Below are 272376 nucleotides of genomic sequence, written 5' to 3'. Positions count from 1 at the left end.
CTTCCAACTGTGCCCGGCCAGATGGTTCTGGGAAATGCACAAGTGGAACATGAAAACAACACCACCCAGTGTTGTTTGCCTTCCTGCCACTGGTATAAAGACCTCTGCACTGCCTCTGCACTTGGAGGTTCCACTTGGCTGTCATGGGAAACAGTCACTGACAGAGCCATCCTCCATTAATTTGTCCATTTCTCCTTTAATACCATCTAAGGCAGCAGCCACGGCCACATCTTGTGACAGTAATTATATGGTGATGGAGGAAGCACTTCCTTCTGTCAGTCAGGCTTGATTCCACCGCCTATCAGTTTCACTGGGTGACGGCCAAGCTCTAGCCTTCCCCAACTTGGTGACCTCTAAATGTGTTGGTCTACAACTCCCATCATCCCCAGTCAGCCTGGTCATTCATCCAACACCAGGTTGGGGAAAGCTGTTTAGCATGTGGATTTGTGCCCGCCCGCCCAGGTTATCTCAACCTCAAATGCACAGCAAATACTAACACCATTTACTAAAACACAAAAGGCCCCATGTTCAGCCCCCACCGTGTTATGCCTTGGTTAGCTTACCACACATGTCACCTTGCCCACACATCATTGGCTGTTGCTGGTGGAGTGGAACAAGACTCCAGGCGTATTCACATGATCACGGGGGGGGGGGGGAGCAGAGCCACCCTGTGGGGAGGGAAACCATGACAAGCCCTTCCACCACAGGATCGTGGAATCACGCCAGGCAGCAGGGTTCCCTTATCACTCCCCTACCCATGGTCCCTCTGCTGTCCTCCCGCCGTGGCATAGGCGGCCATCTCTATGGTCATGGGAATTTATCCACTGGGAACCTGGCAGATGACACGGTAAGCCATCCTGGGGCCCGATACCCTAGTTGCAGGAAGCCAGATTCTGGCTGAACATCAGGAAAAACCTCCTGACTGTTGTTGTTGTTGTTGTTGTTATTAAATTTATTAATCGCCCATCTGGCCGGTCACCCAGCCACTCTGGGCAATGTACAACATATAATAAAACTGTTTAAAACAATAAAATTCTACAACAAAAACATTTTCTAAAATACCCTTGTTGTTGTTGTTCAGTCGTTCAGTCGTGTCCGACTCTTCGTGACCCCATGGACCATAGCATGCCAGGCCTTCCTGTCCTGCGCTGTCTCCCGGAGCGTGCTCAAGTTCATATTCATTGCATCCGTGATGCTATCTAGCCATCTCATCCTCTGCCGTCCCCTTCTCCTTTTGCCTTCAGTCTTTCCCAGCATCAGGGTCTTTTCCAGGGAGTTTTCTCTTCGCATTAGGTGGCCAAAATATTGGAGCTTCAGCTTCATTATCTGTCCTTCCAATGAGCACTCAGGGTTGATTTCCTTTAGGATGGACTGATTTGACCTCCTTGCAGTCCAGGGGACTCGTAAGAGTCTTCTCCAGCACCACAGTTCGAAAGCATCAATTCTTCGGCACTCAGCCTTCCTTATAGTCCAGCTCTCACAACAATACATTACTACTGGGAAAACCATAGCTTTGATTAGACGGACCTTTGTCGGCAAGGTGATGTCTCTGCTTCTTACTATGCTGTCTAGGTTTGCCATAGCTTTCCTCCCAAGGAGCAAGCGTCTTTTAATTTCATGGCTACAGTCACCGTCTGCGGTGATCTTGGAGCCCAAGAAAGTAAAATCTGTCACTGCTTCCATTTCTTCCCCTTCTATATGCCAGGAAGTGATGGGGCCAGATGCCATGATCTTAGTTTTTTTAATGTTGAGTTTCAAACCAGCTTTTGCACTCTCCTCTTTCACCCTCAACAAGAGGCTCTTCAGATCCTCTTTGCTTTCTGCCATTAGGGTGGTATCGTCTGCATATCGGAGGTTGTTGATAATTCTCCCGGCAATCTTAATTCCGACCTGTGATTCATCCAACCCGGCATTTCTCATGATGTACTCTGCATATAAGTTAAATAAGCAGGGTGACAATATGCAGCCTTGTCGTACTCCTTTCCCAATTTTGAACCAATCGGTTTTTCCATGTCTGGTTCTTACTGTTGCTTCTTGACCCTCGTACAGGTTTCTCAGGAGACGGGTAAGGTGGTCTGGTATTCCCATCACTTTAAGAATTTGCCACAGTTTGTTGTGATCCACACAATCAAAGGCTTTAGCGTAGTCAATGAAGCAGAAATAGACGTTTTTCTGGAATTCTCTTGCTTTCTCCATGATGCAGCGAATGTTGGCGATTTGATCTCTAGTTCCTCTGCCTCTTCTAAACCCAGCTTGTATTTCTGGTAGTTCTCGGTTCGCATACTGCTGAAGCCTAGCTTGTAGGATTTTGAGCATCACCTTGCTGGCATGTGAAATGAGCGCAATTGTGCGGTAGTTTGAACACTCTTTGGCGTTGCCCTTCTTTGGAATTGGAATGTAAACTGACCTTTTCCAGTCTTGTGGCCACTGTTGAGTGTTCCAGATTTGTTGGCATATTGAATGCAGCACTTTAACAGCATCATCTTTTAGGATTTTAAATAGCTCGGCTGGAATACTGTCATCTCCGCTAGCTTTGTTGTTACTAATGCTTCTTAAGGCCCACTTGACTTCACTCTCTAGGATGTACGGCTCAAGTTCAGTGACCGCACTATCATGGCTATCAGGGACATTCAGATCTTTCCTGTATAGTTCTTCTGTGTATTCTTGCCACCTCTTCTTAATCTCATCTGCTTCTGTTAGGTCCCTGCCTTCTTTGTCCTTTATCATGCCCGTCTTTGCACAAAACGTTCCCTTGAGATCTCCAATTTTCTTGAAGAGATCTCTAGTCTTTCCCATTCTGTTGTTTTCCTCGATTTCTTTGCATTGTTCATTTAAGAAGGCCTTCTTGTCTCTCCTTGCTATTCTCTGGAACTCTGCATTCAGTTGGGTATATCTTCCCCTTTCTCCCTTGCTTTTCGCTTCCCTTCTTTTGTGAGCTACTTGTAAAGCCTCATCAGACAGCCACTTGGCTTTCTTGCATTTCTTTTTCTTTGGGACGGATTTTGTTGCTGCCTCCTGAACAATGTTACGGACCTCCATCCATAGTTCCTCAGGCACTCTGTCTATCAGGTCTAATCCCTGAAATCTATTCCTCACCTCCACTGTATATTCAGAAGGGATATGATTTAGGTCATACCTGAACGGTTTAGTGGTTTTCCCTACGTTCTTCAATTTAAGCCGAAATTTTGCAAGAAGCAGCTCATGATCTGAGCCACAGTCAGCTCCAGGTCTTGTTTTTACTGACTGTATGGAGCTTCTCCATCTTTGGCTGCAAAGGACATAATCAATCTGATTTCGATATTGACCATCTGGTGACGTCCATGTGTAGAGTCGCCTCTTGTGCTGTTGGAAAAGAGTGTTTGCTATGATCAGCATGTTCTCTTGGCAAAACACGATTAGCCTTTGTCCTGCTTCATTTTGTACACCAAGGCCATGCCTGCCTGTTATCCCGGTGATTTCTTGACTTCCTACTTTAGCATTCCAATCCCCTATGATGAAGAGGACATCTTTTTTTGGTGTTAGTTCTAGAAGGTGTTGTAGGTCTTCATAGAACCGATCAACCTCAGCTTCTTCGGCCTCAGTGGTTGGGGCATAGACTTGAATTACTGTGATGTTGAATGGTTTGCCTTGGATTCGTACTGAGATCATTCTATCATTTTTAAGATTGTACCCCAGTACTGCTTTTCCCACCCTTTTGTTGACTATGAGTGCTACTCCATTTCTTCTAAGGGATTCTTGCCCACAATAGTAGATATGATGGTCACCTGAATTAAATTCGCCCATGCCTGTCCATTTTAGTTCGCTGATTCCCAAGATGTCGATGTTCAATCTTGCCATCTCATGTTTGACCACCTCCAGCTTACCTTGATTCATTGATCTGACATTCCAGGTTCCTAAACAATATTGTTCTTTACAGCATCGGATTTTCTTTTCACCGCCAGACACATCCACAGCTGAGTGTCCTTTCGGGTTTGGCCCAGCCGCTTCACTCTTTCTGGCGCTACTTGGAAATACCCTCTGCTCTTCCCCAGTAGCATATTGGACACCTTCCGACCTGAGGGGCTCATCTTCCGGCGTCATATCTTTTAGCCTTGTGATACGTTCCATGGGGTTTTCTTGGCAAGAATACTGGAGTGGGTTGCCATTTCCTTCTCCAGTGGACCACATTTTGTCAGAACCCTCTGCCATGACCTGTCCATCTTGGGTGGCCCTGCACGGCATAGCTTATGGCTTCACTGAGTTACGCAAGCCCCTTCGCCACAACAAGGCAGTGATCCATGAAGGATCACTGCCCTAACCCACCCCAAATGCCTGCCTGAATACCCTAACCTAAAAAATACCCTATTTTTTACCCTAAAAAATACCCTAACCCACCCCAAATGCCTGCCTGAACAACCACGTTTTTAATGCACGGCGGAAGCTCATCAAAGAGGGGGCATGGTGGAGTTCCCTAGGGAGGGAGTTCCACAGAGTGGGGGCCACCACAGAAAAGGCCCTCTCCCTCGTCCCCAGCAGTCTAGCTGTCCTGGCTGATGGGACAGAGAGAAGGCCATCTGAGGCTGATCTCTGTTAGAGCAGTACGACAATGGAACCAGTTACCTAAGGAGGCAGTGGGCTCTCCCACACTGGAGGCGTTCAAGACGAGGCTGGACAGCCACCTGCCAGGGATAATCTGACTTGGATTCCTGCATTGAGCAGGGGGTTGGACTTGATGGTCTTATAGGCCCCTTCCAACCCTACTATTCTATGATTCTATCCACTCTGCAAAGGTGGGTACCTAGGGTGGGGAGCGCCCCTATTGTGGGTGGGAAAACCTCCCTCCACATGCCACGCTAACCCACTGTGGCACATGGTCAGGAGCGAGCCACGGTGGGTTAGTTTCTCTTCTGAACCCAGCCTCCATGTAATGACAACAGGGCATGGGATAAAGAAACATGTGAAGGAGCAGGGGAACTTAACACAGGGCTGCCATTTTCAGGGGCAGGCATCTACGTATCTTCTGTAACATGGAAGGAAAGAAAAAGGCAAGGTAAGTTGTGAGGGAGCGAGCCCCACCCCACATGCCCATGGAAACAGTGCCTGGGATGGCAGAAAGGGAAGGCAAGTAATTTCTCAGTGCATGGTGCACGTGGCCACTTTTGTGCTCCACAAACACTTGCCCACATGTGTTTTTGAAACGTAAGTAGGCAAATGCAGCACTTGAAGCAGCTCTGATGGCGACTGATGTGTATATGCAACACACACACACATCCTGGAACCATGAGGCATTTCTTACCACCCCACACCCCGCACGAATGTGTGGGAAGAGTGTTGTGCAATGGCTTGGCCACTTAAGGAAAGTGGTATATTTTCGGCCAAAATGACAGTGTGGCCTGATATCCAACAATGCCTCACAAAATATGGTCTCATACCGGTCTTACCACAGGGCCAGTGACGAGGAAGGAATTTACCTCAGAGAAGCCAAAATGTGCACGTACACTTTGTGTGATAATAATCGTGTTTACCACGAGCTCGTGGGTGTTACATCTCCGGTTCCCTCAATAAACCCATAATGAGACTGACACTTCTGCATCCACAGGTGGCAGGAATAGCACCGTCCACTTCTCCCTCATTTCTCACCCCTGCGAGCCCTGACGACATCCTAAACCAGGGACAGAAGCAACCTGCACTGCCCCCTTCCCTTTAGCCAGAATGGAAAGCAGATGAGATGCGCTGCTCCATGTCAGCCCAGCCCAGCCATGGCAAACCCTCTCTTCCTGTCTTCACATAAACTGTTCCCTAAGATGGCATGGGCTAGCAAAATAAAATGTTCTTCTGAGAGCAAGAGAAACAGTTGTGCACCCACAAACACTGCTCTGAGGTAAATTCTACTTTAGGCAGGAGAACATCCCATTATATTCCCCAGATCATATTACAGGCATGTAAATCTGGACTTTAACAATGTGCGCAGACTTCCGGGTCGAACCTGTCTGTAGTTCCGGCAGATGTGCATTCAGGGCAGCACTGACACCTAGTGGTCAAAAACATTCTAACAGCAATCAGACTATTTGTATGATTACAGTTTCTAGAATTTTAGGTTAATAACACCCTGATTTTACAACATAGGTAAACCAATAGCATCAGTCCCGTAGCTAAATAAACTGTGACATTTTACCTGTGCTGATAACACTGTTATAGTTATGTATAAAAGCAGGTGTTATACATAGAGGGGATAGATTTTGATTATATCTGTCAGGGCCCAGCTGCAGTGCTGCAGTGGGCCTTGTAGGTTATAGCCAGGATTGGATTGTAAGTAGCCTGGAAGGGCTGGGGCTGATTCAGTTTCTGGAGTGTCAGAGTCTGTGTGAGCTTCTCTCTGCCAGTGTTCTCAGAGCAGAGCCAGGGGGAGTCACCCAACTCCCTGTCCGCTGCTGGTCTGGCCTTGGCAGGCAGGGAGGCTGGAGCTGTCCGTGAGAACCTGACACAGGTGGGGTGGGGTTTGCAGAAGGGTCGCCCAGGTTGAAGCTGGAGGGCTGAGCAGTGACGTCCTGTTCAGGCAGGGGCCTTGCTGAAAGGCCAAAGGCCCTCGTCTGTCAAGGGATCTGGAGGGGGTGTCCTACATTCACGCCTTCCCTTTCAAGCTGATGCCAAGGCGAAGAGCCTTTGCTAGGAACATCTCGTCTTCATTGCTCGAAGCCTTCTCTGTTTGGATCCAGCATCATTTGGGCTTTTGGAGGCACTCTGCGCATGGACTGGTACTTTGGATTGTTAAGAACTTGCCATGAAAAGTACTGTGAGGCTTTCATAGACTTGAACTCTCGTTGCTGTGGATTGTGTGTCTGTGTTTGTAGTCAGCTCAGTGTATGGCAGGCTGGGTTTGATCTACGACTTTTGGACTTCCCTCTGCCAGAACTCATGCAACATGGAGTTGCCAGTGTGAAACCGGTGGCCTGGAACTCCTTGCGTGTGTAGGTAAGCCCTTCCCTTGATCTTGACGGGCCTTGACCATGTAGCCTGGAGTTATCAACAAAAGATTCAAAGTTGGACTCTCTATGGGTGTGGGATTTTTAGGCCTTTCAAGAAGTTATCCCCTGATTGCCTGATGGGTTCATTCCAGGAATCATTCCCTTTCCATGTCTGGGGTTGGAGCCTCGTGAAAGCATTGTCTGGATTAGGTACCCAGGAATCCAGAGTCCCTTCCCTTGTGTTCAGAACCGTGGAGGTGGCAATGGAGAAACCACGTTGAGGATCTCAGTCACGGTAGTAGTGTTTAGCTTTGGCCTGTTCTGGAATTACATAGAGCCTATAGCTACTGACCATCAGCTATATGATTTCTGAAGAGCGTAACCATTAAGCTTTTGCCGTGGGATTCCCTGCAATAAAGAAATCTCACTGATTTGGGTGTCCAGTGTCAGACTGCCTGAGTGTGTGCACTGGGGGGATCGGGAAACGTGACAATATCCAAGAGTGGTCTTTTGACTCTTACTAAGACCTTGCTCTCCTGCACCAAAATATCTTTGCCCTCCTTCCACTGAAGTCTGAAATGACATCTATATTGAAGGATTTGCAAATGAGTAGCAGAATATTTCCCCCCACAGGAGTCCTGATTACTGTCCTCAGACAGTCACTCATGTGGAGAAACTTATTATATGGACTGGTGGGACATGGAGTGGCAACCCTCCCACCCCCCGCAATTACGCTTTGGAAAAAAGCTTTCATTGGTGCTGTAATATATAGAAATAGCCTGGCTACCAGAGGAGGCAATACAGAGCTCTTCACACTGTTGTAAAGAAAGTAGCAGACAGCTGAATAAGACAAGATGGTATCAGCCTGTTTGTGAGAGACCAGAGATAGAACATGATGTCAGAAGTAAAAGAGAGCTAAAAGCTGAAAATACCATGACTAAGAATAAAGATGGCCCCCAGCACCAGGCAAGTACCTCCTATGGGCCTCGATAATGGGAGCATTGCTGAAAATTGGGTCCAGTGGAGGGAGCTGATGGAACTAAACTTTGCAGGCCCAGAAGCAGACTAACGGTCTGAAGAACAAACAGCTGCACTGTTCCAGATCAGCAATGGGCAGAAAGGCAGAGATACCTGCAGGGCCTGGGGTGGTAGTGGAAAAGTATCTGCAGAGGATAAAAAGAAAACCACAGTACTGTTTGCATTGTTTGAAACCCATTGCACACCTAGAAAAAATGTCTCCTTCCAAAGCAAACTGCTTAATGAAAGGCGGCAAGGTACAACAGGCACAGCAGATGGGTGGGTCACATCGTTATGGCTACTAGCTGAAGACTGTGCTTTTCATGACAGTGATGATATGATAAAGGACTGAATATCAATGGCAAGGGGTAGACAAAAAACTGTAAAAGGTGTGGAAAGAAACACAGCAACTTGGAGGCATGCCCAGCCTGGGGAAACATTTGCCATAATTGCAAAAAGAAATCATTTTGCACAAGTATGCACAGCTGGGATTAAAAGTTTGAGACGAAGGAGAGAGAGGAGAGAGAGGACCCTCCAGAAGCATAATGGAGCACAAGTTCTCCGTTTCTGGCGTCGGTAACAAGGGCAAAGAACACACACACAAAAAGCCAGCATGGAGGTAAAAGTAGGCAGAGATGAGAAAATTATTCAGTTAAAAGTAGACACAGGAGCTGATGTCAACTGCATACCAGCACAAATATACTATAGAATGCTACATTGTTGTTGTTGTTGTTTCTACACCACCCAATAGCGGGAGCTCTCTGGGCGTTTTACAAAGATTAAAAACGTTAACAATACAATATACAGAGATTAAAAACCACATGAACAGACAATATACACAAAAGAAACATGTATCTAAAACAACTTCAAACAACGATCTCAAAAACAAGCAAGCATAACCATAAGGCATTCCAGGATAGATTAAACACTTATCATATACTACTGAATGCCTGGGAGAAGAGAAAGGTCTTAGCCGAAAAGATAATAATGTTGGCGCCGGGCAGGCCTCGTCGGCGGGAGATCATTCCATAATTTGGGGGCCACCACTGAAAAGGTCCTCTCCAGATGACTGCGCTCAACAGTTTCATGTAGATGTTAAATAGCATGGGGGATAGAACTGACCCCTGTCTCTCCATACTGGAGAATCCATGGGGCCGAGGAATATTCCCCAAGCACTACCTTCTGGAGCCAACTATGCAAGTAGGACAGAAACCACTGCAATGCAGTACCTCCCACTCCCAGCTCAGACAATCGTCCCAGAAGGATACCATGGTCGATGGTATCGAAAGCCGCTGAGAGATCAAGGAGAATCAACGCCCCCTGTCTCTCTCCTGACATAGGCCATCATACAGGGTGACCAAGGCTGTTTCCATGCCAAAACCCGGCCTGAACCCTGACTGAAATTAATCTAGATAATCGGTCTCATTCAAGAGTGTCTGGAACTGGTTGGCAACCACCCACTCAAGAACCTTGTCCAGGAAAGGAACATTTGCCACTGACCTAACATTATTAAGGTTTTCTGGGTCCAAGGAAGGTTTCTTCAGGAGTGGTCTCACCACCACCTCTTTGAGGCGGCCCAGAACCACCCCCTCTCGCAAAGAGGCATTAATCACCTCCTTGGCCCTGCCAGTTTTTATCAGCCAAGAAGGGCAAGGATCCAGTACGGAAGTGTTTGCACGAACCTGTCAATGTCCTTGAGCTGTACCAACTGAAACTCATCCAGGAGAAGAGGACAGGGCTGTGCTCTGGATACCTCACCAGATTCACCTGCTATAACACGGGAGTCTAAGTCCCGGCAGATGCAAGAGATCTTATCCTGGAAGAGCCTGGCAAATGCATTACAGCAGGCCTCAGAGGAATCTACAGTGTCCTTAGGGCCGTCATGTAATAGCCCCCGGACAACTAGTAGAGGGGGTGGACCCAGAAACTATTGATATTCCAACCTTAACAGGATATGGACAACATTCATTAAATGTGGCTGGCAGATGTACCTAGAGGTGCAAGTACAATAAAACTGTACATCCTTTGGAACTGCATATAGTGGAAACACCCAGAACAGCAGTTCTGGGGTATTGCCCATGTCAGCTACTGAACCTGATAAAGGTTGTGAAACAGGTGATCCCAGAACACACTAACAAAAGAAAAGGTGAAAGAATGCTTTGCAGGCTTAGGCTGTATACCCGGCCAGTGTCAAATAAAGCTGAAACCTGATACCAACCCAGTTATTAATGCACCAAGGAAGGTGCACTATTGCACTCAAAGAGAGAACTGAGAAAAAACTCAAGCATATGGAATACACGAGAGTGCTAGTGAAAGCAGATGAACCAACAGAATGGTTAAGCTCTGTGGAGGCCACTGTAAAGAAATATCCTAAACAGTGACACATTTGTTTAGCTCCAAAAGACTTAAATCGGGTAATCATTAGAGAGCACTACAAACTGCCTTCACTAGAGGATATAGCATACAAGCGATCTAAAGCCAAGTATTTTAGTGTACTGGATGCACAATCAGGTTACTGGCAACTGAAATAAGATGAAGACTGCAGCAAATTGAAAGCTTTCAACTCACCATTTGGTTGCTGGCACTTCACTGGAGCACCTTTTGGAATTTCCTCAACCCAGGATTATTGTTATTTTTAAGCTCATGAAGTGTTGGAAGGGTTGCAGGGTGTGGAAGTCATTATTGATGACATATTAGTGCATGGCTACACGCAGGAAGACCAAAATAACAGTCTGAAAGCACTGTTGGAAATATGCAGAGAGAAAAACTTGAAATGAAATCTAAATAAGATGCAGATTGGAGTCAACAGTGTCACCTACTTCGGTCACACACTGACTGCTGAAGGAATAAAACCAGATCCAGACAAGATTGCAGCAGTAAAGCAACTGGAAACCCCAAAGTCCAGATCAGAGCTGGAAACTATAATGGGAATGTTTAACTACTTAGCCAGATTTGCTCTAGGACTGGCGGAAATGATGGCATTCCTGAGGGAGCTGCTCAGGAAGGGCACCGAATGGGTTTGGAATGAATCCTAACATAACACTTTCTAAGAGGTCGAAGAACTCATGACAAGAACTTCAGGACCAGTCGTTCAATATTTTGATGCAGAAAAAGAAGGGACAGTACAGGTAGATGCATCACAGTCTAGAATAGGACCAGTACTACTTCAAGAAGGGAAACTTGCTGTATATGCATCTCACTCACTGACCCCAACAGAGTGCAATTTTGGACACATTGAAAAAGAAATGCTTGCAACAATCATGGCAGGATGTGAGAAATTCCATCAATACATATATGGCAGAAGAGTAACAGTGGAGACAGACCATAAGCCTCTTGAACATATAATGAGGAAGCCTCTAGCTGAGACACCTGTCAGATTGCAAAGACTGATCTGACATCTACAGATATATGACCTGAGAATCATGTATAAACCAGGGAAAGAAATACCTGTAGCAGACACACTATCCAGAACATTCCTATCAGGAAAGAATGCCAAAGGGGAAGAAGATCTGGAGAAGCAAGTACATATGATACTCAAGGGACATTCCAGCAACAGAGAAGAATGCAGGACCCCCTGCATTGAGCAGGGGGTTGAACTCGATGGCCTTGTAGGCCCCTTCCAACCCTACTATTCTATGATTCTATGAGAAACTGGAGCAAATAATACTTGAAACAGATAAAGATGAAGCTATGCAAAAGTTGCTTAGGATGATAAAAGATGGATGGTCCAAAACCTAATCTCAAGTACCATGGGAAATTAAAGACTTCTGGAATGTCAAAGAAGAATTAACAATAGAAAAGGGACTTATACATCAAGGAGAACAAATTGTCATTCTAAAATCATTAAGATAAAACATGCTAGAGAAGATCCACACTGGGCATTCTGGCGCAGTGTTATGCAAAAGACGGGCACAAGACATACTACATTGGACAGGGACAAGTGCTCAGGTAGAAGATAGGGTATCCAAGCTCCACATATTTGGAATATCAAAAGGGAAATGCCAAAGAATAAATGACACTGAGAGACATACCTAGCAGACTATGGCAGCAAATTCGGACTGATCTGTTCATATGGGAACAAAAGTACATTTACTTACTAGTGTAAAGCCTGTGTTATCATGTGTGCTGGTAGTCTGAGAATGACTGGATGAAAATATGCCCATTTCCCTTGCAACTGGAACGACTTTCAGGGGACATTTCCTTCTTTCCCTCCCTCTTCCTCTCCTCTCTCAACTTCCCAGTTATGTCCCACATCAGGTTCCCTTCAGTGAGCACCCCAATAATATGACCTCTTCCCACTACATTAAAGCAAGCCCCCCCCGCCATAGCAAACAGGGTCTTCCAACCCACCACCCTCCCTCTCATTCACCCACACAATAAGCCTCCCTCCTCCCATGTTCTGCACTCTCAAGAGGAGTGCGGAGCGGCCAAAAAGGGGCATTCCCGGAGGGCTTTCCGGGTCAGGGAGGGCAGAAATGCCTGATCAAATTTGGAGAGATATGCGCGCGCACACACACATGGATCCATTAAAGATTTTATTTAAACTCAGGAAACCATTCAAATGTCTCCTGTGTCACATCTAATTTGGCCCCACAGTTACACTTAGAAGGCATCATCTTAAAATTGCTGAAACGCATAGTTTCTTAGAGTGTTTTGTATGTCTAATTAAACAAACCAAAGAGGAAATATTCAAGACTTGATGTGTTTTATAAAAAAAGGAAACCGTGTTTCACTGGAGTGACCAGAATACCACAGACAAGGTTGGGGATCCCACTATCTCCCCCCCCCCCATGCAGCCTAATCCTAGCTACAGTGTTAATGAGAAGCCAGACTCATTGTGTCAGCTACTCTCAAGTAAGTATGCATAGGACTGGAGCCTCAAAGCTTGATGAGAGTTATTATACAGAGAAACAGTATTTAAACTTGACAAAGCTTGAATATTCCTCATAAATCATTACAATGCAGTAATAGCTATGACTATATTCTTTTGATTAATAACAGATTTTTGGACTGGAAAATCTAACTGCTTTTTTCTCCCTGGGTCAAAGCAACCTGTGGGGATTTTGGATCAACGTTCACCAGGATGACAGATGAATTTATTAGAAGATATTTACATGTTAATTCATCCAAATCCTAACCCCCAAAGCCCTTTCACAAATTAGCACACTTTAATATACAAAAGCAAACCCACACATTTGGTATTCATTAAACCAATCCTGGCAACGTTTCACAGAAATATGGGAGACTCCCCTTCAGTTCTTCAGAGGCCCTCCCCATTTTGCAGATCAGGCGATTTAGTAGACAGTCCTCTCACCTCCATCTTCCAAGAGGGGAAAACATTTTATTGCTGAGCACTATCACATTCTACTACTCCGTAGTAGTATTAACTGCTGGCCTGCACAACTTACAACCCACCTAGCCAAATGCTGTCCCTCAGGAATGGAAAACTAAATACTTTTAAGACAAGTAGATTTCAATGAGAGAATTGAGGATATGTCTTAAACCTTTTCCATTAAAATCAACAGGATCTTGTAGCACCTTATAGTGTAATCTTGCACGTCTTCTCAGAAATAAGCCCACTGAGTTCAATGGGGCTTACTCCTAGGTAAACTGGTATAGGATTCTTTTTCTTTCTTCTTAAAAAACATTGTATAGTCAGGGCTGGCCGGCCAGACATGTACATGGTTACAGCTGCCCATTTTATTTATTTTACTTTAGAAATATATTATCCTTTTCTACAAGGAAATGGTGCTCATTTCCAAGTCAATGTATTTAGCATCATGGCTGTAGTAAACTCCATTTTAGTCCTGTAGTCATGATGCTACTATAATGTAAGTTAATTTAAAATGCAAAAAGGCACATGCTCAGAGTATTGTGTGTGTGGGGGGGTTGTTTTTAAATCAGGATTGGCAAGCAGTTTTTTGTTTGTGTTTTTTGTTCTAACATATCAGGCAAGTAAGAGCTTTTCTACATTTGTTGTGGGCTTGTCATTCCCTACTTACGGTTGTTTACAGGTTCTTTAGCAAAGATTGTGACCTAAACAGGCGGGGTTCTGTTCTGTTTGAAACACCACTTTCTGCAAGTTTTTTTTAGAGCAGGGAAAATGTGGTATTATTTCTGATTGGCGAAAGAAGGCATGACTTCCTGTTGTGTATTTGCACTATTTCTCTTTACCACAGTGCCACCTAGACATTACATAGCAGAAAAGCAGGAGACGAAACATTCCTCATGTAGCACTCGGATCTCAATTCTGCGACAAAACCAAAAGTAGGTGCAGCCGATTAACAACCTCGTGTAGAAAAGCCCTAAAAGCAATTGCAAAGCATGGAATGGAATGGAACGGAATGGAATGGAATGGAATGGCAAGGAAGGGGAGAAAATAAACTTTAGTTGTGTGCTTCACAACTGAAGTAATACAACATGGCCATCTAAAGGAGGGGGGCACCATTAAGTCCAGGGTTTAAAATGACCTAGCCGTACCACTGTCCCTGACGTGCTATTTTGTCTGATTGTTTGTAGGATTGTTCCTTTAGGGTGCAATCCTATGCATGTTTAGACAGAAAACAGCCCTACAATTCCCAGCATTCCCCAGCCAGCCTGGTTGGGGAATGCTGGGAATTGTAGGACTGTTTTCTGTCTAAACATGCACAGGGTTTCAACCTTAAGCAATCGGAGTCACAACGTGCGTTGGCAGATTTCCACCACTAGATGGCAATCTACTTGCGTGACCCACTTCTCACACTGTAGTCCAAAAAACCTTGTGCCATTATAAAACTTTTGGAAATGGTTGCTGGGTTTCCTCTGACACACCAATTAAAATAGGTCTTGGTTTCCTTTGACCATGACACATTCTCTGAATGAATATCAGGAACAGTGACAAAACACAGAGTTCCTCAAGAGACCCAGCTTTACCACTCAGCTCTCCTGCCCTTTCCCTAATTAAACTCCACAACAATCAAATAAGGAGAAAATATTTTACCAGAAAATAAGGGCTGTCCCTCAAAAATTGGGACAGATGGAGCATGTGGCATAGACCCATGTGGGAAAATAGTGCCCACATGGTTTTCCTTGTGGGAAAACAGCATCCCTCCAATAGTGAATGCAGGTGGTGAGTGCTGACAGAAGGGTCCAAAATGGGGAGGTACCAGCATGCTCAGGGGAAGTCCAAGGTTTGTAGAACTACAAAGAATCTTGGGAAAAAATCTAAGGGGGAACTCCTCCTAAACTGCCCCGTGAGAATTACGCATGCTCAGTAACCACAGAAGGTTGAGCATCAGTTGGAAAAGAAAAATGGAAAATGACAAACTAAACCAAATTATTCACCCATGGTGTGGGCCCAACTTCATCGTGGCTTTACAATTTGCATAAAAGATTTTATCAAGTCAATTTTATCAAGTCAAATAGTGGATCGCTGTCAGGAGCGCTCTAGCGGCCTCTTTCAGTCTACTCCAATAGCCAACTCAAGACACAGACAAAAGGATTCTTTTCAAGGCTTTAATCCTTTTACAACTTAATGACTCTTTCAGATGCTGATCACCAGCGACTAAGCAATGAACAGCAGAGTAGCCTATGCTCCAGGTTAGGCAGTTGGTCCCCGTTTGAAGGAGAATCACTTGCAGACCCTGAACTTATGGGCTAGGGAGAGTTCCTCCCTCTTTCTCTTGGGTCCACGGGACACAACCATTGCTTGCGCGCCAAACAGGCGCTACGCCTCCTTTCCACGCCCTCAATCGCTCGTCGCTCCCTGCGACTGCGTCGAGCATCGAGCAAGCCCCCCTCCTGCATTCTCTCTCTGCCAGGGTCACTATCTATCTCAGGAATGCTGGCAGGAGGAATCTCTGCCAGCTGCTGTGCCTGTGAGGGATGAGTGGGCTCCTCTCCCACGGATTGCTATTTTCTCCCTGACATCATCCCCACTCCCATGAGGCCCCTCCCTCGTGCCCCTCCCCTGGGGACCCGTGTTTGTGTGAGTACAGCTGGTGGAAGCGCCTCAGCAGCAATGGAGCATGCACATTTTCCGCGGGTTCCCAGGATCGCTCATCTGGCCCATACCCCTTCCAGTCCACCAGATATTGCAGGCGGCTGCGGGAAAGGCAGGAGTCCAGAATCTCCACGACCTCAAACTCCTCCTCCCCCTCCACCAGCACTGGCGGCGGAGGGGAGCCAACCGAGCGATGAGGGTCTCCAGAAACCAGGGGGGACAGCAAGGACCGATGAAAAACAGGATGGATCTTCATGGAGGGGGGGAGAGCCAGGTGAAAAGCAACAGGGTTAATCTGGGCCATAATCTGGAAAGGCCCCGTACGGCGAGGCGCGAGCTTCCTTGCGGGCGGGTGAGAGGGGAGGCATTGGGTGGACAACCAAACCCAGTCCCCCAGTTGCAGAGACGGACCTGGCTGGCGACACCAGTCCGCAGAGGCCTTGTAGGCTGTCTTGGCTTGCTCGAGGGAGTCCCATAAGAGGTGGTGTACCACTTGCAACTAAAAAGTCATGGGCCGCCGGCACCGAAGAGGGAGATAGGGTGGATGGGAAAGCCTTGGGATAGTAACCAAAATTGGCAAAAAATGGAGTTTGGCGGGTGGAAGCATGGCAGGCATTGTTATAAGCAAATTCTGCGAAAGGCAGCAAGGAAAACTAGTCATCTTGCTGGTAATTGACATAACAGCGCAAATATTGCTCCAGAGTCGCATTGGTGCACTCGGTCTGACCGTCCATCTGTGGATGGTGGGCGGAGGAAAGACAGAGTGTCACATGGAGAAGCCCAAGTAGCTCCCTCTAGAAATGGACAGTGAACTGGGCCCCCCTATCCAAAATGAGATCCTCGGGCCATCCGTGAAGCCGGAAAACATGCGCCAAAAAAAGCTCTGCCATCTCCCTGGCTGTGGGCAACCCAGAGCAGGGGATGAAATGGGCCATCTTAGAAAACAAATCCACCACCACCAGAGTGGTGGTCTTACCGTGTGAGGGAGGCAAGTCAGTGATGAAGTCAAGGGAGAGCAGTTTCCAAGGTCCTGAGGGGGTAGGCAGGGGGTGAAGCAAGCCTGTGGGCTTACCTGAGGGGGCCTTCGCCCACTGGCAGGTTGGGCAGGAGGCAACATAGGTCTTGACGTCCCGACACACACGAGGCCACCAAAAATCCCACGTCACTCCCTGCAGGGTCTTGGCGACGCCAAAATGCCCAGCGGTGGAGGAGTCGTGGCACTGATGGAGGACCTTCTCACAGAGGGGTCTAGAAGGCACATAGACCCAGCCAGAATGGTAAAGCAGGCCACCTCGCAAAGAGAAGCGGGTAGAGTGGGGTGGGGCAGAGGCTAGCCCAAATTCCTCCACTGTTGTGTGGACAAAAGCATCCTGAGCCTGTGCTGAGTGAAGGAGCTCCTCCCAAGAGTGAGGCACCGCAGCTGCCGCCATGCTCTGCGGAGGGAGAATCAGAGGGGGGAGATTTCCTCACCCCCTGGCTGGAGGTCCGGCTTATGAGAAAGAGCGTCTGCTTGTAGGTTGTCGGAGGCCTTCACATGGCAAATCTTAAGATGGAACTGGGGGGAAAAAAGCGACCACCTAATCTGCTTCTGGTTTAAGGTTTAAGGCACGGGCTGTCTGAAGTTGTTCCAGGTTGCGATGGTCGGTTCTAACTTTGACTGGGTGCTGTGCCCCCTCCAGAAGATGATGCCAGGTCTCCAAAGCGGACTTGATGGCCAACAGTTCCTTCTCCCAGATGGTATAATTCCTCTCAGACATGTTCAGCTTCCTGGAGTGGTAGGCTCAGGGTTGCTGTTCCTCCTCAGAATCAGAACTGCTCTGGGGTTCTATGGACTCAGTTTCCACCCTGACAATTAGCCACCTCATGTTTGTGGTGGCCCCCACTTTGTGGAACTCCCTCCCTAGGGAACTCCGCCATGCCCCCTCTTTAACGAGCTTCCGCCGTGCATTAAAAACGTGGTTGTTCAGGCAGGAATTTGGGGTGGGTTAGGGAATTTTAGAAAATGGTTTTACTGTAGAATTTTATTGTTTTAAACTGTTTTATTATCTGGCTGGGTGACCAGCCAGATGGGCGATTAATAAATTTAATAAAATAAATAAAACTGCAAAGGAAAGTGTTGCCCTGCAGCCACCCACCATCTTCATTTCCTAAGAATCTCTCTGAGCCTCACATGTTGCAGAGAGACATGCATCGGAAGTGAAGCCGATGCTTTGAAGTGGTCCCAGCTTCCGGTGAGAAAATGTGTTAATTAAAAAAAAGTGGGAGGGATAGGGCTGCTCAGTGGGCACCAAGAAAGGTGTCTCTGGGTGCACGCTTGGGCACCATGGTGCCTACCCTGCCCTCACTGCAGGTGAAAATGTATGGTTTGGGATTGAGTAGAGTGAGACTGCTTCCAGCCCAGCCCCTCTCCTCTACAAATGTTATGATTGTCCCCATCCTGACTCTGTTCGACTCATGAGATGCCATGTACAATTTTAACACAGATTTTAACAAGCACATGACGGTAAGTGTCTCAATAGCCATATCCTGCTAACAGTGACTGCTGCGTCCTTGCATCATTAAGGCAGACTAACTTCCTGAATATATGCTGAGATTGGCAGTTAATTTATTTTAATTTGCTGTTAAGAATTGGCGCAAAGGGTGTGAGTATGCTGAAGTTGGATAAATACAGTTTTTCTGGAGTTCTGTGGAAGAGGAAAACTAAAACCTTCTGGTGTGTTGGAGTGTATCGCCCATAGGCCAGGTTTTTACTGGCCCTGATCCTGTGCCTATGAAGCAGCCCAGCAGGAAGATGAATTTTAGAAGATGACGCTTTTCCTCGCTTCGGCATAAAGTAATAAGAAAAGATTCCCATATTTAATTTCTGCATTAAAGGCACATAAGCTGGGCTAATTAAAAAAAAAAAAAGCCCTGGCAACCCTGGTAACTCATAGCATGAAAGAGGAAAGATATACCTCAAAGCAGCCGTAGAGAACTGCAGATCACTGGTTATTTCATTGCTTTGATTATATGCATCGGTCTGGCGTGGGCATCTGGGTATACTCTGAACATGTTCTAAAAACATTATCGTGAGTTTCTATTACAAGCTCTAGGAAATCTTGACTCCTAGTACCAGATGGGTTAACGTTGCAATGTAATTGAATTTCTTAATGACATGGTGCTGCCGGCCAGGTGCTGGTCAGTTAGAAGTCAGTGCCAGTTGTTTTCCTTCCCCCACTGCCTTTTCCATTTTTGGATCACAATCATACAACCCCCAGATGCCAAGCTGCTGAAGCTAATTTACCATCTAAGGCATCTGCTTCTTTGGCAACCTTTGTGGGCATGACTGGAGGGATGCGTGTTTGAATAGCTTTTTATTTATGTCGCATTATTTGATGATTGGGCTGTTGCTGTCTGGGAAAGGGGGAGATTCAACTTGCAGAAGGTTAAGACATCTTGGAAAGGTGTAAGAAATCTTTTGAGACAGTGGCCTGGTTTGCACATAACGAAAAGCCACCATGGGTGAATTTCCCCGTGGGGCTTTTTGTCATGGCGGCAGTGGCCATTTTGAATATTTGAGCTGCGGTGGGGGCATGCTGTAGCTTGTTACATGCAAACCCGGCAAGGGTGGGTTGTTGGGGTGGTTAACAAGTAACCCCAACCCTAAAACAGCCCATGGGTTCTATGTAGCTTGTCAACCACCCCGACAGCTCACTGTTGCCGGGTTCGCGCATAACGAGAACCTCCACAGGGAAATTCACTCATGGTGGCTTCTTGTTACGTGTGAACTCGGTCTGTATATCCCCAGCTACCTTCCTTCATTGTCAACAACAGGGAAATCTTTGGTCATATCTACACTACAGAGTTGAAGTCGTTTAACAGTCATTTCCTCACCACAGGAAAATATAGCACTGTGAATGGTGCTAGCATACTATATCCTGTCCTAGAAGCTTAACTGAAGGGCAGCTCATAACATTTCCTAAACAAAGAGGGACCGTCTAACACAGAATGTTCAGGACCTTGCCCAAGGCATGACCCTGTTATCACTTTATCTGGGATGTATCACTTCAGACTGCAAGTGTGAACTCATATGACAGATTCACACAGAAACTAGACACTGGGCTAGAACCCATCCCATGTCTTTGCTAGTTAGCTGTGTGGATTCAAATTTCATGGATGTATGAGGGAGAATCCTCATAAAGTGAACCCTCGCCCACGGCCTGAACAGTGACTCCATAGGGACTGGACTTTGAGGCCCAGTTCCAGGACCCCACAGCCTCCACATGACTCTCAGAGGAGACAGCAGTGACAGACGATGGGCAACAGCGTGGCAGGAAACATGCATACAGCATCAGCACCTACCAGAGGCACTGGGGATCGCCACGCCTCACGTTTATTGCGCATTCATGGCTGCTCACTCACTGACTTGTGCGGGTCCATTACATGATGCCGTCGTTGTCCAGTCGCTATTCCACTATTTCCTGCCACCCACCCCGTGTTTTCCTCAAACGGAAAAAATTGGGTCTTTTTCCAGATAGGCGCAATTGGAGTGCCATGTCCTCCCCGTGTATTTCTCCCTTAGTGGGAATGAAGCACTGAGTGTGGCTGTTGGGGCCGTGTCCATGATGTTGGAGGTGGTGACGAAGGTCTGATGGGCACTCAGCCTTCCCGCTCCTGCGCCATTTTGGCTCCTCGCCATTTTCAGCCTGCCTGTTCAAAACAGAGCGACAGAGTGGCAGCGAGGGGGGGCAGCAGAGCGGAGGAGCAGCAGAGGAGCTGAGCGGCAGGGACTGGCCAAAAGCATGGAAGAGGGAGGCAGGGCCCGGGGAGATCGGGGGGGGGGGGCTGTCCACGTGTCGGTCCCCATCCACCACTAATGTGCAAGGGGAGGGAAAGGGGCAGGAACCCAGGAGCAAGGATCGCTGAACCTGAAGCGTGTGTAATGCCTCTTCACGGAAACATAACACTATGGGAACAGCCATCTGCAGAGAAGAAAGAAAGCGCGTGTAAAGAGAATCAGTGGTGATCCTGCATTTAAAAGGGAAGCGGAAAGCTCCATTTTAAATGCAGGATTTAATTAACCTCTGTGTAAGTTTGCCTGGCCCTGATTCAGATCTGGACTGTGGCGTTTCAGGAGAGGAGGGTTTAAGTTTCCCCCTCCCCAGTAGAACGAACATGGAGTGGGGAGAGCCTCTCCTCCTGAAGTGGTGCAGTCCTGATCCGAATCAGGGCCACACACGCTTACACAGAGGTAAAGAGATGCATATCTCCACAATGTGTGCTAGAGAGAACATTTAGCTCCGCCCTAAGTGTCAGTATTAGTAAATTGGCCAACAGCAGTTTCCCTTTTAAAAATATGTATATAAAGAAGCTTAATCTCACAATGGTACTGTTTATCTTATTATGAAAGTCAAATGCATTCAACAGCATTTACCAGCTGGCTAGGTTTTGTAGCTCAGTGGCAGAGCAACTGCTTTACATGCAAAAGATCCCAGGTTTATTCCCCAATATCTCCAGGTAGGGCTGGAAAAACTGCTTCCCAAAACCCTGGACAGCTGCTGGTGGTTAGTGTCAACGGCCTGACACACTCTTGGGCAGCTTGCTGTATCTATGGTGTAGATCAGTATTGCTTAACCTTTAATCACTACTGCCTACCAAATATGCAAATTATCGTTAAATGCCCAACGCAACCAGTAAAACAGAAAAACAGCACTCCAGACAAGGCAACATTGAGCAGGGGGTCCTGCGTTGAGCAGGGGGTTGGACTAGATGGCCTTGTAGACCCCTTCCAACCCTACTATTCTATGATTCTATGATTCTACATTGTTCTGATATATAGCATATTTATGATATATGCAGACAGTACAGAGATGCCAGACATACATTCATACAGCCCTTCTGCCTCATAGCCAACTCCTTGACGTTAGGTTTATTTAAGCCCAGCTGGCACTTTCAAAGAACTTGTTTCTCCCCCCCACCCCAACCAACCAACCCACATTGTTTTCTTCTAGAAGTTCATCGCACCTATTTCGTTTCATTGTAAAGGGAAAGAAGAATATCATTTTTGGTTGATTTTTGTCCCAGCTGAGGAAGAGGCTGTCTCGTTTGATTCTTCTTTGCTGTGTGCACTCTTTAAGGGCCTGGGGGAGTAATCTAGGATTTTATCCTCAAGACGAGGTAAGTATACAACAACTTCCCTGGCTGGCTGTCAAAAGCTATTGCAAGAGAGGAGAAGGGGCTGCCTAAAAACCCAAATGCCTCCCATTTACCCCCAAAGTTCTGAGTGAAGATGTGTAGATAGGCCTTGGGGGTGGGGGGGGGCATATGGCCCTGGTTAAAAATCACTGGTGTAGCATAAGCTGCTAGCACACTGGCATGCTGGACCCATGTTTGTCCATTGACATGCATGGCCGCTTGTAGTCAAGATGCATTTGTCCTTACTTTAACTTCTAGAACACCTTCCCCCAACCTTCCCCTTACCTAACTGGGAATATCTTTTCAAAGTTTTGTTCTTGTTGTTTCAGTCCTCTCTTTCCTGGCTCTCTAAAACAGCCTTCCTCAATCTGGTGTCCTCCAGACATAGAATCATAGAATAGTAGGGTTGGAAGGGGCCTACAAGGCCATCGAGTCCAACCCCCTGCTCAGTGCAGGAATCCAAGTCAGAGCATCCCTGACAGATGGCTGTCCAGCCTCGTCTTGAAGGCCTCCAGCGTGGGAGAGCCCACCACCTCCCTAGGTAATTGGTTCCATTGTCGTCTTGCTCTAACAGTCAGGAAGTTTTTCCTGATGTTCAGCCGGAATCTGGCTTCCTGTAACTTGAGCCCATTATTCCATGTCTTGCAACCTGGGATGATGGAGAAGAGATCCTGGCCTTCCTCTCTGTGACTTTTCAAGTCCTTGAAGAGCGCTATCATATCTCCCCTTGGTCTTCTCTTCTCAAAGCTCAACATACTCAGTTCTTTCAGTCTCTCCTCACAGGGCTTTGTTTCCAGTCCCCTGATGATCTTTGTTGCCCCCCTCTGAACCCTCTCTAGTTTGTTGCATCCTTCTGAAAATGTGGTGCCCAGAACTGGACACAGTACTCCAGATTTTGGACTTCAACCCCCAGCAGCCCCAGCCAGCATGGCCAGTGGTCAGGGATGCTGGGAGTTGTAGTCCAAAACATCTAGAGGGCACCAGGTTATGGAAGGCTGTTCTAGAGAGCCAGGAAAGAGAGGACAGAAACAACAACTCCAGCTCACATGTGTGTGCACTAACAAGACTTTGAAACTGTACCCCCGGTAGGCAAAATTGGGACAAAACCAGGACAGTGTTTAACCAATGAAAGGCACTGGGAAATGAGAGGCCATCACTGGGAGATAGGGATAGTTGGAGCATAAGGAACCGTATGGGTATTTTTACTTTTAGAAAACAATTATTGCACACAGCCGTACCTCCAGCTTTGTGCTGCTGTGCTGTCTTTTAGCAGTATGAACCAAGATTCTTGGCTATCATGCAAGCAGCCCTCCTTCTTCGGTATGGCTAGGAGGACTCTGTAGTCCACAGGGGTTTTTTGAGGAAGGAAAAGCTCATCCACAACGGGGTCAGAATTTGTGCTGTGTCCTTCAATGGGAGAGGGGAGTCAGAGTGACTTCTTGCTACTCCGAAGGCATGGCCTATGCGACTCGGACAGGACAGCTGTGATGGATGGGCTCTGCTGCTTGGATTTGACACGGATTTTAATATTAGATGCCAGGGAGGTTCAGTGGCCTCAAATAATTGCATTGCTTGGCAAGCAAAGGGCAGACGGGGGAGGTTTTCGGAAGCTTTGGCAAGGCGGAGCACAGCTGCTGTGAAGAAGGTCTTTTCACAACCTGGCTGTGTGGGAGGGTGAGAAGAAAGAAGAGAGGACCACCAACTCGACTAGGGCCCTGGACTTTTTGAGGGGACACTTCATGGCTTTCATATCTCCTCCGTGAACTTTCAAACCCAGAAGAATTTTCCATATTACACATTAACCAGCTGCATCTTTATTAGCGGCTTCGCGGTATTTCCAGATAGGGCTTTTTATAGCCACTTGTGCTTGTTCGTACGGGCAGATTTAAACCACACACTTACATAAAAGTTTGTAAACTTTTAATTGCCATGGCTTCCCTAAAGAATGTTGAGGATTATCATCTGAGAATTCTGCTTAGATGGAGACGGATTATAAGGGAACTTCCAGATGGAGGGCTCCTAGTTCTGCCAATCAAAAGCTATTCTACGTCTTCCTCCTTAAGGGATTATTTTCTGGTAAGAAAAAAGACACAAGAAGAGGTGGGAAAACTCAGAAGGGTTACAGATAGAAGACAATGACATCTCCCCCCCCCCCCGTAAAATTGTGTGAATAAGCTTATCTGGAAGCACCGTAAGTGTGGTCTGGAATGCATGTTCAGGAAAGTTAATGAGCATTCAGACCTCTTCCACCACACTGAAAATGCTACATTTATTTTCACCCCGAGTTTATGCATGAGCTGAGATTTGAACTGGGTACTATCAGCTCACAACACATTATTGTAGCCTCTGTGCCACCCTAGCTCCCTGAGGACAATGTCTTCAGATACCTACATTGCAGACGTCAACTGGTTTAAGAGCCATTCCATCTTCTCACACTACCTTGGGAGCTGAAGCTCTGTGAGGAAGGTGAGGGATCTCAGAACGTCATCCCTTGCCTTCTGAGGTCAAGTCTTCCGTTCAAATCTCAGCGCAGCCATAAATTTACCAGTGAGCCTCTAAAGGTGAAGACAGAAGGGTGGTACACACACACACACACAGATGCACACGCACACGGGGGATTGTGGGGCCACAACGAAGACACAAGAAGGGCTGTGCAGCCATGCAGGCTAGTTTCACCTCCAGTCACCATCTCCCATGGTGAAAATGCTTCCTTGCTGCCTGCACATTCAGATGGTGTGGGAAAAGGCTCCCTGTGCAGACTGATGCACACACATAGAAATCCTCACTATGGATTTATATCCATAGAAATCCATGGGGGGGGGGACTCTGGCCCAAGCAGGATCTCTCCTTGCGTGAGGAAGTCTACACAGACAGCCCTTTCCCATACTATCCAAATGCACAGGAAGCAGGGCAGCATTTCCACCACAGATGTCCATGCCAGTAGGCATGGCCACGATGTGTGACAGCAGCAGGGGTGGGGCTGGTCCACATGGCCCCACAGCCCTCCTTGCCTAGCCTTTAAGTGTGTGGAGGGGTTCATGTGAATCACCCTGGAAAGAAAAACAGACAGTGTGTATTTGGCCAAAATGGGTTGTTTGCTGGCTCCCCTGAAGACACATTCTAGAATGTGTTTTATTCAAACTGCTTCCATCACGCCTCAAAAGGTCCTCCTGTCTCCACCATGCCAGCTAGAGTTTGGGGGTGGGGTAGGGGTTTACAGTGGGGCCCCACCTTACAGAATTGTTGTAAGGATTACTAATGTAACTGATGTGCTTTGAATACTTAAGGAGGTTCAAATAATTAATGAAATAACCTGCATTCCTTAATTATCCTGGTATATAGATATAAAACCAGATTAGAACTAATGCACCTCCTCACTCAGGGTTTCAGTCTGTGTGAAGCATTTATTTATCTGCAATATTCATATTCTGCCTTTCTATAAAATACTTAAGGTGGCTAACAATAATCAATAAAACTCACATTGAAACAATAATTGCAATAAGTCAATTAAAATCAAGCTTTTCAGCAACACCATTAAGATTTGAAAGCGGCATCAGACAATCAGAACAGCAGCGACAAAACTCATTTTAATACAGCATTCAAAAAAGCCAGCTGAAATAAAGACGTGCTTGCTTTCTTCCAAAAGACAAGCGGTGATGAGACCAAGGAAGTCCTCTCTTAGGAAACTATTCCAAATGCTTGGTGCCATGACAGAAAAGGTTCTGTCTCTCATTGTACCTGCCATCTATTTGTACAACAATTTCGGTTGTAATATGTCTGTTATCCCATAAGTTTATAAGCTAGGCTATGTCTGTTCTACCTTTGTGTGAAATTGTCATGCCAGACAAAGACATAGTGACTTATCAGAGACTTAGGAATACCAGGAATGTATTTACGTTAGAGTACAAGGCTACCTCTCTGTGCATGCCTAGATATGTAAACGGCGCTGCCTGTTTTCTGTTTCCCTCTCAGCTAGACAAAGAGATTAGTACAGTGCAAGTGTAAGACAGCCCCCAAAGGTCTTGCCTATATAAACTTTTGGATCACATCACTTGTGACCTTTGTTGGAGCGTCAGCCCCAAGGGTTGCCTTATTCTGCAGAATAAAATCGTGTTGGACCAGATCTCTGCCGCCTCTCACTCTTGGTAAACAAATTGGAAAGTCTACCAGGGAAAAGAACACAATTTTTGTAACACAAGGATACTCTATTTGCAGGCTATCCTAGACACTTTGAATTGCACCTAGAAACTAATTGGTGAGCCATGCAGGTGGTATAGAATCAGAGTGATACAGTCTGATCTACCAGCTCTGGTTAAAATCAGATTGGATGAGGGCAAACAAACTGAAGCTTAATCCGGACAAGACAGAGGTGACCCTGGTTATTCAAAAGGCAGATCAGGAAATAGAGATTCAGCCTGTGCGGGATGGGTTTACACTCCCCCTGAAGATTCAGGCTTGCAGTTTCGGTGTTCTCTTGGACTCGGCCCTGAACCTGAATGCCCATGTCTCAGCGGTGGCCAGAAGTGCGTTTGTACAGCTGAGGCCAGCATGCGCCAACTGCAATCATTCCTAGAAATGTCTGATCTGGCTAAGGTCACGCCTGCCTTAGTTACATCCCATTTGGACTACTGTAACATGCTCTTATGTTGGGCTGCCTTCAAAAACTGTTCAGAAACTTCAGCTTGTCCAGAATGCTGTGGCCAGACTGTAGACCGGGGCCGGATACAGGGAGCACACAACTCCCTTGTTAATAGCAGCTTCACTGGCTACCTGCATGTTTCTGGGTAGAATTCAAAGTGCTAGTTATGATCTATAAAGCCCCACACAGCTTAGGACCAGGCTTCCTGAAAGACTGCTTTCTCCCATATGAGCCTGTCCGGTTCCTAAAATCTTCTGGAGAGGACCTTCCTTCGAGATGGTTGCCTTCAGAGGCATGTTTGGTGGTGACCCGAGAGGGCCTTTTCAGTGGCACTCCCAGGCTGTGGAATTCCCGCCCAAGGGAGGCTAGGTTCTCTCCCTCTTTGATTTCCTTCCGCCAGCAGGCAAAGACTGCTTTATTTAAGAAGGCCTTTAGCCTGTAAATGGGTGTGGTGGATTGGGTGCTGTTTTTAATAATTTGTTTTCTGCAATTGTTAAGTTTTTATTGCATTTTAATGTAATGTTTTAATCCATTTTAATTGGTTCTATAAGCCTCCCTGAGTGCCATTTTTGGCAGAAAGGTAGGGTACAAATAACATAAAATAAAATAATAAACAAATACATAAAATCTAACCTGGAGCAGAGTTGTGTGATGGAATTTAAATATTTGAATTCTTTTTTTAAGCAGCAGATGCTGATACACTGAATCTAATTGCTTCAAATCTCTCCTCAAAAAACACCTTTTCCAGGAAGTCTTTGGCACAGCCCCCGTGTCCCAGCCCTTGCCTGGAACTAACCCTAAGTATGTAGAATTGAAATAATTGCATATTCGTCCCCAGCACTATTTCTCTCTGCTTCCTCTGTGGTCTCCCGTGTGTCCCTGTCAGCCCCTTGGAGAAGGGATCTGTTCAATTAATCTTTGTGGAGCACTATGTACATAGATAGTGCTATATAAATAAATCAAATTTCCTGGTTTGAGAGTCAGTTCCTATGATACGTCAGCGACTGAGTTGCATTGAACAGCGGTTTTCACACGGCAGTGTGCTGGCACAAGCAGCATGAAAGCAGAGCTGTGGACTCCCGTGAGATAGGAGCTCCTTTGCTGTGGAAGGAGAGGTCTCACTGCCTCGTAGAAAGGTGGCGGTGGGGTTCTGCTGGCCTGTGCCGTGGTCGGGTTGCCAACCATTCCTTCTGCTGCTGGTCTGACTGCTAAAGCCACACTCCAGAAGCTAACTGTACCAGAGTCTGGGAAGCTTCCTTCCTTCCTTTCTCTTGAGGCTTCTGCTGGGCCCGCTAGGTTCCAGCCCTAGTTTCCCCAGCTTCTGTTTCTGCTAATTTTCTGGAGATAAATAAGAAGCCATTCACAGCTCACAAGCCATGGCTAGCCACTCCTGCTCAGTGCCAATTTAGGCCTCTTTCCTACCTCACACTGGCAGCATGGGAACTAGGCCAGCCGCTTGCCAGAAAAAAAGAGGAAATGTGTCACCAAAAAGAAGATGAAAGAGGACACAGATTTGCATCCAAAATTGCATATGCTAATGTACAGATATAAATGCAAATTTAGAAATAATTACTATAATTTAAACAGAAAGTCAATGCATGACACCATAGTGGGGAAAATTGGGAACAGAGACTTGGGTGCCTCTTCAGTCCCACCAGGTGCTCACCGTCTCTTGCAATGGGCAACGTCAAGATCCTTGCTCTCCCTCCTTATAGTTCTTTCTCTTTAAACTGGGCTTAGACTGGAGACAGCTTTTCCGAGAGAGGATGCCTTTAAACAGAGGACTGTAAAGTCGGACTCAGAGCCACCCGAATGGGAGCTCTGTGGCCCATGTCCTTCCTGTTATTTAGGGGCCCAGAGCCTCCAGACACAAGCCAGTTTGGTAGCCAGCCACGGATTAGACCCGCCTTCTATGGAGGCACCCAATCCTTTTTGTAAAAAATGCCATCTCAGCTAATGATCACTGCCATACCTTGTGACAGGGCATTCCATAGCTTCAGTAACGTGTGGTGTGAAGAAGTTCTTCCTTATTCTGTCCTGAATGGAAGGAAAGGAAAGGTCCTCCTGTGCAAGCACCGAGTCATTGCTGACTCCTAGAGGGATGCCGCTTTCACTGGCGTTTTCATGGCAGACTGTAGCGGGGCAGTTTGCCATTGCCTTCCCCAGTCGTGACCACCTTTCCCCCAGCAAGCTGGGTACTCATTTTGCCGACCTCGGGAGGATGGAGGGCTGAGTCGATCTGAGCTGGCTACCCGAGACCCAGCTTCCACTGGGATCGAACTCAGGTCGTGGGGAGAGTTTCGGTTGCAATACTGCCGCCTACCACTCTGCGTCACCATAGATCAATTTCGATTGGGCAGCCTTGACTTCTAGTATTAAGAGAGGGTATAGCCCAGCATAGCTCCTTGATGACTAGCAAAAGCGGAATGAATTATGCAGAGTCAGAAGATATATGATAATTTGTTTTACTTGCATGAGTTTATCCAGACTATAGAATTCAGACCTCCCGGGGGATGGGGGGAGCTCATACATAGAGCACATAGCTCCATCTGTACTGATTTCTTCCTCTTAGGAACCCAAAAGGCTTCTGCTGCACGTGGCATCTGGCCTATAGCAGCCTTCTCTGACCTGAAGCCCTCCAGGTGTTTTGGACTAGGACCCCCGGCATTCCTGGCCATGCTGGATGGGACTGGTGGGAGTTGCAGCCCAAAACATCTGGAGGGCCCCATTTTGGAGAAAGCTGGCATAGAGGCCGTCTAGGAATGTAAAAATCAGATCCTTCCTGTGCTGCCATGATAACATGAGAAGCCCACACTACGGCTCCTTCCCACGGCAGCAGCATCCTAGTTCAGTTCTTGTAAGGCATATCCAGGCAAAATGGGAATTTACCCTTTCTCGTGAGCAGTCGGAACAAGTTCTCAAGCAAATGATAGCTCCCCATCCAAATCCAGGTCTTTTATATTTCTCTTAAAGGTTAACCTATTCCCACAGAATACAAGACAACTCTGTTGAAAGCAGTGGGTCTCGTTTTGAATACATTTCTTCTGGTAAATCTCTGATCCAGCTTCCAGTGGTTAACCACTGATACAGGAAATGACATTCAGTGTATTCCAGAAGAGTAGCTATCTTAATTCTTAAGTCTGCTGCAGGACGAACAATGGAGGAATCTGGTGGCACCTGAAAGATGAACAAATGCTATTTGTGGGCACTGATGAAACAGGTCCTTTGGGCTGCAATGTAGCTTTGATTCCACAAGATTCCTTGATGTTTAATGTTGTTTAATGTACTATTATGAATCCCTAAATAAAGCCATTCAGTATATATCATAGTACCATCCGTGTACATGGTGTTTCACAGAGTCACAGAAACAAAACAGACAGATCTCTGCCGCAAGGAGCTTATAATCTAAATTTTGCCAGAGAGAAAGACAACAGAGAGAGAAGGGGAAAGGCAACAGAGAGAGAAGGGTAAAACAAATAACAGAAAGGCAAATAACGAATAACAGAAAGGAAGCAGAGAGAGAAGGGGAAAACAAAGATAACAAGAGATAAATATAAGCAAATGCCATTGAATGTTCTTCGGCTGAGTTTCAAGAGGGGACGGCAACAAAGGGTTTGAGTCCTTTAGTATATGCAGGATAAAGCCGTTTGTTATTGTGTGACCCTCAAAGGGAGCGCCTTTGTTTTAAACAAATTGGTTTAGGCATGGCGTTTTTCCTTTCCTGTATATACACTTTATAAGTCAGAAGAGAGATCTAAGAGCCTACAGGCCCTTTGGTGATGTCTTATTTACTAACCACAGCTTTCCAGGAATGCAGGGCCAAACCAGAGAAGCCATTCCGCCATTAGCAACTGTGTGACTGTTCTTTAAGTAAATAGGAGGCAGGCCTGCCCTGCCCAGATTAGACCCTTGACCCTTTGCCCTCTGCTGTAGTCCCAATCCAGATCCCCTGCCCACGCTCTTTACTCTTTAAAAGGGTTTGTGGGATTGCTAATGCCGTGAGAAGTGTTGCATCTAGTTGGCCCCTCCGGGACCTTTCAGAAGGAGAGAGTGTTTCCTGTTCTTTCAGGTATGCACAGGAGTAGCGTGGTCATCTCTGACAGACTCCCGCAGTGAATGGTTAATCTTCAGGCCATGGCTAACTGGGACATCTTGGGGGATTCACCAAATGAAGATGTTTGTTAATTAGACTAATGCTAGATTAATGATCAGGTACGGCCAGCTGGAAGGCTCCCCCTGCAGTGTCACACAGCAAACCTGTGGGCCTGCCTTCCTCTTCTGTCCCCCATCTGCCCATGCCCCTTTCACCCAAACCTCAGAGGGTTCCAGTTCCAGACACCAGCTCTCTAGGGGTTATCACTCCCGTCTGGAGCTAAGTGTCCAACCCACTGTGGCTTCTCTGTCTCCCTTCCAGGGCATGTACACACCAGGCCTTGCATGCAAAAAAATTTCGCTGTCTTTTCTGCATATGATCATTCACAAGCTGTATCTCAGTTGAGATTTGCAACGACCCTGTGAGGTGGATCACTTCCATGTAAGTGGATGCAAAATACCTGTCCACTGAGGTTAGCATGACAGGCCCCTTTTGCATGGCCTATATTTCTGCCCTTCAACATGTATCTCAGCCATATTAGACTTCCTTGCCTTTGCAGTCAGGTTATGGACGCTGCGCCTCCCTCCCTTCCATTGCCATTATCCCTGCACCTTAATGGGCGCTGTGACAGAGTAGAGTCTTTCTCATCTTCTCACCAGCTGACTCACTGGTAGGCCCCAACCCATCACATGTTAAGAAGATTTTATTGTTTTAAACTGTTTCTATTATTGTACATCGCCTGGAGTGGCTGGGTGACCAGCCAGATGGGCGATTAATCAATTTAATTAATTAATAAATAAAAGTAAATTTTGATACTGGAGTTTGTCATATGGGCTACTGAGAATTCCTGTTCATCTTCAGTGCTTTACTAGCACTTGGGTGGGATCGAGAGCGCTCTTGGTCCCTCCTGGAAACTGAGATGGAACATAAGGGAACAGCTGCAGTCTTAAAAATAAATAATACGTAAGGAATTCTGGCAACACCCCTTCATGGATCACTGCCTTGTTGTGGCGAAGGGGCTTGCGTCACTCAGTGAAGCCATAAGCTATGCCGTGCAGGGCCACCCAAGATGGACATGGAACAACCGATTGGTTCAAAATTGGGAAAGGAGTACGACAAGGCTGCATATTGTCGCCCTGCTTATTTAACTTATATGCAGAGTACATCATGAGAAATGCCGGGCTGGATGAATCACAGGTTGGAATTAAGATTGCCGGGAGAATTATCAACAACCTCAGATACGCAGACGATACCACCCTAATGGCAGAAAGCAAAGAGGATCTAAAGAGCCTCTTGTTGAGGGTGAAAGTGGAAAGTGCAAAAGCTGGTTTGAAACTCAACATTAAAAAAACTAAGATCATGGCATCTGGCCCCTCACTTCCTGGCATATAGAAGGGGAAGAAATGGAAGCAGTGACAGATTTTACTTTCTTGGGCTCCAAGATCACCGCAGACGGTGACTGTAGCCATGAAATTCAAAGACGCTTGCTCCTTGGGAGGAAAGCTATGGCCAACCTAGACAGCATAGTAAGAAGCAGAGACATCACCTTGCTGACAAAGGTCCGTCTAATCAAAGCTATGGTTTTCCCAGTAGTAATGTATGGCTGTGAGAGCTGGACTATAAGGAAGCCTGAGCTCCGAAGAATTGATGCTTTCGAACTGTGGTGCTGGAGAAGACTCTTACGAGTCCCCTGGACTGCCAGGAGGTCAAATCAGTCCATCCTAAAGGAAATCAACCTTGACTGCTCATTGGAAGGACAGATACTGAAGCTGAAGCTCAAATATTTTGGCCACCTAATGCGAAGAGAAAACTCCCTGGAAAAGACCCTGATGCTGGGAAAGACTGAAGGCAAAAGGAGAAGGGGACGGCAGAGGATGAGATGGCTAGATAGCATCACGGATGCAATGAATATGAACTTGAGCACGCTCCAGGAGAGAGCGCAGGACAGGAAGGCCTGGCGTGCTATGGTCCATGGGGTCACGAAGAGTCAGACACGACTGAACAACAACAACAACCTTCTTTTCTCCTGTTCTCGTTACAGCATGTGTGGTGGTGATGTTAAGTTTATCTGTTGGATGGAGGAATGTATTAATGCTCACAACTAGGGCTGTTCTGAACATTTATCCCAATTTCTTTTGGATGTTTCTGCAGCAATCAAAAGGAGGAAATTATCAGAACGGGAGAAATTTTGAGAGAAATTCTTCTGCATTACAATGTGCAGTGTGCCTCACTGCCTAGCAAGTAGGGATGTATGAAAGTCACTTACCTTTGACGAAATTTGCTTCGCGGTGCGGGGGAGGCGCTCCGTCCCTCCCCCCCGAAATTCTGGCCTGGGGGGAGGCGCCCCGTCCCTCCCACCGCGAATCCCGGCTGGCCGGGAACGCAAATGGCGGCGGCAATAGCCGCCGCCGTTTGCGTCCCTGCAGTCAGCCGTGATAGGCTACTTAAATGTTTACGTAGCCTATCACAGCTGAGTGGAAAAAAAAAATACCCGAAAAAACCCCCAACCCTCCCCCCGAAAAATAAGGGGAAAGCAAATAGCGTAAACGCTACGCTATTTGCGTTCCCCTTATTTTCGCCGTAGTCTACGTAAATGTTTACGTAGACTACACGTGCCAAAATAAGGAATGCATATGGCGGCGCCCATGGGCGCCGCCATTTGCGTACACGTGGTTGTTTGTTTGTTTTTTTCTCTCAGCCATGATAGGCTACATAAACATTTACATAGCCTATCACGGTATTTTTTGAAAATCTAGCTGTGATAGGCTACGTAAATCTTTACGTAGCCTATCACTTTTTTTTTTACTGGAAATGGCGGCGGAGGCAGCTGGTCGGAAGACCGGCCGCCGCAGCTGCCACCGCCGAACCGCCGCCGAACCGCCGCCGCAGCTGCCGCCGCCAGGGAGATTCACCAAAGGTAAGTCCCGTCCCGGGGGGTGGCGGGGGGGGTGGCAGACCGTTTCGCCACCGATTTTGCCAGCGCATTCGGCCTCCCCAAGATTCGTGGCGAAATTCTCTGACATCCCTACTAGCAAGTGTGTCCATTAATGAATCTGAACAGACCTCCTCCTGGAGAACCTTCTTCCTACCTTCAGAACAGGGAAACTCCTTGCCTTGAAGCCCCTGCTCACAGAATCACTGTTATAGGGCACGATCCTTAATAAACACTGAACCCCCATTAAATTTTGCGAATGAGAGCGGGTGACTGCACAAGAAAAGCCTTATTCGGAAGCATCCTGGGAGTGTTCCACTAGAGGGCAGCAAGTGGAAGAAGGTTGCGTGTTTGAATCCTGCACTGTGGATTAATGTCCCTGTGTGTAGAAAGCTAGTTTGTCAGGGAGAAAAGTTGGGCTTAGCAACTTGCTTGATAAATCATTTTTCTATGTGCAGGAGTATTATGTGGGTAGTATTCATTTCATTTGTTACATTTCTATTCCACCCAATAGCCAAAGCTCTCTACCCCCAGCTTGGAGGTACATACACCTACCCCCAGCTTGAAGTGGGTACAATTTAGGAAAACCTTTCCACTTGCTTGTGCTGATGTATAAGCATTCTCTGAGCTTTTGCGGGTTTCTCATTCAGTCCCTCTGTAACCAGACATCACTGCAGGCACTCTACTGAGCTTGATAGGCAATGGGCCACCAGTTCCAGAATAAGAATTTTTGTGCTTTTAAACTTGTCAGAGGGAGATCCTGCACCACCAGATGTAAGGAAAGTGATCTAACAGACCTAATTTTCTTCCTAGGATTATAAAATTGGATATGAAGAACAGACGGAAGAAAACAAGTATCAAAAAGCCTGGAACTTTCCCCATGTGGGATACAGTATGTGGCCTTCTTCCATGGACCCTATCTGCTCCTGGCTGATGGACTGACTTGTTCCCAGTTAATTTCTATCCATGCTAACAAATGATTCTTTCTTAACATCACCTTCATAACTGTGACCCTAGAGGATGGGACGAAGAGAACACTGTGTCTGTTAATAGCCTTATCAGTCATGAATTTGGGAAGGTTTCCAGCTTCCTGGATGGGTAATTTTGAAAACATTGGCCCATGTGAAAAAATAATCAGGAAGCTGTATAGAATGGTTTCTTCATGTGCCTACAGAAAAGCGAATTGAGTGTCTTACTTACTGCACAATCTTTACCTGTGCTTTTGCTCTCCTGAATTTGAGAGACATGCCCCACTCAGAGAGGTTTGGCTTTCGAGTTTGGAGTTTTCAGCTTCTGATAGCAGTAACACACCCTTACATCTGGAAACGTTTACTTCGAAGGTGTAAGAGCACACCTTAGGGCAGCCTTCCCTAACATGGTTCCCTCGAGATATGTTGTGCCACAACTCCAACACATCTGGAGGGCACCAGATAAGAACAGGATGGGGATGCTGGGAGATGTAATCCAACACATCTGGAGGGCATCAGGTTAGGGAAGGCTACTTTAGAACAGGGGTGGGCAGAAAGTAGATCTCCAGATGTTTTGGACTTTGACTCCCAGCATTCCTGACCATTGCCAATGCTGGCGGGGCTTTTGGGAGCTAAAGTCCCAAACATCTGGAGATCTGCCTTCTGCCTACCCCAGCCTTATCGGATAAGTCATGGCTGACACCAGAGGATAGTGAGGGGCTCCACTGCTCCTACAGGGCTCATTTCTCACGTTGCACAAGGCACCTGGAAAGGCTTAGGAGCCGCACAACATAGTTTAGCCTTCGCACTCTGATTCTCGCACGTTAAAGGTGCTCACACAGCGTTCCCTGCTGAGAACCGCCAAAACCCTACAGCCAGGATTTTGTATGCCCCCCCCATTTTAATTAATGACTAAATGAAATTATTGAACTGGTGTAAACAAACTATCAAGGTGGTGAAATATTTACTTTCCCCACATCTTTATTTCCTTTTCCCACAAGTAAAAATATTTGCTTTCCCCACATCTGAAGCAACTCACACTGAGATGCAGCAGGTTACCTCCGCTGAACATGGGTGACTCTGTTGCATCAGATCATTCAGAGGCAGAACTGCTTCTCTTCAGAGGTGGCCAACTGGAAGAAGGCATCTTCACAGCACCCCAGGGACCTTTTGTTGCTTCATTTAATTAAGTTTTTCACTAGTGTGCCCAAGCACACACATTGGGAATAATTGTGTAATGCCACTCCATCTGTGAGATGAGCCAATCAAAATGAATTATATCTTCTAACAATATTGCCCAGACTGAGAAGCCAGGTCCAAATCTGAGGCTTTATAGGGCCAGGTGAACCCCCATTGGCTTGTTTCGTTACCTGACAACAGCTGACTTAGTATGCTGCCATGCCTCTTATCAGAGGAGTTGCTTCCTCTTCTGGCAAGCTGCCATGTGGTACATAGAACAAGGTGCTTGGATGATCCTGTCACCAGAGTCCCAGGTTTAAGACCCCTGGCAACATCTAGCTGCTATACTGTGGTCATAATACCAGTTTCAAAAGGGATGAAAATGAGAAAGGGGAAATGTCAGAGATGGCACAACCATTGTGACACGGAATTTGACCACCGCCATTCCCGAGCATTCCATCCCCAGACACACACACACAATTCTTTGCCTTGTGAATACAAATCCTTACAAGGTTTATGTAGCATACATAAATAACTTTCCTCACTAGGATAATTAATGCAGCTTTGACATTTATTTCCTGCTAAATTGTAATACCCTTTTCACACACACACAACCCCTGCCTCCTTTTTCTTCCCAAATAATGAATACTGTCCTTCTGAAATCAAACAAGGCTTGGCACACTACAGCAACTCTCTCTCCAACATACAGTACTATTTCCATTTGATTGGTAAAGAATAACTATATCTGTACCCTGTTCAGTTCAAAGCTTTTGGAACAGAGGTTGTATCAAAAATTTCGATATAGCACAATCCTTGAGCAAACCAATGGCTGTACTATAAGGGTATGGATTATGTGGAACCTTCCCAATTATTTATGCAGATATTTCTGCCTTGCTGAACGTTGGCATCACGTGTTCAGAATGTTTATTTGCTAAAGCGAAACTACAATGCTTCTAAAAAGCTTGATTCTTTTAAAAATACACTGAGTCGGTCCATAGGTGGTGGGGAGGGAAAATGCCCTTTCATATATACAATGCATAGGGCAGGGGGAGGAGGTGGGCACAGCAAACAAGCAGCCACTGTTTCACCAGACCTCCCAGTCCTGCTTATTTTCTCTCTCTTTGAAGACCACTGCAAAGTGTTGGTGGTGGGTTAGCTGGGATGTACCATGCTATCCACATCTGCTTTTCTCTTTACCCATGTGCAATTACCCATGTGACATACAAACCTATCACCCAGTATCCATGATCATTCCAGCACATAGTATCAATCGCATGGTGAGCCCAAGGCCTGATAATCACCACCCGAAGGGTGACTATCACCAGGCTGAATAGCTAAATCAGCACATCAATTCGCTGTGGACTCTGTGTTAACTCCAGAGCTACTGCACGATGCTTTGATCCTAATAGTGTATTCCACAACTCGAAGGGTCAGAAGCCTTTGTGTCCTTCTAAAGAGAGATAGAGACACTGAAGCTGAGTTTGTGTTAAGGAACTTCACAAATAAAATAATGCAATGAACTTTCCACATTAATTAGTGCAGGACTTCTAGCAAATCAAAATCGGTGGTTCTCTCCAAGATAAGCAGGAACTACTGAATTGTCCTTCACTTTGCCAACAGCTGACGGCACTTTATATGGAGTTACATCCGTTTGCTTTGGCAGGGATGATGGAGGCATGCAGGAGAGGACAGAACACTTTGCTCCTGGCTATTCTGGCAACAGAGATGCTTGACAGAAGCTTCTGATTAGTGGTGACCAAACAACAAAAAACAGGGCAAACCTTGTTATAGGGCTGCCTTCTAGGATGGTCCTCCCCCAGCGTGGTCATTGGTGGGTAGTAGGGGATTTGTTTGGCAGTTGAGAATGGGGTGAGGTGCTCAGGGATGAGCCTTGCACGGCCAGAGGATTTAGGCTTAGGCCAGACACTGAGCTACTGGGGAAGGAGAGGGCTCCTTCACACTGAGCTTTGATCCTGCAACTGAGATTGCTGCTTCACGGAATTTTGTGAGCTCTTTACATGACACCGGAACCTCCAAGGGGTCTCCTGCACTAAATGCCCTTTGTTTCGTTTTTAAATGGACCGCAGATAATGAGGTATCAAATTACCCCGTTGTGTTCCGCTTGAGTTTCCTCTGTGAAAAGAGGAAAAGCGGCAAGAAGAGGAGCGAGATCAGTGAAAGATAATGGAAGACTCAGATATGGGGAGAAGGAGGGGGAAGGCGGTGGGGGGTAAGGAAGCACGTGAAAAAAGGGGGGTGTTGTGATCCTGCATTTAAAAGGGAAGCAAAAAGAGCCATTTTAAATGCAGGATTTTAGGCTGGTGTAGAGATGCCCTTCGTAACCAAATGACTGGAGCTGGTATAGGCAGCTCCCAGTACTCAGTGCAGTCCTTTCAACTGCCAAAAGTCCCATGCTTTGTGGAGCTGTGAAGACACTGTTGGCTTCGATATAGAAAGAGGCGTTTATGGCCTCTTCCTTCATTTAGGCTCTGGCCAAGCCATTTATTAATTCCTCCTTTATCTTGCTGTACTTAAATAGCAGGTTGGTAAACAATAAGATCACCCTCCTTCATTACTGAATCTTGAGGGAGGGGGCTGACCTCGTGGGTGTTGCCAAGACCTGGCTGAATGAGAGGAGTGGGCCTGTTTTGTCCGTAGGGCGCATTAGGGCCTGCTTGCGCACCCGCACCTGCCTGCCACTCCTGCCTGGTTACCACTCCCACCTTGTGCCCCAGCCACAGGGCATCCGGGAGACGGCCAAATGATCACCAGAGGTCCTGAACAAAAATGTTCTTCTCTAGGGAAGGAAAATTATCATTGCACAGGAAGACATAACTAATGGCTTTTTTGTAATTTTTGTGAACCGCCCAGAGAGCTTTGGCTATTGGGCGGTATAGAAATGAAATGAATAAATAAATACGTATATAATGCAATTTTGTACATTTTACTGTGAATCAACAGAGAATTCTCATTGTACTCTCCATGTGAAAAATCCAAATACCAACAACCGTCACAACTGCTGCAAACTTTGTAAAATGGCGCAACCGGAGACTAAAATATGGAACAAACAAAACTAACACTGTGCATCTTTTGCACAACTGAAAAGATGGCTGATGCCCTAAACTCTTTACTGCCCCCTCTTCCCAGAACTGCTTCCTTCCAGACACATACATGCAAAACATTTTGCTTCCTATTGTGATGTGCTTGCACTCGAATTTTCTGAATAGTGGGAACTCCAGGGTTGCAAGCATTTCATCCAGGTTTGGTTTCCTTTCAATGCAGCACTGGAGACTTATAGTGTTTTTGATATATGGTTCAGCATGAGATGGAGGTTCACAGCTCTAACACTCAAACAGATACTGCTCCCCCATTAGGGTCCGCAGGAAGATCTTGCATCCTAAATATACCTCCAGAACTCCAGCTATTTATTTACTTTACTTATTTAATGCATTTCTTATCTGCCTTTCAAGACCATAGTCTTGCCAAGGAGGCTTACAGCATAAAAACAATACAAATATTAATGAAATTAATAAATATGAACAATTTTAAACACATCCAATTTCAATAAAAAACAATACAAACTTATTAATAAAATAATATTAAATATGAACATGCTTAAATACAACCACTCTCACTAAAATACATTTTAATTTAAGCTCTCTCACCTCCAGCCTGATCTTGTCTGGGTCTGAGCGGGGCTGCAAATATGCCCCCAAAATTAAACTTGCGGCTTCTTCACAAAAGACTTCATAATATAATCTCCCACAGGGAGGGCAGAAGCGAAGCCCTCCTTCCCAAAGACTCTTGCCTTCCAGAAGAGTCCAGCTACATTGAGAAATCTCCTTAAGAAAAAGAAAGGTGCCTGGCCTCTATTTTACTTGATAAAACTGGACCTCTTTTGACAATATCTGTTGTCCAGGCCCCAACATTACAACCGCTGAATCACTGACTTGCAAGGGGCCTTGGGATCATCCGGCTCAACCTGCCGTCTCATTAGACTATTATCATTATGGCCATCTTGAAGGGGTCCATTTCCCTGTTGCTGCCTTTTCAAGGAGACAAAAATCATGACCTGGATCCTCACAGGTGTGGGCCTTTTCATGCAAGGTAGTCTTGCATGTTATTTTTTTCTCACAATATACCACAAGTATTTGACCTGAAATACTTGAGGGGGAAAAAAAATAAAGCACACTTAATGTGACATAAATATTATATTATGTAGACATTTTTACTGCAATACTTGTAAAAAAAAAATACAATAGCATGCACGTCCCTCACATTTTTTAAATTTAAGAAAAAAATAGAGCCACTGAAAACTGTTGACGTACTAATTCAGCCTTCCCCAACCTGGTGCCCTCCAGACATGTTGGACTACAATGCCCTGCATCTTCCAGTCAGCATGGCTGGCTGGGGATTGTAGGCATTGTAGTCCAACACTTCTGGAGGGCACCATGTTGGGGAAAGCTGCACTAATTAATTTTAGGAACCCAAAGAACTGTGCATGATATGCTGACAACCACACATCTATTTCAGTGGAGCTCAGCTCTCTTCCACCAGTTTCACTGTCACTACGTTTAGTTCCATTTCACTCTGAGACATATATGTATTTTTTGTAAGAGAGAAAGAGGTTTTAGCCTACGCTTCTTCCTTGACACATCAGCTTTCTCTAGGCTAGTAAAAAGGCACTGAAGGAGGGTAGTGTGTCAACATGAGTTTTGTAACTCAGCATGCCGGCAGTATGCAAAACAGATGCCACAGCTAATAGGTATAGAGGGTATGCTATATACTGGCAAGAGTGTGATGGATAGATGGTGCATGCAGATGGTGCATGCAGCCAGAGTCTGAGGAGTGCATACTCAGCACCCAGCATGTGCCTACCCAAGACAGCCATGTCAACAAGGAACTGTGGAGACAATCCTTAAATGGCCGGAACAGAAGGCATAACATGGCAGAGGTACACCCATGTTAGTCTGTTGCAGAAAAACGCTGCACTTTAAAAGATGATTACATTTATTATGCCATAAACATTTGTGGACTTGAGTTCATTTCATTAGAAAAATGAAACATGGAAGAGCAATTTAATTTGAATGTTTGTCAGGCTAGCTGATCCCGTTTTAGGGTCTTTCAGTGCTGAACGGATGTTGTGCATCTTGAACTGCCTGCTAGGAAAGTGCCCTGCTTGCTGCCTACTCATATATTTTAAGACAACAGATATTATGAAGTCAGCATAAGTCTCTGTCTCTTTCATTCAAAAGGAAACTGGACCTGTAAAAAGTTGCCCTGGAACTTCCTATCCCTGAGGGAAGTCAGGAGCTTTAAATAATGCTTACTTTGTTAGAACCACCTGTCATTCAGCTTCCCTTTTTTCTGCAGAAGGATGAAAAGAGATGGTTAGAAAACTATATGTACTGAACTGCTTTGGCTGCTCATCAATGACCTCGGGCGAACAAACTGTCTTTATAAGCCAGCTTGGGATCTGCTGGCGCTCCTGAAATTCTGTCATTGTCCCTGGTAACCGTCCCTCTTCCTGCATTTTAAGACACTGGAAAAATTTTATGCACCAGTGTCTGTGGGATTTTTCCTGCATGTTTTGCAAGTGATGTTGTCAGTTATAAATGTTCTGCATTGTACTTTGTTCCCTATTTTGTAAAAAAGGAAAAGAAAAGAGCCATTGTGCTTTGTTCTTTTTTGTGAAAAAGACAGAAATTAATAAGTGTGGGTTGTGACCTCCATCTGCCTAGCACTTACCTGCGCATGCATAGAAATGTTCTCTGGACCACTGTTAAGGAGAATCAAAGAAGCTTCTGGACTGTTTATTTCTTGTCACTCTGTTGGGTTTTTTGTTGTTATTATTTTACACATTTATGTCAAGAGTTACTATAACACAGTGTTTAAGGACCAAGCTGGACCTGAAGGGAGGAGCCACATTTGTGGTTCGTGGGCCTTTCCCACTCTCCAAGCTGGGCTGGCATGGTGAGCCAGGACCCAGGACCAACATCGACATGTAAAGTAGCATGTGTGTGTGTGTGTATGTGTGAGAATGCTTGAATTAGAGGGGAGCCAACCCCCCTTGCTTTTCGGACTGTCCCCTAGATACTGCTTTTAGAAGACCATGGGCATGACATGGTTAACATTGAAGGGAGCGAGGAGGTGCGGCTTATGGATATCATTAAGGGCCACTTTCTGCCCTCCCCCCCCCCCCGTGTGTGTACTTTTTGACATCAAAAGCAGTGCCCAGGTGAACTTTCCACTATCTCCCTGCAGTCCACTACTGCTCCCCTGCCTGGGGAACGCCATTTTCCCCTGCTGGCTCCAATAGTCGAAGTGAGCCAGGCTGAAAGAAAAACAACTGGTGTGGCGAACCATGGAAAATTAAGGTGGGAGACGGGGCAACCCTTCACCTGCCTACCTTTCTTGATGGTAAAACTGAATTCTTCTTCTAACTCCTACTTTATACATCAGCAATCAGACATCAGTGGCGACTAGTCTTGATGGCTATACATTGCCTCCGAGATCACTGCCTCTCAATGCCAGTGAGAGCCAGTGTGGTGTAGTGGTGAGAGTGACGGACTGGGAGCTGGGAGATCCGGGTTCTAGTTCCCACTCGGCCATGGAAGCTCACTGGGTAACTTTGGGCCCGTCACAGACTCTCAGCCCAACCCACCTCACAGCGTTGTTGTTGTAAGGATAAAACAGAGAGGAGGATAATGTAAGCCACCTTGGGTTCCTTAAGGACGAAAAAGGCAGGACATACACACACACACACACACACACACACACACACAAATAAATAAATATCCTACTTGTGGGCTTCCCACAGGCAGCTGGTTGGGCACTGTGTGAACAGAATGCTGGACTGGATGGGCGTTTGGTCTGATCCCTCAGGGCTCTTCTTATGTCCTTATGACATGTGAAAACCGCTTGTGAAAAACAAATGTGGCTGCCTGTGTCATGTTTAGTTTTATCCTAAGAGACTAAACGATGAACCTGCAAGTCCCAGTTCAAACCTCCCCTCGCCATGAATTAACTCTGTGGCCTTAGGGAAGACCCTTTTCTCCCAACCCTACCTCCTCCATCTTCAACATGGGAATAATAATACTTATCGAGGCTGTTGTCAGGATTTATGTGAAGCGTTTTGAGAAAAGCATGGGCCTCTTCAAGTGTTCCGCTCGTTTGTGTATACCTACAAATGTATGATGTGAATATTGTGAAGCCTAATATAAGCAAAAAAGGACAACTTTCCAGCCTGTGAAACTCACAATCTACATTTCAACAGTAGGGAAGAGAACTATGGAAGGAGCTGGATAGGAGAATAAAATAAAAGAGGTAGAGGAGGGACGCAAGGGTAGCAGCAGGAGGAGACTACCTCTGTTCTCTTTTTCACCTTGATCCTCACGGCACCTCCATTCGGAGCAAGGAAAGAGAGACTCCTTTTGAAACTTCATTCCGCTGACGAAGGACAACTAATGCTCATCCTCTGTTTGGACCTACATTTTTTCTCCTCAATACAGCCTATTCTCTTCACTCATTTGTTCTCAGCAGTAAATAAAAGAGAGAGAGATGTTAAAACAGTACATTGGTAAGCAAGGAAAAAAATAATCATAGTGTGGAAAACTATTTACTTGAGCTGCCTGAGTTTGTTTTAATGAAAGCCTTAACTGTGGAGAGATTTCAACAAATGCCTTCTGCAATTTCAGACTGGTTGCAGCCAAATGTTTCTCGTAGTTCATATCACTTGTCTGTGGAGAGGAGACAATGGAAAACATCCCTCATTGCATTTTCTGTTGAGCAGTTTCTGTGCAGAACAGGTTTCTCTACCAGTGATTGAAAGACTGTGAATACTAGACAAACCAGCAGGAAATAGAATTTTTGGCTAAGGAAAATAGGGAGATGACACAAACTAACCACTTTTGCTTTGCTTGCTGCAAATCTATTTTTTCTGTGACTTGTATGAATTGAGCAACTTCAGTCCATTTGCCTGACTTCTCTCTCTCTCTCTCTCTTTTTGCATTTTTACAGCCATAAGGAGGTCTAGCAAGTTGCTTAAAGAAATGCTTTGGAAACAACGGCCCCAGCTCCACTCCGCCCTGCTCAAAGCTGATGTTCTCAGGAAGCTGAATTCTGCAGTCAGTACCACATTCTCACTCCACTCCAGCTCCCGTCACACATACTCATGCATGGCTAGTTACATCAGAAAGTGGATGGAAATGTACCTCCTATGGAAAGTAATGCAGTGTGGTGGGTAGAGAACATCTGCATTTGGATGTGAATCTGATATATGCCTATGGCCCAGAGGACACTTCTGCGCACAGGTCTTCACTGGGCTGGTGTGCTTATGCTTTTTCAGTGCTTGCTTGGAATTTTAGCATACCCAGAGCTCTGCTCATATGCTTTGATACAGTAGCATGAGCTAAAAATAATTCCATTCTCCTTCCATTACCAAATATTCACTATTGAATATGTTAATTACCAAATATTAAATGTTTCATGTTACAACATAATCATTGTTGTTGTTCAGTCGTTCAGTCGTGTCCGACTCTTCGTGACCCCATGGACCATAGCACGCCAGGCCTTCCTGTCCTGCGCTCTCTCCCGGAGTGTGCTCAAGTCCATATTCATTGCATCAGTGATGCTATCTAGCCATCTCATCCTCTGCCGTCCCCTTCTCCTTTTGCCTTCAGTCTTTTTCCAGCCATTGTTCAAAAACCTTCTAGAAAACATCAAAAATAGGGAAATTCTGTCACGTGTATTTGTTTCTTCCTTTGCCAAGACCTTTTTTAACAAGATAAATCACATATTCAAACCACTGAGATTACAAAAAAGACTGAAGTCATGCCATATACAAAAATAAGGCATTGCAGTTATCAATAAGTAGGCCTAACCTACTTATTATCTAATTTTCATTTAAAGGTTAGTCAAAATTAACTTTGCCTCCAAAGACTAACATTTACCAAATACACCAAGGGAAGGTGGCCCAATAAACACGATCATTTTACTTCTGTTGTACAATGGCGTTATTCTTCAGAAATCCAAGTAGAAGGTGGAATGTAGGCTTCCCACCAAATTGCTTGGCTAAAAAAAGCAGGTTTCTAGCCTTCACTGTCATAGAAGGCTATAATGCAACCAGAGGTGGGCAACTTGTGGCCCTCTATGTGTTTTGGATTACAACTCCCATCATCCCTCACCATTGGCTATGCTGGCTAGGGCTGATGGGAGCCATAGGCAAAAACATCTGGAAGGTCACAAGCCTACCCCTGATGTAATCATTTTAATGTATAATGTAAGCTGGCTTCCTAGTATGCCTTAAGAGACAGTGCTGCTTATTATTTTATTATTATATTTGATGATGATGATTTTTCACATTAAATCCCGCCTTTTTTCCTCCTTAAGAGAGCAATCCTATGGCTGCTAGACACTGTCTAGCGGGCCATAGGATATGCTTATTTCTGGGAACTGACCGGCCCGCTCGTCCACGCTGCCTCCGAGGCAGCGCGGAGAAGCCCCGTCCTCTGTGCTCGCAAGAGGAGCGTGGAGCAACTGAAAAGGGGAGGGGCGGGGGCGTTCCGGGGCGGGGAGAGCAGAGCTGCGCGTACGACGCATCCTATGTGTTGTATGGCCGCTTCTTCTCCCCGTCAGCCCCCCCACCGCTACACAGCCGAAAACAGCTGTCCAGTGAAAAAGAGTAAGGTGGGAGAGGCGCGAGGGAACAATCCCCCTGTGCCTCTCCTGCCTTGCTTTGGACAGGTGGCCGCTTCTGAGGTCTGAGGCGGCTGCCTATCTAGTTTGGATTGCACCCTAAGGAACCCAAGGCGGCATACATGATCCTCCTCCTCCTCTCCGTTTTATCCCCACAACAACAACCCTGTGAGGTGGGTTGGGCTGAGAGTCTGTGACTGGCCCAGTCACCCAGTGAGCTTCCATAGCCAAGTGGGGACTAGAATCCGGATCTCCTGGCTCCCAGTCCAACACTCCTACTGCTACACCACACCGGCTTGTTCCTTTCCCAACCACACTTACCAGCACTAATTGGAATTTCCACACCACTAACAGGCTCACATTGAAGAAGGGTTAAAAGAAAATATTAAAATGTTAAATATTATGGTTCCAGAATTTCTGAAAGCTGCTCAGAAAACTCTGGTCTCTGTGTTTCTGTTGTTGTTTTGTTTTTAAAATAATAATTAAAAAATTAGAAAACTCTGGTCTCTTGTGCTTTTCATGAATCCAATGCACATTCATCATGGACCAGGATGTTCTGATTGCCCGTCATGCTTACATCAGCAAGCAAGCGTTACCTCTTGCATTGTTTGCGTGCCTGCAATATTTTACATCTTCTGTGCCAAACCGTCTCTTCCAGTTCTATCAAATCTTCCAATATCAGGTGCACAACATATGCAAACATTTTATTTATTTATTTATTTATTATTTATTTATTTCATTTCTATACCACTCAATAGCCGAAGCTCTCTCAAAAATGGCAAAATGTTTATTCAGCTTTAAGATGGTAACAGCCCTGATGCAAGATGGTCTCGTCTAGGGTAAAATGATACCATGTGAGACATGATCCCAGTATATAGACCATACACAGAACCCAAGGAAGGGTTGTGACAGTGGAAGTCAGGGCTGCTGGTAGGATTTACAGAACCAAAATATATCAAATAGTATCATATACCAAAGTATCTATTTCACACACACAAGAGTGGTGCAGCTAGGACTGGACCTCAGGGCCGAAGTGCAGGGCCCCGCAGTCCGCCCCCCCCCCCCGAATGACCAGGTGTCGCAGGTAATGAGAGTAGTGGCAAGCAGGCCTGGCGTTAGTCCCTGAGGTGCCATGGGTATGCCGGGGTGTAATTTCAGAAGTGTAGAAAATGTTATTTCAGGATTAAAATATAAACTTTTATTTCATGACTCATGAGATTGTATGCATTGGATGGGATCTTTATAGAGTAAAAGAGAAGAAAAGTAATGGAATGTGTCCAAGAATGCTTGGACAGGAAATTCTAGGACTTGTAGTTTAAGAGAGGATTTGTAATTCCAAAGAGTTCCTCAGTTCCTGCTGGCATTTTATCACTTAGGCAGAAGACACCAACAAGGTGTGGTGTTTGGCTGGCAACAGGATAGGAATTTTATTGTATAAAGACAAACATCATAGTAATCAGAGACTTTGAGAACCCCAAACCGATTCAGAAGAAGCCAGTGCTGTTGATATGATTTGCAGGCCACAGAACAAATGTAACAGCACAATCCTATGCATGTCTACTCAAAAGTAAATCCCAGTGAGTTCAATGGAACTTACTCCCAGGTAATCAGGCACAGGATTGCAGCCTAAATGAGTTAGGCCTGTGGTCTCTAGAATGTATAGAACAGGGGTGGGCAACTTGTGGCCCTCCAGATGTTTTGGCCTAGAACTCCTTCACCATTAGCTATCCTGACTAGGGCTGATGGAGACTCTAGGTCAAACATCTGGGGAGCCACAAATCCCTACCCTCACCCCTAGATATAGAAGAACTGACACTAGATCCCAGGGGCAGGGAGTAGTGTCTAAAGGGCTTTTGTCTGTGCACTCATACATAATTAATATACAGATATGTTGTACTGCCTTGTCTGGTAACAAATACAAATCAGGCATCCAGAAATGTAAAGAGAAGCTACAGGACATCAGTAAAACCTCCAATCTTTCAAAACAGGCAAGACCTTTCATGGAGGGCTTGGGTCACAAGCTGCATGTTACAAGTTTGTGCCAGGTCCAGAGAAATGACCCATGGGCACTGATGATACGTATGATAGGGCAAAGAATAGAGCTTTGGGCGTGTTAGAAAGGTGTGTGTACAGTGGAGACACTACAGTGAAGATGACACCGTAATTTTAACATGCTCCATATGTTTGCTTAAGGAAAGACAGCACATCCTTTTTTATATTAAAAAATTTATTGAGATGATGTAATTACAAGCATTTAAAAATTATTTGCAACTCACTGGCCCTGAGAAGAGGCATTCTTGTTTGCTTTGTTACATTCATTCAGTTCAATCCCTTAACCCCACACCTTGAAGAAAAAAGAAAGAGCCATCATCAACAGACTATAATTTACTTAAGAAAATAAAAAGATTTTTCTTAAAAAACGCGCACACACATACACACGCACACACACACACACACAGTACAACCATTTCATTCTTAATTTGCATATGGCTGCAGGCATTTAGAAATAAACAAATTGTATCCTCAGCCCTTGTGTGAACTTAGGGTTGCTTGCAATGTTCACTTTGTATGGGGAACCTGAAAGTGAATTCCTGTGGTAGGGCTCTTCCCCGAAGTTTTTATGTTTTAAGAGCAGATTTCCTATTAGTTCTACCATTGGCTATCATAGGCTGCTGCTGGTGGGGCAGAAAAGAGTGGAACTTCACAACAGGAGGAATAGTTCACAAATTAGACCCACTGTTGCCGTTTTCACTGGCAGCCATGCAGTAACTGTAACCTCTAGTTGGGCCCAAAGGAAACAAGAACTCGGATTGGATTCATGAATCTGAAAAACACACTGTTCCTGGTTGTAATTTTATCTCGCTCTTCAACAGCTATTGAATGAAATGTTATTTTTCCAACTACCACAATCACAGAAATTGCTTCTGGACAGATCTGTGATCACATGCCTCATAGATTAAATTTGCCTACACAGCCTGGGCTGCTTGCATTAATAAGAAGACATAGTCTGAAATCCTGCTCTTAGAGGTCTAACCTTTTAGAACTGAAGCCTTCTTGAATTGTTTAAGAATAGTTTACATTTGCTGCAACTGAATGGAGCACAGGCTTTCTTTCTGGAGAATCAGGCAACTATAAACAACGTAAGAATTTGCCCAAAAATGAACTGCAAATTCCAAAACAATAAATGGAATTGGAGGCCTTTGCAAATATATCAAGCAGTTAATTTGAAACTTGCGAAGGTAATAATTAGTAAGACCTCAAGGTTATTAAGAAATGATTCCATTAAACATCTTGGTAACGTTGCTTCATCGTTAGCTATTTGGGAAGCAACAGCTCTGTGGGGACTGATTTAAATTGGTTTTAAGTGCTGAGCATCTCTCGGCTAATGTGTGCAGGCTACTTAACTGGCCAATATCTAAGTAACAGCCAAGTTAAGTAATGATCAGCAGCTATGGGGCCATTGGGGAAAGGAAGACAGGGGCAGGGGGAGCTACCTCTGGAGAAGAGTGATGAGCAAAGAGTGGGAGAGTGGTCGCTTACATGTGTGAGAGAATGAATGTTTTACTTGTGTGCAAAATTAATTCCATATGCTGTATTTTAAATATAAGAAGTTTATCTCTATCAGTAGTACATGTCATTTCACTATTAAACATTTTCTAGAACAAAAAATCCGAGAAGTAGGACTTTGCCGATTGTCTAGTGAATACTGCTGTGAAAACCTATTAAATAGTGAGTGATTTTACTGACACTGATAAAAAAACACCCCCAACCAATGGCCTGGGCTGTGTGCATTACTTAACCTTACCATGCAAATTCAGAAACAGGTACTAGGTTCAACGTCTTGAGAATCTCAAGCTTCATTCTCTACCCCCTGGGGGAAAAAAAGCTGATTTCTAGCCATTAAGATTCATAAGATGGGCCTGAAAGAGTGTGGTAAAATGTCAGAAACAAGAAAGGTAGTTGAGCAGGATTTCCACTGATGGGGGCGGGTGAGAAATAGGGCTTCATTATTCAGCATAACTTTGTGACCCCCCCACACACACTTGTACAAGCAGAACACATTATGCAAATTAAGAAAACAGATGCAAGTATACTTAATTTGCATATCAGATCAAAGTGATAACATTTCATATTTCCTGATACAGTTTAAGTTAATGTGGCACAAGATTTTGATTTCTTGAACATAACATATACACAACCCTGTCAATGGCTTTTATAAAGTGTAGATGCTGTAACACAGACAGCATTCTGTCATCATGTGTACACATGAACATATGAACTCTACATGGAGTAAGATATTTTGTGGTATAGAACCATAGGATAACATACTGCCTTCAGCATAATTTAACAACCTTGAGAGGAAAGGGGCTTATCGAGGTTTAAAGAACTAAGATTTCCTACCAACAAAAGGCGCATACAAAACTCCTCTCGCTCTAAAGGCTACAAACCTAACCTGGAGCTGCAAGAAGCTAAATCATTTAAACTTAACAGGCCAAGAATGCTAGTCCTTTTTATTAAAAACCACAAAGGGAATGGGTAAGATGGCCAGAAAATGGCAATGTTGCGCTTGGATAGAGTAAAACAAAACCAATGCAAAGATCAGTCCAGAAATTCAGTCTGTTTTTTTGTTCTTTTTAGCACATATGGTTGTGTTGACACCCCTCAGAGAAGTGTAGGGCAGTCTTGGGGAAGCTTCCAGAAAGGCTAAACTGCCATTTTGAAGGTCCTCTTTCTTCTGTTTTTATGATCAACCATTTCTTCCACCTCTAAAGGCAATTGGCTAGCACCAAAATCCAACCTCTGTTTTAGAGCTGATAATACCCTGGTGACGCCTCAACAAATCCAGTCAAGCAAAAATTTTATCTTAGCAGTATAGTTTTTCCTTAAACCTTCCTTGAGCTGGAAAGGCATGAAGAGGTCTACTATATTTTGTCAGAGGTTCTCCTATTTATTTCTCTTTCCTGCACTACCGAGGTGTTTGGATGATGTCCGCGTGCTCTGGGAGGTTTCCAGCACTTTCACGACCCAACACCAGCTCAATATTTGCCAGTTAGACCTCCCACACCTTTAATCAGCACTTCTCCCCCTTTCTAAAACCCTCAATCATAGATTGCAATCCAAGATCTTCTACCTTTGTGACAAGAGTGAATAAAAGCGATTTAGGCAAGTGGAGACATTTTCGACCCCTCTTACGACATCTGTCACTATTTGTTCCTATGCTGCGATCATATCGTGATACTCTGCACAGAAAACAGTTGTGCTACATTTCCATAGGAAAGCCTTCAGAATAAGCAAAAGCGTGATGTTTTGCTCTACAAAAGTAATTAAAAAGGCCAAATGGCATGTTAATAAGAAAAAAAATCCCAAGCCAACCAAACAAAAACCGAAAACAAAAAACACTCCAGGGTGAGGGAGACTCTAAATACCAACAACGTAGTAGCGCTATGCCCCCCCCCTCCCAACTCCTGCCGCCAACACCATTCTTGCCAATGGATTTATTTTGTTAAGGAGCTCTGGGGTCCTGCATGGTCTCCAAGGTAAATGCTACGTCCTGGGGTTTCATTTCCCATATGAATGTGCCTCCATATAGACTGCTCTTCCACAGACCAAAGTGAAGCAAGGAAACTGGTTCCTTCAGCACTCATCTTCCTGGTATATTTGCTCATCCAGTTCTTGAGATTCAAGATGCTCCAGGCGGTCGGTGCGGCCACTCATAATCTCATCTGGGGTCTTCATGAACCTGCAAAAGCAAGTGACATAGAAATATGACAGGACCGGGTTTCGTTCTTTGTGTGCATTGGAATGTTTTAGGTCATGTTTTTAACCTGTATTTGTGCTCATGATTTCCCTGCCTTCTCCCAAGCTACAGCTAATGAAGTAAAGTAGGGACAGGAAAACCTAATGACTAGGGAGCTGCGGGTCAACAATGTGTCAGCAGCTGCATTTTCCTCTACAGCAGGGTTGGAGGGCCTGTGACCCTCCAGATGTTGTTGGGCAAGGCCAATCAATGGTCAGGGATGATGGGTGTCGGGAGTCCAACAACACTGAGAGGCCCACTGGTTCCCTAGCCCTGCTCTGTAACATCTAGTTTTGGCCTATGCTGCATGTATTTCCATACATGTATTTGTTGCAGTCACACTTTATGTATGTTGGGCGTGCACCTAAAGTATTTGATGCCTAAAAATGCAGTGTGTGAAGCAGCCCTGTCTGTATCCAGAAAACAACGTCCTGGGAGTGAAGTAAGACCCTAAAGAATTCTGAAATGATATACAGATAATAGGTAACTTGCTGCTATTCCATATATATAGTCAGTCTGAGTTATTAATAGAACAAAGTAGTTTGAAATAGTGGTCCAATTATCTTCCGAGGGAAGAGGAATCGCTCAGTGGACGAGAGCACATACTTTGCATGCAGAAGGTCCATAGTTCAATCCCTCTCTAGTTAAAGGACTTCAGAAGCAGAGCTCAGGAAGACCTACCCGCCGAGACCTTGGATAGTGGCTATCTGACAGAGTAGACAGTTTGGGCTAGATGGACCAGTGAACTAATCTGCTATTAGTCAGAGTCATATGTTCATTTTTTAATTGTCACTAGAACCTGCAAAGGCACCGTCTCAGAATAACGACTTCAGCTAAGGTGCTACCTGGTTCTACATGCCTTTTATCCCCCAACTGTAGGAAAATATAGTTAGTACTGAAATATAAAGCCTGATTCTTGTACTATGTTTCACAATAAAAACAATAAACTCCGAACTACTTTGAATGGTAATGGTGGCTTCACTCTGTCACCTCTATTACTGCAGTCTCCCATATTTGCCACTTGCCTAAGGTAAGAAGCAACTTGACCAACGGAACATCTAAGGACGAACTGCCTCGCTGAGGTGACAGACCTGCATGTGTACCCCCCACAATCCTCTCAGGGAGCACCTCGACAATGATAGATTTGGGGGTCTTGGATTTAGGGCAGTAAATTGGCAAAACCCTCTCAGATGCTCAGAAGTTTGTTTTTTAGATAGACTGTTTTATTTATTTGTTTGTTTTTATTAAAACAGTTGTATCTTACAGTTCTGGTGCAAAAGCACCACCTGGGGCAGCTTGCAATGTTTAAACGTTACAGTTTCACAGAAACAGTAATTATAAAACAATCAGCCAAGGAGACAGGCTCAACAGTTCAAACCAAAACTTTAAAATATTATCTGCCACATCCAGCAAGAGTCTGGCAGAATGAAACGGTCTTCAACAACCAGGAAAAAGCAGTGAGGGAATGGGCCAAGAACATTTCCTGGAGCATGTCATTCCACGATCTGGCTGCAGCCGCTGAGAAGGCCCTCCCCTCTTTCGTCTCACTCAAATGTGCTACAGTCCTAGATGGGACACAGAGAAGGGCCTCTCCTCCTGATCTTAGGGAGCAGGCAAGATGAGATGGAAGGAGGTGGTCCTTAAGGTATCCTGAGCCTGAACTGTTTAAGGCTTGAAAGGTAATTGCCAACATTTTGAATTGTGTCCAAAAGCAAATTGCTAAGCAGTGCAGTTGTGAAGGACGGATGTAACATGATCTCATTGGCAAATGCCCACCAACGTCCTTGCACCTGCATTCTGGACTAACTGAAGCTTCTGAGGACACTTCAAAGGTAGCTTCATGTAGAGCATGTTGCAATAATCCAACCTGGATATAACTAAGGCATATGTTGCCACCATCAGATGTAACCTCCTCAAGGACTGGCACAGCTGATGGACCAGCCTCAACTGGCCAGAGCCACTCCTGGCCACCTGGTCATTCAAGTGTAAACCTGAGTTCAGGAGCACCCCAGACTGCGAACTGGATTCTTCAATGGGAGTACTACACCATCCAAAACCAGTTGAATCCCTGTTTGAGAGTCTGTCTCCTTCTTGGCCTCGAACACCTCTTTCTTGTCTGAATTAAGCATCAAATTTCTAGCTATAATTCAGCCATTTACCGCCTATAGGCACCAATTCAGAACAGAGTTACATATCATCCACATATTGGTGACAATGCACTCCAAATTCTCAGATGATCTCTTACAGCAGTTCCATGTCCATACGTAGCATGAAGGAGAAGATCAATCAATACAAGACATTGTCAGGAGCACCTTGGCAGCCTCTCTCAGTAGATTCCAATAGCCAACTCAAGACACAAACGAAAGGATTTCTTTTCAAAGCTTTAATCCTTGTACAACTTAATGACTCTTTCAGATTCTAATCACTAGCGACTAAAGCAAGGAACAGCAGAGTGGCCTAAGCTTCAAGTAGGCAGTTGATCCCCATTTGAAAGACAGTCACTTGAAGACCCAGAAGTTATGGGCTAGGGAGAGATCCTCCCTCTTTCTCTTGGGTCCATGGGAGGCGGCCGCTGCTTGCGTGCCAAACGGGCGCTATGCCTCCTTTCCGCGCCCTCCATCGCTCGTCGCTCTTTGAGTCTGCGTCGAGCATCTAAAAAGCCCCCCTCCCGCACTACCAGGGTCACTATCTACCTCAGGAATGCCGGCAGGAGGAATCTCTGCCAGGTGCTGAGCCTGTGAGGGATGAGCTGGCTCCTCTCCCACGGATTGTTCCTCCTCCTCAGAATCAGAACTGCTCTGGGGCTCTCTGGGCTCAGTTTCCACCCTGACAGACATCATAAACCAATGGCCAAGGTGACAAAATGGAGTTCCCCAACACCACTTTCTGGAACTGACCCTCAAGGATGGACTGTAACTATCCTAAATTGGCATCTCGCAATACCAATCCTGCCAGGTAGTCCAGAACAATATCACAAGTGATGGTACTGAATGCCGCTGCCAGGCACAGCAGAACCAACAGGATTGTATTTTCCCTGTTCAGTTCCTGGAGAAGTTCATCTACGAAAGCAACCAAGCAGTCTCAGTCCCAAAACAATGCGTGGAGCCAAACAGAAATGGGTTTAGATAATCCATTCCATCCAAGAACCCTTGGAAGTGCGGTGTTACCACATGCTTGTAAACCCAAGACTGGCAAAGTTGAGACTTGTCAGTATTATCCAATGCAGTGGAGTCCAGAGAAGGCTTTTTCAAGAGAGGTCTTACAATCACCATCTCAAAGCTGGATGGAACAATGCCTTCCTCTAAGGAGGTGTTCACCACTCTCCTTAAAAACTTCCTGACTGTTAGAGTGATACGACAATGGAACCAACTACCCAGGGAGGTGGTGGGCTCTCCCACACTGGAGGCGTTCAAGACGAGGCTGGACAGCCGCCTGTCAGGGATGCTCTGACTTGGATTCCTGCAGTGAGCAGGGGGTTGGACTCGATGGCCTTGTAGGCCCCTTCCAACTCTACTATTCTATGAGTCTACGAGTACATCCACTCGAGTAAGGCTCCTATGGCTGCTTTAATCAGGATGGACAATGGTCAAGCATGCCTATGGCTGTTCTCACACTACGAAGGAATATCTGCAGAGAAACAACCATTCTGTTTCATAACTTCCTCCAAGCTTATCCGTAAGAAATTCCCCCAAAGAACAAGAAGAATGAGGAAGTATTACCTGAACAAAAGCCTCTGTCCCGGCTCCTTTCTGATAATATTTAGTTTATAGTAGTGGCGCAATGCTCTAGACATTTTCTCATATGTCATATTTGTTCTGTTCTGTTCATTTCAAAGTAAAAACAAGGAAAGCGTTAAGCAAGAATTACATTTAAACAATACAGTGATGGAAGGGGGTCAGGCTCATGTTTCCCTTTGTTCCCTTGTTAAACCATTTTGGAAAGAATGTTATCCATCTATATAATAAAAGTCCCAGCTCTCACCATTCCGTCACACTCTAGCACAGACCAAGAAACAGAAGTCTGCTTGGGGCTATACGGACCAAGGCACCGGACTGTATAGATCGGGTGGATGCTGTATTGATTCTCAGTAGCTCTCATCCCTTAATTTTGTCCTAAATACATAAATACTTGCCCCTGTCGAAAAGTAAGAGGAGCCCTTCTGGATCCAAGCAAAGGCTGATCTAGCCCAGCATTCTGTTCCCGCTGTGGCCAACCAGCTGCCTGCGGGAAGCCCACAAGTGCCGGACTTGAGGACACGGTTGCAGTGAGGGCAAAGCCTGCCCTCTGAAAGTGGATGGCACGCCCCCACCAGCAGCTGGTCTTCTGGAGTAGCAGATGGACTATCCTCCAGCCAGGATTTATGCAATATACAAACTCTCCATCCACGTACCCTTTGCTCATGGTAATGATTGGCAGGGTTAGCACAGCAGGCATCCCTTTACTTTCTCCCATGTACATGGACAATTGCCACTCATTCAGTCGGGAAGTCGGGAAGTCAAGATCAACCCTCGCCACTAATCTCTAAGGTGTGGACAAGGCAACTGTTTCACACTAACAAAACAGCCACCGTCATGACCGTTAAGTAAGTGTGGAGGGAGAGTCGTATATTGAAAGGACTCTTGAAGGCGCAGCATTTCTTTGTGTGCTTTGTGTATATAAACACATTATTCTAGCGAAATCCTTTTTTCTCTCTTTCTCCCCCCCCCCCCCCGGCCCCGTTTAAAATTGCTGGGTTAGTATACAAATGTTATAGGCCAGCAACAGTTGATGTACCAAAGTTAGGCTGCTCTTTACCTTATGGTTCCCCCACAGCCGAGCAAGCCCATTAGGATCCACTATCCGAAATATCTTGGATTCCCTGTCCTCCCATCGGATGAAGTTTTCGTACCGGCTGTCTGAAAGCAGTTGATAGACATAATCCCAAAGGAGCCTGCAGTCTGTGAAGAGAAGGGCACAACGGTTTGCGAAAGACTCTTGCCTGGAATGAATTAGGCAGTTTGCTGTGATTAGGTCACCAAAGGGAATGATGCTGACAATTCAGATTTCAGTTTAAGAACGGCCTTGGGGTCAGGCCAAGGCCCACCTAGTCCAACGTTTTGTTTCCAACACCAGTCAGCCAGGCAGCTCTGGGAAATGAGCAGCGCATGAAGGTGATGGCTTTCCCCTGCTATTTGTCTCCAGCATTTAGTATTCAGGAATGCAAGTGGGGCTGTGCAATGAAATGTAGCAGTGTGGAGAGCTTCTGTTCAGGATTCCAGTCACCCTGTTCTGTCGGTCAGCATTCTGTGCTTACTGAGGGTTTTATCCAATGTTAGTCCTACTTACTGAGACCCACTGCAATGAATGGGACTTAAGTTGGACTAACACTGGATGCATCCCTGAGCACACTCATTCCTGATTACCCTCCCACCCCTTTTGCATAGTTTGTGTTAGACACATGAGCCTTTCCCCTGTAAGTTTTTTTCCCCTTTATATATATTTTTTTCCCCCCCTGCAAACCTCAGGGTTAGCCAGAGTCTGCATGTGTGTGTGTGATGTGATTTTGGCTACATTCACACAAAGATGGGAAAATTTTAATCCTTAAAAAAGATGGGAACATTTTAATCCTTAAAATGTTTTAAGGAATGATGATACTGATTGCTTGTAGAAATTATGCCTTGTTGTTGTCAGGAGTGCCCTAGCTGCCTCTTACAGTCCCCTCCATTAGCCAACTCAAGACACAGATGAAAAGGATTCTTTCCAAGGCTTTATTCCTTTACAACTTAATGACTCTTTCAGATACTAATTACCAGCGACTAAGAAGGAACTGCACTGGGGTAGTTAGCAGAGTAGCCTAAGCTCCGGGTAAGGCAGTTGGTCCTCGTTTGAAGGAGAAGCGCGGGAAGACTCTGAACTTATGGGCTAGGGAGAGGTCCTCCCTCTTACCCTTGGGTCCTCGGGACGCGACCGTTGTTTGAGCGCCAAGCAGGCAGAGTGCCTCCTCTCGGCGCCCTCCATCTGGCGCCGCTCCCTGCATCTGCGCCGAGCATCCAGCAAGGCCCCCTCCCCCACTCTCTCGCTGCCAGGGTCACCATCTCTCTCAGGAAAGCAGGCGGGAGGAATCTCTCCCTGCCACTGTGCCTGTGAGCGATGAGCGAGCTCCTCTCCCATGGGTCGTTGCCCTTCCTCAGAATCAGAACTGCTCTGGGGCTCTATGGGCTCAGTTTCCACCCTGACAGTTGTCATGATCTGAGTGTACCCATAATGTGACCATCATTTAAGTTACACATAATCACAATATTGTCCCTTTTGGCCCCCCCCCCCCCCGATTTCTTTCTCCATCACAACATCACCATCAAAACTTTGGTCAGGGGTCAACACTAACTCCTCAGTACTATATTGCTTTTTCAGTCTCATATTTCGATGCACTGGTGTATGAGGAAATTTGTTCTTCCTAAAGTTCCTTACTGACTGCACTAGCTGTTGCACTGGGACGCACCACCAGCACTACCTACTCCATTTCTCCTGTTGATTTTATATTTGTATAAAGATTTATTCTATTTGCAAGGTTTCTTGTATGTCTACTATAACTTGGTTCTTGTCTAATACCAGACTTTTTTGGTAGTGGCCCCTCAGCTCTGGAATGTTCCCCAAAGGGAAGCTTGCCTGGTACCCTCACTCACTTTGTTAGTGCCGGGCTAAGGTCTTCCTGTTTCCCCAGGATTTTAAAATATGTTTCTGTTTTATTATTTCAGTACCTGCAATGTGGTTTTACATCTTGGACCTGATATTATATTTTATCCTGTGTTGCCACGTTTATTCATTTTATATTGTTGATTTTATTTGTATATCATCATCATCATCTACTTTTATTAGCCTAGATAAATGTATTTTATGAATAATTTAATACATTAAATAAATAACTATAACCTGCTCATCTTGACTTTGAGACAGTTGGCATAAGCACCAACACACCTATTGTTCTCTCTGTATGTCTTGACTGTAACATATGCTGTATCTCCAACCTTTCCTTGTCTCTCCATACTCATCCACTTCTATCATGTTCTCAGTTACAGGGACAGGTGGGTATCTGCTGGAGGCCTTGTCTACAGCCTGTCACAGGTGAGGACAGAGAACAATGCCAGGAAGGGGCTACCAGTAACATATATCTGGCCTTGAGCTGTATCCTGTGGCAGTAGGTTCCACACTCTAATTACATGCACACCCATGTGTGTACTTTATGAACTGTGATTCATGACTCAGACCTGTAGCAAAGGCAACAATCTACTTGTATTCAAGGCAATGAAAAGACAGTGATGTTTTAAGACCTAAAGCCAGTATGTAGTGCAAAAAGGGACAAACAAGCCAAAATTAACCCCTTAGGTGCTATGGAGCACTATGGAGGCCACTGAATTTCAGCAGCAAATTAGAAATTATTTATTTATTACAATCTTTTAGAAAGGGCGGCTTGCGGGGGAGTGGGGTCCTGCAGTTGCCCACACCTGCTTTAGATATTCCAGGATTCAATGAATGTGGACCTTTTCCCTACTTAAGATCTGGCTTCAGAGTTAAGGTTTATTAGCTAAATCATACATACTACATATTCATTGCTATGCCAGTATTCCGTATGTATGTTTCTGACACTTTGCTCCAACTCAACATTTGCATAAAACCTGCAAAAGCACTTGTAATTACTACAGAGCTATTAAGCAGTTAAATACCTTCCCTTTTGATAATTGGATTGAAATTTTCCCCTGGTAAATACTCCAGATCTCTAATTAAAGGTCTAACAGATTACTTAGATTTTGTTTACATTTCCCTTCCTCCCCCTTTAGTGCCCCATTTTTTATATGAAGGAAGCAAAAAGTTATTGCCCCATTCTTCCTACTTGGCTCTAGTGAATTGTACAGTGCAGGCATCTGCGATGAAAAATTCCGAATTGTGGTTCAAGCCAATATAGTGTCAGACTTCAAAGGCCAGATTTTTCTTTTGAAAGGGGAAGGAGTGAATTTCACCTTCTGCATCATATAAGCTGACTGCTGCTCTTTACTTATTTTAAAATTTCTATAATGCTTTGCTACCCATTGGACGCACATAACGGCGGGAAATCTTGGGTTAATTAACCCAATGATTTGCCAAGTTATGTGCTGCTGCCATTTTGAATACACAACCTTTCATGGACTCCATTGTAGTTTATTTCATGATGTGTACATTATAGGTTAAACAACCCACACTTAACCTAGGAACTAATTCTTAATTAACCCACAATTTGGTACCACTACGTATGAACTGGGTCAATATGAAACAATAAAGGGAAGAGATAATTTAAAACATTAAAATCCATTTTCCCTTTAAAAAGGCTAAACACCCATAGAGACATGCTACTAACCAAGACACTTGCTCTCAAATCCAGTTCTCAAGTCGGGCAGGAAAATAAAAGCTTTCACTAATTTTCTACTGATAAGGTAGAACTTGTAAATGTCCTGCAGGAGCAAATTTCATAACATAGGGTCCACCACAGCCAATCCCTGGTTTCTGATATCAGGGAGCTTCACCTCAGACAGAGTTAGCACCCAAACAAATGGCTATTCATTAGCTTCATTCACCAGGAGCAGGTGGGGTGGGGGTTGTACATCTTACCTAAAAGGGTAGATTATATATACTTGTGAATATATTGCATGTACTCCTGTGACTATATTGAGAATTCCTGCTTTGATCTATGAGAGCCAGTGTGGTGTAGTGGCAAGAGTGTTGGACTAGGAGCTGGGAGATCCGGGTTCTAGTCCCCACTCGACCATGGAAGCTCACTGGGTGACTTTGGGCCAGTCACACACTCTCAGCCCAACCCACCTCACAGGGTTGTTGTTGTGAGGATAAAATGGAGAGGAGGAGGATAATGTAAGCCGCCTTGGGCTCCTTGCAAGAGGAAAAAAGGCGGGGTATAAATGCAATAAATAATAAAAATAATAATGATCTGTATTGCTACAGATCAAAGGAGAGGGGTAATGTCCCACTTTCAGAGGTAATGTTCAGAGGTAATGTCCCACTTTCTGCCTCTGGCATCTCCTCTGTTTGCTGGTCTGAGGAAGTCCTTCCAAATCTTTGGAATGAAGAAATGGCCGGGAGAGTGGTGGGCATGGTCACTCCTAAAGGTCCTGTGTTGCATGATAGAGCTTGGTTAGCATCACGGTTTTCTGAGGAGCTGGGAGCAATGAAACAGCAAGGGACATGGCTGGAGGGATTGTGAAGAAAAACCTGGGAGAACAGCAGTGGGCCAGAGCACATTTTAGGACCTACTTTACAGAAGTGATGGTGGTGAAAAAATTGTTGTTCTTTGCCATTGCTGTGTCTGTAAAATGTTGGCCAATAGAACTTGTTCCAAGTGGTCCGGTCAGCCTTCCCCAACCTGGGGCCCTCTAGATATGCTGGACCTACAACTCCCATAATTTCCATGTATGCTGTAGTCCCAACATATCTGGAGGGTCCCAGGTTGGGGAAGGCTGGGTTAGGGGCTGTAAGGTTCACTGAGTTTATCGTATGTGAAGCACTCTGAACATTATAATTAATATTATTATCATTATTGTTAACTCAGAGTTGAAACTGGCATCATGGGAGTAGGAAACCCAGAACTGCTTTGCATAAGGTTCTAAGAATCAGGCAGCATGGGAACTGAAACCCACAACCAGGAGGCATCAAGGATTAAAGACACAGCAGAAGTAAGCGCTGCCTTGTTCTTTATTGTTTGGCCATGACTGGCTCCAGCCAAGTTATTCATATCTTGCTTGGAACCCTGGAGCCAAAAACAGCAAACAAAAACCAGCTTCCCTCAGCAAACAGGCATTTCCAGTATAGATGTCAAGTACCATGTTCTCCTCTTCTTGTCCTCTGATGACTGTACTTAAGCATATTGCCCTCTACAAATCCAGGATAATCTGAAATAGAATTCCTAAACACTGAATCTAAATACTGAGTCTGAATAGTAGTTTCAATGCACGTGCGTATACTAAAATATTTGCAGATCTGATTTTCTCTGATAAATCATCCGCATTTTACTCCTGGGCATAATCTAGCAAGAGTTAAGTATTTTTAATTCAATGACAGTCAAGCTCATGTTTAAATCTCTTCTGCTGAAATCAACGGGACTGATACAACACTGGAGACCCAAGGCTGGATCTAAGAGCTTTTTAAAAGATTAAAAGGAGGGGGCTTTGGCACCGGAGGAAGGATTCTTTTTTCCCCTATGATGTTTCTCCAAACTACCCCCCCCCCGCAAACTATACCCACATGAGTTTGTGCGCGTGCGTATGTGCGCGTATGTGTGAGCGAGCGAGCGATTAAGGAAACAGAACTGGGGCGAAGGGTTAATTCCTGTTCCCTAGTGCTATGGCCCAGGTCCAGATCCAATTCCACGCCACCCCATCCCTGGCTGTTTTAAACTAAATTAAAAGAGAGCTGGAGATTTAATCACTTGATCATGCATCTCTAATGTCTCATCAAGTTTGGCTCTAAAAATGTTGGACTTTGGCTGGATTATGCCCTGTATTTGTCAGAATAACTAGACAGAAAGAAAACTTACATGGAATTTTCCTACCGGGGGGGGGGGGGGGCTCGGGGGCTCTTGACATTATTATACTGTGGTTCTATGTCCTTATTTTACGTAGCATTTCCTTAAGGTAAGGAAGGTAAGGTTCCTTCTCTGTTTGCCCAGCCGAACAAAACTCTTAGCAGATAATGCCTGATTTAGAATCTAGAATAACCAAATTTAGCTGGGGGAACCGTCTCTTGCAGTATAAATTTAAGCAATATTGAAATTCTTTTCCTGGCTTTACCCACTTAAGGAAAAGAATCGGACTTGAAGCAGTCTCGGGAAATCTGGTTTTTCTGTGATAAGCTCTGGGGTGGCCACAACGTGATATATCCCTAATGACCTCAACACGCAGCCAGCTCGGAGTAAATTGTTGGTGGAAGCACCCCCCAGGTTTGCATGACACGACAGCCCACCATGGCTTAATTTACCTGCAGAGGCTGTTGTGCTGTGCTGGGTGCCTGTGGGCACCATTTTTGCATGACGCTCACAAATGCCCAGCTTGCTGTGGCTTGTGTTGTGCAAACCCAGGCAGCAGGGGTTGTTTGGAGGTTAGCCAACCCTCAACAACCCTCAAATGACCCCAAAAGCCAGCGGTTGTTTGAGGGCTGTCTAACCCTCAAACAACCCCTGCCGCTTGGGTCTGCATGACATGACAAGCCATGGCAAGGCGGGTGCCATGCAAAAATGGCACCTGTGGGCACCCAGCAAGACACAACAGCCCCCATTGGTAACTAATGGTGTGCTGTTGTGGCATGCAAACAGCCCACTGTAAGGCAGCTTCATGTCACTGGATTCACTTTTCCATCTGTGCTACATGAACTAGTGTCACATTACTGTTTCAAATATTTCAAAGACTCAACTGAGCAGAAGAAGATTCTTGACAAATTCCTATTAACATGGTGGATGGGACAGAGAACCTCCCCAGCAGTTTAGCAAATATTCATCCACGTGCTTTTGCACTTATCCACTGCAAATAAAACAGCAATTTGTCACTCTGGATGCTAAAGGTCACTCAGAATAATGTAGGCTCCCCAGTGATCAGTGTTTGTGATTAATTGCTTACGTGATCGCTTTACCACGCACAGAACAAATGTTACAAGCACAGCGATCAAGTCTCAAGCATGCCAAAATTGCGGAGCTTGTCAGTCCAATGTGTGAATGCTTAAAGCAAGGTTTTGTTTGAAAAGAACATCAGATTCAAATGGTTTATAGGCTCTAACTCAGTTTTGGGGACAGTTCATCCTTGCTGGTGGCCCTTGCATAAGTACCCCCGGGAGCGGAGGGTGGGCACTGGTGGACTTACAGGTGGGCTGTGTTTACACAGAGAAGCTGTTTGTGTACACAACTGCAGGGTAGAAATCATTATTGAGCAAACCACAGCAACTGCTTATAGAGATCTCCCATGGGGACACTACATGGCACCTTTGCATGAGTGCAGCCCAGCCACAAGCCTTCCAGCAGATCCAGGCATTCCCAATGTGCTCACCTAGGAGCCACTGGCAAGTGCGCACCGGCCCCATGTTCTGCCAGAAGAAACCTCCGGCCAAAGCACCCAACTGTGAAATATTCTCCTGCAGATTAAGGCTGAGTCCAAACACCCCTGCGCATGAACAGAAGGTGCACCTGCAGATGCATGGCTGGCTCTCCAATTTGTCCTCAGCTGCATCCCCTGCACTGCACTGGACACTGCTCCTCAAAAATGGCTTTCTGGATATTTGTGAAAGGCTGAAGTGGGAAGGGGCCCCCAGAACAGCCCTGGTTCATATGTGGTGCTCCATGTGTGGGTGTTTAGATCTTGGTCAGTGTTGTTACCTAGACGACTTTTAAACTAGCTTGTACTAGGAACTAAACCCCAGCGAACCGAACAGAACAAAATTTAATTAATTTTTGTGAACCGCCCAGAGAGCTTCGGTTATTGGGTGGTATAGAAATGAAATAAATCATCATCCTCATCTGAGGAAATATGCATACAGCTTTGGTTACTGGGTGGTACAGACATGAAATAAACTAATAAATAAATAGTGTTGTCAAATTTTGCTGTGATATCTGCTTTTATCAGCCACCTATTTTTTTAGTTCTACTTCAGCGTTAAGAAGTAGAACATTTCCCCATATGTGTGCATAAAAATTAATCGATGCATGCTAATGAGCCATCTGACATCTCAGTAGGTGTGGCAGAGTTGTTGGTAAGAGGCTGGCAACCCTGTGCTCCAGGATAGTTTAGGTTTTTCTGGAATGGTTAACATTTCTCCTGGGGCCACTTGATTAAATTTTGGGAGATGGGGCAGTTTTAAACAGCGAGACCTAATTTTGCTCACAGGTGCCAAAAGGTAAGGGTGGTTAAAGGCAGACTTACTTATTTTTGTAAGGCTACTTTGGTTCCAGTCTGTTACTGCAATGGGAAGGTGACGTTACATTCTTAAAGATGGTCTTTCCTTCTAACAGTGAGTGGCAGCTTTTGTTAAACTGCCATTTATGTAAATCATTTCACACTTCCTTCAGTAACTCAAGAAGGCAAGTATATTGAGGCCTGGCAATATGCACCATTTATTTCCATCTGGAGCTGCCACCTTTCCGCCGCTTTCTCTTTTTTTACTGGCCATGTTCTAGGCCCTCCCAACACATGGACATTCCACAGGCGTTAAAGGCACTGGAGCAGGAGTAGTCAGAAAAGTGGAATGGAGAGGGAATGGGATCGTGCCCACATTCAGTTCTCACACTTGTGAGAAAAAGCACCAGTTGTTATACAAGACAGGGAAGCCATGATGGGCAGGACACCCATTCTGCTCAAAATGTTTAGTCCTGCCCTTTGCAGAATCAAGGCATCCCTGACCGCACATCCTTTACAGCATGCAGCTCTCAGAGGGTCTCTCCTGCAGCCTGTCGTGCCCTAGCTGCCCCCCCCCCATTCCCACCACTGCTGCTGCAACGGAGAGGACGGCGCTCCTGCAGTTGCACGCTCTATGGCCGGTGCTTTGGGCATGGCGGTTAGAGCATCTGCTAGACAACGTTCCTGCAGCTGTGCTCAGAGGACTGACCACACAGGGCACAGCTCCCCGAGGGTCATCCAGCACCAAGATGCCAGGGCTCCCCTGTGCTTCCTAGGAAACATAGTAAAAAAAATCCCACGGTGTAAACAGAACTTTTTTTTTAAACTAAGTTTCTTGAGTGTATGTGGGATTTTCCTTCGAGTTGCTGTGTGTGTGTGGAGGGGGGGGTAGAGGGAGATCTGTGTATGTGCGTTATGTGCCTGTTTCTATGTGCACGTGATTCGGGGCACCCATGTATAGGGTGTGTGTGTGTGTGAGAGAGAGAGAGAGAGAGAGAGTGTGAAAGTTGTCTCTAAGAGTATGATGGGGGGAGTGTGTGTAACTGCCCACAGCTGGCCCCACCCACAACTGCAGGATTTCTCAACCCCCAATGCAGCCTCCCACCCAAAAAGGTTTGTCCGCCTCTGCCTTACAATCACAACACCAGCCCTGTTCAGGCATTCGAGAGCTCAAAGCGTGCACTCAGAGGGGGGGCCGTGCATGCTGGCCCCGTCTTCTATGACTCCAGCCATGCCACTCCTGCCTCCCTCCGTTCAGACCTCGCTGGGTTGGACCAGCAAGGCATGAAATGGCGTTCTACTTGTGTTCGCTTGAACACGAGTAGAACTCTCAGGGCAATTGTGGAGACTGATTTCTCACGGCTCCCAATTGTTCTGAGAGTTCTACTCACATTCAAGCAAACACAAATAGAACTGCCTTTCAGACTGTCTTGTTTACACTCTGTGTACAGGGTTTATTGAATTTAAGATGCTTTATAAAGGATGTATCATCATCATTATCATTATTACTATAGCTACTACAGATTAATTAGAACCTTTCTATGCTTGCACTGGTGGAACTGAGATTCAGATTACTGCTTCCTGGGTGCAATCCAGGCAAAGAGTTAAGCAATCTGAATCCCCATTAAATTTGATGGAATATAATTAAGCACATCTCTCTCCCATTGAAATCAATGGGACTTAACTGCACTTAACTTTGCTTGGGTCATGCCCACTCCTTGCTCTCATTTCACTTGTTGCTAGAAAGACACAGCATTTTAGCATTAATGAAATGAATGTATTTTGAACTAGTTTCTGAAAAAACACCAGGAAGGATTAATCAGGGGCTGTAGGTCATTATTCTGTCAGAAAGATTGCCCAGGATTTTATCGATTTGGCTTTTTAAAAACAAGGTGCTGGAGTTCACTATAAAGTGATTGTGTTTATTTTCCAGAAAGAAATAATCGTGGATATATATTTTTTCTGCCATAGATCAGAACTGGATGGGCAATCCAGAAATGGCCAGAAATGGTCTCAGAACAACTTCATTTGGCCCCTGGTGGCCCCCCACCGCCCACCCCAAATTGTAAGAAACACAGATTTTACATTTTAAGGTTACATATATTAAGGTACATAAAAATAAATATCACCACTCCCTCTAACAGCAAACTCAGGTAGTGAATGGCATTTGAAATGGAGCCAAAACAGGGCCACCGAGAAACAAGGAGGAGGAATCGGCATCTTCAATGAGCCCTGAGATATACTGAAGTACAAAACATTTTAAAAGCCCCATGAAGACTGAGCCTGCTTTGTGGCCAGTCAGGTTCCCTTGGAATGCTGAGCATTCGAAAAGAATGTAAGAACATCAGAAGAGCCCTGCTGGATCAGACCAAGGCTCCATCTCGTCCAGCAGTCTGTTCATACAGTGGCCAACCAGCTGTCGACCAGAAACCCACAAGCAGGGCATGAGTGCACCAGCACCCTCCCACCCATGTTCCCCAGCAACTGGTGCGCAGAGGCTCACTGCCTCTGGTACTGGAGGTAGCACACAGCCATCAAGACAAGCAACCTTTTATAGCCTTTTCCTCCAGAAATTTGTCCAGCCCCATTTTAAAGCCATCCAAAGTGGTGGCCATCACTACATCCTCTGGTAGTGAATTTAACTCTGTGCTGTGTAAAGAAGTCCTCCCTTTTATCTGTCCTGAATCTCCCACCAATCAGCTTCATAGGATGACCCCGGGTTCTAGTATTTTGAGAGAGGGAGAAAAATGTCTTCCTATCCACATTCTCCACACCATGCGTAATTTTGTACACCTCTATCATGTCTCCCCTTACCCTCTTTTTTCCCAAGCTAAACAATCCCAGCTGTTGTAACCTTGTCTCAAAGGGCAGATGCTCCAGCCCACTGATCATTTCAGTTGCCCTTCTCTGCACTTTTTCCAGCTCTACAATACCTTTTTTTAGGTGTGGTGACCAGAACTGTACACAGTATTCCAAGAGTGGTCGCACCATAGATTTGCAAATAGATCGCACATAACGGCAGCATGACACTGATTAATTATGCCTAACATGCAGTTTGCCTTTTTTACAGAGGCCGCACACTGGCTTGACATTTTCATCGAGCTGTCCACCACAACCTCAAGACCTCTTTCTTGGTTGGTTACCGCAAGCTCAGATCCCATCAGGGTATACTTGAAGTTGGGACTTTTTGGCCCAAATATGCATCACTTTACACTTGCTTACCGCATTTGCCATTGAACTGTATTTAACATTTGGATGCCCATTCTCCCAGTTTGGAGAGATCCTTTTGGAGCTCTTCACAGTCCCTTTTTGTTTTAACCACCCTAAATAATTTGGTGTCATCTGCAAACTTGGCCACTTCACTGCTCACTCCTAATTCCAGATCATTTATGAACAGGTTGAAAAGCATTGGTCCTAACACAGATCCCTCTGGGACCACACTATTTACTTCCCCCCATCGGGAGAATTTACCATTTATTCCTGCTGTCTGTTTTCTGTTCTTTAACCAGTTACTGATCCATAAGAGCTCTCCTCTTATTCCATGACTGCTAAGCTTGCTCAGGAGTTTTTGGTGAGGGACTTTGTCAAAAGCCTTTTGGAAGTCCAAGTAAATAATGTCTACCAGATCCCCCCCTCTACATGCTTATTGACACTCTCAAAGAACTCTAGAAGGTTAGTGAGACAGGACTTAGCTTTGCAGAAGCTGTGTTGATTCTTTTTCAGAAGGGCTCATCCTTCTGTATGCTTCCTCATTTTATCTTTAATAATGCCTTCAACTAATTTACCCGGAACAGACGTTAAGCTAACCAGCCTGTAATTTCCCGGATCCCCCCGCATCCCTTTTTGAAAATTGGTGCTACATTGGCCATCTTCCAGGCCTCTGGAAGGAACGTGTAAAATGGTGGGGAACCCCTGATAAGCATTCTGGAGGAGGCCATGGTTGATTGGCTGGCTGGAAGTATTTTCCTCCTGATAGGTGGTGAGGATACACTGCAATATTTTGTTGCAGGTGCCATTTGTTTATATGTCTTCTGCACTGAATGAGTGTCTGTGCTTTATAACTTTGATGAGCTTCCACCGGGCTTTAAAAACCTGGCTGTTCAGGCAGGCATTTGGGGTGGGTTAGGGTTTTTTTAGAGAAGTGTTGTTCCGTTATGTTTTTTTTGTTCAGTTGATTATATAAATTCGTTATTAGTATTGTATTCTGCCTAGAGTAGCTGGATAGTCGGCCAGATGGGCGGCTAATAAATCAAATAAATGCATACATACATACATAAAAAAACCTGCGAGGTCCTTCCTGCTAGATTGTGCCAAACATATCATGGAGTTGACTACCCGAAGTCTCTGGGCCACTATCTGGGGAATACAGTGGTCCCCAAGAATAAAAAATTAGGACATCCCTGGGTAAGATTAACATCGAGAATGGGTCATCCTAGAGGTAACCAAGTATATCCTTCCTGTATCAAAAGGCCCAGGATCTGGTATATGTACACACACACATCAAGAATATATTTCTGCTCCAAGCGTTGTGGGTTGCTGTTGGAAGCTGAGCTGAAAGCACTTGTGACCCTTTGGATTGGGGCTTAAGTGTGAAAATCACGTGCCACATACAACGATTAAGGTTGCAACTATACCGGTTCCTCTTTATTGCAACCACTACCATTCTTTTCTTAATGCCATGTTCTTTCTGTCCTTTTGCTTTGTGCGTTTAGAAAACGGTGACTTCACATTGCAAGTAGCTATTACTACCTTCATTTACGCTATAAAGGAGGTAAGCTCATAAATGAAGTGTGCCCAAAGCATGAGTGTGCCTGAGGCAGAACATCCAAATTAACATGGGATATGGAGTGCTACAAGACAAGGCTTGTATTGTGTGATGACCCTGCCTCATTCAAAGAAGTTCACAGGGTGTCCAGACAACATCACCTTCCATTTGTAATCCTCCCATATTTCCCCACCACTTTTCTACCTTTTTTCTTTCCACATAAAATCTGTTAAGAAAGAAATGATGGAATAGCTGCACAATGTCTTTTGATTGTGCAATCAGGAGCCCTGTCTGGAAGCACCCATAATCCAACAGGAAACTGTTCTGTGCAAGCCCCCACCCCACCCCATCCTACTGGCAAGGTCTGCCACCCTTAATGACAACCTGTATCTGCCACAGTAAGGGAGCTGCACCACTGTAGTCATAATAGGGCCTCTTCTGAATATGCTGCATGGTCTCTGCCACTGATTTCTCTTTAGTCTTGGCCAAGTCATGTTCAACCTCAGCTTACGTATTCACTTCAATAATGCTGACTTACGTCCAACCTGTGGATTTTTTGTGTCTTTAAATGAAGTTGACAAATTATGTGTATCCCCACAATATAGAAAAGAGCTGCAGAAACCCACCATGCATAGCATTAACATTTTTGCTTGGGAAAGTGTGTGGTTGATTCCAAAGAAGCATACATGATCTGGAACATATCATACTAACCTGCTATCCTTCCAATTGGCATTGCATGCTCTTCAGGAGGGGAGACAGAGACCATGATGTGGTTCATGTACGCTAACTCTTCGCGGTGGGACAGGTTGATGGGCTTCACCTCTCTGTGCAGCCCATCTTCAGACAACCTTGAGGCTTTGAAATCGACAGAGTGCCTGGGGTTCAGTATTAAGGGGTGCATGATGGGGCTGGGCATAAGCTGAATCACCCTGGTATTTTCTTGGCGAGGGCTGGAAGGCTTCTGAAGCACTTCAGAAGGGGTTGGGCAGTGGTTATTCTCAACAGGAGACACAGAGAGTGGGTAAGACTCCTGGCGATTGTCCTCCTGGTGGTGTCTTGTCCCCGAGAGCCTATCAGCTGGCGAGAGGCGACGAATAGTGCTCTCCAACGGGGATTTCAATGACCGCTGCTCAGGCTCCGGTGAAGGTCTGTGATTGGAATTGATGGGCGATCTAGAACGATGCAAAAGTTCAATAGTGGGTGGGTTGTGATGGACTGTGTCTGCTGATTGTCTTGAAGGTCTCTGGACAAAGCTGTCTGGAGAGCAAAGAAAAAAGAAAAGAAGAAAGTTGTGCATCATGTGTCAGGTCCAATACAACTATATCAACCTTGCAGCCAACTGGTAGCCTGTAGGTAAGATGTGACGCATGAAGCAATTTTGTCCGGCTTCTGTTGGCCAAGCCAAAGTTTAAACACTTTGCCCATATTTGTTCTCCTAAAGCTGAGCAAAAATTCTCATAAAAGTCTCATAAAAATGAAGGTATCTACCTATCAAACATGGGTGTCCTTTCAGTTTTTCATCTCCTGAAAATGGCCCTGTCCAGCCTAACTCCCAGCTCTTGCCTTTTTGAACTTCTGGGCTTGCAGTTTCTCTGACTAAAGTCCCATGTGCAAAGACACAGGACAGACAGGACTGCTGTTGTTCTGAGCTTATGTGGTGGTGGAGCTGGGCCAAGCGAGACAGAGTTAGTTAAGACAGAAAGGCAATATAGCAGGGTTGGTAAAAACTGATGCTTAAAAAGATCCAAAAATCCCAATTAAGAAAAAAATTAAATTGGATTTTTTTCCTCCCCAGTAACTATCAAACTTTGACCTATCAGTCATGGACATTTTGGTTTTGTTTGCAACACTGGAAAGAAAAAGAGAAAACAAAATTGTCCAGTGTGCATCTTGCTGTATTCTCAGACTACGGCTGCAATTCTATACCCACTTACTAGGAATAAGTCCTATTGAACTCAATGGAACGTATTTCTGAGGAGACATGTATAGGAATGTGCTGTTAACCTCAAACTGCTGGTGATAAGAAAGACCTTATATGGGAATATTTTAAAAACATTCCTTCTGTAGGTAAAAAGGGAAAACATTTGAAATACTTTCCAATACATACAGTGAGACCAAGACCTGGTTCACACGACACGACAGCCCAAGGCGGCTGAATTTATCTGCAGGGGCTGTCGTCTTGTGCCAGGTGCCCAAGGGCACAACTTTGGCATGGCGCCTGTGGCTTGCTGTGTAGTGCAAACCCAGGCAGCAGGGATTGTTTGAGGGTTAGACAACCGCCAAAGAGATGCAAAGCCTGCTTGTAAGAATGCAACAGTGCAAATAATACTCTATTTAGTTGTCAATGAACGTGGCTTTAGTGGTCAGATGTGCACCATTGTTCAGGAAATATATGAAGAAGTTTCAGTGGGAACATTGGTTTAAATCAGTGATTTAAATTCACCTTTTTTCTTGCTGAGTTAAATCATGATTTTAATCAATCAACCCTGGTGCCCCTATTTCTGGCCCCTAGCTACCAGCTTTACCTTGTTCCTGAGTCTGCATCTGTCCCTTGGCTTTCTCCACCATGTTTGACTTTGATTTCACACAACGACACTGCTACTGGATCACGGACCCTGTTGGACTGCCTTTCCAGGTTCGATCCTAGCCGCTGTTTGGGACTCTGCGTTTTGGGTTAGCCTTGCTACCCAAGCTGGCCTGTGACCAACAGCTCCTACCCAGCCCTGCACTATACGCTGGTGCAGCTCTTCCACTGCATTTGGGTTAGGGACTGGGTTTGGACCAAGCTCAAGCAGGACAATGACACCTCAAATCTGCCACCTGAGGTTTTGCCCTACCCTGTCATAATGCACATCAAGTTGGCAGTTATATTTCCTCTTCCTAAGTCCATGGCTACTACTATTTTTAAGGGTCTGCTCAAAAAGTATAGAGTGGTTTCTTTTGTCCGTTCTAAAAATCTGCACATGCTGCAAACAAAAGAACTCCACCAAGCCCTGTAAAGGCCCAAAAGGACCATAGAGTGCTGGGGAAATGGGAGTCTACCCACACTAGCTTGGTGACCTTAGCCTGACTCCATGCCCATTCATCAGGCTGTCCACCTCCAAATACATCTTGCCAGCAACCACCAGCTTCCTTGTTAGGGCTGAGGAGGAAGCGACATTGGTGTGGATTTTATGATTCACATGCCCACAGCCATAAACAAGAAAGGTCTGTCTTTGTTTGACTAGTTAGGTCAGTAATAACGAAATGGACACCAGGAAGTGAAACTTTAGTGCCAGACCATGCCCTGTCTGCGGCGACTGAACATTTTAAAATTGGATTTGGAAAAAAAGAAACTTTTAAGCATATTTTAAACCTGTGCATGGCACCAGGTTAGCCAGTAAATGTGAACAAGAGTAAAACTCACACTCCTTCCAACAGGACTGCTAAAATAATGGCCACGATTCTGATGCTTAATCTGGGTTTCAATCTGAGCTGTTTAGAATACTGTTTGCGCAGCATTTATCCCTGAAGATGCAAATAAAGGCAGGGACCAAGGTATAGTTCTCCATGCAAAAAATCCCTTCTACATAGAAGACTACATTCAATGCAGGTGCAGACCTGATATGTGGGACTGCACAAAGACCTGGAGGAGGAGGAGGAGGAGGAGGAGGAGGAGGAGAAGAAGACGAAGAAGAAGAAGAAGAGGGAGGGGGAGGACTTCTATCTTAGACATCTTACTTACTTGCCAATTTTCTATATAGAGGAGCATTCAGTCATGTGAATGATACAGCCAGACACAGATTTACCAAATCAGTGAGAATGAGGCTTAGGGCCCACTCACACATACTACAGGCTCCCACGTAAGTAAAGGGCGGGCCCTACCATTAGGCAGAGGGATGTCTCCTATCCCAGGTCTGGAGGTATCATTAAAGGGGGGCACAATTGTTTATAATTATATTTTCACCACCGCCATCATGGGATGGCTGCCATTTGGAGGTTACGCCTCAGGCATCGCCATGCCCTGGGTTCTCTCTCCAAGCACTCTTCCTTAGCTCAGTGTGGAAATGCTGTGTGGCAGTTGTAAATTACTCAACCCCAGGGAGCTAGAGTAACTGCCCGTGCAATTGCAGAAGTCGCAGCTCATGCAAACTGCTCCTTCTTGTCACACGTGGACTCATGCGGGAGCCGCCAAGAATTTTGAACCGTTCGTAAGCCAAGTCATTAATTTTATCACAGAACCAACTGGGTGCACATGATAGCATATTGGGCCTGAATCACAGAATTCAAATTGATCATTCATGAAGCTCATGGGGTGACCCTGGGGATGATTTCTTAACCTAGACTACTGCCCTAGCCATGGGGCAGTTGTGAGGACAAAATGGGATGACTCCATGTAGATTGTCTTGAGGTCATTGGAGAAATCATGGGGATATAAATTGGATTAATAAAAACAAAATATAGTATTGGTATTTGTATAATGAAGGGCTGGGCATTTGGCTCACTAGCTCTGGATAAGATTTCTAGAAATTTCAATTTTCAGATATGTCTCTAGTCCTCATGGCTAGTGATATGCCATGATATGCCATAGAGATATGCTCGGAAAAGCAATGGCAAATAATAATAATTCAGGAGGAGCACAAACTGGGAAGAAAGTAAATGGTTTTTCACATGTGAAGGTAACAATATCCAAGTAGGAATTATTGCACCATTTCACCTTACACATGCATCAACTATACTGCAACATCTGTCATATGTATGGAAATAACATGGGCAATATTTTGATAGGCTATAAATTCAATTTATCTTATGACTAATTAAAAGCTTTAGCTTATGATCCTGGTGTGTAGGAGGGCCTTTATTGATTCTGTCCATAGATTATAATCAAGTGATGTCTCTCACTGATGTCAAGACGGGATTCTGTGTTGCATCAGAGAACAGAGCCTCTCACCCAGCAACAGGAGAGTTGTGTTCATTCACACAATCACATGGCTTCTGGAATGGTTTTCCAGCCCTTCAGGATGCCTTCATGAGTGTTGTCATTTGTTTGCCATGAGCTGAAGGAATATATTTTACAGACTGTACACATTGAGTCACAGTGGTTCTTTTCATACTGAACAAGATATAGATAACCTAGGCGGGTGGCTACCAGGAAGAGGGCCTTTTCTGCTGTGGCACCCTGGCTGTGGAATGAGCTCTCTAGAGAGGTTCGCCTGGCACCTATGTTGTATTCCTTCCAGCGCCAGGTGAAGACTTTTTTATTCTCCCAGGCATTTTAGCTTCCTAGTCTTTTAGCTTTGGTGTTTTGAATCTATATTTCAAATCTCGGCATTGCTGCTAGGTTTTATTCTGTTGTATTGTCATAGTGTATGAACTTGAGCACACTCCGGGAGGGAGCGGAGGACAAGAAGGCCTGGCGTGCTCTGGTCCATGGGGTCACGAAGAGTCAGACACGACTTAACGACTGAACAACAAATTGTTATAGTGGGGTTTCAATGCTTTTATATTTTATATTGTTTTATCATGAGCTTTTTGGTTTTAATTTTTGTGAACTGCCCAGAGAGCTTCAGCTATTGGGTGGTAGAGAAATGGAATAAAGAAACGAATGAATAAATACACCTGTGTGGAAATGGCAACGAGCTACCACAACGGTGATGGTGGTCTTTGAATCAGCCCTCAGCCAGCTCCCTTCCAACAGGGCTGGGAGGCACTCTGAATGCTGTTACTAGGAATAGCATAGCACTACAACTTAACCTTTGATTCATTAAAAAATTTACACTTATGTACTGTATTCTCAAAACTGATCCTCTCATGAATGGTCAGGATCTAATAACAGGGGTGGGGATCTGGGGGCTATTTTCACCTCTCCTCATGGGCCACATGCTGTGGGGTGCCAGGGGGAAAAAATTGAAGTCTGCTGCCCAAATTTGGAGCATTAACCATCAGAGCAATTTTAGCACTCTGTAGTGCAAAACCCCCCGGTGATTTTGTTCTGCTGCCAACTCCCAAATTCAGCACAGGAGCTGCAGCAGTTAATAAAGCTGGTACCATCTAGAAGAAAGACTTCCCAGTTACGGAGCACATTCACTCGGTAATAGCATTATGTAAAAACATGGATCTTTAATATCATAATACCTGCATGGCATTGTATGTGCACTTAGTTACAGAGCGTAGCTTCCTGCTCTTACAACCTGTTCTTGCTCTTACAAAACGAAAACACCGTTCTTTTCCTTACGAGTGTAACTTTAGGCAAACTTTTTATTACACCTCAGCTGAAATTTGGCAAGACCACCAGGGGCCTGTGGGCTGCCAGTCGTCAGCACCTGTTACAGGCCAAACATTGAGAACACTGCTGTACGTCACAGAAACTGGAGAGACTCCTGACTGGAAGTGAGGCAACAGGAAGTTTCCTCTGAGGACTGGTAGTTCTCTGATCCTCTTCATTGGATGGGATTGGCTCGTTCAATTATGGCAGATGCAGAAATGCAGCCAAATTCCTGCTCCCTTCCCACTGAGGCTGATGGGAAGGAGGCAAGGTCAGAACAGCAGACTGTGCGGAAATGCAGCCTGCAGCCTCCTTTGTGGGTTGGTGCTTGAACGGTTTCAAGAAGCTATTTCTTGCAGCACACTAATCATTCTCTCGTGCCACGCTTGTGTGCTCCAGCACTCACAGTCTTGGAGTGACTGCTCCCGCAGGTAGGAGAAAAACAGAAACCACGCTCAACATTAACTTGTAAAGCTAACCTGTAGACTGACTGCCAGCTAACAAACCGACCAGCCCCTTTCTTGTATGGCCACTCACTGTGAGAGGATTGGAGCAAATACATACCACAGAACCTAACGAAGAATTACAAAAACAAACTCCCAAGAGGCAGCTCTGTGCTATATTTAGTGGTGCAAGTTCCTCCACCAGGCTCCGGATGACAGGAAAGAGGCAGCGCGAGTGAGTCAAAGTACACAAGAAGCACTCATTACCTGCCTGTGAACGCTTGGCACAAAGGGCTTCCCTCACTGCCCAGAGTCTGTGGCTGGAAGCAATCCATAATTAAAACAAAATGCTCCTCCTCAGCTTTTAATTTCTACCAAAGGAGGCCTTTAAAAAGTGCACAACTAAAAGCTTAATTGCAGTGGCTGGAAGTGAATCTGAAGAAAAAGGATCAAAGAGCAGAAGTATTCACCCAGTGCTTGGAGAACGTAATAAAAGAGGCTAAAGTTTGGCTATTTGGGGTAGGGTCGTCGAAGCAATGTTGGGGGTGAGCTTGGCAACTGTTATTACACAAAGGAGATGGAGAGTACTTTAGTTCTTGAACTGGCCTTCCTTCTTACGGGTGTGGAGATGGAAGAAGCGGAACTATGTGTAACCTTGACACCCTGCAGAAACAGGAAGGGGTTCTTGAGAATCGGGATACCAGGTAGGTGTGAGCACTTGGGATTCTTGGTTGTTGTTCAGTCGTTCAGTCGTGGTGGCTGGGTTCAAATTCCCCCCTTCAGAAATAGGGCTCCCTGGATGACCTTGGTCCAATCACAACAGCCTTATTTATTTATTACTTACTTACTTACTTACTTTTAGGCCGCCTTGAAGGGTGGAATCCTCTCAAGGCGACACCTCATTGCCCAGACGGCTTCCCTCATTGCCCATTATTCATTCATTTAATTATTTTATATCTTGCCTTTCCACCACAAAACGGCACTTGTGTGCTGCTCACATGAAGAGCCATTCTGCATTGGAGGAAGACTGGAGTGGCCCTGTGAGCCCCACTCCCAACACTGTGCTCACCCGCACGGCGAGCACGGCTGTTTGCAGAGGAGTCTCGCCGGGCAAGCGCTGGCTCGTGCCTAGGTGCTCTGAGCGATTGGGATGCCTGATTGCGGGTGAATCCTGATGGTGCATGCAAAGCATGTGCTTCAGCACTGAGGTCACTGCCAAAATGACGTCTGGGTGATCAAACAGGAGTTTAACAAAGGGGCCTGAAGCACAGCACCCTCCATCGATAAAAGGCCGATTCACACTTTATGTAGACGGGGTGTCTGCAGCTAGTGTCTGGAGCTCAACCAGAAAGCTAAACTAGAAGTATGCCTGTTTTCTGTTAGGCTGTTTCTCACAGCAGAGGGAAAACATTAGATATGCTAAATACAGCCCAGCTCAAGTCCTGGTCGTAAACTCCATTTTGCATATTATGACAGAAGTGAAACAAAATCCAGTCACTTTACTACAAACTCTGGTCTTCTTTGGTCTCCTTCGTTATACATTCTCTAACCTAATGGTACAATTCTTAGTTCATTTTTAAAGGAGTGGTCTAAAGATGTAGCCACATTTATTTTTATTTATTATTATAGTTATATATTACCCTTTTTCCTCTTTAAGGAACCCAAGGCAGCTTACATAATCCTTCTCCTCTCCATTTTAATAATGACGTAATGTAAATACATCCTGTATAATGCAAAGGGTTAATCCCTCTTCTCTGTTTTTCAACTATCCTGTTTCATTCCACAGCACCACGCAAAGTCCTTGTGTAACAGTGCTTCTTGCGAACAAAGAGATATTTGTTGTTACCTTCATCGTGATTTTGATGCAACATGACATCTGGCTGAGCATGGATAGAGTTCCCCGGGTGGAAGAAAGGTGAAAACAGCACATGAGAATTCCTTTGCTTCAAGATATGCTGAAGAAGCTCATATAACACATCACCTGAAAGAGAAACAGCCAGGCCAAGTGAATGAAAAGCCACACCATTCTAGAAAAGTCACAGACATGTTCCTACAGAGGTGGTTCCCCTGTGTCTGGGCCATGCCACTTCAGACTGCAACTCACAGTCTGGAATGCTCACGTGATGGGATGCTTCTTCATACAAATAAAGGACATTACCTGCTGTGTATTTCTGTTCTCCATGACTCATGGAGGGCATTTCAATACTTCAGGAGTAGGGTCATCCCTTTAAACCACTAACTTTGATTGCTCTGGAAGGCGAGAAACCTACATTCATGCCGGACTGGGCTGAGGAGAGGAAACTACTCCTCAGCTTATTAGGCTTTCATCTGATATGGCCTTTAAGGCAACAGAAAGGGGAACTGAGAAGGACAGGACTAGGTAGCAGCAGGAAACAGTAACAGAGAGGTAGGAATATCCCCTAGAACATGGGTCTCCAAGCTTCTGGGGTGAGTGGGCACATTTGGAGTTTTGAGTGTTGTGGATGCTCTCACAAAATGGCTGCCATGGAGGTGGGGCCGCCCATTTATAAAAAGGCTGCCATAGAGGGTGTGGTTGGTCACAAAACATCCACTTCCCAGAAAACAAACTGGTGAGACTAAAAGAAAAGTCTCTTGTCCAAGAACCTAAATACAAGGCAGAGATGGGGTCTGAACATAAACCCAAAACCACTTTGTCGAACCCAAATAAAGATGGCACTGGACAGTGGCAAATTACTTTGTAGGCCTCAGTTAAATACAAACAAACAAACAAACAAAAATATTATGGAATAAAATAAAAATCAGGAGGGGCAGGGAGCCTCTCACGGACCGCATCAGAGACCCCAGCGTTAAGGAAGCTTCCCTACATGTAAGGCTGTGGCAGAAGCTTGAATGCTGGCAGGGCTCCTGGGTAAAAATGGTGGGCAGAGTGCCCTCCTTGAGTCATGGATAACAGGAATACACAGTATGTAATTCCCTTTTCTCCCCTGACTCTGGAGGACATTCCAATACTTCAGGATGTGGAAGACCAGCGCCATCCTACAGTGGGTGCTCAGGGCCCAAATGGCTAATCTCTGTAGCACTCTCCTCCCAAAGGCTGCATCTACTGAGGAATACATGATCAGGTTGTCGCCTTTTAAGTTTCTTTTAATGACTAACACTACAGAAGGCTGCCAAGGCTGCCATCCCCTAACTGAGTGAGCTGTGATGCCCTCAGATGGATTCCCTTGCCTCCCTGCAGCCTGCTCACTTCTGCTACCTAATTGTGGTGAGCCCTCCATCTGTTACAGTACACCTTGGTGGTGGAGTCCTTCCTTGAAGACAGCAAGGTTTTCAACACCTCTTCTGCGTACCCCAACTGCTCTAATACCTGCCATTCAGCAGGCTGTCAGATGGAATGTCTCCAGATGAAAATCATAGAATCATAGAATAGTAGGGTTGGAAGGGGCCTACAAGGGTGTAATGCTGGGCCTTCTGGAGTAGGTTCTGTAACTAGGCAGCTGTCAGGAGCACCCTAGCTGCCTCTTAAAGTTCCCTCCAGTAGCCAAACAAGATGCAGACAAAAGGGATTCTTTCCAAGGCTTTATTCCTTTACAACCTAATGACTCTTTCAGATGCTAATTGCCAGTGACTAAGCAAGGAACTTCATAGTGTATCATAGCAGAGTAACCTAAGCTCCATGTACGTGGTTGGTCCCCATTTGGAGAAGGGCGGGAAAAGCTCTGAAACGGAGGGGAGGCTCCCACCCTTACCTGTGAGGCATCGGGACGCAGCCATTGCTGTTGTGCCAAGCGGGCTGAGTGCCTCCTCTCGGCTTCCTCCACCTTGTGCCTCTCTCTGCGCTGGCGCCTTGTGTCTAGCAACAACCAATCTCCCGCTTTTTCACTGCCAGGGTCACTATCTCTCTCAGGAATGTGAACGGGGGGGGGGCTCTCCCTGCAGCTGCGCCTCTGAGAGACGAGTGGGCTCCTCTCCCACGGCTTGTAGCTCTTCCTCAGAACCAGAGCTGCTTTGGGGCTCTATGGGCTCAGTTCCAACCCTGACAGCAGCTTCCAGAAGTTGAAGCCAGTTCCCATATCTGTCGGTGAACTGTTGGGATCGGTAGGCAGGGTGGAAATGCTTTACGAGATCCTTTGGGCCATGGCATCTCCAGTGTGTTTATGCCTCCCACTCTTGGGCGTAGGTGTCTTGTAAAGAACCTCAGCACCCAAGCCTTTTTTGCAGTGGCAAACAGACCCCACCTCCAGAGTCTCAAAGTGTTGCATCACCAGCTGGAAAGTCTCCATCTTGAGTTCCCACTTGGGGTCCTCCATCGCGGTCCTGCTGAGCCAAGCTGCCAGGATGCTGGTGAGTTTGTACAGGTGCTCCACCTTGATGGAGTAAAGGTGGCAAAGTGCCCATTATTGCCCATTATTGTCTTCTATGTGGAACGATGTTGAGTGCGTTCCCTCCTGTCTGGGCCCATGTGCCTCCACCATGATGAGGACATGGTGACTGCAGATAAGATCCTGAATACCAGCAAGATCAGCTCGATGGCTCTCAATCGTTGCTTCCCTCGGCTTCCTCTGCTGTCCTTTCCCCTTGGGCCAGGCAACTGTCTAGATGGGCCACCATCCAAAGAGATTCACATCTGTAGGGCTCAGGCACCTGTCTGGAACAGTTGAGCACATTGCTTGTGACAGATGCTATTGAGACACCAACCTGGGGAGATGCGCACGCGCTGCAAAGTAACTACCTGTGGAGGTGTCCGCACTGCCATCTGGTGGTGATAATGGTGCAACAGACTTCGGAGGGGCTTCAGCTACAGCTTGACAACTGTGTCATATCCTGACATGACACCCTCATGCCCAGAAGCTGTGTTTTTGTGGGCTTGCACATAGGGGTGGTTAGCTCTGAGAGCTATTGCTGCCTTTCTGTGGGATGTATCCAACGATACACGTAGGTGTTCTATGTTCTGAGCTCAGGCTAATGTGCACGTGGTGGAGCTGGCCGCTAAGCCGTGCCTCTTGAGGCACTCTGGAGTTGTCCGCACATCCTTGAGACCCTGACTTTTGGAAGAAGGCCGGTTTAGGATGTTGTCTAGACATGGGAATATACACCCCCACGCTGTCTCAGCTGAACACCCTGGCTGCTGAATGGGAGGGCGCTGCACTGAAATGGTTGCTTGTTGTAACGGATGCAAAGGCACTTTCTGTGGCTGAGCTTGACTGGTGTGCACAGATACATTTCTGTCAGGTTGACAGATGCCAGAAAGTCATCCCCTGAGGTAGCTGCTGCTACTGATCTCCATTTTCCCACCCGGAAGTGCTTTTTCTTTTAAAACTTGTTCCGCCTCTTTAGCTTCGGTACGGCCCTGATCTCTCGGACCGCAGTTTGCAGTGGAGGCATGTGGGCTGGCAGCATTGGGACTCACCTGCACCGGGGAAAGCAGCCATTTTCCCCATGTGCAGGCGAATCCCTTTCTGTTTAGCCTGCCCCGCCTCCTTCCAGCAATGGGGGAGGGAGGTGGGGTGGGTGAAGCAGCTGAGTTCACTTTGTTTCGTCAGAGAAGCGAAGGGGACTCAGCCACATCTCCTTTGCACGTCCCACCTCCTTCCCCCATTGCGGGAAGGAGGCACGGCACACAAAGATGGGGTAGACCCGAGCTAGTCCTGATTGGAGGAGTGATGGCGGCTAGTCCCGCTTGGCTTCATGTGGGGCTTCCCTGACCACAGGAAAGCCTGGTTCCTGGCCCAAGCGCCAGGTGGAAGGTCCACCCTGTGCTTGGAGCAGGGAGCAAATGGTGTCAGGTGGGTGTAGCCACGCCCACTGGCATCACGGGTGCCACCCCACCTAACATCATTCTGACATCATATGGCATGAATATTCAGCAGCTGCTGGATTGCTTGCTCCAGGAGGCAGCGTTTCTTGAGATCCTTCAACTCTGGGACTGTGATCAATTTGCCTGAAGACAAGCGGGTGAATTCTGACTGAGGATAAGGCAGCCTCCTACGTTCCAAAGACGAATTTGAGGAAGGCCATTGGTTTTATTTAGCCTCATATTGTCGACAGTGACTGGCAACAGCTCTCCAGGTCCTTAGGCAGGAATTTTCCCCAACCCAACTGGAGATGCCAGAGACTGAATGCTACTATCAGAAGGTATCAGAAGGCAAGGGTCTGGAGAGCTTTGACTTGTGGGTCCCATATGATTGCTATTTGAACGTCTGTGAAGGACAAAAGGAATGCGGAGCCCTTTGTTGTGATCCTCCTCCTTGACCACTGGCAACACTTTCTTGTCTCTGGTCTCCACCAGGACAGCTGTTAGCTGTTCTCTGAACAGCTTTCATTCCTGAGAAAGTGGTGGATGTGAGATGGGACAGAGAACCCTAGTCTGTGTAGGATGAGATGGGGGTGGGAGGTGGGGAAGAGCAGAAAAAAGGGTAAATGGAAAAACAAAAGTAGAAAGCAAAAATATCAGAGCAGAGATCTCCAGAGCTCTGCTAAGCCCCTGCAACTGCCTCGAGGCAGAGCCAGTCAAGGGGGTGAAGAGAGCCGCTTCCCTTCCAGAACAACTGGAGTACATGGCCCGTGCCTCCATTCAAGGGAAGGAGCCTATTTGCAGAGTGTTGGGCTGTCCTCCAGAGTCAGGGGGAATAAGTAAAATGGCTGCACACCGCTGGCAGGATTTTTTTCGGTATGTGGTTCCTACCCCCTAGGCCAACTCTGATGTGAAAATTTGAAGCCCCCCAAAATCAGTCTGGATCCCCAGGTGCTTGATGGTCAGAAGAGACACAGAAACACCAAAATTGTTTCTCTTGGTTGTGTTGGTTTTTAAACAGCATTTTACATGTATTGTATGGTTGTTTTATTTTTTGTAGCTTGCTGGCTTGCACATCTTACTATTAAACAGCATATAAATATTTTAAGTACATAAGATTTTCTCACAGTATACCAGCAGTTTCCCCAATTTGTGAGTTGCTGCATTAGGATGTGGAAACGCAGGGTCAAACCTATGCCTCCTTGGCAGGTAAAGAACTCTGGAGTAAGGCTCAGGAATTGGGCAGACCCCTAGACCAAACCTGTGTGGTGATGCTTGGATCCTCCTTTGCCTACAAAAAGCAAACTGTGGGGGGGAAAGTAGCGCCTATGGTAACAGTACTTACTGACAGGCTGCTTTAGGGCATGGGGGTTGAGATGCCAACCCTTACTGGTCTCTCCTCAGTGTGGAGAAGATGAAACGTAGTGGCTGATCAGGGATGTAGAAGCAGTAGATTTAAAAATGTAATTCATTTTATAGGCGCTCAATTAATTTCATTAAGGAGCATTTCAGGGACAGGGATTTTCTTCTCCCAAAACTGATACCACGTTCAGCCTTTGCCTCTAGAAATACAGTATAATACAAAGCCTCTTCTTTATTTGATTTGAGCCCAAGACCCCCTCACCTCCACAGTCTCTCTCTCTTATATTTTTTTGTATGGAGAGAGCAGCGCTAGCCCAAGATATTTTGCTATCTGGGATGGAACAAGAAATGACAACAGTCCCATCCACCAGTCAAGGTGCATGGTACCCAAGGCTGGCCAAGTTATTTTGTCATCTGAGGCAGAAAATCCCATGACTGCCTCTCCCTGGCAGCAGAAATACAATACTATTACATTAAGTAACCAAGAATTTGCTGTCCCAGATAATGGTTGGCCTGGCCCTGGGGGGAGCCTTGCCTCAGGGGAGCTCCTGCCTGCGATTTGAAGTACGACAGGCTTAACGCCCCTCTTAGAAATAAACCAGAATGGTCTCCAGCCCAGGCAGTAATCTGGTCAATCCCTCCCTCGTTGAGATCTTGCAACATGAGGTGCTCCCAGCTTATCCCCTATACTACAGAACACTGCTTGTTCCACGTATGACACAATCTATTTCCAGGCACTTCCTCTAAACTGGTCTTGATCATCTTTAGTCAGCTGATTTAATTACAAGCTCATTAACCTAATATGGAGGTATATTATACACGTATAAAAGAAAGCTAGTGGCTATTAGTTTGATTTAATATTCCTTCAGTTAATTTACTTAAACAGCCATAGCTGATGTGTTTCCATTGCAGGAACCTTAACCACATTTGGACAACCATTGAAATCATATCAGTGAATACATTACTATTTTGAGCAACTGCTAGACTGAGAGCTGACACCCACATTTAAATGACAGAATATGCACACGCCAGTTACGAATGGCACAGACACATTTAAATGGCCATGTCTGCCTCCAGTGACAGTAGCAGTTGGCTATTTAAATGGTCGCATCCTGCTTCTATTCATACATATGTCTACCATTCTTAAATGATGCCACTGTGCCCACATTTTCCCCATTAAGCTTGGATACCATTCATACCAGATTTTAAAAGGTAAGTAGTGAATGGGCTCTGTTTATTACACCTGCCTGGACCCTCCCCACTTAGATGCAGTCTGGTTAAAGGTATTATGGAAAAAAGTGTAAAACGCCAACAGCAAATGTGAAAGGCAAATAGGAGTCCCTCAGAAGTGACTTCAACTCCTTTTACGCTATTCCATGAGGGATAGTCGCTACCTCCAAAAGGACCAGACATCACCCACATGGGATGTTAAACACATTTTTAAAGCCATCGGGTGTTTTATATGGGCTCCCTATCAGCGTGGGGGCAACCACAGTGACTTACACCACTTAGATTATGGGTAGGGGTAAGGGGTCTCATTTCGTAGCAACGTTCAGTAGCATTATGAACACAGTCCAGATTTTTTCTCTCCCTTGCCTCCTTATTAATTTCTCCCTTATTCATCCTTCTAAGCTGCATTGGTCACATTTGTTTGTTTCAATGGCATCAGGATAAATATAAATATTAAGACAATGCAAACATCATGTTAATTGCTCAGACAATTCAGTTGTTAAGAAAATTCAAGTGACTCATCATGTTTAGCATGATGAGAATGAACTAGCATTCCCTCTCCCTGGGCTTGCACACTTCCCCCTCCCCTCTCCTCTCCAGTATGGCCGTGGGGAGGAGCTTGGAAGCTTTTGATTCTGCATTTGCTTAACCACAGTTTGTGCCACCCAAACTAACAAAATATGGTTAATGTTAACTATGGTTTGTTTGAAACAAACCAACTTCAAACCGGGGTTACAACCTAAACTGAACAAACATTACAGGAGTTTGATCCTTTCCCAAGCTGAACCTCTGATAGACTTTGTACACCTGCTCTAAACAGGGTGTGCACCTCCTTGCCCCCTTCTTAGTACATGAGCTAATCACCTGAATGTGGAGACCTGTATCGGAAATCCTCTTTGGTCAGAAGCAAGAGTGCTTTGCCATTCATCTCAAAAGTGTTGCTATCACTTGGTCTCAATGAGAACTCCTTTTCAGCCCACTTCAGCCACTGGGCCACATCATCCCTGCTCCAGTAAACAGGCTGTAACCCTGTAAAGAAGACAATGGAATAATCACACCCAGAAGAACTAAAACAAAACTCAAGATCTTCTGAAATGCACCGATCAAAAGACATTGTGCAGCTATTCCATCTTTTCCTCCTTAAAGGATTTTTTAAGGTTAAAAAAAAAAAAAAAGACGGAAGAAGCAGTGGGAAAGCGAAAGGGCTATAAACTGGAGATCACAATGGCTGGATCCCCACCCCCGACCCCATAAAATTCTGTGAATGAAGCAGCATGATTACACCATAAAAGCCTCATCTGTAAGAACCCCAAGTGTTAAGACCCGAATTCAACACACAGGGATCCTGCTATTTGCGGAGTCTCAGATTCTGGGCTGCACATATCCCTGACATAAAGTCACTGTTTCTCATCCATCTGTATCCATTTTTTTTCCTTCTCTGTGGGTACAGAAAAAAAATTCTATAAAAAAAAAAAGATGCCTTCGCCCACCATAGCCTCAAGAGGAAAGTTTTGCAATCGTGAATGAAAAAATTAAATGTTGTAGGAATTGGAAATACTTTGTTTTATAATAAAGAGAAAAATTATTTAGAGCAATCTGTCAAACATTTCAACTCCTGCTCTTCAACTTTAAGATGCTTTCAATTTTTTATCCTTTTGGCCTTCAAAATATAGACGTATGAAAACTTTTAATGGTTTGGATGGGATTACAGCTCCCATTTCGACCATAAATAAAATACAAAATTATGTCAATTTTAAATATTGTGTGGACCTGCAAAAAATAAAATAAAAATATAAACAAAGCAGAACAAGAGGGGCTATCCTAATCTGAACTTCCTTGCTCTGAACTTCCTTGCTCTGATCCAACAAAAGAGATCACTTGTTGGATCAGGAACTGCAGACTTAAATCAGAATGGGGATGATATCTATCTGCACTTAATTACTTCCAGTGAGATGCACATCAAGTACGTGGATATGAATTCCAAAAGAAAATGTTCAAAATCGAGATTGCTGTAATAGCTTTATTAGGCCAACTAATAGGTCACAAAATAGGTCACTAAGTCACAAAATACTGCACAAACTTTTGAGGTCTCCAGAACTCTTCATTAGGCAAGATGGTAAACAAAGCGAAAAGGGGATGGGGAAAGGGAAAAAAGGCTGATGTTCAAGCCATGGAGTCTGCATTTGGTTATAATCTTAAGACTGAAAGTGGGAGGAGACTGCAGACATTCGTATTAGGTTCTGAGATGGTTTCAGATTGTACCTGGGACCCTCCCAAGGGTTGCTGGGAAGAACCGACGAACAATGGTTGATCCTCCATTTTTGAAAATATAAAATCCAGCTGTTACTCAGAACCATCTCCATCCATTCACGTATGGAGAGGTCCCTCCTACAAGGAGCTTACAATCTAAATTTAGGCGGTGGTGGAGGTAATGAGAGGAAGGGGAAGAGGAGAGGCACAGGTAATGAAATGATTATGAACAAACATACACATGCATATGCAGTTAAAAATAAAGTCTATGGGTATTACCCCATGTTTCTGATATGCACTTGAATATAGCTGATTTTTCAGCTGCACCTCTAACAAAACAAGATTATTTTGTATCTGCATGATAACATCTCTATTTCGGAGCTGAATATATAACCACATTTGGTATCGATAAATGCTGTAAATATTCTACCTTCCCTCCCCACTTCTGAATATTTTTTCTTCTTCCTGGCACACAACTACAAACTTTTTCCTGTCAACATTTCTGGAAATGTTAATCACTAGCCAGACAACCAGTAAGGCAGAAGAACTCGCCCTCTACAGCCAGTTGTACACCTGACAATCTGCCAAGATAAATGGAGCTTTTCATTCTGCCTGTTGTACTGAGCAGTTACTGGCAGTTTCTGTACTTGCAACATGGAGAAGGCTTTGCCATCAGATGACGAGTCAACAGACACAGCGTTCTGAGCTGTGGGAAAGTGTAAGGAGTCTGGTGCAGGGAAAAAGAAGAAGGCACACGTCAGTCTTCACACAGGGCAGCGCATACAGCACCATCAGGTTCTTGATGTAATATAATTCTATATTAAAACATATGATTTCAAAATCTTAAAAAATTCATCATCATCACAGCAGCATTTGTTGAGTGTTGAAAGCCACGAATGTATGTCTGTTGCGATTCTGCAGAGTACTGAATAAGATTTCCATGGATTGGGAATTAAGTTCGGGGTCCTGCAAAGCTTCATGGTCTCTCCCTTTGACAAGTAAAAGCCAGAACTATGGAAAACAGAAGAACTCACATAAATCTGCCCACTTTGCATATACAGGTCACAATGTCCAGCCGTTCCTAATACAGGGTTGTTTCCAGGCTTAGAGTGAACCCACTGATATCAATGGGGCTTAAGTTAGCTAACATCAGTCCCATTGATGTTTTAAGTATTTGTCAGTCAAGATATAACCTACAGACCTTTGATTTCCTGGGCGCAGAACTGTTTTTTTTTAATGCAGAATATACACAGTGCCTATTCAAAATGCTTCATATACATTACCTCAATAATTCTTACAACAGTCTGCAAGGTAGGCCGGCATTATTACCCCATATTGCAGATGGAGGCTGGGAAAGAGTTGACTGAAGCTCAGAGCTTGCCTAAGCTTAGGCCTTGCCAGACCATGTAGTACGAGGTAAAATTTGAACTGAGGCTTCAGCCAGGCTATTTTGTTTATAAAATCATTTATGTGCTGCCTTTGAGCCCAAACAATGCCCCAACGTGACATACAAATTAAAACATATGAAATAATATTATAATAAATTATGAATTGATGAACACATTCAGAGAACGTTATTTCCTTCCAGATCATAAATCTAGATTCTCCCCCCCAGAAGAATATTGGGCTGAGATGTGTGATGGTGAAAATATCAGCTGTTTTCTCAATAAGCTGTACATAGTTTCAAAATCAAGGGCCCACAAATATGGCTTAAGAGTGGTGACCATAAATTTCACTCTGGCCATTAGGGATGATGCGCCTAATACCTTAAGACGCTTAAAAAATATTTACCACCATAAGGAGGCAAAGAGTGTTTCTTTTAAAATGGTACCAGCCTCCTTTTTGTGCCAAGACACAGCCTCACTATCATGCATTGTAGGGGTTGCTAAAAGCACACAAATATTTTGATTTGCTCCTTCCCCGTAAAATCGCATTGCTAGGGAGCAGAGGCAAATGCATTATGCCACTGTGGAGCAAGAAACAGTAAAGCTGAACCACACTCATTACTAGAAGCAATGACTGGCTACCAAGAAGAAGCAAAATGTATGAAACCTGTTTAAAGTGTGTGTGTGTGTGTGTGTGTGTGTGTATTCAACAAGGAGAGAAGGCAACATACTGAAGCACTGTTTAGATACTAAGCTAGATATGTGGCTAGAACTCTGTAGATTTTGTTATCTATCAAGTGGATAGAAAACAATCTCCTTTTTCTACTCCCCCTTGTGAAATTCCTCACTGTTTTTCCTGATATGTTATGTCATGATGCAAGGATAGTTTAATGCAGTACATACAGGAATATATCTTTGATCAGATCTCTGGCATGTATACTCTGCCAGTGGCTAATATCTTCTTCAGTGGAAGCTTCTCCTCCCTTCCATTTCCATACTGCACCTGGCCATGGCACCTTGTTACTCCTGGGAATACAGTTAGCTTCTGGCATGCTACATCATGAGCTTCTGGCACGCTACACCTTCAGTTTCTGAAAACAAAGATTCTAAGTGAAATAAGTAGACAAGCATCCAGATCTTTCTTCAGGAGCCATGTTAATATGAACAGATGCTCTTTTTAACAAATCCTTATAACTAGTCTAGCATTCTTTCTCCAGTAGTGACCAAATGGATGCTTCTGGAAACCCACAAGGCATGGGGGTGATGCCCTTGTGTCCTCAAGCATCTGGTACCCAGAGATATATTGCTTCTGAGCATGGAGGGTCCATTAAGCTTTCACAGATAATAGGCTTCGAAAGGCTGATCCGCTATGAATCTGCTTTCTAAATAAGTTGCTATTGCCACATGTTGTAGTGAATTCTACACATTCACTATGTTCCCTTCATTTAATTATGTGCCATGCTCCATTCTCAATTATGATCATCTCCAGTTTGACGAAGAGGGGACATAGTTCAGGGTGAGAGGGCACATAATTTGTGTGGAGAGGGTTCCAGGTGCAATCTCCAACATCTTCCTAAATGCAATCTTCCTAATCTTCCTATCTTCCTAACTAGATAGACCAACAATATCACTTGGTATAAGGCAGCTTCATATGCTTGTTTAAATTGAGAGGGAGAGTAATACAGCCTCTCCACTTGAAGAGGGGTATGTATACCTGTTCCTGAACTGCTTACTCCTGATGATGTTATGATAGAAGGGCCCACTCTGCCAATCAGAAAAGTACAGTGGTTTTCAAACTGTGTTCCAGGGAACCCTGGGATTCCTCAGAAGTTTATCAGGTGGTCAGCAACAGCAGCCAAGGTTTCCTGAAAGAAAGACAAGGAAGCGTCTTTCTTCCCTGAAAGTGGCTTTCACTGCAAATATTTGATTACAATGTGCAATTGCAGAAAATTGCTGGAAGCGTTCTAAAGGTATGCTCTCAGTTTGTTTATTTATTTATGTAATTTATTATTACATTTATATCTCACCTTTTTACCTTTTGCAAGGAACCCAAGGTGGCTTACGTGGTCCCCTTCCTCCTCTCCATTTTTATCCTCACAACAATCCTGTGATGTTGGTTAGGCTGAGAGACAATGATAGCCAAAGTCACCCAGTGAATTTCATGGCTGAGCTAGAACTAGAAACTGGGTCTCTCTAGTCCTAGCCCAATACATTAACCACTACACCACACTGGCTCTCAGTTCACTGAAACATCAAGAAAGGCACAACAGGTCTGGTCAGCACTGTGTGAACAGACTGTAAACCCTTAAAGACCTTCCCCCTCACATCCTCTGCAACATGCATGGTTTTCTCAGGGGACAAGATGTTGTGAGAACAGTTGCATGAGGACAGAAAAGGAAAGCACAGCTCGAGAGAGAGCCGAGCAAAGAGAATTCTGTAGTATTCTCAGTGAACAAAATCCTGTCGGTGGAGAAACAGACAGGATTAATAGTTGTGAACCACCCAGAAAACTTCGGCTTTCTGGGCATTATAGAAATGTAATCAATTAATAAAATAAATAAGGGTGCAATCCTACGGTCGCTAGACTGTGTCTAGATGGCCATAGGATTTTTCATTTTCTGGGAACCAACCTCAGAGCCAGCGCTCCCAGAAAACCGACTCCCTGCCCTCTCCCTCTCATAGACGGTGCAGTTTCTCCCCGGCTCTGCACTCATAAGAGCAGTGTGAAGTGGCTGAAAAGGGGATATTCCTGGGGGTGGGTAGGGGGCAGTGGAAGCGTGGTTATGAAGCTTCCTCTGTGCTGTCCGGCCTCCCACCCTCCCGCTCTAAGGCAGCCTGGCTAGACAGCTGAAATCAGCCATCTAGCTGCCAAATGCAGGGTGGCCAGAGTGTGGAGGAGAAGACCCCTCCACGCTCCGCCCGCCCTGCATTGGATAGCTGGTCATCTCCGAGTGTGGAGGCGGCCGACAATCTCCATAGGATTGCATCCTAAAGTGTGGCACATAAAGTGTGTGAACATTATTTTCTTTTAAGGGAACACTCCTGAAAAACCTCTACAGAAGTACCCATCTCATATTGTTTGCCTTTGTTCATGTGAATATACTTGGGGAGAGCAGGAAGAGAGATGTTCTACTTGTGTACTTGATCTAAATGAGTAGACCTAGTTTCTTATTTCAAATCTGCAGGGTATGAATTGTGTAGGCATACATATGCAGCACTTTACTAGTGATAATGAAGTTGCTTACTTTAAGTACTTGAAATTATTAAAGCTTTCTCTCCTTCAGAAAGGAAGTTCTCATTTTCAGTAACTAATTTCTTGCAAATGAGCTCTACACCTTTTGAAAGTGATAAACAACCAAACATTAGCTAGACCCAAGATGGATCTTGCAAGAAAATTTCACACTTTTCCAACCTACAGTCTTAATACCTGTCCCTAGGGCTGCAAATTGTTCTGTTGCCTTCAAACCTGACGAAGTGCTCTGTGTCAAAACTTTTGCAAGCTGCAAACCTAGAGACAAATTTAGTTGTCCTTTGGTTTTTTACCTTGGCAGGGCCTTCCCAAGTGTTTCCAGCCTTAGGCAAATTAAAATTTTGCCACCTCTCCCTCTTGAGTCGTATTGTATGCTGAGAAAAACAACAGTAGCAATTAAAACATGATAGAGGTTTGACCACAATAATTTTCCTGATTTTTATTTTTAATCCCTGCCACTTCTTTACTTCTTCCCCTTTCCAACTGTGTTTATGCCTCAGCCAGCTAGCGTAGAACAGAAAACTGAATCGTGTCCCACTGAATGTAGGCCAGCTGACAAGCTGCCGAGATGCCTCCTTAAAAAAGATTGCAGCAGGGGAGGCATGGTGATTTTATCATCCCAGACAGTTGTCTGGTGCGCCTTTTTGGCTGAGATAGTCCTTAACCTTGAGATTCAACTGAGCTCATCTTAAATTAGACTGAAAGACCCCTCCCACTTTGAGAAATCCAGTAGAGAAGAAGACAGCCATCAACTCCTGCTTGTTGCAAGAGAGAGGTCTAGGAATGAAGAAAAAAAGAGGATTCCCCTTTCCTCTCTCCAGAGAAGAGAAAAGGGATCCAGCAACAGTTTTGATACTCAAATGCAACATCAGAAAAATGTTCCAAGCAGATCAGTCTACATCATCTAGACTACAGAGTCCACAAGCAGAGGGCAGCAGAAATCCATGTCAGGTACATTATATGAAAAATGTTGGCCAAGACATATACTGAGCAAAGCAAATCCACACAAGCTATGCCACTGGAGAGGACAGTCCCATGGGCTGTACTATTCTGCAATTCCACATAAGTGCAGACACAACACAAAAGTATGTGCAGAATTCAACTTGCCAAGAATCACTGCAAATATATAAAATTTCTAGCCTTCATGTTTGAGATGAGAAGCTTGAAAATGTGTGGGCATTGCCTGGTGAAATCTTAGAAGCCAGAGGGGTTCCTGGATAAGATTTCTCCATGGATAAGGGCCAGATCTTCAGTGCCCTACAAAGTTCCTTGTCCCTCCCCGCAGCCAGCAGAAGCAGCTATGCAAATTTGCTTGATGAGCATAATTTATATAAACTGCAGATTTTCAGCTTATCATAGCACAGATCTTACTTCATTTCAGCACAGATGACACCTAGTCCGGGGCATTTTCTGTCCCTGCATTACCACTAGGCATATATAATGCAATTCAAGTAATTATGATAAGGTGATTTCCTTATGCTGGCTCCTCTTGCCTCCCATATCACATGCTAATTCCTGCCCCTTTCTTTTCTGGAGTCAACCATGGTGAGGCGATACATTTGCACCAATGTTAACGCTAAGTACAGCTAACCACCAGGAGATTCTAACCCCACTTCTAACCTTGGTTGCAAACTCTGGCTTATGCTAACCATGGCTAGCACTAGCAGCTTCGCGCTGGTTAGTGCCAAAAAGGGAATGGAGGGGAAGTTTATGAGAGAGGGGAGTGGAGAGAGGCAGAAGGAACGTGTGAGCCTGCTCAACTCCTGATCTCTTGACTATGGCTAAGAGACTGCTACCTCACAACATAATTCATTACAACTAGAGTGCTTCATAGAGATTGGTGGAATTGTGACTTGCATCTTGCTATTCAAAATCCCCTTGCTGTGGTACTTTTTTTTGTCAATTCCTCAGCCCAGCCAAGGTTCCCCTCTAAAGCACTAGGATACATAAATCACTCCTGTGCGTTTAGGGTACTGCATAAACTAAGCATGTGTGCCAAATAGCACTAACCGTGCTTAACTGTTTCACGGAAGGACGCATAAAGTAACAAATTATGTTGTGAGGACTTGAAGTTAAGTCCAAAACCACAGCTGCTTTGCCATTTCTGGGCTCTTAAGGCTGGACATTCTGGAACTGGGGCCACTTCAAACTTAACACTGATTTTTTGGTGGGTGGTATGAATAAAGGGAGGATGGTACATACGAGGAGTAGGGAAAGGTGATGGTAATGAGTAGAAGATACAATAAGCATTCTTAAAAATGCAGGTTGGGATCAAAGATGGCAATTTCAAAGCATGAGGATGACTGAAGAGGAGGACTGTTACCTACTCCTGAGGAAACTAGCCCTGGCTATTGCTCTTTTGTGCATATGATTACTTCTAAATACCGATGGATCCAGCTCACCCAGCATGTACTTGGCCAGCTGGCAAGAGTCTTTAGATGGAAGAGGAGTAAGCACACGTAGTTGCCTGATGCGGAGTCGGATTATTTGCCCTTCTAGTCCAGCACTGTCTGTTCTGACTGGCAGTGGCTCTCTCAAGCCCTAGGCAGAGGTATTTTCCAGCCCAGCTACTTCAGCTCCTTTTAAGTGCAGATGCTGGGGATGGGCCCTGGGCCCTATTCCATGTCAAGGACTGACCATGACTTGAAAGCCTGCACTCAGAGGCAGAAAGACAGACAGACTGATGAACACCCCTTTCCAGGGAAAGTGATCCCTCTTGCTCACTTTTATTAGGCAATAGTCTAGAGCTCAAGTCGAGCTGGGGCTAACTAGCACTCAGCCCCAGAATCTGTTTTGAATTACAGACTCAACACTGGAAAACGTGGAATAGTAACAGAACACACTGAGCACATACTGAGTGCATTTCTACCAGACCCATTCACAGCCAATTCCCTGGAAAACGGGGAAGAGATTCCAAGGGAGACATTTGAGCTCCAGCACCCTTCCTCCTAGAAATTAAGTACTGCAGTAGCCTGTTTCATCAGATGTCGCTGCCTGCTGTAGTAGGAACTTTGTTACCCTATTCGGTTCATGTTGCAACAAACACGTCAGCCTCTACAACAGCAATGAAAGTGAGCAGGTACCTGGCAGACAGAGTACAAGCATAAGACTTAGCGGTGATACAGGGGTACCACCATAATCTATAAGCTTTAGACCTTGCTTTGTTTTTAAATTGGGCTGTATGCACAGAATGCTGCCATGTTGCTTACAGTGCTCAGGTCTGCATGAGAGCATGACCATCTGCCTTGAAAGGAGGTTGCTCTTCTATTTATTAGAATACATCGCTTCGTGTCTATGTCTCTCTCTCTCTCTCTCTCTCTCCCTGTTTTTTTTTTTTTTAAATAGGGCATGTGAGGAAGAACTACTGCTAATTGGGCATAAGCTAAAACAGGGGAGACAGGGTGGGGGTACAAGATCAAGAACAACGGTACTACCAAGAGGATTCCCCAGCCCCACCCCTTATACTGCTGCTCTACAGTGCTGCACGATATTTCATGTAATGGGTACAGAGGAAGGAAAGAAAGAAAGAGTAAGGAAACTGATGGAGCAAAATACCCCAAACAAGCCAATGAAAAGTTAGTTGGAATACTTCAGTGTTTGACAGTGGGGATGGGAAGAATGCGTTAGTAGCGGCCAGGGGAATGGGGAGTTAGCTAGGAAACTAGAATACCTGCCCCCACCCCACACCTCCACCACCAAGGCAAGTCCTGCACATCATAAAAAGAAAAAAAGCAACCATCTCTAATTACAGCATCAGGACTCTGCCCAGCCACGTAATACTGGCAAAAACACATACCAGCTTTGAAATCAAAGCCAAGAAGGAAGGGCACAGGGCATTTCAGAACAGAAGATCAGAATAAAGGAAAGTGGGCTGTTTTGCTGACCACAGACTTGCAAGCTGTGAGTCAACCCTCCCTCCCCACCCCCAATTCAAAAGGATGCCTTGACAGTCATGGATTGCTAACAGAATAAAATGGGAGGCTTGTTGTTGGTTTTCGTGTGAATCAGAACCTTCAGGTTCTGCATAACTCGGATGCTTCCAGACAAGACTTGAATCATGCAATTGTCCTGCCTCATTCACAAAATTATACAGGGGTGAGTGGCTTCTATGTGTAACCTTCCCATATTTTCCCACCACTTCTACCATATGTTTTTCAATATTTCATTGAAGGGATTTACAGATATTTTGGTTTCAAAGCCTTAAAAAAACAGATTGCAGGTGCATTTCAGAACTTTTCTCTGCACAAACCAGGAGTTAGTTTACTGCTCCACCAAGTGAAATAAGATAATATTCTTTTAAATTATGTAATTATTTTAATATTTTAATATTTTATCATTTTGCATGTTCTTGTTTTTATTGTTTTACATTTTTGTGCACTACCTCAATGGCTTTTTAATAAATCAGATGGTATATACATGTTAATAACTAAATATATAAATATTCAATAGATAATATTGGACCATGGAAAGCTGGTAAAGTCAATATTTTTCAGGGCTCCACTCTTAATTTGCTAGGCTCTATCCGCAGTCTGTCAGGTTCTGCATTAGCTCTGCCCCTGATCTCTCCCAAGATTATACCTGGGCTCCTTTCCTTATCCTCCAGATTCCATCCATCCTATTTCTGCCTATGACTGCCCCCCCCCATCAGATTTCTGCAGGCTCAACACTTGTTCTGCTTGTCCCTGCTTAATGATGGTGGTCCTCCTAAAACACAGCTAAATCTATATAAGCACTCTATATCTGACCATTCTCATTCACTTTTCACACTGTTCAGTGTTTAATTTCTCCATTTCTACAACCAGAGGGGCTTAACGTCTTGCTTAGAACCAGTTTCTTCTTTTCCCACTGGACATTTTCTTTATTTGGATGTCTTACGAATTCTAGCCCTATTGCTTTCCATAGGGATACAGATGGGTAATGTCACAATAAATAAAATGAGCAATAAATAAATAACATTTCTCTCTTTTTTTTAAAAAATGGACCCCATTTAAAAGACCTGAAAAAAGCATATTGATTGTAAAACGCTTGAAGCCTCAGAGCCCTTGATACAAGGAAATAAATCTTCCAGATCCCGAGAAGTGAAGCCAAGTGCTGCTTCCTGGAAGCAGCGACGGCCCCTTTCTGGAACCAGAGTGAAAATCCCATGTTCCATCAACCCTTCCGACTTGCTGACATAACACATGGCATTTACTGATCAAGTGTACAAGCAGGACTCTAAATTAGCTCGCTGGGCAGTGATCGCCTGCTGATTAATGAAAGCCAACCACGTTGCCAATTTTAAAAGAGAGAAAGTTGGAAGGCAAGAAATTTAACTCCCTCTCACTCTTAAGCCCCCCCCAACTAGCTAAAAAAGGGGAAAGCGTGTTCTCTCTTCTGTAATTAATCTTTTCTTAAAAGGGCCAGAATTTACAGCAGAAGGAACCCACCCTTTCCCAATATTAATATAGTGACATATAATCATATGGGGACAAAACAGTAACAAAACAGTAATGGACACAAAATACTAATACATCCCAGAAGGATGACCACATTAGTCTATTGCAGAAAAACCTGCAGTTCTGTAGCAGTAGCATTCATGGAGTAGAACTCACTACTTCATACACATGCTATTCTCAGAGCAAAATAATGGGCATCAGCAGAGTTGCTCTGACTATTAGGCAGCACGAGATGGGCCACCATAGATGATAAGGCCATCAATGACTACTAGTCATGGTGGCTATATAATATTTTCAGTATCGGAGGCAGTATGGCTCTCAATACCAGTTAGGGAACATGAGCGGGATGCTGCTATCAGTCTTATAGTGTATTTATTTATTTATTTATTTATTTATTTGATTTACACCCTGCCTTTCAACCAACAAGATGGTACTCAAGGAGGCTGTGAAGGTTTGAGGTCTACAGAGGCAAGGGGAAAAGATCAGGCCTAGAGGCCTGGGTTTTTGTTGTTGTTGGGAAGGGGTATCCCTGAAAGGAGCAGTTTCATTTCCTTGGCTAGGTTTCATCTTCCAGAATTAAGTTTCATTTCTCCAGCTTTGAAAAGTACTTTCAGTTTGGGGGAAGGAGGGGATAAAAGGAGAGAGATCGGAGAGAGGAAGACCAGAGCTTGAAAAGAGAGCAGGAAGAAGCAGCCTGGAGAAGTCTAAGTGTAGCTAGGGTAGAGGAACTTACATTTTTGCAACCTTTACTTTCTTTTAATGCCTTTTGTATGACTCAGCTGTATTCTATAAATTCCTTTAGTTGTAATTTGCTTGCTTTAATTTACCAGTAAATTGTTGTGGTTAAAGCCCACGTGTCTGAAGTGCTAATCACCACACATCTACCGCCTAAACCCCATGTTATTGGGAAGGGGTAGTTTAAAAGAAGGAAGATGGGACTCTTAGGGAGGCAAGAGATCCTTAAGGAGTTGCTCAGGGGGTCTAGGTCATAAGGAAAACCCTGATATACGGTGGCAGTGGCGAGATTCTAACGAAGGTAGAATATGGCACTCCAAAATATTTAGGGTTTTACCAATAATGCTGACAAAGCCAGTGTATTTTAATTTGGGGTCTGTGGATTAGGGAACAGATAGGCTGGCAGGTTGAGCCAGTATCTGTCTATTCCAAACTGCCCTGACTGAGCAATGCAAAAGGGACAATTTGCGATGGGAAGAAAAAACTGTGGAAGAGCTTAAAGTAATGCTGATCACACATGCAGCAACTGATGTAGGGAGGCCCATGAGGCTTGCTGAGCCCTGATCTTGAACTTCGCTCATTTGCCCATCCCGAAGAAGCAGCCACAAACAGTTTTATTTGCAGAAATTAGCTGGCTGATAGAACATCTGAACTAATCCTGTGACCAGTTAACAACAGCATGTGAAGATGCTGACCATGTCTATTACAGTTAAAATAATTACGCTATTACTGGTAAGGCAGATGGGCAGGGTGGACTTGGAAGTAGCCTCGTAAAAGTCCCCCACCCCTAATTCAGTTATTCTCAAATGTTAACGCTGGGTTTAACCTCACATACAGTGTGGCTTAAAAGCATGCTATGACTTTGACCTTGTGGTGCCAAGCCAGTCTATTGGTCCATTTAGCCTGCTATGGTCAACTCTGAGCAGCAGTAGCTCTATAGAGCTGTCTTATCACCTGCTACCAAAGAATCGTTTAACTGGAGATGCCAGTTAATTCTGAATTCTGGATCTTTTAAATGTGTTCTACTTCTAAGCTATTGCTCCTCCTCTGCAATAAGATCAAATCTGACATAAGGTAGCTATTCTAGGAGAAATTATTTACAATCCTGAGAACTTGAATATTTTGAGTATAAGACCAGCAACCAATGCCGCCATTTTTTATTCTTCTTCGTCTGTTTTTAACTGAGAGTTATCATAATTAAATGATCAAATTTTAATGATCAAAGACTGAACCAACACTTTGGCTTTTCACAACAGAGAGTTAGCCAATTCAGTCAACAAACTTTGACTGAATCAACTCTCCTGCTTTTCACAACAGAGAGTTAGCCAATCCTCAGACAGGGCCCAGCTGGTTGCAGGTTAAACCATTTCAGTCATGGTATATCATTTTAATGGAGGCTTCATTACACACTTAAAACAGGAAAGGGAGAAATCAAGGCAGAATCCTTCCTCACAGCCACCGTATCCAGAAGCGTGTGTGGCGTGATCGGGACACATGACTTCTGCATTAAGATGAGTGCCCAGGGAAGGAGGAGTTCACTTAGGTTCACAGCGGCCCCTTAGTCGTCCAAGTCATACCATGCTGTGACTGTAAATAAGGAGGGTGGATAACACCATGACTTGTACTTAGAGAGCCGTGTGCAGTAAACAGCTGCCTACTACAGGACAGGGGCAGAGGAAAATCTGGTTGGCACTGGTCCCGGTTATAGGCTTAATCCACTCCTGGTTCTCTTCCAACCACTTTTCTTGGCTTAATTCCAAGGATCAAATTTTGGGTGTACTTTCTTGCCTTCCCTTGATGGAGCTGGTATAAAATCTTGCTTTCAGCATTCTCTTCCTTACTTGTGCACAGTGGTGTTGTTAAACACATCACTTGCAGATACTGTTGGCCATGGTCTTGTAGCCCCATGCCTCGGCAATAACACTAATTTAACTCCACCCCTCCCTTCTTTGACCATTTCTTCTTCTTCTTCTTCTTCTGTAAAGAAACAGATAGATACTACTCCATATATCTATATTACCTATGAACATGTACAGAATACCTTTCCCTGAGTAACTGCACACACCCAATCCCTACCTATTGAAAATCAAGAATAGGGCTTCATTCCAGAATGTATGGCAGAGCTCTTACACAGGCCTGAATCCCAATATCTCTGTTTTTAGAAATTAAGTATTGTCCCCACCTCCTTTGACTGGCTTATGAGAACACAGTCATTGGAACCCACCCATTTCTTTTTAACGTAAGTGTACAGGATATGGCAATACTTTAGAAACACTGGTAAACCTTTTGCCAGGATTCTGATTGTGAACCTATTGAGACTGGAACAGTAAAGTGACACAACTTTCAGAAGCCACGGTTGTTCAGGCCAACAACACTCAGTGTATTTTCTGAAATGCATCCATCCAAGCTTTCCTTAGGTCTTTCCTTTTCACATATGCTTCTACTAGGAGTTGTGTGCATATGTTCTATGCAACACAACATGCTTATTATGGCCCTAGAAATTGTGTTACGCAGCAACTGTGTCTAGTTCTGGTTGGCACACTGACAAACTGGAATGTGTCCAGAGGAAGGTGACCAGGGAAACCAAGCCCTATGAGGAATGATTGAAAGAGCCTGGAGAAGAGAAGACTGAGGGAAAAAATGATAGTGATATTCAAATATCTGAAGGGCTGTCAAAAAGAAGATGGAGCAAACTTGTTGTATATTGCTCCAGAGGGCAGGACTAGAACCAATGGGTGGAAATCGCAGGGAAGCAGATTTGGGGTAAACATTAGTAGAAACTTACTAACAGAAAAAGTTGTTCAACAATGGAACTGACTGCCTCAAGAGGTGGTGGGCTCTCCTTCCCTGGAGGTATTTAAGCAGAGGCTCAATGGCCATCTTTCAGGCAGGGATGCTCTAGCTGCATCGCAAATTACAGATCCAGCATTGTGGAAGGGATCAGACTATATTACCTCCACAGCACCTTCCAAATGTATGATTATTTGTTCTAATGCATTATTCCAAGCATGGATATAATTAGAAGGGTGGAGTGCCCCCAAGAACCCTTTTATCCCCACCAAGCCCCATCTTTTTTTGAGAACCGACAATAATCCTCAAACACACTGAAAAAATAGGTGCCTGCCAGCCACCCATGCTTGGCATCAGTGATTTTAAAAATAGCATATGGTTAAATGGACAACACTATTGCTGTACTCTATAGTAGAAGGTCCTGTGTTATAGTCAAGCCAGATAAGTGTTTTATGAGAGCATACAGAAACTCCTGACAGGTTGGGGCCTTGTGTACCACTGGGGCTCCAAGGGACTGGATGTGGAGAAGTCTTAAGACCTAAGGCTATGCATAAGTCTCTTCCTCTACAAACCTACCTGCTCACTCAGGACTTGCTTCATGTCACCTTGCCATATGAAGCACCTTTTTGATGGAAGCACCTGGACTCTGGGATTCTCATCTGTAGGGGGAGGGGATTGTTGGATTCCTTCACTGCTTGGTTCAAGATGCTCACGGACCATGTTGCTTTTTCAGCAGGCATGTTGGCTTATTGTCAACTGAATACATACTTAATGTTATTATTGCCAGTATGTTTAATCTTTTCACGTGCTTCTTTTGATTTATTTGTTGAAGTTTTAATATTTATTGCTTTTGTTTACATTGTTGTCAACCAACTTAGGAGCCCTTGATGGATTGAAAGGTAGGATATAAACAACAGTCCCCATTATCTATCACAAAACTCAGTAGTTACCAATGTACTTAACAAATGTGAAATACTCAGGGTCATCTGCACACTCAAGCCCACCACCCCGCAATTATGTGACTGACTATTACTCAAGGGCATCATGTCTGACTCTTTTTCTTTTTTAGCCTTTTTCTTTTTTAGCCAAAGTGACCCATGCTGTGATCCCAAAACCAGCTATACCAGAACACACCACTTGGTTCTCCTTATTCTATTCTGTATTGTTTGCTTGGCTATCAGCAGGAATAACCCCGTCCTAGTATGAGCATTCCCAGAAACTGTTTTTGTAACAGACTACAAAGGCAACTATGGGAAATGCTTCTCAGCATTGAAGCAGAATGCTCAGATGGAAAAAGCAAAAAGCAAACCATAAGGTAATGTTTAACTGCCTGAAAAGTATCACTTACATTCCCCCCTCAACCTTCCTATTTTCAGTATTTGAGAAAGAATAGTTACAAAGCAATACCAACTGTGTTTACTCAAAAGTAAGTCCTGTTGACTTCAATGGGACTTATCAATGTGTGTTCAGGAGTGCAAATGTAGCATTATATATATCACATTTCATATACCTATCTCAGAAATCCTTACAACTGCCCTGTCATGTAGGCCAGTATTCTTCTTGTTGGGGGCGGAGGCAAGGCTGAGAGGACAGCGGCTTGCACAAGACCATCATGTGAGTTCATGGCCGAGGTGACATTTAGAACAGGGACTTCCAGGCTCATACTCTTAGGCAGAAAAAAGCAGAGGAATGGGGAAATGAAAACGATAGCCCACACACACAAACAAGGAAGGAGGAAATGATAAAGGCACCCACTACAAGGGAGAGTGAGGAAAAGACACCAGTGCTTTAAAACTTGGGGAAAAAATCTGTTTAGCCCTGACTGCCTTCACCCCAATTAGCAATGAAAGTTTTTTATGCTAGAAACTTGAGGGATTCCTGTTCCTTCAAAAGAATTATATCTTAGGAGAGGGACAGGGGGAGTGTGACCCTGTTGATTCTCCTGGACCTCTCAGTGGCTTTCGATACCATCGACCATGGTATCCTTCTGGATAGGTTGTCTGGGTTAGGAGTTGGAGGCACGTACTACAGTGGTTCTGCTCCTACTTGGATGGCCGATTCCAGAAGGTGGTGCTGGGGGATTATTTCTCTGTGCCATGGCAATTGTGCCATGGGGTTCCACAGGGCTCTATTCTATCCCCCATGCTGTTTTAACATCTACATGAAACCGCTGGGGGAGGTTATCCGGAGGTGTGGGCTGAGGTGCCATCAATATGCGGATAACACCCAGCTCTACCTCTTTCTCATCAAACCCAGGTGAGGCAGTGGCTGGTCTGAATCAGGGCCTGGGCACAGTAATGGACTGGATGGGGGCCAATAAACTGAAACTCAATCCAGACAAGACGGAGGTGCTGTTAGTGGGTGGTTTGTCTGCTTGGCTAGGTGATATTCAACCTGTTCTGGAAGGTATTGCACTCCCCCTAAAGGATCAGGTTCATGGTTCAAGGGTGCTCTTGGACCCAGAACTGTCACTTGAGGCACAGGTGAACTCAGTGGCATGGAGCACTTTTTATCAGCTTAGGCTGGTATACCAACTACGCCCTTATCTGGACAGAGACAGCCTAGCTACAGTTATCCATGCTCTGATAACTTCTCGTCTAGATTACTGCAATGCGTTATACGTGGGCTGCCTTTGAAAACGGTCCGGAAACATCAGCTGGTCCAAAATAGGGCAGCAAGACTGTTAACAGCGACTGGCCAACAAGCTCATATTATGCCAGTACTTTTTCAGCTGCACTGGCTGCTAGTCCATTTCTGGGCCCGATTCAAAGTGCTAGTATTAACATTCAAAGCCCTTAACGGCTCAGGGCCAGGTTATCTGAAGGATCGCCTCCTCCCATGTGTGCCTGCCCAGACCTTAAGATCATCTTCAGAGGCCCTTCTCTGTGAGCCCCTACCAAAGGAAGCGAGGCGGGTGGCTACCAGGAGGAGGGTCTTCTCTGCTATGGCCTCCCGGCTGTGGAATGAGCTCCCTAGTGAGGTTCGCCTGGCAGCTTCATTGTATTCCTTCCGGCACCAGGTGAAGACATTTTTATTTTCCCAGGCATTTTAGCATTTTAGCTTTCTAGACTTTTAGCTTTGCTGTTTTAAATCTGTATTTTAAATCTCTGCATTACTGCTAGGTTTTATTCTGGTTGTATTGTTATACTGTGGTTTTAATGTTTTATATATTTTATATTGTTTTCTTGTGTGCTGTTTGGTTTTAATTTTTGTGAACTGCCCAGAGAGCTTCAGCTATTGGGCGGTATAGAAATGAAATAAATAAATAATTTTAAATATTGGATTTTTGCTGCTTTAATGGAAAGTTAATTGTACTAATTGATTTTAACTGAGCTGTTATATATTTTACAGTTGTGTTTTTGTCTTAACTGTACTGTAAATAAAATATCCAACTTCTGTGTAGTGGACTTTCTTTTCTCCCAGCAGTGATCTGTGGGGAGAGTATTTTGCCACACAAACCTTACATCACCAGATGGTCAATATCGAAATCAGATTGATTATGTCCTTTGCAGCCAAAGATGGAGAAGCTCTATACAGTCAGTAAAAACAAGACCTGGAGCTGACTGTGGCTCAGATCATGAGCTGCTTCTTGCAAAATTTCGGCTTAAATTGAAGAACGTAAGGAAAACCACTAAACCATTCAGGTATGACCTCAATCATATCCCTGATGAATATACAGTGGAGGTGAGGAATAGATTTCAGGGATTAGACCTGATAGACAGGGTGCCTGAGGAACTATGGACGGAGGTCCGTAACATTGTTCAGGAGGCAGCAATGAAATCCATCCCAAAGAAAAAGAAATGCAAGAAAAGCCAAGTGGCTGTCTGATGAGGCTTTACAAGTAGCTGAGGAAAGAAGGGAGGCGAAAAGCAAGGGAGAAAGGGGAAGATATATCCAACTGAATGCAGAGTTCCAGAGAATAGCAAGGAGAGACAAGAAGGCCTTCTTAAATGAACAATGCAAAGAAATCGAGGAAAACAACAGAATGGGAAAGACTAGAGATCTCTTCAAGAAAATTGGAGATCTCAAGGGAACGTTTTGTGCAAAGACGGGCATGATAAAGGACAAAGAAGGCAGGGACCTCACAGAAGCAGATGAGATTAAGAAGAGGTGGCAAGAATACACAGAAGAACTATACAGGAAAGATCTGAATGTCCCTGATAGCCATGATAGTGCGGTCACTGAACTTGAGCCGGACATCCTCGAGAGTGAAGTCAAGTGGGCCTTAGGAAGCATTAGTAACAACAAAGCTAGTGGAGATGACAGTCTTCCAGCTGAGCTATTTAAAATCCTAAAAGATGATGCTGTTGAAGTGCTGCGCCCAATATGCCATCAAATTTGGAACACTCAACAATGGCCGCAAGACTGGAAAAGGTCAGTTTACATTCCAATTCCAAAGAAGGGCAACGCCAAAGAGTGTTCAAATTACCGCACAATTGCGCTCATTTCACATGCCAGCAAGGTGATGCTCAAAATCCTACAAGCTAGGCTTCAGCAGTATGCGAACCGAGAACCACCGGAAGTACAAGCTGGGTCTCGAAGAGGCAGAGGAACTAGAGATCAAATCGCCAACATTTGCTGGATCATGGAGAAAGCAAGAGAATTCCTGAAAAACGTCTATTTCTGCTTCACTGACTACGCTAAAGCCTTTGATTGTGTAGATCACAACAAACTGTGGCAAATTCTTAAAGTGATGGGAGTACCAGACCACCTTACCTGCCTCCTGAGAAACCTGTACGAGGGTCAAGAAACAACAGTAAGAACCAGACATGGAACAACCGATTGGTTCCAAATTGGGAAAGGAGTACGACAAGGCTGCATATTGTCACCCTGCTTATTTAACTTATATGCAGAGTACATCATGAGAAATGCTGGGTTGGATGAATCAGAGGTCGGAATTAAGATTGCTGGGAGAATTATCAACAACCTCCGATATGCAGACGATACCACCCTAATGGCAGAAAGTGAAGAGGATCTCAAGAGCCTCTTGTTGAGGCTGAAAGAGGAGAGTGCAAAAGCTGGTTTGAAATTCAACATTAAAAAAACTAAGGTCATGGCATCTGGCCCCATCACTTCCCGGCATACAGAAGGGGAAGAAATGGAAGCAGTGACAGATTTTACTTTCTTGGGCTCCAAGATCACTGCAGACGGTGACTGTAGCCATGAAATTCAAAGATGCTTGGTCCTTGGGAGGAAAGCTATGGCCAACCTAGACAGCATAGTAAGAAGCAGAGACATCACCTTGCCGACAAAAGTCCGTCTAATCAAAGCTATGGTTTTCCTAGTAGTAATGTATGGCTGTGAGAGCTGGACTATAAGGAAGGCTGAGCGCCGAAGAATTGATGCTTTCGAACTGTGGTGCTGGAGAAGACTCTTACGAGTCCCCTGGACTGCAAGGAGGTCAAATCAGTCCATCCTAAAGGAAATCAACCCTGAGTGCTCATTGGAAGGACAGAGACTGAAGCTGAAGCTCCAGTATTTTGGCCACCTAATGCGAAGAGAAAACTCTCTGGAAAAGACCCTGATGCTGGGAAAGACTGAAGGCAAAAGGAGAAGGGGACGGCAGAGGATGAGATGGCTAGACAGCATCACCGATGCAATGAATATGAACTTGAGCACGCTCCGGGAGAGAGCGCAGGACAGGAAGGCCTGGCGTGCTATGGTCCATGGGGTCACGAAGAGTCAGACACGACTGAACGACTGAACAACAACAAAGCAGCTAGGGCTTTCCAGTTATAGACTACATGCATTTTCTTTAGGCAGAGCATCACATACAAATCTATACATTCATTACATACAAAATACAAATAGGGAAGATGTAACATTAAACTATGGAATATCTGTATTTCTAGAATACTAGTTCATTATCAGTTTTAGAGTAAACGTTGCCTTGGAAACTTACCAAGTTCTGCTTTGTCTTGCCCTCAGATGCTACTGATGAAAGCACATTCTAGTCTGTTAACTATCAGGTTATCTCAACGTACATTATCTCATTTTTCATTGCAAGCATGAGAGCAATGTAAGCCTAGCACAGAAATAAAATTCCCCCTTCATTATCTGTGTGGAATGTTATAGGCGGTTGCTAAAAAGCCCCAAGGAACAATCCCCTGCCCCTGTTTACAGTAGATTAGTGCAAAAGGCTCTGCACAACATAGTTTCCCATACTTTCGATAGGCAAGAAGGCACACACCTGCCCCTCCCCGCCCCATTAGAATTGGAGACATACTTTGCTCTTATACTGGAAAAGGGCTAGATTGTAAAAGAGTAGTAAAAAGTCTTCAGAGGGGCCTACCCCCTGCGTTGCTGCATGAGATACTGTTCTGAGCATGCCTCCTGACTGGAAGGAGCTAAACCTAGAGCAGCAACTTATTCAGAGATGCAGAGGGTAGAGACGTAACGGCCTTCTCTGACAGCAGGTAATTCTGCCCCAACTCTGAGCAATCGCAGCTGGTGACATAGAAGAATTACCCACCTACAGCAGAGGCTAATTGGAAGAAGGAATGGCCAAAGAAGACAAACATACAGAGATGCAGCAGGCAGCCTCATCTACAGGTGAATGTTTTGAGCTCACAAGCACCTTTCAATGACGACATTAATTTTCCATCAATTTCTTGCAGCACACTGGCAGTTCTCTTGTGGAACATGCATGTGGGAATTACTTATGAGCAATGGTGAATAAATGTTCATGAGATATTAATGCAGGGAAAAGATGATCTAATATTTGAACTTTGACCAGTCTAAGATTAAATCTTACGGATGTTCTGAGTGGATTTACACCACCAAGTACAGATCACCTGAAGTCATCTACGGAGTGTGCCTGTGGGAATGATAGATTAACTGGAAAGAAAGCCAGTCTCACATGCATGATAGCCTAGCTTTTCTGCTGGGCAAAGTGTACAGATGTCCATGCCTCCAGGTCAAGGGTGGGCACCCTTTAGACGTGCAAGGTCTACTTTGCTGCTCCCTAGAACCCCAAGGTCCACAAAGTGGACTGGAACCTGGTGCAATGTAATGGCTCATGAAGATGGATGCAGAATGGAGGAGAAAGGGCCCCTGAGCACATCATCAGCCCTGAAATTAGTTTTCAGTGCTAGAACTGGAGCTTGCATGCAAATTATTTCAGACCCAGATCTACTCCTTTCCCATCCCCATTCAAGCCTTCTTGATTTTAGCAACCTAATTTAGGACAGGGCAAAGGCTTTTTGTTTTCACTATTGTTAAATCATTCAGAGTCCGAAATCCTTGCTTATCTATTGCAGATCACCCGGAGATCATTCACTGGCTCTTCCACATTATTTTTCAAAGAAGTTAAAAGCAGCTGTGTGGTAGTGGTGGTGTTGTATCAGGGCCATGAGGCTTGTGGAAAGTGGCATCTTTTTTTAAAAAAAAATCCCTCTGTGTTGTTCCTGATTGATATGGCCTGAGGGTGCTTATAGTAGCCCCAGAGGAAAAAAGACAGGCACCCATATGTTTCACAGGGCAGATTTCAGCGCTGGGAGCAGTGTAAATCAGGAAAATGGTGCGCAGCAAAGGGCTAAGCCTCCTGCCCTCAGCATCAATCTAAAAATGAAGTATTTTAGTTCCCAAATACCATCTTGTCATGTAAACTATTATTGCAATTTGCTTTGCAAATCTTGCAACTGTAATGAAACCAGGTTCCAGCATTTTCTTATAATAATGCAGCCTAAAGAGAATAAGAAAGCTTCTGCCATTTCCCAGCCACATGTGGAAAGGTCAATGCCAGCTGCTACAGTCACTCACACAGAACCCCCTTCCAGGCTTCTCTCGGCATTGCCACCAACCCAGTTTGCTTGCCCATTTCCTGGCAGCAGCAAAGAGCAACAAGGAAGTTGAGTGGAGAGTGATACGCTTAGAAACGGATTCTCTGTGGCTGGCTATGGCAGCTGTCAAAAACTACCACAGGCTTCTGACCACATAGAATCATAGGACCATAGGATTGGAAGGGGCCTACAGGACCATCGAGTCCAACCCCCTGCTCAGTGCAGGAAGCCTGATTCCCAGGCAGTCTCACATCCAAGTACTAACCAAGGCATGGAAGCTTGTTTATAGCTCCTGTGCAAACAGCCCGTAATGAGCCTCAGGAGACTGTTCAAACTGAGAACTAGATTGCTACCTTGGCTGAATCAGGATGAACCCAAGTCAGCTGCTGTTCCTAGGCATAACAGGAGGTTGTGTTTGGGCAGCTCTGCACAAATGGCTCTCAGGCTGTAATGCCCGAATGTCTTAAAACACCTTGTCGATGGAAGCAACTTCCCAAAGAGAGAAGGCATGTTTTTAAAAAGAATTCAGAACAGCTAGATTCTAGCAAAGATCTCTGGTATATATGCTCCTCTAGACTCCATGGGCCTTTGTTCTTTCTCCCCACACTCTAAGAAACTAACAAGTAATGCTGGCCAGCCTGCAGTAGCTGCTGTGGTCTGGTGTTTAGAATGCCTCCATTATCTGCCCCCTCCAGCATCCTGTCTGACAGGAAGCTTCCCCTGCATTTTCCGTCATAGGAAATTTCCTGTGGGGAAGTGCTTATCAGGCGAACAAAGAGTTCCATGGTGTAACAAAAACAGTGAACGAAAAGCTGAAACAGCATTTAAGTTATTTTGGAGGGGAGGCCAAGGAAACTTTATTATTAAGTTATTGTGGCAGAGAAGAGCTATCGTTTTGATTCAGTGGATCAGAACCTGATCTGAGAAACCTTCAATATGCCAGGGACGGCACAGAGAAGGCAGGTTTGAGGTGAACTAACGGTTACTTGATAGCTCAGAAGACATAGTCGATTCACAGCTATATCTGTATCCCATCAGGCTGAACAGTATTAAGAACATGGCTAGTATTTAATTTTTATACCGTAATGCTCCTTGACTACAGCAGGGGAGGTTTAGTTCATCCCAAGCATTGTGAAGACACATTCCTAAAGCAGCCCACTATACTACTGCTACTACGAGTTTGCCATCTGGTGTAACTGACACATTTTAAGTGCAATCCTATCCGAGTCTACTCAAAGGTAAGCCCCACTGCGTTCAAAGGGTCTTACACCCAGGTAAATGGGTAAAAGAATGCATTATAAATCTAGAAAGGGCTTATCCGGTTCAAAGAGTGCCCTACACTAACCATGAAAGTCACAATCCAAAGGCAATAATCTAATATGCAGTCTGCGGGTAAAGAATAGACAGGGAAGAACACTAGCTGCAGGAATAATAGTCAAGGCTGCATTATTCTTCGCAAGAACAGAAAAAGAACAGAATGCTGTAATGCATGCAGAATACAGTTCTCGGAGAAGCTCAGCTTTCATTAAAAGAAACAAAGAAAGAAAAGAAACCCTAACCAGAGCCAATAGTGAAACAAAAATAAACTGTGCATACACCCTGGGCTTCTATCATACCAGTTCCAACTGGGTGGTCAAACTCTGTCCCAGAGAGATTCCCCAGATAAGGACATTCATGGCTTTCAGAAGACTGGCAAAGCACTTCCATTAAAAAAAAAAAAAAGCTCTGAGAAGTGATCTTGGCTATCTGAGCCACCTTGGAGTCTTATTTAATAAGTAAACGAAAAATGAACTTCCTTAAGAATGAACATCTGTCTCCAACGCGTTTTATTTGCATGAGACTTAAACTTCATTTGTAGTTTAGTAGGTCAGGCAGAGAAATGCTGACTGGCCCAAGATGACCCAGTGACTTTCATGGCTAAGTGGGGGATCTGAACTCAAACCCAAGTCAAACACTGTCTAGTACACCACACTCAATAATTCTTCTCTGCAGCCTTTTAGAGAGTGTTCTTGCCCTGTGCTCATTTCAGGAGCGTTTATTTTTTAGACCTACAGAGCATCTTAAAGACTGACAAATCTCTTATGGCTCAGAAGCTGTAGTGGCATGAAAACCAATCCTTAACAGACGACTATGAGGATGAAATAAAACCTTTACAGCCTTTGGTACTTTCACAGGGAGAAGAATCCAGCTACAGCTAGGAACCAGTTTTCTCACTTCCTGTGTATGAGCAACTTTTACCACAAACCCACAACTTTGATTGAATGCTTGTCCCTGCAGCAGTGAGCAGGGAGGGGGAAGAAGGAAAGTAAGCTATGTATTTTAAACTCTATTTCTAAGTTGCATTATGGCAGACATCTGATAATGACCTTCCTTTCCCTCACTCCCTCCGTCCGTCCGTCCCCTTCCCTCCACCCAGTTAACTGCAGCTGTGGTGAAGAGAGTCTTGCCAACAGACCCACAATGCACTCCTCCACAGGAAGTTCCAAAGATCTCTTCCTGCACAGGAAATTTCCTGTGGTCCAACAGACATTCCTCTTAGCTTTTATCACCACGTTACATTTGTTTTGGCACATATCTGCTCTTAAGCAAGAAGAAACATTAGATCTCGGGGGCGGGTGGGAATTACACAACTGGAGAAAGGCTACTAGTCTGCCTTCCCTGATGTGGGAACTTCTACTGCAGAGGGAGATTTTGATGTAGGAGTTATCCTCTACGATATGTATGCTTAAGTGATGGAGTTATATGTGAGGATTGTATCATGTAAGCAAGCAAGCAAGCAAGCAAGCAAGCAAGCAAGCAAATAAATAAATAAATGCCTACATTTAAAAATAGGTGTCTTGAGCCAGTAACGGATTGGAGGAGGGCTAACAAACTGAAGAATAAACCAGACAAGACAGGGGTGCTATATGCAGATGGTTCTGTTAAGCAAGGAGCTCGTGTCAAATGGATGCACTCCCCTCCAAGTACTCGGTTTGCAGCTTGGAGGTGTTTTTAGATTCAGTCTTGGCTTCGGATGCCTAAGAGGCATCTGCTGCATGAAGTGCCTTTCATGGACTTAGATTGGTACAGCTGCGGTCCATCCTGGAAAGCGATAGCCTTTGCCACAGTTACCCATGCACTGGTAACAACCAAGCTATACTACTGTAAAGTGCTGTGCATGGAAATGCATTTGAAGAGCCTTCCGAAGCTTCAACTGGTACAGAAAACAGTAGCCAGGCCGTTAACCAGGACTTTCTGGTCTGGACATATTTTGCTGCTGTTAAAACGTCTTCACTGGCTTCCAGTTCCTTTCTGGGTACAATTCAACTCTCTAAACAGCTTGGAAAATGCCCCCTGAAGGACTGCCCATATGAACTTGCCCCCCTCCTTAAGATCAACTTCAGAGGCTCTGATCAGGAGTATGGGATTGCAGCCTAAAATAATGGTGACAGCATCAACCGTATTAAAATCAAACATCAAACCCACCACTAAGGGCATAGAAAATAAATCAGTCATTACCTGGTATCAAAAAGTAGTAAGGTTGGTGCCATGCAAGTGTCCCTGCAGAGGGCGTTCCATAAATGAGGTGCAACTACGGAAAAGGCTCTATTTCTAGGGATGGCAGAGAATTCCGCTACGGATCTTGGTGAGGCTGAATGCCAGTGCATTCGGCCCCCCGAACTCCGTGGCGGAATGGCCTGCCCCCCCGCCCCCCGTGGATCCCCCCCGGGATGAGACTCACCTGGGGCGGATCTTCCGGGCGGCGGTGGCTCCAGCTTCGGCAGCCGGTCTTCCGACCAGCTGCCACCGCCGCCACTTCCACTCTTGTAAAACAAAAACAAAAAAAGACGTGATAGGCTACATAAAGATTTACGTAGCCTATCATGGCTAGGTTTAAAAAAAAACCCAAAAAAACACGACGTGATAGGCTACGTAAATCTTTACGTAGCCTATCATGGCTGGGTGGGTTTAAAAAACAAAACAAAATCGTGTATGCAAATGGCGGCGGCTACGGCCGCTGCCATTTGCATTCCTTATTTTTGCCCTCTTAATCTACATAAATATTTATGTAGACTATGATGGCGAAAATGAAGGGGATGCAAATAGTGCCTGCTACGCTATTTGCGTTCCCCTTTATTTTCGCCGTCTTAGTCTACGTAAATATTTATGTAGATTAAGAGGGCAAAAATAAGGAACGCAAATGGTGGCAGCCGTAGCTGCCGCCATTTGCGTACAGGGGGTTGTTGTTTTTTACCCAGGGCCCTCCGCAGCCGGAAATCTGGCTGCGGATGGCTCTGGCCTGGCTGGACCTGGCTGGCTGCTCCGTGGAGCTGCCGCGGAGCACAGCCGGCCACGGAGGATTCCGGGGGGGAGGAACGGAGCGTCTCCCCCCCCGGCGAGGATTCCAGGGGGAGGGACAGAACGCCTCCCCCCCCCCCACCATCAACATAATCCGCGAAAGGTAAGTGACTTTCATAAATCCCTATCTATTTCTGCCACTTGCCTAACCTCCGAAGTACCTGAGCCTGGTCATTTGATTGTTATTTCATGCCGTTATTAATGCTTCTATAAGTACTCCTGGATATGTTTTTTTTTCCAATTTCTGTACCAGACTACTTGGTTGATCTAAAGCCTCCCTTTGTCTTCTGCTTTCCAGTTATAATCATTACCTTCCTTATTCAGTCTGAATGCACAACATCAACAATAAGATAATGTGCTATCCAATAGACAAGATTTGGAACAGGCCAGGGGACTCATTTGTACACATGGAAGTACCTAGGGTGGGTTCCGCACTTGCTTCCAAAATCCTTACGGCAGTTTTATTTTCCAACAGGACTTTGTTTACCCCACCGGCCTTTCTTGGCTCTTCACTCTTTCCATTCTTTTGAGCTCTCAGACATTATTTCCTTGTTGGCAACGCTCTCTATCGTCCTCTCCCATTCTCAGACAGTGAAGCAGAAAGGCACTGAAAGTTAAGTAGATATCCACATGAACTTCACTCACAGCAAGGCACCACTGGAATGCTTGCCATTCCTACAATAAACACACTTATGCTTCTTCTCAAGTGTGCCTGACTGTGAGGAATATGCCATGTTTGGCTTCATATTTATATCTGTCCCATTTTGTTTCCTTGGTCTATGTATACCTGTATATACCCGTCATTTCTGCTAAATTGTTATTTGTCATACACACGTGCATGGCAGGGAGTGCAAAAGCCTCAGGCTGGGCCCTTCAGTACTGAAAAAAACACAAGGTTTTGTGACTGAAGTGAATATATTTCCCCCTTTAGGGGGGCTGGCATGATTCAGTGCTCCTCCATACAAATAAAAACCCTGCACACAGAAAACTAGCATGATAAAGGGGATGATTCTAGTCTAGCCTTATCCCTGACATGCTAGTTTCTATGTGCATAGACCTTATTTTGCATGGAGGAACATTCTCTCATGCAAAGCCTTACCTGCAGTCTGAAGTAATACAGCCCAGACACAGGTTAACACCTCAGTAAGAACTTGTCTTAAGTGATACAGAGCTTCATTTTTTGACAGTGACTGCTACAAAGCAAAAACATCTGCTAGGAGCGGGTGATCCCCTTCATGGATCACTGCCTTGTTGTGGCGAAGGGGCTTGCGTAACTCAGTGAAGCCATAAGCTATGCCGTGCAGGGCCACCCAAGACAGACAGGTCATGGCAGAGAGTTCTGAAAAAATGTGGTCCACTGGAGAAGGAAATGGCAACCCACTCCATAGCACTCATAGTTAACCAAAGGGTGGGAAAAGCAGTACTGGTTTTCCAAAAACGATAGAATGATCTCAGTACGAATCCAAGGCAAACCATTCAACATCACAGTAATTCAAGTCTATGCCCTAACCACTGATGCCGAAGAAGCTGAGGTTGATCGGTTCTATGAAGACCTACAACACCTTCTAGAACTAACACCAAAAAAAGATGTCCTCTTCATCATAGGGGATTGGAATGCTAAAGTAAGAAGTCAAGAAATCACTGGGATAACAAGCAGGTAAACACTCTTTTCCAACAGCACAAGAGACGACTCTACACATGGACATCACCAGATGGTCAGTATCGAAATCAGATTGATTATGTCCTTTGCAGCCAAAGATGGAGAAGCTCTATACAGTCAGTCAAAACAAGACCTGGAGCTGATTGTGGCTCAGATCATGAGCTGCTTCTTTCAGCTTAAATGGAAGAACGTAGGGAAAACCACTAAACCATTCAGGTATGACCTCAATCATATCCCTGATGAATATACAGTGGAGGTGAGGAATAGATTTAAGGGATTAGACCTGATAGACAGAGTGCCTGAGGAACTATGGACGGAGGTCCGTAACATTGTTCAGGAGGCAGCAACAAAATCTATCCCAAAGAAAAAGAAATGCAAGAAAGCCAAGTGGCTGTCTGATGAGGCTTTACAAGTAGCTGAGGAAAGAAGGGAGGCGAAAAGCAAGGGAGAAAGGGGAAGATATATCCAACTGAATGCAGAGTTCCAAAGAATAGCAAGGAGAGACAAGAAGGCCTTCTTAAATGAACAATGCAAAGAAATTGAGGAAGACAACAGAATGGGAAAGACTAGAGATCTCTTCAAGAAAATCGGAGCTCTCAAGGGAACGTTTTGTGCAAAGACGGGCATGATAAAGGACAAAGAAGGCAGGGACATAACAGAAGCAGATGAGATTAAGAAGAGGTGGCAAGAATACACAGAAGAACTATACAGGAAAGATCTGAATGTCCCTGATAGCCATGATAGTGAGGTCACTGAACTTGAGCCGGACATCCTCGAGAGTGAAGTCAAGTGGGCCTTAGGAAGCATTAGTAACAACAAAGCTAGCGGAGATGACAGTCTTCCAGCTGAGCTATTTAAAATCCTAAAAGATGATGCTGTTGAAGTGCTGCGCCCAATATGCCAACAAATTTGGAACACTCAACAGTGGCCGCAAGACTGGAAAAGGTCAGTTTACATTCCAGTTCCAAAGAAGGGCAACGCCAAAGAGTGTTCAAACTACCGCACAATTGCGCTCATTTCACATGCCAGCAAGGTGATGCTCAAAATCCTACAAGCTAGGCTTCAGCAGTATGCGAACCGAGAACTACCGGAAGTACAAGCTGGGTTTCGAAGAGGCAGAGGAACTAGAGATCAAATCGCCAACATTTGCTGGATCATGGAGAAAGCAAGAGAATTCCAGAAAAACGTCTATTTCTGCTTCATTGACTACGCTAAAGCCTTTGATTGTGTGGAGCACAACAAACTGTGGCAAATTCTTAAAGTGATGGGAGTACCAGACCACCTTACCTGCCTCCTGAGAAACCTGTACGAGGGTCAAGAAACAACAGTAAGAACCAGACATGGAACAACCGATTGGTTCCAAATTGGGAAAGGAGTACGACAAGGCTGCATATTGTCACCCTGCTTATTTAACTTATATGCAGAGTACATCATGAGAAATGCCGGGTTGGATGAATCACAGCTCGGAATTCAGATTGCCGGGAGAATTATCAACAACCTCCAATATGCAGACGATACCACCCTAATGGCAGAAAGCGAAGAGGATCCAAAGAGCCTCTTGTTGAAGGTGAAAGAGGAGAGTGCAAAAGCTGGTTTGAAACTCAACATTAAAAAAACTAAGATCATAGCATCTGGCCCCATCACTTCCTGGCATATGGAAGGGGAAGAAATGGAAGCAGTGACAGATTTTACTTTCTTGGGCTCCAAGATCACCGCAGACAGTGACTGTAGCCATGAAATTCAAAGACGCTTGGTCCTTGGGAGGAAAGCTATGGCAAACCTAGACAGCATAGTAAGAAGCAGAGACATCACTTTGCCGATAAAGGTCCATCTAATCAAAGCTATGGTTTTCCCAGTAGTAACGTATGGCTGTGAGAGCTGGACTATAAAGAAGGCTGAGCGCCGAAGAATTGATGCTTTCGAACTGTGGTGCTGGAGAAGACTCTTACGAGTCCCCTGGACTGCAAGGAGGTCAAATCAGTCCATCCTAAAGGAAATCAACCCTGAGTGCTCATTGGAAGGACAGATACTGAAGCTCAAATATTTTGGCCACCTAATGCGAAGAGAAAACTCTCTGGAAAAGACCCTGATGTTGGGAAAGACTGAAGGCAAAAGGAGAAGGGGACGGCAGAGGATGAGATGGCTAGATAGCATCACCGATGCAATGAATATGGTCTTGAGCACACTCCGGGAGAGAGCGCAGGACAGGAAGGCCTGGCATGCTATGGTCCATGGGGTCACGAAGAGTCGGACACAACTGAACAACAAGGAGCGATTTGCTCCACTTATTGTCCACCAAGATGAACACGGCATATATGGCAGCACACCCGGGGCTTGTTAAAACTGAGATTAGTGCAGAAACAAGGGGGCTGAGATTAGTGCAGAAACAAGGGGGCTGTGGAGGGTCTGGCAAAGCACAAGACATGCTGGTGGGCTGCATCCAGCTGAGTGGGACACAAATTGTGCAGGCCTGTGCTGAGAACTACCGCTGAGATCTTTCTTCTGCTGATGGAGATGAAGTAACATAATATAAGCGTGACTGACACGTACTTTCCAACTGTCCTAATTTACAGGGGACACTCCTTGTTTTCTGGTAGTGGTCCCTGGTAAACGACTAACCCTATTTTCCTTGCAGAGGATATTTTGCATATTTTATTTATTATATTTATGTCCTGATTTCCACCCAAAATTGCACTTAAGGCAGCCATTTGTGTATGTACATAATGCTTCTCCATACCAAATTCTGTATGTACAAAACTGTGCACTACTTCCTCCACTCACCACTCACATAACTGTCTAGCAGGTAGTAAATGTTGCTGAAAATGTTTGAATCATAGCTGTTCTATAATAAGCACAATCAGCTTAACTGGGAGATTACATAAAAAGACAAGGAAGCCATGTAGGTTCATAATATTTTGGGAGAATTTTGTTTCTTGGAATTATGAACTTAAGCATCCTTACATTTTGGAAAAGGAAACTCTTATGGTCAGTTTACTTTCACACCCTATTTCAGAAGTCAGCGCAGGACAGGCTAACGGATGATAAATGGATAAAAGAGGCAAAGAGCCTTCAGCAACTGTAATGGGGGATTCTTGGGCAATGATCCTTGGTGTAACCATAAGATGTGTTACAACCCACAAGAGTGTCACTGTTTTCAACTTTGAAATGAAATGCTGGAGGTTATGTGATTGACCCTGCAACACACCAGACAAGCTCCATGCTTCCAAAGCACAGTTTAGTGACACGCGAGCAGCCAACAGAACTCCTTCTGAATCCAGTAATGTATGTATTGCCACATCTGATACCCGTTTTAGCTGCCACACAATGCAACAGCATCCTTAGCAAAAAACCAGAAATCATCTGTGAGCTGTTAAAGTTTGGAAAATATGCAAAGCTAACCAGGGGATAAATTATCTAGCAAATATGCAAAGCACAGAGGCTAAGGGAGTTCCCTGTTCAAATGCCTTTGCCACAAGCTTGCTAGGTAGACTTAGGCAAGCCACTATTCTCTTGGCCTTCCTCTCACCTCTCCTTACAGAATGGGATTAATAATACTTGCTTGCCTTTCAGGCTGTAAAGATTGCTGAAATAATGTATGTGACGTGCTTGGAACACTTCAGATGTGCTAAATAAATACTAATTATTGTTATTTCTTATTATCAGTGGGCTATGAAGGGGAGCTATGAAAGGAGGAGTCTCAACTTATAATGGTTCCTTAACAGGGAAGAGGTAACATTTGCAGTGACAGAGACAAAACTTGGAAATGTCAGAATTCTATCCTTCCCTTGATCACCTTCCCAAACACTCTGTTGCTCTGCCAGCCCTTTTTGTTGATAAAAATCAAGAGTGCCTAAAATCACACTTCAGCAAGGTTTAGGAATTCATGGGCTGGATTCCAAAAAGATTTCCAAATACAAAATGTATTCCTTCAGCTCCATAAGATAGCTTTAATTCAATATTACCTTTCACATATATGCAACGCTCTGTATTTTATTTCTATTGAACTGAAAACTTCAAACACATTTTTGTCTTAAGCCATTGTCTGTCCCACCCCAAGCAAACAACACCAATCTTACGCAGAGACTAGTGAGATGGATACAAACATATTTTCTATTAATCTATAACTCTATCATTTATATTTATTATTGCGTGCAAAGGAGTGTTGGCTGGCCTCGTTCTTACATGGAGTTACACTGCTTGAAAGGAATCCAGGGGATATTAGAAGTATTTATACTCCAGCCTAGATATCAAGATCCCACACACTACGTTCTCCTTTCTTCAGGATCAGAACTTCAGTTCAGATAACTTTCTCTCCCTGAATGTACAAAACGTTATGGAACAATAGTATATCAGATCTCATAAAAAGAACAGAGCCTTCGCTACATCCCTTCCTCCCTCTTTCCTTTCCAAAATTGCTTTAATGTGAAAGCAGTTGGAACCGAGATCATCATCATGAAAGTTAAAGCAAATGTGCTTCAGAATGTCCCCCACCCTACTCTGGGAGACATCTACATCCCCTGTTGCAAGATAATTCTTTTTTTTTTTTTTTTACATTTATACTGCACCTTTCTTCAAAGTAGCTCAAGGTGGTCTCATGGTTCTCTCTCCCCCATTTGATCCTCAAACAACCCTGTGAAGTAGGCTAGGCTGAAATGGTGAGTGGCCCAAGGTGCTCAGTGAACATAACTGAGAGGGAATTTGAACTTGGGAGTCTCCCTGGTCATGGGCAGTCTAGCACTGGCTCTCTTTATTCACTCAGCTTCATCAGCAAGGCAGAGGATAAAAATTAAAATGAAGCATGAGTAGCATAATCAGACAAAGCCTAATGTCAATAAAAAATTGACCCTGTTATGCAGAAGAGTGCTTTTATTTATATATGAAACAAGTAGTAGGTTAGAACATATGAAGAAGCCTGGGAGGATTGGAAAATTACCAGCTTTCAATTTTCAAAAATTTTGGCACCTCCAACCGAGTGATCCTGAGTATGTGCAAAGTGTCTTTCCATCAAAAGGGTAGGAATAAACGGGGGAGCATTAAGGGCAAAGTTCCTTTACCACTGCAGAATGTGCCTTGCTTTGAGAAAGCAACCAGCTCCTGCTTTTAAAAATGGAGGTAAGGGCAATGCATCTCTGAGCATGGGCAAAATGACCAAGGATGATACTCAAGGGTTGCCCAAGGGTTCTTTTCCTCATCTTTTAGCTCAGCTCTTTCTCAGATATAACCCCTCAGCAATGTGAGCAAACTATGAGCTGAAAAAGGTTTAGGTGAAGTGTTTGTTAGCATACTTTGTCTGCATCAGAAACAGAACTACTGTCCAGTAAAAATAATTATGCCACATATCAGCTAAGCAAAAGGATAGACTTTTTTTTTGTAATGCCCTTTTGTCACTGCAGTGCCATAGCATTTTTTTATTGTCGCTGTATCAGGTGAAGACAATTAAGATGTGATCGGCATACTTAATGCTTGCAAAACATAAATGTCAGACAAGTTCCCTTTGGCATACCAAACAATTTATTCATAGAAGATGCCTAATCTCCTAATGGTTATTTACTGAAGCGGGTCTTGCTGTTCTGGATAAAGAGATACACTAGCAGGTGGTTGGTCTTCCTTTAAAGTGTTTTTGTATTCATATTTTTACTGAAAATCACAGCTCTTTCAGGGAAGAGAAGCGAGAGGCCCAAGTGGGAAAAGTCTTGAGGCTGCCCACAACTCTCTAATACAGAGAAATAATTCCTTTGCACGTTATACCTCGCCTCTTCCACAGTACCTCGCATCCCACACTTGCAGTTCAGCAGCAATTTTGCTGTAACGTTTCATAACTGTAGGTAAAATCAGGACTATGGAACAATTCAAGAAGCCATAGTCAGAAACAGTGAGGAAATCCTATCAGATCACTGCCTCAGTAGAGTATAAAAAGGAGTGGGGAGGATTACCTTTACACAATCCTTCCCCAATCTGTTGCCCCCCAGCATGGATTGGCCATGCTGGCTGGAAGACAATGGGAGTTGTAGCCCAACATATATTTATTTATTTATTTATTTATTTTATTGCATTTATATCCCACCTTTTTTCCTCTTGCAAGGAACCCAAGGAGGCTTATGTTATCCTCCTCCTCTCCATTTTATCCCCACGACAACAACCCTTGGGCTGAGAGTCTGTGACGGTCCCAAAGTCACCCAGTGAGCTTCCACGGCTGAGTGGGGACTAGAACCCAGATCTCCCAGCTCCCAGTCCAACACTCTCACCACTACACCAGGTTGGGGATGGCTGCTTTAGACTATCTGAGAGGCTTTGGATATATGGATGGCAGGTGTTAGGCTTAGATGGGATCGGTGGAGTCTGAATGTCACGACCTCAGAGGAGGCCTGGATGTTCACTGCAGCCCTGGACCTGGGAATCCAGATCTCCACTAAACAGCTTCAAGGGGCAGGGCACAATCTGAAACACAGCAGTGAAAATGGAAGGGGTGCTTGACCCTTTACTTACCGGGTGCTTTTTCCCTGCAGCCCCTTCTTCCTCATTGCACTGAACACTTCTTGAGAGCTCTGGTGCCTTCCTGCTGCTGTTATGCAGCTATTCTCAGACCCAGTCCTCTGCAGAGGGTCCAGTTTTTGCCCACAATTCCTTTCTGCACCAATCCATCTGCTCCAGAAACCTCAGCACACCTCTTGCCGTACCTCAGTGTACTGCAGAGAATCCTGGAATGTGCTCAGAGGCCCACTCTCCTTTGGCCTCACCACTGCCTAACAATTATTTACTTACTTACTTAATTACTTACTTACTTACAGTATTTATAAGCTGCCTTTCCTAGGAAAATCATCTGAGGCGGCATAAAGTGAAATAACTGATTATTACTGACAAGCAACAGAAAAGGTCAGCAAAGTATAACGTTTAGGGGAAGAGCTGCAGCTCAGTGGTAGAGCACCTGTGTTGCATGCAGAAGGTCCCGGGTTCCATCGCTGGCATCTCCAGGTAGAGATGGGAAATTCTGAAACCCTGGGGAGCCTCTCCCACGCAGTGCCGCGTCCAATGGAGGAGCAAAGGGGGCTCAGATGCTTTGCCTGCCCCGCCACCTTCCCCCACTGTGGGAAGGAGGCAGGGCTGGCTGAGCAGAAGTGGATTTGTGCATGCGCAGGGAGAGCAGCCACTTTCCAGCACAGGCAAGTCCCAGCAGCCCCCACCCCTCATCCCCCTGCTGGTATCTGACTGGAGATCACAGTGGAGGTTCTGCTGCTGGCACATGCCCATGGAGGAATCCCCAGTGTTATCTCCAATCTCCGATCAGAGGCAGCAGTGGGGGGTGGGGATCTCCTCCGAGGAGAGTCTTCGAGGGGATGGGGCTTGGTGCCTAAGCCCCGCCCCCTGCAGGAACCCCAAGCGGCCGCACGGGCCAGTTTCGGGTTCCCTGCAGGTCGGATTAAGTGCCTGGGCCAGCGGTTCTGCACCCTGGTGTAGACAAACTAACCTAGACAGACCAATGGTCTCGCTCAGTAAAAAGTGGCTTCCTATGTTCGTCGCACAGAAAACAATTTAACATAAACATATGTCAGTAAAACAGCCACAGCCACATGAAATCAGTTTAAAAGCCTTTGGCATTTTCCCCCCTTCTACCAAGCAAAGGACAGCAATCGCCAGATTTGCACAGAATGGTGGGCCAGAATCCTGGAGAATCCTGTCTTACTGTGAACGAGCTACATGCTGCTTATTATGCATGCAGCCTGTTGCTCCCACTTGACAGGGTCCACAATCCACCCACCTCCAGTTTCACTGCAGAAACAGCTATTCTGCTGGGAAACAAGGCGCCTGTGCATCTTGTTTCCAAGCGGAATCGCGCTTCCACAGCCCACTAAGCAGCCATTGGGTGAACCGTGGGAAGCATGACTCTGCTTGGAAATAAGGCGCATGCTTCTGCATGCCTCGTTTCCCAGCAGGATTGCTACCGCGTGGTGGCGGCGATTAGTTTTGTCTGTGCACTGCCACGGTGGTACAGTGGTGGTATGTGGCCAATGAAGTTGTTTGGAAGGCTTCTCTGGGAAGATCGTTCCTTGAAATAGGTGCCAACATTAGAAACACCGCTCTGGGTCCAAGTAGATCATGAACTGAGGGGACTGTGGGGAAGTGGGTGCTGAGGGTGGGGCAGGAACCAATGGGTTCACAGAAAGCTCAGGCAACCAGGTTATGGCAGGAAGATGATGGGGATGCTTGGATAGATTCTGGAGAAGTGATGGCTACTCACAGCCAAGAAAAAGGAAACAGAATGGATATGAACGAGTGAGTAAAGAGAAACAGGAAGTGGGCAAGACTGGGGAGCTAGTGATAAGAGAGAAAGAGAGGATGGGAGAGGCTTTGGAAGAACCCTCTGTAGCTCTGCCCTCAACTGAAGGGAGAGTTAAGGAGGAGGCAAAAAACAAAAAGGTGAACCAGATATCCTTGGGGAATAGGGAGGCTAAGGTTGGAGAATTTGCTGCATGGTGCGGATGGGCCATTTAAATCATCTCCTTGCCTGCAGCTGTAGACCGAAGAGAACGATGAAACTGCTTCAGGGAATGTTGTGTTTTGGAACCGTGGTAGATGTGATGCAGTCTGAAGGTCGATAGCTTAGGTGAGCCACTGAAACGCTGAACTCTGTGACTCTATGCATTTAAGTCTCAAAAATAATGGACGACAGCACCCCAACACTGTCTATGGGCTGGAGTTAATTAGGGTAAATAGACACTTGCCTGGTCACCTCAGATGATTTAGAGCTGCTGCCAGGTGAGCAGGTAAGGAAAACACTGGTTCCTTTTTAAACCCTGTAGACCACAAACAGCTAATGTAGATATGTGTGGGCAGACACGGATACTAAATGTGTTTGTGGGCTATTAACTTCTGTGGACTTATTTGCATTACAGTGTCACCTGTATAGGCCCCTCATGATTCTGGGATGCCCTGCACAGAGACTCACACACCAACCCACTAACAGTGCCCCTTGCCTCCTAAACCATTCCATGTGTAGGACTGGCTTCACTAAGAAAGCTAGTGGATTTGTGGAAAGCAAGTATTTTCAACTTGACTTGGGAATTAGGAAATTTATTTATTTATTTCCTGCCTTTTTTCCTCCTTAAGGAACCCAAGGCGGCATATATAATACTCAGAGCAACAACCTGTGAGGTAGGTTGTATAACTGAGCAAAAAGCCACCAAGAAGTAGGTCAAAAACAACAAGGGGGAGACATTTTTCTATAGGATTCGATGATAAACATTTTGGTTCTAACAGTGGTTTAAATTTCCCTTCTCACCCTTGTTGCTCCTTCCTTTGGTATCATGTCTAATAGACTGAAACCCATCTTAGCAGGACCCTGTTTTCAGGAGCTCTGTGAACTCTACACTTTTTTAAAAAAGATCTCTTTAAAGGTATCTTAAATTCTGCACCTATGAGATGTCCTATCCAGGAACAGGAAACCATGGGGCAAAATCACACAGAACCCCAAGTGAGTAACATCCTCCAACAACATGTAGGGTTGGTGGGGTACCTAATGTGGAGACAGATGGTTCATTTGGGGGATCAGGTGGAGGCTCAGGGATTACTGCCTCTGGAAGTTCCAATTCAGGAGTCTCTGCCTGAAGGGTCCCTGGCTGACAAGACTAAAGCTCAGGCATGCTGTTGAGGCTTAGGCTGCAATCCAACTGATCTGGCTCCTCCTTGTCTCAGTCAGACTCAGAGTCTGAGCAGCTGGTGGTCCTGACAGAAGTGCTCAACTGCATAATTTGCGTAATTCCGTCACTTGCAAATTTATGTCAAATATCACATTCTGAGAGTTTTCTGTGCTCCTGAATGATTGCGGCATACACACATTTCTGCCTATTTTATTCTTTGAATAGCACTTAAAACCTAAAACAAAACAACAAATATAATGTCCTCAAGAAAGAAAGAAAGAAAGAAAGAAAGAAAGAAAGAAAGAAAGAAAGAAAGAAAGAAAGTAAGTAAGTTGCATTTTACATTATTACTCAGTTTCCCAAATATTCCCTAAGGTAGACCTTTTGTTTAATAGAGGCTTTGGGGGACAAAGCACACCACTTGAACATTTTGCTTTAAACAATAAAAAATGTCCTGATGGCTATGTGTTACCTCCAGTGCCAGAGGCAGTGAGCCTATGTACACCACTTGCTGGGGAACATGGGTGGGAGGGTGCTGTTGTGCTCATGCCCTGCTTGTGGGTTCCTGGTCGGCCATGGTGTGAACAGAAAGGTGGACTAGATGGACCCTTGGTCCATCCAGCAGGGCTCTTCTTACGTTCTTAAAAACAGGAGAAACAGCCACCACTGGAAATATTGTGTCAGAACATCTCCTGTCTGAGATTCTACCACCCCCTCATTGTCACGAGAGTCCTATATTTACAGTAATGAAATCCAAACATTTGCAAGGTTTTACTTTTAAAAATGTTTTTATCCAGTGAACTGGAACAGCTTCTGATTAGCTTTTCACAGAAAGGAATTCCACAAATGATGTCACACAGACCCAAGAACAAAACAGGGCTACATGGAAATGGGTGTGAGCAACAGCCAAGTACACAGAACAGAAGGGGAAAGAGGCAAGCACAGAGAGGTACTTTGATGACCTCCCTCAGAAGAGAGTTGCCCAAAGTGAGCTCAGCATATATTGGGGCTATGTATCTATGTCAGGGGACCAGGGCATCCTGGTTCTTCCCAGATGTTTTGGACTACAGCTTCCACAATCCCAGACCACTGACCATGCTGGCTAGAGCTTAATGACAGTTGTAGTCCAAAACATCTGGACGGCATCAGGTTGCCTACCCCTGATCTATATCGATATCTAAGGCTGTGGCACAGGATCAACTCTTTTCAATCATCCGTCTTCTAGGACCAGAAGGATTCTAGTCTGTTAGTGTCCCAGTGGTGGAGAGAGCAGGAAATTGGTGCCTAACCTGCACAGCTCCTAGGCTGATAACTGCAAAATACTGCCACTGAGAGAAAACACACAGGTTAACTAGCTAAACCAGAAGTATAGGGGTAGATTCCAAATTAAAATAGACCCGACTAAGGGTCAATACAGGCAAGCATTCTCTACTCTCAAGCATATCAAAGGCAGGCATCTATCTACTGTTTTCTTGCTGATTTCCAGCTCTATATTAATGCTGTAAACCATTGATCCTACTTAACCCAGCTTCCTATTTGCTTCTCCCTCCTGGAACATTATTACTGCTCATGCTACTAACTTAGTGGTATACCTCAGCTTTCATAAATGGATTTCAGAGTGCTTTACAAGCATTAATGAACATGCATCCATATCTAGGTATATTGCAAGAGTGCTATTGACTCCTTTTATAGGTGGACAAATTAAACACCCCAAACCACAAAAAAGCTCATGCCACTAGAATTGTTCAAGAACCGGGCTCGGTAGCAGCTTTTTCTTTTTTTTTTTGAAGTAAAGAATGTAAGAAAAGCCCTGCCAGACCAGACCAAAGGCCCATCTAACCCAGCATTCTGTTCCTACAGTTGCCAACCAGATGCCTGGGAAGCCTACATATGCACGATAGCACTCCCCGGGTCGTGATCTCCAGCAACTGGTATTCAGAGTCATACTGCTTTTGATATTGGATGGTACCGAGTACGTAAGAAAGGGTTCCGTTTCCCTCTCCACCACTAGGAACTGCACTGCTCTCTGTTTTATTAGAAAGAATTAAAGACACGGGGCATCTCTACATCAGCCTAAAATCCTGCATTTAAAATGGGGCTTTCTGCTTCCCTTTCAAATGCAGGATCACAACGACTCCCTTTTTCACATGCTTCCTTTCCCCCCTCCCCTTCCCCCTCCTTCTCCCCATATCTGAGTCTTCCATATCTTTCATTGATCTCACTCCTCTTCTTGCCACTTTTCCTCTTGTCACGGAGGAAACTGAAGCGGAACACAACGGGGTAATTTGATAGCTCATTATCTGCGATCTATTTAAGAGCGGAACAATGGGCATTTAGTGCAGGAGGGTCATGGCGTCATGTAAAGAGCCCGCAAACTTCCGTGAAGGAGCCATCTCAATTGCAGGATCAAAGCCCGGTGTGAAGGAGCCCACAGAGAGAATACGACTAGCTGTGACCATACTTGCGTCTGGTTGCTTCTGGAAGAAGGACGAGCAGCATAGCATGTGTGCACCTAGAGCACGGATGACTCTGAAAAGCGCCCCGTTGTATTCATGGAACTCTAACAGCTAGTTCCCAACGTTTCGTCTCTCCAGCATGGCCAAGAAAAAGAACACAAGGCTTTGCTGTGCTGATGGGAGAAGGCTTGGTTTTCAAAGACTGGGGTCACCTGGGGCAGGAAGTAGGTCTAGACTACAACAGGATCAACCAATGCATCTTTTTACTTTTGCCCATGTAAATGAACAGTTGCCATTCACTCCTATGGGAAAAATGGAAAATACTGCATTTGAGGATACCGCTGTAGTAAGGCAAGACCTCCACAAATTGGGTGGCCTCATCTCCACTCACATAGATTCCCCAGCGAATGCAAAAGTGCACCGGGTATACCGAGACGCATCCTCAATTAAATGGGTGGGTGCAAGGGTTGTAAGCAAGATAGGGACCAGCATCCAAAGAACAGTGTAACAAGTTCAATGCGCTCAGGGGGCTTTCAATTGTCTCACCAACTGCAGCTCGCCCAAGTCACATGATAAGCCACCTTCGACATGGAGACATGTTCTGAAAGCATGGATCTACTGTTGAGAGAGAAAAGGAAAACTGTTCTTTAAGCGTGTGCCTTCGGCACCACCTAAAGTGTGCTTTCGATCCCATTATGATGCCCATTTAGATCGTGTCCGGAGAAGATTTAACTGGCTTTTGATAACTATAGATGCAGTGGCATCAGGGAGGAATTTTAATGCCTGTGAAGGTTTTAGATTTTAATCCCCTTTTGGGATGAAACAGTCTACAAACTGAAACATATCCATAACTAAGCGTATCAGCTGAATTATATTGATAGCTTGATAGTTTTCTCATCTCTTGCCCCAGACATGTATCTTCAAATCTCCTGATACAAAGGGAAAGGCGGAAGCTGCGATCCTCCTGCCTGTTTGTTCTGTGGTCCTGCTGACCATCCCTCCCCACTTACTTGCCATAGGAAGCAGATTTCCAGGCATGCCATACAGAAAGTGAAGAGGGGGGGCATGAAAGGACTAGGCAATGAAGGGGAGTTGTGGCTGCTTTCTCTTGTTCTGCATTGAAGACTGTGAAAGGTACATGTCCAGAGTAAGAGATGGCAATCCTAATCTTCCAACATGTAGTTGCTTGTATTCATCAACAGAAAAAAAACATATTGTGTGGCTTACGAAATCTTCAGAGTGCCGTAGAGGGAAGTGCACCCCTTTCCCCCCCTTAAAGCCCCCTGCGTTGATGGAGGAGGAAGAGAGGTATTTGCTAGGCTTTCTCAACACCTGCAGAAATATGCAGCTATTCAACAAACTGCAGCACAGGACTCAGTTCCTCCATTTGTTCTACTTAGATCATCTCTCAGGATTGTGCAACTCAGCCTATGGAAAGTTCCCTATTTGCACAACTCTGGACTATTTCTATTGTTGAGTTTAAAATGTGTAGATGGGTGGTTTATAACGAAAAAACAAGGATCATTTTGTGGATGCAAGCAGGAAATCTGGCATTTTTCTTTTTGCTGATTTTCAGTGAGATCTTGAAGGTCATCCTGAATTCTAGGTGTGTCATGCACCAACCGAACATCCTTTATTCCCAAATAATTGTCCCTAGCCATCCTGATTGTTGTTGTTGTTGTTGTTGTTGTTCAGTCGTGTCTGACTCTTCGTGACCCCATGGACCATAGCACGCCAGGCCTTCCTGTCCTGCGCTCTCTCCCGGAGCGTGCTCAAGTTCATATTCATTGCATTGGTGATGCTGTCTAGCCATCTCATCCTCTGCCGTCCCCTTCTCCTTTTGCCTTCAGTCTTTCCCAGCATCAGCGTCTTTTCCAGAGAGTTTTCTCTTTGCATTAGGTGGCCAAAATATTTGAGCTTCAGCTTCAGTATCTGTCTTTCCAATGAGCACTCAGGGTTGATTTCCTTTAGGATTGACTGATTGGACCTCCTTGCAGTCCAGGGGACTCGTAAGAGTCTTCTCCAGCACCACAGTTCGAAAGCATCAATTCTTCGGCGCTCAGCCTTCCTTATAGTCCAGCTCTCACAGCCATACATTACTACTGGGAAAACCATAGCTTTGATTAGACAGACCTTTGTCGGCAAGGTGATGTCTCTGCTTCTTACTATGCTGCCTAGGTTTGCCATAGCTTTCCTCCCAAGAAGCAAGCGTCTTTTAATTTAATGGCTACAGTCACCGTCTGCGGTGATCTTGAAGCCCAAGAAAATAAAATCTGTCACAGCTTCCATTTCTTCCCCTTCTATATGCCAGGAAGTGATGGGGCCAGATGCCATGATCTTCGTTTTCTTAATGTTGAGTTTCAAACCAGCTTTTGCACTCATGAATGTCTGTAGAATAAGGACCACATTATCAAATAAAAATAAGTATGAATAAATACTCTTCACTTTATTTATTTCTTTATTTGATTTCTACTCTGCCTTTCTACCAAATATGGCATTTAAGGCGGTTTTGCCACTGAACGCCATTCTGAAATGATGATACATCACAGACTAGGAAGTTTTTTCATTTACAGAAACAGAGGAAGTCATTCATTTCAAAAGCTTAAGAACCCAAGAAGAGCCCTGCTGGATCGGACCAAAGTTCTATCTCGTCCAGCATTCCGTTTCCACAGTGGCCAACCAAACGACTATGGGAAGCCCACAGCAGGGCATGAGTGCAATAATGCCATAGCATTTGTGTTCACCAGCAACTGATATATAGAAGCATACTGCCTTTGATACTGGAGGTAATATATAGCCATCATGACTAGTAGCTATTGATACTTGTCTAATCCCCCTTTAAAGCCATCCACATTGGCAGCCATCACATCCCCACACTTTAACTATGCATTGTGTGAAGACGTACTTCCTTTTTGTCTGTCCTTAATCTCCCACTGTTCAGAGTCATTGGACTGCCTGAGTTCTACTATTATGAGAAAGGGAAAGTTTTTCCCCCTGTCCACTTTCTCCACACTATGCATAATTTATACATTGCTATCATGTCTGCCCTTACTTGTCTTTTTTCTATGCTAAACAGTCCCAAACATCGTAACCTTTCCTCATAGGGAGTTGTTCCAGCCCCTCAATCATTTCCTGCACCTGCTGCAGTTCTACAATATCCTTTCTGAGGTACAGTAATGAGAACTCTACACAATATTCCAAGTGTGGCCACACTATTGATTTGTTATGGCAATATAATATTGGCAGTTTTATTTTCAATCCGTTTCCTAACGATCCCCAACATGGATTTTGCCTTTTTCACAGCAGCCACACTGGGTCAATGTCCACTTCAAACTATCGACCACAACCCCCAGATTCCTTTCCTGGTCAGTCACTGACAGATGAGACCCATTCAGCATATATGTGAAGTTAGGATTTCCCCCCCCCCCCAAGTGTGGATCACTTTACTCTTGCTTACACTGAACTGCATTTGCCATATTGATGCCCATCCCTCCAATTTGGAGAAATCCTTTTGGAGCTCTTCACTATCCCTTTTTGTTTCAACCATCCTAAATATGTTGGTGTCAGTTCAGGCACCAGTATCTACCCTACATCTTCTGCAGTGATAGAGCAAAGTGCTATATCTTCTCTAAGAGGATGCAAGCCAGTCTCCAAGAAAGAACCGATGTCTTGGTGCTCAACCATAAGAACATGAATAGAGCCCTGCTGGATAAGACTGTGTCTAATAGTGGCCAGTCAAATGCTTCTTGAAAATCCACAAACAGGACATCAAGGCAATAGCCATGCCTCGCTGTTTGCTCCCCAGTGACTGGAATTCAGAAGCATACTGCTCCTGAACATGGAGGTTCCATTTTAGCCACTGGGGTTATTAGCAGTCTGCCATGAATTTGTATAATCCTTCTAAAAAGCCATCAAACCTAATGTCCACCATCACATCTGGTGGCAGCAAATTCCATATGATAATTACACAATGGACCAGTTTGGATGATGAGATGCCACCTCAAATATGCTGAGACATGAACAAGATTTTTGCCTTCAAATGCAGCCCTTTCACTGCTCCCTTCATGCAAGCCATGATTAAACCAAGAAGTCTCCAATGAACCATAGTTTCCTATTTTGTCCAAACAAAGAAAACATCGTTACCACCTTTAGAAAAAGCCAAGAACTTAAAACAAATCCTTCCTAACCATAGCTTAACAGTTTGGACAGAATGGGAAACTATGGTTAATTAAAGACTACCTGATTTAATCACAGCTTGCCCCAGGGTTGATTTGATTTAAATGAAATTGATTTAAATCATGGTTTAAATCATGGTTTGAGTCGCTTATCTGAAGGACTCAATTTTAATGATTTAAATCACATTTTAAATCACTAGTGAGGAAGATTCTGTTCCATCATCATTTGTAGCAGAAGTACATCATTGTTTAATATAACCTTAATACATATTCAGAGATGTAGGTTTCACTAGAAGGCAGGTACACAGTGGAGGACACACGCAGCAGGAGTTTCCTCAGGAGCCAGGACTGCATGAATATGTTCTGTTCACGTTTGGCTTCACTTTCTATTCCCCTCCCCTACCCCTTGCATTCATATCCAGACCCCTCCTCCTTGTCCAGATCTATTCCACCTCCCCAAATTCTCTTTTCATCGACCTTCTCTGTCTTTGCACCTAGAGAGAGGCGAGGCCGAGGGGAGGGGTCCCATGCACTTCTGTACCCCACCTGCGCTGCAGAATGGGACTGATCAGGTTATCTCCCATCTCCATAGGCTGCTGTTAACATATTCATAGAATATAATTATAAGTTGTGTAATTACTATTCATGATGATATCTTTGACCTAGGCTCTTTTTTTATTAATTGTTTTAAGAAAATTTCAAAATCTGATTTAATTTTTAAAAAATCTGATTTAACTGTTAAAAACCCATTATTATTATTTTTAAATCACTGATTTTTTTTTTATCAACCCCAACTTGTACAAAGAAGCTACATACACAGGCAAAAGGCTCATTCATATCTCAAGTTATTAAGCTGATGTATGATTATCCGAACACAGTCGTTGCATGAATTAGTACTTTCTGTTATCTGTTCTGAATCTAGCCCCAATCAGTTTCATTCAGTGATTCCAATTTCCAGTTTTATGAGAGAGAAAACATCTCTATCCACCTTCTCCAAACCATGCATAACCATGGTTATAAGGCATTAATCCTGACTGATGCAGGAAGGAGAGGGAGCGAGAATGAAATTCTGCAGCACTCTTTCAATCTCCTAACCATTGAAAGTATCCAATGGTGTGATTCCGCAAACTCTGATAGCAAACTAGTGGAGCTCTGCCGAATCTTTGTGTTGTATAACTGGTTGTGCATTACAATTCCGCAACAGGTTGCACAACTACTTGTGCAAGTGTAATGCACAACTGGTTACACAATGGGTTGTGAACACGTGATGAGCAATCAGTTGCGCAATTGCCCTTGCACGAACTTAACTTTATTTGGATTCTCCTCTTGGAACCTAGGTTGCACTAGCACAATGTCACTTGCGTTAACGGGATGGTACAGTTGGATACTGCCCCATGGTTAGGAGACAGGAAACAGTGACAGTGAGCCTCCAGAGCCTGAGTGGGAAATACATTTCCCCTGTACTCTGGATCCACTTGCATTGCCTTCCATCCTCACCCCTACACAAAGATGTCAGAAGGCAGACAATATTTGTACATTCCGTTTTCTTATCTTCCTACTTCAAGAGAATTCACAGATGCAAAGTTTTAAGGTTATACATGATAAGGATTGTCTTGATCTCCCTAACAATATGGATTCAGTAGGACAAATGTTTGAACAAATACTAATTATAAAATGCTAATTCTTTCCAGACAGAAAATTTATTTTAAATCCCTAACATCAGGGGTCCAGATAAAGCAGCAGTTACCATCTGGAGATCTCTGTAGTAGTTTCGACAAGCACACGGGAGAACAGATTTACATTTCAAAAACACACTGCAATGACTGAAATTCCAAAAGGAGAATCCTAAGAATCATTTTAAAATACATACACTTTTTAGATTACTTCTATCTAACCAATTAATCCCTCTGTGACTTTTCCCCACCTCCCAATAAACCTGCTGTTTCTAGCCTCTGTTTCTTGTAGCCCTTTGATATCCTGTTGTACATTTGGAAAATTAAACCATGGTTTATGTTCTAAATGCTGGTTAGCACAAACCATGGTATAGCATGTTGTTTGGATTGAGCTTGTCTGTCCATAACTAATCAGGGTGATTTGCTACGACCAATGTTCACAAGGAAATGTCACTATAAGGTGAGACGTGCCTATAGTTTTTCCATGGTTAGCAATATTATCTGTAAAAATGGACCGTGCAGACTTATTGAAGAAGCCCACAGCCCAATCCTTTGCATATTTATTCAGAAGTCAATAATACCAAGTTTGATTTCTTATTGCCAAGTAAACATGCATAATATCTCAGCATCAGCATTCTGCCAAATGTATGAGAAAAAATGTTCACTTGTCTTGAATGATTAGACGCTATACTACATGGGGTAGTACTACATGGGGTAGGGGTACAGAAGTTTAATAACAGATTATACTTAGTTTTTTCTTTCCCTCTTCAAAATATTTTCTTATTTTGATAGTAATATTCTCTTAGTAAATAGTGTTTCCCTGGGTGTTTGCAACTTTCTTTACCTCAGTGTCACAAAATGATGTAAAGCAACCTCTGTAGGAGGTATGATACTTCAACTACACCTTGATCGTAGAGCATTGACAATGACAGCTTTCATTATTTTATTTTTGAAAAAAGGTTCCTAGCTCTCATGGCTGCTGAAGGCAAATTGGAAGACAAGTAGTTAAAAAGCAAAAAGTTCAGAAAAGAAGGAGGCAAACAAAAAGAAATACATCCCACTAAGTTTTTTATTGCTAATATTTTCCAAGTCTATATTTTAAAGATTTTTCAAGGTCTGACTCACATTTTCCACATTGGTGGGAATAACATTGGCAGGTGGTAATCCCCTAACTAGGACTCACCAAAGAGACCATGTCACACCGGTCTGTAAAGAGCTGTAGTACCTGCTGGTTTCCAGACACAATTCAATGTGCTGTTTCTGACCTACATGGCCAAGACCCCTGGTGACTTGAAGAGGAGCTTTCTCCAAGACAGTGAGAGAGACTAGGAAAAAAAACCCAAATGCACAGTTACAAGATGGGGGATACGTGGCTCAACAACACTACAAGTGAGAAGGATCTTGGAATTGTTGTAGGTCACAAGCTGAATATGAGCCAACAATGTGATGTGGCTGCAAAGAAGGCAAATGCCATTTTGGGCTGCATTAATAGAAGCATAGCTTCCAAATCCCGGGAAGTACTAGTTCCCCTCTACTCAGCACTGGTTAGGCCTCATCTGGAGTACTGTGTCCAGTTCTGGGCACTGCACTTTAAGAAGGATCAATCAATCAATCAATCAATCACTCTTTATTATGGTCGAATGACCGGAATAACTCAATAATCAACATAAACACAAGAAATAAGACTATATATGTATAAAACCAAAAAAATTGTAAAATTTCTAGACATTTCAGAAAAGTTCTAAACATTTAGTTGAGTGAATTCTTGGTGGATTTTGCTTGCTGCTACAAAGAATTTGTCTGCAATAAGAGTAATGGATGCTTTTTTTATCAGAGAGAAATAAAAGGACATAAAATGCATCCGAGCGTCCTGGCAATCTAGATAAAATGGATTGATAAAAGTTTTACTGTCATGATAAAAGAGACAGTACAGAAAAACATGGGTCACTGTTTCAATCTCTCCTGAATTACAGGGACACTTCCCTTCATAGTAGGGAGTTTTGTGGAATCTGCCCTCCAAGACAGCTGAGGGGAGGGAACTGAGATGTGCCACTGAAAAAGCCCTGCGGTACTTCTGGACTGAGAGTGAATAGAAGTAATTTGCTGGTTTGTGAAGTCGAAGTGCAGTATCAATTAAAGTGGAATTTGAGGTTAGACTCAAGTCAACTTGATAGTCAATATCTGCTAGGCGTTGCCTGAGCATTGTTCTGGGCTTCTTTAAGAAGGATGCAGACAACTGGAGAGGGTTCAGAGGAGGGCAACGGAGATGATCAGGGGACTGGAAACAAAGTCCTATGAGGCGAGACTGAAAGAACTGGGCATGTTTAGCCTTGAGAAGAGAAGACTGAGGGGAGATACGATAGCGCTCTTCAAGTTCTTGAAAGGTTGTCCCAGAGAGGAAGGCCAGGATCTCTTCTTAATCATCCCAGAGTGCAGGACACGGAAGAATGGGCTCAAGTTACAGGAAGCCAGATTCTGGCTGAACATCAGGAAAAACGTCCTGACTGTTAGAGCAAGACGACAATGGAACCCATTCCCTAGGGAGGTGGTGGGGTCTCCCACACTGGAGGCATTCAAGACGAGGCTGAACAGCCATCTGTCGGGGATGCTCTGACTTGGATTCCTGCATTGAGCAGGGGGTTGGACTCGATGGCCTTGTGGGCCCCTTCCAACCCTACTATTCTATGATTCTGTGAGACCAGGTTCGCACAATCACCACAGCCCATTGTGGCTTATTTAAGTCACGGTGGGTGGCGGCAGGTGCCAGGTGGCTTTTGAATATTCAAGGTACAACTGTGGCTTCTCATGTCATCTGAACCCAACAAGGATAGGTTGTTGGCATGGTTAACAAACTACACAGAAACCATGGGCTGTTTTAGGGTTATGGGTGATTTGTTAATCTCACTGGGTTTGGACGACACAACAAGACACGGTTGCAGCGTGCATATTCAAAATGCTCCCCCTCCCCCACATATACCACAGCCCACAGTGGGCTGCTTGACCATATGAATGGGCCTAGAGTGTAGATGGGATGTGACAAAGTAACCCCTGTTGCATATGAAAATGCATTTTTAAAATGTAATTGATGGGGTGTGGGGGGCTACTGGGAGAGGCAGGTATTGCCCAAAATTGGACAGAGGCACCCTGTGCAAGCTCTGCTCCACTCGTGGCTCCACCTGATTTGGAGCAATTCCCTCCTCCCCTAGCAGCCCCCTCTGTCCTGTCCCATGCTGTTCAGGAGGGCCTTTCAGTCCTCCAGAGAAGCTTTTCAGAGCATGCAAGGAGCTTGAAAACCCCCTTGCACAAGCTTCTAAGTCCCCTTTGATTCTTGGTATTCAAGCCTTAGTCTTTATTTATTTATTTATTTATTAAATTTAAAGTGCCACACCACTCTGTTGTTTTTGTTTCAACAAACTAACTTCACTAGTTTGTTTTTGTTTCAACTTCACTATCCATCTACCCATGAAATGCATTTTTCAGGCCATTTGGAGGATGATATGAGCATAAGAAACTGCTTTACAAAGTAGGTGTCAGGCATGGCTCTTTCTCCAGACTGCTGCCTAGGATTTTTAAAACTGGAGATGTTGGGGATTGTACCTAGGGCCTTCTGCCTGCAAAGCATGTGCTCTACCATGGAGTTATGCCTCTTCCCCTGCCCTTTGGAATGACAGTATAAAGGAGCTGCTTTAAATAGGCAGACTTTGCATTAGTCAATAGTATGTCAACAGCTGCCTTTTCCAGGAAATGTGTAACCAGGGCACTCCCTCTACCCACATTAGATTCTTCTTTCACATTTTTGCATGACTAACTTCCTCAGAAAGGAAATTTCCCTCAAGCAAAACATCAGTTGCTCCTTTGAATAGTTCATCTGATCATAACAAGGGCAACGTGTGTCAGAAGAAGAAAAAATCCCATTTCTCACCAGGCCCCCTCAGGAATACCTACAGAAAACTTTGCTGAAAGCATTTACACCAGATGTTGCATATGTTTTTACACGGTGTTTTTACACAACAGTGACATTTTCTCAGGAATACACGTGCACAACACTTTTTATGTGTACACCTGAGACATTTTGAGTGTACACTGGATAATGTAACATACAAGTGCAACACACGAATACGTCACATAGCTACACTTGCCATGGAGCCTTGATTGGCTACAGCTCTGTCCGTTTGGCTCTATGGACTGCGTGAAATAGCCCTCAAAGCTTTAACACAGAATTTTGCCCTAAACCCAATTCTGTAATTTCAGAATTCAGACTCTGAAGACCAGATTAATTTCCTCGCATTTATTTGTTACACGTAAACAGTTTTGCCATTTGAAATCTGTTCTAACTGGTGTGTATGCACACGGAGAGCTTTGTTGCACTGAGTCACACCACTGGTCTATAATATCTAGCCCAGTATGGTCTATTATAAGTGGCAGCAGCTATCCAACACTGGAGGCAACTGTCAACATTCAAATCCACTGTGGGTCTTGAACTGGGGACCTGAGGGGCATCAGACAGAGATTCAGCCTGTGCACAGTCACTTAGGTCTTGGCAAACGACGGAACTGCAGGGAGACCAGCCACATTAGCGAAGGAAACTTCCTTATACAAATAGGCCAAAGGGCTGACGGTTCCTGAGCCCTATAGAACTTTCTGAGTCAGGCTTGCTCACTAGCAAGGCCAGTTCCTCGTATTGGCTACAGACCACCCTTGCCTTGCCACACCTTCAACTTCAGAGGAACTGTGTCTTAGACAGCAGTAATATGTCTAGTCCTGCCGCTAAACATTCAACTCTGGATTGGACGAAAAGAGTTAGTGCTGATGAAAAAGAAAGGAAGGGAGCAGGACTCGGGGAAAGATCTGCCAGGGGGGTGACTGCAAGATTTTTTACTCCTGACTACAGGCATTCCCACGGAGATTTTTCCAGTGGCATAATCCACTGGAAGTTCTCCAGCACAAACTCCATGTAAAGTAATGGGAGCAGTGAAAGAGCAATGCCCTAGTTGAAAACCAGTTGAATAGGTTTTCAGAAACTTCTCTACCAGAAACTTGCTTGTGGGGGATGGGAGTGGGGGAGAAAGCAAGTGAGCAAGCAAGCAAGCAAGCCAAGATGCTAGTGTTACTGGAATTCACATTACATGTCATACTCCACGTTCCAGTATGATAGTAGTCAAATACACACTCTTAAGAGTAGATCTAATGCTACTTTTCAAAAACACAAGAATGTATGTCTTGAGGGCATGCAAATCTTGAGCACCCAGGGATACACATATGACTATTTCAAGGGGGAAATGTGAGCATTTCCTAAGTGGCTTGGGGTGTTTCACAAAGAGTACATACATTTTTATTGTGAAACAGATATGCATGCAACTCTGCAAGATAGTATGTGATACAAATGTAAACAAATAAGTATTTCCCACGAGACATTTGCAAACTCCTTGAGACATGTAAGCATACATACGTCTTTTTGAAAAAAGCAATGTAGGTCACTTCCCAGGTTTCTGACAATGACAGTTTGGGAACCATCATTTTCATTCTGTTACTGGAGTAAGTTTAACAGGAAGGGAGAGAAAGGGACAACAGACCAAAAGAAGTAGAAAGAGAGAAATACAGATATATGTAGTATATTAAAAGTACATCCTGTGTTGCAGGCTGGATTCCAGGTCTTAAAAAGTTGAAGTCCAATGAAGCAATACAATTGCAATGTGGTGAACTTGGAGAATGCTGGATTTGCACTTGGACAAATCACCATCTCTTAATTTAACCTACTTCACAGGATTCCTGTGAGGGTAAAATGAGAGAGCCACGTGCCACCCTGAGCTGCCTGGGAAAAAGGCTGAATACAAAAGTGGCACTAGCAAGTTTGATCATGTGGGTACTCCCTGAGGATCTCCCACCACCACTAGTATTCTGGAGATTGTCATTCAGCCTCAACGTTCTCATGGGAACCAAAACCCATTCATAATGAACTGGTGCCATATAGAAGTGCTGTCATAGCATTAGCTCAGGCAACGTACAAATCTTCTACTTATCTAGGCCTAATATTATCCCATTGTGCATCCCTCAGGAGATCAGGAAAGTATAAGTCTGGGTTCTTTGGGCAGGCCATCAATATGATTGTTTTTCTTTTCTTTTTTATTCAAGAGCTTTCCTAATAAAATTATAAGGACACTAAGTGGTTATTACACATAAAACAGCCCATCACATTTGCTTCCCCCATTCCCCCCCCAGTGATCTGAGGGGGAAGGCATGGAAGAAACCTTGTAAATGGTCAGGGAACCACAAATATCTTGAGTTATCTGTTTAGTTCCTGCACATCTGAGTTTTAGTGACCACCCCATTTATTGCTCATAAAACTGGCTGTCAGCTGAAATGGCATTGGGAAAGGGTTGCCCTAAAGGTAGTGCTTGGCATGCTGTGTAAGAAGTGGCTAGTGCTGAATGTGTGAAACAGCTCCACTGAACTGCAGGCTGTTTCAGACAACATGAGCCATACAAGTATAATAATGCAACAGTCATCAAGCGATGATCACGTATGTGTGAACCAGTGTACAAACACATCATTTAAAAAAGAAGAAGACTGGAGCAATATAGAAGATTGTTTTCAATGTGTTCCCTTGGATAACTTTTCCCCAGGCAAGGTTCATTTTCTTCTCACTAGTCAAACTTGTAAACACCTGTAAGGTATAACTGTAATTAAGATAGGATGTGGCATTAATTTACCTCAAACTCTGCAGGCATCCCATTTTCACAGAACAAGGGGAATATTCCTTATACCTTAAAAATATAACATGGTGGAAGCAAGTCTTGAATAATATTTAAAGTATTATTTACAAAAGGAGTGGGGAGCCTTTTTTGGCCTGACAGCCAAATTCTCTTGTGGATGAACTTCTGGAGGTGGAGAGGCCAAATCCAAAAGCAGGCATATCAAGGGGCCAAGGTCACATCCACATTGCCATCCACACACACACACACCGCCATTCACTCTGTGCTGTCATCTCATTCTCTCGCTCTACATCCCCATTTTCCCTCTCACCCTGTTCTGTCACTCTATTCCCTCTGTCTCCCTTCACAACATTCATCTTTCCCTCAATGGTCATGGTAAGAACGTCAGTCATGTTTCTTCCCCTGGTCACCCACATATGAATCCTTACCAGTTGGAAGATTTACTTTAGACATGACAAGTGGTACTGAGCGCATCTTCTTCCTACTGCGTTGGCAGTGGAAAGAAGAGAAGTGTGAGGAGAGCACATTCTGAGAAGCACTTGTGCCGTTCCAGAAGTGGTCAGTAGTTTCAGAAGTGCATGAGCAGCCCAGCACTGCGGATGATTTGGGAAGTACTACAAGGCAGTACAGCTGCTGGGAAAGCACTCTGCTTACCCTTCTATTTTCTCCATTGTTAACTCTATTAGGAAGTACCTCAGCCATGCCTAAATTACTAATAGTGGAGGGTGATCTCTGATCCCAGTTGTGGTGGGTCAGATTTGGAAGCCAGGCAGGCTGGATAAGATGTATGGGCAAGAGGTTCCCTGTCCCTGAATTATTACTACAACTACTGCTATAATGTAGCATTGAACAGTCTAAAAGCATCTCACATACATTACTTTTACCACAACCTTGTAAGGTAGTACAGTATTCTTATCCCCATATTGTAGACAGGTTAGGGTAGAATAAGGCTATGAGAAGAATTGTTTGCCTACGGTAAACTAGAGAGTCTATGGCCCTGTTTGCACAATCACAGAGGGGGAAATAAGCCACCGTGGCTTATTTCCCTCTCCGTGATCGTGCAAACCTGGTCTTATGTGTAGCTGAACCTTAGCCATTATAAAACATCAACGCTTGCCATTAAACATACATAATATTACAAACTAATTGGATTTGGCCACTGGTATTCTGGAAAGTGAAGGCAAGAGTATGTGGGCTAGGGGGTGGGAATCACACCTCAAAAGCCCCACCTCTTTTCCACAGCTGGCTCAGTGGTCCAGTTGCAGGTTCACCTTTCTGCTCACTGCCCACAGGTCTAAGGTCTCTAGACCTGTACAAGGGAGGACCAGACAAAGCCTGTGGCTAGTTGCCTAGCAATGAACCACTACTTTTAAAATGTGAATCCCCTTGTTAGCAGTCACACGTCAACCTGCCACCTGGTCATCTGGCCAGCTCTAGTTCCTGTTCACCAATGGCATTAAAAGATAGCCGGGGGCTACAGCTCAGTGACAGAGCACATACTTTGCACGCAAGGGACCCTGGATTTGAACTCTTGGCATCTTCAGTTAAACAAACCTTACAAAGTAGAACTCAGACCTCGGAGAGATAGCAGCAGACAAATACTGAGATAGCTGGAGCAATAAGGGGTCTCACTCAAGTATACCCACATATTTATATGATATTGAGAATCAAATGTGGTCTTAGTATGGAATGGCTTGTCTCAGGGCTACCAGGCCACCTGGATGGTTACTTTGTCTGCTCTTCTCTGATGTAGTTTTCTTTTTATTCTCTGCCCAGGAGTGCACACCACTTTAGGACAGAAGGTAAAACACATACCACAAATTAAATCGCTTTTGCGTCATCACACTGTCATTAAACTACTCCGGAATCCTCAAGTGGCTCCTGAATAAAGTGCATGCAGAGCTTTGTATTACATTCAGCTAAGTAATTGTTTTCTCTCTTTACCCACTTCTCTCTCAGATTCTCTCCAGGCTGGGAAAAATGCACCTGAGTATCACAGCGATTTCGGTCCGGGGAGTTTAAAATGCATTTCAAGCGATTTTGCTTTCTTTTTAGTCCAGCATTCTTTGACAGAAAAGAGGTAGGAATAGCAGAATAAAGAATTTTTAAAAATGCAACTGTGTTTGGACTGGTGCCATCAGAAGGAAGTTGTCACTTTAAAAAGGGAGAACAAGCCATCTGTTAGCATATATGTATGAATGTGTATGTTTGTGTATGTATGTGTACACACAGACAGACACGTACACACACACATAGACTAAAATGAGGGTTTCCATGCAAAACCAACAGTCCTTGAAGATAACAGAGCATTACTATATCCTATCTAGTGCTTTCCTTTTTTGGTCCGCTGGGTAGGAACACATACGGAAGGGCCACATTTTGGCTTCTGCTAAATAAGTTGCCCCATCTTGCCATCATGATCATGGAAATGGTATCTCCCACCAGAAAGATACTACTACATCTATACAGCTTCCAACTGGACATCCCCAACATATGCACAACCTATGATGTTATATCTTACTTTGTGCACCCCCTAGAACAGGGGTGCAGAACCTCTGACCTGCAACACCCCGATCTTGTTTGCGCAGCCTCTTGGAGTTCTTCCAGGGAATGGAGTTTAGGCACCAAGACCCACCCCCTGGAGGAATCCCCCTGCTGCTATCTCCAATCTGAGATTATACCGATCTTTCTCTGATTGATAGATAGATAGATAGATATATCATATAATAGTAGGGTTGGAAGGGGCCTACAAGGCCATCGAGTCCAGTCCCCTGCTCAATGCAGGAATCATATATATATATATATATATATATATATATATAATTACATTGCACAGTGGTGATGAACACATGTTCCCATTGGACTCCGCACATATGAAATTATCACAATCATGACAGCATAAAACCAGCCTTGGCTGAGCCAACAGAATAGGAAAACTATATAATAATATTCAAAGGTTTAACCATGCTACAGATTTAACATAGATTTAATCACGCTCAACCAATGACGTTATTTGATCCCACAACTGATGTAGGGAGACTGTTCTAGAATTTTACACTTCTAATAAAGATCTTGTTCTAGTTTCGAAGCTAAATTTGAGAGTAAATAATCTTCATTCATTTTTGTATCTGTAGATATCTAATCTAAATAGCTATAATCTGTCAACTGTATTACTTCCTTTGGTGTAGAATGCAATAAAATAATACTTTCAATCATTTTAATTATTTTCTTTCCATAAGACAGATGGGAGGCCGAGAGAGTGTCACTTGCTTAAGACTGAATTCAACTGAGGACTTCCACTCATTGGTCATGCTCCTAACCACTGCGTGACATGAGCGCTATACTTCTCTCAGCTTCCCGTATTTCTAAAAGCCTTTCCGGATGACAGCTCATCATGTATAAAACCTGTTCCTGGAGTTCACCGCTTTTGACTACAGATGGAGGAATCGTGCGCTGAAACACTCCCTCCTCTCACAGAGAAATCACTGCATGCAGAAAACTAGCACGTTAGGGAAACAGATAGGCCCAAACTTGTCATGCTGATATCCAGGCCATTCAATCATGCAATTCCACCCCCAGCCCCAGGGTGGTATACTCCAGCACTAGGTGTACCACATGACGAAGCATTTATCTGGAACACTTTTCAGCTAAAACCAAGCCAAGTTATTGTATTTTCTCCTCATAAAAGTTTCCCGTTTTCTGGGAACTTACTTCACAGGATTCCTGTGAGGGTAAAATGAGAGAGCCACATGCCGCCCTGAGCTGCCTGGGGAAAAGGTTGAATACAACCTTTTTTTTAAACAAGGCAGAAAGTGAGGGATCTCTCTTCTATTATGAGTGGAATATATATAAAGTTATTTCCTGCTGCATCTCACTAATAGCCTTGTGAGATTTGTCTTTTGAAACACACATTCACATACACCAAGCATACCCAATTGCCAACATAACATAGTATTTATGTATTGCAAGCAATACTTGACTGGTATCAGTGTATTAGGTAAAAGCTGTAATTTTGTTTTAAAATAGATAAAAGATGTGAGAGTAGCAAGTCTTCCCAAAAATATTTTTCAAGATAGAACTCCAGTTTCTAGAAAGGCCTTTTCCTAAGTTAAATATTATGGATAGCTGCTCTTTCTGTTGGTATCAAAGTAAAAGAAAAGAAAAGCTTTCTTGCTATGCCTGGTTCTCTTGCCAACTCCTTTCTGGTTTTAGTTTATTCTGACATTTTCCTATGTATGATTTGCATAATACACCCTATCCTTCATTTTTAAACGACTTTGAGATATTTCCTGTTGTAAATTGCTCTTTTTTATGGGTCACATTTGCAACCACTAGGTAGTATAACCTCATGAATTACGAGTTTTAAGATGTTCTATTCCATAGACAGATATATGGTTATTGGGGCATTAGCCAAATTCTAGGAAAGAGCCCCACTCTCGGGGTAGAACTCCAATGTTCCAACTCCAAGCCCAGCCAGGGCTTGTCAATTGCAAAGTGGAGCCAGGAGGGCATGATTTCCAGCTGAGAAGCAATAAGTGGGAGGACAGCTCTTAACCCTTTCCTCACCTACTCTTTCCCTCTCCAATGGTTCCCACCAGCTCTCCCCACCCCCAAGCCCAAGCCCCAGATAGGCATTTGCAACAAAAACATGGGTCTGGAAGCCCTGCTTGAAGAAACGTATCAGGCCAGACAACGACTAAGCTCCCACCTGCAACTTCACCACTGGATATCACACCCGCCTAGCCTTGCTTTGCAAAAGCGAACAGGCTTTGCAAACACGGGGTAGAGGCATTTATTTATGGCATTTACATACAGCCCGTCACAATCTCTATACCAGAGTGGTTTACAATACAGTTAAGACAAAAACACAACTATAAAATATATAACAGCTCAGTTAAAATCAATTAGTACAATTGTTGTTGTTCAGTCGTTAAGTCGTGTCCAACTCTTCGTGACCCCATGGACCATAGCACGCCAGGCTTTCCATTAAAGCAGCAAAAATCCAATATTTAAATTTATTTATTTCCTTTCTATACCACCCAGTAGCCGAAGCTCTCTGGGCAGTTCACAAAAATTAAAACCAAAAAGTGCATGATAAAACAATATAAAATATAAAAACATTAAAACAACAATATAACAATACAACTAGAATAAAACCTAGCAGCAATGCAGAGATTTAAAATACAGATTTAAAACAGCAGAGCTAAATGACTAGAAAACTAAAATGCTAAAATGCCTGGGAGAATAAAAAGGTCTTCACCTGGTGTCGGAAAGAATACAAGGTAGGTGCCAGGCGAACCTCACTAGGGAGCTCATTCCACAGCTGGGGTGCCACAGCAGAAAAGGCCCTCCTCCTAGTAGCCACCTGCCTCAAATACAGCATTCTTCGAATATTTTTAAAACAAACCATTAAAATGTCTGAGAGAATAAAAATGTCTTCACCTGACACCCCGAAGGCAATAGAGTGGGTGTCAGGAGGGCCTCTGCAGGGAGGGAATTCCATAATTAAGGCATCAGAGAGGAGGAAGCTCTCTCCTTTGTTGTCACCTGTTTGCTCTGAAGGTACCTTGAATTGGGTTTGGAAGTGAACTGGTTAACTAGTGAGATCTGTCAAACACGTAGTTTCTCACTTACTCAACTCTGAAGCCCTCCAATTTTTTTAGTTCCCTCAAAACAATTATGCGAAATTGAGCATTTCACATTTGGGGGATTCTAAATTTCCGATCCTGATCATTGTTAAGTTCAGGCTCATGCCCTTGCACTACTTAATTTTAAAACCTCTGACACTCACTGTTGTTTATTTTCAGCATTTATAGGATGCTCTACAACAAACAGATCTCAGGGTAACTAACAACTTAAAATAAACAATTTAAAAACAATACAAAACAAACCCACCCAGTAAAATGCAGTATAAAACTTAAAGTCAAGGAGCAGAGACTAAAACAGTAAGAACTACAGCAAATCTAAACACGTGGTTCCAATCTTGACAGGCATTTTATAGTTGAAGTGGAAGGCAATGGAAGAATGTGGTGGGAACACAGATTGGATTGCTAGGTAACCAGACTGGCTCCCGTCTAACTCTAAACTGGCACAACAGCCATCCCAGAGCGAAGCTCAACAAGACTTGTTCATGGAGACCAGACCATCTTTGGGGCACCACAACACCCCATGTGACCCGAGTGACATTCCCACATAGCCCTACATTCTGCACTGATGACAACTTCTCCACAGTCTTGACCATCGCAACTGTCGTAGAGTAAATATTTCAGATAAGCCCCACTCTAGATCAGTGCTTTCTCAGGGAAAACTTATATACTTCAAGCCATTCCCCAAAGGACAATGCATCATTACCAAGCTTTCCCTACAATGCACAGCTGCAGGTGTGCAGGATATATTTGACAGGATATATTTGACAATCTACCCTCAGTGTGAACGGGGCAACAGTGATATCCAACAGGCCTAGACAGAAACCTGTGTGAAATGAGCACTACAAGCAGGGTGATTCCCCCACCTCTCCATCCCAGTCCAACTACTTTTTGTTTTAAAACTTGTCGTTTTAAGGCTGCCACACCTGGTTCCCAAATATGGGCATTAGTCTCTCTCCTGTGTCTGCACAGGAACCAATATTTCTTTTTGGAAAATGAAAATCTGTGTAGAGTGTCCATAGCCACCAGGATGCTGGTATTGTTGTTTTTTAAATCCTTGTCCCTGCACAGACAAGTGATCCTCTCCTCTAACTATCCATGTCACTCTTCCCTTTAAATGAGTGAGCAGAAGAAACACAGGAGAGAGAGAGAGAGAATTATACATTTTTCCTTGTTCCCCCCGACCTTCAATTTCCCTTTTCTGTACAATGGGTTTTTTTTTTGCTGGAACAGAAAAATGTAGTTTCAAAGAAGTGTGTGGATTCCCCCCTCCTGCTTTGCATTCATGCTTCTGAGGTCAATTGCCTCAGTTTCCCTTTTCTGTGGAATGGGGGGTTCTTTCTATTGTATTATTAAATGTATTTCTAATATTTACATGTTAACCACTTGGTTATTTTTTTATATTAAGTAGCATATAATAACAATAGCAATTATTATTATTAAATAAACAAACAAACAAACATTTTCTTCCTTTATTTATTTATTGCATTTATATTCCACCTTTTTCCTCTTGCAAGGAACCCAAAGCAGCTTACATTATCCTCCTTCTCTCCATTTTATTCTCACAACAACAACCCCGTGAGGTAGATTGGGCTGAGAGTCTGTGATGGGCCCAAAGTCACCCAGTGAGCTTCCATCACCGAGTGGGGATTAAAACCAGTGATCCCCCGGCTCTCAGTCCAACACTCTCACCATTACACTCCACTGGCTTTTCCCAGAGCTAAAAGCTCTGGGGACAAACTCCTTGTCCAAGGAGTGGTGTGCCTAACTGGGTGATTTGGTGGCTGTAAGGACAGCTGAAGCCCACACACCTTTTGTCCCAGCACAGAACCAAGTGTGCTACTCCAAACACCATTTTTTCCTGATGAGATTCATCGGGCGAAACTCCTCATTTAAGGAGTTGGATGGCTAACTGGAGGACGGGGTGACTGTAAGGGATAGTGGAGGCTACACACTTCTTCTCCTAGCACAGAATCAAATGTGATAGCAACCAACCAAAGAAGAAAATATTATTCTGTTTAGTTAGTTGCTATGTAATGATAATGCTTTACTTAGGTGACCTTCGGGTATTTTCAAGTGAGGAGGATGGAGGGAAACTGTATGGGGTTGTCTTCGCCCACTGTGATCCCTTAGGCCCACCTACTTTTAGCTGCCCTGTCCTCTACCCCACCAGACCCAATGTGCACCAGCTGCCATTGCTGAGCACACCTCCTAGAATGCTGCCTGCAATTATCTGCAATGCACCCAGCAAACACACATGGAAAGGATTCCGTGGCTGTACCATCACTGCAGTCTTTGGTCTTCAACGGGTTGGTCAGGACGCTACCTCTTGTTGTTTAGGGTGGTGTTTGTTTTTAAAGTATAGCATGTGTGCAGAGAAAAACAGGGGGAGAAGAAGACAGATATGTAAGGCAATGATTCGACATGGGCCACACATTGAAAGTTGGGGTAAGGGTGCGTTCCAAGTTTATAAAGAAGACTAAATGCTGCGCTAGATCAGGGATGGGGGATACGTGGCCCTCCAGATGTTGTTGGACTGTATCTCCCATCAGCCCTAAACAGCATAGCCAATAGTGATGGATTAAGGGAGTTGCAGTCCATCTTGCTGTGCTAGATCTTTCAGGCAGTAGTTCATTGGGGAACCTGATAGTTCTTGATGAAAGGGAAATGGAAGAGAGGGAGATTTACTCTGACTTGTACTGATTTTGTTTTGTAGAGAAGGTGCTCCAGGAAAGATAAATTAGAACAGTAGTTTGTCCTAGAAAGCTCTTGAGTATAAACAAGTAAGGGATGGGGTAGCCATATTTAAACAGAACAGCCAGCAGGTAGTTGCTAAAGAAGGAGAAACCAAGATCACGGTCAAGGAGCGTCTGTGGGAAGGATATGCTTCTTGCCCCAGAGTGAATCCTGTCAGGAAGCAGTTTATTTTCATCCTGTGCGGGAGTGGAATAGTACATGGACTGAGCTCATTTGATAGCTGTTTTGAAGGGAACCGGGCTGGTATGTCTTTAATTTGTCATTCCATTATGAACTCTTTTCCCATCCAAGAAGCCTTCAAGTCAGGAAGCTGTGTCTGCCCACACAGGAAATTCCTTTGCAGCAACTTCCCCAAAAAGGAAATTTCCCTCAGAAGTGTGGCCTTTCAGCGGAGGCTGTTTGAAGATATTTTTTGGCAACCGACCTTTGCTGCTGCTTTTGCAGCCAGGAATTTGGGAATCAACAGGTCCTCTTTGAGACAAGGCAAGCTGACCCCCATTTATCTATGATTTTACACCCACAAACCTCTCCCTTCCTCCAGCCACCAGACAATTTTTGAATCAAATCCAGTTCAAACTCTCTCCCTTTGGAAAAGTCTGCACGCAAACAGTGTTGGCTGGGATTTCAGTAAAGAAAAGAAAGGGGGGAGGGAATAGTAGCGACAAGGCTGGAAAAAAAACCCTACACTAATCTCCTACTTTGAAATCAAGAACAAAGAATCCAGTCCTTAGCAGACTTACAAATTGATTGTAACACAGTTTACACATGGGCAGATGTGTTTAGGATTAGGGCCAAAACTTCCCACTACATTTTCTTAGATCTTGCTAGAGACTGTTTTGGAATTGACTTTATGGGTTTTTTTGTGTCTGAAAAGTACTGTCTACTGTGGTTTTATTTTAAATAAATGTTCACACAGAGGAACTTCATTTAAAAATAAAAAAGGATTCAATGCAGGGGGAGTGAGAGGAGGGGAGCAAACCTATAAACATTAATCTCACAGAAATCTTGTGAATCACTATGTGGGCAAGAGCCAAGTTTGAGTGAATAACAGATGGGTATTTTATGAAGCACCTTAGTGTGGGGGGATTTGATCAGATGCACTGCCAGACGTAGGATAAGTCTGCAATTTCACCATCTCAAATCAAATCACAAGTATATGTAACTGGGCGTGGGGGGTAATAAAACAATGATAAGGAAACTACCTGTGATGTTCTGCAGATTTTTTTTTTTTTAACTTACTAGGAGTCCCAAGGGACCACTTGGAAGATTGGAGAACTGATGGTGGGAGCTAAACCTATGCCACTTACCTAATCTAAATTCTCTGCCCACATCAAATCTACTTGTAGCTCCAGCAGAGGGGGTTGGGGTGGGGTGGGGGTGGCATATAGGTACCACAGAGAGGGGTGCAATTTAGATTTGGAAAATGGCATAGATACACCCACACAAATACACACACAGCCACTTCCCAGATCTTCAAAACAGCTATATGGAGCTGCTAATACATAAAAAGCAAAGTCGGGAGATTCTGATCACAAATCAACCATATCATGTATACTTTACATTGTATAGTTTGGCCCTCAGAGCAGTCATGATTTGAAATCCAAGGAAAGGGAACCTGACAAAACACAGTATTTTGCTTGTTTAATGTATTTCATACTAAAAACTGTTGACTTATACTACTCTTTCACTCATTAAATTGTTGTGATGTCATGAAATATTTACAAACATTTTAAGCAGCCAGAATATTATATACGTTCCCTCTTCTGTGTTCAGCTCAATTTCGATTCTCTTATTCATAAATATTCTCTAATTTCATGGTCTCTTCATCTCAAATCCTTAACACACCTTTGCTTTGACTGAAACATGGTTCTGGCCTCCCAATATATCTCCTACCACAGCTTCTTCCACCCACTATCTCCCACCCTCACATGGCAGTGGTGTCTGCTTCTCCTTTTGCCTGGAACCCTCTTTGTGGCCCCCATTCCATTTGTCATACACTCTTCTTTTAAAAAACACTGTTTTCCCATGTAATCAACTAGGGAAAACCAAAAACGAATTCATCATAGTCTTCTGCACTTCTTTTTCCACACACACACACACACACACACACACGCACGCCTGATTCTCAGCATAACGTACAATTACTATCTGCTTGAAAACCAGTATATTGATTGACATAGCTCCATAACCATGAGGGCTAGCAACTTGCTTGCCCTTCTCAGGACACTGAATTCTGACACCAATGCCACAACCTGTGCTTATATGGAAACAAAGCATACATATCTTCTCCTCGTTACATGGAATTGTAATTACCTCACTACAGTCACTCAGAAATAAAACTAAACACTTGAGCTTAAATCACAATAAGGTCACAGAGACATTTTTTTAAAAGCTAGATATTAAGCCCAGTGCCTTACACAGGAAAAAAAGGGGGAACAAGAAGTAACGGCACAAGCGGGGAATTTTGAAAAGATACATCAGCCAAGTCACTACAGGGAAGTGAAAACCAGCAAAGAAGTTAAATGTTGAAAAGGGTAGTTGGTTTTGACAAAATGAAAGAGAGAGACTGCTATCCTTACAAAATAAGAAACCCTTACATTTTCCCATCAGAACCTGTGCTGAGACGCATAAAATACATTTCTCTATTTGCGTTTTACTTCGTCCAAATGTCTTGTTCTGGTGTGTAACAGCCAATGACAGAAAGGTGATATAAAGGCAGGACCTTCTCAGCAACTGCACTATTACTACAGAACACTCTGGGCTTGTTCAGATGATCAGCAGGAGAAACAACACAGTGGCTGTTGTTTCCCCCACGCACACCGGTTACGCAACTGGGATTCCCCTAATTTCCTGAGCCACATTGCAGGTTGCAGTGTCGTCTGAACCCAGTGCACGGCGCAAGCGTAGTCCATTTTCACCCACCCTACAACCAATACTGCAAGCCGGGGGTTGTAGTGTGGATGAAAACGGACAACACTCGTGCTATGCAATGGGTTCAGTTGACACGGCAACCTGCAAAGCAAGTAGTTAGGGGAATCCCAGTCACGTGGCCAGCACATGCTGGGGCAGGGGAAATAACTAACACTGCGTTGTTTCCCCCGCTGATCATCCAAACCTGGACTCTTATCAGAGTGAACCATGGAATCACTTCATTGTTTAGCTATTTGTGACTCATTAACTGGGCTCATTTTTCTTGAACAAGCCACCTTAAGAACCCATGGTTTTTTGTTGGGTTGTTTAGGTGGTTAACAAGCCACCCTGTGGAAATGTCCTGAGTTCAGACAACATGCTAACCCACAGTTCAACAAACAACCACTTTAAATTAGTGGTGTGTCGAAAATGTTTCCCAATTTTTTCCAGACCATTCTCATTCAATTTGATAGAAGAGAAATTGCTTTTGAACAGAAATTTGATGGTGAAGAAATTTCAGAGAAATTTGGGATTGGGTTTCTTGGGCTTACCTTGCTTAGGAGGTGGCCAAGGAGTGAGCACCAATGTCCTGTTTTTCATTGTACAATCAGCTCCCTGGCTGCCTGTGGCCTCCTCAGCTTCCTACACTTCAATTAAAGCCCGGCTTAAGGCACCATGAAGTAATTCCTCCCATGGGGCTTTCTCAGATCAGGAGGTGCAGGCAGCCTGGGAGGCTTGCTGTGATTGTTGTTGTTGGTGTTTATTCGCTCAGTCGCTTCCGACTCTTCGTGACTTCATGGACCAGCCCACGCCAGAGCTTCCTGTCGACCGTCGCCACCCCCAGCTCCCCAAGGTCGAGTCCGTCACCTCCAGAATATTATCCATCCACCTTGCCCTTGGTCGGTCCCTCTTCCTTTGGCCTTCCACTTTCCCTAGCATCAGCGTCTTCTCCAGGGTCTCCTGTCTTCTCATGCTTTGGCCAAAGTACTTCAGTTTGGCCTTTAATATCCTTCCCTCAAGTGAGCAGTCTGGCTTTATTTCCTGGAGTATGGACTGGTCTTCTTGCAGTCCAAGGCACTCTCAGAAATTTCCTCCAGCACCACAGTTCAAAAGCATCTATCTTCCTTCGCTCAGCCTTCCTTATGGTCCAGCTCTCACAGCCATAGGTTACTACGGGGAATACCATTGCTTTAACTATGCAGACCTTTGTTGTCAGTGTGATGTCTCTGCTCTTAACTATTTTATCAATATTTATTGATCTATTTTATCGCTGTGATTAGGTACGCTCAAAAAGATCACAAAAATACGTTATAAAACATCCTGAATGAGGCAGAACAATTGAAGCCTCTTTCATAAGGGGAGAAAACTTCCAGGAAATTGGAGGACAGATTTTGGCAGAGCACTAGTTCCACCGCATCCCTGGGGGCCAGCCTGCCCAGACAGTTGATGCTGTTGCAGCACGAACACCCCCAAACCCCTTAAGAAAAAAAGAAACTGTGCTGCAAGCCCTGCCAATGGGGAGCCTATTTGGGAAAAACTGTTGAGAATTTCTCCTCCCTTTCGAGAAATTTGTTGAAACTGTGTCCCTAATTTCTCTGCCCACAAGTAAGGTGAAGAATGACAAGAAGCCATTAGCACATAGCTTTAGTTTAAATAACACTCCACCACGCTGCTGGCTGGAGATGACGAAATGGTCTTTAAAGCTCAGCATAAAAGCATTTGTTTCATAAGCTGGAAAGCCTTGAGTCTTAGGCCAGTGGCAACCTCTCCTCATAATTAATTAATAGTGTATTAATTGTGCATGCCCTGTGGGACAGCAACTGACATATAGTGGGAAGAGCCTTCAGCACAGATACTCAAAAGATTCAGTAGGGAAAACAGCAACAACAAAACAGGTTATCTTTTCAAAAACATTTGTAGGAGAAACTTGACAAGACGTCCATACAAAGACAGCAAAACAGTGTCTTTGTTGTTGCTGTTCAGTCGTGTCCAACTCTTTGTGACCCCATGGACCATAGCACGCCAGGCCTTCCTGTCCTGCGCTCTCTCCCGGAGTGTGCTCAAGTTCATATTCATTGCATCGGTGATGCTATCTAGCCATCTCATCCTCTGTCGTCCCCTTCTCCTTTTGCCTTCAGTCTTTCCCAGAATCAGGGTCTTTTCCAGAGGGTTTTCTCTTCGCATTAGGTGGCCAAAATATTTGAGCTTCAGCTTCAGTATCTGTCCTTCCAATGAGCACTCAGGGTGGATTTCCTTTAGGATGGACTGATTTGACCTCCTTGCAGTCCAGGGGACTCGTAAGAGTATTCTCCAGGACCACAGTTCGAAGGCATCAATTCTTCGGCGCTCAGCCTTCCTGATAGTCCAGCTCTCACAGCCATACGTTGCTACTGGGAAAACCATAGCTTTGATTATACGAATCTTTGTCGGCAAGGTGAAGTCTCTGATTCTCACTAAGCTGTCTAGGTTTGCCATAGCTTTCCTCCCAAGGAGCAAGCGTCTTTGAATTTCATGGCTACAGTCACTGTCTGCGGTGATCTTGGAGCCCAAGAAAGTAAAATCTGTCACTGCTTCCATTTCATCCCCTTCTATATGCCAGGAAGTGATGGGGCCAGATGCCATGATCTTAGTTTTTTTAATGTTGAGTTTCAAACCAGCTTTTGCACTCTCCTCTTTCACCCTCAACAAGAGGCTCTTGAGATCCTCTTCGCTTTCTGCCATTAGGGTCGTATCGTCTGCATATCGGAGGTTGTTGATAATTCTCCCGGCAATCTTAATTCCGACCTGTGATTCATCCAACCCGGCGTTTCTCATGATGTACTCTGCATATAAGTTAAATAAGCAGGGTGACAATATGCAGCCTTGTCGTACTCCTTTCCCAATTTTGAACCAATCGGTTGTTCCATGTCTGGTTCTTACTGTTGCTTCTTGACCCTCATATAGGTTTCTCAGGAGACAGGTAAGGTGGTCTGGTATTCCCATCACTTTAAGAATTTGCCACAGTTTGTTGTGATCCACACAATCAAAGGCTTTAGCATAGTCAATGAAGCAGAAATAGACGGTTTTCTGGAATTCTCTTGCTTTGTCCATGATCCAGCGAACGTTGGCGATTTGATCTCTAGTTCCTCTGCCTCTTTGAAACCAGCTTGTACTTCTGGTAGTTCTCAGTTTGCATACTGCTGAAGCCAAGCTTGTAGGATTCTGAGCATCACCTTGCTGGCATGTGAAATGAGCGCAATTGTGCGGTAGTTTGAACACTCTTTGGCGTTGCCCTTCTTTGGAACTGGAATGTAAACTGACCTTTTCCAGTCTTGCGGCCACTGTTGAGTGTTCCAAATTTGTTGGCATATTGGGCGCAGCACTTCAACAGCATCATCTTTTAGGATTTTAAATAGCTCGGCTGGAATACTGTCATCTCCGCTAGCTTTGTTGTTACTAATGCTTCCTAAGGCCCACTTGACTTCACTCTCGAGGATGTCCGGCTCAAGTTCAGTGACCTCACTATCATGGCTATCAGGGACATTCAGATCTTTCCTGTATAGTTCTTCTGTGTATTCTTGCCACCTCTTCTTAATCTCATCTGCTTCTGTTATGTCCCTGCCTTCTTTGTCCTTTATCATGCCCGTCTTTGCACAAAACGTTCCCTTGAGAGCTCCGATTTTCTTGAAGAGATCTCTAGTCTTTCCATTCTGTTGTTTTCCTTGATTTCTTTGCATTGTTCATTTAAGAAGGCCTTCTTTTCTCTCCTTGCTATTCTCTGGAACTCTGCATTCAGTTGGATATATCTTCCCCTTTCTTCCTTGCTTTTTGCTTCCCTTCTTTCGTCAGCTACTTGTAAAGCCTTTGTTAGGACCAGTCAAAAATCAAAAGTAGTGAGGGCTTTCAAGTTCACCAAAACCCCTTTTCACACTGGATATTGGGGGATGTGAGGAGGGGGAGAGAAGAAAAAATGGAGATTAGGTATGAGGGAAGCCCCAGTTTGCCATTTTAACTGTCTGAAAGAATGGAAGAGGTGTTCTGCAGACTTAATAGTTTAAGTTTGGTCCAGGAAGATCTCCAGGCGGAGAAGCAATGGCTGTTCTCTTTTGAAAATATAAACACCAGCAGTTATTTCAATCTGTCTATGGCACTAGTCAGGACTCACAGGTACCTTGCATGGCAAGAGAGCAGAAGCAAAGACAATCATGTCAAAAAAAAGGTTAAGTGCTGAGCCCTCAGATGGTATCTCAGCAAATAATGGAAGCAGCTGCACTTTTGTGAAATGTGTTTTGGGCTCAAGGCCAGAGCAAAACACACCCCAGAGGCCAAGAGGGTGGTCTGCTACAGTAGCTGAATACCTTCTTGGGAAGACGATGACCAAAAGATCTTGTGAAGTTGGCTGTGGGAGGAGAAGGGCAATTATTTGACCTTGTCTCTCTCAGATGAAGCTGCTGGTATTGGAAATGCTCTGGTAACTCCCACTCAGAGGCCCAAAGATTTTCCAAGGTGGTTTTATTAAAGTTTTTGCCACCATTATTTAAATTGTACTATATCACAAGCCAGCATATTTCAAGCCCTAGTGTTTCTCAGAATTGGGCATCTTAGTGAGAAGATGAATAATGGAGGGCAAGCTTCCCTGAAAGACATTTTGTCCACCACTAAGCTTCTATTGTAACGTGCAGATGCAGAAGAGACTGGGTGCATTTTAGGTCATTTTTTTTTTCAATTCATGTGGACCAGTCTGGCTGGCTTATCTAGATATGCCCTAGAGTCCTCTGCAACACACTGGTGCTCTCTGCAGTACACTCGGAGAAATTTTTTGATAGATGTCAATATGTGTCAGACTCAGTTTTCTGACCCTCTCTGGAAAATCAACACAGATTACAGTTGCAACAGATCAGGTTACAGAGATCAGCTTTCTAGAGCCCGTAGCACAGTTTCAGCATTTATAATCCCTCCCCCAGCCCCAATCAAATAGCCTAGACAGATGCAATCAGCACATTGCTTTGTTCAAGAGAAAGTTCCAAGGCTAGAATTCACACAGAGTCAGAGCCCTAGCAATAAATTGCAAGATAGAGCCTTAGTGATTCAAGATTCAAGACAAACAAGAGTTCAAAATTTCCAATAAGTCCAGGCAAGAAAATATTCTGAGCAATTAGGAAGAGGTTCTCAGCAAAGGCACCAGCTTAAACACAGGGAAGGGGCTGTTAAAGGTCACCTTCTGACAATATTTCCTAACAGGGGAATGTGGCCCGTAAATGATCACTACATCTTAGGGGGAGTCTCTGTTCTGCCCTTTTCAGTTGGCGTCGTAACTTGGGCAACACCCTGGAGCCCCCCTCTCCTGCGAAGTCTTCCACCTGCATGGTTCTCACATTCCCAGGCTATAAATCAGAGGCTTCCTTCAAAGACGCATCTTGCAGCTGTGGCTGATAGAGAGTATCATCCTCCTTTGGCCTGCAATCAAATGGGAACCTAGGTAGAGCTAAATGCCCAGGCCTCAAGTTTCCCCACAACTGAACTGGGTTCCCAATCATCCTGCTCTAAGACTGGATCAGATTCTGTCTCTAACGCCATAGGGCCTACAGCAGTGCTGCAGCTAGGCCTGACAATATGGAAAGGACTCCCTGATAGAAAATGTGAAGATCACATGTGTTTAAAGGGGTGGTGGTAGCGGCAGAGAAAGAGGATTTAACAAAGGCCAGGGATCCAATCAGCAGACAACATCAAGGTCAGATTTTCCTAAGAACTTTAACCTGAAGCTGAAATGAGAGCAGAGTACTTTCTGGCACTGTATACTTTGTGGTGTGGGCCCACATCATCGGCTTAATGGGTTATCTACGATGCAGGCCTGAACAACTTGTGATGGATGAAACCAAGCACTGCCCACCAGCTATTTACGGTTGCCTGCTGTAACCCAGTAGCCATAACCCTACTCAGTAACCCCCTTGTTTTTGCAGTCCCAAGCAGAGAGAATAGCAGGAGGTTTATCAATACCCTGGTGGGCCACCATACACGACTTGTTGTTGTTTATTCGGTCAGTCACTTCCGACTCTTCGTGACTTCATGGACCAGCCCACGCCAGAGCTTCCTGTCGGCCGTTGCCACCCCCAGCTCCCCCAAGGTCAAGTCTGTCACCTCTAGAATATCATCCATCCATCTTGTCCTTGGTCGGCCCCTCTTCCTTTTATTTATTTATTTATTTCATTTCATTTCTATACCGCCCAATAGCCGAAGCTCTCTGGGCGGTTCACAAAAACTAAAACCAAACAACACACAATAAAACAATTTAAAATATATAGAACATTAAAACCACAATATAACAATACAACCACAATAAAACCTAGCAGCAGTACAGGAGTTTAAAATACAGATTTAAAACAGCAAAGATAAAAATTTAGAAAGCTAAAATGCCTGGGAAAATAAAAAGGTCTTCACCTGGCGCCGAAAGGAGTACAATGTAGGCGCCAGGCGAACCTCACTAGGGAGCTCATTCCACAGCTGGGGTGCCACAACAGAAAAAGTCCTCCTCCTAGTAGCCACCCGCCTCACTTTCTTTGGCAGGGGCTCACGGAGAAGGGCCGCTGATGATGATCTTAAGGTCCGGGCAGGCACATATGGGAGGAGGCGATCCTTCAGGTAACCTGGCCCCAAGCCGTTAAGGGCTTTGAATGTTAACACCTGCACTTTGAATCGGGCCCGGAAATGGACTGGCAGCCAGTGCAGCTGGAAAAGTACTGGCGTAATATGAGCTTGCAGGCCAGTCCCTGTTAACAATCTTGCCGCCCTATTTTGGACCAGCTGAAGTTTCCGGACCGTTTTCAAAGGCAGCCCCACATATAACGCATTGCAGTAATCCAGACGAGAAGTTATCAGAGCATGGATAACTGTAGCTAGGCTATCTCTGTCCAGATAAGGGTGTAGTTGGTATACCAGCCTAAGCTGATAAAAAGTGCTCCGTGCCACCGAGTTCACCTGTGCCTCAAGTGACAGTTCTGGATCCAAGAGCACCCCCAAACTACGAACCTGATCCTTTAGGGGGAGTGCAACCCCCTCCAGAACAGGTTGAATATCACCTAGCCGGGCAGACGAACCACCCACTAACAGTACCTCCGTCTTGTCTGGATTGAGTTTCAGTTTATTAGCCCTCATCCAGTCCATTACCGTGCCCAGGCCCTGATTCAGAACAGCCACTGCCTCACCTGGTTTTGATGAGAAAGAGAGGTAGAGCTGGGTGTCATCCGCATATTGATGGCACCTCAGCCCACACCTCCGGATAAACTCCCCCAGCGGTTTCATGTAGATTTTGCCTTCCACTTTCCCTAGCATCAGCATCAGCATCTTCTCCAGGGTATCCTGTATTCCATACACGACTAGCAGGCTGCATTTGGCTTGGGGAGTCACAAATTGTCCATATCTGATATGAGTCTATCCTGATACAGTTGTACATATCTGAGCGCGAGGAGCCCCAGTGATGAAGCATCTCAACCCCAGTGGCAAAGCATCAGCAAACAAGTGAGTTAGGCACCAGTCCGAATTTAGCAAGAGGACAAGGAAGCCAGCGCAGTCGACTCTCCCCTCCCTTTACATATCACAACAAAAAGTTTAAATTTCTTGATGCCCTAAGTGACTCTGCCCTAGAACAGTTGGTCATGGAACCGACTAGAGGGGAGGCGATGCAGGGTTTAATCCTAAATGGGGTTGCCCAGGACCTAGTACAAGATGTAAATGTTGTTGAACCAATTGGAAACAGTGACCACAGTGCTATCAGATTTAATATATGAGTAGATTTAATATATGAAATCCAACACAGTCACATTTGACTTCAAAAGAGGAAACTTCTCTAAAATGAGGGAACTGGTAAAAACGAAGTTGAAAGGGGGAGTCAAGAGGGTTAAATCCTTTCAAAAGGCTTGGAGGTTACTCAAAACCACAACAACAGAAGCTCAGCTAAAATGTATACCACAGGTTAGGAAAGGTAGCACCAAGTCCAAGAGGTCCCTGGCATGGTTAATGAGTAGTGCCAAGGGAGCTATTAGAGAAAAGAGGGCTTCCTTCAGAAAATGGAAGTCTTACCCATGAGGAAAACAAAAGGAAGCACAAGCTTGCACAAAGGTGATGCAAGCAGACAATAAGAGATGCAAAAAAAGTATTTTGAAGAGCATATCGCCAACAATATCAAGGACAACAATAAAGAAGTCTTTAAATATATCAGAAGCAGGAAACCAGCTAGGGAAGCAGTTAGATGGTTGGATGACAATGGAGCTAATGGAGTACTAAAGGAGGACAAGGAGATTGCAGAGAAGTTGAATGAATTATTCTCATCCGCCTTCACTGCAGAAGGTATAGGACAGACACCTGTGCCTGAACTGATGTTTTCAGGAAGTGAGTCAGAGGGACTGAGGCAAGTAGTGGTGATAAAAGATGAAGTTCTCAACCTTATTGATAAACTGAAAGCAAATAAATCAATCCATCCCAGATGGTATCCAACCTAGAGTTCTCAAAGAACTGAAATATGAAATTGCTGAACTTTTAACCAAAATATGCAACATGTCCCTAGGATCAGCCTCTGTACCAGAGGACAAGAAGATGGCCAATGTGACACCAATTTTTAAAGAGGGATCCAGAGGGGACCCAGGAAATTACAGGCCGGTTAGCTTAATGTCTGTTCCAGGTGAATTGATTGAAAGCATTATTAAAGATAAAATTAATAAGCATATAGAAGGATAAGTCCTGCTGAAAAAGACTCAACACGGCTTCCGCAAAGCTAGGTCCTGTCTCACTGACCTTTCAGAGTTCTTTTAGAGTGTCAATAAACAAGTAGACAGGAGTGGTTCGGTAGACGTTGTTTACTTGGACTTCCAAAAGCCTTTTGACAAAGTCCCTCCCCAAAGACTCCTGAGCAAACTTAGCAGTCATGGAGTAAGAGGACAGATCTTCTATGGATCAGTAACTGGTTAAAGAACAGGAAGCCGAGAGGAGTACAAAATTATGTATGGTGTGGATAATATGGATAGGGAGACATTTTTCTCCCTCTCCCCAAATACTAGAATCTGGGGTCATCCCATGAAGCTGATTGGTGGGAGATTCAGGTCAGATAACAGGACTTCTTCACACAGCACATAGTTAAACTGTGGAATTCGCTACCTCAAGACGTAGTGATGGCCACCAATTTGGATGGCTTTGAAAGGGGGTTCGATAAATTCCTGGAGAATGCTATAAATGGCTACTAGTCCTGATGGCTACGTACCACCTCCAGCACCAGAGGCAGTAAGGCTATGTACACCAGTTGCTGGGGAACATGGGCAGGAGGGTGCTGTTGCACTTGTGTCCTGCTTGTGGGTTCCTGGTTGATAGCTGGTTGGCCACTGCGTAAACACAATGCTGGACTAGATGGACCTTTGGTGTGATTCAGCATGGCTCTTATGTTCTTATCAGATGTGACACTATCTTTGAAAAACTCTCCAAATAACTGCATGACATCACAAAACACACCAGGGAATGCACTGCGATCACGTTAGAGGAACTATGAGAGGGAGTGGTGGACTTGACTCCTCTGACTCAAACAGTCCTTACCTGGCAAGGTTAGGAGATCGAGACTCGAAGGGGCTCCTTTACTTTGAAAAGCGCCAAAGAAGGGAAAATTCTATCACCTGGGGCTTTCTTGCTTCACTAAATTTTTGTGATAGGGAAAGCCACAATCTGAAATTCTTGGTACAGAATTCTTGGACTCTGACTATCAAGTTTTCAAAAAAGGAGAACTACTACTATGACTCCTGTTTTTCAGCAATTAGCTTGCATTAGGTGTGGGCCTCCTATGGGTTAAAGTGAAAGTTCTTAAGAAAAAAAGTAATTAGCAAGTCGTTAGGGAATAAATTATGGCAACTTGAAGACCTGTATGGAGGAAGACAGAATTCTAAGGCATTCTAGCATTCAGTTGCCGGGTTCATACATAACATGTGTGGGTTAAATATAAGTTGTTGAATTATGGCTTGTTGTCACATGCTAACCCTGCCCTATGGTTTAACTCTGGGGTGTTAGCCATGAACAATCCAGGAAGAGAACCCATGGTTTGTTGCTGGGTTGTGAACTCTGGATTGTTCATAGTTACACCATAGTGTACCCACAATTCAACAACAACCCATACTCAACCCGTAGTCCGGGTTGTTGTTATGTGTGAATCAGGTCACTGAATGTTTGTATGCCCCTTATTGCTGGTAGATGGATTTGCTGTACTTGGATGTATATTTCTAATTACATGCCATTGAGGAACACTAGCAGATTGAAGGTGTCCAGCAACTGCGTTTTTTTTTAATAAACTTAGTGGTGACAATTGTTCATAAGAACTGGATCTGAATGTGATAAATTCTATGCTTTATTTCTGACATGATGATGAAGATAAAGATTTTTAAACTGTACTTCATCCAAAGGACCATGTACAAAAAATAATAGGTTAATCCAAAGTTGTTCAGCTTTATTGGCAATGCAATAATTTGCAACATTAATAGAAGTTAAAGTTTAAAGAAGTATGCAAGTATAAAGTGGATTTTATTGTTAATATGTTGCAGCAAAAAGAAAAAGGTTATGAAGTTCCACATTGTATTTATTTCATTTATTATATTTCTATAACACCTAATAGCTGAAGCTCTCTGGATGGTTCACAAATAGAGATGAGGTCATAAAATATAAAAACAGAACATAAAAAAATAAAAACAGCTACAAAATAAAATCAAAGTCAGCAGCAATGTTAAGATCTAAAAAGCATGAACACAGTTTTTAAAAACTGAAGGACTAAAAAGCCTGGAAGAGTAATAAGGTCTTCAGCTGGCACTGAAAAAACCACAAAGTAGGTGCCAGACTAGCATCTTTAGTCAGGGTGTTCCACAACTGGGGTGCCACCACTGAAGAGGCCTTCTCCTTAGTAACCACCGACTTGAACATTTGTATTTTTCAGATGTTTTATGTTTTAATCACAATATATTGTGATTTTGAATAAATGTATTTTATATAATTTTGTGCCCTGACTCCTGAATATATTGAGAAGTGTGTTGGGGAGGGGGGATGTGGCAAGTGGCAGATGGAAGAAAAGTCCATCATCCTCATCCTGCCTGTCAGTTTACCCCTTGAAATTGCTCCACTGTCCTGCTTGCAGTGGTGTGGGGACAGAGCTCCAGGGAATTAGTCAGGTTCATTACCAAAGGTGAGGTCAGTAGGCAGTCCAAACAAAGAGAGTTCCAGCGAAGTGCCGGGGTATCAGGGAATTACTAGGCAGGAGTCTGGGAGCTGGGGCACAGATGTTGTTCCAGCTCTCTGTGTTTAGAATTGAAGACCTTTAAGACTGAGCCTTGAGAGCCCCATACAGAGCACAGCTACAGGCCACCAAGTCACCCCAAAATGGTCTACTCATGAGATGAGTCTTGCTAATGAGTATCCCTTTACTCGTGAGGAGTCCTTATTGCTTGGGTGAGCACTTCTGCATTTGGCATCTGGCTGAGCCTAAATCTTTAGATGCCTGTGCTCCCTGGGGCTAAGTGGCCGCTCGGCATCTGCCTCCAATTCTGAGAGAGGGCTACCTATGTTGTGAGGTGAAGTGTCAATGGCCCTCTCCCCAGAAGGCCCTGATCTGCTTCAAGGTCCCTCAACCCAGGCAGTACCTTCACAATGTTTGGGTTGATGGGCTCCAGGTCGTCCTCCAAAGAGCTCTCCTCCAGAGGGGGCAGGACCTCTGCACCCCGCTTTACTAGTGTTTGGCAATGACCTACATTTGAAGACCCCAGTCGGCCACCATCATGTATAGTTCTGTCTCCCAAGTAGCTAAGATGCACATAAAAAGGGAGAACTGACACAGCCTCAATTGCTGTTCACACTGCAAAGCAGAAAGCTAAAATGTTTTACTAATGTCTTAATTGCGTGGGAGAAAGTAGCTGAAGTACGTGCTTCCCAAATGAGGAGGACTTCCCTATTTGGGGAGGGAGAGGTAAATGGGAAGTCCCAGGAGGTCCAGATGGAGCCTGCTGGCAACCAATTACTTCTACCTACTGCAAAACAAAAAGGGTGACGCTGGTGTTATAAGGTCTTACACAAAAACCTGCACTAACCCCCCTCCCCCTTTTATGTTACTTAGTTCATACAACTTGGCAGGATAAAGAACAGAGTAAATAGAATTACAATGAAAACGAGGGTGGGCAGCAAACCTGTGTTTCTGATCCAAAGCTATCCTCTCCTTAGGCAAACTAAATAAATACATCTCTCTCTCTCTTCATTTTTAAAACTTAAAAAAATGAAGCTATTTATAGCTGCCTTTACTGGAGCTACTTCCTTATCAGGAAGCATGTAGCTGGGAACTGGTGTCTGCTTTCCTTGGAAATTCTTTCCAGACACACAGAAACCCAAAAAGGAAAATTTCCCTTGAAAAATACAGTGGTGTTTTTGTTTCTGTTGGCTTTAAAAAACAGAAGGGGAGAGTGGGGAGGGGGGGCAGCGTTTTATACTACGTTGTAGTTCTCCAAAAGGAGTACACATTATGAACAAACCCCCGAGAAAACATTAAATTCATCTTTAAAAAAACCAAAAACAAGTCAAGACTGTTCCAGGCTCTCATTTTCAAATCAATGGGACCTTTGGCTGGATTATTGCTACGACATGGTTGGCATCATATTTACCTGTACGACAGAGTTTAAGAACGTTTTATGAAAAACTAAATCAACAGCAGCTTAACTGTAGATATTTCTGGGAACAAAATTTATATCTCAGGTCTTTTTTTAATGTCCCACGCAGGCAACTTTTCTTCCCCCTTCCTTTGTCTGATATGCATGTCTTGTTTTCTTTCTCTCAAATGCATCAAGTGGGGTTTATTCCAGAATTTATGTTCCAAATAAAACATTTGTGTAGTTTTAAAGATGAAGGCCTTTTTGTCTCCTTCTTGTGTTCTTTAATTCTGCAGGTATCTTGTACTGTGGGATGGAAATGGCCGATTGGAGGCCTGTTAGCCAGCCCCCCCACACACACACACAATTTCATCCGGCCTTTTCTGATGGCTCTACCACGGCTTATTTAAAAATCGAGTAAATATGGTTTGAATAAATTACTGCTTCGTTTCTTCACAAATGCTACTATGAGCAATGTGCCTGTGCATATCACATATCTATGTTTTATTTATCTATATGCCACCCTTTATTTCAACATATGGGCTGGGATTTGGCTCATGTATGTATGACTACTTTAGGCAGAAATTAGAAGAATGCAATAATTGCTAGCTTCCCATTTTTTTAAATGGCTTTTTACTACTCTCTACAATTACTTAAAATATACACAAAAAGGTGGTGGTGGAATATAATCACTGCGCCAGCAGGCTCAGTCTAGGCGTTAGCACACAATCCAGCAATATAATCCAAAACTATTGAAGAACATAAATCCAACAAAACTAAAACAATGCCATGTAGACAAAAAGTCTGATGCCATGTAGACAAAAAGCAGCCAGTTTTCAGGTGCAGACTCAGACTGTCTTAGGCTCCCCGGCGAAGAGATCAACTCCTCAGTCAGAATGGTAAAGCTCCTTTGACTTCTCTGGGCAAAACTAGCCATGGTAGGGGCAGACAGGCAGATTGTTTTTAATTCCTGTGTCAGTCCTGCTCATGTATAACATGTGTGTCTGAGTGTAGAGCATCCAATTTTTATTTTTTACATTGAAATGATTCTGTAGATAAAAGGAGCTGATCTTGTCCCTCTTCTTCACTTTAACTCTCCAAAGTTCATTGCATCAGGAACTTTTTTCTGCTAGCCAGGCTTAGACAACAGAAATGAGCTGGGCTGAGAGAAGAGTGCCTGAAGTGGCAGCACTAGGGGAGATAAGGCGACAGTGGGCTTGGGGGGGTTGCGAGTGGCGCTCTACTCACTTCACCCACATTCCCCTTCTGATGTGCCACTTTATACATGAACAGGACAGATGAGTAAGCGAATGTAGCTGCCTTTTCTCTAGCTTGACCCTCAGGAGTCCAGCTTCCGAAAGCCACAGACAATCTGATTCAAGCCCAGGGCTGTCACATGGATCTGGGGGACCAAGCCATGGCCCCATCCCCAACATTGCACACCCTGCTGGAACAGCCTCTTCAACATATACACATTCAGGATGATACATGCAAGCACTCTGTGTGACAAGGATACCCAATTAGCATCTATGCATATTCAGCCACTCGTGCCACTTTGCCGACATTTGAGGCAAACATGTAGCATTAGATACGGGGCAAACAGCGTGGCCTAAATCCCCCTTATCCTCACAATAGCTCTGCGCATGGATAATGCCTGAATAGGGCTTATAACTTCCCTCAACTGGTTCAAAATTTAACTTGGCCTCCATTCCCTTGAATAGAACATCTGTAAGTAAGGTCTCACCCACAATATCTTTAACATACTGTATATTAATTTAAGCCTAATAACGTCATATGCATGTTAGTGTAATTTCTCATGAACATTCTGAAAAGCAAGAGACCACTGCGAGTCTCCTTCTAGAAGGGACCTTTCAAAAAGCACATTCATCCCACACCCCACGCATACAAATGCACCATACCTGTGCAGTCCTTACTTTAATTAGTTTTATTATAGATCCTTACCATCTGTATGTGTGTGTGGGCAGGGCGTGTGCGTGCAAACTAAGTTCTAGTCCCAGACAAGCACTGGAGAAGAGTGTCCCCTAAGAATATAGAAGCTGGTCTTGGTAGGAATTAAAACATCTGATTCACCTTGTGAAATTGCTCCTTCCACCCTTCTTTCTTTCGCTGTCACTAGAAGGAATAACATACCCAAAATATTAAGTGAAAGAATGGGGGTAATTAATAGATCTGCAGTTTTGAACGCTTACCTTTAGCACTAAGAACAGGGATGGGGGAAAGACTTCTTGAAAACCATCTGTCTTATTCCCTTGGGAAGACTAGGACAGTTCGGGCAAGGGGGCCTAGAGGGGCCAGCCCCATTCAAAAATATTCTAAGGTCCTTTCCTGAGTTTTCAATCTTGGCTTTTAAAGCAATTCTCTAGCCCTTTTACTTACAAAGGTATAAAAAGAAACATGCAGGCAGTAAACTAAAATATGTCTCAGTGTTCTTCCAGACAGACATACTACCAATCAAAAGACATTGTGCAGCTATGCCATCTTTTTCTCCTTAACGGGGTGTGTGTGTGTAAAGACAGAAACAGCAATGGGAAAACACAGGAGGGTTACCAATGGAAGATAAAAACATCTGGACCTCTGTACAATTGTGTGAATGAGGCAGGGTGATTTCACAATAAAACCTTGTCTGAAAGTACCCACGCCGTGCTAGACCTAAAATCACATAAAAATAGCGGAAGCACCATCAGTAAGAAGCAAATCTACTCTATGAGCGCTTGTATTTATATTTTTGCTGTTTTGAATTGACAGTGATTTCCCTTTACCATCATCACTACTGCAAAGTTTTTGTTATGGGACTAGAACAGTTTTTCCCTGTTTCTGTTCCTTTCACCTGATCCTTGTCAGCATAGGATCATTATGATGAATTCTGAGGAAAACAGTAAAAGTTCATTTGCACAGAACATATCTCATATAACTGATGCTTTTCTTTGCAGTCCTTCTCACCGTACTGCTAATTGGCATATATAAACTTTAGTGACACATTTTTTCCCTTTTACACAGGGGAAAATTAAAAGCCAATAGGAAAGAAATCACCTGCTTCTTACAAATAAGCCAGTCATCATGCTAACTGAAAGTAGGTCTTTGACTTTGGTCTGCACGTCAGCTCCTTTCAGAGCCATGCGTCCCCTTCACCCACGTACAGGAAAACTGGAAGTAGGCTGTGTTGGATGGAAACAACAAGACTTTCTTCCTAGTTGCTTTCTGCTTGCCCTAGAATGGGTTGTTTGCTTCTTACTTTTCCCATGGGCTTGGCAAGTGCAACTGAAGTAGGGCAGCAAGGGCGACTAGTAGCTGGCCATATAGGACTATTCTACACATTATTCTGCAAAAACCCAGATTTGCCACGAAGTCGACACTCTACAGGGAGCTTCATCCAATCCTTGCTCTCTGATAAATGTACAATAGCCATCTGTTTGATACACATCTTCTCAACCACAGTTCCATCTCATTCATATGTTATATTTTTAGGCATATGCTTAAAAAATCTCAGGTGTATATCTAAAACAAATCATGTGTGGAGCTGCCCAGTACCCCTTGAGTCCCAAAAGTCTTGAACTGGCAAACTACGTCCCATTATTTTTATTTTTGCTATCTGACTAATTCAATTACTGCAGGCCTGTAAACAATAATGCAACATGTCTCCTGTGGTGCATAAGAAGTGCCATTAGCCATTCATGGGAAATTTTTGTAAAATGGAAGAGAGCTTGTTATTTTTCCATTCAAGCCTTCAGTGTGCCACAAATGGCTATCATAGGCAGATGGGCTATCTGAATATTTTGTGGACTAGTAACTTTGGTTACTTTGGTTACATAGTCAACAAAAGGGTGGGAAAAGCAGTACTGGGGTACAATCTTAAAAATGATAGAATGATCTCAGTACGAATCCAAGGCAAACCATTCAACATCACAGTCATTCAAGTCTATGCCCCAACCACTGAGGCCGAAGAAGCTGAGGTTGATCGGTTCTATGAAGACCTACAACACCTTCTAGAACTAACACCAAAAAAAGATGTCCTCTTCATCATAGGGGATTGGAATGCTAAAGTAGGAAGTCAAGAAATCACCGGGATAACAGGCAAGCATGGCCTTGGTGTACAAAATGAAGCAGGACAAAAGCTAATAGAGTTTTGCCAAGAGAACATGCTGATCATAGCAAACACTCTTTTCCAACAGCACAAGAGGCGACTCTACACATGGACGTCACCAGATGGTCAATATCGAAATCAGATTGATTATGTCCTTTGCAGCCAAAGATGGAGAAGCTCCATACAGTCAGTAAAAACAAGACCTGGAGCTGACTGTGGCTCAGATCATGAGCTGCTTCTTGCAAAATTTCGGCTTAAATTGAAGAACGTAGGGAAAGCCACTAAACCTTTCAGGTATGACCTAAATCATATCCCTGATGAATATACAGTGGAGGTGAGGAATAGATTTCAGGGATTAGACCTGATAGACAGAGTGCCTGAGGAACTATGGACGGAGGTCCATAACATTGTTCAGGAGGCAGCAACGAAATCCGTCCCAAAGAAAAAGAAATGCAAGAAAGCCAAGTGGCTGTCTGATGAGGCTTTACAAGTAGCTCACGAAAGAAGGGAAGCGAAAAGCAAAGGAGAAAGGGGAAGATATACCCAACTGAATGCAGAGTTCCAGAGAATAGCAAGGAGAGACAAGAAGGCCTTCTTAAATGAACAATGCAAAGAAATCGAGGAAAACAACAGAATGGGAAAGACTAGAGATCTCTTCAAGAAAATTGGAGATCTCAAGGGAACGTTTTGTGCAAAGACGGGCATGATAAAGGACAAAGAAGGCAGGGACATAACAGAAGCAGATGAGATTAAGAAGAGGTGGCAAGAATACACAGAAGAACTATACAGGAAAGATCTGAATGTCCCTGATAGCCATGATAATGCGGTCACTGAACTTGAGCCGGACATCCTCGAGAGTGAAGTCAAGTGGGCCTTAGGAAGCATTAGTAACAACAAAGCTAGCGGAGATGACAGTATTCCAGCCGAGCTATTTAAAATCCTAAAAGATGATGCTGTTAAAGTGCTGCATTCAATATGCCAACAAATCTGGAACACTCAACAGTGGCCACAAGACTGGAAAAGGTCAGTTTACATTCCAATTCCAAAGAAGGGCAACGCCAAAGAGTGTTCAAACTACCGCACAATTGCGCTCATTTCACATGCCAGTAAGGTGATGCTCAAAATCCTACAAGCTAGGCTTCAGCAGTATGCGAACCGAGAACTACCGGAAGTACAAGCTGGGTTTCGAAGAGGCAGAGGAACTAGAGATCAAATCGCCAACATTCGCTGCATCATGGAGAAAGCAAGAGAATTCCAGAAAAACGTCTATTTCTGCTTCATTGACTACGCTAAAGCCTTTGATTGTGTGGATCACAACAAACTGTGGCAAATTCTTAAAGTGATGGGAGTACCAGACCACCTTACCTGTCTCCTGAGAAACCTGTACGAGGGTCAAGAAGCAACAGTAAGAACCAGACATGGAACAACCGATTGGTTCAAAATTGGGAAAGAAGTACGACAAGGCTGCATATTGTCACCCTGCTTATTTAACTTATATGCAGAGTACATCATGAGAAATGCCGGGTTGGATGAATCAGAGGTCGGAATTAAGATTGCCGGGAGAATGATCAACAACCTCCGATATGCAGACGATACCACCCTAATGGCAGAAAGCGAAGAGGATCTCAAGAGCCTCTTGTTGAGGGTGAAAGAGGAGAGTGCAAAAGCTGGTTTGAAACTCAACATTAAAAAAACTAAGATCATGTCATCTGGCCCTATCACTTCCTGGCATATAGAAGGGGAAGAAATGGAAGCAGTGACAGATTTTACTTTCGTGGGCTCCAAGATCACCGCAGACGGTGACTGTAACCATGAAATTAAAAGACGCTTGCTCCTTGGGAGGAAAGCTATGGCAAACCTAGACAGCATAGTAAGAAGCAGAGACATCACCTTGCCGACAAAGGTCCGTCTAATCAAAGCTATGGTTTTCCCAGTAGTAATGTATGGCTGTGAGAGCTGGACTATAAGGAAGCCTGAACGCCGAAGAATTGATGCTTTCGAACTGTGGTGCTGGAGAAGACTCTTACGAGTGCCCTGGACTGCAAGGAGGTCAAATCAGTCCATCCTAAAGGAAATCAACCCTGAGTGCTCATTGGAAGGACAGATAATGAAGCTGAAGCTCCAATATTTTGGCCACCTAATGCGAAGAGAAAACTCCCTGGAAAAGACCCTGATGCTGGGAAAGACTGAAGGCAAAAGGAGAAGGGTCGGCAGAGGATGAGATGGCTAGATAGCATCACGGATGCAATGAATATGAACTTGAGCACGCTCCGGGAGAGAGCGCAGGACAGGAAGGCCTGGCGTGCTATGGTCCATGGGGTCAGGAAGAGTCGGACACGACTGAACGACTGAACAACAACAACAACAACTTTGGTTGGTTTGTTTACAAAGTGGTTGCAAAGGATGCAAGTTAGCATGTTTAAAGACTCGGCCACAGAACAGTCTACTATCAGCTTCTGCTGCGAGGGTACGTTGAACTGGTTTGATGAATGAGTAACCTGACTGGCTGAGGCTGCCTGCTTTATTGCTCAGCCATTGTCAGAAAGCACTGAAGCTCATCATCTAAAGGCTGCAGCCAGACAACCAACTCCATCTTTCTGACCCACAGAAATTGCCCTTCATCAAAACCAGGCAGGCAGGGCCAGTTCCAGGTTTGGGAGAGAGGAACCTCCACCACATGCCGTGTGCGTGCCTCCCATCACCCTCCTCGCCCCTCTCCCCAACCACCCAGAGTGAGTGGATGTCCCTGGCAGAAGTAGCCACTGCCGACTCTGAACACTCGGCTGCCTGCTCCGCACACTCGGCTGCCTGCTCCCTGTGGGCAGTACCAAAGGGGACTGGGTCCAGGACCAGCAGGGATTGGGCCCAGAATGCCATGTTGCTGCTGCCCAATCAGTCTTCGTTGTTGGTTGCTGGTGGGCCCTCCTGAGCCACTGGGCCCTGAGCAGCTGCCCAGGGTGCCAATGCTGAGACCAAGGCCGAAGTACCAATGCATCCTAGTCCATCCTCACATTTTATACTACAGTAAGTCTGCTGACCGCATTCTCTGGATCCACAACCCTTTCAGGCACAGGATCCCTGGCTGTGACAGCCCCTCTGCGCTGTGTCCCTCCTCCCAACAACATGTCCGCCAAGTCCTCTTTACACGCCCGGCAAGGGCTAAACCAACCATACAATCCTGGGCTGCTTCAAACTTTATGTGGCAGCTGGTTCCACCAGGGCACACTGCAGTGAACACAAAATGTGAAGGGCAGATGCACATCCCGAAGCACTTGACGCAAAGCTGGAGCCATGACAGGCCGCAGCCCCTGGCTTTTGTGCACTTCCGGGGCCTACAGAAATAAAATATGTAGGACTCTACATGAGGTGTAATGAAAAACAGTAATAAAAATAAATACAAATACTAGTTCAGCCTTGCAAATGTGCACAAACGTTACTCGTTGACAAAAGCAAAAAACACTAGCCTGTTTGCCAGCCCACACAAACTAACGTATGCTGTTTTTGCCGCACTGACCTCCTGGAAGAACAAAGAACGAACACTTTTGCAAGTCACCAGAAATTACAGGCCTGGTCATTTGAAACCACTAGCAGCTCACAACAAGCGAGGGGTTGGTTGTAAGTTGGTACCAGCTGCAGCGCAGAGCTCTAATTCATTATATTAACCAGGAAAACCAACTTAGAGTGCAACCCAACAAACACTTACTGGGAACTGTGGGACTTACGTCTTAACAGACATGCATAGGATGGCACAGTTATTTATAAGAAAAACCCAAAGCAATTGCATTTAGAAAGTCAACAGCAACAGAAAATGGATTCCTCTGAATATGCTTGATTTAGGAAAGCTTTAAATCACAGCTGGGCAACTTGTAGGCCGAACACCCTAGGCAATTCTTCCACCTACAGTCTAGGGATGGATTCTTCTCTGCTCTCACCTGCAAAGGTTTTCTTATTACTCTCCAATTTGAAACCAGCAAGCCCCCTTACTCTCACTTTGAACGTCTCCTAGATCCCCTTCACTAGAAAAGACTAGATCACAGCAGCAACTGTGTCAAGAAAACAAACACAACATATAAAACTACAGCTGAGTAATAACAGTAGGTAGTAAATGATTTTCAGCATGTTGTTACAGTACACAAGAATGAAAGAAAGAACTCCAGTTATGAGTTACAATATTTAGTAGTTAAGGGCCTGGGAATAGAGAGCAAAACTGGATTCTACCCCATCCTTTCTCCCTCCTCAGAAACCAATTCAGACAGGCTCGCCTGTGATGTGGCAAGACATTCTGTGCTTCTAAGGGAAACGTTTGGCTTACCTGTTTCTGGCAAACACTACAAAGTGCCCTCATACTTTTTGGCCATTTCAAAGCAGCATTCGCCCCAGGGTATTACACACATCACATGAGAAAACAATGATATATGGTAAGGCCATCTTGTACAATAGCACAAAGACACTGACATTTTGGCAGCTTTCCCCCACATGGCTGATACAGGGGTGGGGGACCAGTTTCAGGGCATCATTAGAGATAATGAGCTTGTGTTAAAATAAAGTTAAGAGGGGCACGGAAGGGAACAAGAGGAAATCTAGAAATCAAATAACCCAGCAAATTAAAAACACTGTACTAAGGAGGTGCATTAATGAAGTTAGTTAAGGGCTACCTTTCACTCCTGCGACTTCTCCCATCCCTGCAGCACTGCACAGATGACATTTGTACTTGTAAGATCTCTGTTCCCACATTAAGAAACACTGCCTAGTCAGTGCTAAACTCTCTATCTACTTCCTGTATGCTGCTTTTATTTACTCTGCAATAGTTTGCCCTATAGTGATTTTAACATACATAAGGGTGTTTGCTCATTTGGTTAAAAATAAAATGAAGTCACATAAAAAGATCTTGCCGACAGCTCAATATGAACCTTACCAGTTGCACCATATGGAATCGCAGGTTGTGCCATACCGTGCTTTAGCATTCATGCACGTCATTTAAATGCAAATGCACCCAGAGTCAAGATGCAGCCCCAAATTCAACTTCTAAATGCCCTGGGAGGGGCTTGAATAACAGCAATGCTCGGAAGTTATATTAACCATTTTAAAGCCATCTCTAATAAACAAAATAGGGATAAAATAGGGACAATGAAATATTGGGGCTGGTCATGGTAAGTATATGCTCTATCTGCACAGAATAATCTCCAAAGCTCATTGCTAGTACCAGTGAGCCATTGGTGGTGGTGAAGAAAATACAGGAGATGGCACCACGTGACCAGTTCAGGAACCATTTCTGACTAGCGCAGGAAACAAACCCACTGGAGATACAAAATCCAGTGTACATCTGTCAGTGAGGATCAGCTTCACTTGGAGGACTGGGGGGATTCTGCATCCTCAAGAGATCTCTGTCACATGACAAAAAAGAGCCAAACTGTATAGTGAAAAGGGAACAAATCCGCATGGCATTTGTGAGGAAAGTTCTATTTGTAGCTTTTAAAAAAATCAAACAACAAAAAGAGGGGAGCCGCTACATAGTAGGCCCCATACCAATCCTTCCTTCCAACACCAATCTTCTCAAAATACCATTACTGGAACACTCACGTAGGTGGGCTGGGAGTCTGATGGCATCTTCCTCCATCCTGATGGCTCGAGGCAGTGGGACATGTAGTGGCGATGAGGAAGTGTAATTTGGTACCGGGCTCACTGGAGGGGTGTATGAAATCCTTTCCTGCTGTGATGGAAAGGGGGAAAAAGGGGGAAAGACAATGTGAACTTTGGGGGGGAAAGGTGAGAAAGCAACGAAAACAAGAACTATCTGAAGAAAGAGGATTCCATGACAGAGAACCACAGTCAGATAACAACAGCTAAGTCTGCTTTTGGCACAACACAGTCCATAAACTCTGTGTACAGGACTGCTGTCTTAGTTGACGAATCTTAAACTAATTTTAGTTCTACTGGTTTTAGGTTGGGCTAAACAACGGAAGCACTATGGAGACCAGAAACTATGGAGCAGGTTAGGGCAGAGAAAGTAACTTGCCTAAGTAAGACTGTGGCTAAAGTGACACTTGAACGGGGAACATTACAGGTGACATACTTAGCCATTATACTGTACCAGCTCTTGTGCCTTTCAATATCCAAAAAGGCACCTATGTTGATGTTTTGGTAACATGCACATTTATTAAAATTTGTCAAGGGCTCCTTGGAGGGCTCTCTCAGTCTGATCCAGTAGCCAAGTCCAGATGCAGACAAAGGGATTCTTTTCAAAGCTTTATTCTTCTCTTACAACTCTACAGGTAGCAACTAGATCTGAGCAGCAGCATCCCTATGCCCTAAGTTGGAACAGTTGGTCCCTGTTTGAAAAGCAATTACTGGCAGACCCCTGAATATAAGGACTAGGGAGAATCCTTCCCCTTTTCCCTTGGATCCTCTGGGCGCAACCGTTCTTTGAGCGCCAACCGGGCGCTACGCCTCCTTTCCGCGCTCTCCATTTGGCGCCGCTCTCTGCGTCTGCGCCGCGCATCCAACCAGTCTGCTATCGGTGCTGGGTCACTCCCTGGACTGCTTTCTAATCTAGGAATGTGGGTGGGAGGAAACTCTGTCAGCTGCGGGCCCTGGGAAAAAGGGGCGTGCTCCTCTCCCAGGAGCGACTGCTCTTCCTCCGAATCAGAACTACTCTGGGATTCTATGGGCTCAGTGTCCACCCTGACAAAATTTAACATTGGGGAATATTTATTTTATTTATTAATAATATTTCTGTACTGCTTAATATAATATAATCTCTAAGCAGTTTACATATAAATGTTAAAAAGCACTATTTAAATACAGTATTAAAACACTTTCAACAGCAATAACAATAAAAAGCAATACAAAAAACAGTAAGATGGAGAAGAAAATGATTAACTGCAGTTAATTACAAGCCAGAGAAAGTCTGGGTGAACAAGTGCATTTCCAGGAGGTGTTTGAAACACACCACATTTTCTGCCTCCCAAACTGCACACGGGTGGGTGCCGCCACCGAGAAGGCCCACCTTCGAGAGACTGCACGGCGACACTCTGTTGGTCACAGAACGACCAGCAAGGCCTCTTCCAGAGATCTTAAAGGGCGGCTGGATATATATACAGGGGAAGGCTGCCTGCTAGGTATGACATGTGTTACCTCTGTTCATAGCCTGCCATTTCTATCCCCTCTAGCTTTCTCTGCTTCCTTTAGAATCCCTGGTGGCTAGGGATGCTGGAGAAATTCGAGACGGATTAAAAGGAGCTCGGATTTCTAAGAATCCAACCTGCGGAATCCGCTGTGGAGTGATCCCCTCAGGCCCTGTGGAGTCCATGGACTTTCGGATGATTTTTTTTACGTTCCTGAAATTTACGCATCTAAATCCGTAGAAAAATACATAAGTTTCTGCTGAGGAAACGTAGAATGGAATAGGGGACAATACACTAAATGTTACGTACTGGGGTAAATTATGTAAATACTTACGTAATCATTTCCGTATTTTTCCGCATGACGAAAAAAAATTTTTTGCATCCGTCTGTGGGCAGATGACAGAACGAAAGGCACCTGACAATCCGCAGAATGCAGACGGAGCGGATTTTACACAGTCTGTACATCCCTACTGGTGGCACTGACGTCTCATAGCCAAGCTTTAGCCCATCATATCCGATGACAGGGGAGGGGATTTCAATTCTTTTCCCAGCTCCACTTCCCTACTCCTTACCCTCTCATCTGTCTCTGAGGCCACTGCTTCTGGCAGAGCTAGGGGCAGGTCCAAGTCGCAACCCTTATCACAGTGTCCAGAATAAACTTTGAGGGATCAACTTTGTCTCCCTCAAATATACCCCAGACTCTGACCGATCTACTCTGTGTCATAACATTCCATAGGAACCACTGACAATCACCGGCAATCACGCTAACACTGAGCTACGAAGTCCTGACCTGTGTTTCATTTCTTGATCACCCTAGAGTGTGACAGAATGCTAGGAACTGTTTTTACATAAATAATACTTGTTTGCTAATACACAATTTCATTTATCTTTAGAAATCTTCTACAACAACACTGCATAATTAGTTTCATGGCACGAGCACCACAGGTCTCTACGTTTATTTTTCTCTATTTTATATAAAACTCTGCAGCATTTACTTCTGAAGCTATCTAAAATATCTGAAGAGCTTTAAATGTGCAACAATATATCAAACCTCCAGCTTGCTGGAGAAGAAGGGCCATAGCTCAGTGTGAGAGAGCACAGGCTTGGCATGCAGACGGTCCCAGGTTCGATCCCCAGCTTCTCCTAGTAGGGTGAATTCTGCCTGAAACCCCGGAGACCTGCTGCCAGTCAGTGTCGACAACACTGGGCTAGATGGGCCGATGGTCTGACTCAGCATAAAGCAGCTTCCTAAGAGCAGGGAAGTTGCTGGGAGTGTCTGCCTGGGACCTCGAGGAAGAGAGTGGAATGAGCTGATGACAAGCGCTGAAAGTTTGTTTCTGCCCCACTTTCTGCACTTATATCAAGCCTGCAGCTTGCTGGAGGTATGAGCTTGCAGTGTGAGCTAAAGGGCTTTTGCCTTGTGGCTCTTCCCCTGTGGATCGAGGCCAGGAACACTGCTGCTGCTTGCCCTTCAACAGCACAAGGTTTTGATAATTCGGCAGCCAGGTCAGCTAGGGAGATGTGAGGCCTGTGAACACCATCTGGGCTCCGTTCCTCATTCCTGCTATGCTAAAGCCAGTATTATTCCACGGGTGGCTGAATCAACCCAGCCAGCCAGGGAGCTACCACCACACTGGCGACATCTGGCCAGAAGGCCTGAGTGTGTGGTGTTTTTTGTTTGCTGGTTGCTTGACTTGGTTTTAGCGGGGATATTCTTCGCTAGCGATGGTGTGGTGGGTTTCAATATGTGCGTGGGAGATGCTGTGGGTAATCCAGGAAGTGGTGCGCATGCCCTATCAGGGTGGTTATGGGCAGGGAGGGGTATGACGTTGGGGGGTTAACAAGCCCATTGCGGAGAAGGGAGATCAGTCATCTTATATCTGTTCCCTCTTCCAGTCCTGTCCCCGTCCCCCAACAGGATGGTCTCTGGTTGCTCTACCAACCTGCCCTCGGGCCTTGTGGTACTGCTGCTAAGTGCTAAGTCAGTCCAGAATAAGGTCTCACTCAACCATGATTTAATTGTGGATGAAGGGACTGGCCTGGCTTCTATAACTGAGACCTGGGTGGGCAAAGAGGGGGGAGTTAGTCTCACCCAGCTATGTCCACCTGGGTATCTGCTACTGCGTCAGCACAGACTCAAGAGTTGGGGAGGGGGCACTGCTGTTGTCTATAGGGATCCCATCTCTGTCTCCAGGCTTCCTGTCTGCCTGAGTGCTGATTTTGAGTGTATGTATCTAGTGCTGGGAACCTGGGACAGATTCTGACAGAGATCGCCTGGGCTTGGTGCTGGGGACTCCCAGGATGATTGTCCTGGGGGACCTCAATATCTATGCTGAGGCTGTCCGATCTGGTGCAGCTCAGGACTTTGTAGACACCATAACAACCATGAGGCTGTCCCAACATGTCACTGGCCCAACACATGCAGCAGGTCACCCTCTGGATTTGGTTTTCTCAGGTGGGCAGGAAGATGGAGATCCAAAAGTGGCGGATACAACACCTACCCCTTTGTATTCTACCCTTTTGTAGGACCTTTAAAGCCATAAACAGCTTGGGAGCAGAGTGTCTAAATGCATGTCTCCCACATATACCTGCTAGGACCCTTAGGTTATCTTCAGAGGCCCCGCTCCAGGTGCTCCCACCAAATGAAGCCAGGCAGGAGGCTACAAGCGAGAGGGCCTTCTCAGTGGTGGCACCCCACTTATGGAATAAACTCCCCAAAGAGGTTCATCTGGGACCTATGTTGTTATCTTTTGGGTGCTAGGCAAAGACCTTTCCTTTTTCCCAGGCGTTTTAGAGACCTAGTTCTAGATTATTATGGCTATTACACTTATTATTATGGTTATTTTATTGATTACTGTGCTGTGGATTGTTTTGTATTATATTCTATTTTATTCTTTTAAATATTTGTATTGTATTTTATGTTTTAACTGTGTTTTAAAATAGTGTGTTATTTTTTTAACTGGTTGTAATCCGCCCAGAGAACATTAGTTATTGGGCGGATTAGAAATGTACTAAATAAATAAACAAAACCAACACAGCAAAGCAGCCTTTGCCTTACTGCACAACGATGTCTGTCCAACAAAAGGCACTAAAGTCAGTCAGCATCCTGAGAATTGTAACTTTTTCAAAACACCACCACCACAGCATTAGAACCCTATTCCTATATCCTGTATTTGCAGAGAGGAGTTGCAAATATGTGAGCAACACCTAGTGACGTTGGCCTTCAGAACCCTCCATATCACTCCGCTATGGCCTGGTTCAGATACCCTCAAGATATGGCCTGGTTCAGACACCCTATTGGCCCTCAAGATTTGTCTGCAGGAGCCACACATAACTATGTTAGGCATCTGTGGCCTGAGATGGGGACGGAGGAGCGGGGAGGGAGAAGAGAGCCAACTTTTGTAAAGCTTCTTTCTGGACACCCACAGACAGTGCTACTCACTACCAGTAATCAGATGTGACTATTTGTAAGCTTGCTATAAGGTCCCATAGAGGAAGCCATATATAACAAACCAGTGAAGGGCTGGCACTAGAGATGCGCATCAGATTCGGCTAAAGCGAGCTTCCCTCTGAAGCAACCAGAACCAAAGCTGGGCCAAAACAAGGCTTTGTTACCAATTCATGATTGGAGAGCCAGGCATTATGTCTCCTCTCTAAATAGCATCTTTTGGTTTCGTTTCTCTAGAAAGCTGATTATGAGTGGGGAGAGGGGGAGGGAGTGCACTTGAGTGACTGAAAGGGCACCTCTTACCAGGGACTCTAGGGCACCTCTTACCAGGGACTCTCCAAACATTGTGCTTTGGGGAAGAGCCATTCTTCCAACACCACCAGTCTTCACTATGAAAAAAAGTCCTTTAACTGGTTTTCAAATCTCGTAACTCCTTAGCTCCTGTTCCTATTTTTCTGTAACTTTGCAGGTTACTTGCTTTGGGATACCTGTAGGATGTGTGCTATTTTCATACAAATTGCTCCCAAAATATCAGGGTGGGAGGGAAGAGGAAGCAAATAACTTCAATCTGAGAACTCTCCCTCCACATAAACTGCTGTGCCTATCCCAGATCTTTGCAGGTTTCTTACATGGGGACATCTCTAGGCTGTCATTTTCAAAAAAAATATTATACAACAAACATTTATTTATTTATTTCTATACCGCCCAATAGATGAAGCTCTCTGGGCGGTTCACAAAAATTAAAACCAAAAAGCGCACAGTAAAACAATATAAAATATACAAACATTAAAATATACAAACATTAAAACCACAATATAACAATACAACCAGAATAAAAACAGAATAAAACCTAGCAGCAATGCAGAGATTTAAAATACAGATTTAAAACAGCAAAGCTAAAAGTCTAGAAAGCTAAAATGCCTGGGAAAATAAAAAGGTATTCACCTGGCGCCGGAAGGAATACAATGTAGGTGCCAGGCAAACCTCACTAGGGAGCTCATTCCACAGCAGAAAAGGCCCTATGGGAGGAGGCGATCCTTCAGATAACCCGGCCCCAAGCCGTTTAGGGCTCTGATCGTTAATACCAGCACTTTGAATCGGGCCTGGAAATGGACTGGCAGCCAGTGCAGCTGGAAAAGTACTGTCATAATATGAGCTCGTTGGCCAGTCCCTGTTAACAATCTTGCTGCCCTATTTTGGACCAGCTGAAGTTTCCGGACCGTTTTCAAAGGCAGCCCCACGTATAACGCATTGCAGTAATCTAGACGAGAAGTTATCAGAGCATGGATCACTGTAGCTAGGCTGTCTCTGTCCAGATAAGGGCGTAGTTGGTATACCAGCCTAAGCTGATAGAAAGTGCTCCATGCCACTGAGTTCACCTGTGCCTCAAGTGACAGTTCTGGGTCCAAGAGCACCCCAAACTACGAACGTGATCCTTTAGGGGGAGTGCAACCCCCTCCAGAACAAGTTGAATATCACCTAGCCGGGCAGACAAACCACCCACTAACAGCACCTCCGTCTTGTCTGGATTGAGTTTCAATTTATTGGCCCCCATCCAGTCCATTACCCTGCCCAGGCCCTGATTCAGACCAGCCACTGCCTCACCTGGGTTTGATGAGAAAGAGAGGTAGAGCTGGGTGTCATCCACATATTGATGGCACCTCAGCCCACACCTCCAGATAACCTCCCCCAGCGGTTTCATGTAGATGTTAAACAGCATAGGGGATAAAATAAAGCCCTGTGGAACCCCATGGCACAATTGCCATGGCTCAGAGCAATAATCCCCAGCACCACCTTCTGGAGTCGGCCATCCAAGTAGGAGTGGAACCACTGCAGTGCAGTGCCTCCAACTCCCAACCCAGACAACCTATCCAGAAGGATACCATGGTCAATGGTATCAAAAACCGCTAAGAGGTCCAGGAAAATCAACAGGGTCACACTCCCCCTGTCCCTCTACTGGCAGAGGTCATCCCACAGGGCAACTAAGGCAGTTTCTGTTCCAAAACCAGGCCTGAAGCCTGACTGAAATGGATCTAGATAATCCATTTCATTCAAGAGTGCCTGGAGCTGTCCTGCAACCACCCACTCAAGCACCTTGCCCAGGAAGGGGATGTTGGCCACTGGCCTATAATTGTTAACGTCCTCCGGGTCAGGTTAGGCTTTTTCAGGAGTGGTCTGATTACTGCCTCTTCTAAAGAGGCTGGCACCACTCCCTCTCTCAAGGAGGAATTTACAACCTCCTGGACCCAGCCAGACATCCCCTCTTTGTTTGATGTAATAAGCCATGAAGGGCAAGGGTCGAGCACACAAATGGTCAATCAGACTTGCCCAAGCACCTTGTCCACATCCTCAGGCTTCAATAACTGAAACTCATCCAATAAAACTGGACCAGACGATGCTCTGAATGCCTCTACCAATGGAACTGCGTTAATCATGATGTCCAATTCATGACGAATCTGAGTGACTTTATCTTCAAAGTGCCGTGCAAACTCGTCATAGCGTGCAACCGAGGGTTCCACAGTCTCTCTCCCTGGCCCAGAATGTAACAGGCTGCGAACCACTCGGAAAAGCTCCGCTGGACAACACTGAGAAGATGCAATGCTGGTGGAAAAGGACTGTCTCTTTGCAACCCTCACCGCCACAGAGTAAGCTCCATAATGAGCTCTAACCTGTGCTCGGTCAGACTCAGCACGAGTTTTTCTCCACCTGCGTTCTAGCCGTCTCCCCTCTTGCTTCATTGCCCTCAGCTTGGGTGTATACCAAGGAGCTGGCCGAGCTCTGCTCAGAGGGAGAGGGCGCTTGGGCGCGATCGTGTCAACCGCCCGAGTCATCTCTGCATTCCACAGAGCGACCTGGGCTTCGACAGGAGCACCAGCCATACCAGCAGGAAAATCCCCCGAATCCATCGGAATCCATTAGCCTCCGTGGGCAGACCATTTTAATAGATCCCCCACCCTTGCAGAGGGGAAAGGCTGCCAAGAGTCTAAACCTCAGCAGGAAGTGATCTGACCATGACAAAGGGACAGATGTTAATTCCTCCACTTTCAGATCACCATCCTCCTGCCCAGTCGAGAAAACCAGATCAAGCGTGTGTCCTTTTACATGTGTTGGGCCGATGACATGTTGGGACAGCCCCATGGTTGTCATGGTGGCCATGAAGTCTTGAGCCGCCCCGGATACAGCGGCCTCGGCATGGAAGTTGAGATCCCCCAGGACCATCATCCTAGGGGTCCTCAACACCAAGTCTGAGACCACCTCCGTCAGCTCAGGCGGGGAGTCTGATGGGCAGCAGGGTGGGCAGTACACCAGAAGAATCCCTAATCTGTCCTGGGTACCCAACACAAGGTACACACACTCAAGATCTGCACTTGAATGAGCAGGACGCCTAGAGAGAGGGATCAAATTCCTATAGACCATGGCAACCCCCCCTCCCCGACCCTTGAGTCAGTGTTGGTGCTGCACTGAGTACCCACGAGGGCACAGCTGGGAGAGAGTAACCCTCCCAGTTCCCCCACGCAGGCCTCAGTAATACATACCAGGTCAGCCCCCTCATCCACAATCAAATCATGGATGAGGGAGATTTTATTTTGGAACGACCTGGCATTCAGCGGCAGCACCACCAGACCCAAGGGCAGACTGGTAAGGCTGCCAGGAACCATCAGGTTGGGGGAAGAACCAGAAGAGGGGACAGCTGTAAGGTGTCTAGCCCCTCTTCTCCTCAGCCGGCCCGTTAATCCCCCAAGCCATACCTCCTCCTACCCGTGACCACAGTTATGGTGGCAATTCCCTGACTCCCTGAGTTCCTCAATGGACTTCCCAGGCACATATTAAGATGTTACAACATAAAATATAAAACAATATAAAAGAGGGAGCAACTGTCAGGGTTCCCTTTTGTCCCTGCTGAACTTCAAAACCCAAATCAAAACACAGACAAGAGGCTTCTATCCACTGCTCTTTAATCCTTTACTTCAATGGGTCATACAGATGCAAATTGTCAGTAACTCACAGTCTACAAAGGAAAAGCCTTCAGGGAGTTCAAAGGGAAGCTATGAAGGTTGAAAGTTGCCCCCTGTTTGAGAAAAGGCGGGCAGGCTCCTAACTTAAGGGGGGGTGTCTCCCTCTATCTTGTGAGGTCTCTACGAAAAGCTGTTCTCGCCAGGCCAATCGGGCAGATTGCCTAAGCTCCGCCCTGCCATCTGTCTCTTGGCTCTGCGTCTGCGCCTGACGTCTAAGAATTCAGGCTCTCCAAGCCCCACCTCTCCCCGTTCGCTGTCTCTTACAGGGGTGTGTGAAGAGAGGCCCTCTCCATCCAGCTGGACTATTGAAACCTGAGGAGTCTGTCTCTCCCTGTCTGGAAGACTCTGGTAAAGTTCCTCCCCCACATTTTGCGGTTCCTCTTCGGAATCTGAGCTACTCTGCCACTGCCTATGCTCAGAGGCACCCCTGACAGCAATAGCTAAGAAGGGGCAGATAAGATCTGCATTTGCCCCTTTCTTCCTGGTCTTTAAAACTGCTGCCCTCTGCTGCTGCTAGTAACTGGTTGCTGGTACCTCTGGAGAGGCAGTGGGTGGGTCTTCATGTGCTCCTCCGTGTGTCTCCAAGTGTGACGCGAAGTGCACACTTAGCGTTGCACTTTGCACGATGCCGAGGTGCACACAGATGCGCTGCCTCTGGCAGCCTCCACTCTGAAATAACTGTATGGAGAAGAGTAGCTATTCAGCTGATGGTAGTAGCAAGGAGGATAAGCGGATCCTCAAAAGGTCAAGGATACTCTTGCAAAATAAACCCCCTACAGCTATCACTCTGAAATTTGACAGGCTTGATTCCCCCCAAAAGGAGCAACTAGCCAGAAATTTTCATCCAATTTTGCCCAGAAATAATTTCTTTTTAATCGGCAATTCCCTTTTTAAAAGAATCAAAATAAAGGCATGTAGCACAAAAAAACCCTGAACCTATTTTCTCACATTTGGCAGGAGAAACCCCCTGCTAAAGGGCTACTATGCCTGCAAAATCATTCAGTTCTGACAAATAGAATTATAGCTGGATTTTTAAAAAATCCTACGGCAGTCAATGCGGGGCACAAAGCCTTGGGTTTCCCAATCTCACCTCAGTTCTGTACCTGAGTCAAAGTGGATGGCCTCCAAATTGGTCTGAGCAGAATCAGGCCATTTTCTGAAGTGGGGTCTGAGTCAAATTTGAGGGTGGTGCATACTGGCTAGCACACAGTTTTTAGTTTGAATTATGTGGGGGTGGTGTGGGACGGGATGGAGGAACTTTCCTTCCTCAGCTGCCAGTATAGAAAATTTAAGACTAATCTTGATCTAATCTTGCTGGAGGATTTCTCCATATTCTAAACATGGATGATAATTACAAAACAAAATTACACCCTCTTGTTGTGGGGAGCTTAAATAAAACACAACCACAACATCTGCATAGACACACAACAAAACTCAGAACACTGTCATATGTTTCACTGCTGTTTTGCTGTTTCTCCCCACAGTCGGACTAGCCAAAACTTTATGATGCTGGAATTCATTACTGAAAAAGACAACAGAGATGTGCTCATTTCATATATTTTTAAGAGGAAAGCTTACATACGCATTGGCAAAGTGGAAAACACAAGCCAATGAGACGGTAAGAGAAAGAAACATGTTATCCCCATCATACAGATGGGGAAGCTGAGACCAAGAGGCTTGCTCAAGCTCACCTAGAGAGTTCATGAAGAAACAAAATTTGAACTGGGAACTTCTTAATTCAGAACTCAGGAGGCACATTTGAGCATCACACTAAACCGCAGGAGACCACGATGAGCACGAGTCATAGCAAAACTTGGGGGTTTGCTCTAGACAGTACGCTGTTCTAGCTCTGGAGTGGAAAAATGGAGGCTCAGCTTATATGCTGCTAGAGAAGAACTTGAAGTACTGAACCTCTCAGCAAAGGAATTACCGAATGGCAAAAAATCAATTCCTGTATACAAGTAGCTACAGCACAGAAAATTTCCTGGATGCCCTTGCCAAAGTGATGGGGGTTCTTATAATGATGGTTATTAAGACAACCACTAAATATAGTCTTGCTCATACTTTATGAAATTGCACTACACTTTCAAACTTATTAGATTTCTTCATATGTTGTTCCTCCCTCCCCACCTAGAAACCTGCTTTTATAGCCACCTAGGTCCAACAGGCAGACTCCTTTACTCCCCTGTCCAGCTCCGAGCTCTCTTGTGTGCAGCTTCTCCCCATTTCACTTGTCTCCTATACCCACACCACTACTCGTTACAGTTTCCCTCTTTTTAGTCCCCATCAGCTCTACCTATGGTAACTGGGTGCATTTCAGTGAACAAGTCACAATTTCTTCCATTCCGTATTCCCAGTGCAGCTGTGGCCTGTGAACACTCAGTAACCTCTGAGCATTCATAAATCCCATAAAAAAGAGGGACATGTACATGAACTCTGCATAGCTAAGCAACAAGGGGCCCTCGCTCCTGCTACTGCTTTCTGATTGGAAGCAAAGAGGTAGGCTACATCTAATGAGTGTGTTCAATCTCAAATGGCATCGAGTGGGGCAACTGAGATGTTCCATTGAGCACAGGACTTTCCAAGGTATCTCAAACCAAGGTATCTCAAACTACAGCCCTAGTACTAAGCAGGTGGACTATTTTCTCTTTTGCTGGTGGAGTTCAGCTTTCAGACTCTCTTGCAGGCTTGCCTATGTGTATCTGTTTGGCTATCACTAGGAAAGACTGATGCGATGCAATCCTAACCATATTCACTCAGAAGTAAGCCCCACTGAGTTCAACATTCACTGGATCATGGAGAAAGCAAGAGAATTCCAGAAAAACGTCTATTTCTGCTTCACTGACTACACTAAAGCCTTTGATTGTGTGGATCACAACAAACTGTGGCAAATTCTGAAATAGATGGGAGTACCAGACCACCTCACCTGTCTCCTGAGAAACCTGTATGAGGGTCAAGAAGCAACAGTAAGAACCGGACATGGAACAACCGATTGGTTCAAAATTGGGAAAGGAGTACGACACGGCTGCATATTGTCGCCCTGCTTATTTAACTTATATGCAGAGTACATCATGAGAAATGCCGGGTTGGATGAATCACAGGTCGGAATTAAGATTGCCGGGAGAATATCAACAACCTCAGATACGCAGACGATACCATCCTAATGGCAGAAAGCGAAGAGGATCTAAACAGCTTCTTGTTGAGGGTGAAAGTAGAGAGTGCAAAAGGTGGTTTGAAACTCAACATTTAAAAAACTAAGATCATGGCATCTGGCCCCATCACTTCCTGGCATATAGAAGGGAAAGAAATGGAAGCAGTGATAGATTTTATTTTCTTGGGCTCCAAGGTCACCGCAGACGGTGACTGTAGCCATGAAATTCAAAGACGCTTGCTCCTTGGGAGGAAAGCTATGGCAAACCTAGACAGCATAGTAAGAAGCAGAGACATCACCTTGCCGACAAAGGTCCGTCTAATCAAAGCTATGGTTTTCCCAGTAGTAATGTATGGCTGTGAGAGCTGGACTATAAGGAAGGCTGAGCGCCGAAGAATTGATGCTTTCGAACTGTGGTGCTGGAGAAGTCTCTTACGAGTCCCCTGGACTGCAAGGAGGTCAAATCAGTCAGTCCTAAAGGAAATCCACCCTGACTGCTCATTGGAAGGACAGATACTGAAGCTGAAGCTTAAATATTTTGGCCACCTAATGCGAAGAGAAAACTCCCTGGAAAAGACCCTGATGCTGGGATTGAAGGCAAAAGGAGAAGGGGACGGCAGAGGATGAGGTGGCTAGATAGCATCACTGATGCAGTGAATATGAACTTGAGCACACTCCGGGAAAGAACGGAGGACAGGAAGGCCTGGCGTGCCGTTGCCCATGGGGTCACGAAGAGTCAGACCCGACTTAACAACTGAACAACAAATGTATGCATAGAATTGCGGTCAGATACGTGTGCATAGGACTGGACAGAGATAGCCTGGCTTCAGTGATCCTCACCCTGGTAACCATCTGGATTACTACAACATGTTGTACATGGGGGTGCCTTTGAAAATGGTCTGGGAATTTCTGTTTGTACAAAATATGGCTGCTAGAGTACCAACTGGAACTGGGCATTCTGAACATATTATGCCAGTACTTCAACTTCTTCACTATCTGGCAGTCCATTTCCAGCCCAACACAAAGTGCTGCTTCTGACCATTAAAATCCTTCATGTTTTGGGGCCTCAGTATCTGAAGGATCACCTCTTCCACATGATCCTGGAATAACCTCCCCAGAGAGGCCTGCCTGGCACCTATTTTAATGTCTTTTCAGTGCCAGGCAAAGAGCTTTTTATTTCTCACATCTTTTAAATTAGGTTGTGGTTTTAACGTCGTTTAGCTCTGTAGATGTTCCTCCTTTTACTCTCTGTTTTAATTAAGAAGAGCCCTGCTGGATCAGACCGAGGGTCCATCTGGTCCAGCATTCTGTTCACACAGTGGCCAACCAGCTGTCAACCAGAAACCCACAAGCAGGGCATGAACGCAACAGCACCCTCCCACCCATGTTCCCCAGCAGCTGGTGTACATAGGCTCACTGCCCCTGGTACTGGACGTAGCACATAGCTATCAAGACTAGTTGCCACTGATAGCCTTTTCCTGCAGGAATTCATCTAGCTTTGTGGTTTCATTTCTTTGCTCTGTTTTAATTGACTGTTTCATTTTATTGTTGTGTGTTTATTTCTTTTACTGTATTGTGCGTTTTTGTTTTGTTTTAAGCTGCCCAGAGAACTTTTGGTATATGGCAGTAGTATATAAATGTAAGTAAATAAAATAATGCAGTAAAGTAAATAAAATAAATGGCTCTTTATTCTGTGGTTGGGGAAAGTTGCATATAGCTAGCCACCGGCAGGACAGACTGAGGTAAGAGACTATCTTTGGGAGAGGGGAAAGAGGGAATACATTTTCTTCTGTTTCTTAACTAGAAATTATGTGTAAGACTAAAATTAAATAATTTTACTGTTAATATTGTTGTTTTATTCATGTCTAGGGGACAAAGGATTACTCCCTCTGGGTGCAATCCTATGCATGTTTAGACAGAAATAAGTCCTACAATCCCAACGTTCCCCAGCCATCTTGGTTGGCTAGAGAATGCTGGGAGCTGTAGGATTTATTTCTGTCTAAACATGCATAGGGTTGCTTCCTAAAACGTTATATCCTTGAGAATTTGGAAAAACTCCATTACACGTTGCTATTTTTTTCTTCAAGCCAGAAATATAGGGCACAACTAAGAAAATGAAACTTAACTGTTGTAGGCCATGAAGCCCCAAACATCCAGACAGTTCCACTAGCCATCTGCCATTTCTCCTAAGAAAAGACACAAGTCTCTACATGCAAAAACACATGTACTTTTGAGAATTAAGATGTTACAGAGGGCTCAGTCTGAAGGTACCTAATATAGCAAACTTGCTGAAACTACGCAGATTTGGGATTGGTCAATGTCTGGATGGGCTACCCCTTAATGAAGACAGGCAGGATAGAAATGTAAATGAATAAAACCCACTGCTATCACTTTCTGGATGGTTGAGGGGAACGGAGATTACAATCCCATGTAAATTTACCTGGCAGTAAATCCCATTGAAATTAATAGGACTTACTCATGTTTGTTATCCTGTTTACCTCAGACAAATGGCATCCATGATGACAGCATACTTCCTTGACTGCAAAATGGAGACATTACAAGCTGAGAACTGTTTACTAGAATACATTTACAGCACAACAAAGCATGGTACATCGAGATGTTTAATCTGGTGTAAATTACTTCACTTATTCCTGTCACAGTGACCCCCACAGAACCGGATTCAATAGTAGGAACATATCAGTTCACTGAACATTGGAAAAATGTTTCATTTGAAGAAAGGGCAAATTTTTCCACTAAAATGTCTACACTGCGGCACTGACTTGCTATAGCTGGTTTCCTGAATTCTGATGGCTATTAAAATGTCTAGCCACTAGTCATGTCAGTTATTGTCCTGTGTGTAGGGAAGTGGTCCCCAAAATGTGTCTTTTTGTAACTTGGGAAAAATCCAAGAGGCAAGTCACACACATCTCACTGACTAGTCACTAGGTTGTTTGCCAAATGCACATGAGTTTGTGTGAACAGTGCAGTCAAAAGAGCAAATCCACTCATGTGAGGCCAGTTAATGTCTAAAGTAAGACACAAAGAAGAAGTCACTTTAGATTAGTAGTTTTCAATTTTAGGGCTTCCTCAATGAGAAGTACAGTAATGACGGACATGTTTTCCTGAAAGCCAGCTTGCCTTAACCGCTACCGATCCTTCTCTGCAATATGTAGCCACCGGCATCTGTGCGCGTGTTCTAGGGTATATTCTCCTAGAAATATTGTCAACTGACCAGAACAGGGGAAAACCAAACCTGGCTGAACTAACTGCCACAAAATCAAGGGAGAAGACTGATTTCTTTTCCCCGTCAGCTTCTGCATTTGTTCTTAAAGCTGTACAGCTGAGCTGAATGGGCAGATTTTGTGTCAGACTCCAACCTCCATTCCACCCAAACCATCCATCTTGGGATCCATCTTGTCTCCATTGCTGGGCCCACTCTAGGCTCTGTCCTTGGGCCATGCCCAGGTATAAAGTGTTTGATTTCAAGAGTCATTTATTTATTGAAGATCCTGCCTTTCTACCAAAAATGGTGCTCAAGGCAGCTAACAATAATAAAATACAGATAAAACAGACTCTTGATTAAAACATTAAAATAAATACATTAAAAACACAATAGGAAGCAAAAGAAAGAAATAAACAGCACCCAACCAGTTAAAAACCCCTCTGGCAACAAACCAGAAAGTCAAGCAGAAAATCAGAGGCCAAGAAGAACTAGCCAGTGCCCCCACGTGAACTATGCACACTCACACCAATGAGCTGGCATGCAAAGGCTTTCTTTAAAAGGTAGAAAGTTTGAGAACCATTGCTTTAGATTTCTGATCAACTTTCAGTTGTTATATTTCAGACTGCCAAATCTATGCCTGGACATAATGCGCACTCTCTTTCTCTCTCAGTATATATAAATGCATATAATAGTTGGCACTGTAACTGGTTTAGGAGGAAGAGGAGTGCGTATTCTGCAGAAGGAATATCCTGGGGCAAGATCTGGATCAAACCCGTGTGGACTGTGCAAATGAAGGCCTCTAGAAGAAGGAAGTACAGAAATACTGGAATTTGAGCTTTTGCCCCCTTGCTGTTTTCTTTTACAGACCTTTGGTCATTTTTTGATGCTATTCATACAGCATTTCACCTCACATACATTGCGGGCCCAATTAAAACATGTGTCGCAAATGAAGAATTTAAAAAACAAAACACTGCTCTTTGGAATGGACCCCTATGCAAAGCAACATTCGGAAATAGATTAACATCTCATTTCCTGAACACAGGGAGCCAAGATTGTTTTATTGACCTTAGTGATTTCATGGAGTTCATTTCCTCCCCCACCTCACTTGGAACAGAATTTGAATCTCAAAACACTAAGGCAGCATAGACTGTAATATCTCATGCCTTACTTGACCGAAGTTCTCCAGTCAAAAGCGAACTATGGAGGGTCTGCAGTTCACTGCAAGGGAAGGAAAAAACACTACACCCCAAATGCTCATTTTTAATTAAATTAAAATGCTACCAATAGCTATATCAATTAAGGCTGCAATGTTTAGTTGATTATTAACCTTTTGGTTGAATAAAAAGTTTCTGTAGATTAATCTGGTGGCAGATTTAATTATTTTAAAGGTTCTACCCATAACGGTGGCCTAAAAATAATTTTGGTTTAATAAGCCAGGATTTCTGGCTTAAAATGGCATGTGAAAGCAGCCATGTTAGCATTTATGCATTAGGGAGTCATGAAAAGCGCTGGCAGCAGACGTTGATATGTATGTATTTATTTGCTTGTTACATTTATACCCTGCCTTTCCTCCAAGGAACCCAAGGAGGCATACATGACCTTCCTCTCCATTTTATCCTTACAACCACTCTGTGGGGTAGGTTAGGCTGAGAGTCTGTGACGGGCCCAAAGTCACCCAGTGAGCTTCATGGCAGAGTGGGGACTAGAACCCAGATCTCCCAAGTCTGAGTCCATAACACTCTAACTAGTACACCACACTGGCTCTCAAGTTAATAGTGTTGCTAAAATGCTGCAATATGGCAGCCTTATTTTTTTTTCTGTGCCACAAATTTAGGAACGGACTAAAGCTTACAGCAGCGGTCCCTAACCTTTTTTGCACCACGGACTGGGGGGGGGGGGGAGGTTTCATGGGCGGACTTCCGGCTGCTGGGACGCAAATGGCATCCGCATAGCGGACGCCATCTGCGTCCCTGTTCTTTGCAGTAATAGGCTACGTAAAGATTTACATAGCCTATTACTTGAAGAACAGGGACGCAAATGGCATCTGTCATTTGTGTCCCAGTGGCCAGAAGTCCGCCAGCGGCCAGGGCCGGCCGGCAGCTCCGTGGACTCGCCACGGAGCGGAGCCAGCCGGGGCCGGCGAGGATTCCGGGGGGGGGGAACGACAGATCACCTCCCCCCCCCCGCAGACCCCCGCAGACCCAAGGTAAGGTGGTTTCGCACACCGCTTCACAGCCTGGTTCCTAACAGGCCATGGACCAGGACCGGTCCACAGCCCGGGGGTTGGGGACCCCTGGCTTAGAGCACATACTTTGCATGCAGATCGTCCCAGGTTCAAGGCCAAGTAAGTCCAATTGAAAGTGGGGCTTACTTCTGAGTAAGGTTCAATCAGAACCACTTTCAATGGGACGTACTCCCAGGAAAGAGTGTACAGGATTGTGGCCTTAGTCTGCAACCGACCCATTATGTTTGCGCCCAAACATAGTAAGTTTACATTCCATACCTCCTTCATGCAAAGCTGAAAGGCCAGACATGCTTTGGAAGCCAATCCCAACAGAGAGAGACCAAACGTCAGCCCCATATTCAAGGTAAAGTTCCATTTGCCTTCTCTATTATTTTATAGACCTAATATATTATACCAGACATGTTGACACAATTCATTTTGTCTAGTATAAGGAGCTGCAAATATAATCTGTACTTTTAATTGCAGCCAGCTTTGGAACACTGTTACTAACTTCCCTCCTTGACCGGAACTACATGACAACAGAATGAGAAACGTGTCGGGGTATTATCCAGATTTTCATGGTCCGTCAGGGATGCACAAACCAAGAACAGGGGAGTATACAGCACCAAAAAACCGCTTTTCCAGTCACACGGGGCTTGAAACTTCGGGAGTTGGGTGGGTGGAGTCTGGGAGGAGAGCTGACCATCATCAATCCAGGAAGTGCTGCTCGGCGAATAGAGAGGCTTGTTCCCACCCCAGCTCCCCCGGCTCTTATGAATCAGAGAAAAAGTAATACCAATTCTGTAACTAGCCTGCCTTGCCTTTTCATCAAGCTGCTAGCTCCCCATCAGAATGGCGATTTACTTCAGTGGGACTAAGTAGTCTGCCTTGCTCATGAGTAAAAGTGCCACAGCGCTATTCCTCCCTGTCAGAATGGCGATTTACTTCAATGGGATGTGCTGCCTCCTGTAGGAGGAGGGGGGAATGACGGCTTCCTCCTCCCCCGCCCAGTTTATGAATGTGAAACAGCAGAGAGTGGAGCTGCTACTTCACTCCTCGACCCCACCACCCCGCTGCCTCTCGCTTGCTCCCTCCCTGGCTCGCAGATTACTCCAGAAAGGCAGGCTTGCTTGCTTGCTGCAGTTGGGCGATGAGGCTACAGGGGGACATGGGAAAGGAAACCTCCAAAAGCCTCTACTGCGAATAGGGAAAAAGGGGGGATGGGGGGGTGGCCCCACCCCTTGCCATGTCACTGCCGGGCCACAGAGGCTCATCCAGGATTTAATGCAGGGGGGACGGGGCACCCAGCAGCAGGATCGCTTGGGAGCCACTTTAACTTAAAAAACCGGAGTAAACAGAGTTTCCAAAAATGTAGCTTTTCAGGACAGAAGCTGCTGGATGGCTAGATTGGAGACGACGACCTGTGATGTGAATGACCTCAAAGTGCTCCCACTCAGTAAATCGACCATGAAGATGGCCTCTCTGGACATAACAGTTGGGGTATGCATCGTGTTAAGCAAAGCAACTCTTAGCTTAGCCTTGGTACAGCTTGGTCCTTGATAGCAAGATTCTCAAGGCTGACAGTTGAGCTGCATTAACAGTAGCTTAAACAAGTCACATCTGCCTGTTTTGGTAGATGGGTAAAGTGAAGAAAGTGAAGAAAGACTTTGAGAGTGTATATATGCAACAGGGAAAGCTGCAAACAGTAGTTTCAGCTTAGATTTTTGCTAGAATAAGAGATGTGCTCAGACAAAGCTTTTGGAGATTTTGCTTGGAAATAGCAATGCCTACTCTGTGCTTACTTCTGCACCTCCAGCAATTTCTGTTCAATTTGTGAACAACAGATTACTATAATACACTTGTCTAGCGTACAGCTCTCTAAAAAGGGCTAACCTTGCAGTCAATGTTCCCTGAGAAATTCTCACCTCTCAAGGAATGGAGGGGGAAGAAGCAATGTGGGAGGAAGACCTTATGCCCCCCCAACCCCCTTTTAGTGCCAAGCAAACTATCAGAACTATAGTTTTGACTAGCTTCAAAGGCTCTGGCTATTTTGTGTCTGTTCATGGAACTGTTAGGGGGAAATCATTAGGGATAGGTTAATTTCTTTGCTTCCCCCTTAAAAAAGTAAAACTGTAGCTGAGTACCACCCCAAGTCTAAGGGGTAGGGCAGATTCTCCTATTACGATGCTCCACAAGTCTCTATATGCCGTTCAGTATTCTCCTTTAATATGATTTGAAAGCACAGAAGAGAGAGGTACTATCAGAAAACTGAATGGGATGGGAAGGTAACAGACTGTGTTTCAGGAACCTGAAATCTTTCTCCTGGAAGAGGACCTCCCAAATGCCTCTCACCCAGGAACTACGAGGGGAGTATCACTGTTCTCCTCTTTTAGGGAACCATCAGTGCCTTTGTCACACCAGAAGCTTCTACATTAATCCCAACCCTCATCTCAAAGCTACTTGTATACCTAGCTATCAAGACACTACAACTTTCCTCAAAGACTATCATGTTCAGAAAGAGAGTCTCCTCCTGTGTACAGACCTGCCTGGACCGTAAGATCATCTTCACTGCACTTGCCCACACCACTCAGCTACAGCCCATCTCAATGGCCATGTTCCCACACACATTCCTACCATTTGGAGAGCAACCAACTACTATAAATATAAATAAATACAATGAAGTAGACTCAAGTAATCTCAAATTATAGTCTTCAGCATTATGTAAAACTGCAACATCTGATTTTTAATCAGCTGAAATTGCAAAGTTTATTCGTTGGGGTGCGGAGAGTCCTGGAGGCTGTGAAGCCTAGGCTGAGAGACATCAGGCTAAATTTACAACATAATCTATGGCGAGTTGCCCATGTCACATGCTAGAATGATGATAGTCACCTCCCATAACTATTTCTGCATATGCCACAACGAGAACGCAGCACAGAGTAGTTTCACTTGGCAGCCATTTGGAATTTGTACTCCTGTTTTTTTAATGCAACTTCCCCCTAAAGGGCCAGCCCACAGTACACATGCTTTAAAGGCAGGAGGACCCAGGTTCAAACCCTGGGAAGTCCAGTTAATGGATCTCAGGTAGCAGGGCTGGGAAGGACTTTTGCCTGAGACTCTGGAGAGACACTGCCAGTTAAAGGACACAAGCTGTTTAACTCGGCATAACGCAGCTTCATTTTTTCCTAAAGGATACTTCATGGTATGAAGAATTAAATACAGCAACTGTTCTGGGAACCACTGGGATCCTCAGTGAGAAGATCAGAGTGGCAGGCAGGCAAGCTTCTCGGAACGACAATTTGCCTGTCCGCTGCTGTCCGCTGCAATCTATTCACATGGCGTGAGGTGAGGTACGATCAGTCCCCTAAGAGAACAGTGAATGTGCCCTCAAACCTTCCCCAGAATACTCTGTTATGTGCAGGGGACTCAGCAGACAACCCAAGGTGGGTTTAAGAATCACTGTCCCAAAGGTATCCCAAGTACAAAAATCCATGCAACTAACCTGCCATTCTGTCACCCTCCTCTCCACCTTTTATTCCCTGTGAAGGGTACTGCATCCATGCAGAGGCCTGGACTCAGTCGCCACCGGACCCTGGCCAAACACTCTAGTTCTACCATTATTTCTCTAGCCAACTATGCCCATCATACAGCAAAATAGCCCCTGATAAAGAAGCTTTATTACTTGAAAGAATTATGTATAATATCAATAAATAAAAAAGTAAAATTTAGAAATGTAACTATTACTGCCATGATTGCTCTTTATAAGGGGGAGGGGGGTTTACAACATTTTCTCCAAGTTTCACTTTATAGTTTCTCAAGCAATGTAAGCCAACTCGCACTTCTTTTTTTACTCCAGGGGATGTGAAACAACCAAACTACTCTGCAATGCACTCTGTGTACACAGCCAGAATCCTGGCAAAGCCCCACCCCACAATCCTAAGGTCATCAAGACAATTACGTAAATGGTATGTAATATAGTCTGAATGCTGCAATGACCTCCAAACTGCCCCATTCCTCATGCCTCATCCCCACCTTCCCAAGAAATTAAATGCCCAATTTTGGAAATTATACCTTCACGCAAAGTCTAATGCCACTACATCTGTGGTCCCATTTTATCCTTTGAATCTGCCATCCTAGAGTGCTTCTTCACCAAGGGAACAAATGAAATTCAAGACAGCTGCATACTGTGTAATTGTCTTGGCTATGGTAACATTTAATTCTGCTTCACGTAATTTGCAGGAAGCTCGGTCGGCAACCCTGCCAGAAACAGGCCAATCCTGTGGAAAATAATGAAGTCTAGTAGTAACCGTAAGCCTTACGTTGACTGATAGTGCCTGGGGCCAAGCAAAACACCCTATTTTGCATGGGATCTTAGCTTCCCTGAACTCCTTTTTCATCATTTGGTAGGTCATCGGGTCCTGTTCCCTCCATTAACTTTTAGTCTGCCTGCATCGAGACTTGGCATAAAATGCCTCTTAGTGTCTTAATTCATTTTGGGGAGGCTGAAGCATTTTTTCCATTCCTCAGGGTTGTTCTTGATACAGTTTGAAAGCCTTTGGCTAATACCCTGTACTTAGGAATTACATTAGATCTCCGTTAGAGACAATTCAGAGATTATACAGCAATTGCATTGTGATGCACACACACACATAGGTGATGGGTGTCACCAACATTCAGAAACACATAGGAGCCTCGATGAGTAGATGTGAGGCCTAGTCCTTGCCAAAGTGGCATGCCAGCGGCAAGGCTGCATTGCTTCAGATTGCAGCTCAGAGTTCACATGACTGAATGCTCCTCCATACAAAATAAATAAATATGTTCCCTTGATGTAGAAAACTAGATGCCAGGCAATACGGTTCTACCCTAGACTTCACCCTGACACTCTAATTTGTTTTTGTTTTTTTTAAATATACAGGAGATTTTATTATTATTTTGGTACGGAGGGGCATTCAATCACATGATCCCACACACGCAGTTTGAAGTGACATAGTCCAGACATAGGCTCACCACCTCCGACAGAACAAGGCCCAAGTGTTCAGTGATATAAGTCACCCTTTTCCTCTTTGCTGTATACAGCTAAAACACCAGCATGTAGGTAGCAGACACAATTATAATGTAAAGAGTGAATTCTTTTGTACACTTTGGAAAGCAGAAAATAATTCCCATCCCAGTTGGCATGCAGGCAGGGAGGGAGTTATGAGGGTTCTATCAGAAGTACTCCATGAAATATGCAAGAGAGACTGTACTCTTCTGTTTATCAGGAACTTGGCCAGTAGAGCCATCAGGGCAGGACTTTAGGGCAGAGGTCCATGCCCCACCCCAAATGCAGCAGGGCTAGCTTGCCACACTTTGAAGTGAGTGAAGTAATACGCCTTACCATTAAAGAAGGGGCCCCCACAAAACCGTTACGTCCAGCGTCCACTACTTAACTGGGAACTCCAGGACCTGAAGCAGAAATCCCTTGGCCTGAAATTGGCCCCTAGCCTGGAGCAAAGCCTCTGAGTTCAGGCCTTGAAATCCTCCTTCAGACTCAGAAGGGAATATGTGCGGTATCACCCACCACGATTTGCAGGCAGTCTAAAGCCTCTGGATTGGCCAGGCCTGGTATAATCAGGAGTTCCAGCCTGACCATCTGCCTGTGCATAGTCAACAAAGCACTACACTCTGCCTGCTGCATTTCAGATCCCAGCTCAAGACCATCACTGGCCTCTGAAGGGGATCAGAGATACGGTACATCATGAAAACAGTCAAACGGTGACACCAGTACCAGACCAGTGTTTCAGCATCTTTTACTTTTTCTAACTGGTGACAGCTTTCAAAATGGAGCGAAATAATTTTCCACCCTAACAGGTGGGCCTTCAATGGAAGAACTGTAACGCTTGGCAGGACATAAGAGAACTCCTTAAAACACACACACAGTTCTCGGTCCATTGGGAATTATGCAAGATACTCCACTTAAAACATGAGAAAATTGAACATTTCTGCCTTTGACAGATGTTGGATGCTGGTTCTTTTGCCTCTTAAGATAATGTGAATAGCTAACAGGGACTGGCTTTTTAATTACACAAGTTTTCCTCTAAGGCAGTGGCTATCAAAATGTGTTCCTGAGAATCCTGGGGATTCTCTGGAAACTTACGCGTTCCTAAATGAAAAGATCATTTCATTGATGGTGAACATATTTCCCTTAATTTCCTCACCACTGCTGATCTTCTGCTGCAACATCAGCTGCAGTGGTGTGTTGGGTACCTTCTAGGAAAAAACTCTTCGTTTATCTTGGGCAACCGAGAGGCCCAAAAGGCCACTTGAATGCAGTCTATGGGCCAGAATCCTGTGGGAGAGGCGCTGAAGGTAGATAGGGTAATCCAGTAAGGTTTCTCAAGAGAAAGATGATGGTACACCCATGAACCTTTCAACAGGCAGATTCAACCTTCCTTCCCCTTTTGAGAATCAAAACAGCAGAGCAACAACAAGCTAGAGAGAGGAGGCACTGCGATGTATAAAAACAGCCTGATTAAAATATGAAAACTCAATCCATTACTTGCTTTTTAAAACACAAATTACTATATCCATTAAGCATCAGAATGTGATGTGCATACCATATACTGAATGCCTTTTACCCACCGCCCCATTTGAGAGAAGAGAGCTGCCAAGGTGTCCAAGTCAGACTTGGGCTTCCTCCTGGGCAACAGCACGGGTCTTGCTTGTGTGGTTCTCTAGTTTGCTACGGCCTGTTCCACCTTCCCTCCACAGTCTGCCAGCTTGCTTATTCATGGCTGCCAGGCTCCTGAGGCTCAGGGGACAGAGCCAAGGAGGCTGAGGGCCAAAGTATACCGTCTGATAATTGCATTGGTGGAGCTGAGGCGGTTTGCTTGTTTGACTCTAGTGTAACTGTACACAGTCCCAATTCTGATTGGGACAAGAGCCCTTGGGGAGAGAAGGATTAAATTTTGACCCCACCCCACCCAGTTTCCCCCCTGAAATTCCACCCCCACAACGGGGGGGGGGGGTGGATAAAAAAAAAGAAAAAGAAAGAAGTCTCAGTTGGAGTCAATTAAGACTTTTTTTTGCTTCGTTTAACCCCCACCCTCCCATGGGGAAAAACAGTTGGGGGGAAGGATTAAACCTTCGCTCTTCAAGCGTGTTGTTCCCAATCCAAAGCAGGACCATACATAGTTACACTGGAGTAGAACAAACATCCTCAGCTCCACCAATGCAATTATCAACATGTGTAGTTTAGCTCTCATAAGTCAGGAGGTGGAGCCTGTTGGGGTGGGTCAGAGGTTGGCAGAGGCAGATGATGGCCCCTGGCTGGTCAGAGGCAGAGACTGGCAGTTCAAGGTGAAGCCTGGTGGACACTGGGGCAGAGACAAGAGCAAAAGACCTCAAAACCAAGCGAAAAATTGCATATACCTTTGACTGTAGGTGCTCATCTTAAGGGTTTTACTCTTTCCTCTGGAAGCCTTGATAAGGCTAGAACTCAGACTCCAGCACAAACCCCTGGCTTGCCCAAAAGCATCCATGTTCCAGCTCCAGTCCCTTCCAAAATGGACTTCCTGATTCAGACCTCAGCTTGCAACCGACATGGCTTGCAAAATGACCGCCCTGTGGATCTTCCCCAGCATTCCATCACTTCCAGCCCCAGTTCTGCCCAGGACATGCATCTCAGCTCCTCACACGCTTGGTTGCCTAGAGCCTGGTGCTGACAAAAAATAGATCTAGCCTGTTCCTAGTTTTATCTTCTGTTAGGAGCAGACTCTAGGCAGTCAGGCATGCACGGAGCTGAAGTGCAAGTACTGAGCAGAATTAGGATCTAGGCTGACTCTCAGAACAACTTCTTTTTCATTGGCTGATGGGTTCACCAACTCCAAAACCAGGGGCACCAAGTGTTCTGGGATGCCTCACAATTACAATAGTTTATGTTCACATACTGTGGCCTGAGCGTGTGTGTGTATGTGTAAGTGGAGACACACACAGCGCCAGTTGCAAGCCGGCAAAGTCCTGTGAACGCTTGCAGCACTAATTTTGTTTGAGCAATACTTGTTAAACCTGTTGCATTGGTTTTGGGCAGTTCTCTCTCTCTGCCCCCCCCCCCTTTCAGATTCCTGTCAAGAGCCAAGACAACAGAAAACAAACATTAGAGTTTCTTAATGCAGGTATCAAAAGTCGATGGGAAATTATTGTCTAAAGCAATATTTATTTATTTAGAAAGAAATAAACGCCAACCATAACTTCAGTCCAACATGCTTTGCATGCAGAAGGTCTGAGGTTCAACCCCTGACATCTCCAGGTAGGACTGAAGAAAACCTCTGTTTGAAACCCTGGAGGTCCACTGCCAGTTGGTGCTGGCAATACTGAGCTAGATGGACCAACAGTCTGACTTGGTATAAAGCAGCATCCTATGTTCTCCTAAAACTTAAATTCCAGACGATGTCCTGGTCCAGATTTTGGCAGGTCTACAAAATAGAAGGATTTTCTTAATTGTCAGGCAGTTTCCAAGAATGCCACCCTCTCCTTCTATGGCAATGTTTTCCAAATCTTTTGGTTGCTTAGATACTTGCCAGGGGCTTCTCAAAACAGACGAATCAGTAATGGTGGATTTGTTTCATGGCAGCTTCTCCATCTCTATAAGTTTTTTCCTGCAATGTACAGCATCAGAGAAGCTTCAGTGAAGTCTTGGGTGTGTTGTAATAAGCATTCTCTCTTCACCTAGGGTGATTAATGAATCCCATTAGACAAGGCCAATGTGCTACTTAAATTGAACCTGTGTCTTGAAACATTCCCCAGAATCCTCAGCAATGCACAGCCCCACTCAGGGTTCCTGGAATGCAGAAAGTTTGAAAACTGCTGCAATATAGAATAAATGCATGACGTTATCAGAGATCACTGGCATATTGCACTGGGGATGGGGGGTGGGGGGAATACTAAATAAGCTCAAACATGTAAAATAGCCACACACTTAAATAGCTGTGACATGTTACTGTTTCTGTGGTACTTTGATGGAATTAAAAACACCACACAAACAATAACTCCGCAGTTTTTCATCTGCATATTCATCAATGAGTACTGGGGATATGCACTCATTTAAAATGACAGAATGGGTTCTAAGCAAGTTAAGTGAATGCAACAATGAACTAAGTCCCCCATCCCAACCCCTCTCCCCTTTTATTTGTTGCCTCAGCCACTTCCTCCCACTCAGGGTTTTTGCAGTCAGAGGACTCTTAGGGTCCTGTTCACACTGGAAAGGAGGAACAGGGGGCTGGCAGAGCCCTAAACTTATCTGCTCAAGTCTATTTAGCTGTGACCTGGCCGATACATGGTAATGAAGAACTGCAATGAGTAAGAAGATAAATTCTGATGGAGGTTCAGTTCCTGTTCCCAATGTGGAGCAAGAGCTGAAAGCGCCCTTGGCTTGTGTCTCTGCTCTTGCAGCAGTGACTCAGTGGGTGGAACCAATGTTGTGGGGTCCTTACTGAGTTCAAAGGATGGTGCTTCTTAAAAATTACTTCCTGACCAGGGGCATAAAATATTATGTAAAGGAAGCTCAGCTTTTTCAAGAAGTGAACTACACATCAAATGATGCTGGGACAAAAAGTAAATAGCCTTTTCACTGAGGTATTGTTACAAGACAGTCAGATAAAATCACAGGCCAGGTTTTACTTTACTTCTGTGCTTCAGAAGGTCAGTTTGAACTGACATTTATTTCTCTGGGCGGGGTCTTCTTTCCACAATTGTTTGGACTTTCCTATCAGAGTAGAAAAGGACTTAAATGTTTCTACTAAGCCCTGAGCTTAAGAAGGTCTTCCAAGTACTGATTTTTACAATTTACAGGGAAAAGTTAAAGCACGAGGCATGCAATTCTCAATCTGGAATTTAAATCTGATTTCAGTTTAATAGCTGGTAGCAAGTAAGTCCTGCTTTACTAATTTATTCATTGGATTTGGAATCACCCTCTTCTCAAGGACCTCACAGTACTAGACATGACATATCCCATGTGTGGGTAGGTTGGGAGAAGAAGGAACAGCAAGTTTACCGTTTGAGCCAAGCAGAGATCTGAATGCAAGTGTCCCCTGTTCAGCTCCAGCAATCTGTTCTAGACAAGTGGGCACTGCAGTTCATGGTTACATAATCACTTATCTACAGCACTTCCCAGTAAGATTGCCAACTGACCCAGAAAAACATGGCATGGCCTGCTCTTGTCTCTCTAGCATCTGCTTGATCTGCAGAAGTCAGCTGGTGAAGGTTTTGATGGCATAGTTCTGAGTTGTGTCTGCAAATTAAGCTGCTGATAGGAGACACAACAGAAGTAGAGTAGAGGTCAATAAGAGATTGGCAACTTTACAGCTGTGCCGTAGGAGTTGCCAAATGAACATTTCAAAACTGACAGCCTGATCCTATGCTTGTTATTTAAAAGACATATACCATGCATTTCAAATTCCCAAAATTAACCAAGGCAACTTCCAGATTAAGAACAGCAAAACGAACACTGAAACATTCTTTTTTTTTAAAATCACAACACAGAAGAGCCTAAAGAGCAAATTTAAAACGGGTAAAATACGGGTAAAATACGGGTAAAATAAAAACACACAATCAAACTCAAAAGCAGTAGTAAGAGATTAATCACAGTTCAGCACTGGTAGATAAAATCATTTGAGCCTGGTGCCTGTTAAAGCTTAACAGAGTTGGTACCAGGAGAATATCTCTAGGGAAGAATTTCACAACCAGGGTGTCACCACAGAGAAGGCTGTATCCTCAGTCACCAGCCAAGTGACCTTTGGAGGTAGAAACCCCCTACACTGAAGATTTCAATGACTGAGGAAATTCATATGGGAACAGAGAAAAAAAAACCCCTCTCTGTGTTCAGTGGGACAAACTCCCTGGTAAATGTTCATTGGTTTGCAACCTAAAAGATAGTGTGAAGCTGTGTTCATCTGAAATACCATGAAACAATGACTATATCATTAACAAAGAGATTGTACAGAAAACATAAGCACTCAAATTTATTCCAGTCACTGCTGGACGGAGGATCTTGGTCAGCCAAAGACAGCCACCATTACGAACCCCTCCCTTTCAGCCCTTTGATTCTTATTAAGCGCACAGTTAAACTATGGAATTCGTTAACACAGGATGTAGTGATGGCCACAATTTGGATGATTTTAAAAGGGGGTTGGACAAATTCCTGGAGGAAAAGACTATCAATGGCTACTAGTCTTGATGGCTATGTGCTACCTCCAGTACCAGAGGCAGTGAGCCTATGTACACCAGTTGCTGGGGAACATGGTTGGGAGGGTGCTGTTGCACTCATGTCCTGCTTGTGGGACTCCGGTGGGCAGCTGGTTGGCCACTGTGTGAACAGAATGCTGGACTAGATGGACCCTTCGTCTAATCCAGCAGGGCTCTTCTTATGTTCTTATTAAGACAGCCAGCCTCTTCAATTTGTCTTCCTCAAGGCCTTAGTTCACAAATAGGTATTTGCAAAACAAAAGGAGGGTTCTGCTCTAACGGTTCTTCATAATTACTCCTGGAAAGCTTAGAAATTAAAGGCCTCATAAAGCAGGTCAAAATTGGACTCAAATACATGTGTGATGCACTGCGTACCTGTGTGATGGTCTATGAGCACCTCACATTTCGCTACCATATTGCACCACATCCCAAGGGCCTCAAACTTTCACACTTCTTTTTTCCAAAGAAAACAACAGGGGTCAAAACAGGTTGGCATTTTCTTGCCAGTTGCTTCTCCTTACAATAAAAGCAGAACACTGCAGGCCCCAGCTTACTAAATACAGTGGTGCACCTGTGGGATACATTTTTCCCATATTAAAAAGTTACACATAATACTAATATTTGTCAGCGGTAGAACCCGATCTTCCTATGGAAGCCCTTCCTAGCTACCTTGTAAACTCCTTTCTGCCCCTACATCAAGACTTCCTTGCTTTTCTTTTTTTCTACCAAGACCTGTTTGAACTGATTATTTAATTTTTGTTTGTCAGTACGGCTGTTTTGTTTTTTTACTGCGTGCTTTAAAATCTTTCTTCGCCGTTTTGGCACTTTTATTGGAAAAACAAACTCCAAATGTCATAAATCAAACATTTAAAAGTTTGAAAGCGATATATGGTGAGGGCGGAGTGGGGGTGGGCAGACCCCCCCAATGTAATTCCTTTCTCCAATTTACACTTACCCTCCTCAGTCTAGATAACAACCAAAAGGTAAAACCAAGGATATTACAATGGAGTGTTTAAATGTAGGTTTGCATTAATTCACATGTACTTTAGGTGCCAAAACATTTTGTACTGGCATGCCTCAGAGCCGAACAGTTCCATTTGGTTTATAGATTCTAATCTAAACTGACTTGTAGCTGAACCCATGCAAAGCTTATGTGGCTTACCTCAATTAATTTGCAAAAAATACAAACTCTTGCAAAAATATCTGTTTCACTATTTCATCTCCGCTTCTGCAACTCTTCTCCTATTAGCCACTGTCTCTGGCATCTCAAAAGCGAAATTAAACAAATACACAAAACGAAACAAAAACACTTTTAACACCCTCAAAACAATACTGATTAGAACAAAAGCAACTACCAGGAGGCAGATAAGATCCATGGTCCTCAAAGTGAGATGGAAGTTGCCAGGTTACCTGCAAGTAATTACACTTGCTTTCTCTATGTGCTACTTTTCCTTCCTGCCTGACACTTATGGGTAATTCAGAATCCATAAGTGAATTACTACCCACCAGCTTGCCACGTAAAAGTACTGGGAAGGGGACTCTGATAACAGATACAAGTGCTCTTTAGAAAGATCTATATTTCTGGTAAATTCAGTAGTTCTACACTCTGAGCCACTATTTTTACAATTTTTCTCTCTCCAATGAATGAACTTGTGCACTTGTTCTGCATTCCAAAAGGCACAACACACTTTGTTCAAAACAAACAAATGCACAAACGGATTATTTGCCCTCTGTTGGCAACATTGCTATGTAGTTATTATGAAACATAAAGCAACCACAACAAATACATGTGTTCTTTGCCATTTAATCTTTAATATACCCAAGAACAGGTCTTTAAACCTTGCTGAGAATCCTTGCTAACAGTGTACCTCTGTCCCCCAACACTGCAGTTCGAAACAGCACTGCTGTTGACCACTGGGATTGAGCTCGTGTCAAGTGCATCTTTAGAAAATTAGGAAATAGGCATAATGCACTGGTGCAGCAGGGGGTATGCCCTATACTAGCACTCCTCAGAGTAGGGGCGTGGGTCTCAGCCCACGTTCAAATGGGTCTCAGTGCTGCCCACTGCCCAGGGCCACGCAGAGACAGGTGTGGCAGCAGGAGTTGATTTGAGAGCAAGGCTAATATTTTTTAGTAATAATAATTTTAAAGACTGGGAATAAAGAGGAAGGAGATAAGAGAGGGAAGCTCTGAAAGGAGAAAGTGAATGTGAAAGCAGCAGGAGGGAGGGCTGAAAGAAACTGGCAGTTGGGGATAGTGTACAAGTTACGTATGAAAGGTGAAACGGAGAGGAAATGACAAGAGATGAGAAAGAATACTTTGACGGGCATGTAAGGGGAGGAGAAAAATATAAAATAAAAAGTCTTATCCACTTACAGCTTCTGGATCAGCAAATTCTGCCTGAAATGGGGAGGTCGAGTAATGTCTTTACCTCGCCTGAGAAAAACTGAACTATGGAACTCCCTACTACATGGGAATAGCTGTGGAAAACAAATAGCAATTTCCAAAGAGGGATTAGACACTAGTATAAAATGGTATCAGTAATTGTCAACTGATTATGTCAAACTCAGCCTCCATCTGCCACAATTTTGTGACTGGCTCTGACCCTGCACTACCATTTTGCAACTGGTGAGCCTCAGTCATTTCAGCTCTCTCATGAAGGCTCTGGGGAAAGAAAGCTTGAGAACCCCTGTCGTATCCTAATAACCTACTTGCTTATTCAAAAAGTTTTAGAAAAAAGTAATTAGAGAAGATTGTTTATCAAGAGTTGTCTTTTGGACAGGGATTTTCAAAAATGTGTAATGAGGACAGGTTGCTTACCTTAGAATCATAGAATAGTGGGTTGGAAGGGGCCTATAAGACCATTGAGTCCAACCCCCTGCTCAGTGCAAGAATCTGTAACCGTGGTTCTTCAAGTGGTCATCTGTGAACTCACACATATGGGTTATGTGCCTGCGCAGAACAGTCATTCAAAACATTCTAGAGCTAAACAGAGTTTTAGGTGGGAGTCCCACCCATCTCCTCTGTGCACACTCCAGGAGTAACTCCCACCTGCCTTTCAGTTCCAAGTCCACCGCAGAGGAGGAACAAAAGAAAGGAGAGGCATCAAAGCGGGGGGGAGGACGGGTTGTATGAGCTCACAGATGACCACTCGAAGAACCACCGTTACAGGTAAGCAACCTGTCCTTCTTTGTGGAAGAATCTATCTCATACATATGGGTAACTGACAAGCAACAGACTTACCAGAAGAGGCAAATGTCATGCCAAAATTGAAGAAAGAACCGCTCTGTCAAATGCTGTATTGGCACGAGCCCTAATATCCAGGCAATGACAAGGAGTACCCATTTGTTGGAAGTGATGGACCTCCAGGCGGAAGAAAAGGTTTGATCCTGTTGTGCTGAGGGGAGCCTGGTGGTTGGTCTTCTCTGTAGGAGTCAAAGATGACATTTCGTTTGTTTGGGGAGGTTACCATGTGTACGTTGGCAGTATTTGCTCTGAAAGGGTCTACTAAAGTGGAAGGAGTACTAGCCTTGTTTGGAAGCTCAGTTCAACTACAGACATGGTCAGTTGGTGGAGGGTGATGAGGATTGGGATTCCATTCCCATCTTCCACACAGATGTCTTAATTTTGTAGATGTGGTCAAGGGTGCCATCCGCAGATGCACTGAACAGGCCTCTGCCATCGAACAGGAAGTCCTCTGCTCTCGATCTAGGCTCCTGGTGGAGTCCTGCCCTATGGAACCAGGCATGATGTCTCAAAGAGATGGCAACTGCCATGGCCTTGGAGCCGCAGTTGGCTACGCGGCAGGCTGTGTTAATTTGTTGGCCTGCAAGGCTATGGGCTTCCGCTTGGGATATCATCTCTAGGTTTTTGAAGCCTTCTGGGCGACAGTCGAGGAAGGTTGCTGCATTTCCCCAATAAGAACTGTTGGTAGGCTGCCATGCATGCCTTGCAGTTTGCAACGCGGACTGCCAGGTCTGCAGTGAAATAAATTCTGCATCTTATCACATCTAATTTTCTTTCCTCTGAATCCCCGAGGGCAGAGTAGAAGGTTTTGCCCAGGATTGCTTGACTGCATGCAGTAGTGTTGGAACCATCCGGATAGTATCGAAGCCTGGAGCTAAGCCTGGTTGTACCCCTTTAGAGACTGGGTCTATGACTGGGACAGGAGGGACCTTAATCTCTAATCCAAGAGAGGTTGCCATTCTGAGTATTTGTTCCACGTACGGCTTTATATCATCCGACAGGGAGAAAGGGTTTTGATCTCCTGCAGGGGCATCCACTGAGGAGATTGAGGCCTGGACAAATGAGGTGGAGGATGACTCTGAGCAACAGTCATCCTGCACCAAAGATGGGTCATTAAGTGAAGTTTCCATGTTAGGGGCCAATTATGGTTGGGTAAGTTGTACTGCCAGCGGTGACTGTTTATTGGCCAGTGGGTCCAGGAGTTTTTTTCAGGATCATGTCCTTAAAGAAGTTGGCCAGAAAAGGAGGGTGGAGAGTGAGTGGTAAACGCATAAAGCTTGGTACAGTGGCAGTTTACGGTAACTGGGTATCAGGTGGTTTAGACACCGGGAGAAGGAGTTGCACGGTTAGAAGTTGCCCTAGGCCTTCTAGAATGTGAGGTGAATAAGAAAGTTGGAGATGAACGGTCTTCATAACTATGGGAAGGAGACCTGTAGAAGCAGGAGTGTCTATGGCTCTCCCAAGGCATATCAGAGTAGTGATGAAGAAAACTTCCTGAACAAACCAAGGAAGCCAGTGAGGTGTGTCAGTACTGAGGGGATCTATACGTCTGTGGGGAACGGTTTCAATGGAGGTGATAGTATGGTTCTGGCAAAAAACGTTCCCAAGATTCACCCTCCCACACCGAGCTCAGACTCTGAATATCCTGGGGAGTTACAGCCCTGTGGGAGTTGTATTCTTTCTAGGATGGGTGTCAGTAATCGCACAAGAGTTTGAGGCACCATTCGCACCGAGGGCAGCTGTTTGCGGACTGGCATAGGTTCGGGTTTGATATCAGATTCTATCTTATGAGCTGCCTTTTTGTTTTTTGGTCTCAGAGCCCAGGGGTTACCGAGGCATTTATTTCAGGACATGGTCCATTTGACCTGTTCAATCTCAACTGTCGGTACTGAACGGCCGGTTTCAACTTGTCGGTCTGAAGTGATGGCCGAAGCTGTTGGTATCGCAAGGGCTGGTACTTTCAATACTGGGGATGGTTACCCTGAAGTGCCTTCCATGATGGTGTGCACTGGAAGAAGCTTAGAGAGAGGTGGGGACGGCTTTTTGCAGATGGATGCCGAGGCAGTATGCAGAGGCTGGTTCAGTGCAGCTGTGTTTGCTGCCTTGAGGGCTTGTTCGCACAGCAGAGCATGGAGGCGTGCCATTCTGTTTCTCCCGGCTTGCTTCATAAAGGCTTGGCTGTGGGCACAGGAGTGCTCCCTGTGTGCCTCTCCAAGGCAGAGAAGGCAGCTGGCGGGTCCATCAGTTGACGAGATCTTCCTGCCACAGTGGGTGCAGTTTTTGAAAAAGGCCTTGGGGGCCATGCACCCCTCAGGGGCAAGAAGATAAAGAGGAAGAAAAACTCAGAGAAAGTGGGAAAAGAAGAGAAAAAGAAGAAAGAAGAACTCTGTTCAGCATCCCAGGAGGGGACACAGAGTTTGGGATTTTGCTGTGAGGCGATGGAATGTTCCAGATGCTGCTAGTCATTGCGGTGGATGAAAAGGAACTGAGAGGCAGGCAGGAGCCACGGCTGGAGCAGCGCACAGGAGGTGAGCAGGATTCCCACCTAAAACTCTGTTTAGCTCTAGAATGTTCTGAATGACTGTTCTGTGCAGGCGCATAACGCAGATGTGAGAGTCACAGAGACCACGAAGAAGAAGATTGAGGTACAGCTCCCACTACCTTTCAAGAAGTGTCTAGATGACTTACATCACCACCACCACCAAAAAGACACATACACTCAGAGCATCCTCCCAGTACTACTGATATGGGGAGGATGATATATGATACTATATGATACTACTGATTTTATCATATTATAAAATCCCCTTGCTTCACATACCTATAGATTTTCCCCACATTGTTGCCTTGAAAAAAAGATCTTCAGCATTTGACTCTGGCCTGATATTCACTTCTTTTCTATTTTAGTTGTTCAAGATATGTTCCATTAAATATAGGATAATGTTCACAGCGTTTAAAACAGTCCAACTACAGTTTAATTTTGTATTATGAAATTGCCATGATAAACAAGTTAGATTTACAGGGGCATGGGCCTCTGTTGATTTTTGCTGTTGGGCACCAACATAACTGTCCTTTGGGAACTTAAATTGCAGAACTACTTATGACTGAGACCCTTTGCTGCCTGTAAGTGAACTACTTATGACTGAGATTTTTGTCTGCCTGTAAGTGAGGGACCATCGCTCAGTGACAGAGCATGTGGTTTGCATGGAGAAGGTCTCAGGTACCTGCATAAAGTGGATTCTCTAGTTAGCACAATCAAAAGCCAACTCACATCTATTGGATGATTCAGAACACTGGTGGCCAGCTTTCTGGGCAAATGTGTCTCTAAGCAAATCCAAAGCGTGAGTGTTCTGCACTAGGGCACACTACAGTACCTACGCACAATGCATGGCTGTTTGGCTTCTTGTTATTTCACAAGGATGGATCTAGTCTACTGGGCAAGGGTATGAAGGTGAGCACCATCACTGCTAATTCATGCAGATAAAGTTGGTGTTAAAGGCACAGCAGAGGCCAGTCAACACTGGCAATTCTAGTCCCTAGGGTTGATCCACAGTGGTAACGTGATCCTTCTTGGTAGTGACAAGTTTGACAATAAACAGGCCAATGCATCACAACAGGCAAGGAGAGCTTCATTTCCAGGGACTGGTCCCAGAAAATGTTCACTGGTTACAATGCTTGGAAAGAATCTGTCCAAGTCACTGTAGCAGTAGTAACAATGCAAGATAGCACTGTAGAGATTAGCCAAACCTAATCCCATTATGTGCATACCTGGGGTAAGATAAGGTCACCGTGTTGGTTTTCCATACTCCATCAAGAAGTATTGCTACTAATATCCTGACATTTAATTATGGGTGTGTGGCCAATTTCTTTTCTTTGATGATTGTCTTGTAAGTGCTTCACAATAACTACTGTGAAATGCAAGGATGGACAATTTCAGTCAGGATAGTTCAGCTTTCCGGTTCAAGTCAGTTGCTCAAAACACAAGATATTCAATCTCTCATCTTTAGTTTAAAGTTCAGCACTCCATGTACTCACTTTGGATGGAGTGAAGTGGAGAGGTTCTTCCTCTAAAATTAAGGAAGCTCAGGATATATATTTTTTTTAATCAGAGACCAGATCTACACATTTATTATTTATATTTATTATTTATTAAATGTATTAATCGCCCATCTGGCTGGTCACCCAGCCACTCTGGGTGATGTACAACATACAATAAAACACTTTAAAGCAATAAAATTCTACAATAAAAACATTTACTAAAATACCCTAACCCACCCCAAATGCCTGCCTGAACAACCACAGTTTTTAATAAAGCTCATTAAAGAGGGGGCATGACGGAGTTCCTTAGGGAGGGAGTTCCACAGAGTGGGGGCCACCACAGAAAAGGCCCTCTCCCTCGTCCCCAGCAGTCTATCTGTCCTGGCTGATGGGACAGACAGAAAGCCATCCGAGGCTGATCTTGTTAAGCGACCTGTCTGGTGTTGCTGGAGGCGCTCCTTAAGATAGGATTTATACCGACTGCATGGCTGCCGCCTGAACAGCTACCCACATATTCCCTCTCCATAATGTGCACAGCAGCTGTGAACTGCTTCGGCTATTGGGTGATATAGAAATGTAATAAATAAATACAATTCCCCATCATTCCCCCACCAGAGTCAGCCAAAGACATAAGATAGAGACCTGTACAGACCACCTTGCATCTGCTCTATATCGCTGGCACAGAGCGTGGGGAATCTCATAGTGCTGCAATGCCAGAAGATAAGTCACCCTTGACATGGGGGGGGGGGATTAAATTCATAATTGTGTTTATTTTATTTGTACCATGCCTTTCTTCCAAAAAGTGGCACTCAAGGCATTCAGTAGCAGCACATACATAATGCAATGTATAGTTAGTGTTTCAAAAGTTAATTTAAACAATATTTCCTCCCATTCTCTTTATTACATATGGTAGAAGGAGTGAATGCGTGTCTTCCCTTCCCATCCGTCTGTCTCCCCTGTGAACAGATTGCACACTGATGCATGAACATAACATTTTAAATGTGTGTGTGTCCATAAAATCCAATATATGTAGGCCTAGATCACATGTTTGATTTCTGGATAATCAATTGTACTCTTCAGTCCTGTGATCATTGGATTTTATGCACATATACCCTATGGACATGTGTGGGTGACCAATGGCCACCATGACAAGACAGTCATGAAGGTGGGCAGGAATGGAAGGCATGTTCGCAGTTTCCCACCACGAATAGGAATATTTTCTGAAACAGGTCAGAAATGTCACCTAAAGCTCTTTCACACATTATACAGGAGCAAATCTGGGCTCACTATCGAGTAAAATCACTAGGGAGGAAGAACCACTGCAAACTCTCCATTGAGTTTCCAATGACTCAATGCACCTGTATAACACCTATGTTAGGCACACTTAACATATCTGAGATGAGCACACCAAAAATATGTCTGACAAGGTTCCGTGATGTTCCTCAACAAAGGAGTAGCCATACTCCAGCCCCAGCATTTATTTGATGGCACAGCCCGTCAGGCCCAGTCAGCCGTAACAATTAGGCTCATAATGAAACTGATCCTGGACTCTACTACTACTGACTGCAGAGACATGTGTTTGAATGCTCCCTCACAGGAAAAAAAACTCCCTCCTTGTACACAAAATTAGACATTATGAATAATCCAAGCCTCTTTTCTATGTGCAGTTTGAAAAATAATAATAAAGAGAAGAAGTCTTTATCACACAATTACCTGTCCTGCAGTCCGAAGCAGTAAGTCCAGGAACAGTTTTACCATATGATCTCTAGCTCTTCCCTGTGTCACAGGCATACCACTTATGAGAACTCACTGTCAGGGCTGTCATGTAGTGGGTTTCCCAAGCCCCAATCCACACAGTGGCCTGGTTCACACGTATCAGTTTAAAAACCAATGGGCTGACATGCATGAGTGGGAGAGAGCAGGCACACTGTTCGCCACACACTCATCCCTTCCACTTTTACTCAGCAACCCACAATTGGCTCCTTTGCAGGCTGCTGAGCGTGACGCCCAAACCTGGACTGCTGGGTTGTTTAGGGGCTAAACAACCCAGTGCTTAAGTCCATAGTTTGTTGTTCAGTTAATCAGAAATAATCTTTCTATCCTGCCAGACTTCTGGGAATTTTCAGGCCATGGGGGACAATTGTCTTATTTTAACGCTGCATGGGACCCAGCTTTGGAAATAAGTACACAAAAAATCCCCTTCATGGATCACTGCCTTGTTTTGGCGAAGGGGCTTGCATAACTCAGTGAAGCCATAAGCTATGCCGTGCAGGGCCACCCAAGACAGACAGGTCATGGCAGAGAGTTCTGACAAAATGTGGTCCACTGGAGAAGGAAATGGCAACCCACTCCAGTATTCTTGCCAAGAAAACCCCATGGAACATATCACAAGGCTAAAAAATATGACGCCGGAAGATGAGCCCCTCAGGTCAGAAGGTGTCCTGGGGAAGAGCGAGGGAATTTCCAAGTAGCGCCAGAAAGAGTGAAGCGGCTGGGCCAAAGGCGAAAGGACACTCAGCTATGGATGTGTCTGGTGGTGAAAAGAAAGTCCGATGCTGTAAAGAACAATATTGTTTAGGAACCTGGAATGTAAGATCAATGAATCAAGGTAAGCTGGAGGTGGTCAAACATGAGATGGCAAGATTGAACATCGGCACCTTCGGAATCAGTGAACTAAAATGGACAAGCATGGGTGAATTTAATTCAGGTGACCATCATATCTACTACTGTGGGCAAGAATCCCTTAGAAGAAATGGAGTAGCACTCATAGGCAACAAAAGGGTGGGAAAAGCAGTACTGGGGTACAATCTCAAAAATGATAGAATTATCTCAGTACCAAGGCAAACCATTCAACTTCACAGTAATTCAAGTCTATGCCCCAACCACTGAGGCCGAAGAAGCTGAGGTTGATCGGTTCTATGAAGACCTACAACACCTTCTAGAACTAACACCAAAAAAAGATGTCCTCTTCATCATAGGGGATTGGAATGCTAAAGTAGGAAGTCAAGAAATCATCAGGATAATAGGCAAGCATGGCCCTGGTGTACAAAATGAAGCAGGACAAAGGCTAATAGAGTTTTGCCAAGAGAACACGCTGATCATAGCAAACACTCTTTTCCAACAGCACAGGAGGTGACTCTACACATGGACATCACCAGATGGTCAATATCGAAATCAGATTGATTATGTCCTTTGCAGCCAAAGATGGAGAAGCTCTATACAGTCTGTAAAAACAAGACCTGGAGCTGACTGTGGCTCAGGTCATGAGCTTCTTGTTGCAAAATTTCGGCTTAAATTGAAGAACGTAGGGAAAACCACTAAACCCTGATGAACATACAGTGGAGGTGAGGAATAGATTTCAGGGATTAGACCTGATAGACAGCGTGCCTGAGGAACTATGGACGGAGGTCCGTAACATTGTTCAGGAAGCAGCAACTCAATCCATCCCAAAGAAAAAGAAATGCAAGAAAGCAAAGTGGCTGTCTGATGAATCTTTACAAGTAGCTGAGGAAAGAAGGGAAGCAAAAAGCAAGGGAGAAAGGAGAAGATATATCCAACTGAATGCAGAGTTCCAGAGAATAACAAGGAGAGACAAGAAGGCCTTCTTAAATGAACAATGCAAAGAAATCGAGGAAAACAACAGAATGGGAAAGACGAGATCTTTTCAAGAAAATCAGAGAAAATCTCAAGGGAACGTTTTGTGCAAAGATGGGCATGATAAAGGACAAAGAAGGCAGGGACCTAACAGAAGCAGAGGAGAAAAGGTGGCAAGAATACACAGAAGAACTATACAGGAAAGATCTGAATGTCCCTGATAGCCATGATAGTGCGGTCACTGAACTTGAGCCGGACATCCTCGAGAGTGAAGTCAAGTGGGCCTTAGGAAGCATTATTAACAACAAAACTAGAGGAGATGACAGTATTCCAGCTGAGCTGTTTAACATCCTAAAAGATGATGCTGTTAAAGTGCTGCACTCAATATGCCAACAAATTTGGAACACTCAACAGTGGCCACAAGACTGGAAAAGGTCAGTGTACATTCCAGTTCCAAAGAAGGGCAACGCCAAAGAGTGTTCAAACTACCGCACAATTGCTCTCATTTCACATGCCAGCAAGGTGAAGCTCAAAATCCTACAAGCTAGGCTTCAGCAGTATGCGAACCGAGAACTACCGGAAGTACAAGCTGGGTTTCGAAGAGGCAGAGGAACTAGAGATCAAATCGCCAACATTCGCTGCATCATGGAGAAAGCAAGAGAATTCCAGAAAAACGTCTATTTCTGCTTCATTGACTACGCTAAAGCCTTTGATGGTGTGGATCACAACAAACTGTGGCAAATTCTGAAAGAGATGGGGATACCAGACCACCTTACCTGTCTCCTGAGAAACCTGTACGAGGGTCAAGAAGCAACAGTAAGAACCAGACATGGAACAACCGATTGGTTCAAAATTGGGAAAGGAGTTCGACAAGGCTGCATATTGTCGCCCTGCTTATTTAACTTATATGCAGAGTACATCATGAGAAACGCCGGGTTGGATGAATCACAGGTCGGAATTAAGATTGCCGGGAGAATTATCAACAACCTCAGATATGCAGATGATACCACCCTAATGGCAGAAAGCGAAGAGGATCTCAAGAGCCTCTTGTTGAGGGTGAAAGAGGAGAGTGCAAAAGGTGGTTTGAAACTCAACATTAAAAAAACTAAGATCATGGCATCTGGCCCCATCACTTCCTGGCATATAGAAGGGGAAGAAATGGAAGCAGTGACAGATATTATTTTCTTGGGCTCCAAGATCACCGCAGAAAGTGACTGTAGCCATGAAATTAAAAGACGCTTGGTCCTTGGGAGGAAAGCTATGGCAAACCTAGACAGCAGAGTGAGAAGCAGAGACATCACCTTGCCGACAAAGGTCCGCATAATCAAAGCTATGGTTTTCCCAGTAGTAACGTATGGCTGTGAGAGTTGGACTATAAGGAAGGCTGAGCGCCGAAGAATCGATGCTTTCAAACTGTGGTGCTGGAGAAGATTCTTACGAGTCCCCTGGACTGCAAGGAAGTGAAATCAGTCAATCCTAAAGGAAATCAACCTTGACTGCTCATTGGAAGGACAGATACTGAAGCTGAAGCTCAAATATTTTGGCTACCTAATGCGAAGAGAAAACTCTCTGGAAAAGACCCTGATGCTGGGAAAGATCGAAGGCAAAAGGAGAAGGGGACGGCAGTGGATGAGATGGCTAGATAGCATCACTGATGCAATGAATATGGACTTGAGCACACTCCGGGAGACAGCGCAGGACAGGAAGGCCTGGCGTGCTATGGTCCATGGGTTCACGAAGAGTCGGACACAATTGAACGACTGAACACGAACAACACAAAAAAATCCTAGTTCTAAAAAGCTTTTACTGGCCCAGCCCGCCCACACAAAGCTGTATCAGTAATCTGTGGCCTAAAGAGTCACCTTTTGTAATGGCTTTTCTGCCTGGTTCCATGCCATTTGCCACAGGCAACTAAACAAGAGTAAGATTACAAGCCTGATGTAGGCATGAATCAGTTAATATTATAATGTTGTTTTATGAATTCAAGGTCTTGTTAATTGGTGACTATCTATTTTATTGCTTTTTAGTTTTGTTTGTCACATTGGAGGCCTCTCTTAGGCTGACAGGCAGAATATGAGTGGAACAAATCATCACTGACCAAATCCATACCATAAACTGCAAGTAAACAAAATTTAACCTGAGACACCTTTCCACAGTTTCTGCCCTTTTCTCCTAGCAGCAATATCAGCTATGCATGTCAACATCTGACCCTGTTTACCTCTCCACTATCTGGAGTCACGGACACGTGTAAAAAAAAATCTCACCAAAATCTCTCTAGGCATAATTAGGAGTTGCTGGTTCCAAAATGTTAGACTGTGATTAAAAAGAAAACCACATAACCTTCAGCCTGACAACACAGGGCCTTATTAATAGTGAGGCTTCTCCAACTCTGATTGAAAGAGTGTTTTTGTGCCTGCAACAATTCAGTGGCAAGAAAAAGGCTCACATTTTCTGTCACCAGTAGCCCATGCAGCAATTACTGCCAACTTTATTAGGGAACCATCAGCGTGCTATGGTCCATGGGGTCACGAAGAGTCGGACAAGACTGAACGACTGAACAACAACATGTATAGTATAGCAAGCTATTTACCATGTCAGCGTAGATAAGGGTTGCAAAGTACACTCCTCTGAACTGAATTGCTATATGTTCTGTATTCAGATTTTGCTCAAGTTAAGGACTCTGTTGTTACAACCACACTGGCAGATAGGATCATTGGGGGTGGGGGAGATACTGAGAGATTACTGTGAGCCTGAGATAATACACGGCATTGGGCCTGTTTGTTATTGAGTTTTTTCAGCTTCCCACTTAATGATGGAAACATCAGCTGTTGGATGCAGCTCCTATTTCTGTCCCCACCCCCCAACCATGCTACACAAGCAAAATTCAGCGCATCTCTTAGATAGCTGGCAAAAGTGTAGGAGGCGGAGTGGAGAAACAGTGGTTGTGATACTGTCAATGATGTTGCACTTTAGTCTTAACTAGGGACATGCAAAACCTGTTCCCTTTATTTCTGTGGTATTCTTATTCCCCAAACAACTCCTGCAGATGTGTGGTTTCTTCATTATTTTCTCTCCCCCTGCCCCACCCTCTCGTACACACTCACACACGGCAGTTGCACAAACTAATATGCATTATACGGGTTGGCTGTCGCATGCGTGTTGACTAGTTGGGCTAGCTATGGATGGGAATGTACATCAAGATGTTTATTCGACGTACAGGGCAGTGCTGACATACTTACACTTGAAAGCACTCTTTGATACACATTCCGCCTCTTCCACCCGCTCCCACTTTTCTTTGCCCCATTTGCTGAAGGGTCCACACTTCCAGCCACCAATTCTTCCACCCTGACAGAACTGAACATATGGAAGGTTTAAAATAATTTTCCACACTTGGTGGGACATGCAGCAGATTGCCACAGCATCCTTAGCCTAGAACAAAAACACTTCTTAGAAATCCTTTCTAACCCTAGGAGTGTTCACATGAACCCTCTCTCATGTATTCAGTGAATGTGTGAATTGCAGAGAACTGAGGGCAAACGACCTCTCACTAGTCATTAGACCCCAATGCCACCCCCTCCCCCCAAGGGGTTCTGGCATGCAGAGGGGACTTGAGGGAGCAGTGGGCTCAGTCCCTCATTTCATGCTGGGCTTTTATGGAAGACAGAAGAAGTGCACATCATATGCTTGTTCCACCTTCTCCAAAAATATAGCACACAGTGAAGGGCTGACTCCATCCCTCCTCCATCTGCTCCTCATATGCAATAGGATGGACAGGTTGCTGGAGACCACAAATAACGATTGGCTACTAAGCCAAGCCAAAATTTATGGAACCATGTGCAACTTTGGCCCTGTGCCACAAGTTAGCCACTCATAGCCTACAGTTAGAATGCAATCTTACAATGCACACTTAGAAGAAGTCCCATGAGTCCAATGGGATATATTTCCAGGTGTATAGGATTGGATCAGATATGCTTTTTGCTGAGAGTAGCTCATCATGAGAAACACAGATACACATGCACACACATGAGCTGCTTCCACAAAAGCCATTCTGTCTGCAAAGGAGTCTATCCTTTGGAGTGGGAATATTTTAGGAGTAATAGCAGAACACTGGGCAAGCCAAGAACTGCACACAATGGTGCCTTACCATGTTGCAAAGAATTCTGGGATGAATCTAACCGTTGTGACTCACCACCCTCTGCCAAAGCAACCCAGGGATACACCTCTTGATCATACATCTGACGCAGCTTGTTGGGGGTGACAAAATGTCATAGGCTAGCCCTCCTTTCTCTTTTTCTTTAACCTAAGATGTAGTAACCCTACTTCAAACCATGGTTCAGCTCTTTTATTAAGCCTTAAAGTTTAAGGGAAACCATGGGTACCTTTGAAACATTACAGGTTCCATGGACTGCCGGCATGCAGCCCCCGGCCATTTCTCACCTCCAAGGAAATGCAGCTCAGGGCAGGGGGGAGGTTCCCTACCCCTACTTTAAGGAAAACCATGGATGCCCTTTAAACATTACAGGGGCACCTTGGGAGGTACTTTCCCATGCTTTCATCCTACAGTGCTCTTGTAATGTTTAAAGCAGGGAAGGGGAACCACTTTTGGTCCAGGGCTGGATTACCACCACCACCCCTGGATCAAACCACTGGCCCAGATGACTTCAAGGAGCGGGGTGTCACCCCAAGCCCCTCCCTGCCTATGACAACTTCTGGCCTACTCTGCCCACTTTTTAAAAAAATGATTATTTTTTCTCCGTGCCTCTCTGTATGGAGAATGGAACTCAGTGGTTCTTGCAAGCCCTGGCCAAGTTGGGCTGCTCCTTCTTGCATGCATCCCTGATTGGGATATGAGCAGGGTGGATACCGGTGCAGGGGAATCCCCATTTATTTCTGATGTCTGAGACTGGAAATAGCCTCAGGATTCCCCTTTGCACCGTGGCTTTGGGAAGGAGATGGCTTGTGGAGGACAGGGGGCCAGTGGAGGATGCTCAACCCTCCTCGGGCTGGATTGGGCCCCAGCACGGGCTGCGTTAAGCCTGCAGCTGGAGGTTGCTTTCCCCTGGTATAAAGGCACTCATCTTGAATGCCTCCAGTGTGGGAGAACCCACCACCTCCCTAGGCAATTGGTTCCATTCTCCATTTTGAGAAAGGAGATCATTCAAAATAATGGCTTCCTTCTGAGTAATGAAGGCCAAACCACCAAGTGGAAATTTCTGATAAGATTATGAGTACCTTGACAAAATACTGTCTCAAAATCACTTAGGTGATTTAATAGCACAAATCAGGAACAGCGATAGGCAAGGGCAAGGATGGCAAGATCTTGAACACCAAGCATATTCAAAACCATCGTAAATCTGAGGTCCATGGTTAACTTACATATTTGTCACATAGCTATCCTACCTTTTTGTCCAAGGACTTCAGGGCATCATACAGTCCAACAGCTCTCCTTTCCCATGCTATTTATTACCGCCACCTGGCAGTCAGAAGTCTATTAACCATCACCATGGGGGTTTCATTTGTCTATCATGATGCAATACGACAATGGAGCCAATTACCTGGGGAGGTGGTGGGCTCTCCCACACTGGAGGCCTTCAAGACGAGGCTGGACCGCCATCTGTCAGGGATGCTCTGACTTGGACTGCTACACTGAGCAGGGGGTTGGACTCGATGGCCTTGTAGGCCCCTTCCAACCCTACTATTCTATGATTCTATGATTAACAATTTTTAAAATCTCTCTCTCGCTCAAACTACCGCACAATTGCGCTTATTTCACATGCCAGCAAGGTGATGCTCAAAATCCTACAAGCTAGGCTTCAGCAGTATGCAAACCGAGAACTACCGGAAGTACAAGCTGGGTTTCGAAGAGGCAGAGGAACTAGAGATCAAATCGCCAACATTCGCCGGATCATGGAGAAAGCAAGAGAATTCCAGAAAAACGTCTATTTCTGCTTCATCGACTACGCTAAAGCCTTTGATTGTGTGGATCACAACAAACTGTGGCAAATTCTGAAAGAGATGGGAGTACCAGACCACCTTACCTGTCTCCTGAGAATCCTGTACGAGGGTCAAGTGGTTTTGCGGCCACGACTTAACAACAATCTCTCTCTCTCATATATATATATATATATATATATATATATAGGATTATAACCATTTTGTAACTAATTAACTATAAGAAACAATGCAGTTTTAGAAACGGACATCTTTGTGCAGAAAAACTGTTGGGAAGTTTCCACCCAATCTCACAGACAAGGCTGCCCACTGTATCTGTCTCTGCATGTTTTACTGTGTTGGCTTTGCCTCTTTCCAATCAGTCTCTACCAAGGGAGACTAATTCTGCTTCCTTTCTTCAAATGTGATTCCTTTGTTCAAATTGCAGTGGCTGGAGAAAGGCAGCAAGATCACCTACCATCAAAAAAGGATGCTGCCCACTGAATCTCTACTTAAGTCACCGTTCTGGGCTTGCTAATCCAGCATGGTAACACACACAAATCAGTCAATGATGCTGAAGCACTAGCAAAGATGGGTGATTCTCCCACACTCTAAAAAGAAACCTTTTCAAGGGTAAGAATGAACGGTGACTTCAGTTTTAATTCAGAAAAGAAAATGTGCTACAGCTATCAGAAGACTGGAAAATATTGCAATAAAACAGATAATATCTATTATTCCAAAACATGCTTTCATTGTCTCTATTTTAGTAGATAACTGAAACTCCAGAATGACCTCCAGATTAGGCAAATAGGGCAAGTATCCTCCCTTGGCCTAGAGAGGCTTCATGCTTGGATGGTCTGTCATCAGTAGCGGTCCAGAGCAGCATACATCTGCAGGCATAAAAAGGTGGAGATTGGTATGCAGAGTCCTCAGAAAAAAGCCAAAGTTTCAGAATATGTGCAGCTGCCATTAATTGTTTCAAATTTTTTTAAAGCAAATACAACAATACCAAAACCTCAACTTGCGGGCCACGGACAAAGACAAAACACAACCTAAAAGGTATTTGAAAAATGTGTGAGGTAACGATGGATGCTTGTTTTGTATTACCAGCACAGTCAGTTTCCCACTGCAAGAATACAATTCCAGAAGTCGACGTCTGCAAGTCTTACACACTCACATTCCACGTAAACCTCTCTATTGCAATTGTCCTGCTAGCAGAAGCTTCAAGACAGTCATCAAGAGCAGTTCCATGCTGTGTGTACTAGTCTATCCATGCTCTTACAAAAGTGGTTAGCATTTACACTTACTGACCTATGTCACCAGTCATCCAACTGTGTGCCAGGCAGAGGTCCAGAAACTCACTCACGATGGTGAGTCTCCCTGGGGCCAGCCACTGTCCTCCTCCTTCCCAGCTCACACTATGCTTTGGAGAAACGCCAAGGGCCTCTGAAGTTGATGGGTGAGTTCAATGGCGCCCACGCATTTGGGCTGGTTACCAAGACTGCCCAACATCTGTGAATGTGGTGCAAAGGCACATGAGAGTTCAGAGAACAAGCTGCCAGTGGGCCATGAGAAATGAATAAATTAAGTGCTCTTGCGAGACCAGACGAAACATCAACAGAAATAGCAGCCCACTTGGCCTCCGATCTTTTTAAAGTTTTTAGTTTACAGTAACTATCCCTTTTTTAAAATCAGCCTAGTTTACAAAGAAATCTGAATGTAATACAGTTTGATGACTTGCTAGTAGGTCAGTCCAGTAAGAATTTCACAGTAATGAATAGAGGTATAGTACAGGACTTACTGTGTTATTTACGGTGATTAATATTAATAAATATTCTCTGTTGTGTTTAATTTATTTGTTTTTATGTTATGTTTTAAATTAAGGTTTCGGTTTTAATCTGTATTTTATTGCTCTCAGCCACTTTGACTATTTCTTGGTGGAAAGGCGGAATACAAATTGAATGAATAAATAAAAACATTCCCCCACCGTTTCTCTTACAAGGAAAAATAGCCTTTAATTTCAGTGCATTTAGATGTTAATGATTCACTTTTAAGAGATTACAAGTGTAGGCTTTAGCATGCTTGTATTAAATTCAGCTATCTTTTTTAAAGAGAGACTACTACTACACAGAAATGAAATCTAAATAAAGTTCAAAAGTCTGATTTAAAAACAACAACATTCTTTTAATATAACCTGACCCAAAGAAGAAGAACAAGACAACTTCCATCTTGCAAGGGTTTTGGTTTGCAGAAATCTCCAATTATCCCATAGGCTGGATAATTAGAACAATGGCCCATCACAGGTTTCAAGTTCAACAAGAGGAGGGAAGGAAGTGAATAATCTGGCCACAGGGAGCAGAGCTTGTCTCCTCCTTATTGTGCTTCAGTTTCCATTCCACTCCTCGCCTTTTTCTCCCTGGGGCAGCTACCATAAAAACCTGCCAAACAAAGGCAAACTCATAGGGCTGAGCTTTCAAATTTCATCTAACACCCACATTCTTATTTTGAAAAACCATTCAAGTAATCTCTTGCCACAGCATCAAGCACAGCCAATTTACAACTTACATGACTACAGAATACCAACTGGATAAAGAAAGCTTACCACTGCTATAATAATGCCAATATCAAAGATCATGGCAGACTTCTTGCTGAAAGATAGATTAACTTTCCTTACAAATAAGGAGATACCCTCTCCCCCACCCCATCGGGAAAAAAAAAATCTTTACTTGCTCTTTGTAGAAGCATTTTTAGACTTACACTTTAGCTATTCTCTTTTCTCTTAACAGTAAAGGACATAACATTCTCCTTACAAAGCAAAACAAAATTAAGAACAGAGGTTTTCCCAGTTATGCACAATTGGGTATATAACCACCAAACATTGTCAGTCTACCTGAAAAAAGGATCTCATAGACCTGGATTAAGGTACAGAAAGGGGCAGTGAAAATGATCAGGGGATCAGAGCATCTCTCTACAAAAAAACGAATAAAATGTTTGGGAAACTTAATTTTAAAAGGTTACTAAACTGGGGAAGGGGGGGATCATAGGGATTTATAAAGCTATGCACAGCGTGAACAGAAACCTTTATGTGTCTCCCCCCTTGCCTTGCCATAATAGTAGAATTCAAGGTCATCCAATAAATGTGACTGTCAAAAGGTTCAGGACTGACAAAAGAAAGTACTTCTCCATATAATCTATGGGAACCACATCAGCAAGATGTGGTGGGTGCATGCACTGGCTTAAAAAAAGAAAAAGGATGAAGCAATGGAAGATAGCAGGCCAACACTGTGTAGGCTTACGTTCATCAACGCACACTAAGATCAGTTGACTGAGGGAGCAATCCTATGTCCCCTAGACAGCATGTTCTTGCTGCTCTGTTGTCAACCTTTCTATATCAGTGCAATCATCAGACCTAGTGCCTATCACATTCAGTGGTGGCGTGCCCAGGCAAAGTTCTGCAGCACAAGGAGGAAAATCCTTTATTTGCTCATCCCGGTGAACAAGCCGGACTCGGAAACTTTAAACGGGGTCAGGGAGATTCTCCTGACCTATCCCAGCCTATAGTTGTTAAGGGGCTTTCTTGACCGGTCAGCCGCCGTTCCCTCCTTTGGCTAGAGCTGGGTGTTGTTGCACAAGCTCAAACTCATGTGCAATCCCTCCAATCCCGGGGTCATGACCTCCAGCACCAGCGCTCGAGTCCCAACTGCAATTCACAGTATAAAAAGAACTGAGTTTGCACAGGCTGAGGATTATAGCCGTTATTTCAGAACCATGAACATACACTGCTCCTGCTGTTTAAAGGGAACTGGTCAAGGTGACCATCTCCCTGACACCTTCCTACAAAGTCTGTGCACGCCATCTTTTTCCCAGATTGAAAGGTCCAAATCTGAGCTCCTCTACCTCTAAACAGTAGCTTCAGTGATCAAAGAAGCCATATGTGCTAAACTTCCCTCTGCACTGATCTTGAGGAAATTTTTCAAAACACACACAGAGGAAGCCAACACCTACCTACCCACCACAAACCCTCATGCCAAAAGTCTTGCATGAGGCAACTGGCAATTCAGAGGAGTGCACAGCAGCTTCTATTGATACGTTAAGGCCCGTCTGCAGCGTTTTTCCAAGGGTGTGATTTTACTTCTTGGTGGCTCAACCAAAAGCCTAACAGCCTAAAACACAGTGCAGGGGTTGTAAAGCTGAGTGCCAGATTATCCCCCACCCCCACCTCAGACGCTTCCCAGCGGCACCTCAGTGAAAAGTAATAGTGGGCAAGGTCTTCCCTGAAAGAAAGCTTGCCTGCCATTGTCAATCTGAATCTGCAGTTCTAGCTATAGGGAAGTCTTATGTGTTTGGGGGGCAGGAAGAGGGGTGGGGTTGATTCTGTCATCATATGAAGTGGTAACCATAGTTTCAGACCATGATTTAAACTTCCAACAAGCAAACCATAGTTCAGAGCTGCTTATTTGCTTTCATTCTGTCTTCTCAAAGATCAAATTGCATTTGTTGTTGTTTATTCGTTCAGTCGCTTCCGACTCTTCGTGACTTCATGGACCAGCCCACACCAAAGCTTCCTGTCGGCCGTCGCCACCCCCAGCTCCCCCAAGGTCGAGTCTGTCACCTCCAGAATATCATCCATCCAGCTTGCCCTTGGTTGGCCCCTCTTCCTTTGGCCTTCCACTTTCCCTAGCATCAGCATCTTCTCCAGGGTATCCTGTCTTCTCATTATGTGGCCAAAGTACTTCAGTTTGGCCTTTAATATCCCTCCCTCAAGTGAGCAGTCTGGCTTTATTTCCTGGAGTATGGACTGGTTTGATCTTCTTGCAGTCCAAGGCACTCTCAGAATTTTCCTCCAGCACCACAGTTCAAAAGCATCTATCTTCCTTCACTCAGGCTTCCTCGCAGCCATAGGTTACTACGGGGAATACCACTGCTTTAACTATGCGGACCTTTGTTGTCAGTGTGATGTCTCTGCTCTTCACTATTTTATCGAGATTTGTCATTGCTGTCCTCCCAAGAAGTAAACGTCTTCTGATTTCCTGGCTGCAGTCAGCGTCTGCAGTAATCTTTGCGCCTGGAAATACAAAGTCTGTCACTGCCTCCACGTTTTCTCCCTCTATTTGCCAGTTCTCAATCAAGCTGGTTGCCATAATCTTGGTTTTTTTGAGGTTTAACTGCAACCCAGCTTTTGCACTTTCTTCTTTCACCTTTGTCATGAGGTTCCTCAGCTCCTCCTCGCTTTCAGACATCAAAGTGGTATCATCTGCATATCAGAGATTGTTAATGTTTCTTCCAGTGATTTTAACTCCAGCCTTGGCTTCATCAAGCCCAGAACGTCGCATGATGTGTTCTGCGTACAGGTTGAATACAGGTGAGAGTATACAACCCTGCCGTACTCCTTTCCCAATCTTAAACCAGTCCGTTGATCCGTGGTCTGTTCTTAACGTTGCTACTTGGTCGTTATACAGATTCCTCAGGAGGCAGACAAGATGACTTGGTATCCCCATACCACCAAGAACTTGCCACAATGTGTTATGATCCACACAGTCAAAGGCTTTAGAATAGTCAATAAAACAGAAATAGATGTTTTTCGGAAACTCCCTGGCTTTCTCCATTATCCAGCGGATATTGGCAATTTGGTCTCTAATCAAATTGCATGGTATGTTTCATATGTAGCATGGAGTTTTGTGAAGTTTTTTTTTTTTAAGCGTGGGGACCCACGCCCAATCCCAATGTCCCCCACACTGGCTCCCCTTGCACAGTAGTTAACAAGAGTAAAAAACAAACAAACCTCCCTCTGGAGGGATTTTCAGGGGTGGCAAAAGTAGGGAGTGAAGGAGCAAACCTCCCCTCCATGCACACCGAAGTCCTATTCTGGATTGAGCCTCCTGCAGTTACTTTTAAATAAAGAAAAACCCTCTCTCCATAGTGCAGCAGCCTTTGGAGGTGGAGCACCGGCTATAAATCTTGTTTATCAAATGCAGGCATCACATGAAACCATTGTTAGGCTTCCTTAATCAACATTGGTCATGATGTGTCTATTGAGCCTTAGTTTGAGCAACACAGCAGTGAAGTCAAACAGACCAGCAACCACAGCCCTGTTAGAAGTTAATATTCATGCATAGCCTGACACAGGAGGAGGGAGTGGAGATATGCTGAGTAGCCCCGTCCCTGACACTGCGCAGGTCAACTAACCTGTCCCAGCATCTACACATACGGTGCAAATACCTGCAGAGAGGCAGCCTTTGCCTGTACACCTGTATGCACAAAGACTTCCACATAATTTGAAACCCTGCATGATCAGGATGCCAGGTTATGCGAAATCTTTCACATGTACAACTGTATGCATGAAGGCTCTGGCCCTGCAGATGTATATTTGCAGATGCTGGGGGGCAGGGCTAGGTGGTGCATCCCCACCTTTGCATTAAGACTGTGTCTGAATTACAACTTCTGAACAGGACTCAGCAGTCTGCATAAACTGTAGGTTGGTAGTTTTCAGAACAACCCACATACACCTGACAGACTATCTGGCTTGCTGTGGCTTGTTCTCACCCTCCCTCCCACTCAGTCCTCCAGCTGGCTCTGGCACATATCCCAGGTGCCTTTGCGGCCTTGTCTCCTCGTCCCAGCCCACTGCCCGCTCCAATCGCTACCCTTTTTCATTCGAAGTACAGCAGATAACATACAAGGAAACTGACATGGCAAGCCTGCAGATAGGCAAATTTGCACATGGACTGGGGGAAAAATAATACTTGAGAAGAACCCATTTGTGCAACTGAGAAGCACTGAAAAGGAGGGTGGAATGGGAGAGCAGAAGGTGTGTGTTTGGGGGGGGCGGTATCTCCCACTTGGGAATGAAATCCTCTCACTATTAAGTATTGAACTGATACTTCTCCATGTCCTCCTCCCATTCAATGCTTCCCTGAATCGCCAGCAACTAGTGCTGTGCTGAAAATTTCTCCCATATTTTTTCGACCATTTTCATTCAATTTGATAGAAAAGAAACTGCTTTCAAAAAGAAATTCAGAGGAGGAGAAATGTCTGAGAAATTCTCATGGGTTAGTTTTGAGATTCTTGGGCTTTCCTTACTTTTGAGGTGGCTGAGGAGTGTCCTGTCTGTCATTATGCATTATGAGTGTCTTGTCTGTCATTATGCATTAATCTCTGTGTAGCCTGTAGCCTATAGCTTCCTCAGCTTCCCGCACTTCAGTTAAAGCCATCATGAGGCAATTCCTCCCATGGGGCTTTTTCAGTTCAGAAAGTGCAGGTGGTCTGGGAGGCTGCAGAGCAATGGAAAGATGTGTAACTGAGAGAGAAAACACACACAGCACCCTTGACCACCTCACAGTGATTAGGGAAGCTCAAAAATACTACAAAATAAATCCAACATGTTGCCTCAAAGGAGTGGAAGCCTCAACACAGTCGATGCTGTTGCTGCTTACAGAAGGAGTGCGATAAGCCAAAATCCCTTAGGAAAAAAGAAAGAACCTATGCTACAACCCCTGCCAATATTGAGCCCTATCTGTGAGAAACTGTTGGGGAATTTCTCCTCCCCTAGGAGAAATTCAGTGCAATTGTCCCCACAGTTTCTCTGCCCACAAATACACTGGAGGATTTGGAGAGGCCATCCGTGCACAGCTCTACCAGCAACAGCAGAAAGGGGAGATATTGGCTCCCTGCGCCTTTTCATGGTTCCTTCTCGGAGCAGTCATTGCTGCATTTTCTGCGCTTCGGGGTGGGGTTAGGAGGCCATATCTCCCCTTTCTGGACTTGCTGGAGATTCAGGGAAGTGTTGAATTGGAGGAAGACACTGACAAGTTTCAGTTCAACACTTAATAGCAAGAGGATTTCATTGCCACGTTACTGTCCCCTCCACCTTTTGTTGCACCTACTTTGTTGCGCACTTCAGCACTCCCCTTTGACAACTGAAACATACAAGGAAATTGACAAGCTAGGCTACCAATATGGGACAGGAAAATCTGCGCTCTTGCACACTTGCAAAAGAACAGGAAAATATATTAAAAAATGGACCCATTTGCATACTCCCCAAACCCCCAAAGTAAAAAAAAGTAGCAAACAAGTGATGGTCCCTCCAAAGTGCTGTTTGGGCCTCAGTGGAGGGGCAGTCACTGCCGAGGGAGGCTGCAGGCGGCACTGACAAGATCACGAAGAGCGGCACAGGCTTTTTTGCTGCTCTTGCCAAGCGCCTCTGTAGCTGTTCCCAGCAACCCACAAAAAATCGCTCTCCTGGGTTCGGACAGCACAACAATTCACCATGGGTATGAACAACCCCACAACAAGCTATGAGTTCTAAGGGTGGCTTGTTTGAGAAAAAAATAAGCCGCCCTCTGGAAAATGCACCTGGTCCAGACAACATGACAACCCACCATGGCTGGCTGCCCGTGGTGGGTTGTCATCTCGTGCAAACCCAGTCACAGTAGCCAACCGGCTTCCTGAGGGAAGCCCACAAGCAGGACATGAGTGCAATAACACCCACCCACTCATATTTCCCAGCAGCTGGCTCCCAATTCTTTAACAATAGCAGCAACAAAATGACTCCCATCACCCTACATTTCATTTCTGGAATGAGGAAAGTTTAGGATAAGTGGGACTGGAGTTGGGTGGAAGGACTGAGAGCTACGTTTAAAAACAAATACCTGGGCTCAGAATTCTTCCATTCTAAGTGGAAGAATTCCATCCTTTTGCACCAGGCAAAGGTAGATCCCGCAACCCTCAAGCCTGCCCACCCCTACCTGAAAACATGTCCCAGAACCCTGCAATGACAGGACCTCTGTAGCAGGTAGAAAGGAAGGTTTAAAGCCACTGGTACATCAGATGCACATTTCCCTTTTTATGGGTTATTTTGGGGAGGGCATATCAAGAATCCAGATTCCAGCTGAACATCAGGAAGAACTTCCTGACTGCTAGAGCAATATGGCAATGGAACCAATTGCCTAGGGAGGTGGTGGGCTCTCCCACACTGGGGGCATTCAAGATGAAGCTGGACAGCCACTTGCCAGGGATGCTTTGACTTGGACTCCTGCATTGAGCCGGGAATTGGACTCGATGGTCTTATAGGCCCCTTCCAACCCTACTATTCTATGATTCTATGAATCAATAACATACAAGCCAATGGCTGCCTTTGGGCAACATTTGATGAAAATTCAGGAGGACAAAAACAGAAAGTGAAGACAAACTATAACCAGAAGCAATAAAACCAGACTGAAGAACATGTGAACAGATCTGTAGTCAAATATTTATTTTGGACGTTATTACTCTACTGTTATTACTACCAATCAGGAAGTATATGAAAAAGCTCTCCCAAAGTAAACACACAGACCTCTTTTTCCTACACAGGATTAAACGTAAGCCAGTAATTCTTGAACTTCGTTGCACTGCAGATCACTGTTCTGTTTGTGTGGGTGGGGGTGCCCACATTATGGCAGGAGTGCAGAACCCTTTTTTGATGGGGACTGGATTGCCTCCCACCAGCCTGTCCATGGGCTGGATGATGTCACTGGGCGTGGCCACACTCACTGACGTCACCAGCACGCCATGCCCTTTTTGTATTTTTCTGCGCCCACAGTGTCACGGAGAAAGGGACTCTGCCAGCACTGGGAGGAGCAGGGTCTCTGGGTTCGTGCACCGTGTACTGCCCTTTGTGCACCACTCACTGTCCCATGTGCCACACAAAAGGGCTCGGCCAGGACTAGGAAGACCGGCAGTTCCTCCCACTGTTGCCCAAGTCCCCTTTGCCCACATCCCCGCTGTTATCTCTGATCAGAGGTAACTGGGGATTCCTCCGGGGAGCAGGGCTTAGAGGACAAGCCCTGCCCCCTGGAGGAAAGCAAGGAGGCTCCACGGGCCAGATGCCAGAGGTTCCCCAGCCCTGCATTAAGGTTACTAGTTGGAAAACCACTTGAAATGCTTCTGGATTAAAACTGAACTCCTTCTGTGCTTCAGTGAAGCTGCACGGAATGTGCAGAGAACAGGGAAAATATGGTGTTCTGTGTAGGGCTGCCTTAGAAAAGTGTCTGAAAACCACAGTTGGTGTGGAATACAGCTACCACAGTGCTAACGGTGGCTGCGTACTGGGAGCATGCAACTCCTCTACTGAAACAACTACACTGGCTTTCGATTTGTTTCTGGACTGAATTCAGGGTGTTGGTGAGGAGCTTTAAAGCTCTTTTTAGCTTGAGACCAGGGTATCTGAAGGTATCGTCTCCTGTACAAACCTGCCTGACCACCAAGATCTTCAGATGAGGCTCTCTTGTGCATCCCAACATCCCCAGAAAGGTACCTGCATGGGAGCAAGGAGAGGGCCTCTCGGTGGCCATGAAACTCTCTCGCGGGAGGAGGTGAGGATACACATATTGTACAATCCACACCACTGTATGAAATAAGTCTTGAGCGGAGAGAAGTACGGCAAAAGCACTATCCTTTAGCGAACTACTTGCTCTTGAGGCCCCATTCTGTGAGGAATGGAACTAGTCCCAAGATGTTCTGCCAATTTATTTTAGATTCTGGATGGTTAAGCAGCCCCAATGCTCAGAACCAAACAAAACTGGAAACTGCCTATTTACAGCCCAGCATTAAATCACGTGATTCGGCTTCAAAGTATCTTTCCGGCAGGCTCCAACATCAGCATCGCTGATGCAATGGTATTGGCCTCTCTCTAGGCCTCTTAATAAATAGTAGATTCATATGCCATCTCTGTTTAGCTCCATTAATGGAAGCCAGTAATAGTTGCTATGACAAATCGTGAGTTCCTAGTTGATTTAAATTGCTGTGTTGCCACATTAAATTTATTTAAACACTCGGTGTTTGGCCAAGGCTAGGTGTAGACATTTGGGGCTTCATGTATCCTAGCTGGCAGTTCACCTTCTAGCCCTGTTCAGGCAAGCACCTAAACACAGGAGGGCTTTAAGTGGGTAGGTGGACACCCATGCCACTCAGGACGACTCTGCATGCATCTGAAGGAGTGGGCTATAGTCCAGGAAGGTTTATGCCACAATAAATGCATCTTCAAGGTTCCACAAGAATCTTTGTTGTTTTTACAGAGAGAGAAAGGGCCATGTAGGAAAACATCTGCTGTAGACACTGGTTTCCCGTCCCTACACGTTTTTCCCATGCTTACCAGACAAATGAAAAAAACGGGGATATAAGAATGAGAACTAGGGCCATTCTATGGGGGTGGCTGGATGATCGTCTAGGGAGAAAAAGACATTGTGGTTTCTCACCCCACCCCCGCCCCCATTTGCATAATCCCCCACAATGCAGTGCAGATTACTGTGTTCTCTGAACCTGGCGCACAGCAAAGCAGGGGTGGCTTCGTGCCCACCCTACAACCCCTAGTGCAAGTTGTGGGTTGTAGGGTGGATACGAAGCGAACCCTGCTGTGCTGCGTGCAAGACAATTACAGGCCACTTTTATGCACATTTACTCAGAAGCAAGTCCTACATTGTTCAATTGGGTGTATTTGGAAGCTAGTGTAGATAGGACGGCAGCTTTAGCTTTCAAGGTAGTGATCTTGTCTAATATCTGTACATATGTGCATAGAATGCCAAACTGAAATCTGCCTCTTACCTTCAAGCAGACATAATGCTACAGCGGAAAATGTTTAAGGGCTGCATGGACAAAGCTTTCTGATTATGCTCCTCGGACATACTAGCACTGTCTATCTCTGCAAACCAATATTTTTAAGTAGCAACCAGTTAGTATGCATGTTTATTCAGGAAATATATGGATTTCAAAACAGGGAAACGATTAAAAAATGACACACATCTTTTCTTGGCAATTTAAATCATAGCGATTAGAAAAAAAAAATCCACCTCATACCAGCAGCACCATAGTCCTTCTTCTGCAGGGTGGGGCAAGAAGGAATATGATGGAGAGAGAGGAGGGAGGGGAGAGGGAGAGAAATAAAAGGGAGAGAACATATGTCAAGATAGATAATCACACCAAATGATGGTTACAGTGGCTACTCTGCTTCTGCAGGCCACTGCATGCTGGGACGGGACAAGCAGATGAAAAACAGACTCATACAATATCTGCATTAAAGGGGCAGTCCCGTGCCCCTTTAATGTATGTATTATATGGTTTTGCTTATACTTAAGGCAGGTTGCAAAAATAGAAAGGTTCCGCCAGCGTAAGCCTCAAAAATCTAGAGCTTATATATTATATATAAAATGTAAAACATATACAATTTGAATTTTCCCCTTTATGCTTCTGAGGGAACCCTGTGGCATCCCTTGATTAAATGTGTTGCCGTTCACATTGCGCCACAAGGGGCCAAGCTGGGAGCTTGATCCAGCCAACCTGGACTAGCTGTGGTAAGGGCGCAATTCTGTGCATGTTTAGACGGAAGAAAGTTCTACAACTCCCAGCATTCCCCAGCCAGCCCTGCTGGCTGGGGAATGCTGGGAGTTGTAGAACTTTCTTCCGTCTAAACATGCACAGGATTGCGCCCTAAAGATACTAAAGCAACATCCAAGATTAAAAAAACTTAAAGTGGGCCTCGTGCTGCAAGTTAAAGGTTTATTATCATCATGGGGTTGGGAAAACTGGTGGCAGCAGAGTGGTGTAGGACCGGACCACTAGGAAACATGCCCTGGAACTGCAACGTAAGAATGAATTAGGCCTAAGCTGTGTACGGCTGCAGAGGGCTGCAGCCCTAGTTTAGTTCCAATTTAATCAAGCATTTATTTCCATGGAGTCACTATGTGCAAACATGCTTTAGCACACATGCCTATGGGTATCCATCGCAGTTTCGATAACTTGTTTTGACTGAAGTAATAGCTTGGCCCAAGTCCAGAAGTATTAGGGATTCCCTCTCCTACTAAGATTGGAATCAATATTACACCTTAATATTGAGCAACGCAATGCAGGGGACAGGGGCAGGCAACGCCTTTACCTCTTGCTCCATACATTTTACAGGAGAGGTGGGAGGGATGGAGATAAGCATAGCTTTGGCCCATACATCTCCCAAGGGCCACTGGGTCTTTCATCCTGGAATGTGCTGCTATGCAGCCTGCTAGAGCATCAGAGAGGGAGAGGAACCTCCCTCCTCTTCTCCTGTGGCCGGAGCACCACAACACCTTCCACCACTACCTTCCTGACTGGGCAAAAGGGATTTATAGGGAATGGGAGAGGAGGTTCAGGGAGATGGGAGGGTGAGCTACAACTAAAACTGAACTGGCTAACACTGAAAAAGGCCTGGGCAGATAAAATTCCTGGTCATCTTCTTCTGGTACCAGAATAGCAGAAGGCTCAGCATAAGGCAAACCTCCCAGGGGAGAGCACGCCACATGAAGGGTGCCACCACAGCGAAGGCCCTTTCCTTCGGTCCCACCTACCATAATTCAAAAGGCAGAGGCAGTGATCCCTGGAGAAGAGCCTCAGAAGATGATCTTAAGATTCAGGCAGGTTCATTTGAGAGTGAGCAGCCCTTTAGAGAACTGTGTCCCAAACTATATGAGAGCAAGTGGCCACTATGAGCTAAATATGGGCAAGACGTCCCCTGAGGGAATTCTCTGCCCTGCAATAGGCAATAATGAAAGGTGGTCCTTGGTGCATAGCAGGGGGCAGCACAAGAAGGACATGAATTTCAGTCCAACACTTGAAAATAATGAGAAATTCCCTAAGTATAGGGTAGAGGAATACACTTTTGAACAATTTAAATTTAGACTTCTAGAAAATCAGCTTAAAAATCACTAGAATAGAAGCTTCAGTTGATTAACTGGTTCAGGCCAATTATATTCAGAGGAGCTGCAAATTCAAGAGCATTTATTTAGTTTCTTTTAGGTTATTTTGTTTCCAGCATAACACCATAAGAGGAAGTAGAGAACGAAAATATTAAATACAGCCTTTCATTTTAACCATGAATGGTAGATTTTGTTTTTAAAATTGTCTCAAGTTGTTTTCAATGCAGAGGTTGCAGCCCTAAACACACTTACTAGGCAGTAGGTCCCACTGGACAAAGTGGGGCTTACTTCTGAGTAAACATGCATAGGACTGCGCTGCAGGCACCTGTGTTGAAGTTTTGTTTATATGCACATTTATCAGTTAAAAGGCAGATGATTAACTGACTGACAGTCCCAACTTGAATACAAGAAAGGGAATGCAAACTCAGACAAGTTGTGCTCTCCAAGGCCAGCATGGTAACCAGAACTCTGCGCCTTGACATATGTAATAAAAGAGGGAAAGGGTATTCTTTCCTGCCCACTGCCCCAGGATGTAGGAGAAATTTGGTTCAGTTTGTTTTTAATCAGGATTTACCCAGTTTGCACCTTCCAGACTGAACACGGGCTTGGACACAACCTGCCAATAAAAAGTGTACATTTCTGAGCTTCCAATGTGTTCCATGGACCAAAAAAATGCATTCAACATCATGCATACCTGTGCATGAAAACTGCATACGTTTTAAAAATGTGCACAAGCATGCTTTAATCAATGGGAGAAGAATGCATACATTTCAAAGGTGTGCACAATCGATGCATACATTTCAAAGGTGTGCAAATCGATGCATACATTTGAAAAAATACACATGAAAGTATGTATGAATTTTAATGCAAAAAGAAAAAAACAATTGCAATCAGATATGGACATCAGATGGAATGAGTGTTGAGGTGGAATTTGGAGAACTTTGATGAATTCAAGTTTTGCTTGTATGCACATCCCTACCCCCGACAAGGCCTGGAACTTACAAATATTCATGCTAAGCAAGGAGCCAGCCTTGGCTACAAAACCATACTGATCTCATCCAAGTTCCACAACCCTATTCACAGATGAATCACACATACAATCAGTGGCATGGTAGCCACATGAAAGAGGCAACTACGTGGAAATGTTTCAGGTCAAGCTGGTCCCACGTGATTCTCGTGATTTTCAGCAGGCAGTTCACAAACCCTCAAGGCAGGGTCTCCCAAGGATCAAACCTTGAAATTTAGAGGTGGCGCCTGGCAGCTAAAGGGCGGCGCCTGACAAATTAGAGGTTGGAACTTAGTGGCACGTGGCAAAGGCAGAAGGTTTTTGGTCAGGGGAAAGAGCTGGGCTGTGCCTGGAGCTCGATGGACGGGGTGGGAGGCGGGGGCTGGAGCTATGAGCAAGAACTCTAAACAAAGCAGAAGATAACTTGTCGCCTGGATTCATACACCCCCACCCCACCCATGAGAGCCTGAAAAGCGAAACCCCTGAAACTTCAGGTCAAGACAGAATTCCTGGCAGCTCTGCTCTTACTATTAAATGGCACCTAAATGTTGTCAATTCAGCTTGCCTTGTGTTTGGGCAGCCTGAGGGGCAGGTTTATTTAAATGAAAGACAAAAAAGCAAAACATTCCCACATTTTTTATATGAACTCCAGGCCACTAGTAAGGCAACTCCCTTGAAGGACCACCTCCTCCCATATGAGCCAGCCCAAACGCTTAGATGATCAGCAGAAGTGTTTGTTCACCCTCTCAAGTGGGGTGGGGGCTGCACATGAAAGGGCCTTTCAGGGGTCCCCCCCGCCACCGTCCCCGGCTCTGGAACTCTCTCCCCTAGAGGTTTATGGTCTTTCTCCCTCGTGGCCTTCCGATAGGAGGTAATGATCCTTTTTTTTCATTTGGGGAGGTACATTTAACCACCTATGAGGGGATAGACAGAAACGCCACCGTGCATCTAGATATGCAAACCTCTTCTTCAATTATTTAAAGTAAATTTAGATTTAACAGGGCAATCCTAATCAAGTTCAATGACACTTACTCCAAGGTGTGTACAGGAATGCAGCCTAGTATATTACAGACATGCGTTGAATAAGTAACTTTGTAATGATACAGTTACGTAATTATATATTTTCTTTATTGTTTGTTGATGCTATTTTGGTAAGATTTTTTGTAATCAAGGTTTTGCAAATGTTTTTCTTTCTAAGACATAATACTTTTTTATTTTCTTAAGGAATGAAGATAATCCCATGGGCATGAACTATCTCATTTTTTAATCTCTATACAGCCCTTAGACAATGTTGGGTGCTTTAAAAATAAATAATTATGTTGTGCTTTAACTGCCATTTTTATGTTATTATTGCAGTATTTCCATTAAGTATTAATTTGGTTGTGTTGATTTGGTTGTCTGCCTTCAGTATTTTATATAAGAAGTGTGGAATGCAAACGAGTTATATATTGAAAATGAGTTACTTGTGCAGCAAGTTGAGCAGGAGCAAGTCCTTTTAGGAACGGACATTCCACCATCTTGATTTCAAAGGACTATTTCTCCCAAGCTCACATTTGCCTTTTGTTTCTTCGCTGATGAAATTTAGGCTACAAGTTCCTTGAGACATGAACCTTTTTTTAAATACAGGAATAGCACAAAAACAAAATCAGCAACAACCGATGGGGGTGTCTTGATAGATTATTTTTGTTCAGTCTGACTTCGATTCAAGGTCATGGTGCTACTTCCCAGATCATGCAGCCTTCTACAATCACCCTGCCTAATTCAAGGAATTGGGGAGGTGGGGGGGGGAGAAATGCAGACAATGTCTTCTTCCACTTGCATCCCTCCCGTGTTTCCCACCGCTTAAAGGAGGAAAATATAGAACAGCTGCACAATGCCTTTGAGTGGTAGCACTAGCAGCTCTCTGTCTGGAAGAACCCCTGAAAATGGAAGCCTGTCCCAAGAATATATGCATTTTCTCTCCCTCCCATCTCCCACCAGCTTGTCAGCCTTAACCATGGTCCAGCTTTATACCTGAATTGGTGCAGGCCTTGATTTAAACACTAGTCAGGATTCCCATCTTAACCAGAATTCGAAGCAGGTTTCAAACCCTATTTAGGGTTGGTGCAGATGTAATATGGGGGGGGGGGGTCCACACCAGACTGATCAGGAGGGAAGCACAAATTCTCAAGGCTGTCTCCAGGATTTACAGGGAGCCGGTGTTGCGCGTGCACCTGGCAAGTGCAAAACCAGCTATTTCAGTGCCACCCCTCAAAGCAGAGAGGAGGCTTGTGCAGCTAAGAGAGAAGCAAGAAAACTGGCAGACACAAACAGAGCTGGCACTGCTCGAAAGTGCAGCTGCTCCATGAACACACAAGAGAGGCCCGGGGGAGGGGGGGGTGCAGAGTGCAGACTCAAAATAAAGAAACCCGCCGCAAAACAGTAATTACTATATTCCCTTTTGCTCGGAAAAATAATTTTTCACTCCCACTGGCCATCTTCCCGTTTACGAAACATGTAACAAAAGGCTAAAGTGAACAGTGAGTAAATGGAACTTGGGAACGATACTACAGTCATGTAAAGGCTCCAGGAAGTGAGGGAAGCCTTATTCTTATGGCCTTCTCCTTTTTCAGAGGCTGAGCCTTCATTCCTCTTCTACAGATTCCCTGTGTGACAAAGCCAGCTTTTTTCCTTTCCCCCCCCAAAATCCATTGCCCGCCATACAGCCAGTGTTATGAAATTGGGGCTAAAGGGACAGAAGAAAAACACACACGTTTGAGTTGACATATGGCCATTTCCTTGAACAGACCAAGAACTAACGCTCGCCAGTAAATAGCCTTGTTGACATCAGATGGAAAATATTTCCAGACAAGTTTATCCACAATATGGATTTCCTCCCTTCTCATCCTTTCAAAAAGTAACTCGCTACTAAAGTCAGTCACGGCCTAAGAAGTGAATTCTTTAACACCATGTGCTGCAATCTCACTTGGAAGATAGTTGGGGCTTGCCAAGGGTAATACTGGAATAAGAGTTTGTTCCCGGTTCAGGCTAGGAACGTAAGGATTGCCTCGATTGATTAGCAAGGCAGCTCTGCTTATTTATTTAGAAACCTCTGTCCCATCTTCCCACCACATCATGGTCTTCAAGGTGGCTTTCAAGTCTAGTCTAACATTCTGTTTCCAATTGCAGCCAGCTCAGTTCTCTGGGAGCTTACAAGCATAGAATCATAGAATAGTAGGGTTGGAAGGGGTCTATAAAACCAGGATATCAAGTGATGACTTTCCCCTGGCATCTGATATTCAGAGATATACTGCCACTGGACACTGAGGTTCTGTTGAACTATAGTGCCAATAGCAATTGATAGACTAATTCACTGAGAATAGTGCTAATTCTTAAAAAAACAAAAGACAAACCGCACACGTAAGTGAGCAGCAGTGAATTCTGTAAGTTAATTATGCAGTGCTGAAGTAAAGGCCACTGTCAACCCACTTAACTGAGCGATCCTAAGCACTGGTATTATAAGAGAGAGAAAAATTTGCCTAGCCATTCTTTCTGTATTCATAATTTTATAGACCACAATCACCTCCACAGGGCATGCTTATACATGTTTACCCAGAGGTAAGTGCCACTGTATTTGATTTGGCTTACTCCCTAGTTTGCTTAGAATTGTAGCCAGTGTGTCTCTTCCTCCCTAAAAATATAAGGCTTGCCACAACAGGTGAGACCCAAGAGAAGTCAGTCCGCAGCAAGGGGGTAGGTAAGGGCTAAGGCAGAGTCACGTTAACGTCCTGCCCAGCGGGAAGGAGCAGTGCAGTCTTGCCTTGAGATCATAACAGATAAGCAGAGAGGAAGGAAATCAGCGAGGGAAACCTTTGCTTGCAGTTCAGTCAGTTCCGCTGCATTTGGCCAAACCCCCATTTTTACAAGTAAATAGCACCTGCAAGTATCTGTGAAGTATTTCACAGATCATCCTTGTATTTGGGGGCATGTTTGAAAGTATGAAGCTTCCTCAGGCAGAAGCTAGTCCATTCTTAACCAACATTTCCTGCTCTGGCATTGGCTCTCCAAAGTTTCCAAACAGAGGTCCTTTCTAGCCCCGATTACCAGTTTTTGACAGGAACAGCTGGGGTGCTGGTTTGGGGCCATGTTCCAGACAAGGAAGGTTGTTGGGGGTTTGTTTTTTAAAGGGAGTTTTAAAATACTGTTAGTCCCTGTTCCAGTTCCTCTGCACCCACTTCATTTATTCATTTGTGCTGCATTTTGTACATACATGCGTTGTGCCCGCAAGCACACTCACTCGGGGGGGGGGGGAGCCCAAGAAGTATTATAGGTTTGTACACCTGAATGTAAAAACTGAAACGCAATGGGGAGGCAGCCACACACACAGGCACACCCCCTGCGTCACCTTCGCCCAGGAACCAATGTGGCTGCTGTCCTAGTGAGCAGGCCACCCCTTTGCCAGGTTTTATGTTGTGCTGGCCTCAGGGGCTCATAGGGGCTGTTCCAGGGCAACTATCTGGGGCCATTTTCCAGACAAGGAAGGTTGCTGCAACACAGGAAACCGCTGTCAACAGGATCAAAGCAGTAAGGGCGCTGGGGCCCACGGTGCGTGCTCCGTGTATGTGTGCACATTCAGGTAAATGTTTTCTAAATGCTGAATTCTTGACTATATGCATATTTTGACTTAATCTGTAGGCTGTAATAAAGTTGGGTTACTTTCTTGAGTGGTCTATTTTGCATGAGTTTTTATTTATTTATTTATTTATTTATTTATTACATTTCTATACCGCCCAACAGACGAGGCTCTCTGGGCAGTCCAGAAAAATTAAAACAAGAACGTACAGAATAAAAACAGTATAACATAAAAAAGCTTAAAACTACAGTATTTACTGTATATTTTATACAATACAATTCAGTTTATTGGCCCTCACCCGGTCTATTACCGTACCCAGGTGCCGTACTCAGGCACTCAGAACATCCACTGCCTCGCTTGGATTTGATGAAAAAGAAAGGCAGAGCTGGGCGTCATCCACGTACTGATGACACCTCATTCCACACCTCTGGGTAACCTCCCCCAGCAGTTTAACATAGACGCCGAACAGCACAGGGGATAAAATAGAGGCCTGTGGAACTCCATAGCATAGTTGCCAAGGCATAGAGCAATAATCCCTCAGCACCACTTTCTGGAATTAGCCATCCAAGTAGGAGCAGAAGGCAACAGTGGTGACAAAAGATGAAGTTCTCAACCTTATTGATAAATTGAAAGCAAATAAATCACTGGGCCCAGATGGTATCTATCCTAGAGTTCTCAAAGAACTCAAATATGAAATTACTGATCTTCTAACCAAAATATGCAACATGTCCCTAAGATCAGCCTCTACACCAGAGGACTGGAAGACGGCCAATGTAACACTAATTTTCAAAAAGGGATCCAGGGAGGATCCGGGACATTACAGGCCAGTTAGCTTAACATCTGTTCTGGATAAATTGGTTGAAGGCATTATTAAAGATAAAATTATTAAGCATATAGAAGGACAAGTCCTGCTAAAAAAGAATCAACATGGCTTCCACAAAGGTAAGTCCTATCTTACTAACCTTTTAGAGTTCTTTGAGAGTGTCAGTAAACATGTAGGCAGGGGTGATCTGGTACGCATTGTTTACCTGGACTTCCAAAAGGCTTTTGACAAAGTCCCTCACCAAACACTCCTAAGCAAACTTAGTAGTCATGGAATAAGAGGACAGGTCCTCTTATGGATCAGTAACTGGTTAAAGAACAGAAAGCAGACAGCAGGAATAAATGGTAAATTCTCCCAATGGAGGGAAGTAAATAATGGGTCCCACAGGGATCTGTATTAGGACCAATGCTTTTCAACCTGTTCATAAATGATCTGGAATTAGGAATGAGCAGTGAAGTGGCCAAGTTTGCGGATGACACCAAATTATTTAGGGGAGTTAAAACAAAAAGGGATTGTGAAGAGCTCCAAAAGGATCTCTCCAAACCAGAAGAATGGGCATCTAAATGGCAAATGCGGTTCAGTGTAAGCAAGTGTAAAGCAATGCACATTGGGGCAAAGAATCCCAACTTCAAATATAATCTGATGGGAACTGAGCTAGCAGTGACCAAGAAAGAGATCTTGGGGTTGTGGTGGACAGCTCGATGAAAATGTCAACCCATCGTGTGGCCACTGTAAAAACGGCAAACTCCATGTTAGACATAATTAGAACTGCCAATATTAAACTGCCCTATGGTGCGACCACACTTGGAATACTGTGTACAGTTCTGGTCACTACAACTAAAAAAAAGGTATTGTAGAACTGGAAAAAATGCAGAGAAGGGCAACTAAAATGATCAAGGGACTGAAGCATCTCCCTCATGAGAGAAGGTTACAACAGCTGGGATTGTTTAGCTTGGAAAAGAGGAGGGTAAGGAGAGACATGATAGAGGTGGGGATAGGGAGACATTTTTCTCCCTGTCTCAAAACACTAGAAACCGGGGTCATCCCATGAAGCTGATTGGTGGGAGATTCAGGACAGATAAATGGAAGTACTTCTTCACACTGCACATAGTTAAAGTATGGAATTCACTACCACAGGAGGTAGTGATGGCCACCACTTTGGATGGCTTTAAAAGGGGGCTGGACAAATTCCTGGAGGAAAAGGCTATCAATGGCTACTAGTCTTGATGGCTGTGTGCTACCTCCAGTACCAGAGGCAGTGAGCCTATATACACCAGTTGCTGGGGAACATGGGAAGGGAAGGTGGGAAGGTGCTGTTGCGTTCATGTCCTGCTCGGGAGTTCCTGGTCAACAGCTGGTTGGCCACTGCGTGAACAGAATTCTGGACTAGATGGGCCCTTGGTATGATCAAGCATGGTTCTTCTTATGATCTTATGCACTGCAGCGCAGTGCCTCCAACTCCCAGCCCTGACAATCTATCCAGAAGGATACCACGGTCGACGGTATCAAGAGGCTCTGAGAGGTCCAAGAGAATCAACAGAGTTGCACTCCCCCTGTCCCTTTCCTGGCAAAGGTCATCCCAGAGAGCGACCTGGGCAGCTTCTGTTCCATAACCAGGCCTGAAGCCTGATTGATGTGGAGCTAGATGATCTGTTTCATTCAAGAGTGCCTGGAGTTGTCCTGCAACCACCTGCTCAAGCACCTTGGGTTCTCTTCCATGGATACATGAACTATCGCTTAGACTAGAGATTCTCAGTATATCCCATCTGTAAAATGGATACATGTTTCCTAGAATATCTTCCAAATGCTTACTTCGTTAATATGGGGGGGGGGTGTTGACACAGAGAGAGAGAGAGAGGGAGAGAGAGAGAGAGAGAGAGAGAGAGATGCACATGTTCTGATGTGTAGGCTTGGCTCTCCTGCTTGAGTTATATACTTTTAGTTCTTGCTTTGTGCTAGTGACACAACTGGAATTTGGATTGGTTTAGGCTGATCTCAATGACGCGGGGTGGACATTTTTCCATTTCATAAGTCCATTAGTAACCATGGATGGATGCCAATTCCAAATACAATATTAGGCAAGCTTGGCAGCTTCGAAGTTGCAATTTATGTTTTCCGGGTGATTATCCTTAGCAAGTATGTGAGAGAATACATATATGTTCCTGAAATAACATACATGTCTCAGTGTGAAATGGAAGAAATAATTAATGACAGCAGAACTGAAGGTGCTCCAACAACCTCAGTGGAAGAGAGCTGAACTCCACCCAAATAGATGAGTGGTTGTCAGCGTAGCATGCGCAGTTCTTTGGGTTGCTAAAATTAATTAGTGCAGCCTTCCCTAACCTGGTGCACTCCATGATGACTGAAGGATGCTGGGAGTTGAGGTCCAACACATTTGGAGGGCACCAGGTTGAGGAAGCCTGGATTAGGGTGGCCACAGTTCTCAGTACCTTTGGTTTTTTTCCTTACATTTAAACAATGTAAAGGAAGTATATGCTGTTGTTTTTACAGTTTCCATAAAAATGTCTACATAATAGAACATTTACATCAGATGAAATGTGCTTCAATTTTTTGCCTCGGGTATTTCAAGTCACATACTTGTTGGTGTATGAAGACAAAAAATTGACATGAGGTACTTTTTAAAGCTTCGATGTTTGTTTGACTTGTATTTAGTAAACACACTAAATTATATCACTCTAATGATTTTCCAGTGCAACCTGAAATGTGTCCACTGCAAATGACCCTATGCAAATTAGCCTAATGAGCCTAATTTGCATATGAAAATGCTCCAGGAACCTGCATCACTGGCTGATCTGCATGGCTCTGGTCTGGTCTCATATTTGGGTGTATTGTTTGACTGCAGGAGACGTCTAAGCTATGTACCTTAGATGAGGAGAGTGATTTCTGCCACTGGACTTTGCCTCGAGCACACAGGTTCAGCCTCCTGCAGTCCCAGAATGCTGCACTCCAGCCATCCTGGCCACCAGATCGTCGCCTTCAAGAGTTGGCAAGCCAAAGCTTGGCTGCCCAGAATCCTTTAACTGGAGATACTAGGAATGCACCCTTTGCATGTAGGACACAAAAGATGTTCTCTGCCACTGAGGGGCCATGTTTTGAGACCACAGAACATTTTGAAAGGCACCATCTTTCCCTTATTTTTCTCTAGACTTCAGACACCAATCAAATATTGTCAGATTGACAGTTTGCAGCATAGTCCTGACATCAAATATTGCTGAATTGTCCAGGAAGCCAAGAACACCTTTGTGTAAGTGGCAGTTTTCCAGTACTACTCTACAGTTGATTAGTCGAATTAGATTATCTATTTGGCATTAAGAAAATGTATCAGCTTAGCTCTCTGGCCAGCTAGTTTGGTAGCTAGTGCAAAGCACTGCACAAGCTGCAGATAGTAATCCTACTTCAAAGACACGAAAGAGGCAGAGATTGTTGTCTTTGTCAAAGAAGATCATCTCATGCAGCTCGAGAGGCCCTGCACTAGCCCAGGTTCCCTCAAGCTCAAATCTGGGGACTAGCATCGCTAATGGCCAGGGATGATGGGAGCTAAAACTGAAAATACCGGGGGGGCACCAGGTTGCCTACCCCTTGCCTAGAGATAATGGGGCACAAGGAGTCTTGTACGGCTCTACAGCTAAGTGGTGCTGACTTTATGAAGGAGATGGCATGTACACTTCCATGCCTTCCTGTTCGGAGAGCAGAGTTGGACTTCAAGGATGCAGAAGTTGGCTATGCCCACTCTAGAGAAACTAATTAGGTGCTCAGAAATTTCACGTGCCCAGCCTCCCAAGATGAACAGAAGCTGCTGTTCCAGAAGCCACTCCTATTCCTTTAGGGCTAGGAGGAGGACCTGGAGAAACCTACTCCCATGGCAAACGTTCACATTCTGGAATACACAGAGCCTGGGGAAATCTCAGTTTACAGTATGTTCTATATAGGATTCAGGGAACAAAGACTTGTGTGGATACATCATGCTTAATAAATGGGAAGGTACCACATATAATTTGTAAAAATGCTTTGAGATCAAAGGATTCAATAGAGAACTGAAAGGTTCCATGTAATTGGAAGATACTAGCTCAAAACTGCTGTTTTATTAAGTTGCCTCCCAGAAAGCTATCAAGCAAAGTGGAGCCTGTTAATTTGGCTTCTTAAGGCAACCTCACCCAGGGGAAAACACTCCACCATTTATATTCTACACAACCCGAACACTACTACCATTGCTGCCATGAACTAGACCAAGATGTTTCAAGTGTTGGAGGCACTTCATAGACAAGATCAGTCACAGTATTATTATCTCAATATTGCAAATGAACAGAGAATAGTAGCCACCCAGTAAATTCTTGGCCAAGCTGTGATTAGAACAGGAAAGAGACTTCCTAGTCCACTAATTCTTGCTATGGTTTACACATCACTGGGATAGTACATGAGAGAAACCTGAACAGGCAACCCTACAGTGGCCTGCCATGTTACATGTAGCAGCAACCTTAAGGCCAATTTAAATATTACAGAAGCCACAAAAACAAAAAACAAATGTGTAAGAAGCAGAGACAGCAGGCATAGCAACCATAAGTAGGTACCAAAATAAAGTTTATTAAGTAGCCTAATTAATTAAGTAAGAGAAAGTGGCACACAGCACAGAAGGGCCAGTAATCTGTACATCTCCATAACAGCATCTTAAATCACAGGCCACGGCTGATGCTGGCATGGAGATGGTAAGTGCAACGGAGTTACCACGTGTGGTCAAGAGTCTTTCAGACATCACAGTCACATCACAGGGGCTGCTGCCAGCACATCCAAATCCTTTTTGCAACCCCCCCGGGCAGGGGCCGTAGCCTTTAAACAGGAGTTCAAAATCCAATGGATACAGCTAGCTCCACAACAGCTAAAATACGATGCCCCTTTGGTGAGCCATCCTCCATCTTCCCTGATCGTACCCTTCTCTTTGCACAACAGTTGAGGAATATCTGCCTTTTCTTTTTATTGCCTTATTTGTACCTCACCTCAAGAGAGTGATCTGCAACACATGGCCCGCAGTCAGACCCCCATGGCCGTTTTTGCCCCCCCGTGGTGCAACCCCTGCCGTAGCCAAAGTTCAGAGATGCTGGGAGTTGTAGTCCAGTGCGACTGGTTGGGGAAGGCTGCTGTAGCCCCCGATGCTAAAGATGGGTATTAAAGGAAGTAAAACCCTAATACTGGTATCTCTAACGTGGCACCCATGAGTTCCAATGTGCCCATGGACACCTCCCTTGGCACACACTGCCAGGCTTCCTGCCCGTCCTAGATCTTAATTCAAACTTTAAAGTTTGGTTTATTTATTTTGACTTTATTTCCAGCATGCTGCAAAATGAAGCGCCAGCCCACAGCAACCTCTTTATTTCTAAGAATACCTCTGGGCCCCAGATATATTCTTAGAAAATAAAAATGAAGTGGACTTGCCCCACTTAGGGCCTAACAGAACGGGCGTGAGACCACTTCAGATGACTGGGTAAAAAAAAGCAGTACAAAAGGGCGAAGGTTTCTAGCGTTTTCCTTGTCTTGCTACTTTTCTGCATGCAGGAGAAGCTGCAGGCTGAGGTGGCAGAGTCCCAGGAAGGTTACACCACATGATATTTTGTTGTTGTTTTCGTTTCAGAGTTTGATTCTGGCATGTGTAGACTGGTCTATGCAGACTGGCTCTTAAACACCATTAAAAAGCCATTTCTATCAGCTTAATCCTGGCCTTCCAAATCAGTAGCTCTTGCAATACTTCTTGGGGAAAAATATATCTTAGACTTAGATTAGATCAGTTTAATTAGACAAGTCATATCTTCTACGAATCTCCAGAGGGAGCGGATTACAAAACCCATGTAATGATCCGGTCATAGATCAGACTTGTTTCTGTTTGGGGGAAAAAGCAAAAAAAAAAAAAAGCAAGCAGAGAAAATACTTAAATTAACCAGCTTCCCAAAATAGTTTCAAAGTCTTTTGGCTCTGTCAATTGACTTTGCCACTAACACTACACTAACATTTGCTCTTTACCTCTGGAAGGTAAGAGACATCTTACACCACATAATAACCCTTGGGTACACACCCCGATGCACAACACAACACTCCTTTGCAATCCAAGCTTGGAGACAAATTTCAGCAACACATCTATGGTTGCATGTGAACATCTTTGTAAATACCATGCACATTCTCAAAGTTTATTGAAGTATTTTCTTTAAGGAAAACAAAATGCAAGACCACTTCGAATCAGGGGTTCAGCTATGAGCCATAGGTAGCCCATGATATTTTGGCACCCGAGGCAGAAGATTCAAGTGGCAACCTTCCCGCTGTTGCAGATACGCCTCTCAGATCATATCTGTTGCTCACTCTGCCAATCCTATGGCGCAATCATGTTTAGATAGGAAAAAGTACTAAAATTCACGACATGCTCCAACCAGCATGGCTAGATGGAGGGATGCTGAGAGCTGTAGAACTTTTTTCTGTTTAAGCATGCATAGGATTGCATGCTAAAGGACAACCCCACACTCTGCTGAAATGACCTTCCATCACGGATGGGCCATCCGCTAGCAACAGGGCGACCAATCAACACATATATTCTGTTTTTGTCAATTAGGCAGCACCGGGGTTTGAAAAGCCAGAAAATTCAAGATTTTGCTAGGCCCCGTCCCGATTTCCCAAAGTCTGCCGTGGCTTCACTGTAGAGACAGTATTTTTCCAAATCAGAAGTTGGCTACCCAAACCAGTTTATCTATGCACTTGGAATTCACATTTCCCAAATTTCAACGATGCCATACTGACATTTATGTTTCAACACACAATATGATTACAACTGAAACAAACCTTCATGTTTTCCAAATTTGTTTTGCTTTGTTCATTTGATAAATCCCTCTGGGGAACAGTCGATTTCAGTTATTTTGCTTTCCAAAATGATTCTTACTTAATAAAGGACTGTGCTCTGGCAAGGGGAGAAGAGAACCAACCAATGTAACTGGAAGTCAATTCTGCAGCTAATAATTATATTTACAGTTCTAGTGAAATAACCACACTGCTTTTAAAAATAGCTCTTTCTATGTTCAAAAATGAAGTATAAGCTTAAGCAAGTATAAGTACGGGAATTGTGGGGTGGGGACACACACACCTCTTTTAAATATTATATATATTTTGCAGAGTTCTACATATAAAAGTCATATGACCAACTACATAAGAAAGAGGTACTATTTAAACAGTGACTTCCAAATTGTGCCAGGGCATATTAATGTTTTGCACAAGTGAACGAAACACCCCTTAAATAAATTAAGCAACTCCATAGGGTGCATTCACTGCTCTGCACACGTGTGTGTGTGTGTGTGTGTGTCCGTCCATGCAGTACTGACGTCTTTGCCGCAAATGACCCCAGTATATGGGTAATCACATCATCCCGAACAGAAAGAGAAAGGGCACATTAGGGTTCTTTGCCACAGCTCAGAGTCATCATTCCCCAGGAACGGGTCCACGGTGATGACTGACTGGGCAAAGAAGAGGGCGGGATGCCAGAAACCAATCTCAATGGGGTTATCTCACAGCTGCAAGGAAGGTGGCTTCCTATTGTCCTATAAACTAATTCAGAAGCTACTTCTATAGCTTTTTGGATATAGAGTGAAATGTGCCTCCAATTTTAATGCAGGTAAATAACAGTGCAGCAGATACCAATAGTTTGGGAAATACTGATGTACAAACACATACTACGGTATTCACCTGGAAAATCTCCTATTTTGAATTAAAGGAACTACTACTTTTCCGGAATAGAAACTTGGAATCACATGACCAGCAAACAAAAAGAAAACCTTTTTTTTAAACACCCAGATCCACAACCCAATTAAACAGAGCATCTGCTACTTCAATTATGTAGATCCACTGAAATTGAACAGAACCAAACCAGTTTAATTCCAAGTGTTTGGGCTTAAATGGAATATGGACCAGTAGGAAGACATTAATTTAGAAAATCTTTTAGGAGGTTATGTATAGGAGGTACATATAGGAGTTATATAGTCACAATTGCTCAGAGGACCACGTTATTTCAATTTGTTTATGATATGTTTCTGATAAACTATGTGTTGCATGCCCCAGAACCACATAGGAAAGATAAGGAAATGTGCATTTAAGCAGCAGCTTGGAAGTGAAACTTTCAGATTGTACTTTATACTGCAAAGAGTAGTCAGCTACCATAAGCAAAATATGTTACACAGTGAATGCCCTGGCTTTCAAACTTGATAAATACTCAGTTGCTACTGATCACTCATCCTTAAAACGCCACCCTTTTAAGGATGGAAAGATTACATAAAACATTAGTATATCTGAGTGAAACAAGTTACGGACCCACTGAAACTGAAATCTGGGGCGTGAAGCAATATAGCTTGTCCTGAAGAAAAATATAAATCAAAGCATAAATCAGTGAAATAAAAAAGGCACTCTGCCGCTTGTATATGGATCCTTGCGATTAGACATGTCCGCACTGCAAAACGATAAAAAAGATTCTCAAATGTATATAGGTGCCTGCCACTTACTATGCCATTGCTCTACAGTCCAAGAAATGTTAGCTTTCAAAGTGCTTATACATGGTTTAGGCTGCAATCCTATTCATACTTACTTGGGAGCAAGTCCTACTGAAATCACTGGGACATACTTTTAAACATAGGACCAGCTTACATGAGCATGAACACACAGCATTTCCCTCACATAATACTAACACACATGCCCTGAGATAAAGCTATACAACCACACTTAGTACTTACATAGAATGTTCACGCACTTTACAGACGTTATCTCAGGATTCCTTAAAACGGCTCTTGAAAGGCGGGCCAGTGGTTTCACCCCCATATTGCAGATGAGGAGGCGGATGTCCTCACTTAGTAGGGAGCACGTCCCATCCAGCTCAAGCAGGGCTTGCTTCGCATAGCACAACACCAGTTTCAACCTACTAGAGTCCCAGCTATTGTGAGATGCAGTTCCAAGGGGACACAGAGAGAAGTGTACCAAGCGCAAAAGCACAAACCTGCCACATGCCAGAAACTTCTACAAAAGGATAGCTGGTGGATATGAAAAGTTGCATTCCAGAAACAGCAATATCTTCTCTTTTGAGAGCTGTTTTTGTGAAGTGCCTAAGAGTGTGAACGGTAAAGCCATCAATTCAAGTATTACCATATTCCAAGAAACCTTATCTAGGTGGCCTTATGCAAGCCACTGTAGGCTTGGAGCTTGAGCCCCTGCACACTGACTGAAGTAAGTCTCAAGGAACTCAAGAGTGCACAGGATTACAACCTCAGACTTTCTGAGAACAATGCCTTATTGAATCAAAAGCAGCACACAAATTTATGAGTACTAGATAACAAAATACCCTTTCTGGTTGCACAGAAATGTATAACCAAATATATTCAAAAGCAATTTGGAACGTGCATTCCATGAAATAGCTCACCCAAACAATGCTTAGTTCGAGTACGATCTGAACTCCTTGGCCACTTAACAACTTATTTCACTCTATCAAACCTTTCAGAAAACTTGGAAGAAAGTTTCTTAAAGCAAGAAATGCTATACATTTCAGGCAACGAATAAGTAAATTATCCAAACCGCAAATTTATGCAGTCATAGCACTATACTATTTAATTAACTTTTAAAAAATAATGTGTTGACGCAAGGTCATTTTACATGTCAAACTGTAGGAGCTCGCTCGCTCTCCTATAGTGATCTCAAAATAATGTGATATTGGCCCTTTAACTGTCAGAAGGCCACTCACATTGGTCAAAGTTGCCCAAGTCTGATAACAGTGGAAAAATGTTGAAAATTAAGAAGGCACCATATGCGAAAAAGCCCTCTGTATATAGAATTACAAATCCTATGTCCAATATTCTTAAAACACGGAGCCCTTGAAAACAAGCTCTCCTCCTGGCAGCCCAATCTTATATACATTTACTTGGGAGCAAGCCTCTTTGAGCTGAATAGGGCTCATTTCTGAGCAAACGTCCCTAGGATCAGGCTTGGCAACATTCGCAGCCCACTCCTATGAGCGCCTACTCAGTAGGCTACAGTTCTCTGCACATCTACATGGAGAAAATCCCACTGAACTAGTAACACTTACTTGCGAGGAAACATGCCTCGGATCCCGCTGCACGTCCGCTGCCCCCTACACAGGTTTGCTCCCAAGCAAGCATGCACAGGGACCTTCAGCGACTACTAGCTAGTGCTGTGCCGGGTGGGGGGGCCGGGTCTTTTTCGAGGTGCGGAGCTTCGCTAGGTTTCGAGTTTGGGGGGGTAAAACTTTTTCTTCTCCCAGTGGCACAGAAACTCCACACCGACTCCGGACCTCCCTGCGCAAGACACCAGCGGCGCGATGAACCCCCACTCCGCGTTCGCAGCCAGAACCGCACATGCGAGCGAACAGAAGACAAGCCGGGCTCCCCCCGGTTAACGCGGAGCGACCTGCGCGGCGCTCCTGGCGGAGGACGCGGCCCGGGAGAAAAGAGCGTCACGCCGAAGCCGGCGGGGGAAGAAGGCGCAGCGCCCGCGCGCTTGTTTCCGCCCCGGCGCGGCTCCTCGAAGCCGTCCGATGCGTGGCAAGCGCGCGCCCCCCTCCCGAAAGGCAGGGTCGCCGCGCCGAAGTGGGTCCGCGTCTTGGCAGGGAGGATCAGAACTGGAGAGTTACCTTGACACAGCACTGGCCGGGACCCTCAGACATGTCTCAGGAGAGGGGGGCACGAGGAGGCCAGGAAGCTCTCCGCTTTCTTTTTCTTCTTCCTTCCTTCCTTCCTTCCTCGCTTCCTTCCTTCCTCCCTTCCCTCCCTCCCTCCCTCTTCCTGCAGCCCCGGCGCAAACCCTTTCCCGGCCAGCCGCGGGCGCTTCACCGAGAAGGGCCTCCGCTCCCCGCCCCCAGAAGGCAGCCCCGCGAGGCGCGCAGCGGACCTGCCCCGCGAGAGGGCTCTGGCATGGCTCCGCGCCGCGCGCTGGCTCCGCGGCGCGGAATGGGGCGGCGCGGCGCGCTTCGGGGTGCCGGGAGCGCCGCAGCAGCGAGGGGGCGCGCCCTCCGCGCCCGGCCTCCGCGCCCCGCGGACGTGGGGATTCCCCCTGCCCCGGGAGAGGCAGGCGGAGAGGCGGGCGCGGGGGACGCGGCTCCTCCTCGCTCGTGGGTCTGGAGAGCTTCTGGGCTGAAAAGTGACGTGAGTTCCCAGCACCGAGCTCTGCCTCTTAAAGGCGCCGGATCCGCCCGGAAATTGAAAGAAGGCCCGAGCTCGGGTTGCGGGAGCGCAGCAAAGCGGGGCGCGGGCGCGGAAGCGCGGGCCGGCAGTCCCCAAAGCGCGCTCCGCGGGGGGCGAACCCCAGCGGCGAAGCCCCGGGGACAGCAAAGCGCGGAAGCCGCGAGCAGGGCCGGGCCGGGCCGGGCCGGCCTCGCCACAGGACCCGCGTGAAAGCGGAGGCTGCGCTGCGCTGCGCACAGCTGCCTGCGCCTGAGGGCGCCGTCCTGCGCCTGTTTCGCGGGGAAGACGCCCCACAGCCCCCGGCACGGCTGGCTGGGGAGCGCCGGCCGCTGTAGGGCTCCTTTCTGCCCCACAGGCGCAGGACGGCGCCCTACGTCCCACTGCATGGGGGGGGTTACTTCCGAGGAAGTGCGCCCTGGGCTCGGAGTGGCGCAGCCCGGCCCGGTGATTCAGAGGGGCTCCGCCGCAGCGCGCGCATCCGCGCATCCTCGAGGCGCGACCCTGCCCATGTTTCCCGGGATGCGAACTCCGCCGCGCACAGCGCGATTCACTTCCGAGTGCGGGAATGCACGACCCAGCTGCGGCCGTGTGCGCGCCGGCTTGGGAGGAAGCCCCGCCGCGCTCGGCCGGGCTGCGCAGCAGAGGGGCGGCTGCAACCCCGGGCATATTCACGGGGTGGTGCGAGGTCCCCGCTGCTCCCATAAGGCCCTTCCCACCGAGTAAGCCTTCGCGGGGTCAGCCCGAATCGGGGGGGGGGGAGGGGGGCGAGGACGCAGAACAGAATGGAAGTGGCGGGGGAGGGGCGTTGCAGAAATCGAAATAAGATTCGGACTTCTGGGTAAGGCTGAGCAGAGGAGAGGGGTTGGGGATGACGTGGGCTGATCCCCGTGGTTTAAAAAGTCGAATAAAAGAGGGGAGGCGAGGGACGCAAGGCACCCGCCCTTTGTCGGAGGGCTGCTCCGTGCGGCCTCTTTAAGAGACCCTACCGGGAAATGAGCGCTTGGGTTGCACAAACGGAGCACGGGAGGGGGGCTGCCCGGTGCGCGCCCGCCGACGAGACAAAGGCGGGGGGGCGGAGGAACCCGGGGGGGGCAATCGCCCGGCAAAACCAGAAAAGTGGCGGAGGGGGAGAACCTGGGGAGCGGAGGGCACCCTGTACTTGATCCCCCAACTGCGCCCGAAGCGGGGAAGCGGCTTTTCCTTTCTAATAGCCAGAGCAAAAGCATGACGCGACGAAAGCGCTGCCTGCGCTTCGCGCTTTCTCCCCGCTCCCAGACGCAGCCGCATCCCCCCCCTCGGATGGGGATTCGCAAACGTCTGTCCGAAATCATCTTCCGGTTTTTGAGAGGGGGGCTTCGGGCGTCTCAGAAGGCAGCCTGCTCCCTGCTTCGCCGCCACTCTCCCTCTTGTAGGCGGAAAAGGGGGCGCAGCCTGCGCCCGTGCGCGCTGGCGGGCAAGGAAGCCCCACCGGGCTGGCGCTCTGGTGAAGCGCGCGCGGGCTGCCCGCTCAGCGAGACCCTCTGCTGACTCGCCTTGGCCGATTACCCAAAGGCTCGCGCTTAACGCAGCCGGGCGGCAACGAGACCTGCCCGCGTTGTGCTCCGCTGCTGTTTTGGAGAGAAGTTATCGCCGCGTCTGTGCACGTGCATGGGGCAGACATAATCGGCGAAACATCTGACGCAGTGGGAGCCGTGTGAAATGCAGTCCACAACAACGTTAGGATAATGTGATTTGGCCTAGAACTCAGACTTGTGTGGTATCTGTTCAATTTCCTGTTGGGAAATTGGGATAACTCTCGTGTCTGGAAAAAAAGAAGAGCAACATATGGACTGTGTTTCTCTGGCCTGGTTTTCACTACCATCCCGCCTGCACTCATCACTTGAGTTTGCTATCAGAGGGAGTGACAATAGAGAAGCAGCGCTATGTAGTGAGAAAAGGGGCCGACTTCCGTCTTGCATGGTGGTCTAGTTGTTAGTTTGTTCCTTCTCAAAATCCCTATGGTCCACCATTTTGTTTTACATCTACAAAGCAATATCTCTTATAGTATATATTAGTTATGCCATGTTAAAAGATCCCGAGTCTGCATTCTCTTTTAAGAATGTAAGAAGTGCCTTGCTGGATCATAGCAAGATCCTTTTGGTTCTTTTTCTTTTCCTTTGCAAAAATCCCAGCAGGCACACTGGTTATCCATCAGAAATTGTCCAGTGCTGGATGACAAACTTTCTTTGCTGACCTGCAGCACAGTGGTCCAAATAGTTTCCTGGTCCAAATCCACAGTGCTGGATTTGGACCAGGAAACTATACCTCTCATGGTTGTTGGAAGCGTGCATTGCACTGCATACCTTGGAGAAAGCACAGGGTACAAATTTAGAGTAAATGAACTAATATATCCAGAACTTGCATTTTTCCCTGAGCCATATTACAAAGAGTTCTTAATGAGCCAGAGATAGTAGTTAATATGAATTCCATGATGACACATAGTTTACAGGATAAGCATGAATGCAGTGAATTATTTATTTTGAGACATGCATATCCCAGTTTATCTTTTTAAAAAGTCCAAAAGAGAGCAATCCTATGGCCCCTAGACAGCATCTGGGGGGACATAGGATTATTCGGTTTCTGGGATCCGAGGTCAGAAACAGGGCTCTGACCTCAGAGCCCAGAAACCATACTCCCTTCCCCCTCGGAGCCAGTGCAGTTCTGGCTACATCGCCACGCTCAGAAACAGCGTGGAGATGGGGAAAGGGGGCGTTCCCAGGGGAGGGGAGGAGACTGGGGCATCGGCCCTATGACATTTCCTATGGCTGCCCCAGCCTCCTTCTTTCCCCCTCCGAAGTGCCATGGCTAAATAGGAGAAATCGCATGTCTAGCAGAAATGCAGGGCAGCTAGAGAGCGGAGGCTCCAGCCGCCCTGCATTAGATACACAGCAGCCTCTGCGTTCAGAGGCTGCCAACTATCTTCATAGAATTGTGCCCTAAGGGTGCAATCCTATGCAAGTTTAGGCAGAAAAAAGGCCTACAGCTCTCAGCTGGCTGGCTGGGGAATGCTGGAAGTTGTACAATGCCTAGCATACCTCCAGCCAGCCATAAGATTGTACCCTTACAGGAAGAAAACTAAAGGTGCAATCCTATGCATGTTTAGACATTTAAAAAATCCTACAACTCCCAGCATTCCCCAGCCAGACTTTTTTCTGTCTATACATGCATACGATCGCACCCTAAAACTGCCAAAACCATCAAAAATATGAACCTTATAAAATAGCACAGCATCAAATAATAAAACAATGCAGGCATATTCCCGTAATAAGTATTCTAAGGATAGCACAAAATCAGTAAAGGGCATTTGATTAATTTGTGTGCTTAAAATTATTGTTAGGCTGCCTTTAAGGGTAGAACCCTCTCAAGGTGGCATACAAGATAAAAACTATACAAAATATGGCATAACCCATCAGAACAGCAGCCTCCCCCCCCCCCCGCAACATCATCCAAATAGCCAGGTATTTGCCAAGTACCTAAAACATGCACTGATGGTGCCATGTGAGGAAAGTACTCCACAGGGTTAGTGTCATGACTAAGGAGGCCCTGTCCCTCATAGCCAACCACCATGCCTCCATGGGGACGATGCAGAGTATGACCTCAGATGCTGAACAGAGAGCTAGAGGGGGCACATGCGGCAGAGGGCAGCCCACAAATACCCAGGCCCTAAGCCAGCCTTCCCCAACTCAGCGCACTGTAGTTCATGTGATGGACTACAACTTCCAGCATGAGTTGCAGTCCAACACATCTGGAGGACACCAGGTCGGGGAAAGCTGACCTAAGACTTTTAGGACTTTAAAGGTAAGAAACAGCACATTAAACTAGGCCCAGAAACAAGTACATAAGCAGTCAAGACAGAACAGGATCCAATGAAAATGAGAGGTAGAGTTGAATATTACTGATGACATCTTGGCCCAATTCTCCAGACGACTTCACTCAGCAGTTTCACGGTAGATGTTTAAAACCATGGAGGATAAGAGGAGGCCTGCACGAGTACTCCATGATAGTAAGCTAATACCCACAAGGCAGAGAAATAGTCCTTTAGCACCACCTTCTGGGACCTGCTTTCGGAGCCATCTAAGTACGGTGTCCACCTGAGCGCCAATCCTGCAATGCAGCCCAGAGGGATACCATAGTTAGTGGTTTAAAAAAAATGCCATCAGAACTCCAGGAGCATCAGCACAATCACACTGCACCTCTCCATCTCCCAGTGTAAGCCATTCGCTAGGGTGACCACGGTAGTTTATATCCTAAAACCAGATGAAAGGGATTCAGGAAACCCCATACACACTCAAACACGCTGCCTAAGGGGTTCCTCACATGGAGCTTTTATCCTGCTATTGAGATGGCTCTCTCTCGGAAGTTTGCGGGCTCTTTAGATGATGCCATTACCCTCCAGGGTGTCTCCCCCCATTTCCCCCAGCCTATCCCGTGTTTTCCCCAAACACAAAAAAAGTGGTATTTTATCCAGCCCACGGAACAGGAGCAACATGACCTCCCCGTGAAATTCTCCGATAGCGGGAGAAACCGCTGTGTCTGCCTGCTGTGGGTGTTTGTTTTCAGTTGTTGGGGCATGGTCAGGATGAGATTTGACAGGTGTGAGGGCAAGAATCACCTGCCGATTGAGTCTCCTGCCTCCGCATTTCTCAATCGGAGGGAGAAGAGGGTAAACTGCCTCCCTGCAACGAAGGGAGACACATCTGACCCCCCACCCCACCAAGCTCAGAGCAACTTCCTCTGTTGTTTCAGAGCACCCTGTTCAGTGGGGCTTGGTCCCAAGTAAGTGTGCTGAGGGTTGCAGACTTACAGGATGAGCTTATGACTATTCAGAAGTAAATCCCACTGAGTTCAATGTGGTTTACTCCCAAGTAAGTGTGTCCAGGATTGCAGACTTATACCATGGTATAATCTGTACTCAGAAGTAAGTCAGAGGTTTCCTGGGGTCTGCAAGAAAACAGTACAGCAGAAGTTAAGTTGCGAAAACAAGATTCCCCCCTCTCCTTCGCACACATGCCAGGGGGCGAGGAAGGCACTCCCTCAGTTCAAACCACGTGGCTGCTGCCCTGTAAAGAAGCTCTTCCTAATCCCACAAAGAAACCGGAAGCAGGAAGCTCCGGAAAGGATGTGGTTTTTTGCGGGATTTTGCTTAATGTAGAAACACCCTAAGCATTGGATATTCAAAGTAGCTGGTAATTACCTAAGTCAGAAAGTCCAAGTACAGTTGCTAGAGTATGTTTTTATTCTATAGTATTTTTATTCTTGCCCTCAAGCACTGAAAACCCTGAGCCCCTGAAAAATCATCACATACTGTCCAAGAGATATGTTGGATATTAAGGGCGCAATCCTAAGTAGATAGGCGGCCACCTCCAACCTCGGAGGCGATTGCCTATGCAAAGCAAGGCAGGAAAAGCACGGGGGGATTGTTCCCTCCGCGCCTCTCCTGCCTTGCTCTTTTTCGCTAGACAGTTGTTTTTGGCTGTGTAGCAGCAAGGGGGCCGACCCGGAGGGGAAGCTGCCGTACGACACATTGAATATGTCGTATGCACAGCTCCGCTCTCCCCGCCCTGGAACGCCCCCAGCCCCATCCCTTTCCAGCCACTCAAAGCGTGGAGGACAGGGCTTCTCCATGCTGCCTCAGTGGCAGCGCAAATGTGGGGGGAGATCGGATTTCTGGGAAACAACCTCGGAGCACAGGCTCCGAGGTTGGTTCCCGGAATAAAGCATGTCCTATGGCCCACTAGACAATGTCTAGTGGCTATAGGATTGCTCCCTTAACATATTAGATTTCCCTCCCTCTCTTTTCAGTTTATGTTTGGAGATTTTTGTTGTTCTCATTGCGCCATCACATTTTACCAACATATCTCTGCAATTCAAGAAGCTAAAAAAGTATATTTTTTACATTATTTAAAGACCCCCTTCCAGCGATGTATGGTTCCTCATCCTTCTAGGACTAGGATTCTGGGTACGTATGGCTATGAGTTGGATCAGGGCAAAAAACTGGCATTCTACTCAATTTAACAAAATAAGAATCTGCGGACCCTAAGGCCTCTAGATAATTACAAAAGAAATGTGAAATTGCATACATACCAATTAATTTATATGTATGTATGTATATGTGTGTGTATTCACACACACACACACACACGTATATACAAACACATGCCCCACAGGGCTTGGATGGATGGATGGATGGATGGATGGATAGATAGATAGATAGATCTCAAAGGCCCATGGTCATAACAATTAACGATATACAGAAAAATAGGGTACAATATTCAGCAGATTAAAAAAAACAACAGGTATCTTGGTAATAGTGAACAATACCCTGATCCTAATAAACTTGAAATATTTTATCTTCTGCCACAGCAAATCTATTGCCATTTCTTTAACATTTTCTTTCTTTATAAGCCAAAAAATGTAGGGAACCCAGCCAACACCCCCACACACACCCTTTCCAGGCACACTGCTGTTACCAGGAGAGTTCAGTATGTGCTTAAATATCACCTGTTGATATCAATGAAAGTTAAAGATAAGCAACTTTGGCTGAATCATGCTTGCAGTTCTTAACCAAATTCAAAGACAAGTCTACTACAAACAAATAGTGTAAAGAAACAACAGCATGTTTCAAACTCTAATCACTAGATGTGGTCCAGCCAAAAATAAGTACTTTTAAGGTCCACTGATTTCAATGGGGGGAGACTTACCCACTGAAATCAGAAGACTTAAACGTGCTTAACATTGCAGGACTGTGGTCAACTTTTTATCAAGGGATATTTTAGAAAAGTAAATAATAACTACATACATACTTAAACAACTATCAGAATGCTTCTATCGTATACTAAAAATATTAAAAGAGTAAAATTAGGTGCCACAACTTCCAATAACTTGAACACAAAAAATTCATCTAAAGTAAACTACAATTTACAAAAATTGGTCAAACTCTTAATTTTTTATATACAAATAAATCTTAAAACCACAGATAAAGTGCTTAAATAATTGGAACACTCTTCTCTCGAGCTCAAGGAAATTGCTTTATCAAGCCATTATTCATATACCAATAGATGCAAGTTAACTAAGAAAATACTTGCTAATTCAAAGTGCACAGAATTTCTCCAGTTAGTTTTGAATTTTCTATCCAGTAAAGGAGACAAACAATGAATCAGAACAGTAGGGTTGGAAGGGGCCTATAAGACCATCGAGTCCAACCCCCTGCATAGGATGTGCCGTACCAGCATTTCAGCCCTCCCTGCCCCGATGCGTCCCCCGGAACATTCCGTTTGGCCACTCCGCACTCCTCTTGTGAGCATGGAGCATGGGACTGTTGTGCGCTGCCTGTGAGGCAGCACGGAAGCAGGAGAAGGTTGGTTCTGCGAGAACCAACCTCGGAGTGTGGGCTTCGAGGTCGGTTCCTGGAAAACCAGATATCCTATGGTTGTCTAGCCGCTGACTAGCGGCCATAGGATTGCTCCCTCCATGAATATACTGCAATTATTTTAAGCTGCTGGCAATCTACGTTTCATGTCTCTCCCCTGATTTAATGGCCTTTGATAAAGTTATCCTCAATCAATTCATCTATAGTGTTGCATGCATCCTCTTTGGATAGGCAAAATGACCTTCTCTCAAGGCTTTTGGACAACCTGCTAGCTAAAGGTTCTTGCTGAATATCCTTTGATGGCTCGTGGTTAGTAGCTGATGTACACTGCAATTGCTTGAATGAAACAGGTTGGCGGTTTGGATGTAGCTAGTGAAAGAAACATATTTTGATTCTGTTGCAAGCTGGCTGGCGAGATTTATTTATTTATTTATTAACAGTTATATCCTGCCTCATCTGCTAAAACGTCATCAAAGCAGTGTACAACGATTTAAAACAATAAACTCCTGCAACAATAAAAACAAGAACAGTCAAAATATTAAAACATTAGAAACTACAGGTGGCTGGAACCTGTAGGGGAGGGAGCCCAAGTATGTTCTCTTGAGAAAACTGATATGGCATTAAAGACTAGCACTGTCTGGCTGGTTGTCAGGGCTGGACGGGTAGGGGGTGGGCACAAGTTGTGCCAGGGAATCAGGGGTGAGGGGCCAAGCCAGGAATCAGAGCTGAAGGACACACTGAATACACCAGAACCGTAAGCCTGCTGTTTTTTTCAGGCAAAGTGTCAGCCCAAATAGGAAGGCCTTCATCACCCTTCCTATCTAGGAGGGCCCAATGCCCAGCTCAGAGCCTGAGAAAACTACTGCCTAGGAAGATGCGCCAATCCGCAATTCTACTGGTTCACCAGACAGGGCAGCAGCGCACAAAGGCGGGGGCTCCCAGTTCTAACCCAGGCAGCTCCTATCTCCTAAGTTGGGATGCAAGAGGCATTTGTTTCAGTTTGGTTTTGATCAGGACTTACCCAGTTCACACCTTCCGGACTGAACACGGACTCAGACGCAATCTCTGGTTGAAATCTGTACATTTCTGAGCTTGCAATGTGATTCACAGACCAACCCCCCCCCCCGAACATTTGACAGCATGCATGCATTTCAAAAACAAGTACATTTCAAAACGAGTACATTTCGAAAATGAATACATCCCAAAAATGCACACGATTGATGCGTACATTTGGAAAAATATGCATGAGAAGAAGCACAGATTTTCATGCATAAAGAAAAAAACCAAGCTTGCAATCTGAAAAAGGCTCGAGTCGAAACGAGCTTCAAGATGGAATTTGTTTTTATTTTATTTTATTGCATTTATACCCCGCCTTTTTTCCTCTTGCAAGGAACCCAAGGCGGCTTACATCATCCACCTCCTCTCCGTTTTATCCTCACAACATCAACCCTGTGAGGTGGGTTGGGCTGAGAGTCTGTGACTGGCCCAAAGTCACCCAGTGAGCTTCCATGGCCGAGTGGGGACTAGAACCCGGATCTCCCAGCTCCTAGTCCAACACTCTTGAGTCTGGCTGATCTGCACATTCCTCGCCCTAGGGTGCTTCCTGACAGAGGGCTCCTACCAGTCAAAAGGCATCATGCAGCTATACTGTCTGTTTCTCCTTAATGGATTTTCTTCTATAAGAGAAAGATGGAAGAAATGGTGGAAAAACACAGGAGGGTTACAAGTGGAAGTTGACCGTGTCTGGACCCCTGTTAAATTCCATTGTATTACATCATAAAAACCTCGTCTGGAAGCACCCTTAAGTGTCTGCTTGCTCTATCATGCTCAACTAGTATAGTGGGTTACACCAGAAGATGGTGAAGAGTACAGTGAGTTTTCACAGTCATGTTCTGCACAGTTTATTGAGTGCAGGGAGACTTATGTTAACCTAGAATAGAGCGCAGCTCATAGATGCTTAAAGTAGGCTGCCTCAAACAGGAAAGTTTGAAAACCAGGCAAGGCCAGTTTTGCAAGCGTGAAGCTGTTTGATTCTTGCCTGGTTGCAAGAATATGGTACCTCAGATAAGAGCGTAGTGTTCTGTCTCTGTGAAGAGCTGGGAAGCTTTCGGGCCTAGACTGGAATGCTGGGGCTCTTTCTCTAAGAAAGTAAAGTATTGCCTTGACTGTGATGTTTTATGCATCCACTAGGGCATGGACAAAAAGGTATCTAAGCATTGTTTAAAGCATGCCAAGTTGGTCTCACCCAAGGGGAATCTGTGCACATACCAACTTAGAGAACTGATTATCAGTCTGTGGAGAGGCGTCCAGTGTATCTTGATTGGGACCGAAATACAAGCGTGGCTGTGGGGGGAAGTTGCCAACTTCAGTCAGCACAAGGGACATTCGAGGTTCTTTGCTCTGCTTTATTTCTGCATCCATTTACTAACACACGTGTAATCAATAAACTGTTAAAATGATCTGTTTGTGACTTTGTCTCACTTTGCCTTATCCTGAATCTATTTTGGTAAGCATCCTGACAAGGTCTGGATCTCAGATTAACACGACGAGTACATATCTAAATAAACAGATATTGCAAAGATACGTAAGACTCCAGTGTGCTCTCTTTACAAGAAGAAAATTGATCCTGGAAAAAGCTATCCCTAAGACCTCTTACCACTTGAGGGGAGTGGGGAGGTATGAATTTTTGTTTTTTTTCAATTAAACTTAAAATAATGCTCATCTTTTGACAGCAGAAGATCTCCATATTCCATCTTGAAGCTCCTTCCGACTCGAGCCTTTTTCAGATTGCAAGCTTGATTTTTTCAAAGATTGTTATGCCTGTCCTTTCTCAGATGTAACTCAGTTTGAACCAGGGACCATCTGTCAAAGAATGTACCGGCTACTAAATTAGAATCATGGCTCACAGAGATAGAGAGAACAAGCTGGGGTCTTCCATGCAGAACCTTTTTACCAATGCACCAAGCATTCCTTTGTTTCTTTCCAAACCCACACCAAGATCTTTATCATAAACATATCATATTATCTACCTGCCCTGCCTTTATCTTTTCCCCATCTGTATCTGCTTTGCAATCCTTAAGTGGGACGCTTGCTTAGCTCCTTCTTTTCTTCATTAGCAGAGCATGTTATGTTTCGCCTTCAAAACCAAAGAGCAGTTACTAATCAACATGCAATTACTGTTCCATACTCCTTGAATTACCCAAGAGCAGGCTTCCCCAACCTGGCACCCTCCAGATATGTTGGACTGCAACTCCCATTGTCCCCAGGAAACGTGGGTGGGAATGATGGGAGTTGTAGTCCAACACGTCTGGAAGATGTTGGGTTGGGGATGGCTACCTGAGAGAATTTCAGGGACAGGTCTTGGTATGACAAGTTCTAGTAACATATACCACATTTATTAAGAATGTATTTTCTCCTATTTACTTCAGAGCGGTCTCAACTCTTCCTTTGATGATGATGATTAGTAGTAGTAGTAGCAGTATACATAGTGCTTCCACAGAATAGCATAGGCAAAGGTCATAGAATAGTAGGGCTGGAAGGGGCCTGCAAGGCCATCGAGTCCAACCCCCTGCTCAATGCAGGAATCCAAGTCAGACAGGTTAAAGAGCTTTCAGTCTAAATTTTGACACAGTGGGAAGAGGAAAAAGAGAGAGGAGCATAAAAAATTATGTCTGCATGAATACTAAGATTACATTATTATGGGGAAAAAATAATGAGAGTGGGCATGATACAGCCAGTGTTAAGCACTTTTAAGGCCCATGGATTGCAGTGGAAGAATTAGGCAGCTGCTTAACTCTCTTGCAATACAATCAATGGGATTTAAAGGTATGTAAAATCCCCTGGATCATACACAATGTGTATTCTATGCTTTATTTTTATTTATATTTAAATATGAAATGCAACAAATAAAATGTCCCTGCTTTTACTACAATAGAAAGCATAAATGTCCATTCAATTCAGTTTTCATTTGTTCCAAAATGAATGCATTGAGGAATAACTGGGCACACTTTGGGGTACTCCTATTTGTACGCATTCATTCCTTACCTCTCCTTCTTTATCTGGTGGCAACAGAAGAGCTGATCCAAGTAGCTGTTGCTGGCAGCCTTGATTTTATTTTCCCGGAAAGGCCCCAGCTGTTGTATCATCTGATGGGGGTTCGTGTAGTTTCTTTTTTTGGTAGAGGCATGGCTATATTCTCTCTCCCCCACCCTCAAATGCCCTAGGATGCTGGGATATTGAGGGTATTCCGGGAAAATAAAATCACAGCTGCCAAGAGAAGCCATTGAGTCAACTCTGAATATGTTATTATTAATGACTAACAAAATGAATGAATGACAATACAAAAGGATTCTTTAAATATGAAAATGAATGGGGTAATGAAACAGAAAAGCTTTCTCGTCCCTAAATACTAGCATCTGAATTAGTGGGTGAAATTACAGTTAGGAAAATCCTACCCTAATGAAAAGTGTCCTGAATATGGAGTGCAAGTTTTCAGTGAGGCAGAAAGTTTTACATATGCCTAAGATTCAGCCCCCCTCTGTTACTTGCTTTACGGTGTTGAAGCTGACAGATTAGCTGTTGTGGTGGATAGCCATGGAAGCTATGCAAGTTAGTGGCCTTCAGATCATTTGATAATATATTCCATACGGACATTCTGTGTGCGATGAAGTATTTCTTTTATCTGTGCTGCACCTACCGCTAATCCATTTTGCTGGATGACCCCAAGTTCTGGTATTATCAGAGAGAGGAAAAAACAAGCTCTCACCGCTCATACTTTCCACACCATTCGTAACAGTATGGATCTCTGTCCTCGATGCCAGAGCATACTAAAAGTTCTTGCAAGGTTCCTCTGAAAAGCAAGCAGGAAGCACTCACGACCACTGGATTCATCTGAGCTACCATTCCCAGTTCAAATTTCATTTAGGATCATTGAATATTGTTCGTCATTCTCTTATGACCTCACAGCAGGGTTCAGGATGCCTCATTATCTGCAGGAAATATGCATGTGCCAATGAGAAAAATGGGAGGGAAGCCTTGTTCATGATTAATCCTGGATAAGACCAAAAAGAGATCTTATCGGGTGTCCCACTTTTAAGCACTGGCAATTACGAAAAAGACTAAATTGCTCTTGGTGCAATTTGAGCAGAAGAAGCAAAGGAAACACCAGCTCAGCAAAACAGATCTGTTAAGCGCATTGGGCTGGTTTGGCTGGAAGAACTCCGTGTATTTCTAAAATAAGTCAAGTGACTTATGTAACTATAGATGGAATGAAGAAAAACTACAACTGTTCAGATGACTGATCCTTACTGATGTATTTGAGTTTCAGCTACAACTGAAACAGCCACAAAAGGTAATGAATTTGTTCTGGCCTGGGTCAGAAAAATACAAAGAGCATTTCTAGTCCTCACAGTTAGAACTGGAAGGATAGAGTTGCATAATTGCAAGTAAGGGAAACTGAAGAGTGGGGAGCAGCAGAGTGAAGATGGGGAGAGAGAGTGGCCTACTTATGATTGCAAATGCACTATGCATAAATCAAAATTTATATTGCTAAAAATGAAGGCTGATACATTGAGAGGCTGTTCACACAACACGCTAACCCACACTCAGTGGTTGAGTGTGGGTTGTTTTGAACAATGGGTTGTTTGTTGAACCGTGGGTTAGTGTGCTGGCTGAATGCAGCCAGGGTGGCTTGTTTTCTCGAATAAGCCACCTTGAGAACCCATGTTCAGGGTTGTTCAGGATGGTTAACAAATGACACTGCATGGTTAAGCCACCCTGACTGCATTCAGACAACACACTAACCCACGGTTCAACAAGCCATGGTTCAAAACAACCCACACTCAGCCACTGAGTGTGGGTTAGTGTGTTGTCTGAACAGACGCATACTGTGAGCCCAGAGATGTGCTGAAATCTACAATTGGTGTCAACAAATCCCAGAAGCGTATCTGGATTACTAGTCTGTCTTGTGGCACCTTAAAGACAAACAATTTTATTGTGTATTTTTGAAAGCTTGTGTTTATTCTAAACTTTGGTGGACTAGAGTCCACTCAGTCAGATCCATGAAGTTGATACATGTGTGTGTGTGTTTCTCCTGAGTACAGAGAAAAGGAAAGGGGGAAGATGTTTTCCTACAAAATGAAGTCAGAAGTTCAAGCAATGCAAGTGGCTGTGGCAGGTGTGTCACAATATATATGGAGTGCAAATAAATATGGAACCCAATCAGCTGTGTAAGATCTGATCAGTGTGGGAGTGATCCACTCCCAACTAGCAGCCGCTGGTGATGAATAGGCATCGCAAGATCCACGGAGGAAACAAACACCGTAGGAAGAACAATTACTTTCTTTAATGAGCTAGCCACTCCCAGGATGAGTTAAGACCAATTTCCACAGTGTCAGCTTTGCTAATTAATTTCAAATCAGTGGCTTCATGTGGCATACTTTGCACACGCAAGTATCGTAACTTCAAGGTCTGCTACAGAATATCCTTGGAGAAACCCTGGGCTCTGAGGGTTACCTTCTTTAGGGCACAATCCCATGCAGGTTTAGACATAAAAAAGTCCTGCAACTCCCAGCATGCCCCAGCCAGCCAGAAAAAAACTCCCAGCCAGCTGGGGCATGCTGGGAGTTGCAGAACTTTTTTCTGGCTGGCTGGGGCATGCTGGGAGTTGCAGAGGGAATTTCCAAGTAGCACCAGAAAGAGTGAAGCGGCTGGGCCAAAGCCGAAAGGACACTCAGCTGTGGATGTGTCTGGTGGTGAAAAGAAAGTCCGATGCTGTAAAGAACAATATTGTTTAGGAACCTGGAATGTAAGATCAATGAATCAAGGTAAGCTGGAGGTGGTCAGACATGAGATGGCAAGATTGAACATCGACATCTTGGGAATCAGCGAACTAAAATGGACAAGCATGGGTGAATTTAGTTCAGGTGACGATTATATCTACTACTGTGGGCAAGAATCCCTTAGAAGAAATGGAGTAGCACTCATAGTCAACAAAAGGGTGGGAAAAGCAGTACTGGGGTACAATCTCAAAAACGATAGAATGATCTCAGTACGAATCCAAGGCAAACCATTCAACATCACAGTAATTCAAGTCTATGCCCCAACCACTGAGGCCGAAGAAGCTGAGGTTGATTGGTTCTATGAAGACCTACAACACCTTCTAGAACTAACACCAAAAAAAGATGTCCTCTTCATCATAGGGGATTGGAATGCTAAAGTAGGAAGTGAAGAAATCACCGGGATAACAGGCAAGCATGGCCTTGGTGTACAAAATGAAGCAGGACAAAGGCTAATAGAGTTTTGCCAAGAGAACACGCTGATCATAGCAAACACTCTTTTCCAACAGCACAAGAGGCGACTCTACCCATGGACATCACCAGATGGTCAACACTGAAATCAGATTGATTATGTCCTTTGCAGCCAAAGATGGAGAAGCTCTATACAGTCAGTAAAAACAAGACCTGGACCTGACTGCGGCTCAGATCATGAGCTGCTTCTTGCAAAATTTCAGCTTAAATTGAAGAAGGTAGGGAAAGCCACTAAACCATTCAGGTATGACCTAAATCATATCCCTTATGAATATACAGTGGAGGTGAGGAATAGATTTCAGGGACTAGACCTGATAGACAGAGTGCCAGAGGAACTATGGACGGAGGTCTGTAACATTGTTCAGGAGGCAGCAACGAAATCCATCCCAAAGAAAAAGAAATGCAAGAAAGCCAAGTGGCTGTCTGATGAGGCTTTACAAGTAGCTGAGGAAAGAAGGGAAGTGAAAAGCAAGGGAGAAAGGGGAAGATATATCCAGTTGAATTCAGAGTTCCAGAGAACAGCAAGGAGAGACAAGAAGGTCTTCTTAAATCAACAATGCAAAGAAATCGAGGAAAACAATAGAATAGGAAAGACGAGAGATCTTTTCAAGAAAATCGGAGATATCAAGGGAACGTTTTGTGCAAAGATGGGCATGATAAAGGACAAAGAAGGCAGGGACCTAACAGAAGCAGATGAGATTAAGAAGAGGTGGCAAGAATACACAGAAGAACTATACAGGAAAGATCTGAATGTCCCTGATAGCCATGATAGTGCGGTCACTGAACTTGAGCCGGACATCCTGGAGAGTGAAGTCAAGTGGGCCTTAGGAAGCATTACTAACAACAAAGCTAGCGGAGATGACAGTATTCCAGCTGAGCTATTTAAAATCCTAAAAGATGATGCTGTTAAAGTGCTGCACTCAATATGCCAACAAATTTGGAACACTCAACAATGGCCACAAGACTGGAAAAGGTCAGTTTACATTCCAATTCCAAAGAAGGGCAACGCTAAAGACTGTTCAAACTACCGTACAATTGCGCTCATTTCACATGCCAGCAAGGTGATGCTCAAAATCCTACAAGCTAGGCTTCAGCAGCATGTGAACCGAGAACTACCAGAAGTACAAGCTGGGTTTTGAAGAGGCAGAGGAACTAGAGATCAAATCGCCAACATTCGCTGGATCATGGAGAAAGCAAGAGAATTCCAGAAAAATGTCTATTTTTGCTTCATTGACTACACTAAAGCCTTTGATTGTGTGGATCACAACAAACTGCGGCAAATTCTTAAAGAGATGGGAGTACCAGACCACCTTACCTGTCTCCTGAGAAACCTGTATGAGGGTCAAGGAGCAACAGTAAGAACCGGACATGGAACAACCGATTGGTTCAAAATTGGGAAAGGAGTACGACAAGGCTGCATATTGTCGCCCTGCTTATTTAATTTATATGCAGAGTACATCATGTGAAACGCCGGGATGGATGAATCACAGGTCGGAATTAAGATTGCTGGGAGAATTATCAACAACCTCAGATACGCAGATGATACCACCCTAATGGCAGAAAGCGAAGAGGATCTAAAGAGCCTCTTGTTGAGGGTGAAAGTGGAGAGTGCAAAAGCTGTTTGAAACTCAACATTACAAAAACTATGATCATGGCATCTGGCCCCATCACTTCCTGGCATATAGAAGGGGAAGAAATGGAAGCAGTGACAGATATTATTTTCTTGGGCTCCAAGGTCACCGCAGACGGTGACTGTAGCCATGAAATTCAAAGACGCTTGCTCCATGGGAGGAAAGCTATGGCAAACCTAGACAGCATAGTGAGAATCAGAGACATCACCTTGCCGACAAAGATTCGTATAATCAAAGCTATGGTTTTCCCAGTAGCAACATATGGCTGTGAGAGCTGGACTATAAGGAAGGCTGAGCACCGAAGAATTGATGCTTTCGAACTGTGGTGCTGGAGAAGACTCTTACGAGTCCCCTGGACTGCAAGGAGGTCAAATCAGTCCATCCTCAAGGAAATCAACCCTGAGTGCTCATTGGAAGGACAGATACTGAAGCTGAAGCTCAAATATTTTGGCCACCTAATGCGAAGAGAAAACTCCCTGGAAAAGACCTTGATGCTGGGAAAGATTGAAGGCAAAAGGAGAAGGAGACGGCAGAGGATGAGATGGCTAGATAGCATCACTGATGCAATGAATATGAACTTGAGCACACTCCGGGAGAGAGTGGAGGACAGGAAGGCCCGGCGTGCTATGTTCCATGGGGTCACGAAGAGTGAGACACGACTGAACGACCGAACAACAACAGCAAAGTAGTTATAGAGACAGAACTGCCACTGAGGTTTGTTATAGGGGTTTTCAAGTATCCCTTAACTAGTTAAGGTGGGAGAGGAAATTCATTCTGGAAAGGGATGACCTGATCCTGTGGGGCATTCTTAATAAATTAATCATTGTTAAGAGAGTCATGCACACCCTGAATAAGTGGGGCTCCTTTGATAACAAATGAGAACAATGGTGAAGGTCATGTGAATTGGTAATTTTCAAAGCTCCTTGGGAAATCTGGATGTTTATTTTTCCATAGAATACGCTCCATTCCCCAGCACCTGGGCAGCTTTGGAAATGTGTGCCACATAGCATTCCACCGAGATGTGATCTCTATTCTGATACTGAAAACAAATTCCTGAGCTGAGCATTTGCTCAGAGGCCCCCTTGTGGTACTGGCCACATCCAAACATTTTGAATGGCCTGGAAAAGACACTGACTGAAAATTCACAACATTTTCTATGAAATAAAATTAATAATAATAATAAGGATGAGGATGATAATAGTACAGCAACAACATAATCCTATATGTGTCTATTCAGAAGTAAGTCCCATTGAGTTCAATGGCTTAGGAGCTGACTCAGTGGGGCTTGCCTCTGAGTAGACATGTATAAAATAGCAACGTTAAAGACCTCTTTCAGTTGACTTTCTGATGTTTTTTCTTTTTTCAGTATGACTACATTATAGATTTGCATTTCCACTTAACTTTTCCTTAAATAAAAGGATCTGACAGGGAGACCAATCCTATGTTCCCTAGACAGCATCTGGGGGTACCTAGGATTGTTTGGTTTCTGGTCTCCGAGGTCGGAAACAGGGCTCCAGCCTCGGAGCCCCAAAACCCTCATAGCCAGCATGGTTCTGGCTACATCTCCACACTCAGAAACAGAGTGCAGAGATGGGACAAGGGGGCATTCCCAGAGGCAGGGAGGGGAGGAGACTGGGGCATCGGCCTATGACATTTCCTGTGGCCACCCCAGCCTGCTTCCCTCCCCCTCTGATGCACCACTGCTAGACGGGTGAAATCGCCCATCTAGCAGAAATGCTGGGCGGCCGGAGAGCAGAGGCCAAGATCGGAGGCTGCCGACTCTCTTCATAGGATTGTGCCCTTAATCATATAGCTTTGCTTGTTTTATCATTCATCATTTATTTAGTAGTGGGCCATGGACCATTCACATATATAAAACAAGCAAGCAACCAAAACATGTTGGGGCAGATACAACATCAGGTCAAAATCTAAAATGGTTAAAGCTAAAATATGTTCACAGTATATTGTTTAAAATTCATTTAAGTTCACTCACGTTGATTGTTTATTTAAAAAAATGGGACTCGTCACGGTATATGGATGACCCACATGGTTAGCTATGCCTTATCAGCATCTACCCCATTTTTAATTTCTATACTTAACTGCTATTCGTGGAAAACTATTGCCACTACTAGTAATAATATGATTATTTCCCCCATCCCCTCTCTCTTTTTTTCACTTTCTCTTTATCTCATGCTTCCCTGACCTGATGCCCTCCAGATGTTTTGGACTATAACTCCCAGCATTCCTGACCATTGGCCATGCTGGCTGGGGCTGATGGGAGCTGAAGTGCCAAGCATCTGGAGGGCAACGGGTTGGGAAAGACCGCCTTATCTGGTTTTCTTTCTTCTTAGGATTCTTTCCTTCCATGGAAGTTAATGCTGGTTTTTCTGTATGTTTAAATACTTGGAAAATTTGGGGAGGGGGAGAGAAACTACAATAAGAGCAAATGAAAAAATAGTGAGATTCCAGTAATGTATAATAAATGATACCCCTCTCCAACTCATAGGCAACTAATGGCATGGAACAGCTGGACATCCTGTTTGGAGATACACCTTAGAAGGTGCTTCCAGCAAGTTCAAGAAGGGCTCAATGAGCATTGTGCTGGGTGCAGGATTGTGCACCCAGAGTTACATCTTCCTGCACCTGCCTCAGCTATGCACACAGGGCATGCTGATTTTGTGTGTGTATCTCCATTGCTGACTTGGGACAAGTTCAGCAATAACTAAAAGTGGAATGGAAATTAGTACCACAGTAAAACTGTGTCCTCAAATATTGCTTTGGTTGTGACTTGTTCCTCTAGTATAGATGTATTTCTTCATAAACCAGTTAAAGCACAACTCTGGTTATAAAAGAGATGCCTGTTTACCCATCTAGCTTTCCCCATCTCATTGCAGTAAGACTTATCCTAATTGTCAAATTCTGCCATTCCAATTTCATATATGACATTTCAAATTTGAGGTTTGAGCATGACATTCTTACTTCGATATTTGAGTGCTTTTAGGCTTTGTAGCGGGGCCACTATGACCCAATCCAACAGAGTTTTTGGAGGAATCGTAGGGCTAGGTCCTGTAGTGGCTGATGTTAGTTTGGGGTCCCAGCAGACAGCTTTAAACTGAGGCAAGCTGAGACCTTTGTCTTCCCGAGTTGTCCAACTAAAGTTCTGCTTCTAATGAGGCTGAACAAAAGGCAGAGAAGGAAACAGACCACACAGCCCTGTTGGTTCTCCTGGACATCTCAACGGCTTTCAGTACCGTCAACCATGATATCCTTCTGGATTGTTTATCTGGGTTGGTATAGGAAACATGGTGTTATGGTGGTTCTGGCCCTTCCTGGATGAACAGTCTCCGAAGGTGATGCTTGGGGACTTCTGCTCCACCCCATGGCCATTAATCTGTGTGGAAGATAAGCTTTCACTCTGTACACCCTGCTTCTTAATTTTAAGTTCATTAACAGGGGACAAGACTCATAGAGCAATCCTTTACATGTGTACTCAAGGGTACATTCCATTGAGTTCAATGGGGCTTACTCCCAAGTGTGTACAGGATTGCAGCCTTAGTTGCTTTGTAAAAGGCATTCTGCATATTGTTAGATTCACACTGTTTCTTAATTCTAAGTGTATGAGGTGTGGACGCCTGTGGCTGCTCAATGATGAGGGAAAAACATATACTCAGAGCTACCTGTTTATTATAATTCAACTGTTATTTCTGCCTAAGTTTTTTTTGGCATGGATTTTCTTACTAATCATGGCCTAGATAGTTGTGCCTCAGTGTCCCTCATCTGTAAAATGGGACGAATGTCACTTGCACTGTGCAATGAGAGGGGAGTGTTGAATGTGTTCAAGGATGCACACTCAGTCCACGCAGGACATTGCTGAAGATCTAGCCAGCGCTCCAGATGAACTGACTGAGCATCCTAGAACACGCCCCAGCATTGTTTGCAATGCACAGAGGTTCCTTGGCAGACAAGCCATTGTGGAAAAGTTTCCCTGAAGGAAGAAACTTTGAGAACCACTGTGTTAGAGAACGTCACCAGCTGTTGTGGGAGGCTGTGGAGTCCTCTTCACTGGGACACTTTCACAGATGGGTTAAATAACCATCTATCAGTGATGGCTTTGGGGGTTGAACCTTGGAAAGCCCATGGACTGAGCAACCTTTTAAGATATGTGCCACCCTTGAAGTTAACTTATTAATGGAAAGAGAAGAGAGATATAGCACTCTCAAAGCAGTAATTAAAAATGTAACAACCTGTATATTACTCCCATTTTCTATATGGGAAAATAAACTGGGTGGGTCACCCAAGGCCATGTTGTGAGTCAGAGACAGGGAAGCCAAACAGTCACAAGACTTGCTGCCTCTCTGCTGACAGAAGAAAGAAAGCTAATTTCCCAACAAGAGAGGGAAGAGTTAAAATGGCCCAGGGCAGCATATCAAGGTCAAGGGAGGGGTAGCAGATCTGGGGAAGACAAATGGTGATAAATGAAGGGAGTTATGCAAGAAGCAGAAACTGAGAGATAAACAAGGTCACAGGGAGAGAAATGTGGAAGTTTCTTATCAGGTAGAAAAGACAGAAGGTAGAAAATAACGAAGTAGAAATTCAAAGAAATAATAACTTGTAACACCCTGAAATGTAATCTCAGTTATAATATTTTCGTCAGACTCCCCACTTCCTTGATGAAAGGAATTTCTAGGGTGTTTTGGTACAAATTGTGCACAAATATACAAGCAGAGCAGGAGTCACCCAGTGAGATGGTGAGTCTCTAAGGCAGTGAGTCACCTAGTGAGTCTCGAAGGCAGGATCAGCTCTCCAAAAGCAACCGCACATCCTAGCATGCTGCTTTTTGCCAGCCAGCTGCAAAAATATCTCTCTCATTTGCAATATTAGCCTTCTGTGTCTGACCACATGAACAAACAAGAACCTCTTTCTTCCAGCCAGGCAGGTAGGAAGCTGCCTTATACTGAGTCAGGCCCTTGGTCCATCTAGCCCAGTACTGTTGAGAGCGACTGGCAGCAGCTCTCCGGGGTTTCAGGCAGGAATTCTTCCAGCTCTACCTGGAGATACCAGGGGACGGAACCAGGGACCTCCTGCCTGCAAAGCCTGTGCTCTGCCACTTAGCTGCAGCCCCTGTGGCTCTACAGCGTGGTTCTTTTGGTTGGCTGGCTACCTGCCAGTCAGGGGCTGACCTAGTGCTGTTAGGGACTAATAGATATTGCATTTATTGATTCTTCCCTCACTGCACCATCGACAGCTGGACACTGTATTGGCACGTGCCTCAGGCACCAACAAAAAGCTCCACATGGAGTGATTGCATGGTGTGATGTGATGTCCCGAGAGTCCTTCGGAGAGCCTTCGTCCCTCTCCTTAGCTTGGCACCTCTGGAGAGTAAGTAGGGAAGATGAATTGGATGGGTATCTGATTGCTTCAGCTTTACCACTAGAACGAGATCCACCCTAAAATACCCGAAGAATCAGCAGCTGAGATCACGTAGTGCAGCCTTCCCTAAGCTGGTGTTCTCCAGATGTTTTGGACCACAATCCTGATCATTGGCTGTTTGGGGACTGAGGTCCAAAACATCTGGAGAGCATCATGTTGGAGAAGACTGACAAATGTACAATCCAGTCTTCTTTTAAGTGTCCTCAGCTGGAGCTAGCTAGTCCATGCTGTATCGTCTGCATGATACAAAGATAAACCTTTCATTCCTGACTTTTGAATGGGTCTAAAAGACCGTAATAAAGAGTATTTGATTTTTTTTTATTCCAGACTCAACTGCTGCCTCTTACTATGGGTTCTCTGCAGCACATAAGAAATGACCTACCAGCTTATTCCAGCAATGGGAATGCTCAGTGAAATTAAAGTCAGATATAAACGTACAAATTAGTCATAATGGATTGTATCCAGATTTAGGCATGTGCAACTGTGCTGGCTGAAGCGGATTTCTCCACCTTCTCTGCCCCACAGCAGCCAATCCAGCCTCCCTAAGGTGCTACCCAGAGGGTTAGGGGACCCTGCTGAATGGGGTGGGCTGTGGTGCAGGGTAGAGTGATGATTCCCCAAAAGTGAGCAGATGTTTTAATAGAAGGCGTCTCTGCCCAATTTTCAGAGATCTCCCCTCACCTTTGCGCCACCACCTACCCAATTCAGTAGAGTTCCCCAACCCATTGTGTAGGATTTTGGGAGGCTGGAGGGGGTGATGTGGAGAGGAGGAGGTGGGGAAATCCAGACAAGACAGGGAAGTCTGCTTTAGGTAGCCTGTACACGCCTAAATTTGGACCCTACACAATGGCTACAGTGTAACCTGCTGCATTCCAACCCCCTGGAATACGTGGTGAACAGGTTTGGTACATTCATGCATGGATTACGCCATGCTTGATTGCTCTGCATGTGATGCTGGGGTTGGCAGCACAGGGCCTGTGGGCGCAACAGCGCCCCAGGTCACCTCCCTTGCTGCTTGCCATGGCCCTTTGCCCCTCCCAATTAATTTCGGGATTGTACGCATTTTTTTAATTGTCAAAGATTTTTTTAAATCTTTAATGATAAAGGGGAGGGGAGGGGTTAGAAAAGCCAGCAAGGGGCAGGGGTTGTAGGGCGGGGGAGCCAGTGGAGAGCATTTGGGAAGCAATCTCAGGAGAAGTGGAGCCAGGGCTTTGCGTGCATATCGTATTTTGTGATGGCTGAATGGGGGAACATGGTTGTGTCTCTATAAATGGATGGATAGGTATGGCTTTGTGGGGGGAGGGATTGGTCCTGATAAGGGGCTTCTCCACATGGAGCTTTTATCATGCTATTGAGTTTGGTGACGCAATGGAAGTCTGTAGATCCTTTAGATGACATCATCAACCTCCAGGGCATCTCCCACACTAAATGGCCTTTATTCCATTTTTTAAAAGATCAGAGATAATGAGCTATCCAATTACAGCGCATGAGTTCCACTTGAGTTCCTTCATGAAAACTGGAAAATTAGCAATAAGAGGAGTTAGACCACAGCGCCATCTAGTGGCTATATAATGAAACAT

General features: G+C 44.7%; 1 protein-coding gene and 1 long non-coding RNA gene across 13 annotated transcripts; both read right to left on the bottom strand.

Annotated features, from left to right (window-relative positions):
- Positions 1-46097: 46097 nt before the first annotated feature.
- Positions 46098-249720, bottom strand: ETV6 (ETS variant transcription factor 6). Of its 12 annotated transcripts, XM_084811326.1 has the most exons (13): positions 248471-248495; positions 218975-219175; positions 218456-218553; positions 199802-199913; positions 181574-198340; positions 173910-173961; positions 172032-172161; positions 85000-85164; positions 77614-77748; positions 69792-70337; positions 56215-56357; positions 55140-55240; positions 46099-51363 (listed from the first exon to the last, which is right to left on the bottom strand). In XM_084811326.1, the coding sequence occupies exons 5-13, from the start codon at positions 181600-181602 to the stop codon at positions 51258-51260; spliced, it is 1407 nt and encodes a 468-aa protein (XP_084667452.1). In that variant the 5' UTR covers positions 181603-198340; positions 199802-199913; positions 218456-218553; positions 218975-219175; positions 248471-248495; the 3' UTR covers positions 46099-51257. The 12 variants fall into 12 exon arrangements, 10 of the variants coding, with proteins under 10 accessions (XP_084667457.1, XP_084667452.1, XP_084667454.1 ...); XM_084811328.1 differs by lacking the exons at positions 181574-198340; positions 199802-199913; positions 218456-218553; positions 218975-219175 and having other exon boundaries at positions 248471-249697; XM_084811332.1 differs by lacking the exons at positions 173910-173961; positions 181574-198340; positions 199802-199913; positions 218456-218553; positions 218975-219175 and having other exon boundaries at positions 246567-249696.
- LOC146340283 (uncharacterized) lies at positions 86398-114457 on the bottom strand. Its single transcript, XR_014784516.1, has 3 exons — positions 112517-114457; positions 91314-91394; positions 86398-88861 (listed from the first exon to the last, which is right to left on the bottom strand). It is a non-coding gene; the product is annotated as an uncharacterized LOC146340283 (long non-coding RNA).
- Positions 249721-272376: the final 22656 nt, after the last annotated feature.

The sequence above is a fragment of the Heloderma suspectum genome, chromosome 7 (assembly GCF_057233095.1).
Source record: "Heloderma suspectum isolate Gila_16-S chromosome 7, 16-S_ref, whole genome shotgun sequence".
Classification (NCBI taxonomy): Eukaryota; Metazoa; Chordata; class Lepidosauria; order Squamata; family Helodermatidae; genus Heloderma; species Heloderma suspectum.
This window is presented reverse-complemented; position numbering and strand designations above follow the sequence as displayed.

Excerpts from the sequence above, each read along its gene's own strand:
- ETV6 (XM_084811326.1), bottom strand. The coding sequence starts at position 181,602 with ATGAAGACCCACCCACTGCCTCTCCAGAG. Across the intron at positions 77,749-84,999 it reads ATACAGGTCTCCACATTCAG|GTGATGTGTTATATGAGCTT; the intron begins GTGATTAGCTCA and ends TTTCTCTTTCAG. Across the intron at positions 51,364-55,139 it reads GGACAGAGGCTTTTGTTCAG|GTTCATGAAGACCCCAGATG; the intron begins GTAATACTTCCT and ends TTGCTTTTGCAG.